Raw genomic sequence first — 285,801 nt, 5'->3', positions numbered from 1 at the left:
TGCCTGTAATCCATGGCTTCTGGTTGGGGTATGTACATACAGTCACTGTGGGGACGACATCCTTGATGCACTTATTGATAAAGCCAGTGACTGATGTGGTGTATTCCTCAATGTCATCGGAAGAATCCCGGAACATGTTCCAGTCTGTGATAGCAAAACAGTCCTGTAGTTTTAGCATCTGCTTCATCAAATGGAGGGCGAGGGTGAGCTTTGTAAGCATCTCTGTGTGTGGAGTACAGGTGATCTAGAATTTTTTTCCCTCTAGTTGCACATTTAACATATTGATAGAGATTTGTTAGAACTGATTTTAAGTTTCCCTGCATTAAAATCTCCGGCCACTAGGAGCGCCGCCTCTGGGTGAGTGGTTTCCTGTTTGCTTATTCCTTATACAGCTGACTGAGTGCGGTCTTAGTGCCAGCATCTGTTTGTGGTGGTAAATAAACAGCCAGGAAAAGTATAGCTGAAAAGTCTCGAGGCAAGTAGTGTGGCCTGCAATTTATCACAATATACTCTACTTCAGGCGAGCAAAATCTATAGACTTCCTTAGATGTCATGCACCAGCTGTTTATAAATATGCGCAGACCGTGTGGTAACTGCAATCACTGCCATCATATCGTAAAAACAAATACCAAGTGCAACTGCTACACTACCTACTGTATATGGTGTACGGGCTGGATTATTTATAGCCCCATGTGGGTTATTTTACATAGGACGTACTAAGAGAAGGCTCAAGGACAGGGTGTCTGAACATGCTTATGCTATAAGAACTGCTAACGATAAGTTTCCGAAGGCTAAACATTACAGACATGCTGGCCATGGCAGCCCAAACTCTCTGAAAGCAATGGCCATCTCAAACGTCTCCTACAACTTGAAACGTTCTGGATCTTTAAATTAAATCAACAGTATTGCAGGGTCTAAATTGGGAAATGTTTTATTCTCCCTTCCTGTAAGATATATGTGATTTTCTTTTTCTTTTTGTTCTCCATTCTTATTTAAGTTTGGTAACATGAACTCATGTGTACATAGTATGTATTTTTCTTTTATGATTTTGCATTTCTTTTGAGGTGTTGCAAATTATATATATATATATAATTTATTGAACCACTTCCTGTAAAAGTTGGGATATACACCTGTTTGTTCAACAATATTCTTTGTCACCAGGATGAATGCTGTTGTAGCCGCAGCGCTGTGTTTTTTTCATTCTTGCCATACATAAGCCTTAAAACAACAAAGGCTTTTACATTTTTTACACTAAATGAGAGTGTCTTGATTCATTCTTGCTTTCCAGGCTTTCCTGGCATTGTTTACTATCCAGCACCAACTTTTTATATATATATAGTATCCCTTGATCAAAGAGCACCCGATTTATTAAATATAAACCAAAGAAGTGCTCCTCTCCTGTGCCTCTACTTTTAAAATAGTTTAGTATGGGCTAAAAAGAGTAATCATTTTCAGATTCCAAAATAATACCAAGTCACTACTTCCAATTATTGATTGTTTTTCGGAAGGCAGAAAAACGAAATGTTTATGCTCTTAGAAACTAAACCGAACAACATTATTGTTCACCATTTGGTTCATGATGTATATTGCACAACTGTATACATTTGATTTAATAGTTTATTGATAAGGAACACAAAAATAATAACAACTGTACATTCCTGTTCATTTGCATTGTACAGACTACCAGATACAGTACTATATGTTTTGTACTGATACATGTTCTGAATTCATCTAAAAGAAACTAAAGAGTAATCATTAGGTGATTTCTTGTGTACCTACAATCTGACAATGTTCTTTCTAAATATCAGGGAAATAGCACACTGTAAAATAAAGTATCCACACATTTCATTTTTGTGCCTCTGCCTTTTCTGTAAGCGTCACAACTTAAAATAAAACTTTGCACAACAAGAGAGACCTCTTGATGGAATAATTGAAAGTAATACTCGTGTATGATGGTTTGCATGTGGACATTTAATCTATAAATGATTCATGGAACACTCCCTAAAAACCTTGCACTAGATGAAAATAAATGTCCATTTGAAAACAACATAGAGCTCTTCCTAGTTTTATATTTGCTTTAGAGCAGGAATGAGGACATTTTTCAGTAGTACTAACAGATACAAGGGTGGCTGTATGTTATACATTTTAAAACATATTTTTTATGTGGAATATCACTGTGGAAATCATGGTTTTCAATTCATTTTAGCATACAATTCAAGAGAACTGGTCCCTCAGCTGATGGCTGAGAAGACACCCCACCCTTGTTTCATGAATGCCACACACAGTTCTCATCATAGGATATATCATTTATTTTCCTGTCAGATTAACACATTATGCAGCCACCTTGGCTCTGTGAAACACTCTAAAGATCCTCTGTTTAATCTCTTTAGTCTGTAAACCATATATTATGGGGTTGAGACAAGTAGGGACCACACTACCCAGAAGACTGCTCACTTTGCGCAGGTCTGCAAAGGCTGGGAAGCGGTGGAGGACGATAATGGTAAACCCACATCCCAGCACGATGAGATAGACCAGTAAGTGTGTGCTGCAGGTTGTCAGGGCCTTGCTGTTTAAAGAGCTGTTTTTACTGCTCAGACATACAATGGCGATCTTGAGATAGGTGAGACTGATGCTGCCTATGGACGAGACAAACAGCACAACAGTAAAGATTAAGCCATATATGTTATTTATAAGCACACTCTCACAGGAGAGCTTGAATAAGGAGGCGTTGTCACAGTAAGGGTTAAATATGTTAGACCTGCAGCGTGACAGGCGGATGGTGAGGCCCAGCAAAATCCCCACTAAGACTATGGCCACCCCCCAGGCAGACATAGACAACCTGATAACCATTTTGTTTGTCATGATGGTAGCGTACCGCAGGGGGTTGCAGATGGCCACATACCGGTCAAAGGCCATGATCATGAGAACGGTGTGTGATGTTGTAGCATAAACATGAGTATAGAAAGCCTGAATGACACACTCCGTGTAAGTGATATATCGCTCAGGAGCTGTGGTCAAAATGTCCCATAACAGACGAGGTATCATCACTGTAGCACCAACTATGTCATTAAGAGGCAGGTTGCAGAAGAGGATGTACATGGGCTGGTGCAGGCTCCTCTCCATGGAGATCAATGATATGAGTCCGATGTTTGCTACCATTGTGAAGATGTAGATAATGAGGAAGAGGATGAAGGCAGGGTACGAGGACTGTTGTGTGACCTTTAACCCCTCCAGGAGGAGAACGTGGTTAGGATACGTGTGGTTCTCCATTCGTCGGTCAGGGAGTAGCTCAGAATCTTGAGAGGAGAATTTGAAAAGATTAGTTGTACAACTTGGGGAATCAGTTTCAAAACACAAACTTTAAAAGCATCTACTGATTTTGTGGTAGCAGTAGCAGATAAACCGTTTTCTTAAAGGGGCAGACTGTGGGGCAGCTTCCCTGCCAGTTCATTTGGTAAACTGCTGAGGTATGGGGCTTTTTCAGGGTTAGCTTCTATCCAGCTCCAGCTGGTAGCTGTATATCTATCATCAGTCAGACGAGATGTAGCTAGCTAGCAAAGAAAGCTATACATTGTTCTGGAAGGTTTATATGACACAAGTGATCTCAGCTATTTAGCTAAATAGCTATATTCTGCAAACAGCTGACCTAAGTAAGCTAATATCCTTACTTGATAGCCAGATAACTAGACAACATTACCCAAATAAGATTGTATGTATGGACATTTCATACACCAAAACACATTAAATTATATATATGAATCACTCGATTCCACACTAGATAGCAATATAATACCTGTCCTTGACATGAAGAGTTGAAGTTAAGCACTAACATAAGCAGGTTTTCTACAGCTTTCTTCAGTGTCTTCAGTGTTCCAAGATGATTCCTGTGTTCTATCCCACCCCTCCAGACTTACTACAGAAACAACATCACAGCCTTTTATTTACAACAAAACCCACAATGTGATGACGAATATGTCAGTCAGGATGTAAACATGTACGTCATGACTCCATTGACACAAATTCCCAGAAGCTAATGAGGAAAGTAACAAACATGGCTTGTGGGATGTTGTCCACTTGGGCTTTGCAAATGTACAAAATATTACAAGGTAATTTGTGTTCAAGAGATTAAAGGGGAAGTTCAGTAGTTTACAACTTGATGTTAGATGGTTTGTCATCCTGACCAGGAGGAACTGTAATCCACTGTTTAGTTTTCTTTAAACAGCCACAAATGTCAGAAAGCTTTAGCCACCACCATCTAACAATCAATCAAAGTAATAGGGGCATGTGTGCATTATTTTTATTGTTTAAGGTCCATTATGTAACTTTGTGGGTGACCTCACCAAATTCACATAGATGTGTGAGTTATAGATATGTCATTCTTATTGGAAGCAAGTCTGATAAGTGGTAGATCCGTTCTATGCCCCAGCAAACAGGAGATGTCTAAGGACATTAGGCAACGTTCCCTTTGGGTCCCTTTAAAGATTTTCTGAAACGTTCTGAAAATGATTTAGGAACATTAAGACATCATGTTTTTACTCAGGATCATAAGAAGACATTCAGTACAGGTCCCCGTTTGGTCAAGGTATAATTTTAAAATAAGGTATTTTGATGTCCATTAGGGAACCTTATGAAAAGTTTCCTATTTTGTTCTGATAGGACGTTATCCATGGTACATTCAATGACCACAAGTGGAAGTTTCATGGTGGTCAAGGGGGACATCGCATGATGGTCCCATGGTAACATTCAGGACCTTTTTAGGACATTCTTTCACAAAATGTCCTTGGGGATATCGCTGGAACAAACCAAGAACTAGATTTTTTTTTTTTACTCCAGGGGATCATGACACAATGTTCTGAGAATGTCCTAAAAACGTACTTGGGGATGTCGTTGGAACAAACCGAGAACTAGAAAAAAACTCCAGGGAACCATGGTACAACGTCCTGACCACTTTAGGAAACCATTTCGTGAAGTTCCCAGGGATGTCCTAACGTCAAATTTTGGTTTGCAGGGGTGCTATTTCTATGCTTCTCCTTCTTAAGTCTCGCTTTTGTCTCTTTTTACTTTTGTTTTTTTCACCAGCAAGTATTGGATACAGCCTATTATTTGATACTATGTTGAAATTGTTTCATACATAATGGCCCTGTGATTTCACATATCGCACTCTACACAATGTTGCTTTTTGTACTGATTGATGTACTGTGCCAGTCAAAAGTTTGGACGCACCTGCTCATTCCAGGTTTTTCTTTGCTTTTACTATTTTCTACATTGTATAATAATAGTGAAGACATCAAAACTATGAAATAGCACATATGGAATCATGTACTAACCAAAATAGGGTTAAACAAATCAAAATATATTTTATATTTGAGATTCTTTAAAGTAGCCACCCTTTGCCTTGATGACAGCTTGCACACTCTTGGCATTCTCTCAACCAGCTTCATGAGGTAGTCACTCGGAATGCATTTCAATTAACAGGTGTGCCTTGTTAAAAGTACATTTGTGGAATTTCTTTCTTTCTTAATGCGTTTGAGCCAATCAGTTGTGTTGGGACAAGGTAGGGGTGGTATTCCTGAAGATAACCCTTTTTGGTAAAAGACCAAGTCCATATTATGGCAAAAACAGATCAAATAAGCAAAGAGAAACGACAGTCCATCATTACTTTAAGACATGAAGGTCAGTCAATCCGGAACATTTCAAGAACTTTGAAAGTTTCCTCAAGTGCATTTGCAAAAACCATCAAGCGCTATGATGAAACTGTCTCTCATGAGGACCGCCACAGGAAAGGAAGACCCAGAGTTACCTCTGCTGCAGAGGATGGTGACACTGTCAGTGATTTATTTAGAATTTAAGGCACACTTTTAACCAGCACCACAGCATTCTGCAGCGATACACAATCCCATCTGCTTTGTCCGTCCTTTCCTAGCCCACGTTTACAGCTGCTGTTGTTAACGCAACAGCTAGGAGGTCTCACTTTTTTAGTGAATAAGAGTTTAAAGTTCATACCAAGTTGCCATGCTATATGATCATGCTATATTCTGGCTGGTATAGTCGAAATCCATCCTTCCGGCATGTAGGTCATCACCTTCACGTTGAGATTCGATGCTAATTTCGTTAGGTTCCTGTCGTTCAACCAGAGCTCACGCTGATGTTAGCTTAGTTCTGTAGGTGATCTTGTCCTTTTAACGCAGGGACCGCAAGTCGTCACGTCCTTGGAACAGTTGAATTTTTGTCAACAGGTTTATATAGTGGTGAAAGAAGGGCGTGTTTCATAGGGGAAAGGTTTTTATGGGGGTCATAAACCTCCCCCAACTGGTCAACATCATGACACTATGCAGTATTTTTTTTTTAAATGTATGTATTATTTCTTACACTGTTACCCCAGGAAATCTTAAGTCTTATTACACATTAGCTGGGAAGAACTATTGGATATAAGAGCAACATCATCTTACCAACATTACGACCAGGAATACGACTTTCCCTAAGCGGATTCTCTGTTTGGACCACCACCCAGGAAAATGGATCGGATCCCAGTAGGTGACACAAAACAACGGCACCGCAGAAGGAGCAGACGGAACAGTCTTCTGGTCAGGCTCCGTAGACGGGGACATCACTTACCGCTCCCGAGTATACTACTCGCCAATGTCCAGTCTCTTGACAACAAGGTAGGCGAAATGCAATTGCCTTCCAGAGAGACATCAGAGATGGTAACATTATCTGTTTCACGGAAACATGTCTCACTCGGGATACCTTACCAGAGTCGGTACAGCCACCCGGTTTCTTCACTCATCATGCCGACAAACAAACATCTCTCTGGTAAGAAGAAGGGCAGGAGTGTATGCCTTATGATTAATGAGTCGTGGTGTGATAATAACAACATACATGAACTCAAGTCCTTTAGTTCACCTGATCTAGAATTCCTTACAATTAAACGGCGACCGCATTGTCTACCAAGAGAATTGTCTTCAATTATAATCACAGCCATGTATATCCCCCCCAAGAAGAAACCTCAACGGCCCTGAAAGAACTTCATTGGACTCTATGTAAACTTGAAAACACAACCTGAGGCTGCATTTATTTATGAATTCTGTTTCCTGGGTCCATGTCAAATATCATCCATGTTGTCTTTTTCAAATGTTCAACAGTTGTTTTGTAGGAAGTTCCTATGTGCACTAGCTAACCCATCTGTAGTATTACTTTTTTGTTCTTAGCTGGAGATTTTAACAAAGCTAATCTGAAAACAAGGCTCCCTAAATTATATCAGCATATCAAATGCGCAACCCGGGCTGGAAGCATTCTGGATCATTGCTACTCTAACTTCCGCAACGCATACAAAGCCCTCCCTCGCCCTCCTTTCGACAAATCTGACCACGACTCCATTTTGTTGCTCCCAGCCTATAGACAGAAACTTAAACAGGAAACGCCCTTGCTCAGGTCTGTTCAACGTTGGTCTGACCAATCTGATTCCATGCTTCAAGAATGCTTTGATCATGTGGACTGGGATATGTTCCAGATAGCCTCAGACAACAACATTGATTAAACGCTGATTTGGTGAGCGAGTTTATTAGCCAGTGCATCGGTGATGTTGTGCCCACAGTGACTATTAAAACCTTCCCTAACCAGAAACTGTGGATTGATGGCAGCATTTGCGCAAAACTGAAAGTGCAAACCACTGCTTTTAATCATGGCAAGGCGACCGGAAACATGACCGAATACAAACAGTGTAGCTATTCCCTCCGCAAGGCAATAAAACTAGGTAAGCGTCAGTATAGAGACAATGTAGAGTCGCAATTCAATGGCTCAGACACGAGACATATGTGGCAGGTTCTACAGTCAATCATGGATTACAAAAAGAAAACAGCCCCTCCGCGGACACCAAGGTCTTGCTTCCAGACAAACTAAACACATTCTTTGCTTGCTTTAAGGACAATAAAGTGCCACTGACACGGCCCGCTACCAAGGCTCTCCTTCACCGCAGCCAACGTGAGTAAAACATTTAAACGTGTTAACCCGGCCCAGATTGCATTCCTAGCCGCGTCCTCAGAGCATGCGCAGACCAGCTGGCTGGTGTGTTTACAGACATATTCAATCAATCCCTATCCCAGTCTGCTGTTCCCACATGCTTCAAGAGGGCCACCATTGTTCCTGTTCCCATGAAAGCTAAGGTAACTGAACTAAACGACTATCTCCCCGTAGCACTCACTTCCATCATCATGAAGTGCTTAAAGAGACTAGTCAAGGATCATATCACCTCCACCCTAACTGACACCCTAGACCCACTCCAATTTTCTTTCCGCCCCAACAGGTCCACATACAACGCAATCACAATCACTCTGCACACTGCCCTAACCCATCTGGAACAAGAGGAATACCTATATAAGAATGCTGTTCATCGATTACAGCTCAACATTTAACACCATAGTACCCTCCAAACTCGCCTTTAAGCTCGAGACCCTAGGTCTCGACCCCGCCCTGTGCAACTGGGTCCAGGACTTTCTGACGGGCCGTCCCCAGGTGGTGAGTGTGGGAAACAACATCTCCACCCCGCTGATCCTCAACACTGGGGCCCCACAAGGGTACGTTCTCAGCCCTCTCCTGTACTCCCTGTTCACCCATGACTGCGTGGCCATGCACACCTCCAACTCAATCATCATTTGCAGACGACACTACAGTGGTAGGCTTGATTACCTAAAATGACGAGACGGTCTACAGGGAGGAGGTGAGGGCCCTCGGGAGTGTGGTGTCAGGAAAATAACCTCACTCTCAACATCAACAAAACAAAGGAAATGATCGTGGACTTCAGGAAACAGCAGAGGGAGCACCCCCCAATCCACATCGACAGAACAGTAGTGGAGAAGGTGGAAAGTTTTAAGTTCCTAGGCGTACACATCACGGACAAACTGAAATGGTCCACCCACACAGACAGCATGGTGAAGAAGGCGCAACAGCGCCTCTTCAACCTCAGTAGGCTGAAGAGATTTGGCTTGTCACCGAAAACACTCACAAACTTTTACAGATGCACAATCGAGAGCATCGAGAGCATCCTGTCGGGCTGTATCACCGCCTGGTACGACAACTGATCCGCCCACAACCGTAAGGCTCTCCAGAGGGTAGTGAGGTCTGCATAACGCATCATCGGGGGCAAACTACCTGCCCTCCAGGACACCTACAGCACCCGATGTCACAGGAAGGCAAAAAAGATCATCAAGGACAACAACCACCCGATCCACTGCCTGTTCACCCCGCTATCATCCAGAAGGCAAGGTCAGTACAGGTGCATCAAAGCTGGGACAGAAAGACTGAAAAACAGCTTCTATCTCAAGGCCATCAGACTGTTAAACAGCCATCACTAACATTGAGTGGCTGCTGCCAACATACTGACTCAAATCTCCAGCCATTTTAAATGTTTTAAGTTGTATGTAATAAATGTATCACCAGTCACTTTAAAGACTCAATTGTTACTACCTATTTAGTTTGCTACTATGTATTTACATTAGAGGTCTGTAAAATGAAAAGTTACCCAATATTCTCCAGCCACTTCCAGCTGCCTGCTGTTCTCACATTTTTATAGCCCCATGAGAATGCGTATCTTGCATTGTATGATAAGTAATAAAGATGAACATCTGGAACATGGGCAGTTTTTTTAATAGTAAATTCTTGTGCCTTTCCACAAGAAGCCTGAAAATAAACAGTTTATCTCTTTAAATCAATGCTGAGGGAATTGAAGTGGTATAACTGACATGAGAAAAGAAAGTCTATGGAGTATGTTCATCTTTATCACCTCTGCTCTACCGCATAGTGATAAAGGTAAAACTGTCCATCTCTTAATGTCAATCATCCCTGATGGTTTTTATTAAAATATCTTACTGATTAGTGACCTGATATTTATCCCAAGGTATTTCATACCATTTGATTTCAATACGAAAGGAGCAGTACCAAGTTGGGCTGGAAAAGTCTGGTGGGTCAGATGAATAGCCTCGCTTACTCCAACGCAGCTAACAACAAACGTTCCCACACCATTATAGAACATTCTCTTAAGTCTCATTTGGTCATTACCTAACATTTTCATTGGAATGTTACAGTGATCTGCAACGACTGTTTCCAAGAGACCATTCCCTTAATGTCAAACAGAACTTACCCGTGGTTACCATGTTCTCTGAATATTCAATATTCATGTTCTAGACATGTTTTGTTGTTACATTTCAAGAATATTCCTGTTTCCAGTTTTCTACTGGTTAGGAGACTATTCTGTCAACCTCATACCAAACATACACAGACCATTTCTTTGGGACCATCAGGTGACATCCTGACGACTGATACACAAGAATGTTCTTCCATGAAACGTGTTTAGAACATTAATATCTTACATTCTGAGAACATGGTAACAAAAGGTCTGGGTAAGTTTTGTATGATCCCCTAACTAACGGAAAACTGGACACTCAAACGTCAGGGGAACTTTACGGGTAACATAAAAAAAACATTCTCTCTCCCTTGTACTGTTAGCTGGGAATTCACTTTATATCCAGACTTGGTATTGAACAGCTGGGATATGACAGTGTTAGTAAGATATCATCAGCGTATAGGTTGTGGGCATTGTTTGTAATTAAGTAATACTCTTGTATGATACTCTTGTATGATGTCAAAATCTATCAATTATTCATAGAACACACCCCCTTCCTGTTTCTTTTTCATCCTGAAAAACTCCTCAACGATTACAATAACATGATGCAGCCACCACTATGCTTGAAAATATGGAGAGTGGTACTCAGTAATGTGTTGTATTGGATTTTCCCCAAACATAGCACTCTGTATTCAGGACAAAAAGTTAATTGCTTTACTACATTTTCTGAAGTATTACTTTAGTATCTTGTTGCAAACATGATGCATGTTTTGGAATATTTTTATTCTGCACAGGCTTCCTTTTCCCTCTATCAATTAAGTATTGTGGTGTAACTACAATGCCCCTGATCCATCCTCAGTTTTCTCCTATCACAGCCATTAAAATCTGTAACTGTTTAAAAGTCATCATTGGCCTCATGGTGAAATCCCTGAGCGGTTTCCTTCCTCTCTGTCAACTGATTTAGGAAGGAAGCCTTGATGCATTGGATGCATTGATACACCATCCAAAGTGTAATTAATAACTTCACCATGCTCAAAGTGACATTCAATGTCTGCTTTTTTATTTGTACCCATCTACCAATTGGTGCCCTTTGCGAGGCATTGGAAAACCTCCCTGGTCTTTGTGGTTGAATCTATGTTTTGAAATTCACTGCTCGACTGAGGGACCTTACTTATATACAGTGGGGCAAAAAAGTATTTAGTCAGCCACCAATTGTGCAAGTTCTCCCACTTAAAAAGACGAGAGAGGCCTGTAATTTTCATCATAGGTACACTTCAACTATGACAGACAAAATGAGAAAAAAAATCCAGAAAATCACATTGTAGGATTTTTGAATAATTTATTTGCAAATGATGGTAGAAAATAAGTATTTGGTCAATAACAAAAGTTTATCTCAATACTTTGTTATATACCCTTTGTTGGCAATGACAGAGGTCAAACGTTTTCTGTAAGTCTTCACAAGGTTTTCACACACTGTTGCTGGTATTTTGACCCATTCCTCCATGCAGATCTCCTCTAGAGCAGTGATGTTTTGGGGCTGTTGCTGGGCAACACGGACTTTCAACTCCCTCCAAAGATTTTCTATGGGGTTGAGATCTGGAGACTGGCTAGGCCACTCCAGGACCTTGAAATGCTTCTTACGAAGCCACTCCTTCGTTGCCCGGGCGGTGTGTTTGGGATCATTGTCATGTTGAAAGACACAGCCACGTTTCATCTTCAATGCCCTTGCTGATGGAAGGAGGTTTTCACTCAAAATCTCACGATACATGGCCCCATTCATTCTTTCCTTTACATGGATCAGTCGTCCTGGTCCCTTTGCAGAAAAACAGCCCCAAAGCATGATGTTTCCACCCTCATGCTTCACAGTAGGTATGGTGTTCTTTGGATGTAACTCAGCATTCTTTGTCCTCCAAACACGACTAGTTGAGTTTTTACCCAAAAGTTATATTTTGGTTTCATCTGACCATATGACATTCTCCCAATCTTCTTCTGGATCATCCAAATGCTCTCTAGCAAACTTCAGACAGGCCTGGACATGTACTGGCTTAAGCAGGGGGACACGTCTGGCACTGCAGGATTTGAGTCCCTGGAGGCGTAGTGTGTTACTGATGGTAGGCTTTGTTACTTTGGTCCCAGCTCTCTGCAGGTCATTCACTAGGTCCCCCCGTGTGGTTCTGGGATTTTTGCTCATTTTGTGATCATTTTGACCCCACGGGCTGAGATCTTACGTGGAGCCCCAGATCGAGGGAGATTATCAGTGGTCTTGTATGTCTTCCATTTCCTAATAATTGCTCCCACAGTTGATTTCTTCAAACTAAGCTGCTTACCTATTGCAGATTCAGTCTTCCCAGCTTGGTGCAGGTCTACAATTTTGTTTCTGGTGTCCTTTGACAGCTCTTTGGTCTTGGCCATAGTGGAGTTTGGAGTGTGACTGTTTGAGGTTGTGGACAGGTGTCTTTTATACTGATAACAAGTTCAAACAGGTGCCATTAATACAGGTAACGAGTGGAGGACAGAGGAGCCTCTTAAAGAAGAAGTTACAGGTCTGTGAGAGCCAGAAATCTTGCTTGTTTGTAGGTTACCAAATACTTATTTTCCACCATAATTTGCAAATAAATTCATAAAAAATCCTACAATGTGATTTTCTGGATTTCTTTTTCTCATTTTGTCTGTCATAGTTGAAGTGCACCTATGATGAAAATTACAGGCCTCTCTCATCTTTTTAAGTGGTAGAACTTGCACAATTGGTGGCTGACTAAATACTTTTTTTGCATTGTATTTCAAAACAGTTTACACAGGCAGCCCAATTCTGATATTTTTTCTAATTGGTCATTTTACCAACCACATCAGATCTTTTTCTGATAGATAATCGTCTGATAGATAATTGTATGTGCGGGGTAGAGAGATGAGTCATTCAGAAATTATGCTAAACACTATCCAATGTGACTAGTTGAGCATATTTTTACTGCTGAACTTATTTTGGCTTGCCATAACAAAGGTGTTGAATACTTATTGGCCCAAGACATTTCAGTGTTTTTTTTTATTAATTTGTTAAAATTTCGAAAAAACATAATTCCACTTTGACATTATGGGGTATTGTGTGTGGGTCAGTGACAAAAGTCTCAATTTAATCAATTTTAAATGCAGTTTTTGTTGTAACACAACAAAATGTGGAAAAAGTCAAGGGATGTGAATACTCTCTGAAGGCACTGTATATCATATATTTTTGTTAAAGATTTAACATAACATCATGCAGCCACCTTGGCTCTGTGAAACACTCTAAATATCCTCTGTTTAATCTCTTTAGTCTGTAAACCATATATTATGGGGTTGAGACAAGTAGGGATCACGGGGAACAACACACTACACATTTGGCCAAGTTCTGCATATTTTGGGAAGCGATGGAGGATGATAATGGTGACTCCAAATCCAATCACAATGAGGTAGACTAGTAAGTGTGTGCTGCAGGTTGTCAAGGCCTTGCTGTTTAAAGAGCTGTTTTTACTGCTCAGACATACATTGGCGATCTTGAGATAGGTGAGACTGATGCTGCCTATGGACGAGACAAACAGCACAACAGTAAAGATTAAGCCATATATGTTATTTATGAACACACTCTCACAGGAGAGCTTGAATAAGGAGGCGTTGTCACAGTAAGGGTTAAATATGTTAGACCTGCAGCGTGACAGGCGGATGGTGAGGCCCAGCAAAATCCCCACTAAGACTATGGCCACCCCCCAGGCAGACATAGACAACCTGATAACCATTTTGTTTGTCATGATGGTAGCGTACCGCAGGGGGTTGCAGATGGCCACATACCGGTCAAAGGCCATGATCATGAGAATGGTGTGTGATGTGGTAGCAAATAAATGAGCACAGAAAGCCTGAATGACACACTCTATGTAAGTGATATATCGCTCAGGAGCTGTGGTCAAAATGTCCCATAACAGACGAGGTATCATCCCTGTAGCCCCGACTATGTCATTAAGTGGCAGGTTGCAGAAGAGGATGTACATGGGCTGGTGCAGGCTCCTCTCCATGGAGATCAATGCTATGAGTCCGATGTTGGCCACCATGATAAAGATGTAGGTGATGAGGAGGAGGGTGAAGGCAGGGTACGTGGACTGTTGAGGGACCTTTAACCCCTCCAGGAGGAGAATATGGTCATTGTATGTGCGGTTTTCCATTCCCCAGTGAGAGGGCAGCTCAGAACCTTGAGAGGAGAATTTTAAAAGATTAGTAGTAAAAACCTGGGGAATCAGTGTCAAAACATAACGTTTGGCTGCTTAAAAAAGTAATCTACTGATGCTTGTGGTATCAGTAGCAGATAAACAGGGTTACTTAGAGGGGCCGTCTGCCCCGCCACGTTATTTGGTAAACAGCTGAGGGATGGGGCTGGAGAAATGTTTGTTTTCTATCCAACTCCTGCTTGCAGCTGTAACATTAGCTATCATCTGTCAGATGAGAGCTGGATAGCTAGCTAGCCAGCAAAGAAAGCTATATATTGTTTTGGAAGGTTCACATTTCACATATCATAGGTAGCTAGCCAACATTACCCTAACAAAACTGTATGGACATTGTGTGCACCAAAACACATTACATTTGTCATTAGAATCACCACATTCCACACTATATAACAAAATATGAATTGTCCCTGATGTGAAGAGTTGGAGTTCAGCACTAACATAGGCAATTAAGTCTTCCACAGCTCTTTTCAGTGTTCCACGTTGATTCCTATGTTCTCTTTCACCCCTCCAGACTGTGTGCACAAACAACATCACAGCCTTTTATTTACAACAAAACCAACAACAGGAAGATGAGTCTGTCAATCAAGATGTAAACATGGACGTCATGACTCTAGTGACACATTTTGAGGAGAAGCTAATGAGGAAAGCAACAAGTTAGAGCCTGTGGGATGTGGTCCATTTGGGCTTTGAGATTAAATAGAATGTGTGAGTTCCTTTCTCCATGCTACTGCAGTTTTGCTCATGTCATGTCCTTCAGCTAAATTGCACCTCCATAAGCAATAGATAGTGTCTTCCTTGATCACCGTGTAGCTGGTTTAAAAAGCTGTAATGAACTATGAATGGAAATTACTTTTTAGTCCGGGTCAAGCCGTATTCTGTGTCTGGTGATTCTAACAATGTCGTAAATATATTTTACCTTCCTTTTCATATCTACCCAATGTAAATTGCTCCTCAAAATGTTAAAAGTAATCTTACTAACGAACTAGAAATCATCTTTGTTTACATTCAAATGCATTATTAATGGGCAATATGTAGTTCAAACAATAACAGAGGGCAACTTCTCCAGTTCATAAAAGGAAATCAGTCAATTGAAATTAAAATTCATTAGGCCATAATCTATGGATTTCATGACTCTGAATACAGATATGAATCTGTTGGTCACAGATATCGTCAAAAAAAAGGTAAGGACGTGGATCAGAAAACCAGTCAGTATTTGGATATTGGCGGGAACTGGAACACGCTGTCGTATACGTCAATCCAGAGCATCCCACATATGCTCAATGGGTGACGTGTTTGCTGAGTATGCAGGCCATGGAATAACTGGGACATTTTCAGCTTCCAGGAATTGTGTACAGATGCTTGCGACATGGGACCGTGCATTATCATGCTGAAACATGAGGTGATAGCAGCGGATGAATTGCACAACAATGGGCCTTTGGATCTCGTCACGGTATCTCTGTGCATTCAAATTGCCATCAATAAAATGCAATTGTGTTAGTTGTCCATAGCTTGTGCCTGCCCATACCAAACCCCATAGCCACCTTGGGAACTCTGTTCACAACATTGACATCGGAAAACTGTTCACCCACACGGCAACATCCAGTCTGCCATCGACCCGGTACAGTTGAAACCTGGGATTCATCCGTGAAGAGCACACTTCTCCAGCGTGCCAGAGGCCATTGAAGGTGAGCATTTGCCAACTGAATTTGGTTATGACCCCGAACTGCAGTCAGGTCAAGACCCTGGTGATGAAGACAAGCAGGCAGATGAGCTTTCCTGAGATGGTTTCTGACAGTTTGTGGAGAAATTCTTTGGTTGTGCAAACCCTAACTTTCATCAGCTGTCCGGGTTGCTGGTCTTAGACGATCCCGCAGGTGAAGAAGCCGGATGTGGAGGTTCTGGGCTGGCGTGGTTACACGTGGTCTGCAGTTGTGAGGTCGGTTGGATGTACTGCCAAATTCTCTAAAACAATGTTGGAGGCTGCTTATGGTAGAGAAATTAACAATAAATTATCTGGCTACAGCTCTGGTGGACATTCCTGCTGTCAGCATGCCAATTGCATGCTCTCTCAACTTGAGACATCTGTGGCAATGTGTTGTGTGACAAAAATTTTGTGGCCTTTTATTGTCACCAGCATAAGGTGCACCTGTGTAATGATCATGCTGTTTAATTAGCTTCTTGATATGCCACACCTGTCAGGTGTGCTCACTAACAGGGATGTAAACAAATTTGCGCACATCTTTTGAGAGAAACAAGCTTTTTGTGGGTATGGAATTAGTGCACAGAATTTGAGAGAGAAGCTTTTTGTGCTTATGGAAAATTTCGGGTCTCTTTTAGTTCAGCTCATGAAACATGGAACCAACACTTTACATGTTGTGCTCGTATTATATATTTTTTAATGGATTGGTAGCAAGCTTTTTTCTTGTTTGTAATAAGTTTTTGGAGACTATTGTCCAAGTCATTGTTATTAAGAGTTTGTAACTCTAGCGTTGTAGTCTGATACTAGCTACCTAAATCTATTAGGTAATGTTATTTTGCAAGCTATTCTTAAGCTAGCTAGCTAGTTAGCTAACGTTAGCTTGATTATGTATGGAACCATAGCTAGCATAGTCATTAGAAAATGACTTGTCTGCTAATAATACTTACAAAAGTAAGTCTGTACTGCCCTCTCTGTGACTCATGTAGCGTTAGTGATAACTGGGAACCAGTCCAATCATACCTTTCTATTCTAATGTTGCTGACAGTGGCTTGAACTACAGTAGTTGCATAATAACACAATTTGGACCGATATCATTGATGCTACATGACAAGATTGTGTCCCTCCTCACCTGGTTCCTCAATTAATACTTACAAAAGTCTTTACTGCCCTCTCTGTGACTCATATATAGGCCCCTGTGTTTTGGTTTATCATGTCACATGACCTTGATTTTAACCTTTTATTTAAAGGTATTCTCAGCAAAGTGATGTTGCAGCATCACAGATATTGTGACAAGCGAGATGCAAAACTTCACTCTCCCACAGAGTATCTGCGCATCTGCACGAGTTTGCTTCACACAGTTACATGCTACATAAGGGACCAAAACAGCTGAGAAGTTGAACCTCCCACTTCAAAGCTCTTAGTAGTTGTGGAGATTGACCCACTCAGCTGTTTACTTTCGGCATCTACGTTAAATCTATCTTTAAAGACGGATCTTAGTGAAACATTATTGGTTTCAGGTGTGTTAGGCCAAGGCCAAAGTGACAACCAACAGTATGTCATGTCTGACCCCCAGGGCCAGGACTGAGCAACCCAGCAGCTAGGGATTGACTAAATAGTTTTCTCTCCTGACGTGGGCAGGTTTTCAACACACACTCCTTTTGTCGTTCTGTATTCCATATAAGGCATCCAGAACTTATGAAAGTTGCACATTACATGCCATTAATCTTGTAATGAATCAAATCAAGTGATACATAACTTGACATTTCTTCCATCCATTGTGGGAGGATAACCAACCTTCCAATTAATGTCAATTAATTTCTTAGCAACTATAAATGCTAGGTTACACAGATTCTTCTGATAACAGTCTCCAGTATCAACATTTCCAAGCAAACAAAAACAGGGAGAAGGTAGAATCTGTAGACATGCTGAGATAGAAGAACATACTCTTCACGAGACCATATCATATGCAAATACAGTGCCTTGCGAAAGTATTCGGCCCCCTTGAACTTTCCTTTTGCCACATTTCAGGCTTCATATAAAACTGTATTTTTTTGTGAAGAATCAACAACAAGTGGGACACAATCATGAAGTGGAACGACATTTATTGGATATTTCAAACTTTTTTAACAAATCAAAAACTGAAAAATTGGGCGTGCAAAATTATTCAGCCCCTTTACTTTCAGTGCAGCAAACTCTCTCCAGAAGTTCAGTGAGGATCTCTGAATGATCCAATGTTGACCTAAATGACTAATGATGATAAATACAATCCACCTGTGTGTAATCAAGTCTCCGTATAAATGCACCTGCACTGTGATAGTCTCAGAGGTCCGTTAAAAGCGCAGAGAGCATCATGAAGAACAAGGAACACACCAGGCAGGTCTGAGATACTGTTGTGAAGAAGTTTAAAGCCGGATTTGGATACAAAAAGATTTCCCAAGCTTTAAACATCCCAAGGAGCACTGTTGAAATGGAAGGAGTATCAGACCACTGCAAATCTACCAAGACCTGGCCGTCCCTCTAAACTTTCAGCTCATACAAGGAGAAGACTGATCAGAGATGCAGCCAAGAGGCCCATGATCACTCTGGATGAACTGCAGAGATCTACAGCTGAGGTGGGAGACTGTCCATAGGACAACAATCAGTCGTATATTGCACAAATCTGGCCTTTGTGGAAGAGTGGCAAGAAGAAAGCCATTTCTTAAAGATATCCATAAAAAGTGTTGTTTAAAGTTTGCCACAAGCCACCTGGGAGACACACCAAACATGTGGAAGAAGGTGCTCTGGTCAGATGAAACCAAAATTGAACTTTTTGGCAACAATGCAAAACGTTATGTTTGGCGTAAAAGCAACACAGCTCATCACCCTGAACACACCATCCCCACTGTCAAACATGGTGGTGGCAGCCTCATGGTTTGGGCCTGCTTTTCTTCAGCAGGGACAGGGAAGATGGTTAAAATTGATGGGAAGATGGATGGAGCCAAATACAAGACCATTCTGGAAGAAAACCTGATGTGGTCTGCAAAAGACCTGAGACTGGGACGGAGATTTGTCTTCCAACAAGACAATGATCCAAAACATAAAGCAAAATCTACAATGGAATGGTTCAAAAATAAACATATCCAGGTGTTAGAATGGCCAAGTCAAAGTCCAGACCTGAATCCAATCGAGAATCTGTGGAAAGAACTGAAAACTGCTGTTCACAAATGCTCTCCATCCAACCTCACTGAGCTCGAGCTGTTTTGCAAGGAGGAATGGGAAAAAATGTCAGTCTCTCGATGTGCAAATCTGATAGAGACATACCCCAAGCGGCTTACAGCTGTAATCGCAGCAAAAGGTGGCGCTACAAAGTATTAACTTAAGGGGGCTGAATAATTTTGCACGCCCAATTTTTCAGTTTTTGATATGTTAAAAAAGTTTGAAATATCCAATAAATGTCGTTCCACTTCATGATTGTGTCCCACTTGTTGTTGATTCTTCACAAAAAAATACAGTTTTATATCTTTATGTTTGAAGCCTGAAATGTGACAAAAAGGTCGCAAAGTTCAAGGGGGCCGAATACTTTCGCAAGGCACTGTATGTCCCGTTTTGTGTTTTACACCTCCGGCAGAAGAATTACATTTCTGAGTGCATGATATTCAGTTTTACTGGCATATAGTACATTCTATGGATGGTCTAAAAGTGCAGTCATTTATTTCTGAGATTATATGACCATGACAGAGCATTCTAACACATCTTTCTACATTCATCAGTTTCAATAACGTCTCCCAGGTCTTCCTCACATTTTTGTTTTACATGTTTTGTGTCATCAGGAAATAGTTCGGAAATCAACTTTAGAGGTTTGTCAGACTGCCTTAAATAGTATCAATCTTTGAAACGTCTTGCTTGTCCAGTGTTTTTCTCACAGAGAAAATAGTGCTGTATCGGCAAAAATTCACCTCAGCTCCATCGCAGACTGGTTAACTTTTGCATTCAAACTCCACTTTTGCAACCTAATGCTAAGGTACCAGAGGTAAAGAAAAGCGAAAATTATATTAAATTAACAGATATTTTTAAATATATGCCATGTTCTAAAATGTGTTTAAGTTTTATATTTCATAAATATATTCTGGACAAATTAGATGGCATGTCATATCGCTGCAGAATGCTGTGGTTGCCATGCTGGTTAAGTGTGCCTTGAATTCTAAATAAATCACCAACAGTGTCACCAGCAAAGCACCCCCACACCATCACACTTGCTCCACGCTTCATGGTGGGAACCACACATGTGGAGATCATCCATTCACCTACTCTACGTCTCACAAATACATGGCGGTTGGAACCAAAAATCTCATATTTGGACTCTTCAGACCAAAGGACAGGTTAACACCAGTCTAATGTCCATTTTTCATGTTTCTTGGACCAAGCAAGTCTCCTCTTCTTATTGGTGTCCTTTAGTAGTGGTTTCTTTGCAGCAATTAGACTATGAAGGCCTGATTCACACAGTCTCTCTGAACAGTTGATGTTGAGATGTGTCTGTTACTTGAACTCTGCAAAGCCTTTTTTGGGGCTGGAATTTCTGAGGCTGGTAACTCTAATGAACTTGTCCTCTGGAGCAGAAGTAACTCTGGGTCTTCCATTCCTGTGGTGGTCCTCATGAGAGCCAGTTTCATCATAGCGATTGTTCGTTTTTGCGACTGCACTTGAAGAAACTTTCAAAGTTCTTGAAATGTCCTGTATTGACTGACCTTCATGTCTTAAAGTAATGATGGACTGTCATTTCTCTTTGCTTGTTTGACATGTTCTTGCCATAATATGGACTTGGTCTTTTACCAAATAGGACTATCTCTGTATACCACCCTTGTCCCAACACAACTGATTGGCTCAAATGCATTAAGAATAAAAATACACCTGTGAATTCAAAATGCATTCCAGGTGACTGACTACCTCATGAAACTGGTTGAGAGAATGCCAAGAGTGTGCAAAGCTGTCATCAAGGCAAAGGGTGTCTACTTTGAAGAATCTCAAAACTTAAATATATTTTGATTTGTTGAACACTTTTTTGGTTACTACATGATTCCATATGTGTTATTTCATAGTTTATGTCTTCACTATTATTCTAGAAATTAGTAAAAATAAAGAAACATCTTTGAATGAGAGCATGCGTCCAAAGTTTATTAAGAATATTTTGACCTGTAAGGGTCTTTGTCAGGTTTACATCATCATACAGCATCCCTGACATGAGATCAAAGCCATGGTCTGATGTTAGTCAGTCAGTTCTAAACTCAGAAAGTAAAACTTGAGTTGATTAGTCTAATTGGATGGACAATGAGTGAGTTTCTGCACAGTGCTGAGTCACTAGTAGCTTTATGGAAGAGGTGAGGAGTCTGTGTCACTAGAGCCCTCATTAACCCCTTGGTGTTACATGGTGTGATTAGTGGCTCTATGCCAGTGACTGGGGTAGTCATTAGTCAGACTGCAGCAACAAGATGCAATCCTGATAAACAAATGTGTTTTGAAACAGCAGAATCATCTCGCTTCCCCTCCTTTCCTTTATTTCTTCCTTCCTATTTTCCTTCCTCATTTCCTTCTTTCTCTCAGATGTTCACTGATATGAGAAGATCTGGGCACAAACTCATAAAGCATCTCAGAATAGGAGTGCTGATATAGGATCAGATCCCCTCTGTCCATGTAATCTTATAAATTATGATCTGAAACTCAAACCTAATCCTAGTTCAGCAATCATACTCTGAGATGCTTTGTGAATATCGTCCCTAATAAGTGAACACTTTTTTATTATTGAATCAAGTTCTCCAGTGTGTTGTGGAGAGACTTACTGTATTTTAACCTCTCTAGGCTAGGTATTTTCACATCCGGATGAAAAGCGTGCCCAAAGTAAACTGCCTGCTACTCAAGCCCAGAGGATATGCATATTATTTGTATATTTGGATAGAAAACACTCTGAAGATTCTAAAACTGAATTATGTCTGTGAGTATAACAGAACTTATTTTGTAGACGAAACCCCGAGCACAAACCAACCATGATTTATTTTTTGAGGTCACTCTCTTTTCAATGGGTTTTCTACAGGGATCTAGATTTCTAAGGCACTTGCTTGCAGTTCCTATCACTTCCACTAGATGTCAACAGTCTTTAGAAATTGGTTGATGTTTTTCCTTTAATAAATGAAGAAGTAGGGATGTTCAGAACGAGGGTCGAGTGTAGTGTACTGTTGTGGTTGGGGTGGGTGCGCGAACTGAAAGCTCGCTCCACTTTGTTTGTATCCACTATTGAACGCAGTTTATCCCGTCTTAAATTTTATAGATTATTTACGTTAAAAAATACCTAAAGTTGTATTAGGAAAGTTGCTTGAAATGTTTGGACAAAGATTACAGGTAATTTATTAGATATTTTGTAGTCATGTTGTGCAGGTTGGAACCGGTGTTTTTCTGGATCAAACGCGCCAAATAAATTTACATTTTGGAAATATAACGACGGAATTAGTCGAACAAAAGGACCATTTGTGATGTTTATTTGACATATTGGAGTGCCAACAAAAGAAGTTCTTCAAAGGTAAGGCATGAATTATATCGTTATTTCTGAGTTTTGTGTCGCGCCTGACGGGATGAAATATGCTTGTCTGTTTGTTTGATGGCTGTCCTCAGATAATAGCATGGTTTGCTTTCGCCGTAAAGCCTTTTTGAAATCTGACACGGTGGCTGGATTAACAAGAAGTAAAGCTTTAATTTGGTGTATTGCACTTGTGATTGTATGAACTATTTCTAATAATTTAATTTGAATTTGGCTCTCTGCCATTTCACCGGATGTTGTCAAATCGATCCCGTTAACGGGATTTGATCCCTAAGGAGTTTTGAGAGATGGTACATACAGTTGTCGTGATTTGACTTTCATTAATCTGATGACTGTTATTTATTTAATCCACTAATTATGTTTAATTGTTACAAGATTAAATCAATCATGAAACATTTAACTAATTTGGAAGAAGTTGTTTAAAGAGTTACCATCTCCCGAATTTACCTACAACATCCATAAAACAGTCAACATATTAATCATAACTTCTTACCTCTGACTTGCCTAGAAAATGGGGCTAAGCATCCCGCTAGCTGGACAACTTCCAGTGAAACTGGAGGGCGCACAATTCAAATAAATAATCATAAAAATTATGGATAATTAACATTTAGGAAAATACAAGTGTCTTATATCGGTTAAGAGCTTAAAATATTGTTCATCTAACTGCACTGTCCGATTTACAGTAGCCATTACAGCGAAAGTATGCCATGCGATTGTTTGAGGACGGCGCCCCACATCAAAATATTGTTCCACCAGCACAGGTTTCATAAATTCACGAATAGCATTTAAATATTCGCTTACGTTTTGAAAATTATGTGCATATCCTGCCTTCAGGGCCTGAGCAACAAGCAGTTTACTTTGGGCACATTTCAGGCGGAAATTGAGAAAAAAGGGGCCTAGCCCTAAATATTATGTGAAGGTTAAATAAAGAAAATACAATAAAATGATCATATCATCATCATTCTGAACAGTCGTACCCTCATGCATCTGCAAAAACCCCAGCCTTGCTCATTATTCAGTACTACACAAATTGGTTTAATGATTTATTTACTAGCTAACTAAGTAATAACACAGACTAGAAACACACTTATTACATGAGACAATGGTCCCTATTGGACTGACAAAATATGGTGGCTTATACACAACGAATGAAGAGGGGTGGGGAAAAGAGAGAGATAGAGAAAAGGGACATTTATCGTGGACACATTCTGCAACTATTCTCACATTAATCATATACTTTGCACACAAACCGCCGCCCGTTTGGAGTAAGAAATCATGAATGTATTTACGTGTGAAATGCCTTCGTTCGTTGTTTATCTCTGTCGAAACCAAGCCTTCTGGAAAGGGTTTGTTGGGCCTTTCCGCTGCCCACTTGTACATGCTCTGATTGTCCACCAGAGGTCACAATATCCTTCTTCTTAGTTGTCAGGTCTCCATGGGTTGTTCATTCCTCAGAACAGCTATTTAGCTGTACCAGTGATTGTCTGAGGTGAGCTTCTCCTTTCTCCACCTCGTGTAGATCAAAGTCAAAGTTCGTAATCACTGTACACATGCAGCTGCAGACTGGCGGGGTTCTGGTCTGGTAGGTGAGTTCATTTTCTTCACCTCGTGATGAGGTTGAAAGTTTCAACAATTTCCTGGTCTAAAGGTTGATTTCTCTTCCAAGCCTTTATGCACTCTTGGTCAAAAAGGGCATTCCGTCAGGCTGACAAGTTCTCTGAGCTCACTCGGGGCATGGCTAGTTACTGTGTAAAATATTATCCAAAACGATTACCTCATTAGAAAACTAAAATCACATTACTATCTTAACACAAATACCTTCATCACTTTTCATATTATATGCTCAACGCACCAGATGAAACCTCATACCTGTAATGGCCATACTTTCCAAGTTACAATATTTCCTCTATAAGATTTTCAATGACATCACAAAATAATCAACCAGATGAAATTAGTTTTCCATATCTCCCCACTGACCATTCCCCACATTCTTAATGTTAGAATTATTGTTCCAGTTAACCACTCTTTAGACATTAGAGTTTTGGGTGGGTAAAAGTCTCTAGAGACAAGGGGACTTTCCTTTAGCCAACACTGGAGGGTAGAGAGAGAGTCCTCTCCTGCTTAATTTACGACTGGGTGTTAAAATGGCCAGTGCTCTCCTCCCCCCTTTGCAGGGGGGAGAGGGTCTGGATATTGTCAGTCAATGCAAAGCTGATCTGACCCATTGTGATCCTCACATGACAGTCATGACACAGTGCATTCTGAAAGTATTCAGACCCCTTGCCTTTTTACAAATTCTGTTATGTTACAGCCTTATTCTAAAATGGATTGAAATAATTGCTGTCCTCATCAATCTACACACAATAACCCAAGAAAAAGTAGGTTTTTAGAAATATTTGCAAACGTATTTAAAAAAACCACAAAAAAAACAGAAATACCTTATTTACATAACTATTCCGACCCTTTGCTGTGAGACACGAATTTGAGCTCAAGTTCATCCTGTTTTCATTGATCATCCTTTGGTTGTTTCCGTAACTTGATTGGAGTCAACCTGTGGTAAATTCAATAGATTGGACATGATTTGGAAAGACATACACCTGTCTATATAAAGTCCCACAGTTGTCAGTGCATATCAGAGCAAAAACCAGGCCATGAGGTGGAAGGAATTTTCCGTAGAGCTCCGAGACAGGATTGTGTCGAGGCACGGATCTGGGGAAGGGTACCAAAAAATGTCCCCAAGAACACAGTGGCCTCCATCATACTTAAATGGAACCACCAAGACTCTTCCTAGAGTTGGCCACCAGGCCAAACTGAGCAATCACATCCAGAAGGACAACCATCTCTGTAGCACTCCACCAGGCCTTTATGGTAGAGTGGCCAGACGGAAGCCACTCATCAGTATAAGGCACATGACAGCCCGCTTGGAGTTTTCTAAAAGACACCTAAAAGCCTCTCAGAACATGAGAAACAAGATTCTCTGGTCTGATGAAACCAAGATTGAAATCTTTGGCCTGTATGCCAAGCGTCACGTCCGGAGGAAACCTGACATCATCCCTACTGTGAAGCATGGTGGTGGCAGCATCATGCTGTGGGGATGTTCTATAGTGGCAGGGACTGGGAGACCAGTCAGGATCGAGGCAAAGATGAACTGAGCAAAGTACAGAGAGATCCTTGAAGAAAACCTGTTCCAGATGCTCAGGACCTCAAACAGGACAACGACCCTAAGCACACAGCCAAGACAACACAGGATTGGCTTCAGGACAAGTCTCTGAATGTCCTTGAGTGTCCCAGCCACAACACAGACTTGAATCCGTCTAACGTATCTGGAGAGACCTGAAAATGGCTGTGCAGCGACGCTCCCCATCTAACCTGACAGAGCTTGAGAGGATCTGCAGAGAAGAATGGGAGAAACTCCCCAAGTACAGGTGTGCCAAACTTGTAGCGTCATTCCCAAGAAGACTTGAGGCCGTAATCACTGCCAAATGTGCTTCAACAAAATACTGAGTAAAGGGTCTGAATACTTATGTAAATGTGATATTTAAGTTTTTTTAAGGTTTTATAAATGCGCATGAAATAATTATAACATGTTTTTGCTTTGTCATTATGTGGTGTTGTGTATAGATTGATGGTGAAAAACAAAGATCTAAATCTATTTTAGAATAAGGCTGTAACTTAACAAAATGTGGGAAAAGTCAAGGGGTCTGAATACTGAATACTTTCTGAATGCGCTATAAGTGCTTTGTTCAAGGGCACATCGACAGATTATTCACCTAGTCGACTTGGGCTACCTGCCACTAGGCTACCTGCCACACTTCATAGTCCCATCATGCCTTATTTCATATTATTATGTTCCAAGTGATGGTGCAAATCAAGACAATTGTGTTTCAGTTGTATATTATTATAAGGGCTGCAAAAAAAATATTTTTTAAAGTAGGCATTCCCAATGAATGGTATCATGTATGTTTACTTATTATTCACATTGAACATGCTGTCATTTGAATAACAAAACAAATGTAACAGCTACACAAATTCACAATGGCACAACAAAGTCATGTGTCATATTCTAACCACCATGGAAATGAAACAGCATGAGCTAGAGACACACATCATGTCATGCTTGTATTATCTGCTATCTCTTTTGGAATGTAACTTTTAATTATAATTGTTTTCAAACAAATACTGTATTCCTACTACAAGCCCACTACACATTCAATGCTCACTAAGCCATACTGTACAGCACTTTGGGGACCCACTGGAGGCCACTACACATTCAATGCTCACTAAGCCATACTGTACAGCACTTTGGGGACCCACTGGAGGCCACTACACATTCAATGCTCACTAAGCCATACTGTACAGCACTTTGGGGACCCACTGGAGCCCACTACACATTCAATGCTCACTAAGCCATACTGTACAGCACTTTGGGGACCCACTGGAGCCCACTACACATTCAATGCTCACTAAGCCATACTGTACAGCACTTTGGGGACCCACTGGAGGCCACTACAGTAAATTCACTTCATTCAGATTTATTTTACATTGGCCATATTTTTTTCCCTGCAACCTGTTAGATGACCTCTGTTATTATTATATGCATGTTCTCTATCTGGAACGATGGGTACGGTGGGGATGCCACAGTAAACTGTCAAACATTTTACAGTTTGAGTGCGACCCGTGTTTTCAACAGCTTTATAATGCTTGTGCGTAACTCTTTAGTGACAAATCCATAGATGATAGGGTTAATTAGAGGGGGAACGATGAAGATCAGGATAGTGCACAACTTCTTGATGTTCATTGGGACCTGGGGGAGGCGGTTACTGAGGATAATGATGAGGCTGACAATTTCGAAGATCAAGTAGATGACCAGGTGAGAGGCGCAGGTCTGTAGGGCCTTACTACGACTGCCCTTGCCACTCTTCCTCATCAGACAGGCTGACAGGATCTTGGAATAGCAGAAAAAGATGATGAGGAAGGAACTGCTGCTGAGAATCCAAGTCATGCACAAACCTGGAATGATATGAAGATGTCATAATACAAGTCATGGGAAAGAAAATGTGAATGACAAAACAAGATACAAAAAACAACCAATGCTTCATAATTGCAGTGATATAACATAATGGCGGGGGTCAATCCTCATTTACACAAACTTGCCGTAGATATCGTTAATGGGGGTGGGCACACAGGCCAGGTTCAGGATGGAACGGTTGCTGCAGTAGACATGCCTGATGTAGGTGCCACATAGTGGAGTACCCACATTCAAAGCGAAGAGCACAGCTATAAGGATGATTGCTACAGCCCAGGCCAGCAAGATCACAAAAACCATGTGGGCCGTGGTCATGATTGCATGGTACCTCAATGGTTCACACACTGCCACATACCTGTAATTTGAGTATAATGCATTATTTTACTACTATTAGTATTATTCCTTCTTAACAATAACAGATAAAAATTTTGCGCTTGTGGAAACAACTTAATAAATGTGGCCCTGAGAGAACATTTCACTCTCCCATAGACGAGTACAGCTAGGCAGAACTTTACTTTAATGTGAGACATTTTCATCTACCATGACCTGCTGCATACCTATCATAGGCCATGGCTGACAGTATGGTCTGTACAGCTGCACCATAGGTGTGAACACAGATGGCCTGAGCATAGGCACTGTTGTATGGAATCCTCTTCTCCCCCATCAGGAAGATGACCATGAGCTGAGTCATCACAGCCGTTCCTCCCAGCAGGTCACAGGCAGCCAGGTTACATACCATCACGTACATAGGCTTGTGTAGCGTCTTATCTATTGCAATCACACCCATCACAACCACGTTCCCCAGCAGCACCAGGAAGTAGATGGCCAGGACCAGGGCAAACAGGGGGTAACCATGGCTCCGAGACACTTCAAAGCCCTCCAGCTCAAACACGATGGGCTGCTTCAGGGCCACGTAGGACACGTTCTCCATGCGCAACATCAGAGTCCTGTAAAAAGCATAGCACAGGAGGAACCTCCTCAGAACACACATGCTTTAGAGAGAGAGCTGTGTACAGTCCCCTAGTCACCTAATAACTATGAGAGCTATTCACAATGAGTTTATCATTGATCATCTACACAATGAGTTTATCATTGATCATCTACACAATGAGTTTATCATTGATCATCTACACAGCATAGTCAATTTATTCTTGTATTACTTTGCTATTTTATTTTGCATAGCCCATAGTAACAATATTAGTTGTAAATTACTATCTACCTATCTGAGCAGACGGTGATGAAGTCCTTACTGGGCAAGAGGTGACTGTCCTTTATACTGTTAATGCTCCTCCCCCCAGTAGGAGTTGTTCCATCTTTCTATCCATCCATCATACGACACCCTGAGAAAACCAACAAGTAGTCAAGTGTCGGGATTCTTAAGGGGCATCTCTGGAGACAGATGGCAGCTTAGAACACTTTAAGAATGTTCCTTTAACCTTTTCATGTGTGAGTTCCAAATATCTCTAATGGTCGCCCCAGTGTGAGTTTTGTTTATGCGCATGACGTCAGAATGCACTCACTGTTTCAAAATGTTATTGTTACGCAACAGGACAGTTAACCTGTGCTGCCCTCAAACCAAGGCATGCTGCCTTCTTATTATGCATAAGCTATGTTACAACTTGCCAATTTCAAACGATTTTCGAACAAGCTTGATTTTCTAACAACAGTTTGAATTTAGGTGTTTTCGGCCTCCTCAATAATTCACATAGGGAGTAGCCCATTTATTTCACTGTTATGGACAATTTAGGTTTGAGACTTTACTGAGCTGGACAGGCTTCTCTCTCTCTCTCTCTCAAGTGTGAATACATTGCGCATCTCAATCAATCAATCACATTTATTTATAAAGCGCTTTTTACCTCAGTCACAAAGTGCTTTGCAGAAACCCAGCCTATAAAACCCCAAACTGCAAGCAATGTAGATGTAGAAGCGCGGTGGCTAGAAAAAAACTCCTGAGAAAGGCAGGAACCTAGGATGAAACCTATAGAGGAACCAGGCTCTGAGGTGTGGCCACAAATCAAAGGAACATTTTCAAAAAGTAAGTGAATATTTAATCGCCACCGCCTAGTATATAGGTCCTGGATGGCAGGAAGCTTCGCCCCAGTGATGTACTTGGCCCTACACACTACTATCTGTAGCGCCTTACAGTCAGATACCGAGCAGTTGCCATACCAGGCGGTGATGCAACCGGTCAGGATGCTCTCGATGGTGCAGCAGTAGAAATGTTTGAATTTCTTTTCAGTCCCCTGAGGGGGAAAAGGCATTGTCGTGCCCTCTTCAGGATTTTCTTGGTGTGTTTGGACCATGATAATTTGTTGGTGATGTGGACATCAAGGAACTTGAAACTCTCTACCACTTCACTACAGCCCAGTCGATGTGAATGGGTGCGTGTTCAGCCCTCCTTTTCCTGTTGTCCACGATCAGCTCCTTTGTCTTGCTCATGTTGAAGGAGAGGTTGTTGTCCTGGCACCACACTGCCAGGTCTCTGACCTCCTCCCTATAGGCTGTCTCATCATTGTCAGTGATCGGTCCTACCACCATTGGGTGGTCGGCAAAATTAATGATGGTGTTGGAGTTTCCCCCTGAGGGGCCCCCGTGTTCAGGATCATCGTGAAAGACGTGTTGTTGCCTACCCTTACCACCTGGGGGCGGCCCATCAGGAAGTTCAGGATCCATTTGCAGAGGGAGGTGTTTAGTCCCAGGCTCCTTAGCTTAGCGATGATCTTTGTGGGCACTATGGTGTTGAACGCTGAGCTGTAGTCAATGAACAGCATTCTCTCATAGGTGTTCCTTTTGTCCAGGTGGGAAATGGCGTGCGGAGTGGAGTGCGATTAAGATTGCGTAACCTGTGGATTTTTGGGGTGGTATGCAAATCGGAGTGGGTCTAGGGTTTCTGGGATGATGGTGTTGATGTGAGCCATGACCAGCCTTTCAAAGCACTTCATGGCTACCAACGTGAGTGCTATGGGGCGGTAGACATTTAGGCAGGTTACCTTCGCTTTCTTGAGCACAGGGACTATGGTGGTCTGCTTGAAACATGTACGCCACCCGTCAAACGTTTTTGAACACCTACTCATTCAAGGGTTTTTCTTTATTTTTACTATTTTCTACATTGTAGAATAATAGTGAAGATGTCAAAACTATGATATAACACATATGGAATCATGTAGTAACCCAAACATTTTTTAAACACATCAAATTATATTTGAGATTTGAGATTTTTCAAATAGACACCCTTTGCCTTGATGAAAGCTTTGCACACTCTTGGCATTCTCTCAACCAGCTTCATTAGGTAGTCACCTGGAATTCATTTCAATTAACAGGTTGCCTTCTTAAAAGTTAATTTGTGGAATTTATTTCCTTCTTAATGTGTTTGAGTCAATCAGTTGTGTTGTGACAAGGTAGGGGGAGTATACAGAAGATAGCCCTATTTGGTAAAAAACCAAGTCCATATTATGGTAAGAACAGCTCAAATAAGCAAAGCGAAATGACAGTCCATCAATATTTTAAGACTTTGAAAGTTTCTTCAAGTGCAGTCGCAAAAACCATCAAGCTATGATAAAACTGCCTCTTGTGAAGACCTCTACAGGAATGGAAGACCCAAAGTTACCTCTGCTGCAGAGAATAAGTTCATTAGAGTTACCAGCCTCAGAAATTCCAGCACAAATAAATGCATCACAGAGTTCAAGTAACAGACTAATCTCAACATCAACTGTTTAGAGGAGACTGAGTGAATCAAGCCTTCATGGTCAAATTGCTACCAAGAAACCACTACTAAAGGACACCAAAAACAAGAAGAGACTTGCTTGGGCCAAGAAACACGAGCAATGGACATTGGACCGGTGGAAATCTGTCCTTTGGTCTGATGAGTCCAAATTATAGATATTTGGTTCCAACTGCTGTCTTTGTGAGACGCGGTGTAGGTGAACAGATGATCTCCACATGTGTATTTCTCACTGTAAAGCATGGAGGAGGTGTTATGGTGTGGGTGTGCTTTGCTGGTGACAGTGATTGTGATTTATTTAGAATTCAAGACACACTTAACCAGTATTGCTACCACAATATTCTGCAGCGATACGCCATCCAATCTGGTTTGGGCTTAGTGGGACCATCATTTGTTTTTCAACAAGACAATGACCCAAAACACCTCCAGGCTGTGTGAGGGCTATTTTACCAAGAAGGAGAGTGATGGAGTTTTGCATCTGATGACCTGGCCTCCACAATCGCCCGACAATCAACCAAATTGAGATGGTTTGGGATGAGTCGGACCGCAGAGTGAAGGAAAAGCAGCCAACAAGTGCTAAGCATATGGGAACTCTTTCAAGACTGTTTGAAAAGCATTCCAAATTAAGCTGGTTGAGAGAATGCCAATAGTGTGCCAAGCTGTCATCAAGCAAAAGGTGGCTATTTGAAAAATCTCAAATCTCAAATATATTTTGATTTGTTTAACACTTTTTTGGTTACTACATGATTCCATATGTTATTTCATAGTTTTGATATCTTCACTATTATTCTAAAAATACAAATAAATAAACCCTTGAATGAATAGGTGTTCTAAAACATATTACAGACACGGTCAGGGAGAAGTTTAAAAAGTCAGTGAAGGCACTTTCCAGTTGGTCTGCGCATGCTCTGAGTACATATCCCGCGGCCTTGTGAATGTTGAGCTATGTAGAGAATGATAGCACAGTCGTCCGGAACAGCTGGTGCTCTCATGCATGCTTCAGTGTTGCTTGCCTCAACACGAGCATAAAAGGCATTTAGCCGGTCTGGTAGGATCGCGTCACTTGGCAGCTGACAGCTGGGTTTCCCTTTGTAGTCCGTAATAGTTTGCAAGCCCTGCCACATCTGACTTGCGTCAGAGCCGGTATACTAGGATTCAATCTTAGTCCTGTATTGAGGCTTTGCCTGTTTGATGTTTCGTCTGAGGGCATAGCGGGATTTCTTATAAACATCCGTATCCCACATTAGTATCCCGCTCCTTGAAAGCGGCAGCTCTAGCCTTTAGCTCGGTGTGGATGTTGCCTGTAATCCATGGCTCCTGGTTGGGATATGTACGTACGGTCACTGTGGGGACGACATTGTCGATGCACTTATTGATGAAGCCGGTGACTGAGGTGGTATGCTCCTCAATGCCATTGGATGAATCCCGGAAAATACAGTCCTGTAGTTTAGCATCTATTTCCTCTGACCACTTCCGTATTGAGCGAGTCACTGGTACTTCCTGCTTTAGTTTTTGCTTGTAAGCAGGAATCAGGAGGATAGAATTATGGTCAGATTTACCAAATGGAGGGTGAGGGAGAGCTTTGTTCGCATCGCTGTGTGGGGAGTTTTCCACATGTGACATGCTGGTAGAAATGATGTAAAATGGTTTAAGTTTGCCTGCAGTAAAGTCCCCGGCCACTAGGAGCGCTGCTTCTGGATGAGCATTTTCTTGTTAGCTTATGGCGTTATACAGCTCGTTGAGTGCCAGCGTCGGTTTGTGGTGGGAAATAGATGGCTACGAAAAATATAGATGAAAACTCTCTTGGTAGATAGTTATAACGTTTGTCTGAAGAAGTAGACCAAGGTGCAGCGTGGTAAGTGTTCATGATCTTTAGTACTCAGAACACCAAACGAAAACAACAAAAGGAATAACGAACGTCACGTTCTGCCGGCTTGAGCTAACAAAAAACAAGATCCCACAACATAGGCGGGAAAACAGGCTACCTAAGTATGATTCCCAATTAGAGACAATGATAGACAGCTGTCTCTGATTGGGAACCACACTTGGCCAAAACCAAAGAAATACAGAACATAGAATGCCCACACCACATCACACCCTGACCTCACCAAATAAGGTCAGAGAAATAAAACGTCTCTCTAAGGTCAGGGCGTGACAATAGTGTGGTCTACAGCTTATCATGAGGTACTCTAAGGCAGCCGTGCTTCTAGCTCCTAAGCAACTTTGCAGTATACTCCCCCTCAAGCCGATACAGATGTTCTACCAACACATTTAATGTAGCACTCGCTCTGACAAAACATTGGACCACTGCTACTCAGCTTTTTGAAACGCCTACAAGGCCCTCCCCTGTAATCCCTTCGGCAAACCTGATCATGACTCCATTTTGCTCCTCCCTTCCTGTAGGCAGAAACTCAAACAGGAAGTACTCGCGCTACGGACTATTCAACGCTGGTCTGACCAATAGTAATCCATGCTTCAAGATTGTTTTGATCAGACAGACTGGGATATGTTCCGGGTAGCCTCTGAGAATAATATCGACGAAAACCCGGATACGGTGACTGAGTTTATCAGGAAATGTGTAGGAGATGTTGTACCCACTGTGACTATTAAAACCTACCCAAACCAGAAACTGTGGATAGAGATGTGCTTAACAAGACACATAATAAGTTGCATGGACTCACTCTGTGTGCAATAATAGTGTTTAACATACATTTTCCATAACTACCTAATCTCTGTACTCCACACATCTGTAATGTCCCTCAGTTGAAAATTGAATTTCAAACACAGATTCAACCACAAAGACCAGGGAGGTTTTCCAAGGGAGATTTTCCAATGCCTCACAGAGAAGGCCACCTATTGGTAAATTGTTAAAAATACAGACATTGAATGGTGAAGTTTTTAATGACATTCGATGGTTTACCAATACACCCAGTCACAACAAAGATACAGTTGTCCTTCCTAACTCAGTTTCCAGAGAGGAAGCAAACTACTAAGGGATTTCAAAATGAAGCGACTTTAAAACAGTTACAGAGTTTAATGCCTGTAACTCTGGAGAAAACTGAGGTTGGATCAAAAACATTGTATTCTGAACAAAAATATAAACGCAGCATGTAAAGTGTTGACTTCATGCTCCATGAGCTGAAATAAAAGATCCCAGAAATGTTCCATATGCACAAAAAGCTTATTTCTCTCATATGTTGTGCACAAATTTGTTTACATCCCTGTTAGTGAGTATTTCTCATTTGCCAAGATAATCCAACCTGACAGTTGTGACATATCAAGAATCTGCCTAAACAGCATGATCATTACACAGGTGCACCTTGAACTGGGGACAATAAAAGGCCACTCTAAAAGGTGCAGTTTTGTCACACACCACAATACCACAGACGTCTCAAGTTTTGAGGGAGCGTGCAATTGGTATGATGACTGCAGGCATGTCCACCAGAGCCAGATAATTTAATGTTAACTTTGCTACAATAAGCCACCTCCAACGTCGTTTTAGAGAATTTGTCAGTACGTCCAACCGGCCTCACAACTGCAGATCACGTGTATGGCGTCAAGTGGGCAAGCGGTTTGCTGATGTCAATGTTGTGAATAGAGTGCCCCGTGGTGGTGGGGTCATGTTATGGGAAGGCATAAGCTACGGACGACGAACACAATTGCATTTTATCGATGGCAATTTGAATGCAAAGAGATACCGTGACGAAATCCATTAATCCGCCGACATCACCTCATTTTTCATCATGATAATACACGGCCCCATGTTGCAAGGATCTGTACACAATTCCTGGAAGCTGAAAATGTTCCTGTTCTTCCATGGCCTGCATACTCACCAGACATGTCACCCATTGAGCATGTTTGGGATGCTCTGCATATACGTGTACGACAGTGTGTTTAAGATTCCGCCAATATCCTACAACTTCGCACAGCCATTGAAGTGGAGTGGGACAACATTCCACAGGCCACAATCAACTGCCTGAACTCTATGCTAAGGAGTGTCACTCTTCAAATGTTGGTCACACCAGATACGGACTATTCTATGCTATTCTAACTGCAGGTACAGCATGTGGCAGTTCACCACTGTGGCGGTGAACCACTGAGGTACCATGCTATCATGACCATGACCCATGGTGTTTGTGATCGTGCTGGCCAGGAGCAATCAGCTTTATAGCTGTGCTCTTCACTTTGAATGTGGGTACCTCCCTATGTGGCAACCTCATCAGGCATGTCTACTGTAGCAACCGCTCCACCCTGAACCTGGCCTGCTTACCCACCCCCATCAACAACATCTACGGCAAGTAAGTGTATTCTTCATGTCATTCCAGGTTTGTGTATGACTTGTCTTGGACTCTCAGCAGCAGCACCTTTCTTTATCATCAGTTTCTGCTACGCCAAGATCCTGTCATCCTGTCTGATGAGGAGGAGTGACAAGGGCAGTCCACGTAAGACCTTACAGACCTGTGCCTCTCACCTGGTCATCTACGATCGTCATTCTTATGATCATCATCAGCTACCGCTTCCCACTAGCTCCAATAAATGTTAGGAGGTTCTACAGTACCATAATCCTGAGAAAAATGTAGATAAGGAACACACATTTGATGATGATAGTCATGGATGGTGACAGAAATTAGTAATGGATTTAAAATGTACAAAAACATTTATATTAGTGCCTTCCATCAGGTCCCAAACACTTTAATTGTACACATTTTAGGCTAAGCATTGGGTGTGTCGCTGGCTAGCAGGGAGTTGGTCAGAAAATTGTATTGTTTCAAAATGTATATTTAAAGCAGCCATCCAGCCTCTGTTTTGGTAAAAAGCTGAGATGGGCCTGAATAAATGTAACCACTCTTAAATTCATACTGCAGCTATTGATGCAAGGATTGACCATCTAAGTTATCCAATTTAGTTGTTTTAAGGTTGTTTTATATTTTTAGGTTTGAACAGTGTTTGTTTACATTTACAATGTTTTCAAACATTGGAGTAAAACAATCTTATATTTTGAGTTCTGATGGGGTACCAGTTGAACTAAGCTCATTGAGCTCATTGAGCTTTTATAAGCTCAGCTATCTGAGCAGCTAACCGATCGCTGCAGCTGTACATAGTCTATTGGTAAATAGCCCACCCTTTTCACCTACCTCATCCCCATACTGTTTTTATTTATTTACTTTTCTGCTCTTCTGCACACCAATATCTCTACCAGTACATGACCATCTGATCTTTTATCACTCCAGTGTTAATCTGCAAAATTGTAATTATTTGCCTACCTCATGCCTTTTGCACACATTGTATATAGACCCCCCCTTTGTTTTCTACTGTGTTATTGACTTGTTAATTGTTTACTCCATGTGTAACTCTTTGTTGTATGCTCACACTGCTATGCTTTATCTTGGCCAGGTCGCAGTTGCAAATGAGAACTTGTTCTCAACTAGCCTACCTGGTTAAATAAAGGTGAAATAAAAATAAAAAATATTCTAAAGGAATCGATGAGTATATATAATTGGTATGATATATCCTTATTTATACGTTTTTAAAAACTATTTAGCAATTGAGTTGCAAATACAAATCAGAAATGTTTAGCTATTTTGCTTGTTGTTTGAAGCAGGGCTAAGGTCAGTTCAAAGAAAGTGATTAGAATTTTTAATTACAAAACTTGAAATAAATAGCTTCTCCTTTTCAGTCTATTGAGAAGTCACTTAAGATAGATGTAGTGCCAACAGTTTACTTCCTGAATTGACTGATTATATCCAAATTGACCCCAACCCTGGTGTGTAGGCATATCTGTGTGTAAGATTGACTCTGCTATTTCATCACACATGCTTGTTTGTCAGTGTTGCAACTTGTTGCTGCAGTATAGAGCCCATGTCTGACTAATGAGTTCCCCAGTCACTGTCATAGAGCCACTAATCACACCATGTAACACCTCTGTCCCCACAGAGACCAATGAGGTCTCTGTGGGGACAGCCTCCTCACCCCCTTCAAACAGCCACTGGTGAGAAAGCACTGTGCAGACTCACTCATTGTCCGGTCAACAAACTAAAGTTTTACTTCAGAAGATCAGAGATGACTGCACTGTACTCCTTTAGGGACTATGGTTGATGTGGTCAGTGTGAGTGTGTGTGTGTGCTTCTGTATGTATGTGTGTGAAGGAGGTGGTGTGTGTGGTCTTGTAGGTAGTGAACGGTCCCTCTGGCCTGGTGTTGCTGATGACCCAGAGATAATTGAATTAGAGGTGGTGAAGTGATGCACCCTGGGATGATGCACCCTGGGATGGCCCTCCAGGGCATTCTCTCCCTTTCTCAGCAAGGTTTTCCACTGGACACTGCAGGGTTATAGAGCATACTTTAGGAAGGAGTGAGGACACAGAAAATAGTGTCACAACTACAGACAGAAAAGGTCAGCTTACATAATGTAAGTTTATGTAGGCCTATTATTGTCTGAGATAGGACTGGGATTCATTATGAACACAGACTATATAATACTGACTGAGCAAAATTCAAAGTGTGAACTGTAGTCTAAACTATATCACTCTAGTAGACAATACAGAAAAACGCAAGGCCCAAAAACCAAACACCAATCAGTATTGTGGAGGTGGAGCTGTTGGGCCTCAAATACCAGGAGACAACATTATGGCCTTATCTCATTAGTATTAACGTAGCCGTCTGATTAACACAATCTCTGGCTCCCAAAGACTAATTACTATCAGACCCTGTTAATAGGTGTTTGTTGAAGTCATCCCACAATGGAGCTTGATAATGACCGTGCAACAGTTCCACTCATCCCTATGGGTGTTAGGCAGAGCCATTAGGTTAGTGTTCATTATAGATCCTCTAGTCTCTCAGAGGTCCATGCTATGCTAATGGGGGGCGTGTTGACTGGGGGCAGAGGTGATGAAACAGCAGACATTAGGGAGCCAATTTTTCCCTTGAGCTCCTTGTTAATAGCAGTGTTCCATGGTGTTAGGAGGAGAAAGATGCAAACAGAACTTTAGTTGTCATAGAAACTCAAGGACATGAGAGTAAGAACTGGCCCTAACTCAAGAATTTGACCATCTGAAAATAAGTACATAATGTTGCCAATTCAGCTGGAAATCTGTGCTGTCCTGTTACTCTCTCACCAAATATGTTCCTTTTCACTAGTAGGCTACCCCTAGTCCTTGACACATTTAATTACAATTAATTGACCATTGAACCGGCGTCCACTACAACATCGGAGGTGATGATGATGATAATGATGACTTTAATGTATCAAATCAAATGTATTTGTCACATACACATGGTTAGCAGATGTTAATGCGAGTGTAGCGAAATGCATTCAGGCATTTCCTTTCCAACAAGAATTGGAAACACATCCAAGGGCTTTATTGTATAAGAAAATGACTGCCAAGGTCAGATTCTGAAAACCTATTACTTTGCTCTGGAAAGATTCACAGTATTTGAGAGGCTGTAATTGATTTATTTAACTTGTCAAGTCAGTTAAGAACAAATTCTTAGTTACAATGACAGTCTAGGAACAGTGGGTTAACTGCTTTGTTCAGGAGCAGAACAACAGACATTTACCTTGTCAGCTCAGGGATTCGATCTTACAACCTTTCGGTTACTTGCCCAACGCTCTAACCACTAGGCTACTTGCCACCCTGGTAAATCACGGCTGGTTGTGATACAGCCTGGAATTGAACCAGGGTCTGTAGGGACACCTCTAGCACTGAGAAGCAGTGCCTTAGACTGCTGCGCCTCTCAGGTCTTATACCTCTTGCACAATTAAAAAATCAGTCTAAGCAACATTCAATGAAAAGTAATATAATAGATATGGACCCTGTAGTGTTGTGTCCACTGCAGGGACAACAGGAAACGTGTGGCGAGCAGGCATTTGCCTCAGCACTTTTCAATTTGGTGGGGTAGACCCCCACCACTTTTGATTTGGTTTATTAAATTGAAGCAAAAGCATTGAAAACAGGGACAAAGTAGGCCTACTGTTTTTTAGACTGACTTACCTCATAATTCGTCAACTCGCACTCTATGTCCTTCTCATCAGAGTGATGCTGGTTTGTGTGTGTGTGTGTGTGAGTGTGTGTGTGTGTGTGTGTGTGTGTGTGTGTGTGTGTGTGTGTGTGTGTGTGTGTGTGTGTGTGTGTGTGTGTGTGTGTGTGTGTGTGTGTCTTGACCAATCAGATTCACTGAAATCACAGGTCGCGTGTGTCAAGCATCTATAGAAAGCTCACTCCCATCAGACAAAAGCAAAAACTCTTTACAGAAATGTTGTAGCAGCCTACACCTACACATTAACGATCTGACATGCTGTATCAGGCTGATCAACTGCCTGGCCTCTATGCGCCCTGTCCCATCTGCCCATGGGAAACAAAGTGGAAAACAGGGAGCGCTGCTCGAACCCTCAACATTCTCTAAATCCGCACTTATACACCAGGATCACTACAGTATTTATAGCCTAAGCAAATATATTTGTGTTAAAATGTCAAATGTTGTTTATATTTTGTTTAAAATGTTGTTTATATTTAAACTTTAGTTGGCTAGGCTACCTGGGCCATTTTTTATTTAAAAAATGTATTAAATCAACAAATAGTGATTACATAGGCTAGACTGTGTTAATGCACATGTAACGGAAACCTCCATTAGTTTACTTTTCAAATATAATTCCTTGAACAAGTACAAGGTTGCTACAGTTTGACAGGGTTTTCATCCTCGCTATAGGGCCAGGAGTTTTTCTAGTTTAAAACTATGTGACCTGATTAGAAAAACTGTCATCATAAAACCGTTTTGCAACTGATTAATCATTATGTCATACATTACACAGAGACTGAAAAGCACTTTCCCATTGGTCAAGTCAGCAGTATTTTTTGGTTGCCTGAAGATTATGGTCACTTGCCTTGAAAATGGGAAAACAGTTGTTTACACAAAAAAATGCCATAATGAATTAGACAACTAAATCTGTTTTACTGGCCCGCAACATCGGACGCGTTGTCCAGGTAAGTCAGTTAAGAACAAATTCTTATTTGAAATTACGGCCTACCCTAGCCAAACCTGGACGATACTGAGCCAATTGTGCACCGCCTTATGGGACTCCCAATCACAGCCGCATGTGATACAGCCTGGATCCGACCCATTGACTGTAGTGATGCCTCTTGCACTGAAATGTAATGCCTTAGACCGGAAGCCAAAATCAGGAGTGGGCTGAACGAGAAATTAAACAATTTTGACAAGTCTGGATTTTGCAGTTAACTTAGATAGTCCATCTGTAAACGCTTGACAGACTATCAGTAACATTTCAACTAACTATCTACTAACCCTACCCTTAACCTAAACCTAAGTGTAGGCCTGTGATTCAGTAGGCCTGTGATTCAGACCAAGATATCATTGCTTTTCAAAATGTCCAATTACACGTTTGAAGACTGCTGCAAAGTGAGTTTTGTCTTGCAGTTGGTTGTATAGTACAGGTTCTCTGTGATTTTCTGTAGCATGCTCTTTACGGAAATATCCCATACAAAGCACTGTATTACCACCTCCTGGTGATATGATGCCATTGCAGCCTGATCAGAGTCCTGAGTATATCCAACCACCATAGACCAACATCAGAATAGTGTTATTTACACTGAACAAAAATATAAAGGCAACATGTAAAGTGTTGATCCAATGTTTCATGAGCTGAAAGAAAAGATCCCAGAAATGTTACATACTCACAAAGAAAATATTTTGTGCACAAATTTGTTTACATCCCTGTTAGTGAGCATTTCTCACTTGCCAAGATAATCCATCCACCCGACGGGTGTGTAATATCAAGAAGATGATCATTACACAGCATGATCATTACACAGGGGCACCTTGTGCTGGGGACAATAAGATGCCACTAAAAACAATTAGGTTTGTCACAGAACACAATGCAACAGATGTCTCATGTTTTGAGGGAGCTTGCAATTGGCATGCTGACTGCAGGAATGCCCATCAGAGCTGTTGCCAGATAATTGAATGGTAATTTCTCTTCCATAAGCTGCCTCCAATGTAATTTTAGAGAATTTGGCAGTACGTCCAACCGGCCTCACTAGCGCAAACCACGTTTATGGCGTCATGTGGGCGAGCGGTTTGCTGATGTCAACGTTGTGAACAGATTGCCCCATGGTGGCGGTGGGGTTATGGTAACGAACACAATTGCAGTTTATCGATGACAATTTGAATGCACAGAGATACCTTGACAAAATCCGGAGGCCCATTGTCGTGCCATTCATCCGCCGCAATCACCTCATGCTTCAGCATGATAATGCACTGCGCCATGTCTCAAGGATCTGCACACAATTACAGGAAGCTGAAAATGGCCCAGTTCTTCCATGGCCTGCATACTCACCAGACATACTCCAGGCATGTTTGGGATGCTCTGGATCGACAAGTACAACAGTGAGTTCCAGTTCCCACCAATATCCAACAACTTCGCACAGCCTTTGGAGAGGAGTGGGACAACATTCCACAGGCCACAATCAACAGCCTATGCAAAAGAGATGTCGCGCTGCGTGAGGCAAATGGTGGTCACACCAGATACTGACTGGTTTTCTGATCCACGTCCCTACCTTTTTTTTAAGGTATCTGTGACCAACAGATGCATATCTGTATTCCCAGTCATGTGAAATCTATAGATTAGGGCCGAATTCATTTATTTAAATTGATTGATTTCCTTATATGAACTGTAACTCGGTAAAATCTTTGAAATTGTTGCATGCTGCGTTACTTTTTGTTCAGTATAATTAAAAGGATTATTAACGCTAATCAAGGTAACAATCAAATGTTTCGGGTAGCCTTCCGCAAGCTTCCCACAATACGTTGGTTGCATTTTGGCCCATTCCTCCTGACAGAGCTGGTGTAACTGAGTTAGGTTTGTAGACCTCCTTGCTCACACACACTTTTTCAGTTCTGCCCACAAATGTTCCATAGGATTGAGGTCAGGGCTTTGTGATGGCCACTCCAATACCTTGACTATGTTGTCCTTAAGCAATTTTGCAACAACTTTGGAAGTATGCTTGGGGTCATTGTCCATTTTCAAGACCCATTTGCGACCAAGCTTTAACTTCCTGACTGATGTCTTGAGATGTTGCTTCATTATATCCACATAATTTTCCTACTTCATGATGCCATCTATTTTGTGAAGTGCACCAGTCCCTCCTGCAGCAAACCACCCCCACAACATGATGCTGCCACCCCCGTGCTTCACGGTTGGGATGGTGTTCTTCGGCTTGCAAGCCTCCCTATTTTTCCTCCAAACATAACTATGGTCATTATGGCTGTCACAGTCGTCCTCCTCTTCATCTGAAGAGGAGAGGCGAGAAGGATTGGAGGACCAAAATGCGGCGTGGTATGTGTTCATGATGAATATTTAATAAAAGAAAGCACTGAAAACTGAATACAAACTATGCAAAAACAATAAACAAATAACGACCGTGAAGCTATAAGCTATATGAGACCTGTGCTGACACCACTGAGTGTGAAGGTATGCCTTGAAATATATTCACAGGTACACCTCCAATTGACTAAAATTATGTCCATTAGCCTATCAGCAGATTCTAAAGCCATGGCATCATTTTCTGGAATTTTCCAAACTGCTTAAAGACACAGTCAACTTATTGTATGTAAACGTCTGACCCACTGGAATTGTGATACAGTGAATTATAAATGAAATAATCTGTCTGTAAACAATTGTTGGAAAAATTACTTGTGTCATGCACAAAGTAGATGTCCTAACCAACTTGCCAAAACTATAGTTTCGTTTAACAAGACATTTGTGGAGTGGTTGAAAAACAGGTTTTAATGACTCCAACCTAAGTGTATGTAAACTTCCGACTTCAAATGTATATCACACCAAATTAACCATCCAATTCAGATCTATTGCGCTCAGTCTTTACTGTAAACCAAATAAACAACGTGCATAGCTGTCTAACAACCAGTACAGTATGTTATGTTCAGACATTCCACCCACATGATAGTAGGGTTTATCTCCTTTCTCTTATCTTGTATTCTCTTATACTGTTAACTTACCTCCCTTTTCCTCCTTCCCACCCACACCCCCACTCCCACTCCCAGCCCCACTCTCCTCCCCCTATCTGTTCAGTCACTTGCCCAGTTCAAGGAATTCCTCAAAGTTGAGCACGCCTTGTTTCATCGAGTGAAAGCTACCTCCTGGGGTTCCAACTAAGATCACTTTCTGTGTGAGTCGACATCTGAGGAGTGGATACAGAACAAACCACTAAACCTCAGCTTCATCTACAGAGTAAGTGACCAACTGTACTGTTCTGTACTACTTCTTTTAACTGTGATCCACTAACTCTACTAGCTGTAATTCAGACACTGTAATCTAATGTACTGTGCAGTGTGTAGAGATTATGTGTGAGAGGACAGGTTGCGGTGTGCAGCATACAGTTGAAGTCGGAAGTTTACATACTTCGGTTGGAGTCATTAAAACTTGTTTTTCAACAACTCCACAAATGTCTTGTCAACAAACTATAGTTTTGGCATGTCGGTTAGGACATCTGCTTTGTGCATGACAAGTAATTTTTCCCAGCAATTGTTTACAGACAGATTATTTCACTTATAATTCACTGCATCACAATTCCAGTGGGTCATCAGTTTACATACACTAAGTTGACTGTGCCTTTAAAAAGCTTGGAAAATTCCAGAAAATTATGTCATGGCTTTAGAAGCTTCTGATAGGCTAATTGATATCAATTGAGTCAATTGGGGGTGTACCTGTGGATGTATTTCAAGGCCTACCTTCAAACTCAGTGCCTCTTTGCTTGACATCATGGAAAAATCCAAAGAAATAAGCCAAAAATTGTAGACCTCCACAAGTCTGGATCATCCTTGGGGGCAATTTCCAAATGTCTGAAGGTACCACGTTCATCTGTACAAACAATAGTACGCAAGTATAAACACCATGGGATGACGCAGCCGTCATACCGCTCAGGAAGGAGACGAGTTCTGTCTCCTAGAGATGAACGTACTTATGTGCAAAAAGTGCAAATCACAACAGCAAAGGACCTTGTGAAGATGCTGGAGGAAACAGGTACAAAAGTATCTCTATCCACAGAAAAATGAGTTCTATATCGACATAACCTGAATGGCCGCTCAGCAAGGAAGAAGCCACTGCTCCAAAACCGCAATTAAAAAAGCCAGACTACGGTTTGCAACTGCACATGGGGACAAAGATTGTACTTTTTGGAAAAACGTCCTCTGGTCTGATGAAACAAAAATAGAACTGTTTGGCCATAATAGCCATCGCTATGTTTGGAGGAAAAATGGGGAGGCTTGCAAGCCAAAGAACGCCATCCCAACCGTGAAGCACGAGGGTGTCCAGCATTATGTTGTGGGGGTGGTTTGCTGCAGGAGGGACTGGTGCACTTCACAAAATAGATGACATCATGTGGTAGGAAAATTATGTGGATATAATGAAGCAACATCTCAAGACATCAGTCAGGAAGTTAAAGCTTGGTCGCAAATGGGTCTTGAAAATGGACAATGACCCCAAGCATACTTCCAAAGTTGTGGCAAAATGGCTTAAGAAAAACAAAGTCAAGGTATTGGAGTGGCCATCACAAAGCCCTGACCTCAATCCTATGGAACATTTGTGGGCAGAACTGAAAAGGCGTGTGTGAGCAAGGAGGCCTACAAACCTAACTCAGTTACACCAGCTCTGTCAGGAGGAATGGGCCAAAATGCACCCAACTTATTGTCGGAAGCTTGTGGAAGGCTACCCTTAAACGTATGACCCAAGTTAAAACAATTTAAAGGCAATGCTACCAAATACTAATTGAGTGTATGTAAACTTCTGACCCACTGGGAATGTGATGAAAGAAATAAAAGCTGGAATAAATCCTTCTCTCTGCTATTATTCTGACATTTTACATTCTTAAAATAAAGTGATGATCCTAACTGATTTAAGACAGGGAATAGGATTAAATGTCAGGAATTGCGAAAACTGAGTTTAAATGTATTTGGCTAAGGTTTATGTAAACTTCCGACTGCAACTGTATTTGTTGTTGAAACTGGCCTTTTGACATTTGGTGCATGCGCCTAACAATGAACACCAAGGTGTTAGCACTCAAATCTAAAAGGTATTGCTTTTGTATGTATACATTTGAGGAGTCTGAAATGGAGTTTGATATTTCTATGTCCGCAGTAATGCCAGTCCCACTGGTGTGGTATTTTATGGTGCAGTCTTTGTTTTTGTTGACATTCCACAACTGATTGGTGGTCGTCTCCTGCCCATCTTATCTCTGTTGACTGTAGCCACACCAACTCCCATGTTACACAAACATGCTTGGGGGGACGGGGAGGAACGGGGGGGGGGGACGGGGGGACGTGAAAAAACACCACACAAAAACACTACAATGCCTTCACAAAGTATTCATGCCATTTGACTCCACATTTTGTTATGTTACAGCCTCAATTCAAAATGGATTTGTTTTCTCTCACCCATCTACACACAATACCCCATAATGACAAAGTGAAAACATGTTTAAAAAAAAAGAAGTTTTTGCAAATGTATTTCAAATGAAATGGAGAAGTATCTAATTTACATACGTATTCACACTTCAGAGTAAATACTTTGTCGAAGCACCTTTCTCATCATGGGGATTGTGTGTAGGCCAGTGACAAAAATGTTTTTTTTTATACATTTTCAATTCAGGCTGTAACACAACAAAATGTGGAAAGAGTCAAGGGGTGTGAATACTTTCTGAAGACTCTGTATGTTGCAGCATTTTACTGCTTTACTGTAAGAACACACAGTAAGCATATACTGCATGTGGAAATGCTTCTCTAAGGTGTGTTCTAGTGGCCAGTGCCATGCAACTTTTCTTCGGTGTGGTCTTCAGGTCAGATTTATATCTGCTATTTGTGAATTGTTTAGTGTGATCTGGTGCATAATGTGCACAGTAATTCACCAACCTGTTGTAAAACGCAGAGGTAAAGTTCATCTTAAAGTCATGATCTCTCCAGCATGTCACCACAACTTGGGATTCTTTATGGGCTGTAATGGAGTAATGCTCACTGACTTTCACTTTCACTTTGTAATTAGAAATTGTAGACAACTTGAACCCAGGCATATCCCCCTAAATTTTTCTCCCTACATCTGTCTCTGTTGGTCTCAATTTGTCGATCTGTCTGTCCCCACTCTCTGTCTCTTTCTCTCTTAATCTCTCTCTTTTTCTCTCTCTCAACATTATGATGTGAATGAAGATCGTTTCACTTCAAAATGAATATAACTCAGAGCACTGCATCTCAATATGATTTAAATGAATAGCACATCTCCTCTACCTGATTTTAACAATGGTAGTAGATACAGAACACCAGCAGAGATAGAAGTAAGTATAAGTCTTATTGGAGTCCAAATTATAGAGAGACAAAGTGAATATAAAGATTGAAGATATGAAGTAACCAGAGTACAAGGAAAGAACTTGACTGGAAATCTTGTGACATTTATAGATTTTCTACTTCCTGGGTTGGATCACTGAGTCGGACAGGTATGATGGCCAGCGACCTCCAGATGAACTCTGAACAATTGAGGTCGAAGCCTCCCACCAGATGCAGGAGCCCCTTCAACAGCATCAAGGTAGGCTGCGTCACCTCAAAACTACATATAACATTTCCACTTGCAACTAGCGCCAAATGTCAAGTACATACCAGTAGTAGCAAAGGAATAGAAATCTATGAGAGTAGATATACTTTTTAGAACGCCACGCAACACTGCTGATGAGCAAAATTGCATTTTACCGTCCGGCTGTTGCTGTTGTGTGTACAATTTCCAAAATCGTTTATTACATTTTACTCCCAGTGGTGTAAAGTACCTCTTAAGGATTCGCCCCTTTTTTCCCATTTTTGCCTAAAATGACATACCCAAATCTAACTGCCTTTAGCTCAGGACCTAAAGCAAGGATATGCATATTCCTGATACCATTTGAAAGGAAAAACTTAGCAGTTTGTGGAAATGTGAAATTTATGTAGGAGAATATAACACATTGGATCTGGTAAAAGATAATACAAAGAAAAAAACATACATATTTTTCCTCCCCAGGCTCAATTTAGAATTTGGCCACTGGATGGCAGCAGTGTATGTGCAAAGTTTTAGACTGATCCAATGAACCATTGCATTCTGTTCAAATGTTGTATCAAGACTGCCCAAATGTGCCTAATTGGTTTATTAAGACATTTTCAAGTTCATAACTATATGCACTCTCCTTAAACAATAGCATTGTATTATATCACTGTAATAGCTACTGTAAATTTGACAGTGCAGTTAGATTAACAATAATTAAAACTTTCTACGAATATCAGATATGTCTATGTCCTGTGAAATGTTCTTGTTACTTACAACCTCATGCTAATTGCATTAGCCTACGTTAGCTCAACCGTCCGGCGTGGGACCCACACTTTCCTTTAGAAAGGTTAAGTAAAAATACTTTGAAGTAATACTTAAGTCATTTTTTGGAGTATTTGTACTTTGCTATTCATATTTTTGACTACTTTTACTTTTACTCATTCCTAAAGAAAATAATGTACTTTTTACTCGATACATTTTCCTTGACACCCAACACTACTCACTACACTATTATATTTTGATTGCTCAGACAGGACAGCAATATGGTCCCATTGATGCACCAATCACAATAATACATTGTCATCCTTACTGCCTCTGATCTGGCGGACTCACTAAACACAGATATTGCATTTGTAAACGATTGATGTGTGGGAGTGTGCCCCTGTCTGTCTGTAAATTTAAAAAACAAGAAAATTGTGGCGTCTGGTTTGCTGAATATAAGGAATTTGATGTATAGCGTTTCCTTTTTACTTTTACTCAGGTATGACAACTGAGTACCTTTTCTACCACTGTACTTAAGTACATTTTAAACCGGATACTTTTAGACTTTTCCTCAAGTAATATTTTACTGGGTGACTTTCACTTTTACTTGAGTCATTTTCTATTGATACCTTTCTTTACTTTTGCTCAGGTATGAAAATGTAGTGTTTTTTACACAATTGTTTACTCCTGTCTCTCAACTCTCACATCATTACTCCCAAGTCTCAGTGAGTGTCAGTGTTCGAGAGCATCAAATCTGTGATGCGTTGTGAGTAAATTGACTGATCTCCAAATAATAATTAGTAGTTATTTATGATTCAAGCTGATTTGTAAATAATATGCAATGTCGAAAAAGCCCAGTGAGGTCAAAGGGCAAATCTATGTCTACAGACTGCTGTTCAGGAGTCCAGAAGATTTAGACTTGGATACTGTGATGTTAGGGTCACAGAGACAGCTAGCGTGCTAACATTAAGAAGTTTAAGCTCCATTAATTGACAGCATATCCTCATGTTGTGGACTGGAGGCAAAAAATCTAAGGTCCATTGTCAGAGAGGAAAGGGAGCAAATCTTCCTTGTTTTGCAATCTGAAATGTAGTTTATTTCTTAATGTAGTAAAAACTTTGATGTGTGTCCTGTAGTCTACGGTGATTTTCCTCTGTAGCACCAGGAAGGGTTTTGTTTCCTGGTGTTTTCAGCACATCCTTGTAGTGTTCCCTTGAGTAAGAAACACATACACTTGGCTTCTTGTATGTGTCTTTTAACTACATGAGTCTACTTCCTTGTGAATTCACTTGTAAAACTGTGTCTTCAGGAGAGTTAAAAGATAAGAAACTTGGCAAATAAAGAATGACTTTAAAAAGATTAGGGTTAGGCAGTTTGTATTACGTGTAACACATTATGTTCTGGGAGTGAAAATCCTCATAAAGTTACCCATAGGCCTACAGAGTGGCCATTCTAAAGAGAGAAAACCAGACCCTCTATAGCCCTCCAGGTAACTACAATAGCATTACGTTTTGTTACATTACATCATTTCTTTACATAAAGTTATCCTGAATATTTGAACGAGACTTTTGAGCTTTCTGTAGACCATTGATCAGATCTGTTATATTAATTATGAATGATTCCTACTACACCTATCTATAGTCTGTCAGCCTCTCTCTCCACTAGTTCTTCGTGCTATGCCATGGTATGCTCCAGCTGGCCCAACTGTTGGTGTCTGGGTATCTGAAGAGCTCCATCTCCACTATAGAGAGACGCTACGGCTTCTCCAGCCAGAAGTCTGGCATCCTGGCCTCATTCAATGAGGTGAGTGTGCCATGCACCCCACCACTCTACTGAGCTGGTTCAGATAAAAGGCTGATTTGTTGCAAATTCATCGGGTTAAGATGATTATTTTCAGAAGATGTACTTTTAATTTTCACATGTGAGAGGGTGCACGTGAGTGTGTTAAGGTATGTGTGTGTGGGTGGACCAGAAGTCCCCACAAGAATAGTAAATAAAACATTTTTTGGACCAACTGGGGACATTTTGTTAGTCCCCACAAGGTCAACTGCTTTTTCTAGGGGGTTTAGGGTTAAGGTTAGAATTAGGGTTAGGGTTAGAATTACGTAAAGGGTTAGGAGCTAAGGTTAGTTTTAGATTTAGGATTAGTAGCTAGGGTTAGGGTTAGGGTTAGGGTTAAGAGTTATTGGTTATTCTTTAAAAGTGCTTTTTTTCACCATCTTAAATAAGCAAGCCCCATTTAAAAAAAATTGAACCAAGAACAGTTCACTCCAGACCTGACTGCCCTTGACCAGCACAAAAACATCCTGTGGCGTACTGCATTAGCATCGAATAGCCCCAGTGATATGCAACTTTTCAGGGAAGTTAGGAACCAATAGGCAGTTAGAAAAAGCTAGCCTTTGCTTTTCTAACATAAATTTACACCCTGTAGCACTAAATTCCAAAATGTTCTGGGACACTGTAAAGTCCATGGAGAATAAGAGCACCTCCTCCCAGCTGTCCACTGCACTGAGGCTAGGAAACAATGTCACCATCGATAAATCCACGATAATTGAGAATATCAATTAGCATTTTTCTAACACTGGCCATGCTTTCCAACTGGCTACCCCTACCCCAGTCAACAGCCCTGCACCCCCCACAGCAACTTGCCCAAGCCTCCCCATTTTTCCTTCACCCAAATCCAGATAGCTGATGTTCTGAAAGAGCTGCAAAATCTGGACCCCTACCAATCAGCCAGGCTAGACAATCTGGACCCTCTCTTTCTAAAATTATCTGCCGCAATTGTTGCAACCCCTATTACTAGCCTGCTCAACCTCTCTTTTGTATTTTCTGAAATCCCCAAAGAATGGAAAGCTGCCGCGGTTATCCCCCTCTTCAAAGGGGGAGACACTCTAGACCCAAACTGTTACAGACCTATATTTATCCTACCCTGCCTTTCTAAGGTCTTTGAAATCCAAATTAACAAACAGATCACCGACCATTTCGAATCCCATTCTCCTCTATGCAATCTGGTTTCCTAGCTGGTCATGGGTTCACCTCAGCCACGCTCAAGGTCCTAAATGATATCATAACCGCCATCGATAAGAGACAATACTGTGCAGCTGTATTCATCGACCTGGCCAAGGCTTTTGACTCTGTCAATCACCACATTCTTATTGACAGACTCAAATGCCTTCGTTTCTGAAGTGACTGCATCGCCTGGTTCACCAACTACTTCTCAGACAGAGTTCAGTGTGTCAAATCGGAGGGCCTGTTGTCTGGACCTCTGGCAGTCTCTATGGGGGTGCCAAAGGGTTCAATTCTGTATACTGTATACATTCTGTATACTTCTGGCCCTTCTTTGGACACTCTGTTAACTAACCTCCAGATGAACATCAATGCCATACAACTCTCCTTCTGTGGCCTCCAACTGCTCTTAAATTTAAGTAAAACTAAATGCATGCTCTTCAACCGATCGCTGCCCACCTGTCCAGCATCACTACTCTGGACGGATCTGACTTAGAATATGTGGACAACTACAAATACCTAGGTGTCTGGTTAGACTGTAAACTCTCCTTCCAGACTCACATTAAGCATCTCCAATCCAAAATTTAATCTAGAATCATCTTCCAATTTCGCAAAAAAGCATCCTTCACTCATGCTGCCAAACATGCCCTCGTAAAACTGACTATCCTACCGATCCTTGACTTCGGCGATGCCATTTACAAAATAGCCCCCAACACTCTACTCAGCAAATTGGATGCAGTCTATCACAGTGCCATACATTTTGTCACCAAAGCCCCATATACTACCCACAACTGCAACCTGTATGCTCTCGTTGGCTGGCCCTCGCTTCATATTTGTCACCAAACCCACTGGCTCCAGGTCATCTATAAGTCTTTGCTAGGTAAAGCCCCACCTTATCTCAGCTCACTGGTCACCATAGCAGCACCCACCCGTAGCACGCTCACCAGCAGGTATATTTCACTGGTCATCCCCAAAGCCAATTCCTCATTTGGCCGCCTTTCCTCCCAGTTCTCTGCTGCCAATGACTGGAACGAATTGCAAAAATCACTGAAGCTGGAGACTCATATCTCCCTCTCTAACTTTAAGCACCAGCTGTCAGAGCAGCTCACAGATCACTGCACCTGTACATAGCCCATCTGTAAATAGCCCAACCAACTACCTCATCCCCATACTGTTATTTTTATTTTTTGCTCCTTTGCAGCCCAGTACCTCTGCTTGCACATTCATCTTCTGCACATCACTCCAGTGTTTAATTGCTACATTGAAATTATTTTGCCACTATGGCCTATTTATTGCCCTACCTCCTTTATCTTACCTCATTTGGACACACTGTATATTGAATTTTCTATTGTGTTATTGACTGTATGTTTGTTTATTCCATGTGTAAGTCTGTGTTGTTGTTTGTGTCGCATCGCTTTGCTTAATCTTGGCCAGGTCACAGTTGTAAATGAGAACTTGTTCACAACTGGCCTACCTGGTTATATAAAGGTGAAATATTACAAATGTAAAAAGGTTAGGTTTTTTGGGTTAAGGGTTAAGATTAAGGTTAGGGTAAGAGTACGGTTTAGTGTTAGGTTTAGGGTTAGGGGTTAGGGAAAATAGGATTTTAAATGGGCCTGAATTTTTTGTCCCCTCAAGGCAAGGTTAGCCGTACAAGACTGTGTGTGTGTGTGTGTGTGTGTTTAGGTGGGGAACACGGTCCTGATAGTGTTTGTGAGTTTCTTTGGTAGCCGTGTTCACCGGCCACGGTTCATCGGTGGAGGGGCACTGGTGGCCAGTCTGGCTGCTTTGATGATGGCCCTGCCTCATTTCATCAGTGGCCCCTATGAGTACACAGTCCACATCAGCCGTAAGTCACACACACACAAATGCAGACACGTGCACACATTCAAATACACGCACGCACACACAAACACACATTTGTTTGAATCTCAAAACAACACTTGTTATCACCTAACTTCTAACTCCTTCCTACCTCTACCTTTGTTCCATAGAATCCAAGGATGACAACTCTGGTCTCTGCCAATTAGAGAGCTCCTTCCAAACATTCTTGTCCAATCACAGCTGCACACAGCAGGAGAGTCATGTTCAGCAGGGCGTATTCCCGCTCCTGCTCCTAGGACAGCTACTCCTGGGAATCGGCGGCGTTCCCATCCAACCCTTCGGGATCTCCTACATTGATGACTATGCCAGCAAGAGAAACTCTCCCTTCTACCTCGGTATGATCACTGGGAATGACTGGGATACACAGAAAATTCTTGGAATAATGGGAATACACATTCTGATGCAGGTCTTTTGGGCCAAAATGTCAGTTTTTTTTAAACTACAAATCAATAGATTATTGTTGTTTTTTAAGAGGGAGCGTTCCACCATACTTCTGCAACATTCCTGCAACCTTTGCCTGCACTCTATAACCTCCAATACTGGGAATACTTGCAGGGATGTTAGATGGAGTGCTAGATGAGACATTTCACACAAAACCCTGGTGCAGAAGGTGAAAAAAATAGCAATGAAGCAAAAGTGAATGTATTGTATCCACTGATTGTTTGCAGCTCTCAAGGCTGTGTCATGTTTAGTCTAAAAACCATGAGCAGACTTTCATTTTCTTTTCATCAACTCTGAAGTATGATCTGGGGAGAAGCAAATCATGAGCAATCACACTTTATTTTCTGTTTAACTGTATTGACCCCACAACAGGAGTGTTATGTCTGACTGTGGTTCCCCCCTGCAGGTATTCTCCTGGCTGTCACGTCTATCGGTCCTGCATTTGGTTTCATGATGGGCTCCTTCATGCTGAATTTTTATGTCGACATCGACAAGATGTCCAAAGGTTAGCACACTTGCTCGCTCACACACACACACACAAACAAACACACACACACACACTACACACACACACACACACACACACACACACACACACACACACACACACACACACACACACACACACACACACACACACACACACACACACACACACACACACACACACACACACACACATACACACATACAGGCACTCCTCAGATGTTCACAGCATGTCAGAAGTGTTTAATCTGGAGTTGATATGGGGAAGGAACATCCAGGGGTCATGTTTTCTCTTATCACACCACTGACAATGAGTTTCACCAAAATTTAACGAGGATTGAGGGTTGGTGATGAACCAGGATGTGGACATAAACATGGGGTTCGGTTTGAACTGGGATGTGGACATAAAACTAGGGTTACACAGAACCCAAACCGGCTGTGCGCGTGCGCCATCGTGCATAAATTTATTTTGTCCCCCCACACCAAACCTGCTAGCTATTTTGTCCTATTTAGCTAGCTTGCTGTTGCTAGCTAATTTGTCCTGGGATATAATCATTAGGTTGTTATTTTACCTGAAATGCACAAGGTCCCCTACTCCGACAATTCATCCACACATAAAATGGTCAACCGAATCATTTCTAGTCATCTCTCCTCTTTCCAGGCTTTTTCATCTTTGAACTTATATCGTGATTGGCATCTAAACTTTCATAGTATTACCACAACAGCCAGCAACACAGTTCGTCTTTCAATCACCCACGTTGGTATAACCAATGAGGAGATGGCACGTGGATACCTGCTTCTAAAAATCAATGAGGAGATGGGAGAGGCAGGACTTGTAGTGCGATCTGCGTCAGAAATAGAAAGGACTTCTATTTTAGCCCTTGGCAACGCAGATGCTCGTTGATGCACGCGAGCAGTGTGGGTGCAATAATTGAATAACATAGATTTCTACATTTATTAGGGTTGAGCCGGGATGTGGACATAAAGCTAGGGTTAGTGTTGAACAGGGATGTGGACATAAAGCTAGGGTTAGTGTTGAACCGGGATGTGGACATAAAGCTAGGGTTAGTGTTGAACCGGGATGTGGACATAAAGCTAGGGTTAGTGTTGAACAGGGATGTGGACTTAAAGCTAGGGTTAGTGTTGAACCAGGAAGTGGACATAAAGCTAGGCTTAGTGTTGAACCAGGAAGTGGACATAAAGCTAGGGTTAGTGTTGAACCGGGATGTGGACATAAAGCTAGGGTTAGTGTTGAACCAGGAAGTGGACATAAAGCTAGGGTTAGGGTTGAACCAGGAAGTGGACATAAAGCTAGGATTAGTGTTGAACCAGGAAGTGGACATAAAGCTAGGGTTAGTGTTGAACTGGGACGTGGACATAAAGCTAGGGTTAGTGTTGAACCGGGATGTGGACATAAAGCTAGGGTTAGTGTTGAACCAGGAAGTGGACATAAGGCTAGGGTTAGGGTTGGAATGCAATATAGGGTGGGTTTTGTAGGGTCACGTTAGGGTGTTTTCTTTACATGCCTGAGTTTGAAGCAGTGAATAAAATCAGGTGTTAATGAAGACTAGCTGTAATAATGTTAATGATAGCGACGACCTTATCTTCACTCCACTGCTGTGAATTCTAACAAGCAAATATTCAACCTCCTTCTGTGTGAACCAAAGCCACCACTACAGACATGTTCTCACCCTGCAATGCTTCAGATACCTCTAAAACTGGATTTATAACCATCATGGGCCAGTGTCCTGTATTTGCAGTCTGCTCTCATTGATCTCAGCTTTCCAGTTTAATGCATCTCATTTATCAAGGTGTGAGAGCATTGACTATGATTTGATAAATGTTCAAAACTGTTCAAAGGACTGCTGAAGTCAATTTAGGTAATACTAGATTATTCCCCATTGTTTTGAGGTGTGTGTGTGTGTGTGTGTCTGGGTGTGTGTGCGTGTGTTTGTGTGTGCTTGTGCTCGTGTGTGTGTGTTTCCTCAAGCCTGAACTAGTGCCTTCTGCAAGGCACAGACAGTGCAGTTTAATGGAACATGACTTCATTCTTGCAAGAGCAAATATTTAGATAGAACTAATATGGAAGTTATATACAGTGCCTTCGGAAAGTATTCAGACCCCTTGACTTTTTCCACATTTTGTTACGTTACAACCTCATTCTAAAACGGATGTAAAAAAATAAATCCTCATCAATCTACACACAATAGCCCATAACGATAAAGCGAAAAACGTTTTTTAGACATTTTTGCAAATGTATTAAATACAAAAACAGAAAAACCTTATTTACACAAGTATTCAGACCCTTTGCTTTGAGACTCGGAATTGAGCTCCGGTGCATTCTGTTTCCATTGATCATCCATGAGATGTTTCTACAACTTGATTGGAGTTCACCTGTGGTAAATTAAATTGATTGGACAAGATTTGGAAAGGCACACACCTGTCTATATAAGGTCCCACAGTTGACATGAGGTTGAAGGAATTGTCCGTAGAGCTCAGAGACAGGACTATGTTGAAAAACAGATCTGGGGAAGGGTACCAAAAAATGTATGAAGCATTGAAGGTCCCCAAGAACACAGTGGCCTCCATCATTCTTAAATAAAACAAGTTTGGAACCAGCAAGACTCTTCCTAGAGCTGGCAACCCGGCCAAACTGAGCAATCAGGGGAGAAGGGCCTTGGTCAGGGAGATGGTCAGGCTGACAGAGCTCTAGAGTTCCTTTGTGGAGATGGGACCTTCCAGAAGGTCTTTATGGTAGAGTGGCCAGACTGATGCCACTCCTCAGTAAAAGGCACATGACAGCCCGCTTGTAGTTTGCCGAAAGGCACCTAAAGACTCACAGACCATGAGAAACAAGATTATTTGGTCTGATGAAGCCAAGATTGAACTCTTTGGCCTGAATGCCAAGCGTCACGTCTGGAGGAAACCTGGCACCATCCCTATGGTGAAGCATGTTGATGGTAGCATCATGCTGTGGGGATGTTTTTCAGCGGCAGGGACTGGGAGACTAGTCAGGATCGAGGCAAAGATGAAAACAGAAAAGTACAGAGAGATCCTTGATGAAAACCTGCTCCAGAGCACTCAGAACCTCTGACTGGTATGAAGGTTCACCTTCCAACAGGACAACAACCCTAAGCACACAGCCAAGACAACGCAGGAGTGGATTTGGGACAAGTCTCTGAATGTCCTTGAGTGGCCCAGCCAGAGGCCAGACTTGAACCCATTCGAACATCTCTGGAGAGACGTGAAAATAGCTCTGCAGCGACGCTCCTCGGAAGAATGGAAGAAACTCTCTAAATACAGGTGTGCCAAGCTTGTAGTGTCATACCCAGGAAGACTTGTTTTTTTAAAATAAATTCGTTTTTGCTTTGTCATTATGGGCTATTGTGTGTAGATTGACGGGAAAAAACAATATAACCCATTTTAGAATAAGGCTGTAATGCAACAAAATGTGGAAAAAAACAAGGGATCTGAATACTTTCCTAATGCACTGCATATAATGAATAATTTAACTTATTTACTTCTGTAAAACAGTGCATGATATGAGATTCATTTCTATGAGAGAAATCTGCTTTACTCCCTTTTTGGAGTAAAATAGGTTCTTAACTGGAATTTGGGTTCCTACAGTCAGTGTGACCTCATTCAACAGAACATTTAACCTCTGGCAAACTGATAGCAGTTTCCAGGAAGAAATCACTCTCTTTCACTCTCTCCTCCACATTCATTTTCAATGACTGAAAGTGAAAGACTGTGATTTCTTCCTGGAAACTGCTATCAGTTTGACGGAGATTCAATGTTCTGCTGCATGATACCAAGGGAAAAAACAACTTTCTCTTAACACTGTCTAAAATTGCTGAAACGCTTTAACATGTTGAAACCAGGAACTGTGCTCAGGGTACACTTCTATACATACAGTGCATTTGATTCAATTTATTATTTGATTTAATAGTTTGATCAAATGTTTGTATTTTATTATTGATAATGTACTTTGCCACTAGTACAATAACATGTCTCTCTCCTGTCTGCAGATGAGATAGGTCTGGAGAGAGGGGACCCTCGCTGGGTGGGAGCCTGGTGGTTGGGCTTTGTCGTAGCAGCCTCCTTCCTCTTTCTCACCTCCCTGCCCTACCTCTTCTTCCCCCAACAGATGCCAAAAGAGGTGATTGTGTACCAGCTGTGTCACAGTCATGACATGTATTTATGATTTATTGACTCTAATGAAAGTTTCACAATCTTCTCTCATAGAAAATATGTGGTTCAGAGCAGGTGAGAGTGATGTGGTTTGACTTTGTTGAATAAGGTCTTGGCTCATATCCATCATTCTGAAATAATTTTTAAATCAGATTTTGGTTAATGTTTCTCTAATCAGGCATCTAGCACAAAGAAGAATACTCGTGCCAGGTCTTGCTCAATAGTGAAAGAGTCTGGATATCACATTAACATGCCAGAGCATAACTTGGCATGCACACACACACACACACACACACACACACACACACACACACACACACACACACACACACACACACACACACACACACACACAAACACAAAAACAAACACAGACACACAGTCTCTCTCTCTCTCTGTCTCTTGAATGCTGGAGCTTTAAAAGCTCTAAAGCTTGGTGTGTAACTTGAGTGCACTGCATTGCAGCATACTTAGAATATGTGGACAACTACAAATACCTAGGTGTCTGGTTAGACTGTATACTCTCCTTCCAGACTCACATTAAGCATCTCCAATCCAAAATTTAATCTAGAATCGGCTTCCTATTTCGCAACAAAGTATCCTTCACTCATGCTGCCAAACAGACCCTCGTAAAACTGACTATCCTACCGATCCTTGACTTCGGGGATGTCATTTACAAAATAGCCTCCAACACTCTACTCAGCAAATTGGATGCAGTCTATCACAGTGCCATCCGTTTTGTCACCAAAGCCCCATATACTACCCACCACTGCGACCTGTATGCTCTCGTTGGCTGTCCCTCGCTTCATATTCGTCGCCAAACCCACTGGCTACAGGTCATCTATAAGTCTTTGCTAGGTAAAGCCCCGCCTTATCTCAGCTCACTGGTCACCATAGCAGCACCCACCCGTAGCACGGGCTCCAGCAGATATATTTCACTGGTCACCCCCAAAGCCAATTCCTCCTTCGGCCGCCTTTCCTTCCAGTTCTCTGCTGCCAATGACTGGAACGAACTGCAAAAATCACTGAAGCTGGAGACTCATATCTCCCCCACTAGCTTTAAGCACCAGCTGTCAGAACAGCTCACAGGTCACTGCACCTGTACATATCCCATCTGTAAATAGCCCATCCAACTACCCCATCCCCATACTGTTATTTATTTTTGCTCTTTTGCATCCCAGTATCTCTACTTACACATTCATCTTCTGCACATCTATCACTCCAGTGTTTAATTGCTCAATTGAAATTATTTTGCCACTATGGCATATTTATTGCCTTACCTCCGTTATCCTACCTCATTTGCACACACTATATATAGACTTTTTCTATTGTATTATTGACTGTATGTTTGTTAATTCCATGTGTAACTTTGTGTTGTTGTTTGTGTTGCACTGCTTGCTTTATCTTGGCCAGGTCGCAGTTGTAAATGAAAACATGTTCTGAACTAGCCTACCTGGTTAAATAAAGGTGAAATAAAATAAAAAATACACTTTACATTTGATCATTTGATCATTTCGCAAACAGACAAACTATCTCTTTGCCACATCGTGTGACCCAGGTCTCTGCAAAGGCTATTAGAGAGAGTTAATGCAATACAGGCAGGATTGCATGTTTATTGTACCGTATTCACACTCAAATCTGTTTTAACACGAGTAAAGAGCATAATTGTGGATCTTCCTCTCCCCTGGTTAGGAAGCTGCAGGCAATGCCAAAGAACCCAAAGCCGAGGAGGAAAAGAAACCGCTGCCAGACCCCGTCCAGGAGCTCACCCTCAAACAGTTCCTCAAAAGTTAGACTCTTTTATAAGACCACATCCGTCTGTTTCTTTTCCATTTCCCTTCATTGTGTCTGTGGGTAACTACATGGTGTTGAGGGTGACGGTCACTGTCATGATACTGATAGTATATGAAAAGTAGTTGTGGTCTCTCTCTTCCTCTATTGTTGCTTCTCATCCCTTGTTAAATATGATCTGAAGCAGATAGCAGCGGCTTCGCTCACCTCTTCCTTCTCCCCCTCATCTCCCTCTCTTTCCCCTCCCTTTCTCTCTCCCAGGTTTCCCCCGTATCGCCCTGAGGACCCTGCGGAACCCCATCTACCTGTTGGTGGTGCTGGCACAGGTCCACCTGGCAGCTATGATAGCCGGCCTTGCCACCTTCATGGCCAAGTTCATAGAGCGCCAGTTCACCCAGACCGCCTCCTTCTCCAACATGATGATCGGTGAGAGACACCATTCATTATCTATGTGGAACATTCTGGTTTAGATTACGGTTTATTTGAATAGAAATAGGACCAAATGGAAATTCAACCAATGGACCAAATGAAAATTCCACTCCATGGAGAGTGATTTCTTCAGTCAAATCTGCACACCTCCAGTATTTGACATATACACAGTATTAGCTGAGGATAATTATGCTTAGACTCTCCAATGGCCTATGGAAAGCACAGGGCGCATAGAAAACGACCACATAAACACTTTTAATCCCCTAAAGTCAATGTCCTCGCCCTGTGGAAATCTTTATTTATTTATTTAACTAGGCAAGTCAGTTAAGAACAAATTCTTATTTTCAATGACGGCCTAGGAACAGTGGGTTAACTGCCTGTTCAGGGGCAGAACGACAGATTTGTACCTTGTCAGCTCAGGGGTTTGAACTTGCAACCTTCCGGTTACAACGCTCTAACCACTAGGCTACTCTGCCGCCCCAAATCTAATTAGCATAGTAGAAAAATCAGCATAATTAATGATCAACTGGAGGTAATCATTCACAGATGCTGTCCAGACGATAAAGACTCCATTGTACGTGCAGAGAACAGCCAATCAAACCCCTCCCACCCATGTTTATAGCCTTGGAATACAATGTGTTCTCTTTGATGAACAGGTTCAAATCTGGATAGGATTTACTTGCCCTTTACCCCAGTGTTGTAGCCAGTTCTTTGGCGGGGTGCAGAATCTCCAGTGTTAGCAACTGAAGCTGCCAATATATCAACATTTTCCATGACAACCAAATAAGGCTGACCATTTTTAGGAGGGGGTTAACAGAGCTAGGCAGAGGGGAACCACCCTGCCTAAGTAATGGGAAACATTGGTTGTGTTCCAGATTGTCTTTCTCAAAGTCGGGATGCGTACATCTCACAGTGTTTAATGTCTCCGGAACCATATTAACATAGCTGTCTTCTGAGATGTGCAGGGCGACTGCAATTAACATGATCTGGAACGTGCCTACTGCTTTATTCTGAGTGACCCTTACTCTTTGATCTTTGTGTGCCTGTAGGTGGGGTGAACATCCCTCTGGCGGTGCTGGGCATTGTGCTGGGCGGGGCTCTGATGAGGAGGCTGAAAATCTCTACTCGAGGCTCCGCCCTCATGTGCACGTCAGCCATCTTGATGTGTATACTCACCGCACTGCCTCTCCTCCTCCTCGGCTGCTCCACACAGAGGGTCACTGGCGTCTACCCCACCAAGTAGGTTGCCGTCTCAAAAGGTTACCCTCACCTCTCCACCCTCCTTAAAACAACACTTAAGCCATATGTTGCCATATTGTACCAGGCACCATTTCTCTTACATCTTCTTCTGTTCTCAGACAGAACAGGTCTTTGGAGTGTAGCTCTGGGTGCTCCTGTCCAACTGAGGCCTTTAACCCCGTGTGTGGCTCAGACGGGGTGGAGTTCAGATCGCCCTGTCATGCAGGCTGCTTGACCAAAGTACTGGATGACAACACCAGCAAAATCCTGGTAAACCACTACACCTGCCTGTCCATTAATGGGCCGAATCCTAACTTTTCCTGGCCAACCATTCCCATTCAATGAATCTTCCATGTATTATATTTGCTTAAACAAGAAAGCAGAGAGAAAATGAAATCATATATGATGCAGAATGACTGAAGAAACCCTAGATGATGGGTTTCAAGGTAGTAGACGTGTCAGACAGACTCTAAAGGGGCCTCACTTCTGCTTTACTGTCACAATCCGATGCCTACTGCACGGAAAACAGAGTTTAAAGCCAGACTCAGCATTCTTGAACCAACACACACACACACACATGCACGCACACACGCCACCATCACACAAAGCCTGGGAGAAGAATATTAGTTTTGCTTGAAGCCAGATAAACTGTTTCTTGATAATGTTTTTTCAACATCTTTGTGAGATTCTCATTCATACCTACTAATGCCAACAGTTACTGCCAGATGCAATGGTGTGAGTCTGATTGGCCAGTGGTTAACGTCATGTGACTATCTCTGTCTCTCTGACAGAAATACACCGACTGTGGCTGCATAGGGGTCAGCGGATCCTATGGTTATGCATTGCCAGGGACATGCGGTAGTGACTGTAAACACCTCCTCCTGCCCTTCATGGTTCTCTCTGCTCTCACCTGCTTCATTGCATCATTCTCACAGACCCCATCCTACATGATGATACTGAGGTAGAACAGACACACACGCCATTCACACACAGGCCTAACATGATACTAACATACTGAACACACACACCAATGAAAGAGAGAGAGGGAGAGGGAGAGTGAGAGATAGAGGGAGAGGGAGAGGGAGAGGGAGAGGGAGAGGGAGAGGGAGAGAGAGAGAGAGAGAGAGAGAGAGAGAGAGAGAGAGAGAGAGAGAGAGAGAGAGGGAGAGTGAGAGGGAGAGGGAGAGGGAGAGCATCTGCAAATCAAACACAGATTTGCAGATGTTATTGCAGGTGCAGCAAAATGTTTGTTTCATGCTCCAATGCCCTAGAAAACAATACGCACATAATCCAAAAGGGAAAAGAAATTAAGAAATATCAGAACGAGCTATGTCAGAGTTCAGGAAGATAAATATATATAATGGTGTGTATAGACAGAATGGACAGTATATGAGTAGAAATGGTGTGTACAGCAGTAGTTACATAGGTTGAGCCATGACTAGAATACAGTATATACATATAAAGTATGTAAAACAGTGTGTAAACATTATTAAAGTGACCAATGTTCAATGATTATATGTAGGGAAAAAGCAAGTCTCTAAGGTGCATGCAACAACAAAGATTTCAAGATAAAGTGGATGGGGGCTGTGTGTGTGTGTGTGTGTGTGTGTGTGTGTGTGTGTGTGTGTGTGTGTGTGTGTGTGTGTGTGTGTGTGTGTGTGTGTGTGTGTGTGTGTGTGTGTGTGTGTGTGTGTGTGTGTGTGTGTGTGTGTGTGTGTGTGTGTGTGTGTGTGTGTGTGTGTGTGTGTGTGTGTGTGTGTGTGTGTGTGTGTGTGTGTGTGTGTGTGTGTGTGAGAGAGAGAGAGATAAGTCTGACATGGTTTACTGCATCCATTCAGCTGTTGTGATTCACTCTGATTTAAACGCAGTTCCATCCAGCTGGCCAGTAGCTTCTTCACACCAGCACTGATTCTGTTACTGATGTTACCCATCACCCATCCTTTCACTCTCCGTCCCATCTACCCTCTCCATCAATTTTTCCTTCTCTCTCCCACTCTCCTCTGCAGGACAGTGAGACCAGAGGATAAGTCTTTTGCTGTGGGCGTTCAGTACATGCTCTTCAGAGTGCTGGGTGAGTTACAGTGTTACAGCCTGAATTTAAAATGGATTAAATTTAGATTTTGTGTCACTGGCCTACACACAATACCACATAATGTCAAAGTAGAATTATGATTTTAGAAATTGTTACACGTGAATAAAAATGAAAAGCTGAAAATGTCTTGAATCAATAAGTATTCAACCCATTTGTCATAATGGGTTGCATGGGCTCACACTGTGTGCATTAATAGTGTTTAAAATAATTTTTTTAATGACTACCTGATCTCTGTACCCCACATATACAATTATCTGTAAGGTTCCTCAGCTGAGAAGTGAATTTCAAACACCGATACAATCGCAAAGACCAGGGATGTTTTCCATTGCCTCGCAAAGAAGGGTACCTATTGGTATCGGTAAAAAAATAATTAAAAAGCAGACACTGAATATCCCTTTGAGCATGGTGATGTTATTAATTACACTTTGGATGGTGTATCAATACACCAAGTCACAACAAAGATATAGTTGCTGGAGAGGAAGGAAACCGTTCAGGGATTTCACCATGAGGCCAATGTTGACATTAAACATTTAGAGTTTAATGGCTGTGACAGGAAACAACTGAGGATGGATCAACATTGTAGTTACTTCACAATACTAACCTAAATTACAGAGTGAAAAGAAGTAAGCCTGTACAGTATAAAGAAAACATTCCCAAACATGCATCCTATTTGCAATAAGGCACTAAAGTAAAATGGACAAAAATAAACTTCATGTCCTGAATACAAGGCGTTATGTTTTGGGCAAATCCAACACAATACATCACTGGTTCAGCCTGCTTTACAACAGGCACTGTGAGACAAATTCACCTTTCAGCAGGACAACAACCTAAAACACAAGGCCAAATACAGTAAACACTGCACTGTTGCTTACCAAGACAACATTGAATAAGTGGCCTAGTTAAAGTTTTGTCTTTAAAATCTATGGCAAGACTTGAAAATGGCAATAATAGCAATAATCAAATACCAACTTGACAGAGCTTGAAGAATTAAGACATTTATAATGTTGTACAATCCAAGTGTGCAAAGCTCTTAGACTTACCCAGAAAGACTCTCAGCTGTAATCACTGCCAAATGTGATTCTAATGTGTACGTATTGACTCAGGGGTGTGAATACTTATGTACTCAAAACATTTTATTTTCCTACTTTTTAAAAATATATTATTTATTTATATTATTATTATTATTATTTTTACAAATGTTCATATTTTTTTCCAACTTTGACATTACAGAGTATTTTGTGTAGATCTATTACAATTAAATCCATTTTAATCCCACCTTTTAAAAACAACAAAATGTGGAAAAGTCAAGGGGTGTGAATACTATCTGAAGACACTGTATATCAGCATTACACAGACAGCCACACTCACCTCTTTGCCTTGGATTCCAAGAAATGTAGATAAATGACCTACAGGGATTGACTTTTCTGCTCGAGCAGACATCCATAATTTTAACAGCAAATGTCTGGGAAACTGCCTTTTAAATATTTAACATAAACATTTTCCTCTGTTCGTCCTGTTAAATGACATTATAGGTACAGTAGAGTCAGCAATATGACGTAGATGCACAAAGCAAACAGCATAGCGGGTCAATTTCCACAACAACTAAGAGCATTGGAGCGAGATACCAAACTTCTCTGCTGTTTTGGTCCCGTGGCTACCACGTTGTAAAGTGTGAAGCATCTCACTCATCGCAATATCTGCGTTGCTGCTCATGCAATGTCATTTAGCTGACTCTACCTTTAAGCAGGACCATGTGCACAATGGAAATAAGACTCTACAGGGATAATTAATATAAAAACACTGCCACTCAAGAAGAATTACTGCCAGATGCCCTCACAGGCACTCATCTAAATCTATGTTTACACAGTGTGTGCATGCATGTCTGTGTGCGTGCATGGATGTGTGTTTATAATTCTGTGTATGTGTGTCTCCAGCGTTCCTGCCAGCCCCAGTTCTGTATGGCACTGCCATAGACACCACCTGTATCATCTGGGGGAAGAAGTGTGGGAGGAACACGTCCTGTCACTACTACAACATGGACCTCTTCAGACAGAGGCAAGAGCCAACAGATATGTCAGCCATGTCAACCATACTAGAAAGTATTTGAGATGCGCTTGATTTAGCATAGAGTTGTTACGGACCATTTTACCAGGCAAACTAAATCAAACACAGTTCAAGTATTTAAAAGTATTTCCAATACTGTATTTCTTAGATCCAGGCCTGTTATAGAGTATACAGTATGTCTGATATTCCCCCCTCTCTTCTGTGTGCAGGTTCCTGGGTCTGCAGGCATTCTTTGTCACCGGAGCGTTTGTCTGCTTCCTGCTCTCCCTCCTGGTCCTGAGACATAGGGCAGGAAAACAAGGCAAGCAGGCAGGACAGGGATACACTATGATTGACAGAGAGCTGAGTCCAGACAAGAACACCGCCTCCAAAGAATTGCAGAATATGGCAGCATGAGAGAGGCCTGATAGAGAAGGAGAAAATAAAAAAAGAAAGAACTGAATTGCGAACTATCCCCCAGAGGGTCACGATGAAGACTACCGAAATGAGAGCTGCTTCGAGAGTGTTGGGGAAGCTACTCTGAAAATATAGGTTACCAAGCTAGCAATTACTTCACACTGGAAGAAGTTCAACTACACTAAAGCTACCCTCTAACAAAAATATATAGTTTTATTAGACTAAAGTTACTTTGAAAAAGGAGTTCACTTACCTTACTTAGTGAAAATTTATAAAAATAAAAATGACATCTGAAATGTCATAGACTACCAGTTGCAATAACACATCACTTTGGGGTATCAACAGAATGTGTCATTTGCCTATTAAACACATATAGGCAAGTGAGAATTAAGTCATGTGTGGCTCAATTGGAAGAGCATGGTGCTTGCAATGCCAGGGGTGGGGGTCTGATTCCCATGGTGGACCAGTACAAAAATGAATCAATTTTGAATAAGCTCGTTTGCTAAATGAAAAAAAATAATTAGGCAGGTGTGATGCAGAAAAAACGAAATTATTGACTACATCACCCATTTTATTTTTGCAAAAAAGTAGGGTGTAGTTCCAGTAGTTAACTACACCCCTACATGGCAAAAAGTAATTAGGTGTGCAACTCTAGATTTCTTACATACTCATATTATTATTATTTGATTTCTTAGGCCGCTCGAGCTTAAACGATTTAACACGAAACCAACTTCCAGACTGCCCCAACTGGGGTTGCTTGAGAAAAATATTTTTGATAACATTTACACCTTTTGAACCATATCAATATTTCAATGAGCTCCCAATGCGTTTCAATGGAAAATGCATCTCTATTAAGCTATTAACTCCAAACCAACATTGAAATGTTCAGACTGACCCAACTTAGATTTCCTGTCAAAGGATTTTCTTAAACTATGTATACTTTAACTATAAATGTGCAAAAATGAACATGAGTTTAAATGAGAACCATAGGAACACAGGGGTAGCTTATCAAAATAAACCAGTTCCTTGACCAGTTAAGCTAAGCTACAAGACCAACTTTAAAACATTCTGGCTATACCCACTTCAAATTCTTTAAAATCTTTAACTATATCTACATGAATGTGTCCCACATTTGCATAGATTAACTCACCAGCAGTAACTCTTAGACCATTCAAACTAGAGACACCAAACCAACGTTCACATGTTCAGACTATCATAACTTCCAATTCTTAAAACGCGTATTCACTAGAACTATTCAAATTTGCATAAAATACCTCACCAACAGTAACTCTTGAACCATTCAAGCTAGAAACACCAAACCAACTGTCACATGTTCAGGCTATCCTATACCTTTAGTTACCTACAAAAAATGTAGTAGGTAATTTAGTTCAAGTAATACCAAGCTACTGCAAAATGTATTTCAATTACTGCTTGAACTACATAGTTCCCTTCTCCCAAAACTGGGCATAGAGAAGGTACACCATTACTGCGCCCAAACTGACTGTAATAATGTGTACAGCAAGTGCTGTGTCTGAGCCATGGCACGTTTACTATAGCATGTCATTCTCTGGGACCAGTCTGAGTGGTTCCCTATCCACTGAAACAGGGTCAGATCTTTTTCTATACCTCTTATAGTTAAGGTTAGGACTTGGGGAGGATAAGCTGCTATAAGCTAATCCTAGACCTCTAGAAGGTAATCTCTACCTATAGTGAGTATTACAGGAGACACCTGATCTATGAACTGAAGATCAGCGTTATCAGACCAAAGAGAGCATTAGATAACCAAACTTACCAAACTAATGGTCTTCAGATGTTGGTTGTTTTTATACCATTTTTATATACCATATATTTTTCTACAGATTTTTTACAAACTTTGTGTCCTTTGTAAACAATGTAAACTTGAACGTATACTTTCAAAGAAAATTAGCATTATAGATTGAGGCGCGTTACATATATACAACTCCAATAATATATCATGCTTATAATCTTATCCTGTGAAGAAAAACATGTAAATATTTTCACCTCATTATATAAAGTGGAATTGTTATTTTGATGGACAATTCCACACAAGGCATCTGTTTCTCCATTGCTCTTGTCATGTAATGAGTTATGGTAGGCAAGCATTGTGAGTTCAAAGGCCCCTTCCAAACAGGGAAGAAATCATGCATGTAATGAACTAATGTGAACCCATGTGACATGGAAGAGGGGCATTGCTCTCCAAGGGGAGCGAGAGGAGGGAGGTGGAGATGGGGCGGGGATGTTGTGAAACCTGAGCCAAGCATTTATAACTGCCATCCTGAGTGATGATACACAAGGTTAATAAACTCTATCAACAGACATGTTCAGTCCTCATCCTTTCACTGCAGAAAAGGTTGTGTCAAGGAGTCCTGGAAGGAGATGGCATGTTTTCACTTCATAGATTAACTGTGTCTTGCTGACTTACTGTCTTAAACCGGTATGGGGTGACACAAGCTGGTGCATGAACGATTGTGTGTGTGGACCTGCCAAGACCTCCCTAACATTGATATATCTGATATCTGAATGCACCTGAATCTCAGAATATCAGAGTTAACATCTGGGAGTCCTGCCATGTCCCACAGAGTCAAAAGGCAAAGAGTCCCAATTCCTGTTTTCATTTCAGAGAGACACATTATTCTTGAATTGTGAGTGTGTCTGCTGGCTGGCTCTAACACTGCTGCTTCCAGAACACTATGTTGGGGTATAGGGGAGTGTGAGTGAGTGAGTGAGTGAGTGAGTGAGTGAGTGAGTGAGTAGGGAAGTCAGTTAAGAACAAATTTTTATTTACAATGACGGCCTACCCTGGCCAAACCCGGACAACGCTGGCCAATTGTGCACCGCCCTATGGGACTCCCAAACACGGCCGGATGTGATACAGCCTGGATTCGAACCAGGGACTGTAGTGACCTGATAAAGGCAATTCAATCTCCCGGTTAGTCACCAGTTAAAGTATCCTAGGGTAAAGGTTTTTTGGGGATAAGTTAAATTACATTTGTTACTTCTGCATAAGTAATTGAACGTATACAAATTGTATTTTATTTATCTCTGATCCCTTAATGACCAGTCAGCTAGTCACAGAGGTGTGCTGGCGAGCACGTCTGTCGACTGTCTTCGAATAATTTGTCAGAATTCTCCTCTTTAGTCTATGTACACAGACTAATCTTTACCTCATTCACATCTCCCCTTATTTGATTCCATTGTGAAACTGCATCCCATGTCTGCACACTGCTTCCTCTGTCTGTGTGTTCGTGCGTGTGCGACTTCCTCTTACAGACAATCTGACCCATAGTGCTATGAAAACATGTTGTGAAAAGCTGAATGGTTTAAAGCCAAAGGTTAACCATGTTTACTGACAGGGATATGAATTACTATGAATTACTCTCCTCCTGTTCTCTCTCTGCCTCCTCAGCGCTGTCCCTGATAAAGGGCTCCCTCTAGTGGCCACAATGGGGGCCTGAGAGGGGTGGCATGGAGAGAGAGTGAGTCATGATTCACGCCTTCAAACTTAACTCTGGATCTCGAAGCCAGTTCCACTGCATTTTTTAATTGTTCCCCTCTAATCAGTCTTCCAGGCATGGCTTTGGTTGTGTTTGTTCTGGGGAGGGTTACCGTGGCCACAGGAATCTCTTCCCAAACATGGAAAATGTATTTTGAATCAGCTCGTACAAGAAACATGACTTCATGCAAACACACCACACACACACACACACACACACACACACACACACACACACACACACACACACACACACACACACACACACACACACACACACACACACACACACTTCATCTATGTTTAATTTGAAAGATGCTCTGACGTAGAGAGAAGAATGAGAAGAGTATATGTGACCCGTTCCAGAAAGCTAGGCGTATGTTCCACGTCACTACTTCACAGGAGAGGCATTTGAACGTACATTTCCTTTTATCAAAATGCGTTTTTTGGTAGAAATGCCTTCTGGAACATGTGAACTTCCATGTGCCTTAATAACAGACTTGTATGCCATGTAAATATGAATACAATTGTTAAATTACGAGCCTAGTTGGTTTAGCCACAGAAAAAAAACAGCAACCTCCCGCTATCAATGATTGGCTGAGATAATGAGTGGGCTGGACATGCCGAGAGAGGCGTTTGGATTGGTTTGCCATATAGCTCGCTTCTGTCTATTTGAGTTGGTCAGTCTGTGTAGGTAATCCTGTCTAACATGGCTTTTTTTATGTATCACGTAGTACAGGTATTCCCAAACTGGGGTACGCGCAATGCCGTCAGGGGTATGCCAAATAAAAATAAAATTCACTTTTTTTAAATGTAAAAAAAAGAGAATCTCTTCACATTTTCAAACAGTACATTTATAATGTCAGATGGGGCTATACATTTGGGTGAGTTTTATTCCCGTGCCTAAGTTGCCTCGTTTCACTGCCAAAAATAAAATTAAGCCATCTAGGTGTTCAGCGAAATAACAACACAATGTCAAATACAGGTAGCCTAGTCAAATAATTAACATCCAATCACATTAACCGTTACTCTATCGCGGGAATTCCACTAACAGACCATAAGTAGCCAAACGTAGCTGCTGCCATTTTTGGTATCTGTACTGATGGTGCAAAAGCCATGACAGGGAGACATAGTGGAGTGGTAACGCGCGTGCAAGCAGTTGCTCCTGATGCCACTTGGGTACACTGCAGTATCCACCGAGAGGCTCTTGCTGCCAAGGGAATGCCTGACAGCTGTTTTTTTCTAATCTGAATGATCTGAATCTAGGATTTCAGGGACTCTCCGCAACTATATTCAATGTGCGGGACAAAATTGAGGCTATGATTAAAAAGTTGGAGCTCTTCTGTCTGCAATAAGAAGGACAACACACAGGTCTTTCCATCATTGTATGATTTGTGTGCAAAATAACTCAAGCTTGCGGACAATGTCAAATGTGATATAGCGAAGCACCTGAGTGAGTTGCGCAATTACGCAGGTACTTTCCCGAAACGGATGACACAAACAACTGGATTCATTATCCCTTTCATGCTCTGCCTCCAGTCCACTTACCGATATCTTAACAAGAGAGCTTCATTGAAATTGCAGCAATGGGTTCTGTGAAAATTATATTTAATCAGAAGCCACTGCCAGATTTCTGGATTGGGCAGCACTCAGAGTATCCTGCCTTGGCAAATCGCGCTGTTAAGACACTGATGCCCTTTGCAAACACGTACCTACACTACCGTTCAAAAGTTTGGGGTCGCTTAGAAATACCCTTGTTTTCCATGAAAACATACATGAAATGAGTTGCAAAATGAATAGGAAATATAGTCGATGTTGTCCTTCAAACTTGACTTTCGTCAAAGAATCGTCCATTTGCAGCAATTAAAGCCTTGCAGACCTTTGGCATTCAAATTGTCAATTTGTTGAGGTAATCTGAAGAGATTTCACCCCATGTTTTCTGAAGCACCTCCTACATGTTGGATTGGCTTGATGGGCTCTTCTTACGTACCATAAGGTCAAGCTGCTCCCAAAACAGCTCAATTGTGAAAATCTCCTCTTTCTATTCTGGTTAGAGACAGTTTGCGCTGTTCTGTGAAGGGAGTAGCACACCGCGTTGTACGAGATCTTCAGTTTCTTGGCAATATCTCGCATGGAATAGCCTTAATTTCTCAGAACAAGAATAGACTGATGAGTTGAAGAAGAAAGGTCTTTGTTTCTGGCCATTTTGAGCCTGTAATCGAACCCACAAATGCTAACGCTCCAGATACTCAACTTGTCTAAAGAAGGCCAGTTTTATTGCTTCTTTAATGAGCACAACAGTTTTCAGCTGTACTAACATAATTGCAAAAGGGTTTTCTAATGATCAATTAGCCTTTTAAACTGATAGACTTGGATTAGCTAACACAACGTGCCATTGGAACACAGGAGTGATGGTTGCTGATAATGGGCCTCCGTAGATATTCAATAAAAAATCTGCCGTTTCCAGCTACAATAGTCATTTACAACATTAACAATGTCTACACTGTATTTCTGATCAATTTAATGTTATAATGGACAATTGTTTTTCTTTTCTTTCAAAAACAAGGACATTTCTAAGTGACCCCAAACTTTTGAACGGTAGTGTATGTGAGAGTGGATTCTCGGGCATCATTAGCATGAAAACTAAATACAGGCACAGACTGTGTGTGGAAAGTTCTTTACGACAGAGACTCTCTCCAATACAACCCAACATTGCAGAGTTATGTGCATCCTTTCAAGCACACCCTTCTCATTAACCTGTGGTGAGTTGTTCACAATTTTCGATGAACAAAAAGGTTTTATATGTAAGATGGTTAAATAAAGAGCAAAATGATTGATTATTATTTGTGCCCTGGTCATATAAGAGCTCTTTGTCACGTCCAACGAGCCGGGTTGTGACAAAAACTCACACTCATTCTTATGTATAATAAATGTATCGTATAGTGTGTGTGTGTGGCAGGCTTACAATGATGGCAAAAAACAACATTTGAGAGTTCGCTGACCCTGGTGGTAGAGGAGGTACACAGATGGAGGTTGAATGTTTGAAGAGGTACGGGACTATAAAAAGTTTGGAAACCACTGGCATAGTAGAAGGGCAACCATGACAGAGAGAGGCGTCCATTCATGATGTATACGGGTAAGATAGTCTAGCAGCTTCATTTTCAGATATTACACATTTCTAATTTTGACAAAATCTCAAGTTAATGTGTACTGTTAGCTAGCTAGCTAAAGTTAGCTGGCTGGCTCACTCGCTAATGTTATGTGTATGATCTTATTATTCGTATCTCAGAACCATTTGCTTTGCTAGTTATAGCCTAATGTTAGCTAGCTAACATTGAACCTGGTTGGTTAGCTACCTGCAGATGAATGCTGGGTAGTAACATCATGAGTTGGGATTATGGCTCATTGTTTAGTTAGCTAATTAGCTACATGTCTTAACAAAAGACTCCACTACGCAATCATCCATTTCAATAGAAATTCACTGCGACAACCGTTGATAGACGTAGCTGGTAAATTCGCTCTGGCTATCTACTCCGAGTGTGCCAGAGCGCAGAATAACTGACAAATTTACGAATGCTCAACACCCGTTGAAAGTGTAAATTGTTGCAGAGTTGCAGTCACCAAAGCTCTGGATAACATAAAAGCAGCCTAACCAGCTCTGCAAGGGCGAGAAAAGGGTCAGTGAGCTGTTCTCTCATTTGTGTCTGGAAGTAGTTAGCCAACGTTAGCTTGGGTGCTTGACTGTTGTCGTCGTTGTTAGGACAGAATGCTCGGCTAAAGCTTAAGAGTGTGTGAATGATGCTGAATGGGTGTAGACAATGAGCAGCTCTCCAGTAGGTACCAAAACATTCAAATGCCATTTTCTCAAAAGTGAGGTTAAGTTAATCAACTTTCAAAGCAGAAATACTTTCCCATTGTTCCTCAAATGCAGTGTGTGATATACCATTTTGTAGCTCTGTGTCTCTGCTTTTATCCGATGTAAAAAACACAATTTCAAATTATGCAACATAAGACCGAATCAAGGCGGTCGGTCATATGTTTGTGTTCGTCCTTTAAATTTTGTTTACCAGCACAATAGCTAAGGAAAGAACATCCAAGAGTCCAATTTCTTTCCAAAATAACCCTTTACTGGAAGCAGCTATTGTATGTCAACTGGATAAAGTTATACAACTCCCTCTATGGAGTCAGACAGACAAACAGAAAGACTTAACTTCAATGTTTATTTATTGCATCGCAATTGACAATATTATGAAGAGTATTTTGGGGGGGTTAAAGTATGTGCCTTTATTTAAAAAATTATGAGAGGTGTACTTTTCAATCACAAATTATTTTCCCTGAAAACAACTTGAGACTATCAGTTGTGAGTGTTCAGACTTTTGGTCTGAACGTGTAGTCTGAATGGTATGCATGGTTTTCATACATGATTAAGAAACTGTATTATATGATCAATGGGTATATATAGCTGCTCATCCACCCTCTCATATTGTGCATTTATGACACAAAGAAGCTTAAGCTTAACGATGGCTGATACCCTCCTCGGACCTGCTTAGAATGCAGTGTGTGTCTGTGTTCATATCCTCAGATTGCGTGGGTTGACCACCTTGCCAATAAAGAGCAGTGCCCCCGAGGCCTCATCCCTCACCAGGAACAGGAAGGGATGGTCCACGCAGTACGAAAGGGGTGTGGAGGCGGGGTGGGAGCTGGCATACTGGGTGCCCTCTGGGGCCATCTCCATGACAACCTTATGATTGAGGCTGCTGAGTTTCGCCGCCTGAGACGTGATCTTGGTCAGGTCCGTGTCTGCCAGAAATTCGTCAAGACCTGGAGAGATGGAGAAAGAGGATATGAGAGATGTGAAGGCAGAAGAGCAAAATGAAGACCGAGAGGGAGTGAGAGGAAGAGAGAAGGAGGGAGGTGAAGAAACTCACCCAGGTCAGTGAGCAGTGGCAGGAGGTCAGTGGAGTAGCTGAATTTTAGGACAGGCAGTGTGAGGGCCGTCTGCACGGGGTGAAGGGTCATGGAGAGGTCCTGAACAAACTCAGCTGTCAGGCTCTCCTCCACCAAGGTCATGTTCTGAGTGACATCATCAGGAAGGAACACAAACATGCTGACGTCATCCTGCATCTGGATCTGAGCAATCTGGAGAGAAAGGGAAAGGGAGTGTGGGGGGGAGGGTCATCAATAAATGTTTTCCCTGAGGCAAACTTGATAACTGGCTAGTTAAGAAAGTAATGACCACTGGAAAAAGCATAACTGTTGAATATACTGCATCTGTACTCACTGTACAGCCCAGATCTGGGTCTACACCCATCTTCACTGGGTAATTGTCCTGCTGCATCATGGAAATGCGGGCAGGAGCCTCTCCAACAAGCTGGAAGTCCTCCATCACTCCACTCTTGCTGAACCGAGTCATCCACTTCACTACACACACACAAACAGCATCCCATAAACGACTGCACACTTTAGAGAATTGGACTGCAGACTGACTGTCCTTACCTTTGAAGTAAGCGGCGCCCAGAGGAACCACACCAGAGTTCCGTCCCAGGGCCTTGGACATGAAGCGGTCGACCTTGCCGCCCGTCTGCTGTTTGACCCAATCATTGATCTCATTCACATCTTTAGCCCCGCCCATCAGAGTCTTGGGCCGCACCCCATACTGCTTCTCCACCACGCCAAAGTATTCCTGCTTCAGACGCAATCCTAGAGAGATACACACAGGTCAACAAACATACACACAATCAAAACACACACAGACTGATCAAAATGATCTGAGACACATGCATGCTTACACACACACACACACACACTCACTGCGAGCCAGGTAGACACGTGCAGCGATGCTGAGGCCTTTGCCAGGTGCTCTGAGTGATGCAAGTAGGTCTCTGAGTGTGTCATGGAGCTGAGGGTCCTGCAGGGTGTGATACCTCAGAGCTCTGTATAACCACCTCTCTGAACGATCCGGAGACGCTCCTGAGAGAGAGAGATCAATATGAAATTACAAATTTGCCAATTAAATACCAGATAAATAGCAGATAGTGATATAAAGTATAACAGTGCTGAGGCTTACTAACCCATGGATAGCTGAGTGAGCACTGCAGAGATGCTGATGGGGGCCAGGAACACATTATTCTTTGGGTTGCGACCCGCCAAGGCCCGGAACAGGTTGTAGCCGAAGTCAGAGGTGGCAGCGGCCATCTTTGCTCTGGGCGTGGTAAAGAGCTCCACAGCTTCCTCTTCCCCTCCCGCCTCCTCTGTCTCCAACTGCATGGGATTGGTCAATCGAAAGACACAGGAAGAGAGAGCGGAGGGTTATTGACATGGCTTGTTCATGGAGAATCAGAAAAATAAGGAGATAGAGAAGTGATGTGACAAAGAGTGATGCTGTTCGGAATTGGCAAACCAGAATGAAAATGGAGGGACGTAGAGATGGAGAGACTGTGGTGAATCTACTAGAGGAAGATGAGAGATGAAGTGTAGAATAGGAAAGCCAAAGGGACGGAGTGAATAAAAGACCCGAGAACAAAGAATTGAGAGTGAAAACAGCGATGTGGAGTGGTCTCACCAACTGAGCATAAGAGAGGGAGAGGAGGAACCCCAAACACAGCAACAAGGTCGTCCGCATCATCCTGCAACACAAACTCAATTACACACACATTATTATTCAAACAGACACTCTCTCCATTGAGAATGCTTTTTAGTCCAGGGCCTAGGCTTAATCTGTGTCTGGGAAACTGGCCCATGGTGTGTGAGTCAGATTTTTTGACTGTGAGTGTGATTGGCTGCAGGGCTCCTGTTGGAACGTAGTTTTAACTTGTGATAAATCCTGTCAGCATCTCTTCTTTTCCCTCTTCTTTTCTTGCTCTCACTAGAGAGCAGAGACTAAAACCATACCCAAACCGTCTGTGCGTGTAATCATGCGAAAATAGATTTTGTCCCCCTACACCAAACGTGATCACGACACACAGGTTGAAATATCAAAACAAACTCTGAACCAATTATATTAATTTGGGGACAGGTCGAAAAGCATTAAACAACGCTGCAGCTGTACATAGTCTATTGGTAAATAGCCCACCCTTTTCACCTACCTCATCCCCATACTGTTTTTATTTATTTACTTTTCTGCTCTTCTGCACACCAATATCTCTACCTGTACATGACCATCTGATCATTTATCACTCCAGTGTTAATCTGCAAAATTGTAATTATTTGCCTACCTCCTCATGCCTTTTGCACACATTGTATATAGACCCCCCCTTTGTTTTCTACTGTGTTATTGACTTGTTAATTGTTTACTCCATGTGTAACTCTTTGTTGTATGCTCACACTGCTATGCTTTATCTTGGCCAGGTCGCAGTTGCAAATGAGAACTTGTTCTCAACTAGCCTACCTGGTTAAATAAAGGTGAAATAAAAAAATAAAAATAAAAAACATTTATGGCAATTTAGCTAGCTAGCTTGCAGTTGCTAGCTAATTTGTCCTGTGTTGTTATTTTACCTGAAATGCACAAAGTTCACTACTCCGACAATTAATCTTCACAGAAAACGGTCACCCGAATCGTTTCTATTCAACTCTCCTCCTTCCAGGCTTGTTCTTCTTTGGACTTTATATGGCATCTAATTACCACAACTGACCATCTGACCTCAGTTCATCTTTCAATCACCCACGTGCGTATAACCAATGAGATGGCATGTGGGTATATGCTTCTAAAAGACAATGAGGAAATGTGAGGAAGGACTTGCATTGCGTTCAGTGTCACAAATAGAAGCAACTTCTATTTTGGCGCTTGCCAACGCAGACGCTCGTTGGTGCGTGCGAGCATTGTGGGTGCAATGATCGAATAACATGTGTGTGTACATTTATTTTGCAACGCTTACGCACGCGACGGGTCCGGTTTGGGTTGCGTGTAAACCATGTAATATATCCCAAACTTCTGGCTCTCCACACAGTGTAGCTAACGCACAACACAAGCAGAGGCAGACTGTTCACACCGGTTTACTAGCTAGTCACACTAACACAGCTAGTAATGTTAATGAGCTTTGTGGGTTGAATAGGGTCATACAGAGTCCAGAGAGGTGAGCAGACTCATTGACACAGACAGAGAAGTGACAAAGTGAAAGGTCACAGGAGATTATGGAGAGTTTGAGGAGGATGATTTTTCAGACCACACACAAACACAGAATAGTAGTATAACTCTGCCAGTTCTCATTCCCAACACCCCCGCTCATTATTTCCTTCTCCCTCTCACATTCTCTTTTAACCACACACACATACTCTCTTGTTCCCCCAGCACATCTGGTTGTCATTGAGCTTCTCCTGGCTTCCCTGATGAGAATAAACATCCATCACTGAACCTCAGACCACACACACTTCTCTCAATTCCTTTCTTCTTCTCCGCCCCCTCTCTGCAGGCCTGATGGTTAACCCAGGCACTTCATCTCTTTCCAACTCAAAGAAGCCAGCCAAACCCACAGAGAGACCACCTCTCTGTACTGAGGCAATCACAAGCATGGTAAATTACCACAATGTTTGGCTAATGGTACTATAGGTCATCTTGGTTTTTTTGGGGGTGGGGGGGGGGCACAAAAAGTTTTGTTTGGACACCAAACCACTGCTCTCCTACACGCTCACACATCTATTGACTCCCATACTTTCAGGCCACGAACAATGAATCTCCTGCCATGAGAATGTCTATCCTGCAGGTCCCGAGGTACGGACCACTATGTGCACAGTGTTCTTCAATTGCTCTATACACATCACCTTGCATATGGAGTCTAGACATGTCTTTAGTATTTTCTCTATTAGATAGGTTTGCAGTTGATTCAAACCATCTTGAGTGTTTACTGTGATATAGAACTGACTAAAAACAGGGACAATTAAACAAGTTGTTTGGACTCTGGGAAAGGTTAGTCTTGGCGTATTTCCCTTGGCGCCCTGCTCAGCAGCTTGAATGGAAATTCTGAACCAGTGAAAAGTAGCCTACTGGAAAAGCAAAGGGACCAGTGGACCAAATTCACCATAACATTGTGCACTCGTAAATCAAAAGCATGGATTATTCACTCCTGATATGGAGATCAAGTTATCATAAAATGAAGGCTTTAAAAAACCATAACACTACAAAGCCTGATTAAAAAGCTTTACAAAAAAAAATGTCCTGCTTAAAGTGTTATTAGGTCTACTCCGTTCTGTAAATGTTGTTGCACAGGAGGTTCTGACTGGAGAAAAGAAAATACCGTTAAGGTTTAGTGCCCGAGTCTTTCATTCCGTGCAATCGACCTTGATAAAACATCCCATATGATGCGTAAAGGCGACTAACCTTTCAGCGCGAATATGGGCCACGTCGCCCGCCCGTGTGTCTTCAGCAGCGGTCTCTCGCGTAGAGTGCTGAATATAGCGGGGCGATGCACACAGCTGTGTATGAGTGCCGTGGAGCCAACTTTCCCCCACCCTGCTCTGACGTAGCAGAGGATATAACCGGTTGGGTTTAGCAAGAAGCCGGATGGCTGTTTTGAGCGAAAGGCACATTCATGGTCCCTTCTCTCCATCACTGCCCTAACATGTGTCAAATTTCACGCGCAATCAATTGACCTAAAACGCGAATTATTTTTTGAATCGCAAGAATGTGCTGAAGAAGAGAGTTAATTCTGCAATATCTAACTTTTTGGGCGACCCAATCCAAAGTTCTGTCACTCATTGAAAGCAAGTCTAAAACGCGGGAGATGCATTTTATTTCTGTTTCTAGTTCTTGTGTCTTTTACTTTTGTACACCAGCGCCAAACTGATTTCAGTGTTTTTGGTTCTAGAAAATATATTTCACTGGTTTAGATGGTACAATGATTATGTGCACTATACTTGTTTGTTTTGTGAATCTGAAATTAAGCAAACCATTCGAATTTTAGCAACCAGGAAATATCGATTCCTGATTATTTAAATAAATTGGGGTATAAGGCCCAGCATAAGCCCATTTAAAATAAAATCAGTTCTTATACCAAAACTCCAGTAACATGATCACATCCACTACTAAGACATTGACTTCATCCCTTTTCTTTAATCAATACCAGAGGTGGGAATAATCAAAACAAAGCACAAATAGGGTAAGACAGTGCACAACCAAGTGTAAAAATGGCAACAAATTTGAGTGTTCATCCACACAGTCTGGGACAGGTCCATGGTCTCTCCTAAATCCAGGGGCATATAGTGGGGAGGGACTGTGAGAAGTCAGGTGTCTAGGCATAGGGACTGGGGTTGATGTTGGTCTGGGAACTGTGCCAATGGATTGGGATTTGCTATATGAGGGCTAGGATCCATAAACGACCGGCTGGTTGGGCTGTATTGTTCAGGGCAGAAAAGTGAGAGATTGATGCCCAGCCTGCCCCAACCAAAGATGGTTTAGGAAGGAACTGTATGAGAGGGGTTGGCACAGGTTCTTTGCCCTGCCACTTGGTTGTTGGAGTTCCCCCTCCACTTCATTCAGGGGGTGCCGATGCACCTCCCTCCAGCAGGGGCGCCACACTGCATTCTCACTATGGCTGGTCAAAGTACATTGTTGCTGCTATGGGGACCGTCACTCTGTACATTGTTACTATTAGTGCTGTCACTTTGGGTATTGTTGCCATGGGGATCATCACCGAGTTGACTGTCAATGTGCATTGGGCTGGTGTCAGGGGCAGGGTTAGTGACAGTGCCCAGGAAGAGGGGAGCAAGGGAGGTGTGGTCTACCAGGGCGAACAGAAAGGGGGAGTTTACAAAGAAGATGGGAACAGAGCGCATTATGGTAACAGAGGTGGCTGCAGATGCGTCGGCCCCTTCCTCACTGAGCTCCACCCCGCAAGCGTGACGCACACTGGACACCTGCAGAGGAACCGCTGATATACCGGACAGATCAGGACCAGAGAACAGAGATCCCAAACCTGAGAGAGAGGAGATTTTGATTGAGCATGCATTCATCCATCCTACACTGTTGACGGATGTAAAACACCTGTTTCTAGCTCACCTGACTCATGGAATAGTTTCAGACCTGAGAGGAAAAATTTGTGGCCAAAACTATAGACCTTTCTCTGCTAGTCTCTAAACAGACTGGATGCCTCCCACAAATTAACAATGTTCCAGATTTCACATCAGTACTAAGACAAATGTCAATTTGGCAGATAGGAAAGAGCGGAGTTGGCTGCCGGAAAAATCCATCCAGAGCCCTGCCGCAAACATTTCCGGCAGTTAGCTAGGAACTTGCGGAGAATCAACAGTAGTTTGCATGCGCCATGACATTAGCGTTACAAGTTTACAACCACTGACCGGCTGTGGCAAAAATGACCACATTGTGTGTACACCTCATGTTTGAGGTGATTATTCATTTAGTTTTTGCCCCGCCTACCCAAACTTGTGATTTGTTGGGAGTGTCATCTGTCTGAATAGCACCCTCTCCGAATTGGCCAAGAAAATCCAACATGACTCCCAGACCTAGTGCGATGGTCCTAGGTCTGGAATTTCCTAGACCACTTCTGTGCTCACCCATGCTGGACAGCGCCTCCTGTAGCTCTTGACGGTACTGCAGGGTGAACTTCGGCAGTTGGACCTGCATGGTGCTCTCCTGAGGTAGACGCCTGTACAGGTCCGAGATGTTTAGCTTGGCCACCAGTGATGACACATTTCCTCTTCCTGGCAATGGCATCACTACTAGGAAGCTGGTGTTTCCCTTAAACGGAAAACGTGCAACCTGCAAACAGAAGGGGGGTGGGAGAGATTTTAGAATGGGATAATGCACAAACTGCACTGTAAATATTAAGAGAAAGGTGGACAAGGACAGTATTTATTATCAACGTTTCAGGATCAAAACAAATCTCCAGTAGGAGGATGTCAAAATATAGAAATTTAAGACAGCAACAGTGCAGAACAGCCAGCCCAGCTCACCTGAGCTCCAAGCTCCCCATCTTCTAACAGGCTCAGTGGGTACTTGGCTGAGCGCATCATGTCCACATGGACAAAGTTGTTGTTGTCCAGGTAGAATTCCCCTTTCTGTGTGAGCTGAGGGTCGAAGCGAGCCTCCCACTCACCTACCAGAGACAACAAGTCACAGTTGTAAAGGGTAGACACTTCTGTATGGTGTACAGTTTCCAAACCTTTATTTTAAAGACAGGGAGTGAAAAGTCATACCTTTGAAATGCACAGCATTGATAAGCATTAGCACCATGTCATGCGGAATACTGGGCAGGAAATTGGTCATGTGACCTTTGGTGGCCTTCTCCACCCATCGGTTGACCTCCTCCACTGAGATCAGGGGGGCAGGCTCTGATCTGTACCTACGCAGGGATTCTGCAATAAAGGACTGGTACACCTCAAACTCTGAGAGAGAGGTGAACACAACATATACCAAGTGTCAAAATGGTAAGACCTTTACAGCAGTTACAATGGATGTGCTTTATAATTATGTTAGTAGATTGCAATTTTCTTGCACAGAGCTGCAGCGCTGACATCTACTCATCCTGGAAACACACACCTGGGCGCAGGTACATGCGTGTGGCCACCTGTAGGGAAGTGTTGGTGAGGTGTTGGAGCAGGCTGCCCAGGGTGTGATGGTAGCAGGGTACAGTGTGGGCATGTAGAGAACTGAGCAGCAACTTCTGGGTCTCGTTGTGAGCTCCTGATAGGGGCAACGACCATGTTGAGCACATTAAGTCTTGGCGATAAAAGCTAACACGCACATACAATATCAGCTATACACTCTTAACATTATACATGAGCTCTCACACGCCTCACCCAGTGAGAGCTGTGCTAGTGCGAGGGCCACACTTAAGGGTGATATGATGACATTGGGCTGCTCCGGCCCTGCCTGCAGGCTTTCCAGTAGTTGCCGGCCCAGTTTCTCAATAGCACCTCCTACTGACCGCCAGGCCTCCTGTCTGAACACCTGCTCTCCACAGGAGTGGTCCTCAGGAGCCACCACACCAGTGTCATCCTGAAAGAGCAAGAGACAGTCTAGGGGTTAGACTAAAGACCAGAGTAGGGTTAGGGTGCTAAAAAAGGTTAGATATTTAAGAAAAGGTTGATGTGTTTCAGGGTAGGGTTATGGTTGGCCCTCTTACAGTTAGTCCCTGCCGACAGAGGCAGAGCAGCAAGAGCACAGCCAGATACAGCACCATATCCCAACAGATAGCCTGTATGAAAACAGAACAAACCTGTACAATAATGTAAGGTTACAGGCTCAAGGCCCATTTAGGGGAAAGTCTGGGGCAGATGTAAAATTATTATTATTATTTTTTTTTTAAAGGTTAGGTTTGCTTGTATAGAAATAGATAAGTACGCATACAAAATACAGCATGGATACCCAAAGGTTTTCTTGGGTCTCAGTTCCTTTCTAAAGTGCAACAGTGCCTTCACATGACTAGATTGACCAAGTTAAGTTACACAGTGACCAAAAACAGTGACAACCAATACTTCCCTTAATAAGGGAGGCCACTGCTTGGATCCAAAACCAACAAAGCCTCTCCCAACACAAATCAACTGGAAACAACTTTCCAGAACAATGGCCACACCCCAAACATTTCTTCCCAGACAGCATGAACATGTTCACAAAAATGGTTGCTCACAGAATTAACACTTGACATCACACCACCTTTCCAAACAAAGACTGTTCCAGTACAAGGCTCTAACATGAAAAGGACTCTACAGTGCTTTTATACATTTACATGTTCAACACCAATTATAGTCCCCTGGGAAACATGGACCGAAACGATGGTTCCTACCCTGTCACAGTAACTTTGATATTTAAGATTCAATAACAGTGATTATCAATGCATAGCAATTGTTGAACCACTCACTTTTACAGAGCAATAACAAAGTACCTATTGCTGCTGGACATGGGACCACTGATTGGCTGAGAGGAAAAGAGAGCCAATCAAAAGCAGGATTGCTTGGCTAGTGGTCAGTGTGGTGCAGCATAAGCCTGGTTCTACAGTGCAGAGATGGGTGGTGTTTTGCTCTGGGACCACAAGTGTTTGTCAGAGAGCCAAAGGTTTCTGTTTTACTTCTAAAGTCCACAAACAGCAAACACTGGCCTCACTACTGCAACGGTATCATATATATATATATATATACACAATTTTTATCTATATATATATATGACTCTGCATAGAATCATTAGCATTCATAGACATAGTAGAAATAGTGGTAGTGGGGATATTTGTTGATTGGTGATTTTAGTGTACATTTACATTTACAACGGGCTCTGTAGTCTTATTTACAAAAACAAGTTTGTGCTATTATTATATCAGTAGTAAACGAATAGCTACAGCCATACATCTAAATCATGGTCCAAATAGCTTTAAATGAAAGCACTTACTACAGTAGAATTATATGGTTTCATGCACTGTGCCAAAAAACCTACCGACTCCCCAACGCCACAATCCCTTCCAAGCCTCTATCAAAGTGTATCGAGATGGTAAAAACTTACCCAGCCGATGTTTGGTCAGGGGATAGGTAATATAGGCAAAAAGGATTATGATATAGACAGACAGAGAGACAGACAGACAGGCACGGTGAGTGTTCCCTTAGCTGGATCCTGTAGTGCACAGTATTCTACATTGTCAGCCCCCTCATTGGCCAGTTAATGTTCAACCCTGCATTGATTCAGCAGAGCGACTACTCTACCAGAAAATGTGACCCACAGGTCCAACCTGTCTTTATAAGAGCTTTGGCTCCGCAACCCGGACAGAGAGCACTGAGCAGCATCATTCCTTCCCTCTGTCATTCCTTCTCTCTTTCCTTCCTTCCCTCATTTCACAGACATATCACTGATCTGAAACATTTAGCAGGTGCAATTCATGTAAAAGTTCCCAGTAGCACAATATTTTCAACTTTCTGCTCTCATCAGATCAGTGGTATCCCTGAGGGAGGAGGACAGATGCATTTTGAAATGTCCAAATAACCCTTACAATGAGAATCTTAATATCTACCAGACTAGTAAGGATATCTATGGCAGCTTTTACACAGGCAGCACAATGCTGATCTTATTGTCAGTAATCGTTTTTTTGACCAATCAGATCAGCTCCAAATAAGATCAAAAGATCTGATGTCAAAAGACCAATTAGTGGGGAAAATATCAGAATTGGGCTGCCTGTGTAAACACAGCCTAAATTTCTCTATTTATCTCAGAGAAAGATGCGGGGTGTAGTTTGGATTGTGATATTACTCTCTCTGACCTACAAACACATTTTCCTAGAAAGAGTTTGGAAACCCTCACAGATAGCTCTACGATAGTGGCAAATGTCAAATGTCCGCCTACTGAAGTGTCTGTGACCATGAGAGTTGATATGTTCCAATATTATTAATACATGCATGGACTTCATTTACAACACTGTGTCTCCCTCTATCAGCCCTAATGGAGGAAACCCAACATAAGCACTGTATAATGTTTCTATATGAATCAGAGTTGCTATTACACCATTTTGGGCCTAATCCTTATCCTCTGTCTCTAGCGAGCCCTTTAGGTAAAATAGAGTAAACACAGAGGGTGTCGTTTGGGGAGGGGGTGGGGGATATTGTTTTTCTTGCACAGGCCGCCCCATTCCAGCCCTATGCCCACACAAGACCTTGGCACAACCGTTGCCACCCCACAATGCACCTGTGAATCAGGCCATCACCTGCTCAGCCCCCTTGGGGTGGTATGGGGTGACTGTCTGTTTACTGCCTTCCATTAGGGTAGTATAAAGGACACCACCTCACAGCCCCCACATGTTAACTCACAAGCCAATTGATTATGTTATGTATACAGGCAGGAATCAGTCAGCATAACTGATTTAGACATTTACCTGCTACAAATAGCTGACTGCAGAGAACAAGTAGCCTTCTGCTCATTGAAATCCTGGCCCTGAAATGCAGGAAAGGAGGTTTTCACTGATTGGATTACACTGACAGTGAAGAAGATGATTGGCCATATTGTATGAAGGATGATCTGCAAGGGGTTTTCCATGTTCAAATAAAATTGAAGAAAATTATCTCTGTTTCAACTCTAATTTCTCAGACCATGTTGGCTATTTCAAGTGACATATCATGATAAGGACTGAGTGTATGTACAAAAATGGCCATAGGGTGGCAGTGTAGGATCTAAAGTAAGTCAAATAATGTGTGTGTGTGTGTGTGTGTGTGTGTGTGTGTGTGTGTGTGTGTGTGTGTGTGTGTGTGTGTGTGTGTGTGTGTGTGTGTGTGTGTGTGTGTGTGTGTGTGTGTGTGTGTGCACGTGCGTGCGTGTTCTGTTTTGTTTAACTATCCTTGAATGAGTAGGTGTGTCCAAACTTTTTGACTGGTTCTATACATTTCGAAGTAAGTATTCAAATATGTTTTATTTGAAAAGACAAGTAGTTGAATATTGGAATGTATTTGGAAAAACACTTGGAAAGTATTGTATTGACTCAAATACACTCCCATGCATTGAATCTAGGTATTTGAAAGTAGTATTTGAAATAAGTTATGTGTGTGTGTGTGTGTGTGTGTGTGAGTGTGTGTGTGTGTGTGTGTGTGTGTGTGTGTGTGTGTGTGTGTGTGTGTGTGTGTGTGTGTGTGTGTGTGTGTGTGTGTGTGTGTGTGTGTGTGTGTGCACGTGCGTGCGTGTTCTGTTTTGTTTAACTATCCTTGAATGAGTAGGTGTGTCCAAACTTTTTGACTGGTTCTATACATTTCGAAGTAAGTATTCAAATATGTTTTATTTGAAAAGACAAGTAGTTGAATATTGGAATGTATTTGGAAAAACACTTGGAAAGTATTGTATTGACTCAAATACACTCCCATGCATTGAATCTAGGTATTTGAAAGTAGTATTTGAAATAAGTTATGTGTGTGTGTGTGTGTGTGTGTGTGTGTGTGTGTGTGTGTGTGTGTGTGTGTGTGTGTGTGTGTGTGTGTGTGTCTGTGGTGTTTTGGGGAGTGTAACTTCACAAAGGAAGTTTGGAGTTTCCCAGCAGCTACTGCTGTTCCAAGGAAACCATATCTATCTATCTATCTATCTATCTATCTATCTATCTATCTATCTATCTATCTATCTATCTATCTATCTATCTATCTATCTATCTATCTATCTATCTATCTATCTATCTATCTATCTATCTATCTATCTATCTATCTATCTATCTATCTATCTATCTATCTATCTATCTATCTATCTATCTATCTATCTATCTATCTATCCTCCCCCTTATGTCTCTCTCAGAATACGGTACATTCTAGTTTCAGAGAGCCGTGTTAATTTTCCTATTTTTTCTAAGTTAATTTTTAAGTATAAATGCTACTCAACATTTTTTCTCTCTCTAGCTCTCACACACACTCACTCACACACGCACAAGAATGCCACTCAAAAGTGTTGCCACCCCTTTGTGCACACACAGAGAGAGAGTAAAAAAACAGAGAGAGAGAGAGTAGAGAGAGAGACAGAGAGATGTCATGTGCAGTTGTGTCTCAACTGTAAAGCCGGAGGTATCTGGAGGTATCTGAGCTCTCCCTCATAATTTTTGCTTTCTTCCCTGGGACGGGACGCGTGCAACTCTAATTTATGTCAGTATTCTCTGATCGAGCGAAGATGGTGTCTTCGCTCCAGATTATGTGGATGTTCAAGGATGGGGTGATTCTGTTCTGTACACCGTTCCTGCTCCTCCCGCTGCCTCTACTGATCGGAACCACGGTATGCACCAAATTTCTGGAACAGACATATTCCAGGGGTCCCTATCTCCTCTTGACCCCATCTAGGCCTAGTCTTTCTGATTTCTGCACCAAGAGTACGCTGTCTGTATAATGATTGAAAATATTTTAGTAAGAGCCTACTAGTATTCTATCGTCTTGTTAGATATTTCATGAATTATTCATTTGTACACCTGACATGCTGATTTTGACTTAAACATTTATTCCTTTAGGCCTCCGCCACACACGCATGCACAGACACACAAACACGCATGCACAGACACACAAACACGCACGCATGCACAGACACACAAACACGCACGCATGCACAGACACACAAACACGCATGCACAGACACACAAACACGCATGCACAGACACACAAACACGCACGCATGCACACACACACAGATGTATTATGTTGATTTCTTTTTCAGAAGAGCGCACTTTTTCTGCCAATTTAGAAAATGGAAATTCCTACAAATGTACAGAGGGTAACAGGGTCAGGACCTGGTGTGACAAGGGGGTGACACATTCTTTCAGCTTGCGCCAGGGGTGAACTTAGCGCAGAACTATTCGTGTTGTCTTTAACCCTTTCTTGTCCTCTTAAGATAGAACTGCCCCGCTAAGCAGCCCGGTCTCAAAGACTACAAGTAATATAGTAAACGGAAAACCGTGACAACACAAATTAGTATGATATGTTACATTTGGTATGGTTACATAAGACAGAAGGTTATAGCCATGGGAAGTAGGGGTGCTGAAGTAATAAGGATTCCAAAACTGTATAATTACTCATGTCTGAACACTGATTGAATTTGCGCAGCACATACACTACAGTTAAAAAGTTTGGGGTCATTTAAATATTTCCTTGTTTTTGAAAGAAAAGCATTTTTTTTGTCCATTAAAATAACATCAAATTGATCAGAAATACAGTGTAGACATTGTTAATGTTGTAAATTACTATTGTAGCTGGAAACGGCAGATTCTTTATGGAATATCTACATAGGCGTACAGAGGCCCATTATCAGCAACCATCACTCCTGTGTTCCAATGGCACGTTGTATTAGCTAATCCAAGTTTATCATTTTAAAAAGGCTAATTGATCATTAGAAAACCATTTTGCGATGATGTTAGCACAGCTGAAAACTGTTGTGCTCATTAAAGAAGCAATAAAACGGACCTTCTTTAGACTAGTTGAGTATCTGGAGCTTCAGCATTTGTGGGTTTGATTACAGGCTGAAAATGGCCAGGAACAAAGACCTTTCTTCTGAAACTCGTCAGTCTATTCTTGTTCTGAGAAGTTAAGGCTATTCCATGAGATAAATTACCAGGAAACTGAAGATCTCGTACAATGCTGTGTACCACTCCCTTCACAGAACAGCGCAAACTGTCTCTAACCAGAATAGAAAGAGGAGAGGGAGGCCCTGGTGCACATCTGAGCAAGATGACAAGTACATTAGAGTGTCTAGTTTGAGAAACAGATGCCTCACAAGTCCTCAACTGGCAGCTTCATTAAATAGTACCCACAAAACACCAGTCTCAACATCAACAGTGAAGAGGCGACTCCAGGATGTTGGCCTTCTAGTCAGAGTTCCTCTGTCCAGTGTCTGTTCGTTTTCCCTTCTTAATCTTTTCTTTTTATTGGCCAGTCTGAGATATAGCTTTGTCTTTGCAACTCTGCCTAGAAGGCCAGCATCCCGGAGTCGACCTCTTCACTGTTGACTTTGAGACTGGCGTTTTGCGGGTACTATTTAATGAAGCTGCTAGTTGAGGACTTTCTCAAACTAGACACTCTAATGTAGTTAGAGTGTCTTAGTACGTCCTCTTAGTACGTCCTCTTGCTCATTTGTGCACCGGGGCCGCCCACTCCTGGCGTAGAAGAGGGAGGAAACATTTCCTCGTCACACCATAGGGTGTTTAAGTTCAAGTTTACATTACTTGAGCTCGACGAATTCACATCGCAGATCAACGTTTATACAATGGCACCCCCAGACACAGAGAACATTCTGTTCGTGTGCTTCAGTTATTTTGTGTGTGTGTGTGTGTGTGTTTGTGTCCTTTTGAACTCAAGAATATTTGGGTTCTCTGTACTTCTATATGGCTCTAAATAGAGTATTGTAACTGTGTGTGTTTGCAGGAGGCAAGATGTGCCTATGTGATAGCTCTGATGGCAGTGTACTGGTGTACTGAGGTATTGCCACTAGCGGTGACTGCTCTCCTGCCCGCTGTCCTTTTCCCTCTGTTTGGCATCATGGAGTCCAAGCAGGTACGTGCGTAAAGATGTAGGATCTTAATTTGAGCACCCTGCTGCAGGAGAACTTTACTGCGATGCAGAAACTGTAAAACCTGTAGAGTATTTGAGGTTAAAGGCTTTTGAAGTTTGTAATTTCCACTTTGACTTGATTCTTCCTTACCGAAAATGTACACTACATGATCAAAGATATGTGGACAACTGCTCGTCGAACATCTCATTCCAAAATCATGGGCATTAATATGGAGTTGGTCCCAGCTTTGCTGCTATAACAGCCTCCACTCTTCTGGGAAGGCTTTCCACTAGATGTTGAAACATTACTGTGGGGACTTACTTCCATTCAGCCACAAGAGCATTAGTAAGGTTGGGCACTGATGTTGAGCGATTTTGCCTGGCTCGCAGTCGGTAATCCATCCCAAAGGTGTTCGATGGGGTTGAAGTCAGGGCTCTGTGCAGGCCAGTCAAGTTCTTCCACACCGATCTCGCCGAGTGACGCAGCGGTCTAAGGCACTGCATCTCAGTGCTAGAGGCATCACTACAGACCCTGGTTTGATTCAAGGCTGTATCACAACCGGCTGTGATTGGGAGTCCCATAGGGCGGTGCACAATTTGCCCAGCGTTGTCCGGGTTAGGGTTTGGCCGGGATAGGCCGTCATTGTAAATAAGAATTTGTTCTTAACTGACTTGCCTAGTTAAATAAATAATCGTTTAATTATAAATTATTTATAAAAAATGATGGACATGATGGAAATGATTGTCATGTGGAAACAGGAAAGGGCCTTCCCCAAACTGTTGCCACAAAGTTGGAAGCACAGTATCGTCTAGTATCGTTAAGACTTCTCTTCACTGGAACAAAGGGGCCCGAACCATGAAAAACAGCCCCAGACTATTATTCCTCGTCCACCAAATGTTATAGTTGGCACTATGTATTGGGGCAGGTAGCGTTTTACTGGCATCCGCCAAACCCAGATTTGTACATCGAACTGCCAGATGGTGAGGTGTGATTCATCCCTCCAGAGAACGCCTGTCCACTGCTCCAGTGTCCAATGGCAGCGAGCTTTACACCACTCCAGCCGACGCTTGGCATTGCGCATGGTGATCTTAGGCTTCTATGCGGCTGCTTGGCCATGGAAACCCATTTCATGAAGCTCATGACGAACAGTTCTTGTGCTGATGTTGCTTCCAGAGGCAGTTTGGAACTCAGTAGTGAGTGTTGCAACTGAGGAGAGACGATTTTTACACGCTTCAGCACTCGGAGGTCCCAGCTGAGCCGTTGTTGCTCCTAGACATTTCCACTTCACAATAACAGCACTTACAGTGGACCAGCGCAGCTCTTGCAGGGCAGAAATTTGACGAACTGACTTGTTTGAAAGATGTTATCCTATAACGGCACCACGTTGAAAGTCACTGAGCTCTGCCGTAAATCCATTCTACTGCCAATATTTGTCTATGGAGATTGCATGGCTGTGTGCTTGATTTTATACACCTATCAGCAAAGGGTGTGGCTGAAATAGCCAAATCCATTCATTTGAAGGGGTGTCCACATACTTGTGTATATATTGTATCAACCCCTACAAAAATGTCCATTCATTATAATCCACATAATAATAGACATTTCCTGTTGAGAGATTATTTTCCTGCTGTAGCAAACTGGATCAAAGTAAGATCCTACATCTGTATCAGGTGTGTATGCAGTACCTGAAGGACACCAACATGCTGTTTGTAGGCGGTCTGATGGTGGCTGTTGCCGTGGAGACATGGAACCTTCACAAGCGCATCGCCCTCAGGGTTCTACTTGTTGTGGGGGTGCGGCCTGCCCTGTGAGTAGCTAATCACAGGTGTCTATCTTTATCAGTTTTTCAGGTATCAAATCAGGATTGTCTGCAAAATTCAAGACCATGTAAACCCACTGAGCTAAAGCCTAGCATTATTTCCTCCTTCTCCACTTCCTCTTTTCTCTTTCTGATACACTGGCCCCCTTTTGCTGTCCACGCCAGTCTGATGCTAGGGTTCATGGGTGTGACAGCGTTCCTGTCCATGTGGATCAGTAACACAGCCACCACAGCTATGATGGTCCCCATTGTCCAGGCTGTTCTGGAGCAGCTCAACAGCCCACAGAATGGGGAGAAGCCCTTGCCCATCCCCCAGAGGCAGGAGAATGGTATGATTCCTGAGGAAAGACTGGAGAACAGTTCAAATCCACAGGACAAACTTATCATCCAGGACAATCACATTCCACTGGAGAAACCAGCCACAGAGGATAAACTGGACTCCCCAGACAAACCAGTTCACCAGGACAACTCTCTGGCTGATGGGAAGCCAGGTGAGGGGCACTGGGCTGGGGGCAGAGGTCAGAGCAGGGGGCTAGGTGAGAATTGGAGTACTGCCTTCTCACCAACACACCATAATACAGTTACATGTACATGGCGATTTCAGACAAATATAGATTTAGGTTGTATGTCTACAGGCAACAGGCACACTATAGCCTGCCTAGCTAACAACTTTGGCTGTGACCTCTTGGTAGTCCTGATTCCCAAACCTCTCTAATATATAGTGGTATTGTCTCCCCCTTCCTCTCTGTATAAAGTGGTAGTGTCCATGGTCTTGAAGGAGGGGACTGAAGCAGAGGAGCAGGTTGGGGAGGAAGAGGAGGAGAAGGAGAGGACGAAAATGTGTAAAGGCTTGACGTTGTGTGTGTGTTACGCTGCCAGCATCGGAGGCACTGCCACTCTCACTGGTACCGGACCCAACCTCGTCCTCACAGGGCAGATGAGCCAGTATGTAACACACACACGCACGCACGCATGCACACACACACACACACAGAGCATATGTACCTCTCACAGACATACACCTCACAAATGTTAGTGCATATCCCATATATGAATATAGATATGGGTATCCGAACATATCGTGTTGATCAACTGGCATTTAAAATTTTTGAGAAGTGAAGTTCTTAACAGAAACCCACTGTCAGACTCTTCCCTCAGAACGGTGACGTGGTTAACTTTGCCTCGTGGTTCGCCTTTGCCTTCCCCACAATGCTGCTAATGCTGACGCTGGCCTGGCTCTGGCTCCAGCTCGTCTTCATCGGCTTCGAGTGAGTGACCTGGCCAGAGCATCACAGTGCATTATTCTAACTCTACTCTCTCCTCTCAGTTCAACCACAACATGATATTTGTAAAGGTTTGCATAGGCCAAATAGGGGCAATGTCTCTCTCACTCACTCTGCTTCTTATCTGACCTATTAGTTTAAATCATTTCTCTCTCTCACTCACTCTGCTTCTTATCTGACTTATTAGTTTAAATAATCTCTCTCACTCACTCACTCTGTCTTTCTCTCACCCCCTTCTCTTTTGCTCCCCCACTCATTTCTCTTGTCCCTTTCTCCCCCTCTTCCTCTCTAGTCTGAAGCGTACGTGGGGCTGTGGTGCTGTGCAGTCAGAGAAAGAACATGCAGCGTATGATTTGATCCGTGAGGAGCATCGTCGTCTGGGGCCAGTGTCCTATGGAGAGTTGAGTGTCCTGGGGCTCTTCATTCTGCTGGTGGTGTTGTGGTTCACACGAAGCCCAGGCTTCATCAACGGATGGGCAACCCACATCTTCAACACAAAGGCAGAGTATGTAACACACACCACACACAGTGAAATACTTTACACACCATATATACTCAACCACACAGACTCACACACAAAACACTAGCAGGTGGAAATATACAGACACACGCACAGTAACGCAAGCTTGATCTGAAGGATAGATTACCTGAGTTGTCTTTAGACCCAGAACCTTCTGTTAGAACAAGTGTCAGGACACGGGGAACAGGAGAAAACAAACACAAATGTACAAAACGTGTCGTTCCCAGAGTAAACCGTCTGTGTTGCATCAATAAACATGTTCTGAACTTTGACACACAGAAACACAAACTTGTGCACGTACACACGCTCTGACCGGCACACACAAAGACTTGCATAAGCACATGCACACACAGAGTCTGGGAAACATGATCTCACTAGAGTGAATGAGAGAGTAAGCACACTTCTTTATGACAAACAGATCGATGGGCAGGAGAGGCACACACTGCGTTCGCTCTTATCTGGTCATGTGACCACCCTATCACAGAGGGCATATGTGACGTCTGTCAATCTATGAATGGGCACATCACCATGGAAACAGGTGTTGATTATAGCAGAATCCTGGATCAAACTGGGGCTAAGGTCATCAAACATTACGTCAATCCACTCTTTATTTGTATTTGTAGTTATTAAGGATCCCCGTTACCTGATGTCAAGGTAGCAGCTACTCTTCCTGGGGACCAGCAACATTAAGGCAGTTATATACAATTACAAATATTACATGAAATGACATTTCATAACACTTTTCACAACACATTACGTGTGTGAGGCCACTACTCTACTATCACATATCTACAATACAAAATCTATGTGTACATGTGTGCAGAGTGTGCGTGTTGTGGATATGTACATGTGGATATGTATGTATGAGTGTGTCTGTGCCTGTGTGTATATTCACAGTCCCCGCTGTTCCATAAGGTGTATTTGTACCTTTTTTTCAAATCTGATTGTACTGCTTGCATCATTTACCTGATGTGGAATAGAGCTCCATGTAGCCATGTCTCTATGCCGTACTGTGCGCCTCCCATAGTCAGTTCTGGGGATTGTGAGACCCCCAGCAGACCTCTGATGGCATGTCTTGTGGGGTATGGATGGATGTCTGCTGTGCTAGTACTTTAAACAGACAGCTCGGTGCATTCAGCATGTCAATACTTCTTACAAAAACAAATAGTGATGAAATCATTCTCTCCTGTACTTTGAGCCATGAGAGATTGATATGCATATTATTAATGTTAGCTCTCTGTGTACAGTTGAAGTCGTACATTTACATACAGTGCCTTGCGAAAGTATTCGGCCGCCTTGAACTTTGCGACCATTTGCCACATTTCAGGCTTCAAACATAAAGATATAAAACTGTATTTTTTTGTGAAGAATCAACAACAAGTGGGACACAATCATGAAGTGGAACGACATTTATTGGATATTTCAAACTTTTTTAAGTTCAAGGGGGCCAAATACTTTCGCAAGGCACTGTATACCTTAGCCAAATACATTTAAACTCAGTTTTCACAATTCCTAATTCTAGTAAAAATGTCCTTGTTTTGGTCAGTAAAGATCACCACTTCATTTTAAGAATGTGAAATGTCAAAATAATAGTGGAGAGAATTATGTGTTTTTATTTCTTTTATCACATTCCCAATGTGTCAGAAGTTTACATACAATGGTAGCATTGCCTTTAAGTTGTTTAACTTGTTGTGGGTAGCCTTCCACAAGCTTCCCACAATAAGTTGGGTGAATTTTGGCCCATTCCCACTGACAGAGCTTGTGTAACTGAGTCAGGTTTGTAGGCCTCCTTGCTCGCAAACAATTTTTCAGTTCTGCCCACACATTTTTCCATAGGATTGAGGTCAGGGCTTTGTGATGGCCACTTGACTTTGATGTCCTTAAGCCATTTTGCCACAACTTTGGAAGTATGCTTGGGGTCATTGTCCATTTGAAAGTCCCATTTGCGACCAAGCTTTAACTTCCTGACTGAAGTCTTGAGATGTTGCTTTGATATATCCACATCATTTTCCAGCCTCATGATGCCATCTATTTTGTGAAGTGTACCAGTCCCTCCTGCAGCAATGCACCCCCACAACATGATGCTGCTACCCCCGTGCTTCACGGTTGTGATGGTGTTCTTCGGCCTCCAAACATAATGATTGTCATTATGGCCAAACAGTTGTTCTATTAGTCTATTTTTGTTTCATCAGATCAGAGGACGTTTCTCCAAAATGTACAATATTTGTCCCCATGTGCAGTTGTAAACCGTAAACCGTCTGTTTTTTTATGGTGGTTAAAGAGCAGTGGCTTCTTCGTTGCTGAGTGGCATTTTCAGGTTATGTCGATATAGGACTTGTTTTACTGTGGATATAGATGCTGTTGTACCTGTTTCCTCCAGCATCTTTTCGCACCAAAGTACGTTCATCTCTAGGAAACAGAACGCATCTCCTTCCTGAGCGGTATGATGGCTGCGTGATCCCATGGTGTTTATACTTGCGTACTATTGTTTGTATAAATGAATGTGGTACCTTCAGGCTTTTGGAAATTGCTCCAAAGGATGAACCAGACATTTGGAGGTCTACAATTATTTTTGTGAGGTCTTGGCTGATTTCTTTTGCTTTTCCCATGATGTCAAGCAAAGACGCACTGAGTATGAAGGTAGGCCTTGAAATACATCCACAGGTAAACCTCCAATTGACTCAAATGATGTCAATTAGCCTATCCGAAGCTTCTAAAGCCATGACAACATTTTCTGGAATTTTCCAAGCTGTTTAAAGGTACAGTCAACTTAGTGTATGTAAACTTCTGACCAACTGGAATTGTGATAGAGTGGATTTTAGGTGAAATAATCTGTCTGTAAACAATTGTTGGAAAAATGACTTGTGTCATGCACAAAGTAGATGTTCTAACCAACTTGACAATACTATAGTTTGTTAACAAGAAATGTGTGGAGTGGTTGAAAAACAGGTTTTAATGACTCCAACCTAAGTGTATGTAAACTTCAGACTTCAATTGTACATTTAAGGTCCTGTTTGGAGCCAATTGTAAAGTCCCTCATCACATTGTCATTGGGTTACAATTAGTTAGTGTTCAGAAAAGGATTGGAAGACCTCTCCCCGGCCTTCCTCTGCTGTACCTCTCCCCAACTCCCAATCCCTGTATACCCCTTCCCTAATCCCCTGCTGCCTCCTAACCCTACACAGTCTAACCCCCGCAGTCAAAATATCCTATAGGATTCAAATAGAAAAAATCATATTACAATCCAACAGCAAATCTTATCAGATTCTGGAACCTATCCTGTAGCATAGAATCTTATAGGAGTCCAATAGGACTGGTTCCAAAATCTGATAGGATTGTTCTATTGGATTCTTATACTGAAATCCTATAGGATCCTATAAAATAAAATTATATCAGCCTAGATCTCCCAGACACTTGAATTACAGCCACTTGTCACCTAGCCTAGGGATTATAAAAGTGCCTATTAAAATCCTATAGGGGACCAATAGGACTGGTTCCTAGATCTGATTTTTCTATTAGTCATACTGTAAATTAACTTACAGCCTTGAATCACTGGTAATGGCTCACATCAACACAATTGTCCGATAAACCCTAGACCCACTCCAATTTGCATACTGCCCAAACAGATCCACAGATGACGCAATTGAATGCAAGCTTCACATTTATTGATATTCTTTTGTACCTGTCTATCTATGGGTAAAAGGGTTGATGTGTTATGCTCAAGCCACTCAGTTATCCACCAAAAAACACCAGGAAATTGCCAAAAAGAGTAGAACCAGCTTTCCTGCTTTTGACTGATGATTTGACTATTAGATGTTCAATGTTTCTTTAAAATGTTTTTTACCATATTAAAACGAGAGTTCAGTTCACGTAACATGGTTGACAAAATAAGGGGCAAATGAATCACTAATGACTGTCAAATAAACAAAATAACTAGGGCTTTACAATGATGGTGAAACTTGGACACATTTGGAGATTAAGTGGGTTAAAATCTTCCTAGAAGTGACACAGGTTTGACGGAGGGACATGTCAAAATGCTGAATTTGGGCACTTTAGATCAAAGGGCCCGGAGCTGAGTTTCTACTAAGCTAACATATGGGAAATGGTGTCGACGGATGGGCTGTCATGCTCTTAGGAAACTTTGCAGTATTTCATTTTTTATGTGTTATCTCTTACATTATTAGCCCAGGAAATATTTGTGTTATTACATACTGCATATTACAAACTTTTGGATATTAGAGCGACGGTAACTCACCAGCATTACCAGCATTAGGACCAGGGACACGACTTTCCCAAACTGGATTCTTTGTTCCCCGGGGCAATTGAACTGATTCCAGAGGCTGTTCCAAAACACAGCCGAAGGAAAATAGGTACCCGGAGTGGACTTTTAGTCCAACTCAGTAGGCGCGCACACCCCCCACCGCTTCGAGTATATTACTCGCTAATGTTCAGTCTCTGGATAATAAAGTTGATGAGCTCAGGGCAAGGATATCCTTCCAAAGAGACATCAAGGATTGTAACATACTCTGTTTTACAGAAACATGGCTCTCTCAGGATATACTGTGTCTATTCAGCCAGTTCGGTTCTCAGTTCATCACGCAGACAGGAAAATATCTCTCTGGGAAGAAGGATGGGGGTGTATGTTTCATGATTAACTACTCATGGTGTGATTGTGAAAACATACAGGAACTCAAGTCGTTTTGTTCACCCAGCCTAGAATACCTTACAATCAAATGCTGACCATATTACCTCCCAAGAGAATTCTCTTCGGTTATAGTCACAGCCGTGTATATTCCTCCTAAAGCCGATACCACGACGGCCCTCAAGGAACTACACTGGAATTTATGAAAACTGGAAACCACATATCCTGAGGCTGCATTTATTGTAGCTGGGGATTTTATCTAAGCAAATCTGAGAAAAAAAGTTACAGAAGTTCTATCAACCGATTGACTGTAGTACTCGCACTGCTAAAACACTCGGCACTGCTACTCTAACTTCCGGGATGCCTACAAGGCCCTCCCTTTGGCAAATCTGATCACGACTCTATTTTGCTACTCCCTTCCTATAGGCAGAAACTCAAACAGGAAGTACCCGTGCTAAGGACTATTCAACGCTGGTCTGATCAATCGGCATCCACGCTTCAAGATTGTTTTGATCATGCGGACTGGGATATGTTTTGGGTAGCCTCCATGGAGCAACATAGACAAAAACACTGATATGGTGACTGAGTTTATCAGGAAGTGTATAGGAGATGTTGTACCCATTGTGACTATTAAAACCTACCCTAACCAGAAATCGTGGACAGGTGGCAGCATTTGTGCAAAACTGAAAGCACGAACCATGACATTTAGCCATGGCAAGGTGACTTGGAATATGGCAGAATACAAACAGTGTAGTTATTTCCTCCGTAAGGCAATCTAACAGGCAAAACATCAGTATAGAGACAAAGTGGACTCGCAATTCAACGGCTCATATATGTGGCAGGGTCTACAGACAATCATGGACTACAAAGAGAGAACCAGCTATGTGGCAGGCACCAACATCTTGCTTCTGGACAAGATAAACACGTGAGTAAAACGTTTAAGTGTGTTAACCCTCGCAAGGTTTCCGGCCCAGACGGAATCCCTAGCCGCGTTCCTCAGAGCATACGCAGACCAGCTGGCTGGAGTGTTTATGGACATATTCAATCTCTCCCTATCCAAGACTGTTGTTCCCCCATGCTTCAAGATGACCATCATTTTTCCTGTACCCAAGAAAGCTAAATTAACTGAACTAAATGACTATCGCCCCGTAGCACTCACTTCTGTCATCATGAAGTGCTTTGAGAGACTAGTCAAGGATCATATCAACTCTACCTTACCTGACACCCTAGACCCACTTCAATTTGCTTACCGCCCCAATAGATCCACAGACGATGCAATCACCATCGCACTGCACACTGCCCTATCCCATCTGGAAAATAGGAATACCTATATATGAATGCTGTTCATAGCTCAGAATTCAACACCATAGTACCCTCCAAGCTCTTAATTAAGCTTGAGGCCCTGGGTCTGAACCCCGCCCTGTGCAACTGGGTCCTGGACTTCTTGACGGGCCGCCCCTAGGTGGTGAAGATAGGCAACAACTCCTCCACTTCGCTGATCCTCAACACTGGGGCCCCACAAGGGTGAGTGCTCAGCCCCCTCCTATACTCCCTGTTCACCCATGACTGCATGGCCATGCACGCCTCCAACTCAATCATCAAGTTTGCAGATGACACTACAATAGTAGGCCTGATTACCAACAATGACGAGACAGCCTACAGGGAGGAGGTGAAGACCCTGTGAATGTGGTGCCAGGAAAATAGCCTCTCACCCAACGTCAACAAAACAAAGGGGCTGATCGTGGACTTCAGGAAACAGCAGAGGGAGCACCCCCCTATCCACATCGACGGGGCCGCAGCGGAGAAGATGGAAAGCTTCAAGTTCCTTGGCGTACGGATCACTGAAAAACTTAAATGATCCACCCACACAGACAATGTGGTGAAGAAGGCGCAACAGTGCCTCTTAAACCTCAGGAGGCTGTCGAAATTTTGCTTGGCACCTAAAACCCTCACAAACTTTTACAGATGCACAATTGAGAGCATCTTGTCGGGCTGTCTCACCTACTGGTATGGCAACTGCACCACCCGCAACCGCAGGGTTCTCCAGAGGGTGGTGCGGTCTGCCCAACGTATCACCGGGGGCAAACTACCTGCCCTCCAGGACACCTACAGCACCCAATGTCATAGGAAGGCCAAAAAGATAATCAAGGACAACAACCACCCAAGCCACTGCCTGTTCACCCCGCCATCATTCAGAAGGTGAGGTCAGTACGTGTGCATCAAAACTGGGACTGTTAAAGGCCATCTCAAGACTGTTAAATAGCCATCACTAGCACATTAAAGGCTGCTGCCCTGTATACATAGACTTGAAATCACTGGCCACTTTAATATTTGAAACACTAGTCACTGCAATAATGTTTACATTTGTTTATGTATTTACTTTATTCCTTATTATTTGTATTTTTTTGTTCAAGCTTTACAGAATGTACATCAATGTAAGTACAAAGATTTTACCATATCCCAACCACCCTCCTTCCCTCCCTCCATACAACACATCCACCCAACCCCCCTAGTCCCTTCCCTACCTCTCCGCCCTACCTCAGTCAACCCACCTTGATTCCCTCCCATCCCATATCCTCCCTCAATTCTGTCCTCGAAAACAAAAATTCTACAGAGATATCGCAACAAATAAACATTCAACAATACAGTGGGGGGGGGGGGTATACAAACAACTCAATACAGAGTCAATATACAAAAACATAAATAAATAAATGATCAGTAAACCTTAGACAAACTTGCTATACTGGATCAAATCAAATTGTATTAGGCACATGCGTCGAACAGGTGTAGACCTTACTCTAAAATGTTTACTTACGAGCCCCTAACCAACAATGCAGTTTAAAAAAATATTGATATGAATAAGAGATTAAAAAACAGCATTATAGCATTATATTGATGATTGTACCTATTATGTAATGACTTCTGGTAATGCTTACGGGGAAACCTTAAAGCATCTCATCAGAGGGGAGCCTCTGCAAGCCATTAAAATATGATATAAATGGTTGCCATTTTCTAACAAATGTATCATTGGAACCCCTATGAGAATACTTCATTTTCTCAAGCTTTAGGAAGAACATTACATCATTGAGCTGTTGAGAAGTAGAGAGGGGCTGAGCAGACTTCCACTCGAGATGAATTCTATGTCAAGCTAAAAAGGATGTAAAAGCAACCATATCTGCATTTTTGGGGTCCAAGGAGAACAAGTCTTCTGGAATACCAAAAACAGCTTTCAAGGGACAAGGCTGCAGGTTCATTTCAAGCACCTCAGATAAAGTTTTAAAAATAGAATCCCAGTAATTTTGTAATTTAGAGCATTGAATGAACATGTAACTAAGGTCTCATGGTGAGACATGACATCTATCACACTCATCATTTACATTTGGATGTATGTCAGACAATCTGGATTTGGAAAGATGCACCCTATGTAAAACCTTAAATTGTATGAGACCAAGACGAGCACAATATGTAGTGGAGCGTTCTCTATCAATCGCCTCATCCCACCACTCCTGCGTAAATTCAACACCCATCTCCCGTTCCCAAGCAGATTTAATTTTGTTGGTGGAGTGTTTGTCCAATGACAAAATATACAAATAGATAATTAAATATATAAATATTAAACATAAATTACTGCTTTCTGTCAAGGTAATAGAGTCAATATGCCATCCCAGGGTTGGCAAGGGGGTGGAGCAGGGAAGCCAGAAAATTGGGAGGAGACACAATGCCTAATTTGAAGGTAATGAAAAAAGTTAGATGGAGAGAGAGTATTTAGAGGCCAGGTTGGGAAAACGATCAAAAATTAGAAGGACTTAATACCTTTCCTTGTCCAGTAAAGAAAGCATTATGTATTAGAGAAGCGGGGAATACGTGATTCTTGTCAATAGGACCCATAGTAGATGCAGCAGAGAATTTAAAATGTTGTCGAAACTGGTACCAAATCTTAATTGGGGAAAGCACTACAGGATTCCGAGTATAGCGAGAGGGGAATGTTGGGAGAGAAGAGCAGAGTCAAAGCAGGAAGAGAAGCAGAAATACAAGAATGTGCCTCTAGGTGGCACCATTGGGTATCTGGAGCATGTAACCAGAATGGCAATTTCTGAAAGTTGTCTGCCCAGTAATTGTATAAAAAGTTGGTTAGTGCCAGCCCTACACTAAACTTGCAGCTCTGAAGTAAAGATCTACTGACTCTGGGTACCTTTTCTCCCCAGATAAATGTGGCAACAGCCTGATTGATTTACTTTTCTTTTAAACACTTAGGTAAAAACAATGGGACAGATTGAAATAGGTAAAGGAATTTGTGTAAACTGTTCATTTTTACAGCATCCTTACTATACAGTGGGGCAAAAAAGTATTTAGTCAGCCACCAATTGTGCAAGTTCTACCACTTAAAAAGATGAGAGAGGCCTGTAATTTTCATCATAGGTACACTTCAACTATGACAGACAAAATGAGAAAAAACATCCAGAAAATCACATTTTAGGATTTTTTATTAATTTATTTGCAAATTATGGTAGAAAATAAGTATTTGGTCAATAACAAAAGTTTATCTCAATACTTTGTTATATACCCTTTGTTGGCAATGACAGAGGTCAAACGTTTTCTGTAAGTCTTCACAAGGTTTTCACACACTGTTGCTGGTATTTTGGCCCATTCCTCCATGCAGATCTCCTCTAGAGCAGTGATGTTTTGGGGCTGTTGCTGGGCAACACGGACTTTCAACTCCCTCCAAAGATTTTCTATGGGGTTGAGATCTGGTGACTGGCTAGGCCACTCCAGGACCTTGAAATGCTTCTTACGAAGCCACTCCTTCATTGCCCGGGCGGTGTGTTTGGGATCATTGTCATGCTGAAAGACCCAGCCACGTTTCATCTTCAATGCCCTTGCTGATGGAAGAAGGTTTTCACTCAAAATCTCACGATACATGGCCCCATTCATTCTTTCCTTTACAAGGATCAGTCATCCTGGTCCCTTTGCAGAAAAACAGCCCCAAAGCATGATGTTTCCACCCCCATGCTTCACAGTAGGTATGGTGTACTTTGGATGCAACTCAGCATTCTTTGTCCTCCAAACACGACGAGTTGAGGTTTTACCAAAAAGTTATATTTTGGTTTCATCTGACCATATGACATTCTCCCAATCTTCTTCTGGATCATCCAAATGCTCTCTAGCAAACTTCAGACGGGCCTGGACAAGTACTGGCTTAAGCAGGGGGACACGTCTGGCACTGCAGGATTTGAGTCCCTGGCGGCGTAGTGTGTTACTGATGGTAGGCTTTGTTACTTTGGTCCCAGCTCTCTGCAGGTCATTCACTAGGTCCCCCCATGTGGTTCTGGGATTTTTGCTCACCGTTCTTGTGATCATTTTGACCCCACGGTGTGAGATCTTGCGTGGAGCCCCATATCGAGGGAGATTATCAGTGGTCTTGTATGTCTTCCATTTCCTAATAATTGCTCCCACAGTTGATTTCTTCAAACCAAGCTGCTTACCTATTGCAGATTCAGTCATCCCAGCCTGGTGCAGGTCTACAATTTTGTTTCTGGTGTCCTTTGACAGCTCTTTGGTCTTGGCCATAGTGGAGTTTGGAGTGTGACTGTTTGAGGTTGTGGACAGGTGTCTTTTATACTGATAACAAGTTCAAACAGGTGCCATTAATACAGGTAACGAGTGGAGGACAGAGGAGCCTCTTAAAGAAGAAGTTACAGGTCTGTGAGAGCAAGACATCTTACTTGTTTGTAGGTGACCAAATACTTATTTTCCACCATAATTTGCAAATAAATTCATAAAAAATCCTACAATGTGATTTTCTGGAGAAGAAAATTCTCATTTTGTCTGTCATAGTTGAAGTGTACCTATGACGAAAATTACAGGCCTCTCTCGTCTTTTTAAGGGTGAGAACTTGCACAATTGGTGGCTGACTAAATACTTTTCTGCCCCACTGTAAGTGATAGTGGTAAGCTACCCCATCTCTGAAAATCAGTTTTCATTTAAATTCTCTGCTGCTGCAAAGTTTGGAGAAAAAAGAGCATGTAATGAACGAGTTACGTTCACGCCAAGGTATTTGAAACCAGAGCGGCTAAGCTGAAATGGCAAGTCTGTCAGCTGGAGCTGTAGCGCTGCTGGATTGATTGGGAAGCACTCACTTTTCTGGAGATTCAGCTTGTAACCGGAGAAGGAGCCAAAGTTCACCAGAATGGAAAGGATAGAATTTAAACAGGTTACAGGGTTATTTACATAGAGTAACAAATCATCTGCATATAATGATAACCTATGTTCAACTCCTTCCCGTGTTACACCTTGGAAAGAGGAGTATGCCCGTAAAGCTACTGAAAGGGGCTCAATGGCGCCAGCAAATAATAAAGGGGACAGTGATTAGCCTTGGCATGTCCCACGTTAACGTCAAAATAATCAGAATGAGTGTCATTGGTACAGACACTGGGGCGATGTATTCAAGTGACGGATCCATGAGCTAAATTTGTCTCCAAATCCAATTTTTTTTTTTTTAAGGACAGCAAATAGGTACTCCCACTCAATTCTGTTGAATGCCTTCTCTGCATCTAGGGAGATTACCACCTCAGGGGAGTTGGAGAATTGTTTAGAATAAATCATATTAAACAGTGTCCGAATGTAAAAAAATGAATATCTGTCCTTTATAAAGCTGGTTTGTTCCTGCGATGTGAGTCCTGGTAAGACTACTTCCAGACGCCTCGCTAACACCTTCGCCAGCACCTTTACATCCACATTAAGGAGACTTAGGGGCCTAAAATAAGAACAGAAAGTGAAGGAGAAGCGCTATTGAAGCCTGTGTTAGGGTAGGTGGCAACGAGCCTTGTTCAAGTGATGCGTTGTACATAGATAAAAGTAAAGGGGCTAACTTGGTATAGAATTTCTTAAAGAACCCAGTTGGAAACCCATCAGGCCCTGGAGCCTTGCCGCTCTGCATTGACTTGTTAGACTGAATATCTTCTTCAAGGTTGAGAGGGAAATCAAGGTCATCTGCAGTTTCAGCCTCAACTGTGGGAGTATCCAATTCACCCAAAAATGTAGTCATATTGGTCGTATCTGATGGAAATTCAGACGTATACATGGAGGAATAGAAAGATTTGAAGGTGTCATTGATCCCCATAGGGTCAGAAATCAAAGTATGAGAGGAATCTTTCATTTGGGGAATCAGACGGGTAGCAACACTGCGTTTTAATTGGTGTGCGAGCAGACGACTTGCCTTGTCACGATGTTCATAGTAGGTACCATGTGAATGCAATAGTAACCGTTCTGCATCTGTAGTGGACAAGAGATTGAATTCAGATTGTAAGTTCAAGCGTTGCTTATATATCTCTGGAGATGGCATTAGGGCATATTGATGGTCTAAGTCAAGGATGGCTTTAGAGTTCTTCTAGTTTAGCTTTCTGAGTTTTGTTTAAATGAGAAGAATAAGAAATCATGTATCCTCTAAGATAGGCCTTAAGTGATTCCCATAAGAAAGAATGAGAGGTTGAGCTTGTCTGATTTATTTTTTAAAAAGATCAATAGAAGTGGAGATAACGTTACAGAAGTCTGCATCAGACTGGAGAAAAGAGCTCGGCAAAAGCTTGGAATTGTAGCCATGCATTACTATGCTAGCCATCTAGCCAAATAAAAAGGACCTCCCAAATGTGTAGCTTAAATGACAACCACACAAGACAGTAGTAGTCATTTTTCAATAGTTCAATAACATTAGTGTTCAATGTGCAGATGAGCAGGAAAGCGGAGTGAGAATTTCACTTTCTTCTAATGAATTTTACATTTCACATTGAGGAATTTAGCTCTTTTCTTGGTGACATTTAAGCTGAGGTCAAGAAAGATGAACACCTTGCGTCCGCAGAAGTGTCGCTGGTCTTTGCCCTGCCTCTGGAGGATGCGCTTCTTGTCACAGTAGTAGTGAAAACAGACAATAAACACTCTAGGCTTGGAGTTGTCGTCTCCACTCACAGGGGAGGGGCCAATGCGGTGGGCTCTATCCAGCTTCGGAGGTGATGGATCGATGGCTGGACCCAGCACATCCGCAAAGAATTCTGACATGAACTTAAATGAGTCCCCTCTTTCACATTTCTCTGGTATACCAACAACACAAAGATTACAAATGCGAGAACGGGATTCCAGGTCATCGGTTTTGTCAATCAGCTTTTGGTTTTCGGAGCTCAGCCAGGCGACCGTTTTCTCAAGTGCTACTATGCGGTCACTGTCATCACACAGGTCATGTTCAAAGCCGTCAATTTGGCGGCCTTGTTCATCTGCAGCGGCTCGGACACCATCCAGGACGGTGGAGAAGGGGGCCAGAGCAGCATCGATGGCAGTTTTGAGCTGAGTGGCAATGGTAGCTGTAATTTCCGAGACCAGAACCGTACGGAGGTTCTGAAGATCTGTGGGGAGTGTGACCTCATGAGGCTCTGTAATAGTTGGATTGGAGTTGGCGCCATTATCATTCACGTTTGCCATTGCGGTTGAAACGTTAGTTACAGGTCTTCTGCTCCTCAGTTCGTGTGACATTTGAATCAAAAAGGTACAAACTCACCAATGAAATATGATATGTAAGAAAGTGGAATGCAAAGTGCAAATTTGGAAAACTTAACTAATGCGTAGGAACCTCTTCCACAAGCTTCTTCTCTATACACATGCTAAACCAAAACTCTGTATTTACTGTATTCTATCCTATTCTACTGTATCAAATCAAATCAAATCAAATTTATTTATATAGCCCTTCGTACATCAGCTGATATCTCAAAGTGCTGTACAGAAACCCAGCCTAAAACCCCAAACAGCAAGCAATGCAGGTGTAGAAGCACGGTGGCTAGGAAAAACTCCCTAGAAAGGCCAAAACCTAGGAAGAAACCTAGAGAGGAACCAGGCTATGTGGGGTGGCCAGTCCTCTTCTGGCTGTGCCGGGTGGAGATTATAACAGAACATGGCCAAGATGTTCAAATGTTCATAAATGACCAGCATGGTCGAATAATAATAAGGCAGAACAGTTGAAACTGGAGCAGCAGCACAGTCAGGTGGAAGTTGAAACTGGAACAGCAGCATGGCCAGGTGGACTGGGGACAGCAAGGAGTCATCATGTCAGGTAGTCCTGGGGCATGGTCCTAGGGCTCAGATCAGTTGAAACTGGAACAGCAGCATGGCCAGGTGGACTGGGGACAGCAAGGAGTCATCATGTCAGGTAGTCCTGGGGCATGGTCCTAGGGCTCAGGTCCTCCGAGAGAGAGAAAGAAAGAGAGAAGGAGAGAATTAGAGAACGCACACTTAGATTCACACAGGACACCGAATAGGACAGGAGAAGTACTCCAGATATAACAAACTGACCCCAGCCCCCCGACACAAACTACTGCAGCATAAATACTGGAGGCTGAGACAGGAGGGGTCAGGAGACACTGTGGCCCCATCCGAGGACACCCCCGGACAGGGCCAAACAGGAAGGATATAACCCCACCCACTTTGCCAAAGCAAAGCCCCCACACCACTAGAGGGATATCTTCAACCACCAACTTACCATCCTGAGACAAGGCTGAGTATAGCCCACAAAGATCTCCGTCTATGCCTCTCTGACATCGCTCATCCAACTATTTATATATTCTTAATTCCATTCCTTTACTTTTGATTGTGTGTATTGTTAGATATTACTTGTTAGATATCGCTGCACTGTTGGAGCTAGAAACACAAGCATTTCGCTACACCCGCAATAACATCTGCTAAACACGTGTATGTGACAAATAAAATTTGATTTGATTTGAAATTCTGTACAATGACGGAAATAAGACTAAAACATTGAAAACTTCATAAGGAAACAAATACTGTACTCACAGTTCTTGCATTCACACACAGTAAAGGATAAAACTGTGAGAATAGCTCATGTTAGAAAACCAGTGATTTTCTGCAGAGCCACAAACTATAATTTAATGGGTTCAATTAAGAAAACAGTTATAATAGGATACTGATCGGGTGACACAAAATCCTACAATAGTGTTGCCAATAGGAAAAAGTAGTCCAACAGCATTCCAATAGGATACTGATCGGGTGACACAAAATCCTACAATAGTGTTGCCAATAGGAAAAAAGTAGTCCAACGCGATTCCAATAGGATTCTGATAGAGGTGAAACAAAATATTATAGGAATGTGAGAATCCTACAGGATTCCGGTGGAAAAATCACAAATCCTATAGGATTGTTTTACTAGGGCCTTACCTTCCAACCATCCAACCTCTCCAGGTTTGTGACTGATGCCACAGTGGCAGTGTTTGTTGCCGTGCTGTTGTTCGTCTTGCCCTCTGAGCCCCCCCGCTACCTCTGCTTCTGGAGAACACAGAGCTTTGACACAGGTGAAACACACACACATACACACACACACACACACACACACACATACACACACACACACACACACACTGTAGAAATTGCTTGACATGTTTGTGCCCCTCTCCCCTCAGAGCCCCCCCGCGGCCCCACCCCTGCCCTGCTGACCTGGCAGGTGACCCAGAGGAAGATGCCCTGGAGCATTGTACTGCTGCTCGGAGGAGGCTTCGCTCTGGCTAAGGGCAGCGAGGTGTGTTTGTGTGTGTAACCTTCAGTGTGTACAGTGGGGAGAACAAGTATTTGATACACTGCTGATTTTGCAGGTTTTCCTACTTACAAAACATGTAGAGGTCTGTAATTTTTATCATAGGTACTCTTCAACTGTGAAAGACTGAATCTAAAACAAAAATCCAGAAAATCCCATTGTATGATTTTAAGTAATTAATTTGCATTTTATTGCATGACATAAGTATTTGATCACCTACCAACCAGTAAGAATTCCGTCTCTCACAGACCTGTTAGTTTTTCTTTAAGAAGCCCTCCTGTTCTCCACTCATTACCTGTATTAACTGCACCTATTTGAACTTGTTACCTGTATAAAAGACACCTGTCCACACACTCAATCAAACAGACTCCAACCTCTCCACAATGGCAAAGACCAGAGAGCTGTGTAAGGACATCAGTGGTAAAATTGTAGACCTGCACAAGGCTGGGATGGGCTACAGGACAATAGGCAAGCAGAGAAGGCAACAACTGTTGGCGTAATTATTAGAAAATTGAAGAAGTTCAAGATGACGGTCAATCACCCTCGTTCTGGGGCTGCAAGATCTCACCTCGTGGGGCATCAATGTTCATGAGGAAGGTGAGGGATCAGCCCAGAACTACACGGCAGGACCTGGTCAATGATCTAAAGAGAGCTGGGACCACAGTCTCAAAGAAAACCATTAGTAACACACTATGCCGTCATGGATTAAAATGCTGCAGCGCATGCAAGGTCCCCCTGCTCAAGCCAGCGCATGTCCAGGCCCATCTGAAGTTTGCCAATGACCATCTGGATGATCCAGAGGAGGAATGGGAGAAGGTCATGTGGTCTGATGAGACACAAATAGAGCTTTTTGGTCTAAACTCCACTCGCCGTGTTTGGAGGAAGAAGAAGGATGAGTACAACCCCAAGAACACCATCCCAACCGTGAAGGTGGAAACATAATTCTTTGGGGATGCTTTTCTGCAAAGGGGACAGGACGACTGCACCGTTTTGAGGGGAGGATGGATGGGGCCATGTATCGCGAGGTCTTGGCCAACAACCTCCTTCCCTCAGTAAGAGCATTGAAGATGGGTCGTGGCTGGGTCTTCCAGCATGACAACGACCCGAAACACACAGCCAGGGCAACAAAGGAGTGACTCCGTAAGAAGCATCTCAAGGTCCTGGAGTGGCCTAGCCAGTCTCCAGACCTGAACCCAATAGAAAATCTTTGGAGGGAGCTGAAAGTCAGGTATTGCCCAGTGACAGCCCCGAAACCTGAAGAATCTGGAGAAGGTCTGTATGGAGGAGTGGGCCAAAATCCCTGCTGCAGTGTGCAAACCTGGTCAAGAACTACAGGAAACGTATGATCTCTGTAAATGCAAACAACGTTTTCTGTAACAAATATTAAGTTCTGCTTTTCTGATGTATCAAATACTTATGTAATGCAATAAAATGCAAATGAATTACAATGATGTTTTCTGGATTTTTGTTTTAGATTCCGTCTCTCACAGTTGAAGTGTACCTATGATAAATAATTACAGACCTCTACATGCTTTGTAAGTACAAAAACCTGCAAAATCGGCAGTGTATCAAATACTTGTTCTGCCCACTGTATGTGCATGTGTGCATGCTTGCGTCCATGCATGGGTCTGTGCATGTGTATAAGCTTGAATGTGTGTGTATCCATCCAGGTGTCTGGTCTGTCGCGGTGGCTGGGTGATCAGATGATACCTCTCTCCTCCATCCCTCCCTGGGCCATCGCAGTCATCCTCTGTCTCCTCACTGCCATCTTCACTGAGTGTGCCAGCAACGTGGCTACCGCTACACTCTTCCTGCCCATCCTAGCTTCCATGGTACACCCACCCACCCACCCACACTCAACCAACCACACACACACACTTCTCTCTCTCCCCATCTCGCTCACACACACAAACACACTCGATTGCTCTCCATTCTGGGATCAAGATTCCTTTTGATAAAATTGGATTGTACTGAATAGAGCTGGTCAATAGGGGATCTGAGCCAGGCCTACTACTGAAGAGTTTCTCAGAGAGTGAAAGAGAGAATCTACGAATGAAAGAGATAAGCAAATAGCGAGAGAAGACAGAGGGAAAGAGCTGAATGAGTGAAAAGTCCAGTCAGAGAGAAAGAGAGAGAGCGAGAGAGAGAGAGAGAGAAAACAAGACAGGTTATTCACACTAATAGGTCACATTAGAGGCCAGACATTGAGACTGTAACAGCACTGTGTGTAGAGCTCTCAGTTCTGTTCATTCAGTGACAAGAATCTTTGATAACTGAGCCAACACAGAGCCACACACACTTTTTGTTCATCCTATTCACATCCACATCGCAGGATAATAGGCTACTAATTGTGCATGTACTCATATGTGTGCATGCATGTGCATACGTATGTGCTGGCTAATATGTGTGTGTTCTATTGCAGTCCCAATCCATAGGAGTGAACCCACTGTATGTGATGGTACCCTGTACCCTCAGTGCCTCCTTTGCCTTCATGCTCCCTGTCGCCACGCCTCCTAACGCCATCGTGTTCTCTTATGGATACCTGAAGGTGTCGGATATGGTGAGAGCCTCACTTTTGACCTCTGCTTCTACGGAAACCTACTATACAGTAGGAAGTATGAATAATAAGTTAATGTACTGTATCTTGGCATATATTTCACCCTACCACCCCACCTTAAATCTAAACCTCCTCCTCGCACCGTATTCTTCATCCACCTTCACCACCATCCTCTCAACCTACCACCACCTCATCTTTAACCCCTCTCTCTCCTCTAGGCTAAGACAGGTATAGTGATGAACATCCTTGGGATCCTGTGTATCACTCTGGCCATTAACAGCTGGGGTAGAGCCATTTTCAACCTGGACACCTTCCCCTCCTGGGCCAACACCACCGCTAACATCACTACAGGAGGATGAGGGGGGGGGGGTGACCCCCAAAAACACCATCATATGCCCCTGTACTGCAATACCACTGCTACCGATGCCAAAAAGGGGATGAGGGAGGAGGAGACCACTGACAACCCTCACTGGGGCAACAGAGGGCTGGCCATGGGAACACTGGTTTACTGGTTTATTATCAGTGTATTTTATACTTATTATGTACAGATAATATTATTATATTATATTGTAATGAGGGAGCCTTAGAGAACTCGGATGATAAATAACTTGTAAAAGCCAAGACACGCTGTAATACTGTAACTTATATTTGTATTAATGGCAATATTGTGATATCAATTGATATTATATAAATATATTATCTTATATAAAATTACAGTGCCTTTGGAAAGTATTCAGAACCCTTGACTTTTTCCACATTTAGTTATTACAGCCTTATTCCTCATCAATCTACCCACAATAACCCATAATGACAAAGCAAAAACAGGCTCAGAAAATGTTGCTAATTTATTCAAATAAAAAACAGAAATATCACATTTACAGAAGTATTCAGACCCTTTACTCAGTGCTTTGTTGAAGCACCTTTGGCAGCAATTACAGCCTTGAGTCTTCTTGGGTATGACACTACAAAATTGGCACATTTGTATTTGGGGAGTTTCTCCCATTCTTCTCTGCAGATCCTCTCAAGCTCTGTCAGGTTGGATGGGGAGCGTTGCTGCACAGGGTTTAAGTCCGAGCTCTGGCTGGGCCACTCAAGGATATTCAGGGACTTGTCCCGAAGGATCTCATCAAGGATCTCTCTGTACTTTGCTCCGTTCGTCTTTGCCTCGATCCTGACTAGTCTCCCAGTCCCTACCGCTGAAAAACATCCCCATAGCATGATGCTGCCGCCACCATGCTTCACCATAGGGATGGTGCCAGGTTTCCTCCAGATGTGGCGCTTGGCATTCAGGCCAAAGAGTTCAATCTTGGTTTCATCATACCAGAGAATCTTATTTCTCTGAGAGTCTTTAGGTGCCTTTTGGTAAACTCAGTGGGCTGTCATGTGCCATTTACTTATTAGTGGCTTCCGTCTGGCCATAAAGGCCTGATTGGTGGAGTGCTGCAGAGATGGTTTGTCCTTCTGGAAGCTTCGCCCATCTTCATAGGAGAACTCTAAAGTACTGTCAAAGTGACAATCAGGTTCTTGGTCACCTCCCTGACCAAGGCCCCTTCTTCCCCGATTGCTCAATTTGGCCGGGCGGCCAGCTCTAGGAAGAGTATTGGTGGTTCCGAACTTCTTCCATTTAAGAATGATGGAGGCCACTTTGGGGACCTTCAATGCTGCAGATATTTTTTGGTACCCTTCCCCAGATCTGTGCCTCGACACAATCCTGTTTCGGAGCTCTACGGACAATTGAATTTACCAAAGGTGGACTCCAGTCAAGTTTTATTTTTTATTTAACCTTTATTTAACCAGGCAAGTCAGTTAAGAACACATTCTTATTTTCAATGACGGCCTAGGAACAGTTGGTTAACTGCCTGTTCAGGGGCAGAACGACAGTTCCGGTTACTAGTCCAACGCTCTAACCACTAGGCTACGCTGCCGCCCCAGTTGTAGAAACATCTCAAGGATGATCAATGGCAACAGGATGCACCGGAGCTCAATTCCGAGTCTCAAAGCAAAGGGTCTGAATACTTGTGTAAATAAGGTTTTTCTGTTTTTGTATTTAATACATTTCCAAACATTTCTTAAAACCTGTTTTTGCTTTGTCATTATGGGGTGTTTAGATTGCTGAGGATTACATTTGTTTTATCCACTTTGGAATAAGGCTAGAACTTAACAAAATGTGGAAAAAGTCAAGGGGTCTGAGTACTTTCCGAAGGCACTGTTGCTTTTCAGTTAGTGTAATAACCAATTTAGCTAAAAAACCTGGTTGCCTCTGCCAGGAAACTGACAATCTTCCAGCAAGACAATAACCTCAAGCACACATCAAAATCCACAAGGAAATTGTTAATTGACAACAAAATCTACAATTTGCAATGGCCTTTTCAGCCTTGGCTTTGAAGAGGGCAGTCCATAAGCGCAGACGGAGGACATCAAGGATCTGGAAAGATTCTGTATGGAGTAATGGTCTAAGATCCCTCCCAAGGTGTTATCTAATCTTATAAAACATTTTAGAAAAAGGTTCAGTGTCAATATCCTTGCAAGGGTAGGGTGCTGGAGTACTGAAAACAGAGGAGCCAATAATATATTTATTACTTGTTAAAATAAATCTTTCTGAGCAATTGTTTTAGTATAAAATAACAGTCAAGCGTACAATGCAGCTCAGTATTTGTATTATATATTGTATACAGTCTATTTTGCTCATGTTTATCAAGGGTGCAAATAATTGTGGACCCCTCTGTACAGTATATGCCATGCATTACCACAACAGGTATTTTTTTCTAACACATGGTGTTAGAACATATGGTAACATATGGTGGGTAGTGACTAGGAGCGTATTCCTCCACATACGGAACGCCGCAGGACAGGATTAAGTCCACCAACACCACAAGAGAACATGTCTGAGAACATGACTGACTACAAAAAAACACTGTATCAATCTCATACTGACAGTCTTCAGTCAAAGAATATCAAGTGTATTTCATCTTTCCTCTCCCAGTTAAGTTATTGGATGCTTTGGTTGAATGATTTAAAAAATATGTTTTGTAATTGAGTATTGTGAGAACAGGGGGGTGCATTGAACTATGGCCCTCTGTCTGGGGCAGGTAGAGCTGTGGGAAACAGTGACATTTCAGCTCAGTATCAATCAAGTATCAATCAAGCTAAATCAACATAACCGGGACCCCAGGATGATAAATGCTGCCTTATTTCCATGATACCTATGTCTACACCCGGAGCCGTCATGCCCCCTCAGATTTGATCTGTTAAAAAATACATGCTAAATATTTCTCTATAATACTACTAGCCACCTAGCAATTGTATGAAGTTGGCTTTAGCTAGCCCAGATAGGTTTGCAATCTCCCAAACTCATAACTAGCTACCAATAAACCATGTCACGCTATTAATCAAGTTAGAGTAGCTAGCTAGTCTAACTGTCTTAGCTAGCATGCGTTTTTAAAGAAAGTGTCCAGCCAGTGATCCCAGATGATTGGTGTTTATTTTGACAATAAGACACAAGGAAGCATATTAGATGTGCAGGACAACAGTATGTTGATGGCTGTAGATTCTTGATTTGTCACTTGCATGTCAATATCAGACTGGGTATTTTGTAATCAAATCAAATCAAATCAAATTTATTTATATAGCCCTTCGTACATCAGCTGATATCTCAAAGTGCTGTACAGAAACCCAGCCTAAAACCCCAAACAGCAAGCAATGCAGGTGTAGAAGCACGGTGGCTAGGAAAAACTCCCTAGAAAGGCCAATACCTAGGAAGAAACCTAGAGAGGAACCAGGCTATGTGGGGTGGCCAGTCCTCTTCTGGCTGTGCCGGGTGGAGATTATAACAGAACATGGCCAAGATGTTCAAATGTTCATAAATGACCAGCATGGTCGAATAATACTAAGGCAGAACAGTTGAAACTGGAGCAGCAGCACAGTCAGGTGGAAGTTGAAACTGGAGCAGCAGCATGGCCAGGTGGACTGGGGACAGCAAGGTAATCAAACATAACCATGACCAAAATACAATACAATACACATGTAAGTACCTGACGATAAGACACAAGGAAGCACATTAGATGTGCAGTATAACTGTGTTGGTGTTTGTAGATTTGTGTTTCATCTGTTAGCATGGAAATAACTGAATTAGCAGGTAGCTAATGTGACCATTAAAATTATAGCATTCTAGCTAACTCATTCTTACTATCACGCTGGTATAAAGGATTTGGAGAAAGGCGCATGAATACATAATAGGGGTTTTTAATACACCCAAAACAAACACGTACACAAACCACTGGGACGTACCCAAACGAAAGAGTGAGGGTAAACATCGTAGAATGACACAGGACGAGACCCGTAAAGCACAAAAATACACTGCACAGAAGCTGAAACAACGCATAGGTAGTCACACAACCAACGGACATGGGAACAATAACCAACAAGGACAATGGAGAACAGAAGGCACATATATAACATACTAATCAGAGGAAAAGGGAACCAGGTGTGCGTAATCGGGGTTGATGATAACGAATCCAGTTCAGTGAAGCCTAGAAGGCTGGTGACGTCGACCTCCAGAACTGATGGACAAAATGAGCAGCGGTACCGGAGAGATCCGTGACACTTACAGCAATAACAAAAGCACATCTCAGGATGCCCCCAATATCTAACAAGTACCGTACACATATTTATACACATCAGGACATGTACATAGAGAACTCATACACATTGTAAATATGAAAATAGAATAGAGTATTTCAGGACGTGACATCCCACTTGCACGTCAATATCAGACTGGGAAGAACTGAAGTTCGCAATCTCCCCCCATCTGTAAGCATGACCTATGGCATACGCCACACCCTTATTTTACCCACGTGACCTACCACTATAAAAAGCACTGTTGCATGACATACTGTCTGTTACTTCACTCAAACCCCACGGAGGTGGAGGAACGACATGAAAGCGTGGCGACCAGTTACTCTACTCAGAGAACCATGGTTACACCTGTTATCCAACGTTCTCTATCGTTTTCATAACGGGTCACCAAACAACCTACAGGAGAGGCTGTACCAGAGAGGTAATTTGGACAACAGAGTAGGATAACTCACCATTTAACTTAGTCCAGATGAGTCCCTGGGACTTCCTTGCATCCACCACAGGATGCAACAGATTACAATTACCCAACAGGGCAACACAGAATCTCAACTGTGGTACACAACCATATACACAAGTGAACTGAAAGCTAGAACTTACAACATGAGGCTTCAATTGGGTGCAACACCACCAAGAGTGTAAGGCCTCTGTATAGAACATCCATCTCACTGATGGTTGATAAGTAAGTATGTACAAGGTCCACGGGCGTGCCTTGTCCAGAACCACAGGGCCCACTGACTTGTTGACATAAAATTTAGTCTGTAGCCCAACTTGCAACAGAACAGATAGAGTCCAGGGAGGCCCTTCATAACATGGCCCATGAAGTGTCCATACCCCTGGTGGAGTGTGCTACTACGCTGCCTGGAGTTGGTCTACCTACTGCAGCATATGATTTTGACACTGCAGTGGTAATACAATGTTCCAGTCTCGGCTTCGAGACATCACACCCTTGGTGTTTATTTAAACATATATATATTTAACCTTTATTAAACTAGTCAAGTCAGTTAAGAACAAATTCTTAATTTACAATGACTGCCTACCCCAGCCAAACCCTCCCCTAACCCGGACAACGCTGGGCCAATTGTGCGCCGCACTATGGTATTCTCCCCGTAACACACAAAAAGCTGTTCAGTTTGACAAACAGCTCTTGTTTCAGCAAGATATGCACTCAATGTCCTAATTGGGCAAAGTGTATGCAACTTACGACACTCTTGTGAGAAGGCGGAAGAAATGTCACTATAATTAAGGGCTGGTTAGCACGTGATGATGAAAGCCCCTTTGGTAAGAATGCTGGATTTGGCCGAAGCACTCCCTTACATCCATCTTCTGCTAAAGTGAGGCATGAAGGATGGGTAGAAAGTACATCTACACTGAACAAAAATATAAACGCAACATATAAAGTGTTGGTCTCATGTTTCATGAGCTGGAATAAAAGATCACCAAAATGCTCCATAAACACAAAAATCTTATTTCTCTCAAATGTGCACAAATTTGTTTACATCCCTATTAGTGAGCATTTCTCCTTAGCCAAGATAATCCATCCACCTGACAGGTGTGACATATCAAGAAGCTAATTAAACAGCATGATCATTACACAGGTGCACCTTGAAATGGGGACAATATAAGGCCACTCTAAAATGTGTAATTTTGTCACAGAACACAATGCCACAGATGTCTCAAGTTTTGAGGGAGTGTGCAATTGGCATGCTGACTGCAGGAATGTCCACCAGAGTTGTTGCCAGAGAATTGAATGTTCTCTACGATAAGCCACCTCCAACGTTGTTTTAGAGATTCTTCACCTGTGGGATCGTCTAACACCATCCAACCGGACAGATTATTGAATTATTATTGAAATTATAGTATTTATATCTGTTATAACGCCCTTTTGTGGGGAACAACTCATTCTGATTGGCTGGGCCTGGCTCTCCAGTGGGTGGGCCTATGCCTCCCCTGGCTACGCCCCTGCCCAGTCATGTGAAATCCATAGATTAGGGCCTACTGAATGTATTTCTATACACTGTAACTCAGTATAATTGTTGAAATTGTTGCATGTTGCGTTTATATTTTTGTTCAGCATAATTCTCCAACAGGCTTTGCTGAAACAATAACCAATAGAAAGGGAGTCTTGACTAAGAGCTCACATAGCTCAAGTGAAGACGGGCTCAAAAGGTGGGCTCATAAGTGATTGTAGGACAACATCTAACTCCCATTAGGGTACTGTAGGAGCCTTGGGGGGCCGCAGCCTGCGGGCACTTTTCATGAATTGCAATACTAGAGGTTGTGTCCCTGGTGATGCATCCGCAATCTGGTCATGACCCATAGAGAGAGACATGGCTGCCATATACACTTTCAATATTGATGGGGACTTCCTGCAGCCAAAAGCTCTTGGAGCAATGTCAAAATGACAGAAATTGGGCAGGAAGATGGCGATTCTGCATGGTCGACACATCGCTTCCTAAACACATTCCACTTCGCACAGAGGATGTCAATTACCAAGGAGGGCAACCCTGCAGCTACAATGAGGTCACATTCAAGGGCTACACCCACAACTTCAGTATTCTGGGTTTGGGGTGCAAAAGCTTGTTGGGAGGTTGTCAGCTGTACAAGGTCTGAAAGCCTGTGATGTTGTGGCCAATGTGAAGCAACTACACACTCTTGAGACTGACCTACCTTGGAGACCTGAGGGAGCAAGGGAATTGGTGGAAATGTATACAGCACCCCCCTTGGCCATCTGTGTGATAGGGCATTGACCCCGAGTGGGCCTGCTGGACCTTATAGAGAACCACATAGGACAATGGGTTGAGCCTTGCGATGCAAACAGATTAGCGATGGACCTTCTGAATCACGCCCAGATCATCTCCACTACTGTAGGATGTATCTTCCAGTCTAAAGGAAGAGGGCCTCCCCTCTGAAGAGAAGGTCTGCTGCCTGATTCTCCAGCCCCGCAGGTCTATTGCTCTGAGGGACATACGGTGTCTGTTTGCCCAAAGAAGTTAGTCCCTTGCTACCTAATGCAGTGCCAATGACCTCAGTCTACCCTGGCAGTTGATGTGTGCAACCACGGCTGTGTTGTCTGTCCATATCAGTACATGCTGTCCTCTCAGTACTAGGAGAAAGTGTCGGAGTGCAAGGTGAACTGCTGTCCATAGTGATGACCATACACAATGGAACCCTGACTGGTTCAAGACTGTTCCCTATCCCTGTGGGGAGGAGTCTGTGGTCAAAATCACCTGGTTGTGAAATGCGCCTAGGAGAACTCCAATGGGAAAGTGCTTGGTGCCACCTTTGTATTGCTCTCCAGCAACTCATTGAAATTGTTAACACTTTTTGTTTGTCCCTTCTGGGACATAGATTGTGTCTGTTGTACCAGCACTCTATTGGCCACATATGGAGAAAGCCCAATTGGTACAACATGGACTGCAGCACCTAGGAGGCCTAGAAGCCACTGACTCTCTAGCACTGTCACCCGTTTTCTCAGTATGAATGTTGAAAGACAATTTGTGGGACGGGAGTAATGGGAGCTTGGACCATAAATGGCATCATAGTTTGTGTAGAGACGTTCCTGCAGCTGCTTCTGATAGAAGAGCAGAATCACTGCTGAATTGCTAAGCCAAGCAGCTGTCTAGCATAGGAAGCGATCAGAAGGCCTGCATCCTTTTTTAGGCAGCTCTTGGTCTGAACTGTGACAGAGAGAAGCAGGCAGAGCAGCAGGCAGAACAAGCGAAGCAAATTATTTGTCCATACGGGGGAATGGCCAAAACCATTCCCATCTCCACCATGAACTGTAGCTAAGTGAGTGCATATGCTTGGCATGGCAGGAGTTTAAAGTTACAAGTTTTAATGTCACATGCACAAGTAGAATGAAATGCTTTTCTTGCCAACTCTAAACAAAACAATGCAATAATCAATAACAATGTAATACTAGAAAAAAACAAGAAATAAGAAGAAATATGAATAACATACCATATTTATAATGTGCAGGGAAAAAAAGAAACGTCCCCTCACTGTCAACTGCATTTATTTTCAGCAAACTTAACATGTAAATATTAAACGTGTAAATATTTGTATGAACATAACAAGATTCAACAACAAACATAAACTGAACAAGTTCCACAGACATGTGACTAACAGAAATTGAATCATGTGTCCCTGAACAAAGAGTGGGTCAAAATCAAAAGTAACAGTGAGTATCTGGTGTGGCCACCAGCTGCAATAAGTACTGCAGTGCATCTTCTCCTCATGGACTGCACCAGATTTGCCCGTTCTTGCTGTGAGATGTTACCCCACTCTTCCACCAAGGCACCTGCGACTTCCCGGACCTTTCTGGGGGGAATGGCTCTACCCCTCACCCTCCGATCCAACAGGTCCCAGACGTGCTCAATGGGATTGAGATCCAGGCTCTTTGCTGGCCATGGCAGAACACTGACATTCCTGTCTTGCAAGAAATCACCCACAGAACGAGCAGTATGGCTGGTGGCATTGTCATGCTGGAGGGTCATGTCAGGATGAGCCTGCAGGAAGGGTACCACATGAGGGAGGAGGATGTCTTCCCTGTAATGCACAGCGTTGAGATTGCCTGCAATGACAACAAGCTCAGTCCGATGATGTTGTGACACACTGCCCCAGACCATGACGGACCCTCCACCTCCAAATCGATCCCACTCCAGAGTACAGGCCTCAGTGTAACGCTCATTCCTTCGTCAATAAGCGCGAATCCGACAATCACCCCTGCTGAGACAAAACCGTGACTCGTCAGTGAAGAGCACTTTTTGCCAGTCCTGTCTGGTCCAGCGACGGTGGGTTTGTGCCCATATGCGATGTTGTTGCCGGTGAAGTCTGGTGAGGACCTGCCTTGCAACAGGCCTACAAGCCCTCAGTCCAGCCTCTCTCAGCCTATTGCGGAAAGTCTGAGCACTGATGAAGGGATTGTGCGTTCCTGGTGTATCTCGGGCAGTTGTTGTTGACATCCGGTACCTGTCCCACAGGTGTGATGTTCGGATGTACCAATCCTGTTCAGGTGTTGTTACACGTGGTCTGCCACTGCGAGGACAATCAGCTGTCCGTCCTGTCTTCCTGTAGCACTGTCTTAGGCTTCTCATAGTATGGACATTGCAATTTATTGCCCTGGCCACATCTGCAGTCCTCATGCCTTCTTGCAGCATGCCTAAGGCACGTTCACGCAGATGAGCAGGGACCCTGGGCATCTTTCTTGGGTGTTTTTCAGGGTCAGTAGAAAGGCCTCTTTAGTGTCCTAAGTTTTCATAACTGTGACCTTAATTGCCTACCGTCTGTAAGCTGTTAGTGTCTTAACGATCATTCCACAGGTGCATGTTCATTAATTGTTTATGGTTCATTGAACAAGCATGGGAAACAGTGTTTATACCCTTTACAATGAAGATCGGTGAAGTTATTTGGATTTTTACGAATTGTCTTTGAAAGACAGGGTCCTGAAAAAGGGATGTTTCTTTCGTTGCTGAGTTTATGTATACGGTTAAGGTGACTAGGCATCAGGATATAAGATCAACAGAGTAGCAGCAGCTTGTATGTGAGTGTGTGTGCGTGTGTGTAGAGTCGGTATAAAAGTAGGTGCATGTCATGTGTGAGTGAGCAGATGATGGAGTGAGTGTGTGAGTGTGTAGGGCCCTGTGAGTGTGCATAGAGACAAAAATAAAAAGGTCAATGAGGATACAAGGTTGACTCAGATAGTCCATACAGCTATTTTGTTATCTATATATCAGTCTTATTGCTTGGGGATAGAAGCTGCTCAAGAGCCTTTTGGTGCCAGAATTGATGCACTGGCAGGGGCATATGGGGGGGGGGGGGTTGTAGGATTCTAAGGGCCTATGACTGACAGGGGCCCTATAAAATTATTATAACATTAGGTTAAAAAAATCGATATTAAATTATTAGCCTATAATCATTAATATAATGTTATATTTACAATGTACAAATAAAACTAACGATTTCTTTTCTTGTTTTTTAAAATAAAGTAAACATCCAGGGAGCCTCTGTATTGCCACCCTCTATTTATATGAAATGGTTCGGTCCTGCCCCCAAACCAGGCGTGAAAAGTTGTAAAAGTTCAAGTTTGTGAGGGTTTTAGGTGCCAATACTAATTTCGTCAGCCTTCTGAGGCTCTTTACCACACTGTATGTGTGGGTGGACCATTTCAGATTGTCAGGGATGTGTACACCAAGGAACTTAAAGCTTTCCACCTGCTCCACTGCAGTCCCATCGATGTGAATAGGGGCGTGCTCCCTCTGCTGTTTCCTGAAGTCGACGATCAGCTCCTTTGTTTTGTCGACATTGAATGAGAGGTTATTTTCCTGGCACTACACTCCCAGGGACCTTACCTCCTCTCTGTAGGCTGTCTCGTCATTGTTGCTAATCAGGCCGACTACTGTTGTGTCGTCTGCTAACTTGGTGATTGAGTTGAGTGAACAGGGAGTATAGAAGGGGGCTGAGCACTTACACTTGTGGGGCCCCTGTGTTGAGGAACAGCGAAGTGGAGGTTTTGTTTCCTACCTTCACCATCTGGGTGCGGCCCGTCAGGAAGTCCAGGACCCAGTTGCAAGGGCTGTGTTCAGACCCAGGGCCTCAAGCTTAATTATGAGCTTGGAGGGTACTATAGTGTTGAATGCTGAGCTATAGTCAATGAACAGTATTCTTACATAGGTATTCCTCTTGTCCAGATGGGATAGGGCAGTGTGCAGTGCGATGGCGATTGCATCGTCTGTGGATCTATTGGGGCGGTAGTCTGTTGTCTGTTGTCATAGTCTGTTGTCTTAGTCTGTTGTCATAAGAGTGGGAGGCTCTTGTGGACAATACGTCAGTGTCATCCGATTCAACAACCATGCTCCATTCAAAGGTAGAGGTTAGGTTTGGTCCTGGCAGGGGAAGCCTGGCCAGGATGTTCTTGAGGGCAGACTCAATGTTTGCCATATGACTGTCCAGTGACTTAATCTACCATTTGGATGTGACGTGTCGTGCTTTGTGGTCCCACTTAAACATGTATCAAGGTCTGGGCTTGAAACTGCCCCCTATATAAAGCTATCTGACTGACACAGTCAAACGTGGGCTGTCAGTCTCAGCGTTGGTGGACTCGGTCAATCGAGGACTGGTAGCCTACAGCTCCGTGTACAGACTGGTGTGGCAGTCAAGCAGGACTGGCATGACACTGCGGGTCAGCAAATTCCAACAACATGTACAGCAAGCTAACTAGCTATGGTAGCTATGTGTGGCTAGCTACTAGCTAATTTCTGAGATAACAGGATAGACCTGAAGCTAACTAGCTAACTAGCGAACATACAAGGATGGAAATGCCCAACAAGAAGCAATAAAAGCTAGCTAGTATGGAAAGGCACAATAACGAGAGAGGGGGGGTAGATTTGATAAAAATCAACTACTCACGGCACCTCCTCAAATCGTTAAAGAATCATAATTCCGTGAGAAAATAATGTGAAGGGGATTAATAGTAATCTCGTAATGTAAAACACATAAACATGAGAGTGAAGTAAAGACAGTATGTCACACCACACTGCCTTTTATAGTGACAGGTCACGCAGGTACAGTTAGTGTGTGGCGTGACTGTAAACATATATTAAGCATCTCAATCCCATCACGTGAAGGGGGAGTTTCCATAGGTCGTATGGCAACCCATAACGAAAGAGAACCAACCCTGTTACACTTAGATGAGTTTGGATTGGTCTGCCATGTAGCACACTTCTGTCTATAACATGAGCTGCTCAGTATGTGTAAGTAATCCTTTCTAACGCAGCTTTTTTGAAAGCACGAAGAACTGCAAAAGTGTTGCTAATGCTCTCCACTTTCTGGAGGACAGAGATTGGAAATCAGTGGAATCCCCAGTGGAAGCAGAGTATGATAGCTACAGAGATGGAGAAAATTCAAGGGTTTGATTTCAAATATGCTGAGGGAGTCGAAAAGAGAACATGCATAAGGCTGTTGTGTAAAACACCTATCTCCAGATTACATCTTAAAACTATTGGCATCCGTGACAGATATGGAGAAGCATTCATCCATGTACAGTGGGGCAAGAAAGTATTTAGTCAGCCACCAATTGTGCAAGTTCTCCCACTTAAAAAGATGAGAGAGGCCTGTAATTTTCATCATAGGTACATAGGTACACAAAATGAGACAAAAAATCCAGAAACTCACATTATATGCAAATTATGGTGGAAAATAAGTATTTGGTCAATAACAAAAGTTTATCTCAATACTTCGTTATATACCCTTTGTTGGCAATGACAGAGGTCAAACATTTTCTGTAAGTCTTCACAAGGTTTTCACACACTGTTGCTGGTATTTTGGCCCATTCCTCCATGCAGATCTCCTCTAGAGCAGTGATGTTTTGGGGCTGTTGCTGGGCAACACGGAATTTCAACTCCCTCCAAGGATTTTCTATGGGGTTGAGATCTGGAGACTGGCTAGGCCACTCCAGGACCTTGAAATGCTTCTTACGAAGCCATTCCTTCGTTGCCCGGGCAGTGTGTTTGGGATCATTGTCATGCTGAAAGACCCAGCCACGTTTCATCTTCAATGCCCTTGCTGATGGAAGGAGGTTTTCACTCAAAATCTCACGATACATGGCCCCATTCATTCTTTCCTTTACACGGATCAGTCCGTGCAGAAAAACAGCCCCAAAGCATGATGTTTCCACCCCCATGCTTCACAGTAGGTATGGTGATCTTTGGATGCAACTCAGCATTCTTTGTCCTCCAAACACGACGAGTTGAGTTTTTACCAAAAAGTTCTATTTTGGTTTCATCTGACCATATGACATTCTCCCAATGTTCTTCTGGATCATCCAAATGCTCTCTAGCAAACTTCAGACGGGCCTGGACATGTACTGGCTTAAGCAGGGGGACACGTCTGGCACTGCAGGATTTGAGTCCCTGGCGGCGTAGTGTGTTACTGATGGTAGGCTTTGTTACTTTGGTCGCAGCTCTCTGCAGGTCATTCACTAGTTCCCCCCGTGTGGTTCTGGGATTTTTGTGATCATTTTGACCCCACGGGGTGAGATCTTGCGTGGAGCCCCAGATCGAGGGAGATTATCAGTGGTCTTGTATGTCTTCCATTTCCTAATAATTGCTCCCACAGTTGATTTCTTTAAACCAAGCTGCTTACCTATTGCAGATTCAGTCTTCCCAGCCTGGTGCAGGTCTATAATTTTGTTTCTGGTGTCCTTTGACAGCTCTTTGGTCTTGGCCATAGTGGAGTTTGGAGTGTGACTGTTTGAGGTTGTGGACAGGTGCCTTTTATACTGATAACAAGTTCAAACAGGTGCCATTAATACAGGTAACGAGTGGAGGACAGAGGAGCCTCTTAAAGAAGAATCTACAGGTGTGTGAGAGCCAGAAATCTTGCTTGTTTGTAGGTGACCAAATACTTATTTTCCACATAATTTGCAAATAAATTCATAAAAAATCCTACAATGTGATTTTCTGGAATTCTTTTCTCATTAATGTCTGTCATAGTTGAAGTGTACCTATGATGAAAATTACAGGCCTCTCTCATCTTTTTAAGTGGGAGAACTTGCACAATTGGTGGCTGACTAAATCATTTTTTGCCCCACTGTTTACAGACGGGTAAGAGAGTCTAGTTAGCTACATTTTCAGATATACATTTCTAAGTTTGTCAGAATGTCGTTTTCATTGCAAGTTAAAGCGTACTGATAGCTAACGTCAGCTGGCTGGCTTGCTAGCTAATGTTACGAGTATGATCTGTGTAGTAATATTCGTATCTCAAAGCCATTTGCATTATTAGTTATAGCCTAATGTTAGCTAGCTAACATTGAACCTAGTTGGTTATCTTTAGCTACTCAAAGATTCATGCAGGGCAGTAATGTTATGAGTTGGGATTATGGGTCATTGTTTAGCTAGCTAGCTAGCTAGCTACATGTCTAAACAGAAGACTCCACTATGCAAGTAACCATTTCACTGTGCCATTTATACTTTCTGTATCCTGTGCATGTGACAAATACACCTTCACACTTGCTCTACATTAATCCTTGGGAAACATATATTTAGAAAAGGATTACTTTAACCAAATTGCCTAACTGGATTCTCTGAACATTATCTCACCAAGTTACCCCATTAGGCAAACCATTTACAGTATTAAATTGTCTATTGTTATATAATAAAGATAACCTTTCACATTGAACAGCTACAGTGCTGTTCTTTGTTTATGCCCATTTAGCATCGTTCGGACCCTCTAAAGCCTTAGACCCACCCATCTCTTAAAGAATGCATATTGGAAAACATGCGAATGTGGCATTGTGCTAAAGCAGTGAGGTAGTGCGTAAAAAAAACAATGAAATATTTCACTACAAGTGCTAAAGGTACTTAAAACACACAAACACAAAAGCTTAGGTAAAAACAATATCTAGACTTAAGCGTATATCATAAGATCCTTTGAGTAACTTTGGTTCAGGTCATGTTATGATATAAACAAAGGAATCTAGCCTGAGAGCAGATTTCCCTTTGGAGTAGGACATGTAATGTCCATGGCATTTAATCTCAAAACCCGTCCGGGAGATGCTTTCACAACTCTGGGAGGAAGGACATCAACATTGCACAGCAGCTGAAACCTGGTTTCATCTGAGTGAAAGCTCCAGACAATTAAAGCTGTAAAGGAGGAAAGCAGACAAAAATTGAAAATACATTAAAACCTTGTAATAACATTAATAACATACCAGTAATAACATTAAATGACCCCCAAGTCCAAACAATAAGCTCAAAGTACACAGACAAAATACCTGAAGTGTTGCTTGTTCACCCTCAATCATCTCCTTGTACTGGCGGCGGAGAGCAGATTTATGCTGAAAGAAAAATAGGTTTAAAACATGAATTAAATCATATCCTATAGCTTGTTATTCCCTGTTGACTGCTACAGCTGTACTAAAATGCCCTGTACACACATAACTTAGTCCAACAATGACAATGCAGACGCACGATTACTAGCTAACATTTAACTTCATAATTATGAGCTGGTTAGCTAGCCAGCTAGTTGAACATGCAAAAATATTACCTCAATCTATAATCCAATAACTAGCTAGCAAATTTAGCATGTCTCCCTACAACGTAACATGAGGTTTGATTAGCTTGCTAATCGATTAGCATTCGCACAACAGTAGCTATTTTCGGTAGCTAGCTAGTTAAACATGTCAAACTGGCAAACATAAAAAATATTATCATCATGTCATGCATGCCTTAGCACATCAGCAATCAACATTTGGGCTCCCCAGTGGTGCAGTGGTCTAAGGCACTGCATCGCAGTGCAAGAGGTGTCACAACAGTCCCTGGTTCAATTCCAGGCTGTATCACATCTGACCATGATTGGTAGTCCCATAGGGCGGTGCACAATTGGCCCGGGGTAGGCTGTCATTGTAAATAAGAATATGTGCTTAACTGACTTGCCTAGTTAAATAAATTAAATATTTGTGGTTTAAAAAAAAGTTAAAAGCAACTGGCAGCTCAGTCTTAACGTTGCTTCATCCTGCAACGAGTCATCCGTAAACAATGGCTCATTGCAAGACGAAGCAAGTTATAACAGTATCTGTATGCAGCTATAGAGCTAGCAATGAAAATGACTTTGATACAGTTGAGACAACGTATGTACATGTAGCTATCTTGGCATGTTATCTATAGATGCTTACTGGTGTATGAATTATGATGAAATAATCCTTCCCACTTTGCTTCAACCAGTCCAGACTGCTTTAGCCACAGAAGACAGAGCTGTGTTGATACCAGCAATTGTATACAGTACAACACTTTTATTTAAAGCTGTAGCTACACTTTGCATGTTGTCCATGATGAAAGTATTAGTGAAACCAATGGATCTGTCAAGTTTAAGTTTTACGGTTAGGGATTATGTTAAAGGCTTAGGGGGTTAGCTAACATGCAAAGTAGCTAAAAAGCAGTTGAAGTGGCTAATTAGCTAAAATGCTAAAGTTCATGATGAACTTGAATTTGAACTTGCGACCCCTAGGTTGCTAGACATTCACATTATACATCCACCCTGACCAAACACCTTCCTTTTGTTTTTGGCTGAAGTAATCATCTGTCTTATGTAACCATACCAAACGTAACATATCATACCAATTTGAGTGTTCCGGATTCATGTTTACTATGTTACGTCTAGTCTATGAGACTAGGCTTGGCCACCTGTGCTAATTAGCTTTCTAGCATTCTCCAAATACCTGTGTGTGATCTTAACTGGGGAGGAAGTGTAGTTTGTTAACTGGAGGCACCCACAGCTAGTGAATCTGTGTAAAAATGCTACAGTAACAATATTTTTTTATTTTAAATATTCTTTCTCTTTGATGTGAAAGATAAGGGGTATATCAGCATATGTTTCGAAAACCGGTTTGGAAGAGATTAATATTGACTTTCAAAATGTTAAAACACAGTGTCATAATTGTGGTTCACATGGACACAACAGTGGGTGAATTTATTGGCTTACGTAAAACCCTACTTATAGAGAACGGTTTTCGAGAGTGTAGGGTTTTCGAGAGCAATGATTATGGTGGCCCAAAGGGCAATTGATTGTATGGTGTGCTGCCTGAGTAGATGCTTTTAGCAACGCAAGTGTATTTAAATACACTAGTGTTGCTGTCAATTGTACTGGGTTGCACAGAAACAGTCCATGGGAAGCCAGAAGTTAAATACAATTCCATTTCAAACTACTGTGCCCGTGGGGCACAGAATCTGTCAAAAAGCTGGCAGTTCAAATTGTCTATTGGGTGTCAGGGTTGTTTCACAGTGCCCCTGTCAGTTTTCTTCAGTTATTACTCAGTTCTCTAGCTGTAATGCTATAAACACCCTCCTGAATAGGTCCCTGATGTAATTGTATTCAAGGCTTTGTGATTGGCATGTCCCCCTGTTTGTCTGTGTCCTCTGACAGGACCGTGACGATGCACCAGCTGCGAGTTGCAGTGGTGGGTGAGGGAGATGCAGTTCTGTGTGCCGCACGTCACATCCTGTCCCGCCCAGACACCTTTGCACCACCCGTCGCCTAGGAGCTCACGGAACATGTGGGTGGCACCTGGTTCTACAAGGAATGTACCGGTAGCTATGACAACGGGCTGCCCATTCACAGCAGCATGTACAGAGAGACCTCAGGTACTATAACACTCTAACCTCACCCCTCTTTCTCTGTTTTTCTCTCTCTCTGACATGACCCAGGTCTTATTGTGTGTCTCGTGTTTTACTGTCCCTCCCTCTATGCAGGACCAACTTGCCAAAGGAGGTGATGATGTTCCCTGACTTCCCCTTTGACCCCCAGCTTCCTCCTTCCAAGGACACCAGGAAGTGCAGAGATATCTGGAGAGATACTGCCAGAGCCACCGCATCACACCAAACATCAAGGTAGGTACCGTCCACTCAAACACAATGCCTCATGGTCCTTTGTCAGGGGTAGAGAAGGAATGTCCACACTCATCGATTTCAGGTGAAAAAAGGACAAAGTGTATTAGTTTTCATAGGACAAGACTCTAAAGCCTCTCAACCCATCTCTCCCCCACTATTTGTTAGTTCAGCACCGTGGTGGAGGAGGGGATCCCTGTCACCATGGCAACAGAGGAGAAGGGACAAATAACGACATGGGAGGTGACTTCACGTGACAAGTCGGGATCACGTAACACTGAAACGATTGATTCTGTGTTAATCTGCAGCGGGTAAGAGATGTGGATGTGCTTTAGACATTCACTTGACAACAGACCCCTGTCGTTTACACCCTAACCCTTGACCCCTTTCGCCCTTTCTCCCCGTAGGCACTACTCTGACCCCCACATCCCATCCATCCCTGGGCTTGAGCGATTTAAAGGTGCACACCAGCGTCACCATCTAGCCCTCTCTCTCTCTTCCTACACTATATATACAAAGGTGTGGCCACACCCCTTCAAATTAGTGGATTCAGCTATTTCAGCTACACCTGTTGCTGACAGGTGTATGAAATTAAGCACATAGCCATGCAATCTCCATAGACAAGCATTGACAGTAGAATAGACTTACTGAAGAGCTCAGTGACTTTCAACGTGGCACTATCATAGGATGCCACCTTTCCAACAAGACAGTTTGTAAAATTTCTGCCCTCCTAGAGCTGCCCCGGTCAACTGTAAGTGCTGTTATTGTGAAGTGGAAATGTCTAGGAGCAACAATGGCTCAGCGCAAAGTGGTAGGCCACACAAGCTCACAGAACGGGACCTCTGAAGCATGTAGCGCGTAAAAATTGTCTGTCTTCGGTTGCAACAATCAATCAAATGTATTTGTAAAGCCCTTTTTACATAAGCATATGTCACAAAGTGCTATAAAGAAACTCACTACCACATTCCAAACTGCCTTTGGAAGCAACGTCAGGAGCTTAATGAAATGGGTTTCCATGGCCGAGCAGCCACACACAGCTTAAGATCACCAGGCGCAATGCCAAGCGTCGGCTGGAGTGGTGTAAAGCTTGCCGCCATTGGACTCTGGACCACTGTTAACGTGTTTTCTGGAGTGATGAATCACGCACTTAACCATCTGGCAGTCCGACGGACAAATCTGGGTTTGGCGGATGCCAGGAGAAGGATACCTGCCCGAATGTATAGTGCCAACTGTAAAGATTGGTGGAGAAGGAATAACGGTATGAGGCTGTTTTTCATGCTTCAGACTAGACCCCTTAGTTCCAGTGAAGGGAAAGGGTGTCCACATAGTTTTGCTAATGTAGTGTATATCTAATGCCTGGGTTTTCCTGACCATATGACCTGATCTGGAAAACGTCTGGGCCAGGTTAGGTGGTCAGGAAACACTCATGGCCTTTGCCTCATGCCATCTCTCTTTATACCTCAGGACTGGACATCTCACTAGAACTGGGTTGATCTAATGCCCAGGTGACTCTGAGCCCCTGCCCTTCCCTCTGCCCTATTGGGTCTGCCAGGCTGTGGTGGAGGTCCAGGAGGGTGGGTCTCTGCAGTTCCAGGATGGGTCCATTTTCCAGGCCCAGGTCCTGCTGCTCAGTACGGGCTACAACTTCAGCTACCCCTTCCTGGAGCCAGCCCAGCTGGGCCTGGAGATCCAGGAGCACCTGGTAACCCACTCTACAGGTTCCTGATGCCTCCAGCCTTCCCATCACTCTTCATCATAGGCATCTTCCCCCACTTTCACTGCCAGGTGAGGAAGGAGGCTTTAAGATGGTTGATGTTGTTGATAATCTTATTTTTTGTTGAACAAAATGTCTGGCTATCCCACCTCTCCCTCACCATCTCTCATTCACTACCCCTCTCTCTCTTCAGTTTGCCCTTGCAGTGACGGAGGGCTCCATGGCCCTGCGGTCATGGGCTGAGATGGAAGAGGAGGACCAGAGAGAGATGAAGAGGAAGGCGGAGAGGGGGGTGCAGCTCAAACATATGCTGAAGATGGACAAGGACCAGTGCCCAGACCTTTGCTCAGACTGGGAGGTTTTCCCCTCTGCCCCCTGTCACGCAGAGCCTGTATGAGGATGTATGGAGGCAGAGACATGTTCACCCACAGAACTACAGGCAGCTAAACTATCGACTCATTAGCGACACCCAGTGGTGAATTAGGAGGAGAGGCAGCCTGGTCTCATAGACTAGATGTAACATAGTAAATGGGTAAATTCAGAACAGTGACACTAGTATGATATGTAATGTTTGGTATGGTTACGTAAGACAGATGGTTACTTAAGACAAAAACAAAACTCAAATGGGTGGGCGTATAACGCAAATGTCTAGCAACCCAAAGGTTGCAAGTTCAAATCTCATCACAGACAATTTTAGCTAATTAGCAACTTTTCAACTACACTGAACAAAGTTATAAACCCAACATGCAACAATTTCAAAGATTTTATTGACTTACATTTTATATAAGAAAATCAGTCAATTTAAATCATTATCATTAGGCCCTAATCTATGGAGGTCACATGACTGGGAAATACAGATATGCATCTGTTGGTCACAGAAGCCTTAAAAAAATAGTAGGGGCGTGGATTAGAAAACCAGTCAGTATCTGGTTTGACCACCATATGACATCAGCAAACTGCTCGCCCACACGATGGACGCCATACATGCTATCTGGCCTGTACAGTTGAAACTGGAATTCATCCGTGACGAGTACACTTCTCCAGTGTGCCAGTGGCCATCGAAGATGAGCATTTGCCCACTGAAGTTGGTTACCATACCGAACTGCAGTCAGGTCAAGACTCTGGTGAGGACGACGAACACGCAGATGAGCTTCCCTGAGACGGTTCCTGACAGTTTGTGCAGAAATTCTTTGGTTGTGCAAACCCACAGTTTCATCAGCTGTCCAGGTGGCTGGTCTCAGATGATCATGCAGGTGAAGAAGCTGAAATGTGGAGGTCCTGAGCTGGTGTAGTAACGTGATCTGCGGTTGTGAGGCTGATTGGAGATACTGCCAAACTCTCTAAAATGGCCTTGTGTAACAACTTTAGACATCTGTGACATTGTGTTGTGTAACAACAAAACTGCAGCTCTTAGAGTGGCCTTTTATTGTCCCCGACACAAGGTCCACATGTGTAATGATCATGCTCTCTGCTTGATATGCCACACCTGCCAGGTGGATGGAATATCTTGGCAAATGAGAAATGTCACCCATTGAGCATGTTTGGAATGCGCGGGATCGACATGTACGACAGTATGTTCCAGTTCCTGCCAATGTCCAGCAACTTCACACAGCCTTTGAAGAGGAGTGGGACAACATTCCACAGGCCACAATCTACAGCATGGTCAACTCTATGCGAAGGAGATGTGTCATGCTGCATGAAGCAAATGGTGGTCACACCAGATACTGACTGGTTTTCTGATCCACGGCCCTACCTTTTTTTAAATAAATTATCTATCGGTTACCAACAGATGCATATCTGTATTCCCAGTCACGTGAAATCCATACACATAGATTAGGGCCTAAGGAATTTATTTAAAATGACTGATTCCCTTCCCTTATGAAGTGTAAACTAATTTGTTCACAAAATTTGAGAGAAATACGCTTTTTGTGCATATGGAAAATTTATGGGATATTTTATTCAGCTCATGAAACATGGACCAACAATTTACATGTTGTGGTTATATATCTACTTTTTAACTACTTTACAACTACTTAGCATGTTAGCTAACCATAACCTTAACCCTTTTAGCTAAGCCTTCCCCTAACCCTTTAAACTTAACCCCTAACGCCTAGCTAATATTAGCCAGCTAGCTAACGTTAGCCACCTAGCTAGAATTCATAAAATATTGTTCAGTTTGCAAATTCGTAATATATTTATAGTTTAGCAAATTCGTAACATTGTACGTTTTGTAAATTTGTAATATATTGTACTTTTAGCAAATTCGTAACATATAATACAAATTGTAATTTGTAACATAAAATACGAAATGGGTGATGGACATTCACAAATTAATACATACCATACGAAACGCAACATATCATACAAATGGAGTGGGACGGATTTACGTACAGAATACACAATAATATGAAATGCTCTTAGACCAGGTTGGGAGAGGGGAGTAGAAAATAGGAAATTACTGACATTTCTTTTTTGTCACCCCCCAGTTTTATAATTGGAATGTGATACAAAACGAGGCAACGGTATACTTTAGGTCCATGCGGACGCCTCCAAGCGGTCGAGTTGGCTGTTTGGAGTGTTTATCTGGCTAGATTTTAAAAGATATAATAATAGTAATATCCCTCCCACTTCTAAAACCAAAGTTGCGCCCCTGCTTGAAAGCTTTGGATAAAAGGACAAAATGACATAGGTCTTCTCTCCTGAAATGTTACCTTGACATTATGTATTGTAAATGTAAGTAATATATAAATTTTCATCCACAATCCTAGATAAAGTCATGTTAGTAGTCTATAACAAATGCACCGACTTAGTTTCTTTCACTTATTGTAAATAGAAAACATGTAATATCTTATTGTCACATTAATCAATATTAAATCATTTTTGGAATATTGTATTTCAATATAATCCTTAATTAACTTTACAAAATGTGTTTCCAATGTCAAAAGTGCCCAGCTTCACGGAAATAAAATAATAATAATAAAATATAATAGAACCAAATTGTCCACTTTTTATTAAATTACTATTTTAATATTTTTTACATGTCCCTTATAAAGAATTATATTATTTGAAAAACAATTGAGATGTTTACGTTTTTTCGCCAAATGCTATAATGCATTTGACTGTCACTAAAAGCAATCCTCGTGACTTTCTGTTTCCCACCGGGTGTTCCCATCTGGTTTGAATCGTCATCTCCAAAAATTGTGAAATTGGACACCTAAGAGTATATTCTAACCCTTTCTTAGAACTCTCCTTTACATTGTTTCCCGATCGAAATGTAGGACCAGAGTCAGATCACACCCGCTCGTTTTAATCTTAAATGGATATTGCATGTAATGTCAACCCTTACAGGAACCCGACACAACAATAATTAAACGGGATATGCACCGAGGGCTCAACTGGTGGCGCATTGGATGTAGGAAGCGGTCGTATTTCCCCTGCTGCAGAAGGTAGAGGTTAAAAATCTGTGGGAACGTCTCAGAGGAAAGAGGGGGCGGGAGGAAAGGGAAGGGGTACGGGAGAAAGACAGGCAGGCAGGCAGGGTGTTTCCTTAACTCCAAGGAAGAGTTTAATCAAGTTAATATATTATTGTGGGCTATTAAAACGATACACCACTGGGAAACCGTACGTTATCAAATTTTAAAAGACACAAACAAGAGAAGGAGACCGCGATGTTGGGAATAGGAAAACTGCACCACGGTCTGGAATAGGTAAATCAAAGTATCCGCTTGCCACCCGCCCCTTTCAATGTTCAACTTGTAAACAACAAGTCTTCAACGATGTGTGTGTGTGAGTTAAATATCAATGGAGAAGAGTTACTTTGTATTCGTGTCGTGCGCGCCTTCCAGCACATTCATGGCAAGAAATCTGAGCGCAATCGTTCTACAGTCAGACATAGCGAGTCTGAAAATGATTTACTTCCAGCTTTTAAAACAGAGTGGGAATTTTGGGTGTAGTCTAGTGCATGTAATCTTAGTTCAGTTTATGGGAAAGGTAAACAATTCACTATTAGGAAATAGACTAGTCTCTCCTACAGTTCAGGCCAAGTGTTTCCCAACGTCTCTAAGCAATACTTGTTGGTTTTTTCCCTTGAGTATCCTGGTATCCTATTGTAAGATTGTGCACAGTGTATAATGGTGTTGGCAGCTGCTAATTGATAAACAAACTTTATTTATTTATCAGAGACAACCCACCGTGAATCACTTTATACCAAATTAAAATGAATCAAATCTTCTTCCTTGGCCTCCCTTTCTCTGCCATCTGCCCACCACAACAGGGTGAAGGATGGAGGGAGAGACGGAGAAGGAGACAGCGGAGGAGAAGGAGAGTGATGAGACACAGCCGTTTGCTGGGGAAGGGGCAGGGCGACTTCGTCAGAATGGAGAGTCCTCCGAGGACGACCAGGACCTACCCATCATGCACTGGGAAGACCTGAGCCTGAGGATCGCTGAACTGGAGAAACAGGAGGAGGAGAGGAGAGAAAGGGCAAAGGTCAGCGGGCATGAAGGGAGTGTGAAGATGTTGTGACAGTTCTGAGATCAGCTTACCCACCCCAAACCTTGACCTTAATAATTATCAGGAACAACACAACACTGACCATAGATTAAATGAAATTGTATTTGCCACATGCGGCCAAATACAACAGATGAGACTTTACCGTGAAATGCTTATTTATGTGAAATGCCATTCCCCCAAAAATTTGTTAAAAAGTAAGACAAACAAATACAATGGTCAAATAAGGATTAAAAAAGGAAATAGTAACACAATAACGAGGCTATACTGTATGCAAGGAGTACCAGTATCGTGTCAATGTGCAGGGATGTGAGGTAATATTGCATGTAGGTAGGGGTAAAAGTGACTAGGAAATCAGGATGGATAACAAACAGAGTAGCAGCATTGTACAGTGGGGCAAAAAAGTATTTAGTCAGCCACCAATTGTGCAAGTTCTCCCACTTAAAAAGATGAGAGAGGCCTGTAATTTTCATCATAGGTACACTTCAACAATGACAGACAAAATGAGAAAAAAAATCCATAAAATCACATTGTAGGATTTTAAATGAATTTTTTGCAAATTATGGTGGAGAATAAGTATTTGGTCACCTACAAACAAACACGATTTCTGGCTCTCACAGACCTGTAACTTCTTCTTTAAGAGGATCCTCTGTCCTCCACTCATTACCTGTATTAATGGCACCTGTTTGAACATGTTATCAGTATAAAAGACACCTGTCCACAACCTCAAACAGTCACACTCCAAACTCCACTATGGCCAAGACCAAAGAGCTATCAAAATTGTAGACCTGCACCAGGCTGGGAAGACTGAATATGCAATAGGTAAGCAGCTTGGTTTGAAGAAACCAACTGTGGGAGCAATTATTAGGAAATTGAAGACATACAAGTCCACTGATAATCTCCCTCGATATGGGGCTCCACGCAAGATCTCACCCCATGGGGTCAAAATGATCACAAGAACGGTGAGCAAAAATCCCAGAACCACACGGGGGGACCTAGTGAATGACCTGCAGAGAGCTGGGACCAAAGTAACAAAGCCTACCATCAGTAACACACTACGCCGCCAGGGACTCAAATCCTGCAGTGCCAGACATGTCCCCCTGCTTAAGCCAGTACATGTCCAGGCCCGTCTGAAGTTTGCTAGAGAGCATTTGGATGATCCAGAAGAAGATTGGGAGAATGTCATATGGTCAGATGAAACCAAAATATAACTTTTTGGTAAAAACTCAACTCGTCGTGTTTGGAGGACAAAGAATGCTGAGTTGCATCCAAAGAACACCATACCTACTGTGAAGCATGGGGGTGGAAACATCATGCTTTGGGGCTGTTTTTCTGCAAAGGGACCAGGACGACTGATCCGTGTAAAGGAAAGAATGAATGGGGCCATGTATCGTGAGATTTGGAGTGAAAACCTCCTTCCATCAGCAAGGGCATTGAAGATGAAACGTGGCTGGGTCTTTCAGCATGACAATGATCCCAAACACACTGCCCGGGCAACAAAGGAGTGGCTTCGTAAGAAGCATTTCAAGGTCCTGGAGTGGCCTAGCCAGTCTCCAGATCTCAACCCCATAGAAAATCTTTGGAGGGAGTTGAAAGTCTGTGTTGCCCAGCAACAGCCCCAAAACATCACTGCTCTAGAGGAGATCTGCATGGAGGAGATCTGCATGGAGTCTTGTGAAGACTTACAGAAAACGTTTGACCTCTGTCATTGCCAACAAAGGGTATATAACAAAGTATTGAGATAAACTTTTGTTATTGACCAAATACTTATTTTCCACCATTATTTGCAAATAAATTCATAAAAAATCCTACAATGTGATTTTCTGGATTTTTATTTCTTCATTTTGTCTGTCATAGTTCAAGTGAACCTATGATGAAAATTACAGGCCTCTCTCATATTTTTAAGTGGGAGAACATGCACATTTGGTGGCTGACTAAATACTTTTTTGCCCCACTGTATGTGAAGTGTGTGTGTTGGAGTGTAGTTGGAGTGTCAGTGTAGTATGTGTGAGAGTCTAGTGAGTGCATAGAGCCAGTGCAAGAATGTAATTGAAAAATTAAAAAGGGGGGGCAATGCAAATAGTCAGAGGGCCCATCGGCATTTAGGGGCAACTTAATCCTACTCTCTTTGCTTTATACATGTTAATAATATGCGATGATGGGTTTAATGACACCTATTGCTTACACTCTCAACTCCCCCGCTACCACACATCTCACCTCTTCCCTCCTCCCATGTCATCCCCCCATCCCTGATCCCTCCCTCTGTTTCTCTCTTTCAGAGTACGAGTGGGTCGGAACAGGGGAGTGTGTCAGGGGGCTGGGCGGAAGAGAGGCAGGGTGGGCTGTGGAGGAAAGATGAATGGGAGGATGAGGAGGACTATGGAAGATGTCGAGTCACGGTCGTCTCGTCTAGGTAACAAAAGTCAAAAACAGTCAATCTAATTCTCAACTTCATTCTTTATTCTCTGAAACCATATAATTTATGTTCTCTCTTTTAAGTGTTCATGTTGTTTTTGGCTTTTTATTTTCTTATTTTAGATTCCACAACCAAAAAAATCTACAGTTATGCTACATCAACAACAGTGAGAGTGAGGATGAGGAGGGGGCTGTCAAAGAAGTGAGCGAGTCCCTCCTGTTTTATAGTATAGCGCAAAACGGGGACAAAAACCTACACACATTGCGGCACTCTAGGGCCAAATATGAAGATATGCATATGTACCCATGCCATGCGTTTGTTTTGTTTCATGTTTGTCAGGGTTCTATAGGACCAGGTAGCTATGGTTACCACCCCTCTGGCCTGAAGTTGGAAGTGAGGGCCGCGCTGAGTGCGCTCAAAAACAAGCTGTTAGCTGAACAGAAAGAGGAGGTGAGAAGAATGGAGAAGTGTGGACTGTGGAGTGAAAGAAATAGGGTTGGAAGAAATAGAGGGAAACAGTGGGCATGTGGTGGGAGAGAGGTAAGGATTGGTATGTGTAAATAATTCCTGTGTGTCACAGCACCTTGCCTGCAGTAGTGTGATCACTAAGAGGACGCATCTGGAACACTGTGACCTGCAGACCTGCTCAATACAGCAGCTCAACTCCCTCAGGACCTCACTCAACCACGACATACACGGTCAGTAGGCGGTCATTGCATGGTAATCATGGTCTTTACATGGGGCGGCAGGTAGCCTAGTGGTTAGAGCGTCATTGTAAATAAGAATTTCTTCTTAACTGACTTGCCTAGTTAAATAAAGGTTAGATAAAACATTTTTAAAAACATGGAAATCATGATCATAACATGGAAATCGTAGTCATTACATGGTGGGAAAAGGTGGTTATTACATGGTAATAATGTGTCAGTAAATGAACTGGCAGGTGAGTGCTTGCTGTACGGTTTTTGTGTTTTAGGATCTATATGTTTTTGTGCAAAGTAATATTCTATTCTATTCTTGCAGACCTGAGCTCAGAGTTGGTGGGTCACCTGTTGATAAGGGACCAGCTGAGAACCAAACAGGATGCCATGCTCCTGGACGTACAGGATCTGACATAACCCTCACCCACAGGTGCACAGGACAGGAAGTCGTTGTGCTCAACAGTAGATAAAGTGATGCTGTCCAAGATATGCCACTATGAGACTGTCAGAAGTGTTGCCATAATATCCTACTTAACATATGATTCTTCGATAAAAAGGAGAAATGTTGATGAACACTAATGAGCACCATCTTGGACCGGCATCATAAAGCAATCCACATTACACAGGCATGGTATGGATGCTCAGCTATGAAAAGCCAACTGACATTTACTTCTGAGGTACTGACCTGTTGCACCCTCTACAATCACTGTGATTATTATTGGACCCTGCTGGTCATCAATGAATGTTTGAACATCTTGAAGAACAATCTGGCCATGTACTCTTATAATCTCCACCCGGCACAGCCAAAAGGGGACTGGCCACCCCTCAGAGCCTGGTTCCTCTGTATGTTTCTTCCTATGTTCCTGCCTTTCTATGGAGTTTTTCCTGGCCACCGTGCTTCTACATCTGCATTGCTTGCTATTTGGGGTTTTAGGCAGGGTGTCTGTATCTACTTACATCTACTGATGTAAAAAGGGCTTTATAAATAAATTTGATAGTTAACTTTCTCCTCATCATCCCCCCTGATCTCGAATAGCATAATCTTCATTATCATCATTAGTGGAGAGAGTACTGTATTAGGACCTATTTTGATTGATGCATGCACTTAATTAACAAAAAAGATTTCATATCAGAAAGAGGAGTTTAAGCCATTTGGGATGTTTGAAACATTTCTAATATCTGACTCCTAGTCCATTGCCAGTGGTAAGAAAAATCATATTTTTCTTGGGAGAACCTTCAGACGGAGAATCTTCACAGCCATAGTTTAAACCATTTACATATCTGAGGGATACCAGCTTTTCCACAAGTTTCATTGTGTAAAAATTGCAATATCCTTGACTTATTAATGTAAGGGAATTGTACACTTACAGCCTGTGTAAAACAAGCTAAGGGGTTACATATAGGGGTTACATATTCAGGCTAAAGGGAACTGTCCTGTAACAATTTGGTGGAGAAGCTTCTTTGTTTCTAATTTAGGAGAATTATCCTCTTGTATAGTTGCTGATGTAAGGGAATTGTCCACTTATATTGCCTATAAGCCTTTGGGTATTGACATGTATGTTGACTCATGTGATATACCTAGGTGGTTTGCGTCCATAACTATAACTACTATCAGTATAGGAAACCACAAAGCTGCTATTGTGTGATTCCATGTGAGCAAAGCCCGAAAATAATTTTGTATCTCAGATTGTTCTGGCATTTATCACATAGAAACGTCATTGGGAAGATTAATGTTTGATAGGCTTTTTACATTTGTGAAACAGACCATTTTTTGGAAAATTATTATAGTGGTCATTTTAGGCCCTTTTTAGAAATATTGATTTAAACAATATACTCTACAAGTACATCAACGTTCCAGAGTGGGCTCTCTGCTACCTTAAACCAGTGTCAATTTCTATGTATTAAATTGATAATTTCTTCAAAATTAGCAGAGCCCGCCTTGGAAATATGTGTTTGAAGAGTATATTGTTCTGAACAAGATGTCTAAAAATAAGCTAAATCAAAAAGGGTACCTTTGAGATGTTGATAATATTTTTAATGTTGAATAAATTAATGGGATTTTTTTTTCTCAGAATACAGCCATAATCCATATTTGAAAGCACACTATAAGGAGTATAATTACACCAAGATGGCTGTACCATGTACGGTTCACAGATTATAGGGTCTAAAAGAGCCTAAAATGGCCACATTCATCAGATTTTCAAAAAAATGGTTTGTGATACAAATGTATAAGGCATGTTAAACATCCTTCCTCTCAATTAAGTTTTTATGTGAGAATTGCCAGAACATTTTGAGATAAATTGGGCCATGCTGGAGTGGAATTGCCTTGTTCCATTCATTATGTCTAGGTAAAAGAGATTTTCCTGACCATGCGACCTCACCAGTAGCAAAAACCAGGCTCTAGTTACTGACCCCCTCTTTCCTGTTCAAGTTATATAGTCAGGTAAAACTCCTGGCCATATGACCTATTGTGCCTTGTCAAGCAATTATTAAATGTCGTACTTTCACAATCTTGTGTATTTGTAGGTTGATGGAAGAATGAACTGTGATAGCAGATGCATAGCTATGGGAAGGGGATGAGTGCCCTGAAGTAACATTTAACTTTTTTGTCTCTGAAGTATTTTTCAGTATTTACTTTAAAAAAAAAATTTGCATTCATTAAACCTATTTCATGTTGTGTGCTGTCACTGTGTGTGTGTGTCTGTAATGCTGCTTGCTCAAATCAAAGTTTATTTGTCACGTGAGCCGAATTCAACAGGTGTAGACCTTACAGTGAAATGCTTACTTACAGGCTCTAACCAATAGTGCAAAAAGTTGTTAGGTGAACAATAGGTAAGTAAAGAAATAAAACAACAGTAGAAAGACAGGCTATATACAGTAGCGAGGCTACATACAGACACCGGTTAGTCAGGCTGATTGAGGTAGTATGTACATGTAGATATGGTTAAAGTGACTATACATATATGATGAACAGAGAGTATCAGTAGCGTAAAGGGGGGGCTGGTGGGTGGTGGGACACAATGCAGATAGCCCGGTTAGCCAATGTACGGGAGCACTGGTTGATCAGCCCAATTGAGGTAGTATATACATATGTACATGAATGTAGAGTTAAAGTGACGATGCATATATGATAAACAGAGTGTAGCAGCAGCGTAAAAAGAGGGGTTGGGGGGGCACACAATGCAAATAGTCCAGGTAGCCATTTGATTACCTGTTCAGGAGTCTTATGGCTTGGGGGTAAAAACTGTTGAGAAGCCTTTTTGTCCTAGACTTGGCACTCCGGTAACGCTTGCCATGCGGTAGTAGAGAGAACAGTCTATGACTGGGGTGGCTGGGGTCTTTGACAATTTTTAGGGCCCTCCTCTGACACTGCCTGGTGTAGAGGTCCTGGATGGCAGGCAGCTTAGCCCCAGTGATGTACTGGGCCGTACACACTACCCTCTGTAGTGCCTTGTGTTCAGAGGCAGAGCAATTGCCGTATCCGGAAGTGATGCAACCATGCTCTTGATGTTGCAGCTGTAGAACCCTTTGAGGATCTCAGGACCCATGCCAAATCTTTTTAGTTTCCTGAGGGGGAATAGGCTTTGTCGTGCCCTCTTCACGACTGTCTTGGTGTGTTTGGACCATTCTAGTTTGTTGTTGATGTGGACACCAAGGAACTTGAAGCTCTCAACCTGTTCAACTACAGCCCCGTCAATGAGAATGGGGGCGTGCTCTGTCCTCCTTTTCCTGTAGTCCACAATCATCTCCTTAGTCTTGGTTACGTTGAGGGATAGGTTGTTATTCTGGCACCTCCCGGCCAGGTCTCTAACCTTCTCCCTATAGGCTGTCTCGACGTTGTCGGTGATCAGGCCTACCACTGTTGTGTCATCTGCAAACTTAATGATGGTTTTGGAGTCGTGCCTGACCATGCAGTCGTGGGTGAACAGGGAGTACAGGAGGGGACTGAGCACGCACCCCTGTGGGGCTCCAGTGTTGAGGATCAGCGTGGCAGATGTGTTGCTACCTACCATCACCACCTAGGGGCGGCCCGTCAGGACGTCCAGGATCCAGTTGCAGATGGAGGTATTTAGTCCCAGGATCCTTAGCTTAGTGATGAGCTTTTGGGTACTATGGTGTTGAACGCTGAGCTGTAATCAATTAATAGCATTCTCACATAAGTATTCCTTTTGTCCAGGTGGGAAAGGGCAGTGTGGAGTGCAATAGAGATTGCATCATCTGTGGATCTGTTTGGGCGGTATGCAAATTGGAGTGGGTCTAGGGTTTCTGGGATAATGGTGTTGATGTGAGCCATTACCAACCTTTCAAAGCACTTCATGGCTACGGACGTGAGTGCTATGGGTCTGTAGTCATTTAGGCAGGTTGCCTTTGTGTTCTTGGGCACATGGACTATGGTGGTCTGCTTGAAACATGTTGGTATTACAGACTCAATCAGGGACATGTTGAAAATGTCAGTGAAGACACCTGCCAGCTGGTCACTACAAGATTTTCATTTATTTGTTTGAATCTATAGTGTGTGTACATGCATACGAGCAAGCAAATGAGTGTGTGTGTGTGTGTGTGTGTGTGTACCATTGCGTACCTTCACTTGACTAGCTCAGCACTAATGATTTAGAGGAGAAAAATAGAGGGAGAGGGAGGGTATTGACGAGGATAAAGTAAAACAGAGGGAGGAGGGATAATTGAGCAACAGAGTCAGGGATGACTAACCCGCACCAGAGGAGAGATAGAGAGAGCAGGAGGAGGAGAGGAATAAAATAGAGATATATGAGTGTGTTAAAGGTAAGCGGAAGTTAATGTTACATATTAGCAGTGTTTTACTGAAGAGCTCAATGGGTACGGGAACAAAAGTAGGAGAAGAAACAGGCTGGTATTTTTTAAAGTGACAAACAAAGGACAATACATCTATATCACCAGAAAACCAGGTAAGATATTATATTTATACTTTAAACCTAACAGATAATAATACTCTGCTGTAGACATTGCTTTGTACACACATTAAATATACATAACGTGAATTATTACAACAAAGTGAAAATATCAACACCATCCCCACAAACATGCAGAGGATGATGAATAAATATTTTCCTTACTGCTGTAATAAAACATTTAAAATTGTATAAATACCCAATTTCCACACATTCTTGATAAAAAAAAAAAGGTTAATATGTTCAATACACGTCATTTGAAGCGATGATAATAAAATGTTGCAAAAAAATTAGTAGCGGTAGTAGCGCCTGCAGTTGCTTGTATTGGGTTTCCGTTCTGCATATCTGTCTGAATGAATGGATATTAATTATTTACAGCACCAGCGAAGGTCATAGGAGGTCCATCGGGACCAAGACAGTTTTCACTGCACCTTCCCATGAAATACACACCCCCCCTGCACCAAGAGGTAATGTGCTCCTTTAAATGTTCCAATCCACTTGTTATTAGAAAGAGATACATGTGAAGGCTTCTGGAATAACTAAACCAAGTTTCAACCAATTATCTTCCACTGGAAGGCCATGAGAGAGTTCTGTGTGATAAACACTCCCAACATGGAAGATAAACATGAGGAAGGTAAACATTGAGCACATAAACAACATTTTCCAACTCATTTAGCATTCATTTACGTGCATCCTCTAAAGAAAACAAACATACAAATACACAAACACACACACACTGTGCACAACAACACACAAGAAGAACCCACTGTCATTGGTCCCATTTCCATTCTTGATACTTAGCATAAACATTCAAAATATGTCACATTCTTGGACAGTGGATCAATCTACTCCAAAACATGGGCTTGAGTGTACTCATGGTCAAAGTGGATCAGAAATGCAGTATGGATGAATGGAGAGTTTCCGGAATAGTGTGTTACTGATTGAAGAGCCAATAGACCGAGAATTGTCCATAATCAGCTAAAAACATTTCTAGTGAGTATTTCCAAACTAAAGCACTTGTTTTCTCCCTTATGCAGAGAACATTCCTTCCCTCAAACTATCTGCAAACCTGGAGAGAACAGTTTAGAAGACAACCACACCTGAGAGAGAGCAAATGACAGGAACACTAGACAAGCAGAAGAATTTGCCCCAAGGAAGGCTTGATGAAAAAGGAACATGAGACGCTGCAGAAGAGAGAAAAACAACCACAGTCAGCCATGAGTATAAGCCAAGCCTCCAACACCACAGAGAGCACATCTGTGACAGAGACCCTCTCTTCCTTCACCCCATCCCCCCCTTTCTCCCCCTCCCCCTGCAGTATTGACGAGTCCTACAAGTACATCTTTCTCCCTCTCTGCTACTCCCTCACCTTCTTCTTCAGCCTGACGCTTAACTCCGTTGTCCTGGTGCGCTCCTGCCGTCGCTATGGTGGCTGTCGCCACGGCAATGCCCCCCGCCGCTGGACCACGTCTCTGATCTACATGGTGAACCTGGCAACCACAGACCTGATGTACGGCCTGTCTCTGCCCTTCCTGGTGGCCAGCTACATGCTGCAAGACCGCTGGGTGTTTGGAGACTTCATGTGTCGCCTGGTGCGTTTCCTGTTCTACTTCAATCTCTACTGCTCCATCTTCTTCCTCACCTGTATCTCCGTCCACCGCTACCTGGGCATTTGCCACCCCATGAGGACCATCACCCTGGAGAGCAGGGGGGCTGTGAGGGGGACCTGCGCCATGGTGTGGGTGGTGGTGTTCGTGCTTACTTGTCCCATCTTTAGGTTTGCCCAGACGGGGTATGTGGTGAGAGGAGGAGGTGGTGGAGGGAGGGCAGGAGAGCGGGGGAATGGATCTGAGGAGGAGGGGGGTGGAGATGTAGTCGGTGGTGGGCCGAATGTGTTTGTGAACTGTTGGGATGATGCTATTGATAATGAGTTTGCAGAATACGTCCCGTACGGCCTTGTCCTGCACCTACTGGGGTTCTTCGTCCCATTCACCATCATCGCATGGTGCTACTCCCAGGTAGTCAGGACAATCTTTAGGACCCTGCATTCCCCATCCAGCTCCCAGGTGGGGGGAGACGAGGAGGGAGGTGGTGGGGGGTCAGAAGGGCGCAGGGAGAGAACGTCCATCTCCATCTCCAGCTCACAGCACTCCCATTACATCCGCAGGCGCCGCAAGTCCATCAAAACCATAATCACCATCACTCTCCTGTTCGCACTCTGCTTCCTCCCCTTCCACGTTACCCGGACACTATTCCTGCTCCTCAGGAGGGGTCAGATGGGAGGATGCAATGCCATGAAGACAATCTCTATCTGCTACAAGGTCACTAGGCCACTGGCCTCCTGTAATGCCTGGCTGAACGCTCTCCTGTACTTCCTCACTGGAGACAAGAGTGTCCCCTGCTGTGACACGGCCAGTCGGCATGACCACCACCGCAACCCCTCTCTCTGGCCACTGAGGATCCTGAGGAAAGACAGAGTGGGAGAGAAGGAGGAGGTGAAGAGAGAAAAGAAGACGGAAAAGAAGAAGGAGGGGGAGATTCGTCGAGACAATGAGTCAAAGTCTTCTGGGATTGTCTTTTAGGAGATTTTACATTCAGAACAAATACGGAATCGTTTAAGTGTACATTTGTGTGTGTGTGTATTTTTTTTTTACCTTTCTATTTGGGACACCTAGTAGTTTTGCACTTTATTTCATTTGGACATGTTACATTTGTTACTTTCTCAGTCGGCATGTTGACATTAAATGCAGGTCAAGTTATCATCCTGAACAGTGTGGTCTATTTCTTGTTCGTGTTTAACTTTATTTGTGTGATCACCAGCCAACAAAGACTGGTTATTACGAGGAGTGTCCTGTGATAATTAGCCAATCTTTAAGAGAGGTAGGTTAATGAGCCTCCCTTTTATCTGGTCCTCTAACACTGCACATTGCTTAATCTGACACCCTCACACATCTTTAAACTATGTATTAATTTACAAAACATGGCTGTCCCTCTCAATCACTCAAACATTTTTGGGAAGGCGCACACACACACAACCTCCATTCATACATTTCCCAGTCATAACCGTCCCTCCACCCCTTTCTCCAGGCCAGAGGACAGCTGGTGTATAAAATGTGATGTTGCAACAACGCAGGCTGGGACAGTAAGCAGCTCTGCCCCTGCTTATCAGCAGCCAGTGACCCACGAAGCCTGGACCACAAATATTATTGCTGACTACTGTTCCCTCCCCTGCCTCTGTTAATGGAAAAGCGTGTGTGAAAAAGCTGTAGGCATAGGACCAGTAGCAGCAGCCAGCACAAATAGCACAGTCAGAACACTCTAAACATGTTGAGGACAATCCTAGAGGAAACCATGGAGGAAGTCTCAATAGTCCAATTCAACACAGTAATTGTTATAGAAGGACAACTGCGCAGTCACTGATTTAAGCTGTTATAAAATCAACGTTGATGTACTATTGAAATCCAGTACAGGGTTCGAATTACAACTGGGCTAGGGGACTGGGCACCCCATAACAAACCATTGTATTTCAACCTAATAGGCATACCACCCCTAGGGGCAAAAACCAGCCTCATATTCACCCTAAAAACCTGGATTTATTCCCAACCCCTATCCAAACCTTATCTTGTGTGTTTGCTATTAAAATATGTTTGGAAAAAGTGATGCAGTCAGGCAAGGTGCTCATTCGTCTCTCCAGCCTTGTTGGAGTGAATCTCCTTCATGCAATATTATATCTAACCAGGGAGAGGCGCTGTTATGACAGATTACGAAGTGCCTCTATTTGGTGGAGGACTATGTTGTGAAATCTTTCAATTAGTTATATTTTGATAAATAGTAACATTTTTGGGATATTTTGTCGATTTCGTTGAGGACGCAATGGACAACTTAACCGGAGGATGGAACTTTTCAACGACGCAAATGTTTTGTTGAGGACTGTTGTGTTTTATTCTCTGACTGGTTAGCTACTAGCTAGCTAGCCAAGTTGGAGTGTTAATGGTTAGCTACTGTAGCTAGCTAGCTAACCCTAAAAAGTCACGTCTCAGCTGGCCGCCTAACCTAATTTCCATTAAAAGTTATTGTAAGGGATATATCTCTCTAGTTGACAGTATTGGTCAAGTATGTGTTTGTTTAGCCTTTGTGCGACAACAGGAATTGCATTTGAGTACTTTATAAGGTTAGCTAGTTACGAATAGTCGCTTGCTGTAACTTGAGCCAAGTCTGACTTCATCTTTCAAAAATGAGATAGAGGGAAGACACCAAGGACATTTCCCGCTGATTTAGCTGCTCTGAATTGGACGGAAAGGTTTGTGTGTGAGGCCTGCAGGTCGGGCTTTCACCCGGATAGAGTAGGGCCGTACGCCGCCTCTGAGCGCTCCTAGGCCAGCAGCTCGCGCTGCTAGGCTGGAGGCCGGTGATTTCAAGAAATGGAACGAATGGAAGTGGACCAGTGCGCAGGCGCAGCTGCCGGGAGCGGAGGCGGGGCTCTTCGTAGATCGAACAGCGCCCCCATGATCACGAGTGTCAGGTTAGTGGAATTGATATTCTACTTGATTGAAATAGAATTGTCTGTCATTTATGAAATTAGATTTTTGCAGTCATGTTGGTAATATGTTTGCCTTGGAATGATTCTGAGTTTTTTGTTTGTTTCCCTCCACGTAACAGCGATGGAATGACAGTGTTCAGTCCAACTATTTCACCCCGGTATCGACGGAGCAGTGTCTCTGTCAACCCCAGCTGTCCTTCCCTGGTGAGTGTGTGTGTGTGATCATTCAGTATTCTGTCAGTTACTCCATCAACAGACCAACAATAATACATTCAGTCTTGATTCCATAGGGCGTCCCCCTGTCCCCTTTCTCATTGGGTGGTGAGAGACCAGACCACAAAAGGCAGGTGAGGACAAGGTTAGGGATATTGTGGGCCTCTTCCCTCTATTTGTGCAAATGCCTGCCTTTGAGTAATGATGCTGGTTTGAGTGTTTGCTTATACATTAGCCAGTTTGTTAGTACAGTTTAGTGTGAGGTTATCTTATGTAAATGCTCATATTGGTGTTTCAGTGTGTGTGGCACACTGTAGTATATGTGTATGACCACTGACTGAAAGTGTGTATTTTCATTCAAGGAAGAGAATATGGAGATGACACTCAGGGGGAGTCTTCAGAGACTGAGGTAAGGTAGACACACACACACACACACACACACACACACACTCTCTCTCTCTCTAACTGTGTTTTCTCTCTCTTGTTGTAGTGATTCCAACCTGGTCCCTCCTGTCAGTCACTGGCATGACCATTCATCAGTGGTGAGTACTCCCTCTGCATGTGACTGTAGTGCTTTGTCATACCAAAGCATGGAGAGAGGATTGATGGATAGATTATGAATAAATGGATGGATAAAGAGTTCTCATATTTACTTATATTCGTCCTGTCTTTCACAGGGATTCCATTTACCGGACAGTGGTATCACACCCAATTCGTCCCCTAGTCCAACTCGAAGGTTTAGGGGGTGAGTTGAGTTTCACATTGCTTGACAAACTAACTTGTTGTAGATTTATAGCTATCCTATTTAACACAGTGTCCCTTCACTGCCAGGCCAACAGTCAGCTCTACTGTGAGATGGCCTGCCCTGACTCCACTGAAAAGGAAAGGTAAGAACAGTGCTTCAAGAATGGTGCTTACTTTACTCAGCCTTGGTGTGTGTGTGTGCGCGTGTCTGTCTTCTCTTTCATCCTGTCGTTCTGTCATGTAGGAGGAGTGGAGTCTGATGGTCCGCCGAAGAAGCTGTTTGTTGCCGGGGTAACAGATCCTGCTCACCGAACTAGTTACACAGTCAGGTGAGAACTAGAGACATTCAAACTCTTGCACACTTTTGAATATGGTGCTAGCTGCATCTCTTTTAACTTCCTGTTTTTTTCCCTCTCCCCCAGTGTGACTCAGGCATCTGCTGGTTCTCCTACAGGTGGTGTGTCTGTGTGTGGTGCTAGTCCCCAGGGTAGTACCCTGTACCTGTCTCCTCCCCCCTCATTCACCTCTCACCAGCCCAATATCTAGAAACCACAACACCAGCAGCCTATCACCGACCAGGACTACAGTCAGTCCTAGATTCTACTCACAGCCTATCAGAGCGCTCCTCTCCCTCAAACCATCAGAGCCTTGGGGAAACTCATCATATTCCTTGGCTCCTGAAGTAATCATGTCTTGAGTTGTAATCAAGATAATATATAGATGTTACACAAAGACTGGCACCTGTGCTTTGTTAATCAGAAGGTTGCATGAAATCCCTTGCCAAAGGAAGTCAGGGGTGAAGAGACTATACTTTTCCTTGTTGGGCTTTTGTTTATATCAAAGTTAGAGGTGTTAAAAGGCCTTTTGTGTTGTGTTCAGGGGAAATGGTGAGGGCATGTTGTAATCCCACTGAACGTGACCCAATAGTCCAGTATTCTTTGATAGTCCAGAAGTAAGCGCTCAAAAATGAGACATGAAGATGAGGTGTCACAGCAGACTGTCAAGCCAGCGGTGGCTCAGTTTGTCTATGTGAATAGTGTATTAATATGTGAATACTGATATAAGAAGGGCTGCCTTTAAGGCAGGACTGGGAGTGGGTTCTCTGGCTGAGGGGGATTGTTCTGTAGATATAGAATCCCTAGGCAAAGCTCTGCCCAGAGGACCCACAAAGTCCTGGTCCTTTATGGCCTAAACCTAATGAGAGATTGGCATGGATACTCACCTCTTGACAGGTGTGTGTAAACTTTAGTTTGATAGAAGGGACCTCGACTGGTGATCTCAGTCCTCTGGGTAGTGCGTGATATTACCCTTTCTCTACATGCATACTACTTTAAAAAGGGTAGCCCTTGGGGTGTTATCACATTTTCCCATTGATTACATGAATGTTATTATTTGACTTCTGTAATATGGTATGGTTGTACATGCTCAGGACCCTCATAGATATTGTGAAATATCATAAGTGACATCATGGGTATATCATGTTGTTTGGGTTGATGTAATCTATGGGAAAGTTCTGTTTTTTAATCCCATGCATGAGTCTGTGACCTCCAGACCTTTTGACTTGTGAAATCGAGTACAAGCTGCTTAGAGAAGTGTCTTATACAACAACAACAAAAATATTGTTATTGATAGTAACTATGTGTAATACTCTTCATATGCCCTTTCCAGAGCTGAGTTTTACAGCAACAGACAGATTCTTTTATCTATATTTTGTCTCCCTTTTTGTGGATGGAACATTCTACTTCCAATTAAGATTTTGCACAGTATTAGTTTCACATTATTAATCAATATTGCTGTTACACAAATGGGATCCTGATTAAGACATGCTGTTGCGTTGTATATTTGTTGCTTAATTTGTTCATTTCTCATCAGGTCTCTGTCCTGTCTCAAAGAAGTGCTTAGGTCAGCAAGGGTTGAGGGTCATCTTCTGATCTTAACCCCAGATTTAGAAACTTCGTTTGTTTTTCCTCAGTGACAATCAGTGAATTTGGAGGGAAATAAAAACTCCAGTTGTTTCAAGTTCTATTCATGTTAACTTGTTCTCAATAATGTAGTTTGGTTCCTTTGGCCCAAAATATTCTATGACGTTAGCATACATTGTTTAAATTGACAACTAGCGTCAGTTTCATTTCTCTCAAAAGCTGTATGATTGAGACACTTAATGTAGATCATCAATCAACTCACATTGCCAACCCAAATTATTATCTTTCATACACCATGTACAGAAATATAAGGTGGCTTTCGACATGTATTTTATACTATTTCCTGGAAGATCCTGTAAATGCATATTTAGGTTAAATTACAAGAACATCAATAGAATATCTCTTATCTCATAACTAACTCAATTGTATCTGCAGTTAGCCAGAGGTTAACTTGCAATCAAATGGCATTAATAATCAGTGGTAGTTTCACCAATCCCATCCTGTTGCAGAGGAAGAACTATATAGGGAGGGAAATATATTGAGTTGGAGGTGATGTGAAGCCAAATATAAAATATCTTTATCTCCTGTTGATGTTCATTGCAGTTGACCCACAGGATTGGCATGCCTTATCAGCAACCCCCCCACCTCAAACCAGGAGACCATCTGACTGGTGCTGTGGTCAGTTAAAACACTACATTTGTATAATAATTTACAGATGTTCTTTGATTCTTTTAGTATTCCTTTTCATTGTGGTGTCATTTTACAAAAATCAGCCACAATCTTAAATTTTGTTCTCCAAAAATGACCTGTCAGTGTTAGAGGGCTCCTTTTTCTTCTGATTTTCAAACTGACATTAGAATGAGGCCTACAGAAGAGTGATACGATGAAAGAGAGAGGTGAAAAAAGGAAAGAAGAGGTTAAAAGGAACTAAAGCACATCTGCCAGACCATTCAAGTATTTTCAAACTGTAAATAGCTTTGAGAAAACTCTACATAAAAAGAAGATTGTATTTTTTAATGGAACTTTTAATAGAGAGTGAGAGAAACTATATTAATTCCCTCCGAGTAACCTTTCTCATGCCTGTAAAGTTGACACAAAATGTGTCTAGTTTTAGGGGGGGGGGGGATAATGTACAACTTTTAAATATATAAATAAAATCATGATAATAAAAGTCACTGTATTATATCAGAAAACCTGTGGACTTTCCTTTGTCTCCATAGATAATTTGATATGGTTACCTGTCCATTTCTGCAAGCTTTCATTATAACCACCTTAGATGGCAGTCGAACTGCTACCCTCTGTGTCACAATTCTACAAGCACAGTGAAACAGACCAACAAAAAAAATATATATATAGAAACATTTTACTAAACAGCATAAAGGAATCATGTCATGCACAACCATTGTTTGAACAACATTAAATAATACTTGGCTAGCCTATATCTTCTCTTTATAAATATATCAACCCGTGGTACACAACATGTACACTCACTCCATTACGGAAACCGTATAATAACCCAGCGGAAGTAAACAGAGCTAAATAAGAGTTTCTATTGGACTGATTCTGGTAAGTCCCTCTCGGTTCCATTTTGTTTGCTTTCAAGATTTTTTTTTTCCAACAGAATTTGCCCGATGGCTGCATTCAGTACAAGAAAATACTTAAAGCAACAGAAACGGTGGTGTTCTGAACAACCAGTTGAAAAAACAGGGAGGGAACTGGGTTGTGGAACACCCTGCTGCCCTTTAAATATTCACTCATTGCTTCAAGCCACACCTACCAAACAGAGACAACGTACTTCAAAGTCTGTTCAAGAACGTGTTGGGGAAACATGTCGTTCAGTACAAACCATTCTACAATGTAACAAATGTATAATCAAACTGAACGCACCCCTGCACTGCAACACATTTTTTTTACTCAGAGTGAAATGGAAGGGTTTCTCTGTAGAAATGCCACAGACTGAATAGAGAAGCACTTGATTTGGGGGGGGGGGGGGGGGGGGGGTCTGTTCATAAAAATATAAAAATGCATCTGCTAAAATCTGTCCAAAATAGCTCTGTAACAAGGATACCAACTAATCTGCTTTCTGGTGATAGAGGGACCCAGGTTTTCCAACCCACAGATACAGTGGGGTTAGAGGTCAGCGAGACAGGAGGGGCAAGTCACTGGAGTTCATGATGAGGCTGGAGTCCAGGTTGAGGTTCTCTGAGAAAACAAGATGAGCCACACAGATTTAAAAACAGAACAGATGAAGACAACTATATTTTGAGCTAAATACCTGTGACCTCAGCATAATGACACAATGTGAACCATATTGATTGAGAGCCAGTGATGGAGCTGATATTATTCACCTTGATCGAAATTGAGCTTGGTGTTGGATCCATCTCCCAGTCCCTCAATGTCCACCAGGTCGCTGTTCACATCCAAGTCATTCAGAGCACTGAGCGTCACATCTACACACGGACAGACAGGGAAAACATGTAATATGTTAATAAACTTGCACATTCAAAGTGGCCAATGCTTGGAGTAAATACATCAGAAGTATCGATTCGATAAAAGGTTCAAGTAATTTCTACAAAAAATGTCTTGGTAGGGCCTCCCAGGTGGTGCAGTGGTTAAGGGCGCTGTACTGCAGCGCCAGCTGTGCCACCAGAGACTGGGTTCGCGCCCAGGCTCTGTCGTAACCATCCGCAAAGTCCGTGGGGCGACGCACAATTGGCTTAGCGTCGTCCGGGTTAGGGAGTGTTTCGCCGGTAGGGAAATCCTTGTCTCATTGCGCACCAGCGACTCCCGTGGCTGGCCGGGCGCAGTGCGCGCTAACCAAGGTTGCACGGTGTTTCCTCCGACACATTGGTGTGGCTGGCTTCCGGGTTGGATGGCTTGGTTGGGTTGTGAATCGGAGGACGCATGACTTTCAACCTTCATCTCTCCCGAGCCCGTACGGGAGTTGTAGCTATGAGACAAGATAGTCGCTACTAAACAATTGGATACCACGAAATTGGAGAGAAAAAGGGGTAAAATTCCCCCCAAAAATGTCTTGGTCTTTTGACTGGATGAAAATCTAGTCTACTAAATTCAGTATACAAGCCATACTCATCACACAATCCCTGCCCCTTGAGGTAACTCCCATAAGGCTTATCCACTCACCTGCGGTTTTCTGTTTCTTGATGGCAGGGGGCATAGGGGAGGCGCTCTGAAGCCCTGTTGTCAGGACAACCTGTGAGTTGGGAACAGCAATTACTGTGGGGGCCAAGGGTGCTGGTGCGGCTGCCATGGTCTTCTTGGTCTTTTTGGGAGAGTCTGAGGAGAGGGGCATCCTGCTGTCCTCATACAGTTTCCTCTTCACTGTTGTCTTTATCTGGGCTCTGCATTAAAACAGGCAACAGATTGGTAATGTGATTTTCATACAGGATGTATACATTGTAAACTAGATAATTTGCCAACAGATTTATTAACCCCACCAGACATCTTCTTTAGAAAGAAGGCAGTAAAGATGAAAGATCAATGGATGAAAGTGTGGGAAAAGACAGGTAAGAGTGGGTGCAGTATGATAAAAGATAGAGGGAGAAAGAGAGCAAAAGTGTGGCAGGATAGAAAAAAATGTGGATGGCAAGAAAAAGGAAGGGTCCTCACACAGTGCGCTCCTTAATCACAGAGCTGATGCTGTTCAGATCATCACCGAAACGCTGCACAGCTGAACGCAATATCTCGATCTCCGTCTCTGTCCATTTGGCTCTGGGGGAGAGAAGTACAGAGAATACACCTTAATCCCCATATTGTCATGTGTGTGTCTGTGAGTGTACAAACTCACCCAGCAGGGCTGGAGCCAGCTACTGGATGCAGCTGCATGGTAAGCTCACCCAGCTTGGTGAAGGCAGCTCCTGCGGCTGAGAAGATCTCTCCCACCTGTCACAGAAAGAGGCATGGACAATTTGAACTTCATATCAATAGTACTGCATTAGCTTGGTGTCGTATGACTAATGCACACCATCATGGTGCCCATGGTTAACTAGTAAATCTGTCGATGTGCCCATGAGCAAGGCACTTAACCCTAATTATTCCAGGGTCGCCGTTGTGACTAAACCTAGCCACCGTGACCCCACTCTGAGGGTGTCTCGGGTAGAGTTGGGATATGCGAGAAAAAAATATAAATTAAATTTAAATTCCACACATGCGTAAAATACATTTATACGTGTGTGAAATAGGACAAATACCTTAGTAGAGGCGGAAGTCATTTTGCGCTGCTGCTGACTCCACCTGGAAAGCCAGCTAACTTAGCTAGATTCCTATCCCACTCAACAACAATATCTTAGAAAGCTAACGTTAGTAAGGAGGTGTCTATCTACTATAGAAGGCGGTACATTTAGCGTTTCAACAATTAACACGACAGACAGAGTCACATAGACTAATGACTTAACAAAGTGTAACTTTTTCGTTCGCAAACTACATTTAGCTATTTCAAAAATATTTGCTAGTTATAGTTGCTGATTGTCGTCGCGCGAGAGTCGAGAAATGAGAAGGCGGGGCGTAACTGAGGGCTACTACGGAATGAATCGAGTGTCAGCTGATGGAGGTTAGGTTGACGCTCGTCCATTGAGAAAAGAAAACGACTGTTTTAGATTAGTGTATCGAAATTATATATTTTGGTAGAAAATATCAACTAGAAGAATGCCATCTCTTTTATTCTGCGGTCCGAAAATGGCCGCCTGTGGAATAGTGATCAGCATATGGGGAGTCATCATGTTGGTAAGGATTAGCTAGCTAGCTAATGTTAGCGTTACAGACTAGTACTTTTAAAAAAAAAATTGCTTTTTACAGACAGTAGTACTGTAGTCAGTATTTCCCACCCGCACGCTTGCAAGTAAAGTATCTGCTAACGCTAGCTAGGTGTCAAGATGTTCCACGTTTCAATATCAGTCAACAATCAGCATATTTGATAAGACACCTATAGCTGATTGTGGGCTTAAGTAACGTTAACTTGCATTTTCCAGAATCTGGTCATTATAGCTAACCAAATAAAATAACAGTCTGGTGTTGCTAGAACCTCTCTTCTTGACTAACTGTACGGGTATGCTAGATATAGCAGTGGAATGAATTGGCTGATGTTTGATGACAGATTGTGTGACTGAGTTTGTCAATCGACCCTGTACGCACAGGATGTCTCTACTGACTCGGCCCTAATTGACCCTGTAAACACTCTTGACCAGACTGAATGTGGATAATGCAATACATATGTATAGTGATGCACCGATATTACATTTTTGTCCAATACCGATATCCTTTATTTTCCTTCCCAACCAAAAAACTATACCGATATTTAACATGTTAGCGGCCTTTTAAGCATTTTAGTACAGTTAAATAGCTAACACATGGACGCAGCGGTCTAAGGCAGTGCATCTCAGTGCAAGAGGCGTCACTACAGTCCCTGTTTCGAATCCAAGCTGTATCACATCCGGCCGTGATTTGGAGTCCCATCAGGCGCGCACAATTTGCCCAGCGGTTTGACCGGGTAGGCCGTCATTGTAAATAAGAATTTGTTCTTAACTGACTTGCCTCGTTAAATAAACGTTATACACACCACACTGACCCCAAAAAATATTTTGTTTGCATTTACGTATGCCCCATTACCAGTAATTCATAATCAAAACGTATTTCTTTCACTTACTTGCTGTGCTGTTTCGTTGTTCATTTGTTCAGTCGTTTCATTCTCAATCAGGATTTCTATGGAACGCCCTTTGGCTATTTGCGTATCAAAAAACATACTATTTAACACTATTTGACGCATCAAATAACCATTATACTATTTGACCAATCAGGACCTGAATTTGACTGCACATCACATAATAATTAAACGCGTTCATAAATGTTTTATGTAGTTATTACACATTGCTTACACTATCACTCGTATTTCAATTGTCACAACGATTCATCGATACCTATGCTATGATGCTGGAAAAGTTGTCTCACGCACCTACAGAGCTGGTCATTAAAAAAAGCTAGCTAGCTCATGGATGCAAACCATGTTCTTCCCCCAAAAAAACATAGCAAAACGTCATCATCTGTTTCAGTAGCAATAGTTAGCTAGCTAACTATATAGCTAGGTGTCATCATCTAAAATAACCCTAATTTCTAAGACAGTTCTTATTTGATTAATGGTGTTCGGACCCATCTGTAGCGCTAGCCACAATAAGGATTAGCCACAATAGTGGACTTTGCGGTTAGCCTTCAAACTAAACGTATGGCATAATTCTACTATTTGTATTAATTTCCATCAGTCAATGACATATTTTTAATTTGAAGGCAAACCGCAAATTCCACTATTGTGCCTAATCCTTATTGTGACTGGCTTCACAACACATAACCCTGTCCGGTCAAGCCTCACTAGCCAGATGAAGCTTTGGGAAACAGGGTTAAGTAGCTGGCTAGCTTTTTATTTTCATGAACTGAAGTTCAATTTCAATAGGTGAACAACAAGTGGCAACCTAGCTAATATTTACTCGCAAGGATTCCTATATCATTGCTAAGAATAATGAAAATGACTGCAGTTTTTACTGGTCATTGTTTTCAGGCTTGTTGTATTGGTGCTAGCTAGGTACCAAGCTAAAGCTAGCCACCCCAGAAGTTGCGGTCGAACAAATTATGCTTTATTATCAACCTGGTATTGTAAACACATTGTTGGTGGCTGGTGTTGCTTGTTTGATGATTTTTTGTACAGCTTTGACAATGCCACTGTATCTTTTTTGACACCCATCGACGTTCCATAGTATGTATGTCATGAAGATAATAACAGTGACACTACTACTTGTAGTGTTAACCAGTGCTCGACCAGTCGGCGAAAGCCAACATCACCCACGACAGAGAAAGGTTGATTGTCAAGGGCAATGAATTCCATTCTTTTGGCTTTAATTGATTTTGCCTTTAAGTTGTCTCACTGAAATGTTGGTACTCTTTCAAATGACTGCTTGACTTGTTGACTGCTCGATCCACACAGCATACATTGTGGGCTAGTTTAGGAATGCTGTGTTGCACGTACAGAGCTACATTTTACGTGGTGTCATTACGTCATGTACCTTCGTTATATAGGTATGCACGTCAGCTTTGACATCGGTTTTGCACATTGGGCGTTAAACTAGACATCGACCGATACCGATATTCGCATTTTTAGCTAATATCGTCCGATTCCAATGTGTTCACCGATATATCGTGCATCCCTACATATGTATCATCTTTTTGTATTGCAGGTGATGTTGGGGATCTTCTTCAGTGCAAAGTCTGCTGTGCTGATTGAGGATGTGCCCTTCACTGAGGAGGACATCCGCAATGAGTAAGTGGTGTGAAGAAAAGGGACCATTAGGTGCTTAGTTTGACTACTAGTGTAGATGCCCTTTGAATTCACTCTTTGTAAACCATCCCATGTTGCCTCGCTTGGGTTGTTTTCCCCAAACTCATCTGTTTGGCTTATCTCTCTCTGCCCCACAGTAAGAACCCACCGGGAACCATCTATGGACTCTATAACCAGGTGGGCATCAACTGCTTCATTGCAGCAGCCATCTATGTTGCAGTGGGGGCGGTGTCACTCTGCCAGGTCAGACTCAACAAGAGGCAGGAGTACATGGTGACATAAGTTCCCCTGAAGCATCAGAAGATTATAAACACACTAATTTAAGTTCTCAAGGGAAGCAACCTTATAAAAAGCTATTTGTATAGTAAAACATTGAACATAAGTCCTTTCTGTTATGCTATTGATTGAAATGTTATCATTCTTTGTATTTGCATACAACTATTTATTGAATTGACCTAAACTGTAACCCATCAATGCTAACTGACAATATTGATAATGATCAATAAAAATGTAAGTCTTGTTCCCCTCATGGACCAAACATTACATTTATGCTAGATAACTCACCACAAATTCCTAGATGCAACTCAACAGACCACTACAGTTACAGAAATATGTAATTATCAGCCTGAATTGACAGCAAATTGATAGATGGTCAGTGTCTGTCAGGCAAATCAAGAGATATGTAAAAAATGGCTAAATACATTTTGTGTTTATTTATGTGCTGTTGTGAATTGTATGCTGTAAAATATAGGGTCTGGGAACAGTCCATATCGCGGAAGATTCACGTTAAAATGTGAAGGCAATTTCCGATTGAGCCGACATGCAGCATCAGAGATACTTTTGAGTAGATGGGAAACTCCATTTGAATCGTATTAATGGCCATTGTATACGTTGCCCATGCGTCGTCAATGGGCTGTGCAGTGCATTCTATGCAATTTTGGCACAATAGGCCCTATTCTCTAAGATGTGAATGGGAGTCAATTGGGTGCTAGCTCATCCCAAAATTTGCATAAATGTTGTGAACAAGAAGTACAACATTACACATCTTTCAGAGATGTGAGATAATTAACTGGTTCGAATCCAGGCTGTATCACAGCCGGCAATGATTGGGAGTACCATAGCTGGGCACAATTGGCCCAGCGTCGTCCGTCATTGTATATGAGAATTTGTTCTTAACTAGTTAAATAAAATAAAATTACATTCTCTGTAATATCTTATAGCTTTGGAATCGTGCCATTACATACTTTCTAGGAAAAAAGGCCAGTTTCTCAACTCATGCCGCATTCAAAACAACTGGGAACTCAGAAATCTCAGACTTCAAGACAACTGGGAACTAGGGGAAAAAATAAGCTCCGACAGTGAAAAATGCTTTTGATTGGTCATCCATTCCAAGTCGGAAACACAGGCATCTTTCTTGATCGCCGAATTTCCGACCTGAAAATCACTGATGTCGTGATTTGACCGAGTTCCCAGTTGTCTTGAAAGCACCTACATACCCTGACTTTGAGAAGGGATTGCGTGACCATTAGTTTAGCAACCGCTGGCTGTATCGTTTCTCAATTCATTGCCCAATGGGATTCCTATCTCCTCCTGTCTCTAATATCTCAGGCAGCTGTGAATAGTCTCCGCGAACAGTCCTTGCTTGCTGGGATCCTTGGGACGTCACCCCATTGAAGTTAACATTTTAAATGGTTAGGGTTTAGGTTAGGGACGTCCCAAACATTTCAATCGAGCTATAACGTGGAACTGCCGCAATACGGATTGACTCCAGCCCTAACTAATAGTTCTTGTATTAGTTAAATCTGCTATAGTAATTCCTCAGAAAAGGATGGTGTATAAAATGTTCAAATTAAATATGCATTTATTTAATGTGTTTATTGTATTTTCCCCGGCCTCGCTATTCTCCGGAGTGTAATGATGTGAAAGGTATAAATGGTACTTTATGTGAAGGACTTCACTCTCTTGTCGATGTTCCCTGGAATAAACTGGAAGTATAAATTACATTTAATCGCTTCATTGAATATGATAATAAAAAATGTCAAAAATAAAATTCCAAAGCAACATGAAACAAAACAAGACATATTGCCACAGCAGTTTAATTTCAAAATTAAACATCAAAAGGCACTAGCACATCTGAGCTATATTTTTTGCAGGTGAGTGGTAACAGTTGAATAAAATAAGAAGCCCGTACACTGCTCTTGATAGTATCACTGCTCTTTAACAAGCTTTACGTATATGTAACTAAACACAATCATGCTGTCTCTTAAGTTTGTCCATTCTATTTATCAAGTTGACAATTCTAAGAATTCTTTTTAAGATTACAGTGAATCAGTTCTTAGTAATATGTATTGATTATAAACAGTAATTATTAGCCATGTCTCTTTCAGCATCTACTAAAAGCTCCATAATTACACAGTATTATTATTACTTAAAAGACCGATAGAAACCCCTTACACCTCGTGACTCTACCTTTGCCACTGGTGAAATACAAATAGTTTACATCCAAAGTTATACACTAGAAATCAGACAGAAATGGAAAGTATTCATGAGCAAATGTGGTGTATCACTTCAGTTTGCCACATCCCAGCAAGGTAATAACCTTTTCCCAGATACATATTTTACACAAGTCATTACACAATGAAGAAGTTAATGTCGAAATACATGTTAGAATTATATACTATCACAACCATGACTTTTCAAGCCATTGGTTAATGGTTAGGTTGCCGAATTTGCATAGCCTATGATCAAACTTTCCAACCTGGAAACATTTTATCATTCAGGTTGGACTTTCACCTTTTTTTAGAGCTGTCATCTTATTCCTGTGTATTTCTTCCTCCACAGAGAGTAGAAACATATCAACAAGTATCTTCTCAACACTTTCATGTTTAATCCCATAGGTCTTTGGAGTTGTAATGCCACAATGAATGTGTTTAGTGTTCCATCCTCTCTGCCTCCAGGGTCACCTCGTCATTGCACGCAATTGGTTGAATGGACAACATTACAGTTTTCGATTTAGCAGCCTGGATCTGCATACAAACAGCGGGTAATAAAAGTGTTTTGAAAATCGTGAATAGATATCATAATCATATCTAGAAAGAGAAAGATTGGAAGATAGTGCATATGGTTTAGATAACAGGGACCTACCATATCAACCCTGGTTTCTTTTGTTGAGTTGAGAGAAATACTGTCTTCATACTCACTGGAGTACACATTGGTCACCCTGATAGTGTCTCCAATGCCAACCATTGCAGCACAGCTCACTTGGTCCCCCCAGAAACAGATCTCAATGGAGTTTTGTTTGGTCTCGTCCTGCAAGGCCAGGAAGCGCTGTGCAGTCAGCTTTCTCTGCTTTTTCTCTTTCCCAGTCCCCTAAGTTAGAACAGAGGGGGCAATTCACAAAACTCACCAAGAAAAGGTTTATTGAAGGTCATATGTCTGTAAAAAGTTATGAGGACACATCTTTAATTACAGTTCCCTGAATGCTCATCTTGGTGCCGGAATCAGATTCGTTGGCATCAGCTATGGATAGGACTGTCTGATGAATGAGCATCCGGGCCTCCTCAACAAGCCAGTTAGGAACTTCGAAAGGGCTTGTTTTGGAAACATTGATTCTGCATGTGACCTTCACTGTGTTGTCGCTCATGATTAGATTCCTTAACAGGTAGTAGATTCCCTTTTTGAGGAAGTCGTGTCTCTCCTTTCCAAATACAATGACTTCGATACAATCTGTGTCATCAACCAGACCCATCTTGAAATAAAAACCTTTTTTATTTTCGTTAGGTATCAAATCAGACTTTGTGATCATCTTCCCAAGTATCACTTTATCATGAGTTATTCCAAGGTTTTCCACTTTGTGATAGTTATCATCTGACCAAAGAGGGGGAAAGAGGGTCAGTCAATGGCTGCGTTTACACAGGCAGACCAATTCTGATCTTTTTTGCACTAATTGGTCTTTTGACCTATCACGTCAGATCTTTTCACACCAAAAAAGAATCAGAATTGGGCTGCCTGTGTAAACGCAGCCTATGTGACCAACCAGGTATTAAACCCAAGACATCAGTTTGACTCAAACTTTGGGAGCTAACATGAGTCTTCAGGGCTCAGACAATGTTACTCATCATGTAATGGTGGTCATGTTGGTCCTCCACATTTTAAATAAATAAAAGAGACAAACACTTACCCAGGATTTGAGAGTGCGCTTGGAAGAGGGAGGAGGATGACCCTGATGTCAAGTAGAAAATGAAACTATAAGTGGTTCTTTCATATAACATGGGTAGAGCTGACATTTTATTCAAATTCTATGGTGTATTTCCATCAAACAATTTGTCTACCAGAGGCCACCTGTCTGATCAGTTTTTTTCTTCATTTCAGACAAGGCTAATACGCACATTTTTATTCTACTTGTGAAAAGATCCCTAACTCAGGGCCTAACTTGTTGCTTTTCCCTTGCCCCTTCTTCTTTTGCCCTTTAAAACAAAATATATGAATTAATCAAACATAGGCATGAGGAGTAAATAAAATCAATCACCATTGTTCATAGAACTTGTCAAGTGAACATCCATTCAGAATATGTATGGCCATTCTGTACACCTACTGTATAAATTCAATTGAATGATTGAAACAAATGCAATTTTGTTTTAAGCTTGAAAACATATATTCTTTATAATCTGGTTCTGACTCCTTGTCCTTCGATTCTCTCACTGTCCTGAATAAAATAATACATTTTATTCATCTTAATGTTTAAATCCTACTGGGTGAGGCACAGCAGCAATTTACAATTACACTAGAGCAGTGAAAACGCACCTGATTTGCCTAGTAACAGTACAACTGCATACGATGCCATCATTTCCATAAAAATGTACCGTTCACTGAACAATCACACACCCTGAGGAAATGTTACTAATTTAAAGGTAAATCTTCGTAAGGAAAACAATACAGAAAAAGAAGTCTGTAATGCTATCAAAACTTGTTATACATATTTAAAATGTATAACAGTGGCTAGATGTCTCGGACTCCGAATCAATTATGTTGTGCGATTCTTATGCCTACCTACAGGGATGGAAAAATAATCAACAACTACATTATCAGCAAACTGGTTGCACTCAACAATTTCTGCTGACCAGAGATGGAAAGTGAGATGGGAATGTAAAGTCATTAATGCTACACTTTCTGTGAAATTGTAATATCTTTATTTTCTTTCTGCATTTTCCTATTCTGGTCCTTAACAATGGGGAGCAGTAGGTTCTGAACAGTAGGGTCCTTTCTTAGGATCTCTTCCATCACTCACTTCACCTCAAGGGTAGACTCAACCAATCCATAGTGTTTGATAATGATTCTAGCCATGTCTTCTCTTGCGGTGGCCTTCTGTACACTTTCTGGAATTTGTTTTATAAACAGTTGAGCATCTTTTTGTAATCACTATCATTCAGGTGCTCTATAATGCTATTAGGCGCTGCATGTCACTTATCTGCATCGCTTGAAGTCATCTCTGGAAAAAGGAAAATACATCTTAAAAATATAACTTACAAATGCACATTTTAAGCAGATTGATCAAGCTACTGTGGCACCCTTGGCTAACTTGCTATTAATTTGAAAAGATGTAGGCTACAGTAAACTAGATTATATCAATCGGGTAGTCAGACGAGACGATCCCCCATATATAAAAGTCCTCTATTATATTTGCAATATTATGCATACAGTGAGGAGAACAAGTATTTGATACACTGCCGATTTTGCAGGTTTTCCTACTTACAAAGCATGTAGAGGTCTGTCATTTTTATCATAGGTACACTTCAACTGTGAGAGACGGAATCTAAAACAAAAATCCAGAAAATCACATGGTATGATTTTTAAGTAATTAATTTGCATTTTAAGTAATTAATTTGTTGGAATGGTTGATTGCTTCTGTGGACAGGTGTCTTTTATACAGGTAACGAGCTGAGATTAGGATCACACTCTTAAAGGGAGTGCTCCTAATCTCAGCTTGTTACCTGTATAAAAGACACCTGTCCACAGAAGCAATCAATCAATCAGATTCCAAACTCTCCACCATGGCCAAGACCAAAGAGCTCTCCAATGATGTCAGTGAAAGATTGTAGACCTACACAAGGCTGGAATGGGCTACAAGACCATCGCCAAGCAGCTTGGTGAGAAGGTGACAACAGTTGGTGCTATTATTCGCACATGGAAGAACTGTCAATCTCCCTCGGCCTGGGCTCCATGCAAGATCTCACCTCGTGGAGTTGCAATGATCATGAGAACGGTGAGGAATCAGCCCAGAACTACACGGGAGGATCTTGTCAATGATCTCAAGGCAGCTGGGACCATAGTCACCAAGAAAACAATTGGTAACACATTACGCTGTGAAGGACTGAAATCCTGCAGTGCCTGCAAAGTCCCCTGCTCAAGAAAGCACATATACATGCCCGTCTGAAGTTTTCCAATGAACATCTGAATGATTCAGAGGACAACTGGGTGAAAGTGTTATGGTCAGATGAGACCAAAAGGGAGCTCTTTGGCATCAACTCAGCTCGCCGTGTTTGAAGAAGGAAGAATGCTGCCTATGACCCCAAGAACACCATCCCCAGCGTCAAACATGGAGGTGGAAACATTATGCTTTGGGGGTGTTTTTCTGCTAAGGGGACAGGACAACTTCACCGCATCAAAGGGACGATGGAAGGGGCCATGTACCGTCAAATCTTGGGTGAGAACCTCCTTACCTCAGCCAGGGCATTGAAAATGGGTCATGGATGGGTATTCCAGCATGACAATGACCCAAAACACAACGCCAAGGCAACAAAGGAGTGGCTCAAGAAGAAGCACATTAAGGTCCTGGAGTGGCCTAGCCAGTCCCCAGACATTTATCCCATAGAAAATCTGTGGAGGGAGCTGAAGGTTCGAGTTGCCAAACGTCAGCCTCGAAACCTTAATGACTTGGAGAAGATCTGCAAAGAGGAGTGGGACAAAATCCCTCCTGAGATGTGTGCAAACCTGGTGGCCAACTACAAGAAACGGCTGACCTCTGTGATTTCCAACAAGGGTTTTGCCACCAAGTACTAAGTCATGTTTTGCAGAGGGATCAAATACTTATTTCCCTCATTAAAATGCAAATACATTTTTGACATGCGTTTTTCTGGATTTTTTTGTTGTTATTCTGTCTCTCACTGTTCAAATAAACCTACCATTAAAATTATAGACTGATCATTTATTTGCCAGTGGGCAAATGTACAAAATCAGCAGGGGATCAAATACTTTTTTCCCTCACTGCATATCATTTTCTTTTCATTTTTTTCTAACGTTACCCATATAGGCAATACTTTTTTCACTCTCATACTATAGGCCTACAATAAATCTCATGTATTGAATCAACATTTAACATAATCACAGGGTCAACTAAATTCAAACATTTACAACAAAATTGACCAATAAATCATGACATAGCTAAAAAAAAAAGAAAGATTATTCACTCTCCTCCCTTGTGTACAGCGTACAGGCGTTTCAAAATAATGCCCGCGAAAACATGTTTAATCTAGTTTCGTTTTTCATTCATGAAGTCCTGTAGACGTAATTTTGTAAATAACTGACACACACACACAAAGTTTGAAAGACTGGTTTGACCAAATATTCGATGAGACTTGGATGATTGAAATTCTGAGACCAAACAAATCTAAGTAGCCACCCTTTTCCTTGATGACAGATTTGCACACTCCTGACATTCTCTCAACCAGCTTCACCTGGAATGATTTTCCAACAGTCTGGAAGGAGGTCCCACATATGCTGAGCATTTGTTGGCTGCTTTCCCTTCACTCTGCCATCCGATTCATCCCAAACCATCTCAATTGGGTTGACGTCCTTTGATTGTGGAGGCCATGTCATCTGATGTAGCACTCCATCACTCTCCTTGGTCAAATAGCCCTTACACAGCCTGGAGATGTGTTGGGTTATTGTCCTGTTGAAAAACAAATGATAGTCCCACTAAGCGCAAACCAGATGTGATGGCATATCATAATCATAATGCTGTGGTAGCCATGCTTGTTAAGTGGGCCTTGAATTCTAAATAAATCACAGACAGTGTCACCAGCAAAGCACCCCCTCACCATCACACCTCCTCCTCCATGCTTCACAGTGAGAACCACATTTGCGGAGATCCCCAGTTCACCTACTCTGCATCTCACAAAGAACCAAAAATCTAATCAGACCAAGGACAGATTTCTGCTGGTCTAATGTCCATTGCTTGTATTTCTTGGCCCCAGCAAAGTCTCTTCTTCTTATTGGTGTCCTTTAGCAGTGGTTTCTTTGCAGCAATTCGACCATGAAGGTCCAATCCACGCAGTGTCCTCTGAACAGTTTATGTTGAGATGTCTTACTTGAACTCTGTGAAGCATTTATTTGGGCTGCAATTTCTGAGGTTGGTAACTCTAATGAACGTATCTTCTGCAGCAGAGGTAACTCTGGGTCTTCCTTTCCTGTGGCGGTCCTCGTGAGAGCCAGTTTCATCGTAGCGCTTGATGGTTTTAACGACTGCACTTGAAGAAACTTTCAAAGTTTTAGAAATGTTCCGCATTGACTGACCTTCATGTCTTAAAGTAATGATGGACTGTAAATTTCTCTTTGCTTATTTAAGCTGTTCTTGCCATAATATGGATTTGGTCTTTTACCAAATAGGGCTGTCTTCTGTATACCACCCCTACCTTGTCACAAGACAACTGATTGGCTCAAATGCATTAAGACGGAAAGAAATTCCACAAATGTACTTTTAACACGGTACATTGAAATGGATTCCAGGAGACTACATCCTGAAGCTGGTTGAGAGAATGCCAAGAATGTGCAAAGCTGTCATCAAGGCAAATTGTGGCTACTTTGAAGAATCTCAAATGTATAAGATATTTTGATTTGTTTAACACATTTTTGGTTATTATATATTCACATAAGTGTTATTTCATATTTTTGTATGAAATAAAGTAAAGAAAAACCCTTGAATGAGTAGGTGTGTCCAAATTTTTGACTGGTACTGTGTGTCACCAAATAATTGATTAAAACACACTGTTTTGTAATGAACAGCAATCTGTAGGACATCACCATGGTGTAGCCGGACGACAGCTAGCTTCCGTTCTCCTTTGGGTACATTGACTTCAATACAATACCTAGGAGACTCATGGTTCTCACCCCCTTCCATAGTAATTATGACAACTTCTGGAGGACGTCCTCCAACCTATCAGAGCTCTTGCAGCATGAACTGACATATTGTCCATCCAATCAAAGATCAGACAATTAATCTAGTGCTGAAAGCATAAGATGCAGCTAGCTAGCACTGCAGTGCATAAAATGTGTAGTTGACTCAAAGAGAAAGACAATAGTTGAACAATTTTGAACAAATTAATTACTTCCAAAATGAAGCGAGAGAGAAAGATTATTTTTTTCACTTTCAGTTTCACTCACTGTAGATAGCTATTTTAGCCTACTCAAAAGCCCTGCTCAAACAGACAAATTATTGTGCTGATGTTGCTTCCAGAGGCAGTTTGGAACTAGGTAGTGAGTGTTGCAACCGAGGACAGATGATTTTTATGCGCTTCAGCAGTCGGCGGTCCCATTCTGTGAGTTTGTGTGGCCTACCACTTCGCGGCTGAGCAATTGTTGCTCCTAGACGTTTCCATTTCACAATAACAGCACTTACAATTGACAGTATCGGCTCTAGCAGGGCAGAAATTTGACGAATTGACTTGTTGGAAAGGTGGCATCCTGTGACAGTGCCACGTTGAAAGTCACTGAGAACTTCAGTAAGGCCATTCTACTACAAATGTTTGTCTGTGGAGAATGCATGGCTGTGTGCTTGAATTTTATACACCTGTCAGCAACTGGTGTGGTTGTAATAGCCGAGTCCACTAATGTTAAGGGGTGTCCACATACTTTTGTGTATATATAGCGTACCTGAGGAAGTAGGTGAAGTGATTGATGGGCGTCGACTGTCCTGTATGGAGTAAGGAATGTGGCAGATGAATCAGAATTAGTTGGGTAACATAGATAATTAAGATGTTTTATTTGCATAATATGCTTATGTGAGATTCTTGTCATTAGAATGTATCCTTTTGGACTATAGTGTTGGCAGTTTCACTTTTCCATAAACTGAGGCTCAGTCCCTTGGGGCCCAGAGAGGGGAGAGGTCAGGCTTGTCTTTCACATGTCTCTGGTGCTATGCAGAATATCAGAAAGGGAAGAGAACAGAATGGAACATTGTCTTCATATGTGAATGTGTCTTTACCTATTCTTAAACCATGTGAAGGGATGGCGTGATTAATGGGGAACCAATTACTTGTCTCCACAATGTCTGTGCGCCAGTCACTCCCTCCTTTTCCCATTGGGGGGAGGTGTATGGCAGTGTATGGAAACATTGTATGTCCTCTCTGATCTTACACTTATCCTGGGATAGTGTATGACCTAGAAGCTCACTCCCCTCAGTGAGCTTGTCCAGGAGTGGGGTCAAGAGGGGGTTTACTTGAGATGGGAGTATCTAGAGTTGATAATTGATATATGCCATTGGATGAGTTGGTGTTTTTGTACTATGAAGTAACAGGAACGAGACTAGAACCTCGTCTGAGGGACCAAACTGAACGATAATTTATAGCGAATGTTATCTGGCTAAGGGATACTCCTTTCTCAAGAAAAAGTATTTATTTGTGAACAGTTCCTAAGATCTGTGGTTCATCATGTAAGTTGAGAGGGGTTTATCTTTGCTATAAAAGATCTTTGTATTTTTCTGTAGTCACTTCTCAACGGTTCATTAGAAATAGTGAATTGTTGAAAGTCAAATGCTATTGAAAAGCTTATTATTAAAGATGTAGTTTAAGTATAACTCTGACTGGTGTGTAGTTTGTAACTCTCCTCACTTGGTAAAGCAGAAATATGCTACCACAGGAAACCCACTTCTTGCATGTTATTTTTTTTTATGAGTCCCTCCCTTCTTTATGACATATCCTTTTAGAGTTTTTGCACAAGCCACTTCAGTGTTATACAACAGTGGTCAACATTTTGGCACCCTTGCACTTTTTTCAAGTAACTCACAATTATTACCTAAAAATACATTGAAATTGACCCAAGTATTTGTTCTCCACAATTCTTTATTTTACTGTTAATATTACAGAACCTGTTTTTGATTCAGAACTTAATATATCAACAAAAAAAATGTAATGAAAAAATGAACAGAAATGACATTGACAAAGTTATTGACACCCTAGACTTAAAATTTGGTAGCACAGCCTTTGGTCAAAATAACTGCAATCCAGCACTTCCTATAGCCATCGATGAGCTTCCTGTACCTCTGTACTGGCAGTTTGGCCCACTTCTCTTGTGCAAACTTCTCCAGTTCTCCCAGATCTGAAGGGTGCCTTCTCCCAACTGTTGTTTTCAGATCTCTCCACAAGTTTTGAATGGAAATTAGATCTGGTCTCATTGCTGGCCACTTCAGAACAGTCCAGTGGTTTGTCTTGAACCATTCCTGGGTGCTTTTTGAAGTGTGTTTGGGGTCATTGTCCTGCTTGAAGACCCATGACCTTCGACGGAGACCCAGCTCTCTGACACTGGGTCTGACATTGCAACCCGATAACCTTACTGAATCTTTGTTATTTTCTTTGAAGGTTTCATTGTGTTTTCTGTAAACATAGATCGCGTGCTTCACCAAAAAGCTCTAATTTGGTCTCATCTGTCCACAGGACATTCTCCCAGAAGGATTTTGGCATGTTCAGGTGTGTTTTGGCAAATAGCAGTCAGGCTTTCTTATGTCTCTCTCGGCAGTGTGGTCCACCTGGGTCTCCTACCATATCCCCCTTTCATTGAGTTGGCGATGTATGGTGCGAGTTATGTCTGAAGGTCAGCTTGAATCTGTGTGGCAATTGATCAAGGTGCTTTCTCCATCATAAGAACAATCCTTCGCTGCAAATTTCCATCAAGCTTTCTCTTGCAGCCACCTTCAGGGAGGTTGGCTACTGTGGCATGGGCCTTAAAGTTCTTGATAACCTTACATACGGTGGAAACAGGAACATCAAGTTCCCTGGAGATGGACTTGTAACCTTGAGATTGTCCATGCTTGGCTACAATCTTGTGTCTGACCTCCTCAGATAATTCTCTGGTTTTCTTTCTTTTCTCCATCCTCATTGTGACACAAAACAGGAGAATGAGTCCTTTCCTTTATTAAAACTGGTTGAATGAGGGATCTTTATATTGCAGGCACCTGCAACTCACCACAGGTAAGTTCAATTCCAAAGCAAAGGAGAATCACCTGCTTGAAATCTAATTGTCCGGGTCATTTTAGGATTTCTTTGTGGAATAAACTAACATTAAGTAAATTATTCCGATTTTTTTTCAACTGCAAACCAAATACATAAATATGCTGATACCAAAATATGTTTTAATTTCAAAAGTTTTCTGGAAAAAAAATTGCATTATTTAAAAAAAGTGCAAGGGTGCAACTATTTTTGGCTACGACAGTAAATGCAAAATATTTGGTCATGTATCAAGTGTATGCAGATGGGAAGAATATTCTGTGCCAGCTGAGAATATATACTGCAACATTGGTGGCAAACATATGCCTGATTTCCCGGATTGCCCTGTTAGGGTGAAGGAGACAGGTGGCAAGAGTAAGGGCTTTCCAGCGTGTCTCCTATCTGGAGGCGGTGAGAAGATTTGAAGGAGCGTGAGAAGACAGTGATAACTGAGCCTACACAAGTGAACGTTTCTCGGCTACCAAGGAATCCTGATATATTACATGTGAAATATATTACATGTGGACTTTGTAGTATATTTTTGCAATGCTGATAAACTACACAACACAAACGAAGATTTGAAGTCATTGAAGAATTGAAGTCATTGTGAGTGCAGCAGAACACATTGGAACTCAATGTGTTAACATCCGATACATTGCAAGAAATCCTGACAAATGATGTTCTGCCCTCACAGGTGCCTGTGTATGGATGTGACTGAAGGAAGTGACCATTTTGTATGTCATTTTATGTGTCTATTTTTGTATTTTGTATGATTTCGTTGTCGTTTTTCCCCTTCCTACATTGGATATTTTTCTATAGTTTACCACCACTACAGTAGGTGGCGGCATGCACCTCTAGGATTGTTTGCGGACCGCCATAATACTGCGGGAAGAAGACATCCTGTTGCAGCTGAGCCCAGACAGCCATGAGTAGCAGTGCTTTTGCTTTGATCTGTATACGGTGCAGTCTTTTTCTCCGCATCCTCAGTCCTGTTGAAGTTTGTGAGCACAGCCCTGCAACTGCAAGCAATCATTCATCAGCGCAGCTAAGGTTAGCGCATACATTCGTGTGTGAATTTCAGATAAAAGCATATTGCTGGTAAGACAAAGACAGAATGACCTGGTCCAACAGCAACATTAGCTAATTAATGTATCCACAGGATCAATTGTACTGTTGTATAAACTGACGCCCAGGCAAATAGCTTGTTTGTTTTGTCAGTGTATGTTTTACCACAGGCACTCTTGGGTTTGACTGCCACTGAAATGAATGTGAAGTGTGGAGGGGTTAAAATATCACAAAGTTAAGTGATAGACTGGACTGCTCACAGAAAGTTTTATGTCGTGGCAGACGCAGTGTTCATTCAAGGTTTCTTGCCAATTTAAAGTTTTTCAATTGTATCAACAATCGCAACCTCGAACAAGGCGTTTACATTTTCAGAGAAAAGACCGCAATGGAAGGGTGGAAGAGTCACGTGCGCGCTAGACTGTTCCAGAGAGATTGTACACAAAAGGACCCCTTCAGTGGTATCTTTAACACCTGTAAGTTGTCGGAGATATCTGTGTATTGATGACATTTGAATCATTAGTTCTTTGACAACATATTGTGATTGTCTCTTTTCAGTGTCCGAGCTAGCGGAACAGCTTGATTTACGGGATACACTTTGGGATGAGGTACAGAGACCCAGGTAGGACAATGGCAACACCTAGGGAAAATGCTGAGTTTTGCAAATGTGTTGCAAACAATGATTTGAAGACTATTCTCTAATGATGTGTCAATATTTTCCACAGTTCTGAAGGAGATGTTGGGCTGACAGTTGACCACAGAGAACTATACCTCCAGCTCAGAGAGAGTGAACATATAACAGAAAAGGTGACTTACTGGATCCAGTCACAATTTTCAAGATTATTGTGCACTTTTTCACAGGTTGTGGAAAGGGAGGTGTGTATGTGTGATACTGCTACATTAAGGTTCTATGTCATCCTATCAGTTGGATTCTCTGTCTTCTGGCAACCCCAGCCCTCACATAGATTACTCACATAATAGCCTTGTACACAGGTGAGTGATTGTTTATCATATGTTTGACCTGCTCTTACTAGTCCAATCTTCTTCTTCTCCTCTTATTCCTCCCCAGCTCTCTCAGACAGTCTCTGACCTGACCACCGTCATGTACCTGAAAGATGCTGAGCTTCAATACTGCCACTCGCAGTAAGTGATCAACCAATGAGATCTGTTTATACATTGTTACGGTACAGTAGTCTATATGGTTTAATAATGCATCCATGAAATGTTCTACAAAGATGATGCATGAAACTGAGGCATCATAAGTTGAGGTTGTCTAATGTCTTGTCTGATATAAGCTTACATAGACTCCTGTCACCATCTTCTATTAGAGTCTCCCGCTATCGGAAGGAAGCTGTCACTCAAGCCAGGGAGGCCAACCTTCTGCAGGCCAGCCTATCAGAATTTGAGTTTGCATCGGCGAGCCAATCAGAGGAGTTGGCAGCTCTGCGGTTGGAGCAGCGGGAGCTGAAGGAGGGGCTTGCAGCGGCCTGGAGAGAGAAAGAAGAGCTTCTGGAGCGATGGATGGATGAGAAGAAGGAGGAGGCGGAGAGGGTGAACAGGCACAATGACACACAGGAAAGGTGATAGACCAAGGGTTCTGGACTTAGTTTGAATATTTTATTTTGAAAATGTATTTTCCCATCTAAATTAAACCCCTATCCCCTTCCCCTAGGGGTAAACTAATATGTATAAAGGGTTGGGGCTAAGAGAAAAGTGGTGGTGTTCAGTACTGGACTTAGACATAGGTACAGTATTTGAATGCTTTTTCTCACCAGGTGGCATCGTTTCACCCGGCGACTCAACAAGCATCACCGTAGAGAGATGCTGCGACCATGTGAGCAGACCAACTCCTGGACGACTGGTAGGCCTACAACTGAACCAGCAACCACCATACAGAGTAAGACTTCCAATAGCCTCAAATGATCCTCATTGGGTGGTAGCTATTGTAGATCTTTATGCATACTCTAATCACAGTGATATACAGTTCCTTCTGAAAGTATTCAGACCCCTTGACTTTTTAAATGTTTTTGGCCTTATTTTACAATTGATTTAAATAGTTTTTTTCAATCTCCACACAATACCCCATAATGACAAAGCAAAAACAGGTTTTTATGCATTTTTGCTCATTTATAATAATAAAAAAACCTGAAATCTCACATTTTATTTAAGTATTCAGACCCTTTACTCAGTACTTTGTTGAAGCAGCTTCTACAGCCTCGAGTCTTCTTCAGTATGACGCTACAGGCTTGGCACACCTGCATTCTTCTCTACAGATCCTCTCAAGATTTGTCAGGTTGGATGGGGAGCGTTGCTGCACAGTTATTTTCAGGTCTCTCCAGAAATGGTAGATCGGGTTCAAGTCCAGGCTCTGGTTGGGCCACTCAAGGACATTCAGAGACTTGTCCCGAAGCCACTCCTGCGTTGTCTTGGCTGTGTGCTTAGGGTCGTTGTCCTGTTGGAAGGTGAACCTTCATCCCAGTCTGAGAACCTGCTCCAGAGTACTCAGGACTTCATCAAGGATCTCTCTACTTTGCTTTGTTAATCTTTGCCTTGATCCTGACTAGTCTCCAATCCTTTTCCTCCGGACGTGATGCTTGGCATTCAGGCCAAATATTTCAATCTTGGTTTCATCAGACCAGAGAATCTTGTTTCTCATGGTCTCAGTCTTTAGGTGCCTTTTGGCAGACTCCAAGCGGGCTGTCATGTGCCTTTTACTGAGGAGTGGCTTCCGTCTGGCCACTCACCATAAAGGCCTGATTGGTGGAGTGCTGCGGAGATGGTTGTCCTTCTGGAAGGTTCTCCCATCTCTACAGAGGAACTCTAAATCTCTGTCAGTGACCATTGGGTTCTTGGTCACCTCCCTGACCAAGGCCCTTCTTACTCAGTTTGGCTGGGCGGCCAGCTCTAGGAAGAGTCTTGGTAGTTCCAAACTTATTCAATTTAAGAATGATGGTGGCCACTGTGTTCTTGGGGACCTTCAATGCTGCAGACATATTTTGGTACCCTTTCCCAGATCTGTGCTTCGACAAAATCATGTCCCTGAGCTTTACGGACAATTCCTTCGACCTCATGGCTTTGTTTTTGCTGTGACATACACTGTCAACTGTGGGACCTTTTACAGGCAGTTGTGTGCCTTTCCAAATCATGGCCAATCAATTGAATTTACCACAGGTGGACTCCAAACAAGTTGTAGAAACATCAAGGATGATCAATAGAAACAGGGTGCACCTGAGCTCAATTTGAGTTTCATAGCAAAGGGTCTGAATAGTTATGTAAATAAGTTATTTTCAAAAAAAAAAAAAAAGGAAAACTTGTTTTTGCTTTCTTTATGGACGGCAAGTAGCCTAGTGGTTAGAGCGTTGTGCCAGTAACTGAAAAGTTGCTAGATTGAATCCCAGAGCTGACAATGTATAAATCTGTCATTCTGCCCCTGAACAAGGCAGTTAACCCACTGTTCCTAGGCCATCATTGTAAAATAAGAATTTGTTCTTAACTGACTTACCTAATTAAACAAAGGCTAAATTTTTTTTAAATGGGGTATTGTGTGTAGATTGCTGAGATTTATTTAATCCATTTTAGAATAAGGCTAAAACTGAACATTTTGTTTAAGTCAGGGGTTCTGAATACTTTCCCGAAGGCATTGTATGTTGTGACGTGTGTTTAACTGTCCCACTGTCCATTCTCCTGAAACACACAGCAGTGGCAGGCACACTCTTGTGTCCCAACTAATGTCAATGTCTGCTTTGATCAGAGGAGGGTGGTGCACACTGCCCAGGATGGACCTTTTATCCCAAAAGCCTCCTGTACTGAAACACTCCTTCCTGTAAGACACACTGAAAAAACTAGACCTTGAATGTGACTTTTTTGTGTGTATATATTGAAGGATATTTGAATGTGGGCTTTTAATCAATACTGTTGTGAATTTCAGATACGGTATGTATAGGCTTGTAAATTAGTACCCAAGACCTAACTCAATGTTTTCAAATACCATGAGAATAAAGTAACTGTTCAGTCATATTTTTCACTAAAACATCTCTGTCCTGTGACTGCAATGCTTCCTGCTTTTGTGTGTGACTGTCTTTTTCAAAAGTCACTCGCTGTCTCAGAGGAGCAAAGTAGGTACTTGTCAGTGGCACTAAGACCCAAATGATGAATCCTGTGATCTTGATTAAAACATTGACTGCCTACTGTGCAAATCAAATTGAACTCTAACATTGTTGATAAAGAAATTGCACTTTGAGCTTCTGACAAGGAAGTCATGACCATTTTTGGATACTGTATCTTGTCAATTGCTTGAATAACTTTTTCTGTCTGTGGATGTGAGACTTAGTAGAAAGTACAAACGATCTACGACAGAATTTAGGTTAATTCATTTTGCCTTTAATAAAAAAATTAAAATTCTGAAAAACAAATGGCAAACAATTTTTTCCTTAAATGATTGAGAATAATCATGGTAATGACACAGTAGTAATACTATTCATTGTTTCCTGTCATGATCCACCAAAATCATATCAGTATCCTTCCTGTAGACATGGCACTCAGCTCAGTGGCAACACATAGCAGAGCTGTGAACAGGTACCCCATAGAAGCAAAACAACAGTTCATAGCACTGCTGAAAAATATGCTGAATCTCAAACTGACCCATAGCTAGCCCTGTCACTAGGCACTTCTCGGATCGGCTAGGTATGGCTATTATGGTGATTGGTTAGTTTGAATTTTCCTACATTACATACACCTATCCAGTCCTTTCAGTGCCAATGGAGGAGATGATAGGGGTTGATTTGGAATTTAGCACAGGAGTGAAATCTGATCGAGAAATTATTCTAAAATACTCATGCTCTTAGACCATGTGCAAGTGTCTGAGCGAAATGGGGAAGTGAACGTCATGCTGCTGCATTGAGGCGGACTATAAGGAGTATCCCTAGGCCCTTCAAACTCAACTATGGCCCCCGAAGCCAGTGCCACTGCTTGTTTTCATTGTTCCCTTTTAATCAGGGACTGATTTAGATCTGGTACACCAGGCAGGTGCAATTAATTATCAGGTAGATCAGAAAACCAGCAGGCTACAGACCTCGTAGGGTAAGAGTTGAATACGCGTGCCCTAGGCTTTACAGTGAGGGTCCAGATTGTGCACATTTACTTAAGTGGTAGTGTATAGTCTGTCCTCATATTGCAGAAGAGGGTGAATCAAACTTCCTCTAAAACATGTTTTTTTACAGAATGGATGACATGGTAGAATTTCAGAGGAATGAAAAGATGGGGCAGATGAAAGGTATCAGTCTGTTTTCCCTTCTCTCCCCTCTTAAGCAGGTACTCAACTTTGTTTTATATCAATACTTGACCAAGGTGATCAATATTTGTACAAATACTTATTTAAATCATTATTGGTGGATAAATAATGATATAAAGCCTGCTTCCTTTTTAATGGCACTATTTCTTCCTCGGTGTGAACAGCCATGACATTTCAATCAGTCAGCATCGCCATGGCACAACATTAAGTCACCATTTACATGGTGCTGTGTTTGCCACCCCCCAAATGAACACTGAGTGACATCAGGATCTTTTCAGCAGACCACGAGGCCACCACATCTCTCCGTCCACATGCCTTCATTCCACTGTGTGTGTGTACATATATATATACACACACACACACACACACACACACACACACACACACGTGAGCTCTAGCAGTCGTCGTCCTTGTCGTCAGCCATTCCCTTGAGCCGCAGGCGAGCAAAGTCCTCGAACACAAAGTCGTCGTCTTGGGAGAAACTACTGCAGGACGAGAAGCAACAAGGAAACATGGAGTGTTTTAGATCTGACGGAATAGTCTTAGGGTCTCTGATCATAGTAAAGCAGCAGTGCTTACAATGGCCAGACAGACCAGAAGAATACTCACTTTGTTTCAAATTCTATCAGGTTGGTGTCGATGGGAGGGTCCGAATCCGGCACAGCTGTTAGAACACACAGATAATGAAATGTCAGCGTGACGTCACCATGGGAACAGCTTAGTGTCTCCATGGCAACTTACAGGCAGGAAATACCAGAGTGAGATGATGTGAGGGACTGTTGTCCAGGGCTGAACTAAACTACTGACAAATATTTCACAAGACTGTGTCCATTTTCAAACCCTTTTCAGACACTGCATAGGCCTAGTAGAAGTTTCCACTACACAATTCACTGCTTCCCAATCAGTCTAAAAAAGCAAGCTTTGAAAGTACTCATCTTCCGCTCTTAATTTGAACTGATTTAATGTTTGGCTATGTGAATGTAATATGGAAGAATATGGCGGAAGCTTGTCAGAGAGGATTTGTTCAACTCTCAATTCAGTGCAAATGAAGGGAAGGAGAAGAGAGGAACTGAGATGCATCCAAAGTACTAAGATAAAGCCTTGATAGTGGGCTTCTGGAGAGGTGGTAGAAGTCTGTAGGTACCTGACTGTGGGCGGGATATGGGCAGTTCTGTGGGTTTAGGGTGCATTAAGACGAAGGGCAGCTCCACCGACACATCTCTGGAAACGCACAGAATATAAACAAGATCCATTGATTACATAGGATCAATAATATGCATGTCAATCAATAACAATTTGATTGTTATTCTATGGAAACATCCATATGTACAGTACCAGTCAAAAGTTTGGACACCTACTCATTCAAGAGCTTTTCAATATTTTTACTGTTTTCTACATTGTAGAATAATAGTAAAGACATAACCAAAACAAGTTAAATCAAAATATATTTGATGAGATTCTTCAAAGTAGCCACCCTTTTCCTTGATGACAGCTTTGCACACTTGGCATTCTCTCAACCAGCTTCACCTGGAATGCTTTTCCAACAGTCTTGAAGGAGAACCCACATATACTGAGCAATTGTTGGCTGCTTTTCCTTCTTTCTCCGGTCCGACTCATCCCAAACCATCTCAATTGGGTTGAGTTCGGGTGATTGTGAAGACCAGGTCATCTGATGAAGCACTCCATCACTCTCCTTGGTCAAATAGACCTTCCACAGCCTGGAGGTGTGTTGGGTCATTGTCCTGTTGAAAAACAAATGATAGTCACACTAAGCGCAAACCAGATGGGATGGCGTATTGCTGCAGAATGCTGTGGTAGCCTTGCTGGTTAAGTGTGCCTTGAATTCTAAATAAATCACTGACAGTGTCACCAGCAAAGCACCCCCACACCTCCATGCTTCACAGTGGGAACCACACATGGAACCAAAAATCTCACATTTGGACTCATCAGACCAAAGAACAGATTTTCACCAGTCTAATGTCCATTGCTCATGTCTCTTCTTCTTATTGGTGTCCTTTAGTAGTGGTTTCTTTGCAGCAATTTGACAATGAAAGCCTGATTCAAGCAGTCTCCTCTGAATTGATGTTGAGATGTCTGTTACTTGAACTCTGAAGCATTTATTTGGGCTGCAATTTCTGAGGCTGGTAACTAATGAACTTATCCTTTCTTTCCTGTGGCGGTCCTCATGAGAGCCAGTATCATCATAGCGCTTGATGTTTTTTTTTTTGCACTTGAAGAAACGTTCAAAGTTCTTAATTTTCCGGAATGACTGACCATGTCTTAAAATAATGATGGACTGTTGTTTCTCTTTGCTTATTTGAGCTGTTCTTGCCATAAAATGGACTTGGTCTTTTACCAAATAGGGCCATCTTCTGTATACCACCCCTACCTAGTCACAACCCAACTGATTGGCTCAAATGCATTAAGAAGGAAAGAAATTCCACAAATTAACAAGGCACACCTGTTAATTGAAATGCATTTCAGGTGACCTCATGTACCTCATGAAGCTCATTGATAGAATGCGAAGAGTGTGCAAAGCTGTCATCAACGCAAAGTGTGGCTACTTTGAAGAACCTCAAATATATTTTGATTTGTTTAACACTTTTTTTAGTTACTACATGATTCCATATGTGTTATTTCATTGTTTTGATGTCTTCACTATTATTCTACAATGTAGAAAATTGTAAAAATAAAGAAAAACCCTGGAATGGGTAGGTGTCCAAACTTTTGACTGGTACTGTACATATGATGATATACTATTGCACCATGAATAATCCAATATCTGACAGGAAACAACCCATAGGAAATAGTGATCCCTGACATGTTTGATCAGTGAAGGGGGAAATAAAGCACATCAACCCTCCTTTGCTGTCAATTGTTTTTCTCACCCAATTGGAACTCTTCCGTGCTGGGTTGCACTTTATTTTACATAAGTTATTTTTTTAGTAATAACCAATGAATTGCCATAAATCAAAGCCTAAACACCTAGATGTGTAGTGTTATTATATTCAAGCCTCATTACCCTCAACACTGCATTGATAACTCAGCATGGAATTATGAGTGTGGCTTTGCGCAACAGCCTTATGAAACCTCACACCATCCTTAGGGTTAGGACAGAAAGGTAGAAGACTGGGACGGCTGCAGTTATAAAGGATCTTAGCAGCTGCAGGTGAGATTTGACACACACAATAGCTGGTATGTAAAATCATCACACTCAAACACACTTAAGAGGCACAGATGGCGATAGGGCATAAGATCACCACACACAGATGGCAGTGGGGAGTAAGATCACCAAACACACACACACACACAGATGACGCGTAAGATCACTACACACATATAGATGGCGGTGGGGCGTAAGATCACTACACACACATAGATGGCTATAGGGTGTAAGATCGCCACATACACGCAGGTGGCTATAGGGCGTAAGATCACCACACACACAGATGGCTATAGGGCGTAAGATCGCCACACACACAGATGGCTATAGGGTGTAAGATCACCACACACACAGATGGCTATAGGGTGTAAGATCACCACACACACAGATGGCTATAGGGTGTAAGATCACCACACACACAGATGGCTATAGGGTGTAAGATCACCACACACACAGGTGGCTATAGGGTGTAAGATCACCACACACACAGGTGGCTATAGAGTGTAAGATCACCACATACACGCAGGTGGCGGCTGGAATATCATATTACCTTTCTAACACGCCACTCAGCAGCCTGACACGACCCAACGCAGGAGCAGACGCACGGATGGAGAGAGAGATGCACAGACGGGCGGACAAACACAGGAGCGGAGAGACGAGCCACAGGAGGGGAGAGATGAAATGAGGCGAAAACTCAAAACCAAGGCAACCGCAACCGAGAGGGGAGACGACAAAGCATGGCGACTAGTGAGGGTCTGGCAGACGTGATTACAGAGTTTATACACGTGTTGGAGTGGCAGAGTATCAGGAGTGTTCGTGTGTATGAGACAGGAGGGAGTGTAAATGTGTTTTTGAGTATGTGCTTGTCTGTGTTTGTAGAATACAGCATGTCTTTGGTCAGTAAAAGTTTGTGAGTGTGGGTGTGTGAGGACCTGCACATAATCCCCCCCATACACCATGCATATTAATATTGACCACTGACTCCTGTAGAACTCACCCTCCACGAGATATTACCAGTTTGACTTTGACCCTGTAGGACACCAGGATTCCAAGAACCTCCTTGTTAGTCACATCCTTAACACTGAAACACACACGAGCGAAAGAAAGATGAAAAAGGTTCTCAGTAAGGAATGGGTTCTTGCATCTTCTAGGGTGCTGTGCTCAAACATAAATCACAATGCATTTACGAGCTCAACCTCTACCCTAGCATGTGTATGTAAACTTGTAGGGTGGCCAAGTTAGAGTGTGTGTGTGATGTGTGATATCTCGCAATAGTGAGGGCTAGTGAGTGTTCTTGTCATCTAACACGGTCCTGGATGCCAGACTACAGCGTTTGTGTGAGTGTGCGTCGGTCATCGTCAACACAGTGCTGGAGGGCAGGTGTGTGTGTACATGCGGGTCAACATACATGGTGCTGGAGGCCAGGTTGGTGTCCTCGTGTTTGAGCTTTCCGTCCAGGGCAAGGCCTCTCTTCTCCCGGTTTTTGTCTAGCGTGGGTGTGAGGGTGTACACCTTACAGAACGTAGAGCTAGACGACACCTGGTCACTGGGGAGAGGAACACACACACTTATCAGCACACCTGGGCCATAACTGGAATTTCAATAGATCTAGACAATAAGGTATGGGAAAACATAAGATCACAAGCTAGACATTATTAAGAGAGATGTCTTGGAAGCCTGAAAAAGGATCAATGGAATCATGTATAAAAGTAAAGGCAAAGGAGAAATAAAGTAACAAGAGATGTAGGCATAATAGTCAGGTAAAATACTTACTCTGCCTCCACCTGAGCCACTGGACACTTGTACTGAGCCGTACTGAACAGACAGATATCAGCATACTGTCGCACTAGAGAGCGAGGGATAGAAAGAGTTAACCACACACACACACACAATGGAGAAGAGTGAATAGAGCCTAGAGTCATAAAAAAACATGATTGATGAAACTTTGATTAAAGACGGGTAGACAGGTACCTGAGATTTTTAGTCTTTTGACAGTCTTGGTGGAGTTGTTGGTGACATGAACGTTCACGCTGATGGGTTCTCCATGGTAGTAGAGCTCTTTATCCAGAGAGGCCTCCAGGTGTAGTGAGCGGTCCGACATGAGGAAGCTCCGTGTGGTCTCCACCATGGGCTGAGGCCCAGGCTTCTCTGGGGCATACTGCACCTTACGGATCACCAGCCGCACAGAGTTCCTACACAACACACACACACACACACATTATTCTTTACAGATCACCACCTTTGCTGACTAACTAAAAACACACAGAGAATAGACATGCATATCACACACTTTCAAGGACCACAGACCCTAAACAGCTCCTGCAGAAGACACACACACAAAGTAAAATGGTTTTCGTACCGTTTGTGAATCTTCTCCTCTATCGATTTGGCACAGAACGCTCTGATCTCAAAGTCAACCCCACATGCCTAAAGAGGGAAAGGTGGAGGAAAGGAAAAGAGGAGAGACAGGGACATCAATTATAGAATAGGCATTATTAGTGTGATGTGGGTCTGAATTGTTGACTCTACAGGCATGAAAATTCCTACGTTTAGATAGGAGTCATATATTATATGATATATATATATAACGTTTGCATAAAGTGCTGCTGAAGCTTCTGTACCTTCCCTGTGTCCTCTGGTCCTGGCTGTAAGGTGACTGAGCACGGCAGGTTCTGGGGAATCTGAGACAGACACAGTTGCCATATTGTTGGTATTATTTTACAGGCTCAAAGTATATGTGTGTGTGTCAGTCAGACCTGGGTTCATACACACGTGTATTTGATCATTTAAATACTTTTTCTGTGTATTTGAGTATTTTCAAATAATGTGGTTAGAAACAACTACTTCTATTCGAAGTATTTTCAAATACTCTGCTATAAGCGGCCTACTATTTGAAAGTATTTTCAAATACCCATTTCAAATACTATTTTCAAATACCTAGAAAACACTTGTATTTTAAGTATTTTAAAATACTTTCCAAGTGTATTTCCAAATACATTCCAATATTCAACACTATTTAAATACCCTAAATCATGGATGAGCAACTGGCTGCACGCAGGTCGCAGACCAATTCAAAATAAAATACTTTAAAAATAAATAATAATAAAAACATTGATAGTTAGAATAATAGAATACACAATGTGCAATTTTCGAAATTTGGTTGTGCATCATCAGTCACTCATTTTTGGGGGATTTGTAAGTTAGTCTAGTGGCCAGCTATCTAAACTTGTAGTAAGCATGATCGAATTACTGACCAGCGTGAGGCCCATTGATCATCAGTTATCATTTAAAAACTGCAAACATTTGCCTCCACCCTATGGCAAAGTGTATGTGGCCCCCACCCCTATCAACATTGCCCATCCCTGCCCTAAATAGTATTTGAACCCAGGTCTGGTGCGTGTGGGTGTCTTCTTGACTCACAGTGAAGTAGAAGGGGTGTGCCTGCTGGCCCAGTTTCTTCAGTAATCTCTCCTGCAGGCGGCTGTTGGCTTTGCGTTCCTCTGCGATGGGGGGAAAGGCCTGGAAGGTGGAGATGTACAGATCTTTCCGGAAAGACAGGCCCAGCACGTCCAGGTCCTCACGGCCGTAGCGGAACGCACACGTCAGGGTCACAAACACTGGGGACGAGGGATTTGAAGAGGGTGATATCAAATGTCAAACCATTGAGGAGACAAAACAGTGTAGAGAACGAGGATGACGCCATACCTTTCCTGTCTTTCAGATACTCAGGGTCCACTAGGATCACACCATCTGTAAGAAAGGAAAATGTAAAGAGGTGCTGAGACAATATTAATTGTTTGAAACACTATTTACAAACAAGAATTTGGCCGTTTTAGGAGTGATCATCTGATTCCTCGCTCCCCCATTGCCGACCCCTCGTGACCCCGACTAGGGGGCGCGCCCCCAGTTTGGGAACCACTGCTCTAACCAGTAAATTCATTGATCATCCTACACCTACCGACTGGGTCCACCTGGTCAAGGTGATCCACAAAGTCTCTCTTTCCCAGGTATACTGTGACCTGCAGACAGGAGGGAAGTAGAGGTACTTAGACAAATACATCACAATAAATAACAAAGTCAAGCATCAAAGGATACAACTAAAAATGCAATACTCATGTCCTTTACCTTGCAGTTGGGGCTTGACTTCTTAAAGACTCTGGGAAAGGATAAGGAAGATAGAAAGCGAGAAAGAGATTATCAAGCAGGAAGATCTAGTTTATAACAGGGGGTATTCAACTCTTAACCTAAGAGGTCCGGAGCCTGCTGGGTCTGTTCTACCTGATAACTAATTGCACCCACCTGGTGTCCCAGCTCCCTGATTAGAGGGGAACAATGAAACAAAGCAGTGGAACTGGCTTTGAGGTCCAGAGTTGAGTTTGAGGCCACTATAAAGTACGGGGTGTGATTTTTACACCTCTGGGCCCAGTTTTTCCAAACTCTTTATCTGGATCAGAATGATCCGGACTCTAATCCTCTTTTTTGCTATTCAGGATCAGATCGATCTGGCTGTTGAGAAGGTTTTTCATTCTGATCCATATACCACAACATCAAGATAACAGAATCCGGATATGATTTTCAATGCTTTGAACAGTACTACACCTTGCCATCTACTGGACAGGTTGTGATACTACTTCACGCTGACATAAGGAAACAGAGATACATGAATAAAAGGTATGTTGATTAAAATAGAGCCTGCATAAAAGTAAAAGTAAATGCGTGTGACACTTCAATATAACAACTGACCACAAACCTACACTGCGGCCAAATTAACAAAATTAACCTTTGGCTTTCAGATGTTTGAAAGTTTTTACTTTTTACCCCTTATCTCCCCAATTGGTAGTTACAGTCTTGTCCCATCGCTGTAACTGCCTTATGGACTCAGGAGAGGCGAAGGGCGAGAGTCATGCGTCCTCCAAAACACGACCCTGCCAAGCTGACTCTTGACACATTGCTCGCTTAACCCAGAAGCCAGCCACACCAATGTGGTGGAGGAAACACCTTATAACTTGCAACCGAAGTCAGTGTGCATGCGCCCAGCCCGCCACAAGGAGTCACTAGAGCGCGATGGGACAAGGACATCCCAGCCAGCCAAACCCTCTCCTAACCCGGATGACGCTGGGTCTATTGTGCGCCGCCTCATGGGTCTCCCGGTAGCGGCCGGTTCCGACATACCTGGGTTCAATCCCAGGCTATGTAGTGACTGCGATGCAGTGCCTTAGACCACTGCGCCACTCAGGAGTCCCAGGCACCATGTTCTAACCATTGGGAATGTGGCGAGGTCTAACACAGTGTGTGTGTGTAAGAGGAAAGAGGATATTAACTGGCGAGCATTGAACAACTATTGTCTCTGTCATAAATGAAAATATCTAGATCGAACCTCCCAGTTACTGCCACTGTCTGATAAGGACAAGTCAACAACTCATTGACAATATGGGAATGAAGGGGGACCACTGACTAGTCTATTTCTGAGCAAGACTAGGGGAGGAAGGAGAATGCTCCACTCTTTCCCACCAGTGATGGAGAACATAAGCACACTAGCAGCATAGGGTACTAAGTTTGACTTGTATATTATTTAACCTTAGTGAGTGTGTAGTGGACACAGAGCATGGTGCATTCTCTATATAGACAGCAAGGTTGCCTCCCACAATGTGCTTGATGTTCTGGCTTATAAATCTGTACGATACAATGTCAGTTTGAAATAGTGGAACTATACTGAATAAAAATATAAACAACATGTAAAAATGTCAAAGATTTTACTGAGTTACAGTTCATGAGGAAATCAGTCAATTTAAATAAATTCATTAGGCCCTAAATCAATGGATTTTACATGACTGGGAATATAGATATGCATATGTTGTTCACAGACACCTAAAAAAAATGGCCTCAGTGGGCCTCAGGGGTATATCTGTGCATTCAAATTGCCAACGATAAAATACAATTGTGTTCGTTGTTGGTAGCTTATGCCTGACTGCCCATACCATAACCCCACCATGGGGCACTCTGTTCATAATTTTGACATCAGTGATTAATTTGAGCCATATCCTGCCGGAACAGGACCTCTCCATTTTGGACTGTTTCATTACAGAACATATGTACCGGATCCGGTACTTCTCGTGGAATTAAAAATAATTGTAACTTTTTGCAATGTAAACATTTAAATAAACGCAATCTAAGTTCAATCGAGTTGCCTCTTCATTAATTCCTCAACCCCGCCTCCCCTCATGCGTTTCGGTACCTCAGAGCTCCCCATGTCACCCCCATCGTGCGCTCACTTTTTGTTTCCGGCACCTCCCGATTTACAAATGAAGCACTGGTTGACATCAGCAAATCACTCGCCCACACGACGCCATACACGTGGTCTGCACTGCCAAATTCTCTAAAATGACACGGAGGCAGCTTAACATGCACATTAAATTATCTGGCAACAGCTCTGGTGGACATTCCTGTAGTTAGCATGCCAATTGCACACTCCCTCAAAACTTGAGACATCTGTGTGACAAAACTGCACATTTTAGAGTAGCCTTTTATTGTCCCCAGCACAAGGTACACCTGTTTAATGATCATGCTATTTAATCAGCTCCTTGATTTGCCACACCTGTCAAGTGGACGGATTATCTTAGCAAAGGAGAAATGGTCACTAACAGGGATGTTAACAAATTTAACAAATTTGGGCACAGCATTTGAAGAAATAAGTATTTCAATTTGGATCTCCTTGGCCTAGAGCTCTGCCGTCTCTTCATTTACGAGCCAGTGGTATATTTCATAACTCACCACCAGATATCAGCCAAACCCGACCCCTCAAACGCCACAGGCCCACTACCTTCTGCCAGTGCTGCTGACGCTTCAGAGACCACAACACAAAAATCATCTATTAACCTGGACTTACTCAACCACAGGACCTTGACCCTAAACACAACCTGACCATTTATTTCAAACTATAAAGGGACTCTGCCCACAGCAGAATAACCAAGGAATTTCAACATCAAATCAATTAATGTCAGTAGTGAATCATGCTGCACAACCACCAACTATATTCTACATTATTTAGTCACTTGCAGAAGACACTGATCCAAAATAACCTAGTGGGGAAGTACAGTTGCTCAGAGTCAGACTGTACATACTGAGGCAGATGCAAGCAGCTGATTACCAAGAGCAAAATACTTTGAAGTGATCAAATGTGTCAGGCAGGCAAGTGTATGAATAGTTGCATGGTAAATTGCCCTGGCCTGATATGGACAGTGCACAGCAGCGGCTTTACAACATCATGCTATATACAGTAACCATCACGTGTATGGCACATGATATCAATAGCTGGACAGACGTGTGTGCTTGTTTGTTTACATTTCCATGCAGGATATTTATAAAATAACAATGTGGGCGATTATGCGTAAAACCTACGTCAAATATACGTCACTGATGAGGGCCAAATAATCATCAACATTCAACACTTGTGTCAAGCAAGAGAAACGACGGCTAATTATACGCTCGTTTACTCAAAACAGCATAGCTATCAATCATATGGTCAGCTCATTTATTCATTTTGAGCTAGCTTGTTGTTGGTGTGAGAGAACTTAACCCACACACCACGCTGGCCATCAAGGCTGACCCCACCCTGCAGCTAGCTGTTCGAACATGTTTGTTAAAACTACAAAGATGATATCGCCATTAGTATGTACAAGGCATTCAAGAGGAAAGCGAAGTCTCCCGCGCGAACAATTCTAGCTAGTTACCGCTGCTAACTAGCTAGGGAACACACGGGTCTACCTGTTTCTGTTTTGTATACTGTAATAAAAACACGGTCAACGAAATGTTACGAGTATAGGAGTTTTGTCTTAATAATCTAGCTACTCTCCAATGTTTCATTAAACAGCTAGGTCCTCTTCTTGCCTTAGTAAATACCAATATGATGTTGATGCATGTGGAGAAGGCTGAGAGTCCAATGTCTCGCTAGTTAGCTCAAATGCTAGTGTAACTAGCTCGCTGTACCCTCGCTTCCACACAAGGCACCAGCAAATACGAGATTGCGGGGGAATGAATCCTTACCTGGTGCCGGCCTTATCCCCCATCTCCTCGACGGGCTTTCGGTAGATGGATGTATTTTTCCTATTTTTTTCACTTAATTTTATGGTGTCTTTTCTTCCACCCTTGCAAGCTTATTTGCTCTCTAGCGCTAGCAATTTCGCTTCCGCAAAAGCAGGAACTCATCCGATCCGTGCAGCAATAAAGATGCGCTTTTGGGGAAGAGTACTGTAGCATTGCGCAATACCTACGCACTATCAGAAGGCGCTACGCCCAAATGGTAGTGCTTTTGGGGATGCAACGTTCAGAGCATTGCAAACAGAATTGCAATGTGTAGAACAGAGCTCCTTTATTTTTTTTAATGTATTATTTTTTTTTACAATATAGTGAAACATTTTCTGTTCTACACTATTATATATGAACATTCTGGAAATACGTTAAATGTAGATGACAACTATTACATCCTACATTCTAAACTTGATGCCCTCAATCTCACACAAATTATCAATGAACCTACCAGGTACAACCCCAAAACCGTAAACACGGGCACCCTCATAGATATCATCCTAACCGAACTGCCCTCCAAATACACCTCTGCTGTCTTCAACCAGGATCTCAGCGATCATTGCCTCAATGCCTGCGTCCGTAATGGGTCTGCGGTCAAACGACCACCCCTCATCACTGTCAAATGCTCCCTAAAACACTTCAGCGGGCCTTTCTAATCGACCTGGCCAGGGTATCCTGGAAGGATATCGACCTCATTCCGTCAGTAGAGGATGCCTGGTTATTCTTTAAAAGTGCTTTCCTCACCATCTTAAATAAGCATTCCCTATTCAAAAAATTTAGAACCAGGAACAGATATAGCCCTTGGTTCACTCCAGACCTGACTGCCCTTGACCAGTACAAAAACATCCTGTGGCATACTGCATTAGCATTGAATATCCCCAGCAATATGCAACTTTCAGGGAAGTTAGGAACTAATATACACAGGCAGTTAAGAAAGCAAGGGCTAGATTTTTCAAACAGAAATTTGCATCCTGTAGCACACACTCCAAAAAGTTCTGGGACACTAAAGTCCATGGAGAATAAGAGCACCTCCTCCCAGCTGCCCACTGCACTGAGGCTAGGAAACACTGTCACCACCGATAAATCCACGATTACTGAGAATTTCAATAAGAATTTTTCTACGGCTGGCCATGCTTTCCACCTGCCTACCCGTATCCCGGTCAAGAGCCCTGCACCCCCCACAGCAACTTGCCCATGCCGCCCCCATTTTTCCTTCACCCAAATCCAGAATTGATGTTCTGAAAGAGCTGCAAAATCTGGACCCCTACAAATCAGCCGGGATAGACAATCTGGACCCTCTCTTTCTAAAATTATCCGCCCAAATTGTTGCAACCCCTATTACTAGCCTATTCAACCTCTCTTTCGTATCGTCTGAGATCCCCAAAGATTGGAAAGCTGCCGCGGTCATCCCCCTCTTCAAAGGGGAGACACTCTAGACCCAAACTGCTACAGACCTATATCTATCCTACCCTACCTTTCTAAGGTCTTCGAAAGCCAAGTAAACAAACAGATCACAGACCATTTCGAATCCCACTGTACCTTCTCTGCTATGCAATCTGGTTTCCGAGCTGGTCATGGGTGCACTTCAGCCACGCTCACGGTCCTAAATGATATCATAACCGCCATCAATAATAGACAATACTGTGCAGCTGTATTCTTCGACCTGGCCAAGGCTTCCCACTCTGTCAATCACCACATTCTTATCGGCAGGCTCAACAACCTTGGTTTCTCAAGTGACTGTATCGCCTGGTTCACCAATTACTTCTCAGACAGAGTTCAGTGTGTCAAATCGGAGGGCCTGTTGTCCGGACCTCTGGCAGTCTCTATGGGGGGTGCCACAGGGTTCAATCTTCGGGCCGACTTTTTTCTCTGTATACAACAGCGATGTCGTTCTTGCTGCTGGTGATTCCCTGATCCACCTCTACGCAGACAACACCATTCGGTATACTTCTGGCCCTTCTTTGGACACTGTGTTAACTAACCTCCAGACGAGCTTCAATGGCATACAACTCTCCTTCCGTGGCCTCCAACTGCTCTTAAATGCAAGTAAAATTAAATGCATGCTCTTCAACCGATCGCTGCCCACACCTGCCTGCCCGTCACTACTCTGGACGGTTCTGACTTAGAATATGTGGACAACTACAAATGCCTAGGTGTCTGGTTAGACTGTAAACTCTCCTTCCAGACTCACATTAAGCATCTCCAATTCAAAATTAAATCTAGAATCGGCTATTTCACAACAAAGCATCCTTCACTCATGCTGCCAAACATACCCCTGTAAAACTGACTATCCTACCGATCCTTGACTTTGGGGATGTCATTTACAAAATAGCCTCCAACACTCTACTCAGAAAATTGCATGCAGTCTATCACAGTGCCATCCGTTTTGTCACCATAGCCCCATACTACCCACCACTGCCACCTGTATGCTCTCGTTGGCTGGCCCTCACTTCATATCCATTGCCAAACCCACTGGCTGCAGGTCATCTATAAGTCTTTGCTAGGTAAAGCCCACCAAGCTCACTGGTCACCATAGCAGCACCCACTCATAGTATGCGCTCCAGCAGGTATATTTCACTGGTCACCCTCAAAGCCAATTCCTCCTTTGGCCGTGTTTCCTTCCAGTTCTCTGCTGCCAATGACTGGAACGAACTGCAAAAATCACTGAAGCTGGAGACTCATATCTCACTCACTAACTTTAAGCACCATCTGTCAGAGCAGCTCACAGATCACTGCACCTGTACATAGCCCATCTGTAAATAGCCCATCCAACTACCCCATCCCCATACTGTTATTTATTTAATTTATTTTGCTCCTTTGCACCCCAGCATCTCTACTTGCACACTCATCTTCTGCACGTCTATCACTCCAGTGTTTAATTGCTATATTGTCATTATTTTGCCACTATGGCCTATTTATTGCCTTACCTCCGTTATCCTACCTCATTTGCACACACTGTATATAGACTTTTTCTATTGTATTATTGACTGTATGTTTGTTTATTCCATGTGTAACTCTGTGTTGTTGTTTGTGTTCCACTGCTATGCTTTATCCTGGCCAGGTCGCAGTAGTAAATGAGAACTTGTTCTCAACTGGCCTACCTGGTTAAATAAAGGTTAAATAAAATACATTTGAAAAACAGGAAGGGTGCTGAAAGTTTCTATGCACATTCATAGATTTTCCTGAATAGTTTCCCATATGACATAATATAATGTAGGTGTAGCTTTTTTGGTTTAGTAGATGCATTTCTATTGGGTCACTCCAATACACAGAATTAACATGTCAAACAAAAGTCCCTTGACTTTATCAGGCAGTCAAGATCAGGGTTCACATCCATATTGAGAGTAGACCAGATTCTGAGTGATAGATGGTTTGTCTGTGTGCACTGCATGTCCGCATCAGATACGGATGGTACACGAGTCTGACGGGAACAGGCAGAGGAATCTAATTTGCAGTCCTGGGCAGGTGTACTTCGATAGCTCAAAGCTCAGACTGACCGGTCCTACTTCCTGTAATGAGGCAGAGCTAAGGCCAGGGACCTCCAGCTGAATGTACAGGGAGAGAGGAAGTGGACAGCATGTTGGTGAATGCTATGCATAGTTGTCTATCTATTACATGTCTATTAGGGTCAAATAGTGTACCTTGAACTACAGGATTATTTTGTACTTGCTAAGTTTTCACTGAAGTATGTTTATTCATATAATGCTGTCTGCAGATGCCTCATTGCTCTATATGACCTGCAAATGGCTCATGGATTTTGAGAACCTGGTCTATAGCTAACAATCTGATCTACAATCTATCTGATCTATAGCAAACAAGTGTGCAGAGATGTGATTCTTCCTCAATGATAAGACATTCCTGATTTCCTGACATCAGCATCACCGAAACTGACCTATTTTACACTCACATTACCAGACCTGCTATCTGCTATTATGCTGATAATGTTTAGTCACCTTGAACAGGGCGGAGAGCTGGGCGCCCCCCACGGAAGCGAGGGATCTCCCAGTGGACAGCCTTGTTTTTTGGCTTCAGTTCAGCACTCTGGTCCGGACTGCTCAACTCCTGAGAGAAACTGGAAAACAACAAGGGTGAGAAGAGATGGAGAGAGCGAGGAGGGGGAGGTTGTTATGTACTGAGAGGGTACACATGGTGAGAGACCGAGAGAAGGATGGAAGGAACATGAGATAGAGAAATTAGTTTCTCCGCACCTAAGCGAGCCCTTGGGGACCGGTATTGTAATGGAAACATTAATAGCAGCGCTGTAAGAGAGAATAGATTGCTTAATTGACAGATAGCGACCTAGGTTGCAGCCCAATCAGAAAAGGCAAGGACAATCACACTGACAGACTACATTGAACTATTATAAAGTACTCATAAAGCATTATCAAGTGTTCAATGACTACCACATATGCTACATGCAAACTCTACATTCTCAACATAATGTATATGCATATCAGCATTCCCTGTTATTACAGAACTGACCTCTTTGGGGGCAGGTCACACCGCAGCTTCAAGTACAAGTTCATCATTAACCTACGAAAAGAGCAATTGTGTGTTGAGGGTGGTGGTTAGGATGTTTAAAAACTTGATTTCCTAACACTCAAGTTAGTAAAATGGGGAAGTTAAAATGACAGTTTTCATCATGAGTAAGAAGAAGTGAAATTTGTGTGTTCTATATATTTTGAGATGGTTCTAATAAAGGGTTCTCTACCCAAAAGGAATGAACCACTGTCCCTCTCTATAGTAGGGAAAAGTGAGCAGGTCATCACACAACTGTTATTGCATCACTGTTTGCTTGAGAGCGAAAAAGTGTGTGTGAAAAACGTTGAGGGAGAATACATTTGTATATGTAACAGAGAGATACAAGTCTTGGTGTACAGTCGTGACCAAAAGTTTTGAGAATGACACAAATATAAATTTTCACAAAGTCTGCTGCCTCAGTTTGTATGATGGTAATTTGCATATACTCCAGAATGTTATGAAGAGTGATCAGATGAAGTCCCCCTTTGCCATGCTAATGAACTGAATCCCCCAAAAACATTTCCACTGCATTTCAGCCCTGCCACAAAAGGACCAGCCGACATCGTGTCAGTGGTTCTCTCGTTAACACAGGTGTGAGTGATGACGAGGACAAGGCTGGAGATCACTCTGTCATGCTGATTGAGTTTGAATAACAGACTGGAACCTTCAAAATGAGGGTGGTGCTTGGAATCATTGTTCTTCCTCTGTCAAACATGATTACCTGCAAGGAAACATGTGCCGTCATCATTGCTTTGCACAAAAGGGGCTTCACAGGAAAGGATATTGCTGCCAGTAAGATTGCACCTAAATCAACCATTTATCGGATCATCAAGAACTTCAAGGAGAGCAGTTCAATTTTTGTGAAGAAGGCTTCAGGGCACCCAAGAAAGTCCAGCAAGCGCCAGGACCGTCTCCTAAAGTTGATTCAGCTGCGGGATCGGGGCACCACCGGTACAGAGCTTGCTCAGGAATGGCAGCAGGCAGGTGTGAGTGCATCTGCACGCACAGTGAGGTGAACACTTTTGGAGGATGGCCTGGTGCCAAGAAGGGCAGCAAAGAAGCCACTTCTCCCCAGGAAAAACATCAGGGACATTCTGATATTCTGTAAAAGGTACAGGGATTGGACTGCTGAGGACTGGGGTTAAATCATTTTCTCTGATGAATCCCCTTTCCGATTGTTTGGGGCATCCGGAAAAAAGCTTGTCCGGAGAAGACAAGGTGAGCGCTACCATCAGTCCTGTGTCATACCAACAGTAGGGCATCCTGAGACCATTCATGTGTGGGGTTGCTTCTCAGCCAAGGGAGTGGGCTCACTCACAATTTTGCCTAAGAACACAGCCATGAATAAAGAATGGTACCAACACATCCTCCGAGAGCAACTTCTCCCAACCATCCAGGAACAGTTTGGTGACAAACAATGCCTTTTCCAGCATGATGGAGCACCTTGCCATAAGGCAAAAGTGATAACTAAGTGGCTCAGGGAACCTGTGGTCAATCATCAAGAGGCGGGGTGGACAAACAAACTCCCACAAATTCTGACAAACTCCAAGCATTGATTATGCAAGAATGGGCTGCCATCAGTCAGGATGTGGCCCAGAATTTAATTGACAGCATGCCAGGGCAGATTGCAGAGGTCTTGAAAAAGAAGGGTCAACACTGCAAATATTGACTCTTTGCATTAACTTCATGTAATTGTCAATAAAAGCCTTCGACACTTATGAAATGCTTGTAATATACTTCAGTATGCCATGGTAACATCGGACAAAAATATCTAAAGAAGCAGCAAACTTTGTGGAAATTAATATTTGTGTCTTTCTCAAAACCTTTGGCCACGACTGTAGTGTGTGTGTGTGTGTGTGTGTGTGTGTGTGTGTGTGTGTGTGTGTGTGTGTGTGTGTGTGTGTGTGTGTGTGTGTGTGTGTGTGTGAGTGAGTGAGTGAGGGAGTGAATTCCATGAGCACCTCTCCTTGGCTTGGACACACTTTCTGGATTCTGTAGGTAGGAGCTGTTTGAAGTTTGGAGTTTTGGCCTGTCTGGTGACATTCCCAAGCGGTAAATTACCAATAAGACCAATAAGAAAGAGTTCCAAATCTCTCTGCCAATAACAGCTAGTTTTCCATTTCACCCCTACCCACCACTGATAGACAGTCCTAGCAAAATTGCTTGAGAAATTGCTCTTTAAGTTTATTTTTGAAAACAATCACAGTAAGGTACTTAATTGTTACCCAAAAATGATTAAATATTGAGATAAAAACAGCTGCATTGGACCTTCAAAAAAATTACCTCATATTCATCCATTGTAGGATTTTACCGGAAGTGTATGTCACGCCCTGACCTTAGAGATCCTTTTTATGTCTCTATTTTGTTTTGGTCAGGGCGTGAGTTGGGGTGGGCATTCTATGTTTTGTGTTCTATGTTTTCTATTTCTGTGTGTTTGGCCGGGTGTGGTTCTCAATCAGAGGCAGCTGTCTATCGTTGTCTCTGATTGAGAACCATACTTAGGTAGCCTTTTCCCACCTGTGTTTTGTGGGTAGTTGTTTTCTGTTTTTGTGTCTGCACCAGACAGAACTGTTTCGTTGTTGGTTTTGTTATTCAGTGTTCGGTTCTTTTTAATAAATCATGAACACTTGCTGCGCTTTGTTCCACTTCTTCATGCACCGATGACCGTTACAGTGTAGTTATAAGGTCACCTATATGGCCAGCACAGTGACTGATCTAGCCAGTGAAGGATGTAGCATTTGCAAGGGGAGGGTACTGATAAGTTTGGATTTCTGAACTTTAAATGTTATTAATCATTAGTTGTAATAGAGACCGGAGGGGTGCCATAGCCGAGGGGCTACACCAGAGGTTCATGGTTATCTGTAGGAAGAAGGTATATGGTGGGTGCAATTAAGCTTGAAATGGACTGAGTGTAGAGAAAGTGATCACATGTGGCAGACATTGATAAGGGGAGAGAGCCATGGATTAGTGATGAAGGTGGTCGAGGTCAGGTCACTTCCTGCCTAGCATTAAAGATACCATGTTTAGCGGGAAGGAGGAGACTCCACCCAAAGTGGGGTACATATACCATCACTATTGTAAACATGTTTTTGTCTAATATTGCTGCACTGACCATCTCGGAAGAATAAACTTGGTTTGAGCTTTCATCGTGTCCGGTGAGTTTTTACTCTGAGAATTAGAACCTAACAGTACCAACCTCTCAGCTGGAATTTTCCTATGCTGAACTCTTCATTCAGTCCAATCTGCATCTCTATGGACAGGGTGAGGAGCAGTGGACAGAAGGAAAGGGGGAGAGAGTGAGGAGAAAGGAGAGTTTGAGAATGTAAAAATGATTAGGCATGGAAGAATCAGAACCTATTTAAGGTTGTACTTGCCTCTGGCAGCACATCATTCAAAATGAAGACTTTAAACAAGAAAGCTCATCTGAGCAGCTTGACATGTAACACTTCACTCTAATCTCTCCCTCATTGTCTGCTTTCGTCAGGAATCCCTGGAGAACAGTGAGGGAATTTCATCAGTTTATGATCATTCATAAATATATCATCCTTAGAGTGTATCCTTATAGAAATATAAAAACCTAAATTATATTTCTGACCTGGTACAGTTTAAAACGTAAGTATCCCATTTAAATGCCTGGGGACAGAGAGAGAGAAATGGAAAGGACAGAAAGGAAGTATAGGTTAAGGAGGAGATAATTATCACATGCATGGCTCCACCATGTTATCGGTAACTGAACTAAATTACTATTGCCCTGTAGCACTCACTTCTGTCATCATTAAGTGCTTAGAGAGGCTAGTCAAGGATCATATCACCTCTACCTTTCCCAGCATCCTAGACCCACTGCAATAGATCCACGAATGATCGCCATTGCATTGCACACTGCCTTATCTCATCTGGACAAGAGGAATACCTATGTAAGAATGCTGTTCATTGACTACAGCTCAGTCTTCAACACCATAGTAACCTCCAAGCTCATCATTAAGCTTAGGGTCCTGGGTCCGAAACCCTGCCTTGTGCAACTGGATCCTGGACTTCTTCCCCCCCCCCCCCCCCCCCCCCAGAATGGAGTGAATGAAATCAAACATGTTTGATACCATTCCATTTACTCCATTTCAGCCACTACTAAGAGCCGTCCTCCGCTCAGCAGCCTCCACTGCTGTTCACCCATGACTGCGTGGCCACGCACATCTCCAACGCAATCATCAGGCTTGCTGACGACACAACAGTGGTAGGCCTGATAACCAACAATGATGAGACAGCCTATAGAGAGGAGGTGAGGGCCCTGGCAGAGTTTTTCCAGGAAAATAACCTCTCCCTCAACGTCAACAAATCGAAGGAGATGATCGTGGACTTCAAGAGACAGCAGAGGAAGCACGCCCCCATCCACAATGCCAGAGCTGAAGTGGAGATGGTGAAAAGCTTCAAGTTCCTCAGCGTACACATCACTGACAATCTTAAATGGTCCACCAACACAGACAGTGTGGTGAAGAATGCACAACAACACTTCTTCAACCTCAGGAGGCTGAATAAATGTGCCTTGTGCCCTAAGACCATCACAAACTTGTACAGATACAGTATTGAGAGCGTCCTGTCGGGCTGTATCACTGCCTGGAACGGAAACTGGACCGCTCCCAACCGCAGGGCTCTCCAGAGGGTGGTGCCTGCCCTCCAGGACATCTACAGCATCCGGTGTAACAGGAAGGCCAATAAGATCATCAAAGACCTCAGCCGCCCAAACCACAGCCTGTTCACCCGCTACCATCCAGAAGGTGAGGTCAGTACAGGTGTATCAAACCTGGGACAGAGAATGAAAAACAGCTTTTATATCAAGGCCATCAGACTGTTTTTTATTTTTTATTTCACCTTTATTTAACCAGGTAAACTACTTGAGAACAAGTTCTCATTTACAACTGCGACCTGGCCAAGATAAAGCAAAGCAGTGCGGCAGAAACAACAACACAGAGTTACACATGGAATAAACAAGCGTGCAGTCAATAACACAATAGAGAAAAAAGAAAGTCTATATACGGTGTGTGCAAATGGCATGGAGGTAAGGCAATAAATAGGCCATAGTAGCAAAGTAATTGCAATTTAGCAGATCAACACTGGAGTGATAGATGAGCAGATGATGATGAGCAGGTGATGGTGTAAGTAGTGATACTGATGTGCAAAAGAGCAGCAAAGTAAATAAAAACAATATGGGGATGAGGTAGGTAGATTGGGTGGGCTATTTACAGATGGACTATGTACAGCTGCAGCGATCGGTTAGCTGCTCAGATAGCTGATGTTTAAAGTTAGTGAGGGAAATGTAAGTCTCCAGCTTCAGCGATTTTTGCAATTCATTCCAGTCACTGGCAGCAGAGAACTGGAAGGAAAGGCGGTCAAAGGAGCTGTTGGCTTTGGGGATGACCAGTGAGATATACCTACTGGAGCGAGTGCTCCGGGGTGAGTGTTGTTATCGTGACCAGTGAGCTGAGATTAAATAGTCACTACTAGCCGGCCTCCACCTCCCTCCACCTTGCCCCGAACTTTAGTTACTACCCAGCTACCACCCAGTTGCTCTAGAGGCTTAGAGGCTGCTGTCAAATGTAAATAGTCAAGTAACACTGGTCACTTTAATAATGTTTACATACGGTTTTAACCACTTCGTATGTATATACTGTATTCTAGTCAAGGACTATCCTATTTAACTATTGCTGTACATATACTATTCTTCAGATATACTATATATTCTATCCATATACTGTCCATGTTGTCCATAAATCCAATCACACATATACTGTATATACTACCGTTCAAAAGTTTGGGGTCACTTAGAAATGTCCATGTTTTTGAAAGAAAAGCACATTTTTTGGTCCATTAAAATAACATCAAATTGATCAGAAATACAGTGTAGACATTGTTAATGTTGTAAATGACTATTGTAGCTGGAAACGGCTGATTTTTAATGGATTATCTACATAGGTGTCCAGAGGCTCATTATCAGCAACCATCCCCCCTGTGTTCCAATGGCACGTAGTGTTAGCTAATCCAAATGTATCATTTTTAAAGGCTAATTGATCATGAGAAAACCCTTTCGCAATTAATTTAGCACAGCTGAAAACTTTTGTTCTGATTAAAGAAGCAATAAAACTAGTCTTCTTTAGACTAGTTGTGTATCTGGAGCATGACAGGCTCAAAATGGCCAGAAACAAAGAGCTTTCTTCTGAAACTCGTCAGTCTAATCTTGTTCTGAGAAATGAAGGCTATTCCATGAAACTGAAGATCTCGTGCAACGCTATGTACTACTGCCTTCACAGAACAGCGCAAACTGCCTTTAACCAGAATTGAAAGAGGAGTGGGAGGACCTGGTGCACAACTGAGCAAGAGGACAAGTACATTAGAGTGTCTAGTTTGAGAAACAGACGCCTCCCAAGTCCTCAACTGGCAGCTTCATTAAATAGTACCCCACAAAACACCAGTCTCAACATTGAAGAGGCAACTCTGGGATGCTGGCCTTCTAGGCAGAGTTGCAAAGAAAAAGCCATATCTCAGACTGGCCAATAAAAAGAAAAGATTAAGATGGGCAAAAGAACACAGACAATGGACAGAGGAAGATGGTGAAAAAAGTGTTATGGAAAGACGAAGTTTGAGGTGTTCGGATCACAAAGAAGAATATTCGTGAGATGCAAAAAAAAATGAAAAGATGCTAGAGGAGTGCTTGACGCCATCTGTCAAGCATGGTGGAGGCAATATGATGGTCTGGGGGTGCTTTGGTGGTGGTAAAATGGGAGATTTGTACAGGGTAAAAGGGATCTTGAAGAAGGAAGGCTATCACTCTATTTTGCAACCCCATGCCATACCCTGTGGACGGAGCTTAATTGGAGCCAATTTCCTCTTACAACAAGACAATGACCCAAAGCACAGCTCCAAACAATGCAAGAACGATTTAGGGAAGAAGCAACAGCTGGTATTCTGTCTATAATGGAGTGGCCAGCACAGTCACCGGATCTCAACCCTTTTGAGTTGTGGGAGCATCTTGGCCGTATGGTACGTAAAGTGCCAATCAAGTCAATCCAACTTGTGGCAGGTGCTTCAGGAAGCATGGGGTGAAATCTCTTCAGATTTCCTCAACAAATTGACAACTAGAATGCCAAAGGTCTGCAAGGCTGTAGTAGAAGGAGCAATCACTGCAAGGCTGTAGTGGAAGGAGCAATCACTGCAAGGCTGTAGTGATTGCTGCAAATGGAGAATTATTTGATGAAAGCAAAGTTTGAAGGACACAATTATTACTTCAATTAAAAATCATTATTTATAACCTTGTCAACGTCTTGACTATATTTTCTATTAATTTTGCAACTCATTTCATGTATGTTTTCATGGAACACAATGACATTTCTAAGTGACCCCAAACTTTTGAAATGTAGTGTATATACTGTATACACTACCGTTCCGGACTACAACATTTCTCGTCCTAATATTTTATATTTCTTAATTCCACTATTTTACTTTTTGGATTTGTGTGTATTGTTAGATATTACTGCACTGTTAGAGCTAGGAACACATGCATTTCGCTACACCAGCAATAACATCTGCTAAATGTGTGTCTGCGATCAATAAAAAGTGATTTGGCACCAATGACTACAGACATCCTTTCAATCACATTCACAAATATCTTGTTTTTGCCTCCCAGAAGACAGAAGGGAAAATACAGAGTTTTGAATACATACATACATACAGTTGAAGTTGGAAGTTTACATACACCTTAGCAAAATACATTTAAACTCAGTTTTTCACAATTCCTGACATTTAATCCTATTAAAAATTCTCTGTCTTAGGTCAGTTAGGATCACCACTTTATTTTTTAAGAATGTGAAATGTCAGAATAATAGTAGAGATAATTATTTATTTCAGCTTTCATTTATTTCATCACATTCCCAGTGGGTCAGAAGTTTTCATACACTCAATTAGTATTTGGTAGCATTGCCTTTATATTGTTTAACTTGGGTCAAACGTTTCAGGTAGCCTTCCACAAGCTTCCCACAATAAGATGGGTGAATTTTGGCCCATTCCTCCCGACAGAGCTGGTGTAATTGAGTCAGGTTTGTAGGCCGCCTTGCTCGCACAGGCTTTTTCAGATCTGCCCACAAATTTTCTATAGGATTGAGGTCAGGGCTTTGTGATGGCCACTCCAATACCTTGACCTTATTGTCCTTAGGCCATTTTGCCACAACTGTGGAAGTATGCTTGGGGTCATTGTCCCTGTGGAAGACCCATTTGCGACCAAGCTTTAACTTCCTGACTGATGTCTTGAGATGTTGGTTCAATATATCCACATAATTTTCCTGCCTCATGATGCCATCTATTTTGTGAAGTGCACCAGTCCGTCCTGTAGCAAAGCACCCCCACAACATGATGCTGCCACCCCCGTGCTTCACGGTTGGTATGGTGTTCTTCGGCTTGCAAGCCTCCCCCGGCTGGTGCGTTTGCACACACACGACTGGCTGTTTGACCTGTCTGAAAACAGCTTGTACTGTAGCTTTGTCTATAAAAAATGATCTTATCTGTATGCAATTGAACAAGTCACAGGAATCACGTGATGTTTCGTCGTCATCCTTGTTGACATGGGCAGATGACTTGAAAAATGTACTCGCCCAATACATAAGCCTTATAATACATTCAGAATAAATTACAAATGTAACATAGATGTCACAAGGGGGCAGTGGAGTGGTTTCTCTTAGTTAGACAATTTTGTCCAAAAGTAAACCTTCCACAGACAAATGCCTGGATAAATAGATTCAGTTTTGCCCAAATATAGCAACACTTTGCTGTCAACCAACCAATCTCTAACAGAATGCAATTCCTTACTCGAGGTCTCCTCTATATAAGCAGTGCCCTTCCCTGATAGGGCTGAGTCATCAGCATAAAGCATGAGTTTGCACTTTATTGCAGATGGCATATCATTGACATACAGTATATAAGGAATAAGAGTGGCCCTAAGATTGATCCATGCGGTACGCCACAGGATATTTATTATAACATTAATAACATTACATCCTTGTGTTCTGTTAGTCAGGTAAGACCTAAACCAATCCATTGCTATATCATTTAGACCTATGCATTTCAGTTTCATCAGAAGAATGTCATTGTCCAGTGTCAAACGCTTTTTGCAAGTCTAACATGACCATACCTGTATAGTTCCCCTTCTCACTTTCCTGCTTGATGTGCTCAAAAAGGTGTATAATGTAAGTATCAGTCTCCGTAGTTTATGCTTGAGAAGGTATACTTAAAGTTGATAAAACACTCATCTCAGTCTCAACAACTTTAGATAAGGTGCTGACGAGTGTCACAGGCCTGTAGGAGGAGGATACAGTCTTTGTAGATGAGGTCATCTCCTTCGGAGGAAAAGATGAACACCTGGGATTTCATCTTCCTGGAGAACAATAATAAGAAAACAATGCATGTTAACTTTAATGGGTAACATCAACCTATATCTAATTTAGCTGCTTTTTGCAATGCTAGTATTTACACACTAGCATTGCTGGGAATAAGCTTGAAAAAAAACTGAATAGTCCACCGGAAATTACATCAAATACAATTTCAACTTAATCTGTCGATTTTCGTTAGGCTTGGTCCTTTTGCAGGGGGAAATTTGAGATAAAAAAAATAGATCTACTAGATTGTGTAATTAAACAGCATTTCCAAACGTTGGTCTGTTGTAGACCCATGCAGTACCTCAGCAAGGTCAGTTCCTATTTGCTTACCTCATGTCAAAATACAATTCCCCAACAAGTTATTTTTTTCAGGTATTGTGCACGTGTGGGACTTTTATTTTGACATGAGGTAAATGGAGAGGAGTTGGGTCTAGAACAGACACCTGTTTGGAAAGTCTTTAATTTATTTTCTATTACAATCTTTTCTTTCTTCGAGTAAATTGAAATTGAATTGTATTTAACTTCTGGCTTCCGTAGGACATTATTTTTTTTGTAAGCTATTTCCTATCAACGCTAGTGTAAATACTAGCGTTGCTAAATGCAGCAAGGTCCAATAGTATAAAGAGCTTGACATCAAATAAACTACTGTGTGCTCAGACTGTCAAAGATCAGCATTTCCAATGGTTGTGATTCACAATTATTGAGATTAATGTACCAGCAGCCAAAGAACAACCTACTCACTTGACTTGGCTAGAATGTGACTCCTAGTCTTTGACGTTACCACATTACAGTAGCTAACTGTACATTCAAATGTCATGATTTAGTATGGAGTGAAACTTTGCTTTCCCACAGGATGCTTGCTTACTTAATAATACAAAACAAAATCCCTTTATATTTTTACATTTTTTTAATTAAACAGTAACATGCAAAACACAAAAACAGAACAGACAGAGTGATTCCACAAAGAAATAGAAAGAAAAAAATAATAATACAAATCCACATTATATCAATTCAAATACAGACATGTAGTGAATATTTATTTTTGACATTTTTTTTGTATACGTTTTAATGATTCTAAATAGTTTTCCAAATCAGATAAAAAATAAAGGGACCTTTTCTTCATAAATGTTGATTTGTGTATCCTAATGAAATAAAGAGATTTGACGTACTCAAGTTCAATTGTGGAATCAGTGTAGTAAAATAATGTCAAACTTAGATTTTCTTTTGCCAAGATATAGTTTTACATCAGTACAGAACACTTCAATATGTAAACAATGACAGAATAAGTGTTCAATAGATTCAGTTTCTCGTTCAGAAAAACTGCATTCACTGGTAACTTCAGCTTTATATTTAGAAATCAAGCTATTACACAGATAGAATATATGGGTAATCTTAAAGGAGATCTTCTTTCCTTTATTGGTCACCATAAATGTGTGTGGAGTGAGCCAAGCACAGCATCAGTTTACATCAAACCATAAAGCCCAACAGAATTTCGCAGTGGGAATAGACTTCCTGAAGAAAATATTCCTTAAACGATTGTTGAATTTCTTATCTAGTAAACCCATGCCATTCACCTGGATATTGCTTACAATAGGAGATATTCCAAAATATGCATTATTCTGAAGTAAAGATTTTATCCCACTAGGTATAGCTTTTATAACAGTCATATTTCGTGCTTGAAACCTCAAAGTTGTATCTTCACATAAATTCTCTCAGCGTAAAAAGATTCCCACTAATACTAACTGATTGGCTGACAAGGACATTGTTTTTCGAGAACCAGTTACGGTAAAATAACATCTTGTTTCTATGTAATATCATCCCATTATTCTATATCAAACATTTGAGGTAAAAAGTTGTTTATTAAACAGCAACGCCCAGCATATTAAAGCCTGCTTGTCAAAAGCCGACAATTTCACAGGAAGTTAACCAACAATATAGGGACATTGTAGTAAAAAATTAAGCCCTACGAGCTTCTGAAGAACAAAATGACGTATAAAAATTGTGCCATTCAAGCAAGACTTTAAGTGGGATTGGACGCCAATTATCAATATATAAGAGATCCTTGTGTGGTTTAGGTATAAGAGTAATAACACCTTGCTTCAGAGAGGCAGGTAGTTCGCCCTTCTTTTTAGCCTCCTCAAAGGTTTCAAGTAAAAATTGTGCCATTTCTTCAGAGGTTTTGTCAAATTCAGAGGTTAATCCATCACATCCTGGAGATTTGTTATTTTTTAATTGAGCAGCTGTCACGGCCGTCGAAAGAACTGGACCAAGGTGCAGCGTTGTGAGCGTACATTTCTTTTTATTTAAGATAAATGTCACCAAGAAAACAACCAAGAAAACAACCAAGAAAACAACCAAGAAAACAACCAAGAAAACAACCAAGAAAACAACCAAGAAAACAACCAAGAAAACAACCAAGAAAACAACCAAGAAAACAACCAAGAAAACAACCATGAAGCTCAACAGGTCTAAATGCCACAAACAAAGTTAACTACCCACAATCACAGGTGGGCAAAAGGGCTGCCTAAGTATGGTTCCCAATCAGAGACAACTATAGACAGCTGTCCCTGATTGAGAACCATACCCGGCCAAAACAAACAAATACAAAACATAGAAAATAGAACATAGAATGCCCACCCCACATCACACCCTGACCTAACCAAATAGAGAATTTAATTCTTCACTAACCAGTTAACATTCTCTATAGAATCAAGGCGCTCCTTAGAGTCACTACAATTGTTATCTAAGGAGTAAAGATTCTCATAAAACTTGTTAAAGTGTTAAAGTCTGATTACAACTCTCCATTCTCAGTGGTAAAAATGTATCTACTGTTCTTTTTTTTTTCAAACCATTGTTTTCTGGATCTTATGAAGGCTCCTCTAGCCTTTTCCTCATAAAATGTATCTAGTTGATTCTGTGAATCCTTCAATTTAGCTTTCTCATTAAGATCAAGATGCCCAATCTCTGTGATATCCGCAACTGTCTTAGAGAGTTCAGCTACCTCACATTTCCTTCTTAAAGCAAGCCGTTTTCCACAAGTAATACAGGCTGAGCGAATTTGAAATTTCAGCAGTTCCCAATATTTCCCATATTCTGCATTAGATGTAGATAGATTCCAGTAAACAGAAATTAGATTCTTAATCACATTTTCTAAATCATCATGCAATAACAATGAGTTGTTTAATTTCCAATAACCACCAGACTATTTTTTATCATCATTACTGCACATTCTGAAAGTCAGCCATATGACTTTATGATCCGTTAGGACTGCATGCAGTATTTTTTACCTCTACAGTGTTGGGCTCAAGACTAGAGGTTATCACCTACAAGTCAATTCTTGATTGTAGTGAACGATCTCTATTACTCCATGTGTATTGTTTCCCTCCAGGGTTTTTAACTCTCCATATGTCAATTAAGTCCAGGCTTTGGTCAATCAATATGTAAATAGGTCGAAGTCATTTGCACACACACACACACACACACACACACACACACACACACACACACACACACACACACACACACACACACACACACACACACACACCAATTCTTCTTTGATGATTGTTGAAGGCCAGCTAAGTTAACCTCAAGTTTCACAGCGCCACCTAGTGAGATTATTTAATTCATTGCACTTGCAAATTCACCATATTTTTGCAACATAGAATAGCTTTATATTTTATAAGAGCAATGTATTCACAGTAAATGTGTAGTTTTCATTTCAAGAAGCCACTGCTCCAAAACCGCCATGAAAAAGCCAGACTACGGTTTTCAACTGCACATGGGGACAAAGATCGTACTTTTTGGAGAAATGTCCTCTGGTCTTATGAAACAAAAATAGAACTGTTTGGCCATTATGACCATTGTTATGTTTGGAGGAAAAAGGGGGAGGCTTGCAAGCCAAAAAACACCAGCCCAACCATGAAGCATGGGGGTGGCAGCATCATGTTGTGTGTGTGCTTTGCTGCAGGAGGGACTGGTGCACTTCACAAAATAGAATGCATCATGAGGCAGGAAAATTATGTGGATATATTGAAGCAACATCTCAAGACATCAGTCAGAAAGTTAAAGCTTGGTCGCAAATGGGTCTTCTACATGGAAAATGACCTCAAGCATATGTCCAAAGTTGTGGCAAAATGGCCTAAGGACAATAAGGTCAAGGTATTGGAGTGGCCATCACAAAGCCCTGACCTCAATCCTATAGAAAATTTGTGGGCAGATCTGAAAAAGCCTGTGCGAGCAAGGCGGCCTACAAACCTGACTCAATTACACCAGCTCTGTCGGGAGGAATGGGCCAAAATTCACCCATCTTATTGTGGGAAGCTTGTGGAAGGCTACCTGAAACGTTTGACCCAAGTTAAACAATATAAAGGCAATGCTACCAAATACTAATTGAGTGTATGAAAACTTCTGACCCACTGGGAATGTGATGAAATAAATGAAAGCTGAAATAAATAATTATCTCTACTATTATTCTGACATTTCACATTCTTAAAAAATAAAGTGGTGATCCTAACTGACCTAAGACAGAGAATTTTTAATAGGATTAAATGTCAGGAATTGTGAAAAACTGAGTTTAAATGTATTTTGCTAAGGTGTATGTAAACTTCCGACTTCAACTGTAGGTTGGGAAGAAGTTAGGCAAAAAAATAAATAAAGTGGAACATATTAAGAGTAAATATGGAATGCTACAGACGGAAATTGAACATGATGAGAATGAGGGTAAATTAACTGCAGTGGCAGGTGCAGTGAAGCTAAGTTTGATCCTCATCCCAATAGTGATAAAGGTGATTTTTGGCCCAGTGGGAGTGAGATATTTGAAAAGAATGGACCCTTGCCTGTTGGCTTATCCATATGTGTTGTCAGGTTGGGTGGAGAAGATATTGGGGAATGTTGGGTCGGTAAAAGTAACTCCAAGTGGAGTTGTGTTGATTTTTTGTGTTTCTGTCATCCAGAGGGAGCGTGTGCTTCGACCACGTGACTGGGGACAAGAACTGTGACTTGCTTTCCTCTCTGGAGCAGGGTGCTGTTGAATGGAGTGATAACTGGAGTGGCGTTAAGTGTTGAGGATGATCAACTGAAGTTGAAGATTCCCGGTGTCTGTGACGCCCGTCGTTTGGTGCAACACAGACCTGCTGAAGAGCTTGGTGAATCAGATAAGACACTGTCTGTACTACTGAGTTTTGATGCAGAGTCTTTACCAGATGAAGTCAAGTTAGAATGTGTCAGTTTTCCCATGAGAGCTTTTGTCCCGAACCCATTATGGTGTTTTAGGTGTCAAGCATATGGTCATGTGGCAGCAATGTGTGGGAGGGAGATTCCTAGATGTGAGAAGCGTGCAGGAGGACATGATACAAAGGAATGTGTAGTATCCGTGGAAAAAGTTGTGTGTGTAAACTGTAGGGGTACCCATGGTGCTGGAGATCAGAGGTGTCCGGTGAGAGAAAGGCAGGCGGTGTTATATGCTGAAGAGAGCCCCAGGACAGCAACACAATTAGACCCAACCAAATCATGAGAAAACAAAAAGATAATTACTTGACACATTGGAAAGAATTAACAAGAAGAACAGAGCAAACTAGAATGCTATTTGACCAAAACAGAGAGTTCACAGTGGCAGAATACCTGACCACTGTGACTGACCCAAACTTAAGGAAAGTGACTACGTACAGACTCAGTGAGCATAGCCTTGCTATTGAGAAAAGCCGCCGTAGGCAGATCTGGCTCTCAAAAGAGTCAGGCTATGTGCACACTGCCCACAAAATGAGGTGGAAACTGAAATGCATTTCCTAACCTAATGCCAAATGTACGACCATATTAGAGACACATATTTCCCTCAGATTACACAGAGCCACAAAGAATTCGAAAACAATCCCGATTTTGATAAACAACCATACAGTGCCTTGCGAAAGTATTCGGCCCCCTTGAACCTTTTGCCACTTTTCAGGCTTCAAACATAAAGATATAAAACTGTATTTTTTTGCGAAGAATCAACAACAAGTGGGACACAATCATGAAGTGGAACGACATTTATTGGATATTTTTTAACAGTTCAAAAACTGAAAAATTGGGCGTGCAAAATTATTCAGCCCCTTTACTTTCAGTGCAGCAATCTCTCTCCAGAAGTTCAGTGAGGATCTCTGAATGATCCAATGTTGACCTAAATGACTAATGATGATAAATACAATCCACCTGTGTGTAATCAAGTCTCCGTATAAATGCACCTGCACTGTGATAGTCTCAGAGGTCCGTGAAAAGCGCAGAGAGCATCATGAAGAACAAGGAACACACCAGGCAGGTCCGAGATACTGTTGTGAAGAAGTTTAAAGCCGGATTTGGATACAAAAAGATTTCCCAAGCTTTAAACATCCCAAGGAGCACTGTGCAAGCAATAATATTGAAATGGAAGGAGTATCAGACCACTGCAAATCTACCAAGACCTGGCCGTCCCTCTAAACTTTCAGCTCATACAAGGAGAAGACTGATCAGAGATGCAGCCAAGAGGTCCATGATCACTCTGGATGAACTGCAGAGATCTACAGCTGAGGTGGGAGACTCTGTCCATAGGACAACAATCAGTCGTATATTGCACAAATCTGGCCTTTATGGAAGAGTGGCAAGAAGAAAGCCATTTCTTAAAGATATCCATAAAAAGTGTCGTTTAAAAGTTTGCCACAAGCCACCTGGGAGACACACCAAACATGTGGAAGAAGGTGCTCTGGTCAGATGAAACCAAAATTGAACTTTTTGGCAACAATGCAAAATGTTATGTTTGGCGTAAAAGCAACACAGCTAATCACCCTGAACACAACATCCCCACTGTCAAACATGGTGGTGGCAGCATCATGGTTTGGGCCTGCTTTTCTTCAGCAGGGACAGGGAAGATGGTTAAAATTGATGGGAAGATGGATGGAGCCAAATACAGGACCATTCTGGAAGAAAACCTGATGGAGTCTGCAAAAGACCTGAGACTGGGACGGAGATTTGTCTTCCAACAAGACAATGATCCAAAACATAAAGCAAAATCTACAATGGAATGGTTCAAAAATAAACATATCCAGGTGTTAGAATGGCCAAGTCAAAGTCCAGACCTGAATCCAATCGAGAATCTGTGGAAAGAACTGAAAACTGCTGTTCACAAATGCTCTCCATCCAACCTCACTGAGCTCGAGCTGTTTTGCAAGGAGGAATGGGAAAAAATGTCAGTTTCTCGATGTGCAAAACTGATAGAGACATACCCCAAGCGACTTACAGCTGTAATCGCAGCAAAAGGTTGCGCTACAAAGTATTAACTTAAGGGGGCTGAATAATTTTGCACGCCCAATTTTTTTGTTTTTATTTGTTAAAAAAGTTTGAAATATCCAATAAATGTCATTCCACTTCATGATTGTGTCCCACTTGTTGTTGATTCTTCACAAAAAATACAGTTTTATATCTTTATGTTTGAAGGCTGAAATGTGGCAAAAGGTCGCAAAGTTCAAGGGGGCCGAATACTTTCGCAAGGCACTGTATCTACTGGGTGAAATTCCACAGTGTGCCATCACAGCAGCAAGATTTGTGACCTGTTGCCACAAGAAAATGGCAACCTGTGTAGATCAAACACCATTGTAAATACAACCCATAATTATGTTAATTTATTTTCCCTTTTGTACTTTAATCATTGGCACATCATTACAACACGGTATATATACATAGTATGGCATTTGTAATGTCTGTATCCTTTTGGAGTGTAATGTTTACTGTTCATTTTTATTGTTAATTTCAATATTGTATATTATCTACTTCACTTGCTTTGGCAATGTTAACATATGTTTCCCATGCCAATAAAGCCCCTTGAATTGAATTGAGTAGTAGAGGAAGATGGGTCCAAAGAGAATCCCTGTGAGTAGGCCAATGCCAATAGAAAGTGATAGGAATTACGTGTGGTTAAATAAGTATATATATTTTTTACATTCATGGCCATGGTTGTCAACTGTACCTCAGGAAGGGAATGTTTATCACAGAGGATAGATATTGTGGTGGCAGCTGCAGAGAAGTACTTGGGTGTATGAGATTTTACAGCAGAAGAGTTGGTGTTTTGAACATCCTCTCAGGCTGCTGGACTGGTGTAGCATCAGATCGAGCCAAATTAGTGGAATAATGGTGAGATTTTAATGGCTGTAGGGTAAATTGGTAGGGATTTTTTCCCCGCAAAGTGTAATAAAATCATACTGCAGAATAGTAGGTTGATACAATAGGTGGCGTCTTGCACCTACAACATCTGTTTCCGGACCGGCATAATACAGAAGAATATTATTATTATTATTATTATTATTATTATTATCCCATCTTCAACCTAGATTTTAGTGCGGAAGTGGATGCGCGGGAAAGGAACAAACGTGAAAATGGCTACTCCGAAAACTGTTCCTAAAGATGCACAGGTAGGAGTATACCACCTAGTTACAATTTGTGAAATGTCATAGTCTCAATCATTCACAGTAATGATGAGAGTTTAGTTAAATATCTATTGTGGCTTTGTCTTAAGTTTTTAAGTAGATTTTTGCTGGATTTTCAGCACATTATCTCGCTAGCTAACGTTAGCTAGGTGGCTAACATTAGTTAAGTTAACTAACGTTAGCTAAATTACGGTAGCTAGCGAGCTAGGTAGCTAGACAGTTATTTATCTTTTAGGTAGATAACGTTAGAACTAGAACATAAGACTTTCTTTTTCAAAGTACATTTATGTAGGGTGCTGTTCAGAAATATAACCCCATGTCATTCTATTTTGATGTATTTACATAATGACTTGCCTATTGTATTGGGAACAGTAACTTAACTAGCTATAGTAGCTAGTTAACGTTAGTTTGTACTGATAACTAACAGGCTAACGTCAGCAGCTAGCATAATTTTTGTTGTATCTAGCTATTAGCTAGTTTATTTATATTTATTTCAACAAGGAAGTCCTATTGAAACTAAAGTTTCTTTCACAATTGAGCCCTGCACAATACACAAACAAGCACATAAAACAGGTAGGTATAGATAAATATACACAATGTAACACATTAAGAACAAAAAGTCAATTAAAACCAACACATACTTTATTATAAAAATCCTGTCAGCCGTCTGAATTGCCCATGGGACTTCAAAGCTAATGTCTGCATTGACGAGTTGATGACACAGTATACTGCTTTTCTAGCTTCTTATCCTCTAATTCTTCCTTTGCAAAGGTTATGATTCAAATCCTCAAAGACATGGGGATAACAGAGTATGAGCCCAGAGTGATTAATCAAATGCTGGAATTTACCTACAGTAAGTATACATTCAACTCTCCCTTGTTTGTTATGCTCTGTGTGCAATATTACATATTAGCAGCTACAAGACAAAGGTTAACGTACCAAACTCAATAGTGCTGAGGGATTAGTGCTTTTTGTGGTCGTTTCGGTGGATTTCAGAGTCCATTTTTTTTTACACACTAAATGTATTATGTGGGTTGAATGCTGTAATGACACAGAATAAAACAATTAATAAAAGCAATGACTATGATGGTTGTGATTGATTGCCCATTACTACTTATCAGTTATTAACCATCATTTATTCACATGAGTTTACTTTAAACAAACTGAAATATTTTTTAAAATGTGTTTTAGGCCTATTTGATGAGTTTATTATTTCATATCTCTATAGAGCTGCTGTCTGACGAAATCACAATTTTAGTAGTTTTTGAAAGTAAATAAGGCATATTTTTATGACTGCTGAATACCAACTATTATTCTTATATAATGTTTTTTCAGGTAGAGAAGATGCCTCAGGAAGCAAGTGCTCTATCCATCTCGATCGCTCGTTTTTCTATCTCTTCTCTCCGTCTCAGACCAGACAAGTAGGCGTGCAATGGATTATGGTCATTGTAGTTCATTACCACGATATCTGGGCTAAGCTATTTATAATATTGGCCTGTTGGAAATTACAACTCTGTACTACATCGCACAGATCGGACTTGACCTGATTCATCTCTAGAAAAACTGCACGTTGCGCTCACAAAAAAAAAAAAAAAAGAACGAAATGGAATTTAAATAATTGAACAGACGTCGGTCAATACATTTTTAAAACCCCAAAATAACCAAAATGTTGGTTGATCACTGAGCACTACAAGAAAATAAAGTAATTTGATTTTACAGGATATGTGACAACCATTATCGAGGATGCCAAAATCTATGCAACACATGCTAAGAAGAACAATGTGGATGCTGACGATATAAGACTGGCGATCCAGAGTCGCATGGACCAGTCCTTCACCTCCCCACCACCACGAGATGTAAGATTGAGTAGCAGTGTCAAGGCCGACATCATTATTTGCCTATTCAGGTGTTCATATATGATCAAGACTAACTCCTGACTATGTTGACTTTGTGTAGTTCCTGCTGGAGGTAGCTAGGCAGAAGAACCAGACCCCGCTGCCTTTGATTAAGCCATACACTGGGCCCCGCCTGCCCCCAGACCGTTACTGTCTAACAGCTCCTAACTACAGGCTCAAATCCATACAGAAAAAGGTAACCTCATGATCTGCTCTGCACTTGCAATTCGTCTTTGTATTCCATTCTGTTCTATTTTGTGAATCTTTCTGATTGTTCCTCTCCTGTGCAGATGTCCTCATCCGCGGGGAGAATTACAGTGCCTCGTCTCAGTGTAGCAGCTGTATCCAGCAGGTCCAGCACACCTACCTTTGGTGAGGGACCCTTTAGTGCATTAACTTTTCAGTTGTATCTCTTCATTGTCCCAAGCACGTACATTTGACATTGGGATTTGGGTTGGCCTTTTGGTGTGCAGCCCTGTTGCTACCATATCTGATGTATTTTCTGTTTCATTACAAAAACATTGACTCCTTTCTTCTTGCATGTTTCCAGGCACTCCCTCAGTTCAGTCAGTCACTACCAAAGTGGGGACGCAAATGTCTCTGTCGGGGCAGCGCTTCACCGTTCAGATCCCATCCTCACAGACTGCAGCCTCCAAGTCCTGTAAGAGACTATCCTTCATTTCACACTGCTAACTTGTTTCAGACGGCTGGTGAACAAGTCTACTGTAGTCCTATTAAGTTTATACTATGTACACTGAACAAAAATATCAATGCAACAATTTATGATTTTACTGAGTTAGTTAATATAAGGAAATCGGTTAATTGAAATACAATCATTAGGCCCAAATCTATGGTTTTCACAATACTGAGAATACAGATAACTTAAGTAGGGGTGTGGATCAGAAAACCAGTCAGTATCTGGTGTGACCACCATTTGCCTCATGCAGCGTGACACATCTCCTTCGCATCGAGTTGATTAGGCTGATTGTGGCCTGTGGAATTTTGGCCCACTTCTCTTCAATGGCTTTGCAAAGTTTGTGTATATTGGCGAGAACTGGAACATGCTGTCGATCCAGAGCATCCCAAACATGCTCAATTGATACATGTCTGGTGAGTGTACAGGCCATAGAAGAACTGGGACATTTTCAGCTTCCAGGAATTGTGTACAGGTCCTTGTACGGTCCCATGTCTCATTATCATGCTGAAACATGAGGTGATGGCGTCGGATGAATGGCATGACAATGGGCCTCAGGATCTCATCACAGTATGTCTGTGCATTCAAATTGCCATTGATAAAATGCAACGGTGTTCGTTGTCCGTAGCTTATGCCTGGCCACACCATAATCCCACCGGCACCCTGTTCACAACGTTGACATCAGCAAACCGCTCGTTCATGTGGCGTCATACACTGGCGTCTGCCATCTGCCCGGTACATGTGAAACCGGGATTCATCCATGAAGACTACACTTTTCCAGCATACCAGTGGCCATTGAAGGTGAGCATTTGCCCACTGAAGTCAGTTATTATGTCAAAGTGCAGTCAGGTCAAGACTCTAGTGAGGACACAGAGCATGCAAGTGAGCTTCCCTGAGACGGTTTCTGACAGTTTGTGCCAACATTTTTCAGTTTCATCTGCTGTCCGGGTGTCTGGTCTCAGACGATCCCGCACGTGAAGAAGCCGGATGTGGAGGTCCTGGGCTGGCTTTGTTACGTGTGGTCTGCGGTTGTGACATAGGTTGGACGTACTGCCAAATTCTCAAAATTATGTTGGAGGTGGCTTATAGTAGAGAAATTAACATTAAATTCTCCGGCAACAGCTTCCTGCAGTCAGCATGCCAATTGCACGCTCCCTCAACTTGAGACATCGGTGGCATTGTTGTGACACCACTGCACATTTTAGTGGCCTTTTATTGTCCCCAGCACAAGGTGCACCTGTGTAATGATCATGCTGTTTAATCAGCTTCTTGATATGCCACACCTGTCAGGTGGATTATCTTGGCAAAGGAGAAATGCTCACTAACAGGGATTTCAACAAATTTGTGCATCTATTATTTGAGCTCATTAAACATGGGACTAACACTTTTTAAATGTTACATTTTTGTTCAGCCTGAATTTAGAGATTGTGTCACTGGCCTACACACAATACACCATAATGTCCAAATGGAATTATGCGTTTAGAAATTTTTACAAATTGATTAAAAATTAAAAGCTGAAATGTCAGTAAGTATTCAACTCCATTGTTATGGCAAGCCTGAAGGTTCAGGAGTGCAAATTTGCTTTACAAGTCATAAGTTGCATGGACTGATTTTTGAATGACTACCTCATCGCTTTACCCCACACACTCTAAGGTCCTTCAGTCGAACAGTGAATTTCAAACACCAATTCAACCACAAAGACCAGGGAGATTTTCCAATGCCTTGCAAAGAAGGGCACCTATTGGTCGATTGGTTAACAATTTTAAAAAGCAGACATTTAATATCCCTTTTGACCGAAGTTATTAATTACACTTTGGATGGTGTATCAATACACCCAGTCACTACAAAGATACAGTTGTCTTTCCTAACTCTGTTGCCGAAGAGGAAGGAAACCGATCTGGGATTTCACTGTGAGGCCAATGGTGACTTTAAAAACAGTTGCAGGGTTTAATTGCTGTGATAGGAGAACTGATGATGGATCGACATTGTAGTTACTCCACAATACTAACCTAAATGATAGAGTGAAAATAAGGAAGTCTGTACAGAATAAAAATATTACACAACTTGCATCCTGTTTGCAATAAGGCACTAAAGTAAAACTGCAAAAAAAATGTGGCAAGGATATGTACTTTGCAAAGACTAGGGAGTTTTATTTATTTATTTTTAGGATAAAAATAAAGGAGAACCTGGTTGTCTGCTTTCCAACAGATACTGGGAGAGGTTCAGTTTTCAGCAGGACAGTAACCTAAAACACAAGGCCAAATCTACACTGGAGTTGCTTACCAAGACGACATTGAATGTTCATGAGTGGCTCAGTTAGTTTTGATTGAAATTGGCTTGAAAATCTCTGGCAAGACTTAAATGGCTGACCAACAACCGACTTCAGAGATTAATAAAAAATAAAAAAGATTAATAAAAAATGATTTGCAAATATTGTACAATCCAGGTGTGCAAAGTTCAATCATTTATTTTTCACATGTGCCGAATACAACAAGTGTAGCCTTACCATGAAATGCTTACTTAGAAGTCCTATATTTACCAAATAAATAATAAAAAGTAACACAACAATAACGAGGCTATATACAGGGGTACTGGTACTGAGTCAGTGTGCGGGGGTACAGGTTAGTTGAGGTCATTTGTACATGTAGGTAGGGGTGACGTGACTATGCATAGATGGTAAACAGCGAGTAGCAGCAGTGTACAAAACAAATGGGGTGGTCAATGTAATAATCCGGTGGCCATTTGAATTAATTGTTCAACAGTCTTATGGCTTGGGGGTAGAAGCTGTTGAGGAGCCTTTTGGTCTTAGATTTGGTGCTCTGTAACCGCTTGTTATGCGTTAGCAGAGAGAAGAGTCTATGACTGGATGGGCGTTCCTCTGACACCGCCTATTTACATAGGTCCTGGATTTTAGGAAGGTTAGCCCCAATGATGTACTGGGCTGTACGCACTACCCTTTGTAGATCCTTACGGTCAGATGCTGAGCAGTTGCCATACCAGGCGGTGATGCAACCGGTCAGGATGCTCTCGATGGTGCAGCTGTAGAGCCTTTTGAGGAGATGGGGATCCATGAAAAAACAATTCAGTCTCCTGAGGAGGAATAGGTTTTGTTGTGCCCTCTTCACGACTGTCTTGGTGTGTTGGGACTATGTTAGATCGTTGTTGATGTCGACAACAGGGTACTTAACTCTCAAACCTCTCCACTACATCCCTGTTGATGTTAATGGGAGCCTGTTTGGCCCGCTTTTTCCTGTAGTCCACAATCAACTCCTTTGTCTTGCTCACATTGAGGGAGAGGTTGTTGTACGCTGACTTCCTCACTAAAGGCCGCCTCATTGTTGTTGGTGATCAGGCCTACCACTGTCGTCAGCTAACTTACTGAATGTGTTAGAGTTGTTTGACCACGCAGTCGTGGGTAAACCGGGAGTACAGGAGGGGACAAAGTACACACCCCTGAGGGGCCCCATTGTTGAGGATCAGCGTGGCAGATGTGTTGTTGCCTTCCCTTACCACCTGGGGGCGGCCCGTCAGGAAGTCCAGGATCCAGATGCAGAGGGAGGTGTTTAGTCCCAGGGTCCTTAGCTTAGTGATGAGCTTCGTGGTCACTTTCGTGTTGAATGCTTAGCTGTAGTCACTGAACAGCATTCTCACATAGGTGTTCCTTTTGTCCAGGTGGGAAAAGGCAGTTTGGAGTGTGATTGAGATTGCATCATCTGGATGTGTTGGGGCGGTATGCGAATTGGAGTGGGTCTAGGGTATCCGGGATGATGCTGTTGTGAGCCATGACCAGCCTTTCAAAGCACTTCATGGTTACCGACATGAGTACCAGGTGGCAGTAATCATTTAGGCAGGTTTCCTTCGCTTCCTTGGGCACAGGGACTATTGTGGTCGTCTTGAAACATGTAGGTATTACAGACTTGGTCAGGGAGAGGTTGAAAATGTCAGTGAAGACACTTGCCAGTTGGTCTGCACATGCTTTGAGTACACGTCCTGGTAATACATCTGGCCCCGTGGCTTTGTGAATGTTGACCTTTTTAAAGGTCTTTCTCACATCTGCTTCTGAGAGCGTGATCACACAGTCATCCAGAACAGCTGGTGCTCTCGTGCATGCTTCATTCTTGCTTGCCTCGAGCATAAAAGGCATTTAGCTCGTCTGGTAGGCTCGTGTCAGGGTTTTCTTTTGTAGTCCGTAATAGTTTTCAAGCCCTGCCACATCCAACGAGCGTCAAAGCCGGTGTAGTAAGATTCAATCTTAATCCTGTAGTTCTAGAACGACTCAAAGCTGTAATCGCTACTAAATGTGATTCTAACATCTATTCACTCAGGGGTGTGAATACTTATGTAAATGAGATATTTCTGTATTTCATTTTCATTACATTTGCAAACATTTCTAAATGTGTTTTTACTTTTTCATGATGGGGTATTGTGTGTAGATGGGTTACTAATCATCCATTTAATCATTTTTTTTTATTTGGGCTGTAACTAGGGTTGCACATTTTGGGGAATATTCAGTCATGGAAACTTTCCATGGGAATTAATATTAATACCATTTAAATGGAGATGTTTTTTTCCATTGGATATATTTACCATATCATATGGAGACAGAAACATTGACCTTATACATGATCATAAGTAGACATAATTGCAAATGATTAAATCCTTCCAATAGAAAAAAAAAAAAAAGTTACAAATTTAACTTTAATTAAATGAGTTGACTCTTCACATGGGATGATTTCACTGAACAACAAAAGAAAAATCATATTGAATGATCCCCAATGATCCATCGCATCTCCCAAAAACGTTTTCAACATACATCTGTAAAATTATAGCCTAGAAACTAAAGCTTTGGTTGTCTTCCCCTCAGGGTTCCATGTCTTCTCCATGGATGACCTCAATGTCCACCTCTTGAACATCAGACTCTGAGGCCTCATCTTCACTGTCACTTTCCAACCTTGTTGAGGATGGCTCGTTGTCAGGCTCAAAAAGCCTCAAATTTGCCCGGATGGCCACCAATTTTTCAACCCTGGTCATCCCGTTGCGTGCTTTGGTGTGTGTATTCCCATACAAGGACCAGTTGCGCTCTGAGGCAGCTGATGTTGGTGGGATTGGAAAATGGAGGCAACAGGGAAAGAGCCTCAGATCCACAAAGTCTCTTCCACCAGGTGGCTGATGAGATGTTGCCACGACTGCCATATTGCATTTCCATCCCAAAGCCCTTGCGTGGAAGTGTACTTCGCAGACTGCCAAGAACCTTACCCTCATCCAAGCCAAGGTGGAGAGACACAGTAGTGATGACACCATAGGCCTTGTTGATCTCTGCACCAGACATGATGCTCTTGCCAGCATAGTTGGGGTCCATCATGTACACTGCGGTCTGTATGGGCTTCAGGTAGAAGTCTTCACGCTTTTTGATGTATTTCAGAACTGCAGTTTCCTCTGCTTGGAGCAACAGTGAAGTGGGCAGGGCAGTATGGATTTCTTCTCTTACATCTGCAAGCAGAGTCTGAACATCAGACAGGATGGCATTGCCTCCCTCAATCCGTGCAATGGCTACTGCTATAGGTTTCGGGAGTTTCAGGCTGCTTACCACTCTCTCCCAAAATACATAATCCAGGAGGATCCTCTTGATGGGGCTGTCCATATCGGCAGACTGCGATATGGACACTTAGAGACTCCTTCCCCTCCAGGAGACTGTCAAACATGACAACACCAACCCCACAGGTGTTGCTGGGCAGCTACAGTGTGGTGCTTTTATTCTTCTTACTTTGCTTGGTGAGGTAGATTGCTGCTATAACTTGATGATCCTTCACATACCTAACCATTTCCTTGGCTCTCTTGTAGAGTGTATCCATTGTTTTCAGTGCCATGATGTTCTTGAGGAGAAGATTCAATGCATGAGCAGCACAGCCAATGGGTGTAATGTGAGGGTAGGACTCCTCCACTTTAGACCAAGCAGCCTTCATGTTTGCAGCATTGTCTGTCATCTGCAATGTAGAGATCAGTGTGTCTGTTGTCCCTTGTGTCTGTGCTCTTGTAGAATACTGGTTGGGGGGGTGGAGATTATGTAGTTAATTATTCCTTGCCCACGACCATTCAACCACCCATCAGAGATGATTGCAATACAGTCTGCTTTCTCTATGATTTGTTGGACCTTCACTTGAACTCTGCATCCAGCAAATTAGTAGATAAAGCATGTCTGGTTGGAGGGGTGTATGTTGGGGGAAGGACATTCAGAAATCTCTTCCAATACACATTGCCTGTGAGCATCAGAGGTGAACCAGTTGCATACACAGCTTGAGCTGTGAATACTTTCTGAATGCACTGTACATCGTTAGAGTAATTCAGGTCTCTGAAGCTTCAATTCAGTAGTTTGTGGGGATTGTCTTAGCATTTATTCAGTGAATAAAATGTAAATTCAAAATGTTAATAAAAAATCATTATTTTTGTCTTTTTTTCCGACAGCCACACCATCCACCCCAACGGTTCAAAACGTCCTAATCAATCCCTCCCTGATTGGCTCTAAGAACATCCTCATCACCACCAACATGGTGTCACAGAACTTGGCCAGTGAATCGCTGAAAAGGAAGCACGAAGATGATGACTATGATGCATTATGACCTCATGGATAAGTAGGTAAAGCAGGGAGGAGTCGGCTAGATGAAAGCTGTGTGCTGTAAATATTGTAGAAGTTAGTTTTGAGGTTAGCCAGCCAGTTTACAATTCTCCCATCACATTGTGTAAAATGATTAACTGTCATGCCTGTTTGTACATACAATAAAGAAGATAATAAATTTGTCATTTAGCAGTTGGGGTTAAGTGCCTTGCTGAAAAGGGTACATTGACAGATTTGTTTCACTTAGTCTGCTCAGGGATTTAAACCAGCAACCTTTCAGTTACTGACCCAACACTCTTAACTGCTAGGCTTTCTGCCACCTCCAATAGCAAGTCTAGTCCATTATAACTGTTATAATGGGACTTAAAATGAAGAAAGCAAGAAGTGAGTGAATACAATAGGGGTTTTCCAGTTGTTTGGGCATAGTTCAGATGTATTCCATTTAGTGGCCAATAGAGGGAGACTTCAGTCTATTGGCTCCCTAATCTGATTATCATTTTATTGGCAATATACACATGAATATCAAAGCAGTAGGCTGGTGCTCTTTTTTTAAAATATATATAGTCCTGAGATGAACAGTAAAAAACGACTATCCTGTCAAACCTTACCCAGCTACTAGGATACAACAATCATATTGCACATGAATAACTTGGACTTCAAACTGTCCAATAAATTATGCAGCGTTCTAAATGTTTTACACGATATGTTCTTTTACGATCAATGGTTTATCAAAACCTCTGATCCCAACATTCATTTTACCCCATGACTACGGTCGCGTCCCCTGCTCAGGGCGTTGCATGCATCAACCATTGGTTGCTTGGCACGTCGACTGTCAGCGACTGACAGATTGCTATAACATGTGATACATAAAATACCTATCCAGGCGTTGTAAGATCTGGGAGGCGTCAGCAAAGCATGGGCAGAAGAAAGTGCACGTTATATAACCGCCCAGGCTCACTTTCTAATTGGCGCAGAAGCTGTCAGTCCAAACCATGCTCTCCAATGGACTACTTGCTTTCTGTCAAACACAGGCCGCCATGTTCTGTCCCCGGGGGCTTGTAGATTTCTTGGAGAGGAGTCTGCCACGCCGAGGAGTGCGTAAACAGTGTTCTGGGCTTCAAACTTCGCGCTGGGTTTATCCTAAAGAACTGAACTAATCGCTATGAGCCACCCGTCCTCTGCGGGCGGCGGGGGCGGAGGACTTGGTGCCGGGAAAGCAGGAGGAGGAAAGCACGGAGGTTCGGGAGGAGCTGCGGCCGCCGCTGCTGCAGTCGCCGCCGCGGCCGCCGGAGTAGGAGCTGTGGCCGGGTCTGTCTCGGCTCTACCTGCCGCTGTTGTTTCCTTGCCCTCAGCAGCACTACCTGGACAATCTGCTGAACTTACAGCCTTGTTTGAGTGCCCGGTTTGTTTTGACTACGTTCTGCCACCGATTCTGCAATGCCAGGCCGGGCATCTAGTTTGCAACCAATGTCGTCAAAAGCTAAGTTGTTGTCCAACTTGTCGAGGCCCTCTTACCCCGAGTATCAGGAACTTGGCTATGGAAAAAGTTGCCTCTACTCTACCGTTTCCTTGTAAGGTAAGAAAATACAGAGATGCATGGAATCCGAAATACGCAGATATCTGATTTTAACTAGCTTGTTGTACTTATTGCCAATTAATAACTAGATTGACAGTTAAGAGAGCTTGTAGTGACTTTCACAAGTGTGTGTGCGAGTCCCTCGTGCGCTCCGGTAACTAGATCCAAACGAGTTCTGATGATGATACAAGGTCCAGGTCTCTAACTCTCCATACTGCATCTTTCCCATCAGATATCTTCCAGTGTATTGTACTTAACTAGATTGACAGCGGCAGGGTAGCCTAGTGGATAGAGCGTTGGACTAGTAACCAGAAGGTTGCAAGTTCAAATCACCGCGCTGACAAGGTACAAATGTCGTTCTGCCCCTGAACAGGCAGTTAACCCACTGTTCCTAGGCCGTCATTGAAAATAAGAATTTGTTCCTAACTGACTTGCCTAGTTAAATTAAGGTCAAATTAAAAAAAACTTGTAACGTTACATTAAATTAGTCTAAAGCAAACAAATTGTATTCGAATTGAAGGTTTGGACGTTGGGGTTACTATTGCATCTCTGCTTTTTAAAATATTTTTTTTTACTACTGGGAAGTAGCTAGTTATGATCTATACTGTGTTGTCGTCATGGTTAGTCACTTGCCATGTAATTGTCAGAGAAGACCAGAATTGAATGGACCACAACATTGAAGAATGCTGGCCTGGCAAAGAACAAGAAGCCCTTGTCTGAAATAACATTGTCAGATAAAGTATCTGGTGTTGTCATAAGGACCAGATGTGTTGTCATTGTCTTTGTGAATCATCAACAGTACATTCTGTAAATCCGCTCAATCATTCACACAGTTATGACTGCTCAAATTACCTTTACAAATCAAGAGGTTCAGTTTGTAGTTCACACCCTTTCATTGGACCTGCTGAGATGGTGCTGATATCATCACTCATAACTGCTCAATGAGGGGGTTCGATTAATCTTGCCTGTGTAGGTGTGTCTTGCACCAGTTGAACGATGATTGCATTCCATGTGGAACCAGGCCCCCCCAGTGCGTGAGCCAGGTGCCCCTCTGTTCAACTGCAAAGTCAGTTCAAAACAAAAGTGACATAATTAAGGATGTGTTGTAATTTTTAAGATTCTGTGTTTTCCCATGCAAAAGATAATTGCTTTTGATAAATATGCTTTATCTGCCTTCCCAGTGAGAACTAGTTAGAAAATTCAAAATGTATTTTATGGAAAAGAGCTTCTGGAGGATGCACCATGCTGCCTTGTTGACAAAAGGATGCCTTACTGTTTGATTTGAGAAGGGCTCTCCTCCCTCCCCGCTTTCAACTGATGACATGACAGGCTTTTGCCTGGTTCAAACTGGGCCAGCGTAAAATAACTCCCTCAATGTCCCAGGGTCCTGTGGGTCATGAATCCCTTTGGATTCCGACATTCAAAATGGAGCAGAGTAGGCTTAATGTGTACCATTAAATTGGCTCTCACTACTCTCATTCATGCTTGCTTGGATCCACTCAGACAAGCCATCGCTTGACTTCATGGTAGTGTGAAACACATGTATTCCCTCTCTCTGTCAGCCAGGGCAGTAGCTCCTGCCTCTTAATGGTGCTGTGATTGCATTGTAGCCGCATTAAAGATGTATCGGCGCTCTGTGGTGCTACAATCCTTTGAAAGGGGATCCCTGCTTCATCTTCTCATTCTCTGGCTGAGGCTAAAGGCTGTGTCAGAGAGAAGCGGGGATAAAGAGACTAAGGTCAGTAATTTGGTATTTAATACCTGCCTGTATATCCATATGTCCTCAAGTGTTTTCGTTGGGGTGCTAAGGCCTCTGCGAGGTCCAGGCCTGCTGAGACAAACATTTGAAAGCTGTATGAAGCCCTGCCCTGCCATGTCCTTCCTTGTCCTTCCCAGCCCTGCCTCAGTCGTCAGCTGAACCATCTTCAGCCCTCATCTCTCAGTAGTACCAACAGCACAGTACCCTTAACCTTCCTTGTCCTTCCCAGCCCTGCCTCAGTCGTCAGCTGAACCATCTTCAGCCCTCATCTCTCAGTAGTACCAACAACACAGTACCCTTAACCTTCCTTGTCCTTCCCAGCCCTGCCTCAGTCGTCAGCTGAACCATCTTCAGCCCTCATCTCTCAGTAGTACCAACAGCACGGTACCCTTAACCTTCTCTAACTTCCACTGAGGACAGGTATCACTATGAACGATAACAGCACAGGACTAAGCAGACCCTTGACCCAAACATGACAGCTCTTGTTCTTCCAGTAGTTTTTCCTCTGAATGTCTGTGTTTATCTTCTCTAAAGCCTCAGCCCACTTCTCCACTGCACATAGAGGTGTTATATGGTGGTTTTATGCATGCCCATTTCCTCAGGAGCAGCTCAATGTTTAGGCTACATCACTGATGGTCTTTCTGGACATCCTCCCTCTATTCAGTGAGCTCTGTTTTATGCAGCTACTTTTGATGTATTTTGGACTTTTCCCAACCAGGTCCTCTCCTGGTGTTCGTGTTGTAACGGTCTCAGCGTTGGCCTGCAACCACGTAATGGGATTAGACACGGATATGCTGAGCCCCGGGCCTGCCTGCCTCCCTGCCTGCATGGGCTCACAGTTTATTTCGGTAGGAGTCAGTCTATTCTGGACCGGTTCCTGTTTTTTTTGGTTGTTCACACACACACTGCCAACTGCCGGCACTCAACTGCCTTCCTGACGGTTTATTGTTGGCTACAAAAGCTGATTCTAACAGACGCTCGGGTGCGGACAGACAAACGCACACCTTTTTGGACCCCTCTAATCACACCCCTTATCTGAGTAATTTAGAATGGCAGAGCCTCATTGCAGCAGACGGGGAACAACACACACAAACATCATTATACACACTAGGAGTCGCTTATGCATCATAATAGTAATGTCTCATATTCTCTCTTTCTCACACACACACACAACAGGTAGGCCTACTCACAAATCCTCTCACACACATTCCCTCCCACACACACTTACCTCCACTTCCCTCCACTCTCATAATGGAGATTTTAATGAGAAATCGGAAACATTTCACACTTCAGCTGAGCTTAGAAGCAGATCAAAAGCCCATACACACACTCTTGCTCATTCATTTTCTCTCTCTCATTAGCCTATCTCTTTCTCTCCCACGCAAACATTGTTCCCCTCCTTTCTGAGGTGTGTTCCCTCCATAATATGGCTGAGGGAGTGAGGATGCCTAGCCTGCTGCCTCTGGCTAATTTCACAGTTTCGCTGATTGCAGGGTGACCCATGTGCCCTTGCAGCTTTTGTCGAAATCAGGCATTGGGCCATGTGAACAGACACACACACACACACACACACACCATGAGACAATTGTCTTAGCATATGCACTATTTCCTGTTTATCGAAGAAAACAAAGTCCTCTTAGGGAATTCTGGTTACTCATTTTCAGGAAATGAGTTGACGACTGAATAAACACACTTGAATGGAGAGGAACTCGAACTTGGTTAATTCCACTCAGGATATTTGGCATTTCCACGCAATAAAAAACCTTAAGCTTAAAACTTGATTTCAGGGTGCAGGTGTTGTTGGGACATTCTCTTTTTAGGAGCAGTAAAACTGTTAGCAGGTCGAATCGTCTTCCCCTTATTTCATGATTGGTTATCCCAATACAAGTACAGATTTTAATTGGATGTGTCAGGTCTGTATTGATGGACTATTTATGAAATGCTAACTATGTCTGGTCCTTCCACCCTGCAGCATCCCCCTTGCGGTTGCATGGCCTGTGGTGCTGCGCTGGCCTGGCGTCACTCCTGAGCATGTGATTCCTCACTTCAGTTCTGCCTCTATGGCCCCATGTTATTTTTAGAAGCAGGCTATGTGACATCTGCTTTGCATACTCCTCTGCCTCCGAGCTGAGACCTCTGCTGGGAGGGAGCAGGCAGTCTGTGTGTGTGTGTGAAGTGTGGTTAAAGTTGTGGCGTGGTTAGTCGATAAAGCAGGACGCCTGCTGAGACGTGTGTGTTAGAGAGAGAGCAGGGCTGATGTAGGGCAGATGGTAGTTCAGCTCAGTTGTGGTGTGGATGGAATGGCTGTTCATTTGGTGTGTTTTACAGTATTTGTGTGAGAGCTGCTTCCTTACTTTGGTTGTTTTTATATTAGCAGTCTTGTTGGTTTCATACTTTTGCGTTACCTTTTATTCATTCATTATTTGTTTTCATTTGTTAGGATGTCAAGTCAAGGGAGGTGTTAGGAAGTAGGACGGTGCAATGTTTGTTGTGGTTGTTTTTCAGTGAATGTATCAAGTGCTCTGTACAGCAACATGTCTGTAGTGCCACTATCTCCTAAAGGGAAACGGAACTGCAGTGTTTATTTTTTAGACTATCAATTTAAAATGATAGACATCATTTGGAGATGAAATGGAATTGCCAATAAAATGTGTGTTTGTAATGCAGGGAGGATGTAGTAGATCCTGCGAGTCAGTATATCCGAACTCTACTAGCTATTACAGCTGATGTGATGTCTCACCATGGGGGTTTCTAATGGGGATTTGATTAAACCAGCATTAGCTGTCTGGATCGCACTACTGCAGTCTTGTTAAGTGTGTGATTTAATGAAGAGGATCGTGAGCAGACTCTGGGGCATTCTATCTCCTCAGCTCTCCTCTCCTTTCTCCTCGTCAGTCTTTCCCTGCATCTCCTCAGCTCTCCTCTTCTTTCTCCTCGTCAGTCTTTCCCTGCATCTCCTCAGCTCTCCTCTCCTTTCTCCTCGTCAGTCTTTCCCTGCATCTCCTCAGCTCTCCTCTTCTTTCTCCTCGTCAGTCTTTCCCTGCATCTCCTCAGCTCTCCTCTCCTTTCTCCTCGTCAGTCTTTCCCTGCATCTCCTCAGCTCTCCTCTTCTTTCTCCTCGTCAGTCTTTCCCTGCATCTCCTCAGTTCTCCTCTCCTTTCTCCTCGTCAGTCTTTCCCTGCATCTCCTCAGCTCAACTCTTCTTTCTCCTCGTCAGTCTTTCCCTGCATCTCCTCAGCTCTCCTCTTCTTTCTCCTCGTCAGTCTTTCCCTGCATCTCCTCAGCTCTCCTTCTCAAAAACATCCTCACATTTTCACACTCAGTCAACCTGAAAATATCATCCTATCCACAATTACATTTCCTCATGTCTCCAGTTGGTGTGTTTCACTGTGTGTTTCCACACACACGCTGGCAGGTTGCCAATCCAACCCCATCCCCTCTCCCCCTCTGAAGTGTTGCTCTCCTGTGTGTGTGTCTGCGTTGTGATTGACACGTGTGCTTCTGTGTTGCGGTCTTGGGGTTATAGCTGAGGGAAGAGTCTCTAGCCGGAGCCATATGATAACATGTCTACCTGTCTGTCGTATTGATTGTTCCAGTAGTGTGATATGCTTTCTCTCGTGTATATCTGAAAAACACCATTCCATCTCAATATCTCATTCTACTGATGTTTGCGGTAGGATTAGTGGTCACCAACCTTATCTGAGTCAAGATCACTTTCTGAATCAAAATACAAACCGAGATCTTCCGCTTAGACTTTAAAACACGACTTAAAAAATGTAATCCTATGCCACATGAAGCTATTAAAAACATTACTGTAGCAATGAGGTTTGTGGAGTAGGTTCCAGTCAAATAAATCCCATTCAGGGACTTGGTGAACACACACAGGCCCAATACATTATCACCGCATATTGGCTTTGCTTGAATTGCCCTGCCAATGCATTATTGTCCTGACCATTTTTTGGTCGGCTATTTGATCACACCGGCAATCGATCAGTTGTATTACTTATGAGGCACAGCTGAGTGAACATACATTTTAAATAATTAGCTTTTTATTTTTTATTTTACTGGGCTGATGGTGCCTGCATCTGATGGTCAGTCTCAGCGCGGGAGAGAACAGTAGTGCGCTTGATTGGGTCTCCGGGCCCGCCGGGAAGGCAGAGTTTGTACCTTCAGACACATGAAATGGTTCAAAAATCCGAACACGCAGGGCTGAATCGTGTGCACCCTTTTGAGGGAACTCGAGGCTTTATCGTTTTTTTATTTGTATTTTTTTTTACAGATGTTTGGCGACTAGAAATGCCTTGGAGATCGACCTGCCGATCGTAATCAACCGGTTGGTGACCACTGCGGTAGGGTGTGTGTGGTTGCTGTGTGTGTTCACCAAGCCCCTGAATGGGATTTATTTGACTGGAACCTGTTTTCATCATGCTGTATTAGCAGCCTGGGCTTAGTGGGGGTGAGATGTACTTGAATGAATGTCGTCATGAAAACAAAAGAACATGATTTATCTGCTTTATGAGCTCCTAGCCCAGCTACCACCACACCTGTCCCATTCTATTATACTGCTGAATCACAATGACCAGATCTTCAGTGTGTCCTCTTCCTCCCTCTCCTTCCCCTTATCTCTACTCCTCCTCCTCCCTCTCTTCTGTGTGAGGAGAGCACTGAATTGAATTGCCTGGTGATTAAGAACACTGAGCACCCGTCTGTCTCTGCGCGATGTGGGTCTTTTAATCATGCCTTTTCTCACTCGTCATTCTCTTCCTCTCTCTCATGCTTTATCTTGTTATTTCCTCATTCACTATCACTCATTTATCATTTATTTATCGATTTACCCTTTTTATTTAACTAGTCAAGTCGGTTAAGAACAAATTCTTAGTTACAATAACGACCTGGCAAAATGCCTCATTCTCTCTTTCAAACTAAATGTTATTTGTCACACGCGTCAAATACAACGGGAGTAGACTTGACCGTGAAATGCTTGCTCACGGGCCCTTCCAACGATGCGGAGTGAAAGAAAAAATGATAGAAATAGTAACAGGGGAGATAAAATCCAGAAGGATGAAGCTAATATACAGGGAGTACTTTCCCTTCCTGTTCTAGTCTTGCTCCCCATCTCCTTCCCTTTGCTCTCACTCTTTAATCATCCATTATCTGGCAGTAATGGAGGCTCCTGGTCCTTTTTGGCTTCAGGGGTATCCTGTTTGTCCTTGTCCATGGCACTTGTCCATGTTGCACTGCAGTGTATGGGTTTGTGTGTGTGTGTGTGTGCATGCGTGTGCCTCATTACATCACACGACTCCAGCTGTCTGATTCAGAGGGGTTGGGTTAAATGGGGAAGACACATTTCATTTGAAGGCAATCAAGGCATACAGTTGTACAAATACAGTTGTACAACTGACTAGGTATCTCCCTTTCCCTAATTCTAACCTCACCTGATACTGTCACCCACAGCTAACACTAAATATTTAGCCATGTACGCTGCAGGGATGCTGACAGTTAGCTATGCAGCTTATGTAGGGGTGTGGTTGTCTGTGTCTGCACATCTATCCATATGCATTTTGGTGTCTTTATGAGTGTACACACTGTATGTGTACCTACTGCCATACCGCTTGTTTATAAACTTGGAGGTGGTGGGTGTTTTGAAGGCATTGCATTAGCAGAACCTCTCCTCTGGCAGGACCTGCTGAATCTGTTGTGGTGTTTTTAGACTGAGGTGTGTCCCTAGCCTCCAGACACAAGTGTACACGTATACATGTGTCTCCGGCATCTCATCCACATCCCGTTGAGGGAGGTATTAGAGGCTGGCCTTGGATAGGGGGGACACAATGGAAAAGATGCTGGGGAAATGGAAAGTCAGTCGGCCAAGGCCAGCTGCTCTTCGATCAGCTACCTGCCAGAATCAATGAAACCAAACCAAACCCACACACACACACACACACACACAATCTGCAAGGAAAAGGCCAGAGGATGGTGATTCTGCTCTGGAGTCCGAACAGTCTGTCCTACAGGGGCAGATGGATGCAGAGGGAAAAGGAGAAGGACAAAGAAAAACATGGGAGAGGAAGGCCAGGGGTTGTTGACATAGACAATGTACAAACTGAATAGACACAGTCAACATATAGAACATTCAATGGAAATCCAGTAAACAAACTCTGGAGTATAAACTGATTTACACTGAGGATGTATCTCAATATGCAGAGGGAGGGATGCTGCCGTGACGAATACAGTGCCCCCCCCCCCACACACACACAGGCAGTGTGTCTCCCCGCCTCCTCCATTCGTGTGTGTGCTGCAGTCGTTCGATGGGGGAATGTTTTTGCGCGGCGCCTTGTCTGTCACCGCGCTGAGCTGAAAGGAGAGCACAGCACAGTGTGTTTGTGTGTTATGCAGGCATTCCTCTGTCCAGCTTCAGGTGATTCAGTAGGCGCTTTAGCTGTGTGTGGCAGCCACTATTCTGCTGTTGGTCGTGTGTTTAGCTCGGTAAGCCATCGAGGAGGAGCTGTCATTGAGGGCTGTTTGTATTTGACTGCAGCAGGAGACCGCCAGAAAGGGAGGGAGCAGGAAAGGGGGAGCGCTGGAACGAGTGAAAGAGAGACAGATGTTACCCTCCATGTCCATTGGTCTGTTCATCTTCTCTAGAGATGCTGCTTGCTAGTGTTTAGCTGTGTGGCTGATACAGCACATGCCTGAGCCAGGCTGAAGTCATACAATGGCGGTACTGAATGTTCTCTCTGGGTAGAGGACAGACGGCGAGGTAGCTAGTCAGCTGGGATCCATGCTGCTGTGTGCTTCGCATCAGACTGTTTGTGTGAGAGCGAGAAGAGACTGAATTCCCCCACTGCAGAGAGGTTCGGAGCTCCTCGTGGCTTTGTTTAGGCTGTCTGGCAGGATAGAAACATTGGGCTGATTTCAGTGTGTTCAGTCAGAGGCACAATAAATATGTGAGCTGAGCTTGGCAGGTGCCTGAGTACTAGAGGTAACTTAGTGTGACTGTGGACCGGACAGACACAACACCGATTCATTCACACTTAGAGAGACATGCATGCCATTGACTGTGTGGAACCGATATTAGGCACTTTGTGTATTTTCAGCCGTTACTGCACCATTAGAGCAGTCAGTTAGGCAGGCAGCTCTCCTTACACCTCAGGCTGCCGTTACATTACAGCAGTGTGCTTTGGGGACTGATACTCAGATTGCTTTATGTAGCCAGCAGGCCAGCTGTGGAGCCCCTCATCTCTCTTACCTGGCTTATGGTGGAGCCGGAGAGGTATTCTATCCTTAGAGTGCAGAAGGGATTTAGCACCTAAACTACTTGAGACTGAATTCAGCAGGACTTTGGTATACAGGAATTGAGATTTGGATTGGATCCGCTTGTGAAGGAAGAGCGCGGCCATTGATGGGTCTCATGGGGGGGGTATAGTAAAGACTCAGTGGTGCGGGAAATTGGTTGAGGGATAGTGTGTCAGACAGAGGGGGTGTGTGTGTGTGTGTGTCCGTCCATTCTCACACGTCATGCTGTGCCCTGCATCCTGCCTGCCTCTCCTGAGGGAGATGGCTCAGTGGCGCTGCCTGCTGGGGTGGCACCGCCATCACGGGGTCAGCACTGGGGTCACGGCAGGGGCTGGGCTGGGGTCAGAAGTCAGGGTTGCGGTGGGGGACACGACTCGACCAATCTGCCGCACCAATCCTCAACAGGGGCGCAAGGTGAGTACCTTAATTTACTCAGCAACCTTTCAGACAGTTTAAACCTAGTATTTTTACACCACACTTTAGATCAGCTAGATACTGCTAAAAGAGCAATGAATAATTTATAAACCCCGTCTTTTAGGTGTCTCTCCCCTCAGAGAGTTCTGTATTCTTTTGAGAAGAGTTTGGGGGTCTTGCTGCTGATGTGAGGGTTGTTATGCCCAGAACCGTTTTTACCACCAGAATGTAACTCGTTTGATGAAATTCTTGCCTCTGTTCTGCATGATGTTGAATATTTAGCAGCAGATGAAGGAAAGTCTTGTACTAAAATTAGAAGCGCTCTCCTCTCATCATGGCATCAAAACAATGTTGCTGTATCTCATTTTGAAGCCTGCTATTGCAGCCAAGGAAAGAGTGTGACTGAAGGAAAAACAATTGGATGAGAAGAACAGGTAATGGAACGTGTGGTGTTCAATCCGGGAAATGTGATGCCTCTAACCCAATTACTAGACAGTCTCTCACTGCCGGCCAATCTCATCCCAAACTTTTAGCCAGATTGCTATTGATCCTAGTGTGGGAAGAGGAATGGAGAGGAGGTGGTGGGTGTAATGGCTGGGGTTGGAGGGATGGGGGGAGATGGAGAGAATGCAGACAGCCCTCTGTGACCCATTCCCTGGCCAAGAGGGTAATCAAACACCCCTGGTCCGGCAGCTGGATGACTGTTCGGGACACATGAGCCTCTGGATACTCTGTTCAGTAGTCTGTCATTATGACCTCATCACGCTTCCCAGGCAGAGAACCATGATGTCACTGCCTATCACTGGAACTACAGGAGAGAACCACACCTGTTCTCTTTCTATTCCTCACCAGCTTCTTGCTTTTCTTCTACAGTTCACCATTGTTTTTTCCTTTCCCTTTGTTTTTCTCTCCGTCTACATCTAATGTTTCCTCTAAGCTGTACGCAGAAGAAATATCAGCTTCCGCAGAGAAACATGAGCTTGAACTTCACTCACTCAACTTTCTAGAGTTTTCCATGTTAGTTAACACTATCAACGTTTCCCTTTACTGTGGGAATTGTGATCGAATCAGCGCAATATTATCCACTTTCAATGCAACATACCGAAACAAACTATGCCAGACTGAGTATGCAAAAGTAAATATGCAAGAGATTTTGTTGTAGGCAGAATGCATCGGAGAAGGATTCTACACAGACCGGCGCAGGATAACCAATCAGAGCTGCAGTAGGCCTATGCAAATGGACCATTGCAATATATGAATCTGTGCCATTTACGTTGAACTGGACTGTGTTTACACAGAGTAGATGTGCTTGTTTTGAGATCAAAGCAAGAGCTGCATGTAGCCACGTGTGAGAGATTAGCCCAGTTATAGATCATTTGTACTGATTGCTTCCTACAAGAGCACAAAACATGTACATTTCTAGACATCTTTGAAAATCAAGTCACGTAAAGGGGTCGTGTTGTATTTTGAGACGGACTTGAATAGGCTAAATAGGTAGAGGGTAACATAATTTGTCTGATTCTATATAATAATGGTATGGGAATGATGCATTTTATTTTGTAAAGTGGTTTCTTGCATCAAACAACATTTTCACTCACCTTGTCTGAAGGACAAGTAGGTTCATGTCAACAGGTTCATGTCAAGCTCTGCATGGTTTTGTTCATACGTCTCATGGAATGTAGGCCTACAATAAACACCACACTTTGGTTGCTACTGTGAGCTATTTCCATTTGGGATGCATTTTCTCCATTGATGATGGTAGACCACTCTGTTAGATCTACATTTATGATCAAATAGCCACAGTAGTCTACTTGGCCACTGTTAAAACTAACTTAAAGCAGGTACAGCCTCAGTGTTCACAGTAAACACGCACTGGAAGTTGCACAGAATTTTCACAACGTTCAAGTTTGCGCTCAGTAGACCTGAAATTTGCTCAGTGGGATTTTTTTATTTTTAGGGAACGTCTACATCCACTTGGTTATTCTCTTGGTCTCGCCACCCTCCTCGCACTTCTCTTGAGCTCTTCCCTCTCCTTTTTTTGCTTACTTCATCCATCTTCTCTCTCCCTTTTTGATCATTATTTTCCCTCCCTCTCTCTGTCTCGTGGGACATTCCAGCCATCCGTGGAGAAGAGAGAGAGCTGCAGGATGGAGGCTAGCTAGCAGGGTTTGTGTTCTGAGTCTGATGGCGGTTAATGATGCAGTCAGGTTCCAAGGAGTTAAGTCCCCTCAGCACCACCATCACTCCCCCCCCAGGGCTCTGTCTCAGAGGATCTGCCATGACAACACACACAAATGTACAGTATCCGTGCCACCATCTCACTTTCTCCAATCTGCTCTGTCAATATGAAATAAATAGTTCCGTTTATAGTCGAGGTCGACCGATTTAATCAGCATGGCCGATTTTAATTAGGGCCGATTTCAAGTTTTCATAACAATTGGTAATCTGCATTTTTGTACGCCGATTACATTGCAATCCACAATGAGACTGCGTGGCAGGCTGACCACCTATTACGCGAGTGCAGCAAGGAGCCAAGGTAAGTTGCTAGCTAGCATTAAACATACCTTATAAAAAAACAATTCATCTTAACATAATCACTAGTTTAACTAGCTTGTCCTGCGTTGCATATAATCAATGCGGTGCCTGTTAATTTATAAATGAATCGCAGCCTATTTTGCCAAACGGGGGATGATTTAACAAAGCGCATTTGCGAAAAAAGCACAATCGTAGCACCAATGAACCTAACCATAAACATCAATCCCTTTCTTAAAATCAATGCACAAGTATATAAAAAAAAAAAACTGCATATATAGTTAAAAGATTAATGTTAGCAGGCAATATTAACTAGGGAAATTGTGTTACTTCACTCGCGTTCAGTGCAAGGAGAGTCAGGGTATATGCAGCAGTTTGGGCCGCCTGGCTCGTTGTGAACTGTGTGAAGACCATTTCTTCCTAATAAAGACTAAATAATTTGCCAGAATTTTACATAATTATGACATAACATTGAAGGTTGTGCAATGTAACATTAATATTTACACTTCAATAAAATATGGAATGGTTCCGTATTTCACTGAAAGAATAAATGTTTTGTTTTCGAAATTATAGTTTCCAGATTTGACCATATTAATGACCTAAGGCTCGTATTTCTGTGTGTTTATTATAATTAAGTCTATGATTTGATAGAGCAGTTTGACTGAGCAGTGGTAGGCAGCAGCAGGCTCATAAGCATTCATTCAAACAGCACTTTCCTGCATCTGCCAGCAGCTCTTCGCAATGCTTGAAGCACAGCACTGTTTATGACTTGAAGCCATTCACCTTCTGAGATTAGGCTGGCAATACTAAAATACCTATTAGAACATCCAATAGTCAAAGGTATATGAAATACAAGTGATATAGAGAGAAATAGTCCTATAATTCCTATTAAAAACGACCTAAAACTTCTTAACTGGGAATATTGAAGACTCATGTTAAAAGGAACCACCAGCTTTCATATGTTCTGAGCAAGGAACTTAAACGTTAGCTTTTTTTACATGGCACATATTTTACTTTTGTTTTTGCATTATTTAAATCAAATTGAATGTTTCATTATTTATGTCAGACTAAATTGATTTTATGTGTATTTTAATTTAAAATAAGTATTCATTCAGTATTGTTGTAATTGTCATTATTACAAATATATATATATATCACTCAATCAATTGGCTGATTTTAATTGGTATCGTCTTTTTTTGGTCCTCCAATAATCGGCATCGGCGTTGAAAAATCATAATCGGGCATCCTCTAGTTTATAGTTCTGTTTTTAAGCACAGCGACTAAAATGGCACTAATGTACACTACTCCACGGCTGTGATCCCAGACTCTAATTGACTGACCTGTAAAGTCTTCCATCAGCTTAGTCTGAGGCCCATTAACCCAGGTACCTTGTAGTTTCTGGACCAGGTCTCCCAGCCAGCCCTTCTGCCTTGTGAAGAGTAGCCACTTAGCAGGACTGATGAGTCTGCAACTTCACAGGCCTGATGGAACACATCCTGGAGGGAGGACAAGACACCTCTACCTCAGAAGGAGTGCTTCCAAAGTGCCTCAGCCAGTCAGTCGATACCAACCCAGCCCGGCACAGCAGTGAGGAAGTTGCCCAGGTGAACGTTGTCTTAGTCTGAGAAACTGTTCAATAATTCAGTGTAGCTAACAACGTTTAACTGTTAGAACAGGCCTGACTGTTCCACTCCTGCACAGCCAGTGAGGTAGTTTGTGTACTTTGAGTTGGTCATCTCAAGAGGTAGTGGTGGGAGAGAAGCTGGGTCTCTCAGCTGAATTGAGGTGGGGTTGGCAGTGTTTTACTGCTGCTTCAGGAGGTTGTCCGTAAATTAATTTTCTAGCAATGTCCTCACAGTTAATGGTCACACAACTGGGTGTTTATATTCATCTTCTCAAATTTGAGATGTTAATTGATTGCTGACCAGTTTATAATTGAGGTTGGCTGTGTTGGTTTTTGGACAGAATTTAAGAGCGAGAATCATGAACTCTGTTTTTTTTTTTCACTTTAAAATGTATTCCAAAAAAACACCATTGATTTCATAGTAAACCATACATAAACCAAACAACTCCATGCACATACAACTCCATGCACAAGGACTACTTAACAGTTTACACTGAAACATTTGTAAAAATTGATTTTGTGGTTGAACTGTGCAAACGTAAACTTTGGTAACAGAATCTCCCTTCAGTTTTATATGCGAACGTGGTTTCCAAAAAACTCTTAAATATCTGCTTCGACTTAAGATTCAAAGATGTCTGCAGAAAGAATACGGTGTCTGCTATTTATTTTTTATTTAACCAGGTAGGCTAGTTGAGAACAAGTTCTCATTTACAACTGCGATCTGGCCAAGATAAAGCATAGCAGTGTGAACAGACAACAACACAGTTACACATGGAGTAAACAATAAACAAGTCAATAACACAGTAGAAAACAAAAGAAAGTCAATACATATTGTGTGTAAAAGGCATGAGGAGGTAGGCGAATAATTACAATTTAGCAGATTAACACTGGAGTGATACATGATCATGTGCAGGTAGAGATACTGGTGTGCAAAAGAGCAGACAAGTAAATAAATAAAAATAGTATGGGGATGAGGTAGGTAAATTGGGTGGGCTATTTACCGATGGACTATGTACAGCTGCAGCGATCGGTTAGCTGCTCAGATAGCAGATGTTTAAAGTTGGTGAGGGAGATAAGTCTCAAACTTCAGCGACGTTTGCAATTCGTCATGGCTATGCTATGTCATGGCACCATGTGTTTGAAGTGGATTAACACCTGCTAACGGAATTAAATCATGGGTCCCTGATGTGTAAGACACAGAAATTTACTTTATTGTATTTGACTTTACTCTACTGTGCTCTACTCACTTAACTGTACTGTGATATCCAAACTTGTGAAACATTTGTCTATGATGGGTTCAGATTTGGTACAATCCATTAACATCAAGGCCAGGGTAGACTGACCAAATTTCAACTACTTTTCGATGGCAATGGACCTCCAGTGTCGGTCGGTGCTCAGTGGGTGAGGATGCTGCTTACAGTAAATGGAAAGAGGGGGCTCATGGGTAGGTGTCAGTAAGAACTGGGAGAGGTGACATTAACAGGAGAGAGAGGCAGAGAGGGGGTGATAGAGAAGGGTTGTCGAGATTGACTGTTTAAACACTTTTGGTTTGACCAACAGAAAGACAGAGAAAACAGTTATGAGCTGTCACCAAAACTCCATACACTACCCACCATTGCGACCTGTATGCTCTCGTTGGTTGGCCCTCGCTTCATACGGGTCGCCAAACCCACTGGCTACAGGTTATCTACAAGTCTCTGCTAGGTAAAGCCCCGCCTTATCTCAGCTCACTGGTCACCATAGCAGCACTCACTCGTAGCACGCGCTCCAGCAGGTATACCTCACTGGTCACCCCCAAAGCCAATTCCTCCTTTGGTCGTCTTTCCTTCCAGTTCTCTGCTGCCAAACTGCAAAAATCTCTGAAGCTGGAGACACATATCACCCTCACTAGCTTTAAGTACCAGCTGTCAGAGCAGCTCACAGATCACTGCACCTGTACATAGCCCATCCAACTACCTCATCCCCATACTGTTATTTATTTATTTATCTTGCTCCTTTGCACCCCAGTATCTCTACTTGCACATTCATCTTCTGCACATCTACCATTCCAGTGTTTAATTGCTATATTGTAATTACTTCGCCACCTGCTCCTTTGCACCCCAGTATCTCTACTTGCACATTCATCTTCTGCACACCTACCATTCCAGTGTTTTAATTGCTATATTGTAATTACTTCACCACATGGCCTATTTATTGCCTTACCTCCCCTATCTTACCTCATTTGCAGTCACTGTGTATAGACTTTTTTTTTCTTTTTCTACTGTATTATTGACTGTATGTTTTGTTTATTCCATGTGTAACTCTGTGTTGTATGTGTTGAATAGCTATGCTTTATCTTGCCCAGGTCGCAGTTGCAAATGAGAACTTGTTCTCAACTAGCCTACCTGGTTAAATAAAGGTGAAATAACATGAAAACATGTTTTAAAACAGTATGCCAGTGAAAGGACGGTAGAAGGCCCAACAGTGGTTTGTGTCTTATGATTTCCCATTGCAGCCAATTCACTTGCAGTAATGGCGTTACTGATATTTTTTTGTTGGTAATTCAGTAACCAAATTGGTAACAGAATTACAAGTTTTAATCACTTAATAAACCATGTATATCAGTAGAATCACCAATTTATTGGTAGGTCTACCATTACTTGTTAATTCTGTGAACTTTCATTATCCTCCCCCATGAGGTGGAGAGATTAGAAAATATCTTAGATATGTGGTGGTTTTCGTTAGTGGAATTACAAGGCAATATATCAAATGTATTTATATAGCCCTTCTTACATCAGCTGATATATCAAAGTGCTGTACAGAAACCCAGCCTAAAACCCCACACAGCAGGCAATGCAGGTGTAGAAGCACGGTGGCTAGGAAAAACTCCCTAGAAAGGCCAGAACCTAGGAAGAAACCTAGAGGAACCAGGCTATGAGGGGTGGCCAGTCCTCTTCTGGCTGTGCCGGGTGGAGATTATAACAGAACATGGCCAAGATGTTCAAATGTTCATAAATGACCAGCATGGTCAAATAATAGTAATCACAGTGAACAGGTCAGGGTTCCATAGCTGCAGGCAGAACAGTCGAAACTGGAGCAGCAGCACGGCCAGGTGGACTAGGGACAACATGGAGTCATCATGCCAGGTAGTCCTGAGGCATGGTCCTAGGGCTCAGGTCTTCCGAGAGAGGGAGAAAGAGAATTAGAGAGAGCATACTTAAATTCACACGGGACACTGGATAAGACAGGAGAAATACTCCAAATATAACAGACTGACCCTAGCCCCCCGACACACACAAACTACTGCAAAATAAATACTGGAGGCTGAGACTGGAGGGGTCAGGAGACACTGTGGCCCCATCCGATGATACCCCCGGACAGGGCCAAACAGGCAGGATATAACCCCACCCACTTTGCCAAAGCACAGCCCCCACTCCGCTAGAGGGATATCAGCCCCTCACTTACCATCCTGAGACAAGGCAGAGTATTTCATTAACTCATAGAAGGTAAACAGCTTCTCCAAAACTAAATATGTGTTGATGTTAGTTGGCAGGGGTCTTTACATCAACATTATTGTGTTTTGATGTATTTCTGATACCTTTTTAAGACTTTCTGGAAGATGTTTTCTAAGACCCTTTTTACACCTGTTTATCCAGAAATCAAAGCCTTTAATTATGCCAAATTCTAAAAATGGGAAATGGTTGAAAATGTTATCTATGCCTTAATTTCCCCCCAAATAAATATATTTACTTTTAGCTTTTCGACAAGCTCCTTTGAACTTCATGTTGAAGCTCATGGTTCCTTTTTGATGGAAATACCCTCAAGTCAAAAGCTGTCATCAAGCCAACAAAGAAGCATACAGAATTTCAGAAAATATATGTACATTTAAGAATGTCAAAGCAGAGGGATACAAGCCAAGGCGCTTTATCGAACTTCTGTTTATCGAACTTCTGTTTATCGAACTTCTGTTTATCGAACTTCTGTTTATCGAACTTCTGTTTTGATTTAACGTGAACACATAAGTCTAGGAAACGTTCACCAGCAGCTCCAGTCAGACTCCCCTCGCTGGCCAAGCTCACTGCACATGATTTGCAACTTAAATGTGTAAGTTCATTAATTCAGCAGCCAGCGGCTGGGCTGACCTTTGTGCCTCTTCAAAGGTTTGGCCCGTTTCCTGGCAGGAACCCAGTCCCATCTCTCTAGACCAGGGATCATCAACTAGATTTGGCCGCAGGCCATTTCCTTTTTTAAATAAAACCACCCGCCAGTTGGGAAACCCTGCTCTAGACCTTGGCCCCATGACTCCGCTCCAGCCCACGTACCCTAGTAGACCTATCTCCATCCCCATCTCCCCAGCCTCAGCCCCATCTCTATCTGCCCAGCACCAGTCCCATCCCTATTGCTAGCCCTATCCCCCAGCCTCCACCATATCGCCCCCCACCATGCAGTTATCCCAAGCCAGCCAGTACTAGAAAGAATCCTTTAGTTAGGATTTTAGCAGGCCTCCAGAGACCAGGCCCGGGCTAGATTAGGTTTAATTAAAATAAGTGCGAGGAAGAAAATAGCATTTACCACCACTGGGTGAATTTACCAGCTTTTGTTAATGTCAGGGGATTGCCAACAAACCAGTTGGTTTTTCACTCCCTGGTTTAGAGAGCTAAATAGATTTTTTTTCAATTGTATGGGTGAATAAGTGTCAGGGGGTTGTGTGTGTGTGTGTGTGTGTGTGTGTGCACTACGTCATTGACAGTGTAGAGAAGTGAAGTTGACATGAAAACCCTGAGACTCTAGCACCCCACAGAGAGAGGCCGGGCTATGACTCTGGTCCGACACACACACACACTGGAGGAGGAGTAGATGGAGGTATGACAAGGTGTACAGTCACTGTTATTGTATTCAGAGATGAAGAGGAGAACAAGGGGTTTGATCCAAATGGAGCAGGGACACGCTACATTCCATGAGATGTAATGTGAACACTGCTCAGTTGTTTAGTGTGTGTTAATGTTTTGGTGGCTCTGAGGAAATGTGACCATTTTTGATGGGCAAGGTTTTTCAATTATATTTGCCTAAATGAATTGGCAACATTGGGGCACTCTTCCAGAGGTCCTCATTTACCCCTTCTCCCTCCCAACCCCCGAGCGCACACACCCCTCATCAAGGAGGGGAGAGGAGGGAGCGAGCGAGCTTTATCACAGACGGCCTGCCGACAGGATTATGGCAACAAATCCTGTCAATCACTCATTAATAAAGGTGGATAAGAGGATCAGCTTCCCCCAGGGACTCAACCAGTGAAACAGACTGACTTCTATACAAATATTTGGTCTGGGGGGGGGGGGGTGAGAAAGGATACAGAGGAATTTGCGTGACTGCAAGTAGGCCCATTTGAAAATCCGAATGGAATGACGTTTAACCACATTGTTAGGTTAATAATTGGGAAACGTTTAATGGAGAGGAATCAGTATTTGATTTTAACCAACATGTTCTAACCCAAACAGTTGCAGTTGTGCGTGTCTGGCCCCTGATGGTTTTAATACCCAGCTACCCTATACATAACACCCGGTTTGTCGGTCATGCTTCTATTCTCTCAAATGGTCCAGTGGGTCCAAAAGCTATGTTAGATCTCACCAGGTGGGAAGCCTCTAATCTGCCACATAGATTAATATTTAATGGGGCAAATATTAAAACTTGCCCCCTAGGGCAGTTAACTGCAGGGTTGTGCTCAATTCAGAATTTTGAATTGACTCCCATTCAAGTCATGAGTTGAAATTTGACTTGATTGACCACACCCCACAGGATGTAGAATTTGAGGATTAGGAAGTAGAACTTAATTCAGTGCAATTCAAAGAAATTCCACTCAGTCATAGAACATGAGATTTTCATTGTATCTGACACACTTCCAGATACCAAAGAATATATCACTTTTCTATGGAAACAATGTTCATACTCTTTTGACCTTAGTGCTTAGAATAGTCCATTATAATTTGAGGGTTACTAATGCATTCTGGAAAATGTCAACCATATTTTATATGCATGTGTATAACGACATGTTTTATGTACAAGATGTGTATTTATATAGAATAGAAGAGGCATTTGAATTTCATTGCATTCTATTTCCTTTTAATTCATGTTTACTATTTAAAATTAAAATCCAATAATTCAATTGGAATTTGAGTCATTCTCTATTAAATTCTGAATTGACCACAACCTTGGTTAACTGGGGCCAAAACACAAGCATCTCTCACACCATGTCACCCCACATCCTCCCTCGGTCCTCCTCCTTCACACGCTCCCATCCTTTCAATCCCAGGTTAGAAGGAGGACACAGCACATAGGCCCTGTTGGAATGCTTAGAAAAATGCATCATTTCTTCCTTCCTACCTTGCTTGGAGTAATGACTGATCTAACAGAACTGAGTGGGTATATAGTGACATTTGCTTCAATTCCTTCCTGAAGGAACTTCCAATTCAAGCTTTCCATCATAGACAATAGGTTGTCTATCTATCCCAGGTTATCCACCTTAATGACATCAAATGGATCTCCTGGCCTTGTGTTAGTAGCCCTTCGGGACGTGAGTCCCGCTCTAGTTCAGCAGAAGCCCTCTCCCTCCAGTCTAATCAAGGCCAAACAGCCAGATCCGCCGCCTCTACGCACCTTTCATTAGATAATCAATTTATTACTCCAACCATTCAATACCTCCCCAGCACTCCCAGAAATGGAGGAGCTACGCACATGACATGTCTTCCCATACTGTCTCTCCTCTCCTGCTACACTCAATCTTTACTGTTGTCTGCTGATGATTCAGATTGTGCATTTCTTTTAAAAACATCCCTGCTAACGATGTCATGTGTCTCATTTAGTTGAATGGCCTTGTATTGCATTGCTTTCGTACATTGTTTCATTACCATCGAATCTTCTAGATTTGTCCTGCCTAACATCTCCACTGATGTGTTTGGAAGCTGTAGTAGTGCCAGAGGGTTTGTCTAGAGAGGTGCTGCTGCTGTTCAACTAGATTAAGCAGCTGTATGAGGAGGAGAGGGAGGGAGAGCATACCAGTATGACCTTCATTGGTATTCCCTGTCGAAGATGATCAAGGAGAAAGCCCTGTACTGGAGCCATGCAATTCATCTCTTCTTGATTGACCTGAGCCTCTCCTCCTTTAAAGAGCATGCATGCATGCCTCACACCAGCTCATAAGCATGCACACACAAACATCTATAGGCAGCTGCTTCGTCGTCAAACACGCACACCACACACGTACACATCACACACTCGTACCCTGACACTTTCACCGAAAATGGAATGCAGCTGGCATTTACACTCAACCTTGGCTCCCATCATCTGTATAGCCTTAGTTTTCTATGCATGACATTGGTTGGACAGTAATGTCTCATGAATGGTAATTGGTGATATTACAATGTCATGGGTCTTTTGATGAACATTTATCTTGATCATGTTCTTCTCCTCCCCCACTCCTTACCCTCCTCATTTTATCTACTACTCTTCACATGCTCTCCCTCACACCCCCTCCCTCCTCCATGTCTTTGTTCCCTCTCTCTTGCACTCTTTCCCTGCCTCTCTTTTCTCTCTCCTCCCCCACATTTTTCTTTCTCAATTTGTTCTTCTTTCGTTCCCTCTCCACCATCATTCCTTCATTTCCTCTCCCATCCCCCATCTCCTTTTGTCATCTCTTTTCTTTTCCCTCTCCCATTCTATCTTTCCTCTCCCATCTGTGGCTCATTCAACTCCACTCCACTTCAAGCTTATTGTCATAAACAAGAATAGGTTATCAATCAACATACCTAAAACCAAATTGTAAACAATTGTCATTCTCGCTCTCCCCCCTCCAGTACGCATCAGCCGGCTGCCTGTTGTCCCTCCACCACAGTGAGAAGCCTGAACACGAGGAAGTGTGTGAGTTCCGTCCCTACACCTGCCCGTGCCCCGGAGCTTCCTGTAAGTGGCAGGGCTCCCTGGAGGCTGTCATGCCCCACCTGATGCATGCCCACAAGTCCATCACCACCCTGCAGGGAGAGGACATCGTTTTCCTGGCCACAGACATCAACCTGCCGGGGGCTGTGGACTGGGTCATGATGCAGTCCTGCTTCGGCCACCACTTTATGCTGGTTCTGGAGAAGCAGGAGAAGTACGAGGGCCACCAGCAGTTCTTTGCCGTGGTGCTGCTCATCGGAACGAGGAAGCAGGCCGAGAATTTCGCCTACCGCCTGGAGCTCAACGGGAACCGGCGGCGCCTCACCTGGGAGGCCACGCCCCGCTCCATCCACGACGGCGTGGCGGCCGCCATCATGAACAGCGACTGTCTGGTGTTTGACACGTCCATTGCTCACCTGTTTGCTGACAACGGCAACCTGGGGATCAACGTCACCATCTCTATGTGCTGAGCTGCTCAGATGTGGAAACACACACACCCGTGCGTAGAAGTTACACACCTCTCGTTCTCAGACTTACACACAAACCAGTATACAGTTACTGACTGCTGTGTGATGCAGTAGAGTGTGTGTGTGTGTGAGAGGACAGGTAGGAGATCGAGAGGATATGTGTGTGTGTGTGTGTGTTGCTGCTTGAGCCTTGTTGGCTCCCCATAATGCTTGAATGAAGACTGGCCTGTAGCGTAGTTTCAAGGTGTGTGCCTGTTCTCTCATTGTGTGTGCTGGAGACAGTGTACAGTAGCTTACATGTGGTGGGCTTGTAATGATTGATTCCCTACCTGTGCCCAGGTGAGTTTGCCTTGCTCCCAGGACCCCACATCCCTCTTCAACTGCTCCCACCCCGCTCACCCCCACCACCTCTTCTGCCCAGCCAACCGGTGCCAGGCAAGGAGGGCACTGCCCAGGGTAAGAGGAGGCGGTCCGTCAATCTGCTTCCACCCGGTAGATTCAGAGAAGCTCCACTTCAACAGCCAGTGGCCCCTGCAGATGCAGCTTTCTAATCCTCACAGCGAATCAAGTTTCAGTAAATTGGACAGTGGACAAATCGGGGCTTCAGAGACACATGTGGGCAGAGTCGGGGCCTGATGGTGACCAATGCGCTGCCTCCCAGTCTGGGTTAGTGTGAGCTGAGGGGTTGCTCATGCTCTGCTAAAGGATTACACAGACTACGAACCAACTCCTTACTGTTCAAAACAGTAAGCTGCAAAACGCAACCATTTCCATAAGTATGTCATGCTTATTAAAACAAGCCTATGTTATGCCCAGAGTGTCTATGAGATGAAGATGACACTGTAACTGAGAAGTTGTGTGTATAATATACACTGAGTGTACGAAACTTTAGGAACACCTTCCTAGTATTGAGTTGCACTCCCTTTTGCTCTCAGAACAGTCTCAATTCGTCTGGGTATGGACTCTACAAGGTGTCGAATGTGTTCCACAGGGATGCTGGCCCATGTTGACTCCAATGCTTCCCACTGTTGTCAAGTTGGCTGGATGTCCTTTGGATGGTGGACCATTCTTGATGCACACGGGAAACTGTAAGCATGAAAACCTCAGCAGTGTTGCAGTTCTTGACACACTCAGACCGGTGCACCTGGCACCAACTACCATAACCCCGTTCAAAGACACTTAAATATTTTGTCTTGCCCATTCATCCTCAGAATGGCATACATACACAATCCTTATCTCAATTGTCTCAAGACTTAAAAATATTTCGCTAACCCATCTCCTCCCCTTCATCTACACTGATTTGAAGTGGATTTAACAGGTAACATCAATAATGGATCATAGATTTCACCTGGTCAGTCTGTCATGGAATGAGCAGATGTTCCTAATGTTTTGTACACTCAGGCGATTGATCCTGAGATTGTAAGCATATCTGTCCAGCATGTAGAATAAAGAAAGATTAGATTTTTGGTCATCATACCGTTTCATAAAGGTTTCATAATGCCTTCGTAATGATGGTATGAAACCTGTCGTAACCCCTGTTCGGTAAAACCCTAGTGCCTAGTTATTCACATGGATTCTGTATGACAATACAAACAACAAATGTAAAACAAACTTAAGTTGAATATTTACATTCTCAAACAACAAATCGAAGGTTAGCTTGTTTGCGAACAATGAAGTCCCACGCCTTGTTGTATGGTCATTTTTCATTTAAATCCCTGAATGAAAGACCGGACCTTGAGACTATCAGATTCGATCTTACATTTTGGTCAAAAATGAGTTATTCAGATAGTTGGTCTTTTGGTGGTCCTTTACATGTGAGAGAGGTCCGGTTTGTAATGGAAAGAAAATTAATACATTGTAAGTTCTATTTGCGCAAACACCTTTTTAACTTCAAGGTTCTATCTGCAATCCATTCACAATGCTGGGTTGTCAATCAAAAATAATTGCATGTAAGGTGATATACTTATTGAGTCATAAAAGAGTAAGACATCGCAAAACAGTTCTGACATCTGGGACTTGAAAATTACTCCATCTAAAAATGATAGATTTTACAGATAGAACCTTATAGTCCCAAGTTCTTGATTATTATATCATAGGTCCTCTTTTTCAATTCAATTTTTTTTCTCACCACTTTTTCAGAACAATGGCCATAATGTAAGGTAAAAACGAATAAATACAGGTGATTAGAGCATATTTTAGGCACTTTAGGAGAGGCATTACTGTTTTTGTCTTGTTCTATATCAATACCAAAACCTCCATGGAGGTTATTTCACTGAAATTATACATTTACCAGATTTGATCGATTTAATAGCAAGTAGTTTACTGACCTTGTGTCAGAGACCAGAACAGTATCAGTATCCATAGCTAAGCTTTAACAATGTTACTAGTTCTCCGTAGGATATAGTGTATTTGCCATTTTGGGGAACTTTCGCTTTAACAAATGTGATGAATGTTAATTAAGAAAGAATAATTCACTACAAAACAGTTCTGAGATGTGTGGACTTTTATGTTGAATATCTCAGAACTGCTTTGCGCAGATAGTCCCAAGGTCTCGCGGTGTCATGCTATTTAAAATATGACATTATGTTCACTTCATGACACAAGTCAAGTCACATTTTATTGTGTGTGTGCGTTTGTGAATACTTCAATGTTTGCTTTGAAGATGAGGTTATTGTCAAGGTTTAAAGCACTGAGAAGGTTCTGGAGCAGGTCCCACAGTATCACCACGGTTGGGATTATTTATGCTGTGTTTTTCTCTGCATACACTCCTTACCAACAGAGAACAGTATGGAGGAGGCACGCATTTGTAAATACACACATTTTCTTATTTGTTCCTATGTGTAACAATTCTCTTAATCGTTGAACCTGGTTTACCTTCAATTATTTTATGCTCTGATATACTGTAATATGGGGTAGTTTTCCTCTTGTCAGTCAACCCACCACAGCCTTACTTTTGTACGTATCCTAACTAGCATGCCCTGCGTTGGGAGGGCATCTCTGAGGACTGACTCAGACCAACCCTTAGTGTCTTGAACAGACTCTCGGTTTGAGTGGACTTCGGGGCAAAAATGGGCATCCCATAGTAGTGTAGCCATGTACCTTCGCCCTCACCTGGCATCATAGTAACCGAGCAAGTACCCACCTTTCCATGAAATACCTCTGACGTCGACCACGGATATGTCTGTATTCCAACAGTCCTCTCCTGCTCGCTCTCCTGATGTCCTGCATGGGGGAGGGATCCCCACTACTTGCCCACAAACCCCTGCAGTATACCCAGAAACATCCCCTGCTCCACTGCTCTCGTCTTTCTTATAAACATTTGAAATATGTAAATGTTGGATGACCATATTTTCTAAAAGATAGTATGAGGATATTCTGTTAATTTGAGCGCTATTTATGTGTTCACGGTTACTCCCAACTGCTGTACAGAGGTTTTGAGGTTATTTTGAGCTGTTGTAACTACCTGCCATTCTGCTCTGGTGGTCAGTGTCCCTGCTTTACCCACTGCCGGGACAGACATTTATGCCAACACAGTCCTTTGGGCAGCACAGCTCTGCAATCACTATGGTTTATCTGTAATGTCAGCAAAAAATGCTAACTGTGACGGTCATATTTTCCTAAAATGGACTTTAAGCCTTTAATACTGCGTCAGTTATCATGATCAGTTGCCATGAGTCATCGAGAACTGCAGTCCTTTAATTTTATTAAACCTTTATTTAATCAGGGAGTCATACTGAGACCAATGTCTCATTCACAGATTAGCCCTGAATTACAGAAAATAAACACATCAACATCAATACAAAATGCAAGCAGAAATAAAAACATGGTCATAGAACAAGAAACACATTATAATAATAGTGATGATAGTAATGATGATCTGTTTGGCATTGCATTAATGTATTGTTAATGGGGCAATAGGAGATCAAATCAGTGAAAACTAAGGCAGAGACACTGTCCACAAAATGAGATTTCAGGATTTCATGGCACATTTGTTTCCACTTTGCAAATTGAAAACCCCTTTAGGTCTACATCACCATTACCTGACAGAAACATCTGTCAACATTCATAAGCATTCTATCATCTAACTTAAAGTAACTGTCCAGGGAAAAGCTCACTTTTAAAAGCTCATCTGTTCACTCATAGCCAAATAATGTTGTTGACTCGTCCTACAAAAAAAACACTTCAAAAACATATATCTGAAACAGACTGCTTAAATGCTTGCTATTTCATCATAGAGGAGGACGTCAGGTTTTTGGCCGAGACGTCTCATTGGCTGAGCTGGCCAATCAGAGGTTTACTTGTCATGAATACTTTTATTGACCGGTAATACCCCCACATCATTCAAACACAGAGAATCTGATTTTTAACATAGTTTCCCTTCCAAAATGTGGACATTATTTCATTCATATTGTAATTAATTATAGATCATAGAAATATTGAATAGAAATCAGGAAACACTGGACAGCTACTTTTAACATACGATGGTAGTTAGAAATATAGAAATCCTTTGCGGGTACTGTCATGAACGCCAAGTCTTAGAAATGCTAATGAATACCTAGGCTGTCATTACAGTGGGTATCATAAATATTCATCCCCCTTGGATGTATTTACAAAGTGGGATTGAAATGGATGTAATTGTGATCTTTTTTTTGTCATTATACTACATCAAATACTCTATCAAATGAAAATAATTCTACAAATGAATAAACATTTTATAACTCAAATATAGTCGTTGCATAAGTATTCACGCCCTAAATTTAGTTCAGGAGTACATTTTGGCTTAACAAATTACCAAAATTACATGGACTCACTCTGTGTGAAATAATAGATTTGACATTTTTTTTAATGGCTACACCTTCCTCTGTCCGCCAAATGACATCCTGTAATGTCCCTCAGTCAAGTATTGGATTTCAAGCACAGATTCAATTACAAATACCAGGGAGCCACATAAAAAGCCTCAAAAAGAAGGGCAGTGATTGGTAGATGAGTAACAAATCAGCCATTGAATATCTCTTTAAGCCTGGTCAAATGAATAATTATGCTGTGGATGATGTATTAAACCACCCAGACACAACGGTTGTCGTTCTGAACTGAGCTGGAGGACAGGAAGGAAACTGTTCAGGGATGTCACCATGAGGCCATTGGTGATTTTAAAACTGCTACAGAGATAAATGGCTGTGATGGGAGAACTAAGGATGGATCAACAACATTGTAGTTACTCCACAATAATGACCTAAATGACAGAGTGAAAAGAAGTCTATAAATATACAGAATATTCCAAAACATGCATCCTGTGTGCAACAAAGCACTAAAGTTATACTGCGAGAAAACATGGTGAATACACTTTTTGGCCTAATTGCAAAGCCTTATGTTTGGGGCAAATCCAACACAACACATCACTGAGTAACTGCCTCCTTATTTTCAAGCATGGCAGCATCATGGTATGGGTAATCTTGACATTGGCAAAAACTGGAATTTTTCAGGATAAAACCTAGAGGAAAACAGTCTTCAGTTTGCTTTCCACAAGACACTGGGAGACAAATGCACCTTTCAGCAGGGTAATAAACTACAACACAAAGCCAAATCTATACTGAAGTTGCTTACCAAGAAGACCGTTATAATGTTCCTTAGTGACCAAGTGAAAGTTTACTTAAATCTTCTTGAAAAAATATGGCAAGATTTCAAAATGGCTTTGTAGCCATGACCCCCAACACCTTGACAGAGCTTGACACATTTTAAAAAGAGTAATGGGCAAATATTGCACAATCCAAGTGTGAAGCGCTCTTAGAGACTAACCCAAGAAGACTCACAGCTGTAATCGCTGCCCAAAAGTGTTTCTAGCATGTATTGACTCGGGGTGAATACTTATCCAATTAAGGTACTGTATATTATTTTTCATTACATTTTAAGAAATGTAAAAAGTAAAAATCTCACTTATGCATTTCAGAGTATGTTGTGTAGATCGTTGACAAAAAATGACAAATCCATTTTAATCCCACTAAAGCAATACAATGTGTAGACATCCAAGGTGGTGGAATACTCATGATATCCACTGTACACTGAGTGTACAATATTCCTAATGAGTTGGACCCCCTTTTGCCCTCAGAACAGACTCAATTGGTCGGTGTTAGGACTCTATAAGGTGTCAAGCGTTCCACAGGGATACTGGCCCATGTTGACTAATGCTTCCCACAGTTGTGTCAAATTGGCTGGATGTCCTTTGGGTGGTGGACCATTATTTATGCACGCAGGAAATTGTTGAGCGTGAAAAACCCAGCAGCGTTGACACACTCAAACCAGTGCACCTGGCACCTACTACCATACCTTATTCAGAGGCATTTTCATCCACCTGTCAATCCATTATAATCATTCTACAACCCTGAAAAGTACACACGTTCTTGACATACCTCAGGGAAATACAACCCAAGTGTTTTAGATTGAGTACATTCATAATAAACATGATGTCAAAGACATCTTTTGTACAGCAGGCCCAATACTTCTCTCTTCCCTAGTCTTGCCAGATCCTGTGAGGTTTCTATAACAGATATGTGGGTGCAATTTCTTATTTGTGATAGATACTCTTGACAACTTATTTTCAACTCTGGATGGACTGCATCATCTGTGTCAGATTGTGGATTGAGATGTGATCATTACAGTTTATGATCAGAGCTTGTTTTCTGTATTTCTTTAAGTTTGTTTTCTGTAAACAGGAAATGATGGGGGTTGATATTGTCAGTGTTGTTAATTGTAATGGCAAAATATTTGTTCTGCTTGTGTGATGTATTCCTATACAGTAGGAAACCTTTGAGGCTATATAGTGTGGAGGACAGAAGGTCAATATTTGGGTTGTCTCCCTGAACTTTATTATTATTATCTCTCAACAGAGAATTGGTCAAAACACAGTTAAATATGATGCTTGCATGATATTCAACTATATTGCATCACATAGTGCTAAATTGCACCAACTTCCACGCTCCAAAACTCCCCTTTCAATTGCAATTATGTCCCTAACTAAAAATAGATATATTTGGGACACCGCAATGGTCTCCTCCTTTTCTTCCCAGCCTGGCTAAGTGTCTGCTCATCTGGGGCCCAGGTCAAAGAAGAAATTGACCTCTGACCTCTAGCCCAGTCTGACCAGTAAGCGCAGACCTGGAATTCATAAAAACTGTCTAGTACATCACCACCTAAGCAACTAACAGATCGCATCAACTGGACTAGAGGATAGCATAGCATTGAGGATCTATTCATGCAGCCAGACAACAACGGTGGTGACCAGTGATTAAGTGAGTGTGGCCTGTCTGTTGCCTGGCCCCCCACTGGGAGAGTTTTGAGAGGGAGATTAACTCATATCTGTCCACTGAGGACAAAATGGTGGCTCGTCCTCAGTACCCCAGTTTGGTATTTTCATTGGAACCCTTGTGTGATGAGATTAAAAGAGCTGATTACATGTACTGTGTTTCAAATGCCAACGATCGACAGGCTCCTTCACACGCTTAACCGCTTGGTTGGAATTAAATTGTTTCTTTAATGTCTGATGATCACAGGCAGAATGTGCTTTACCTCTTTTTCCCCTTTTATGTTTTGATACAAAGTTAATTTATTCATGGAATATATTTCTGTAGCAATGCTTTGTTCTCTCTCGCTAGGTGATTAGCTATGTTGATGTGGCTTTTAAACATAATTTAGTGTGACTTTCAGTGATACGGATGAATTACAGTTAAAATCCTGGGCTAGTGATACCATGTAAATACTCTGTTTGATTAGAATTATTCATTTTCTAATTTTGTTGGTTCTTCACTGAATTACAAGTTGTGTAATGTTGTTTTGGACAGTCAATGTTATCTTTGGAGGCTATTTCTCTATTTCTTTTCACCCAAAATTACCTCTATTTTTGAAGCCAAGAGGAAGCTCTGATCTTGCGTTGTCTTGAAATCCAATTACAAAAATAAAAATGTTATTTATATGGCATCTGTCTCACTCTTGTTTGAAAGCAAATCTCAAGTCTTCTCTACAAAAGCAATTGTCATTTTTATTTACAACAGTAAATCAGTAAGTCAAATTAAACAATGTACAGCAGATTAAAGGTGGCAATCCATTGGAAATCCAGTGCCGATTTACTCTGCTGCTGATGTTGACTAAGCTGTTGTCGTGGAAACAGTATAGGACATCTTCTCATGGCATGTATTTCCTGTTACTTTCTCCTGTATTCTCTCTCCCGACTGTGTTCTTCTCTATGCTTACTGGACTGGTCTCTCTCTCTATTCCTATCACTGTCCCTATTTCTATCACTGTCCCTGTCTTTCTCTCGCTCCCTGTCCCTATTTCTATCACTGTCTTTCTCGCTCTCCCTATTTCTATCATTGTCCCTCTCTCTTTCCCTAGTTCTTTCTCCCTCCTCCCTGCCTGTCCTCTTGCTCTCCACCTGCAGTCCATCTCTCCTCTCCCCCATCTCATGTCTCCTCTTCTCATCCTCCCTGGACCTATCCCTCTCTCTGTCCTGTTGGTCTCCATAGCGATTTCGGAAACCTCCGTCCTCCTGCCTGTGTGTGTCTCGGGGGTTCCGTAGTTCTGCCCCAGGCCCTGGTCTCTCTCCCCTGGACCTCAGCCGCTCCTCTGCCGCCCCCCGCTGGCTGTACTTGTCATAACCCAGGTCCTCTTTCTCCTGCTTCACCCTCACTGTCGGGATAGGCCCGGGTGGAGTCTGGGCCAGCCTCTCCCTCTGCTCCCTCTCTGCCTTTAGAGCCTTCTTCTCCTTTTTCTCCTTTTTATTTTTCTTCTTCTCTTTCTTGTCTGGGTTGGAAATGAAAGAAAAGATGGAGTGAGGTCAGGTAAGAAGAGATGATATGAACATGACAGACACCTATTTGAGACACTGACAGCAAAGTTATCCTTCACTACTCGGCTGTACTCAGTGTCCTTGCCTTACAATTAAAGTCTACTTTAGTCAAAACGGCTCTGGGAATGACAAGCAGCAGACATGTACCCTCTAAGCCTCCAGTAGTATCCCCTCCTCACCTTTCTTGGGCTTCTTCACTGGTACAGCATACTGTTCCTCTTCTTCGGACTCAGAGGATGAATGGTCGGGTAGTTTAGGGGCACAGCCCTCCTCCCTTAGGCGCTTGGTGATATCGTCCATGTCCTCATTGTCTTTGGGAGGGCGGTAGTTGAGCACATGGTCCACTCGGATGGTCCGCCCCTTTATCTAGATGTCAAGAGAGAGACAGATCATAACACAATGTAATGAGGTACAGTAATTTACAAGTATTTTGCCAGTAAAATGCATGTTTACTGGTTTGGTCTCATAAAATGTATTTCTCTCTTGTTCTCTCTCAGCTGGGAGTGATTACTGTTCATTACCTTGATCCCGTTTAAGTTATCCACAGCCAGGATTGTGCTCCTCTGGTCCTCGTAGCAGATGAAGCAGAAGCCTTTGGATTTACCAGTCTTCTTATCACGTACCAGGTTGATGTTGGCTATCTCGCCATACCTGCAGACACACATTAACCAGGATAACTCAATCTAATGCAGAATTTTTTATTCAGAATGAAAAGGAAGAAGGTTCAGAGGGAAGAGTGGAAGATAAGGATGGAAAGAGACATGCAATTGGATAAACAAGAGACAGAAAGAACCGGGGGAGAGAAAGGGGAATGTGAGTGAGTGGAGAGATGGGAGGAAAGGGTATATGTATGGGCCTCACTGAGAGAAAACACAGACGATGTCACCTTCTGTCAGCTCATAAGGAAATCCACCTGCAGGTTACAACAGAAACACCAAGGTTAAAAAAAAGAGGCTTATAACTCTGGTGGTGAGAGACTGGAGAACAAGCCACTAATTTAATAAACAAGACACTCACATTTTCAGCCCCCAACTGGTGAGCTGCCAGTACACTCTAAACATCAACCTTGGCTGTTAGTATGGTGTGGATTTGTAATACAAGGAGTTGGATCAATTCTACTCAATCCCAAAAGTGTCTCTGACACAGCCTCTTACCGATGAATATCCAGGCGCTGTCCTTGTACTCCGAGTGCCATGACACAGTCTCCTTGACCCCCAGTGAGGCCTCTCTCTCATTCAACTCATTGATCAACTTCACTTTGGTCAGGGGACTGCAGGGTGGGAGGGAGAGATGGACAAACAAATAGTGTTTAACATGCAATAGAATACAGAATCATCTCTCTGCTGATCCTGTCTCTTTTCTTGACCATCCATGGCCAAGCTTCTTTTTTTTTTACCCCATGAGTAACTACATACCATCTGACTAGTTAGCTAGCAGCTATTATGGTTAGTATGGTGTATTTATATAACGTTAACATTAGTAACAGTAGCAAATTATTAGCAAGACAACGTTAGCCATGTTGACTGATGTCCAAGTAAAGTTAGTGGCTGGCTAGTTAGTTAGCTAGATCTCTTCACATGATCACTATTAACATTACACCTACGCGAGTAACTATATAATAGGTGCAGTCGATACAAAATGTACAGCACATAATCCGTCACTTATACTCACTTCATTATAAAGTGATCTTCATGAACGTAAACGCGATTCTGACTTTAAAATGGAGATCCCGTTTGTCACTACTTTAGTTAGCTACCACAGTCACAAAGTCCGAATTGGCTATATCGTACGTAAAAAATAAAATAAAAAGCTTTTTGGTCGTAATTTAAGGTTAAGGTTAGGCATAAGGTTAGCAGTGGGGTTACGGTTAGTGTTAGGTTTAAAACCAGATTTTAAGAAGATAAATTGTAGAAATAGGCGGGGTTTAACCATTATTACGACTTTCTGGCTGGGGTAACTAGTGACGACCGGAGATACCCGAACAACTTCCGTTTCGACGCGTCAGACTAAGCGGAGGGGATTGTGGGTGGTGTAGTTCAAAGGCATGTTCCCTTCTCAGTAGACAAACCTCAGAGAAACTTGTAAGTACGAACAAAATCTTTCTTCCAAAAGAGTCCTGCCGAAAAAAATGCATTTTAATATAATGTTATTCAATTCCAAGAGTGTCTTTTTATTCAGGAAAAGTTTGCTTCAATGATACTGCATTGGCCCACACTTATCGCTTCTCTTTATGAAATCGACTTTTATAGCACCATCATCCCTCATATCAGTGAGTGTAATTCTATTGCCTAGTTGTGAAATATGGACGTATTTATCCTATACATAAGTGCTTATATGACAAGGAAGTGCCCATAAATGAATAATCATTCAACCATTGTCTCATTTATTTGAACTAACAAACACTCAAACAATACCTACCTCATATCAAGGTTTTCTCAATATGTTGCCACTATGGTACTGTAAGTGACAACAGTAAAGCAATTCTTCATTGACACAAAGAGAGTAAATCATTTGGAGATGATGCAAAATGTGGGCAATAAAACATAACACACATTTCCCATGTACCTCCTGAATGGAGGTAATAATACACACTACTTTAATAAGAAATTACTTTGTCAAAAAAAGTTGTTCATATAATCACTGACTGATCAGAGAACAACCATTTGTACACAAAACAAGCTGTTCCACTTCAAAACACATACACCTACTTACACCTCTCAACAGTGGTGTAAAGTACTTAAGTAAAAAATACTTTAAAGTACTACTTATGTAGTTTTTTGGGGTATCTGTCCTTTACATTACTGTTTACATTTTTTGCCTACTTTCACTTCTACTTCACTACATTCCTAAAGAAAATAATGTACTTTTTACTCAATACATTTTTTTTTAAGTACTCGTTACACCCAAAAGTACTCGTTACATTTTGGCAGGACAATGGTCAAATTCACACACGTATCAAAAGACCATCCCTGGTCATCCCTACTGCCTCTGATCTGGTGGACTCACTAAACAGAGAACATCCCTGGTCATCCCTACTGCCTCTGATCTGGTGGACTCACTAAACTGAGAACATCCCTGGTCATCCCTACTGCCTCTGATCTGGTGGACTCACTAAAAAGAGAACATCCCTGGTCATCCCTACTGCCTCTGATCTGGTGGACTCACTAAACAGAGAACATCCCTGGTCATCCCTACTGCCTCTGATCTGGTGGACTCACTAAACAGAGAACATCCCTGGTCATCCCTACTGCCTCTGATCTGGTGGACTCACTAAACAGAGAACATCCCTGGTCATCCCTACTGCCTCTGATCTGGTGGACTCACTAAACAGAGAACATCCCTGGTCATCCCTACTGCCTCTGATCTGGTGGACTCACTAAACAGAGAACATCCCTGGTCATCCCTACTGCCTCTGATCTGATGGACTCACTAAACAGAGAACATCCCTGGTCATCCCTACTGCCTCTGATCTGGTGGACTCACTAAACAGAGAACATCCCTGGTCATCCCTACTGCCTCTGATCTGGTGGACTCACTAAACATAAAAAATAATGGGTAAATTATGTCTGAGTGTTGATTGCCCCTGGCTATCTAAATAAATAAAAAGCAAGAACATTCTGCCCTCTGGTTTGCTAAAATATAAGTAATTTTAAGTGCTTTGTGCTTTATACTTTACTTTTAATACTTAGTACCTTCGGAAAGTATTCAGACCCATTGACTTTTTCCACAATTTGTTACGTTACAGCCATATTATTTTTCTACAACTTGATTGGAGTCCACCTATGGTACATTTAATTGATTGGACATGATTTGGGAAGGCACACACCTGTCTATATAAGGTCCCACAGTTGACAGTGCATGTCAGAGCAAAAACCAAGCCATGAGGTCGAAGGAGTTGTCAGTAGAGGATTGTGTCGGATTGTGTCGAGGCACAGATCTTGGGAAGGGTACCAAAAATGTCTGTAGCATTGAAGGTCCCCAAGAACACTGTGGCCTCCATAATTTTTAAATGGAAGAAGTTTTGAATCACCAAGGCTCTTTCTAGAGCTGCCCCCCCTGCCAAACTGAGCAATCGGGGGAGAAGGGCCTTTAAAAAAAAAATTCAACCTTTATTTAACTAGGAAAGTCAGTTAAGAACAAATTCTTATTTTCAATGACGGCCTAGGAACAGTGGGCAGAACGACAGATTTGTACCTTGTCAGCTCAGGTAACCTTCCGGTTACTAGTCTAACGCTCTAACCACTAGGCTACCCAGCCACCCCAGATCAGAAAGGTGACAAAGAACCCGATGATCACTCTGACAGAGCTCTGGAGTTCCTCTGTGGAGATGGGAGAAACTTCCAGAAGGGCAACCATCTGCAGCACTCCACCAATCAGGCCTTTATGGTAGAGTGGCCAGACGGAAGCCACTCCTCAGTAAAAGGCACATGACAGCCCGCTTGGAGTTTGCCAAAAGGCACCTAAAGACTGTCACACCATGAGAAATAAGATTATCTGGTCTGATGAAAACAAGATTGAACACTTTCGCTTGAATGCCAAGCGTTACGTCTGGAGGAAACCTGGCACCATCCCTACGGGGAAGCATGGTGGTGGCAGCATCATGCTGTGGGGATGTTTTTCAGCGGCAGCGACTGGGAGACTAGTCAGGATTGAGGCAAAGATGAACAGAGCAAAGTACAGAGAGATCCTTGATGAAAGCCTGCTCCAGCTCAACAGCTCGACAGGGTCCAAGTCTGGGGACTCGACTGGGGACAAGGTTCACCTCCAGGTCTGAATACTTACGTAAATGTCATATTTAAGTTTTTTATTTGCAAACATTTCTAAAAACCTATTTTTGCTGTGTCATTATGGGGTATTGTGTGTAGATTGATGAGGGATAATTTTAGAATAAGACTGTAACTTAACAAAATGTGGAAAAAGTCAACGGGTCTGAAAACTTTCCAAAGGCCGTATAAGTATATTTTAGCAATTCCATGTATTTTTAATACTGAAATATATTTCAAACCAAATACTTTTAGACTTTTACTCAAATAGTATTTTACTAGGTGACTTTCAATTTTACTTGAGTAATTCACTTTTTAGGTATCTTTACTTTTACTCAAGTATTACAAATGAGTACTTTTTCCACCACTGCTTCTCAGACACACATCGACAATGGGCTCGTTTAAGTGGTAAGGTGAAAGCAACCGAATGTAGACAAAAGTCGAAGAGTGAATTCGGGGGAGGTGCATCTGGGACAGCCTAAAGTGTGACACTAACCGGGTTTCCATCCAACCTTTTAATGCGAGTAAAGTACATGTCGGAAAAAACATTTAATTACAGGCCTGATGGAAGCAGAACATTTGTCGGTAAACTGTCCAGCTAGACAAGGTGGGATGAATTATGCATGAAATGTCGGTGGAAATGCTTTTATGCGCAAATATTGATATAATAACTATCATATCTAAATAAACTTGGAGTCCGGCGATAACATGTTGTGTGATCCTCCCACTAGGACCAGTCGGAAAAACATGCAGTGTCAATACCAGAGTGGGCAAATTCGCTATATAACGCAAAAAAAATTGCGAGAAAACCATCAGTACAGTTGAAAATGTGATGGAAACCCATTTAAATTTAATTTTTTATTCGGTACATTCGAATTTAACTGCAAAAGTATTTTTATGTGCACTACATCATCACGCACAGCTTCTTATCTGCAACAAGTCAATTTGATGGAAACCTCTCTGGTGGGAAAAGGTGCATCTTTTTTTAATGCAGATTTTAGAATATTTGCATGGAAATCTGTCGCCAATTAGGTGGAAACCTAGCTACTGATGTTGTTTTCCAACAGCAAGGCTCAGTACAACATGGCGGTGTTGTCATTGTTTATAAAAGTTTTTCTTTATAATGTTGAACTAAACATAAAAAATAAATCACATATCAAAACACTCAAACTGAAAATATATATGTTTGTACATTGTACACTCAATTGGCACGAGAGAGAGACTCAAATATCACAGTCATTTGTACATATCCACTGTATACATGAATTGCAGCAAAGTTGCCTCCTGTTTCAGTCATGCCATTGGTCACGTTCGCGTGGGTCAAGCAAAAACATCCTAATGATTGGTTGACAATATTGCCTCCCACAATACAGGCGATGGCTGCTCTGGGAACATACATTTTAATGTTGTAGGGAGGTTCTGAGGACGTTTTACTATGGTTCCCTAAAAGTGTTCCTGGGAGATTTTATTAACGTTCTGAGAACAGAAATTCTAGGTTATTTGATTTTCCTTAAAACTTTCACTGAATGTTTCAATAACTTTTAATAACACTGCTAGCTTAGTTTAACTGTTTTGATCTCCAAGCACAGATAGGACACCTGGAATTGAATTTGCTTAGGCATTAATCATGCAAACACTGTGGCACTGTGTCAATGAGATTTAAAGCTATGATTTTCTGTTCTCTATCCACCATGATGCCATTTTTTTTTACTCATACAAAGCTGTTCATTTTAGTTTATTCAAACAGACCCCATTTCAAATTAAACAAGCACTTAGTAAGATCAGGTGTGGCCAATTATTGGGTTTTTATGGAAAATATTTGTAGTGTTCTGAGAAAATTGAACCATGTGTAAACCTACAGAAAACATTATGCTGCAGAACTGAAATTCCCACAGGAGAACATTGTTTCTTAACATTCTCGGAACAATTTGATGATATTCCCAATGTCAATCCAGTTGGAAAAGGTTCCTAGAACATTAACAAAAAATGTAATTAAATGTAACCAAGTTTGAACTTTTAGGAAACGTTCTGTTAAAGTAATGAAATACCCAAAAAATAACATTCTTTTGTCAAGTTCAATGTACTGAGAATGTTCCAAAGCCAAGTAACTATCCTGCACAAAACAATCATGCTCTAAGAAACATATAGCAATCAGAGCATTATGTGCTAGCTGGGTGGGAATGCAGAGGGACAAATGCCATTCTTTGCAGAGATAATATCAATTAGGTTAGTAGAGGAAACAGAGGAAAAACAGCAAATAGGTTTCATGATGTCTCCACATCCATCTCACTCTGTTATTTTTCCACTTTTGGTTGTTCTTGGCAGTTGGTTGCTGTGGCCAGACGTGTGACGTGAACCGTTTCTACCAGAAATGGAGAAAGCTCTAAGCTGCCACAGTAAGTGTTCAAATTGGTTTATTCAACCTCAATGAGTTGTTCTCAAAATGTTTAAGTCATTTACAAGGTGGTTGAGGCAGAAAGCGATACAGTGTGGCCCTGTTCAGTGGTGACCGGGGGAAGGTGGGGGTCCAGGCTCAGGACATTGTCCACAGATATAACAGTATAAGTGTACGCAGTATACGCAGCTCTGTCTGACATCTCTCACTAGCCTCTAACACGGCTGTGTTCCTGAACCTGTCCTTAACGGAGATGAGTGCCCCGATCTTCAGCCACACCTCCCTCTGCCAGCAGGCGTACACCAGAGGGTTGATGAGGGGGTTGGACAGCCCCAGCAGCTACAGGTCGTTCTCCAGCACCTTGTACAACTCACAGCCCTCACACAGCACCTGCACCACACACACCACAAACGGCACCAGCAGATGGTGAAACAGACCACCAGCAGAGCCACAGTCCTCAGGGCCTTGGCGTGGCCCCAGTAGTGGCTGCGCTGTGGAAGCCTTTAGCTGGCCTGACGGATCTGCATCTGGTCGCCGCAGGCAAACTTCAGGATGTCCAGGTAGAAGTAGTGGAAGACAGAAAGGATGGGGAAGAAGCCAGCACAGAACAACACAATGAAGCCCCGAGGACGGATGACAGAGAAGAAGGTGCAAAGGCTGCTGCTGTTGAAGTTTCTCTGCTGTAGCTGTCGCGCCATGCCTGCAGAGCAGAGGAGAATAACACACATACTATATGATACTGTATTTAGATTATTAGTGTAAAAATATATCATGTTCATTATCCAGTTGATCAAGAATTCACAAATTGAGTCTGTTCATCCCCTGAATTGAAATGAAACCCTGTTGTTAGGGACATCAAGCTATCTGGCATGGCCAGGTTGATAACGAAGCACCAGCTCTGACTGCCCTCCCTGCACATTAGCTGAAACAGAGCAGCAGCTACCAGCAGGTTGGTTGAGATAATGAGGAGACAGGCCACACTCAGGATCCATCCCATAATTTCTGGTGTCATTGAGGTGCAGACAACAGGGGTTGGTATAGGTCTCACACCAGGCATCATGGCCGTGAGGTTGCCACCCGACTCTCCTATCCAGCATGTCTTATTGTAAGCTGCCATCGAGTCATTTACAAGCTCTAAGTCCTGTATATCTGTGAGATCCCCACCCCCTCAAAACAAATCAATTATATCCACCAACATCCACTCCTGCTGTGGTATATTGACATTTGAATCCAAAGACCATTTTCCTATTTGTATTGACTTCTGTAAATGTTTCTTGTTAATATCTTTCTTTGCCAAACTCCTTGTAAAACAATAATAAAAAGTGCTGTTAATTAAAAAGTTATGGAGAAAAAAAAGGTAGAACATTCAGAGGGTACTCATCCACTCCTGATGTGCCTTTGCTTCTGAGAGGGCAAAGTATCTCCCCGCCTCTCTCGTCTGCAGCTGTGGTTCCTCTGCATCTGACTCTTGTCCAGCCTGCTATCTGGCTGTCATCCCAGTCCCCTCGAAGAGTCGCTGGTGCAGACATTCGGGATGATGGGGCCATTTTCCACTAGGGTTCACCACCACCACCAAATCTGGGTTAATGACAGTAGTATGCAGTATAAACATAATCTGACAATACACTAAGATAGATCCGCTTTCGGTGCCCTCTGTATCTTCATCATAAAGTCATTAGTGTTTTTTAAAGCCCTGTTCATTGAATTCAATAAGTAGGGCAGTAAGGTAAGAGAGGAAGATTTTTCTGTGGCGTGTCTCTTGGGAAGACCCATCTGTAGGCATATATGTGAGTCCTTTAGAAAACACACAGAATAAAAAAATCCAGACAGAGACATGGAAGAGAAAACAACCATCTACTCCCACTTACTAGAATCAACAAAGAGTATCTGCTCTCTTGGCTCCTCTAGTGTCTAAGGTGAGTCCTTGCAAAAATAATACACTGCTCAAAAAAATAAAGGGAACACTAAAATAACACATCCTAGATCTGAATGAATGAAATATTCCTATTAAATACTTTTTCTTTACATAGTTGAATGTGCTGACAACAAAATCACACAAAAATTATCAATGGAAATCAAATTTATCAACCCATGGAGGTCTGGATTTGGAGTCACACTCAAAATTAAAGTGGAAAACCACACTACAGGCTGATCCAACTTTGATGTAATGTCCTTAAAACAAGTCAAAATGAGGCTCAGTAGTGTGTGTGGCCTCCACGTGCCTGTATGACCTCCCTACAACGCCTGGGCATGCTCCTGATGAGGTCTGTGGTGCAACGTGGCGTTGGTGGATGGAGCGAGACATGATGTCCCAGATGTGCTCAATTGGATTCAGGTTTTGGGGAACGGGCGGGCCAGTCCATAGCATCAATGCCTTCCTCTTGCAGGAACTGCTGACACACTCCAGCCACATGAGGTCTAGCTTTGTCTTGCATTAGGAGGAACCCAGGGCCAACCACACCAGCATATGGTCTCACAAGGGGTCTGAGGATCTCATCTCGGTACCTAATGGCAGTCAGGCTACCTCTGGCGAGCACATGGAGGGCTGTGCGGCCCTCCAAAGAAATGCCACCCCAAACCATGACTGACCCATCGCCAAACCGGTCATGCTGGAGGATGTTGCAGGCAGCAGAACGTTCTCCACGGCGTCTCCAGACTGTCACATGTGCTCAGTGTGAACCTGCTTTCATCTGTGAAGAGCACAGGGCGCCAGTGGCGAATTTGCCAATCTTGGTGTTCTCTGGCAAATGCCAAATGTCCTGCACGGTGTTGGGCTGTAAGCACAACCCCCACCTGTGGACGTCGGGCCCTCATACCACCCTCATGGAGTCTGTTTCTGACCGTTTGAGCAGACACATGCACATTTGTGGCCTGCTGGAGGTCATTTTGCAGGGCTCTGGCAGTGCTCCTCCTGCTCCTCTTTGCACAAAGGCGGAGGTAGCGGTCCTGCTGCTGGGTTGTTGCCCTCCTACGGCCTCCTCGTCTCCTGATGTACTGGCCTGTCTCCTGGTAGCGCCTCCATGCTCTGGACACTACGCTGACAGACACAGCAAACCTTCTTGCCACAGCTCGCATTGATGTGCCATCCTGGATGAGCTGCACTACCTGAGCCACTTGTGTGGGTTGTAGACTCCGTCTCATGCTACCACTAGAGTGAAAGCACCGCCAGCATTCAAAAGTGACCAAAACATCAGCCAGGAAGCATAGGAACTGAGAAGTGGTCTGTGGTTATCACCTGCAGAACCACTCCTTTATTGGGGAGAGGGGGGTCTTGCTAATTGCCTATAATTTCCACCTGTTGTCTATTCCATTTGCACAACAGCATGTGAAATGTATTGTCAATCAGTGTTGCTTCCTAAGTGGACAGTTTGATTTCACAGAAGTGTGATTGACTTGGAGTTACATTGTGTTGTTTAAGTGTTCCCTTTATTTTTTTGAGCAGTGTATTATAGAAGGAATTTTCATCTTGAGAAGCCCCTTCATCTTGGCACACAACACTGCACAATCACAGTGCTGTACAAAATGTGCTGTGACTAACCACTGTACCTATTGGACGTTATGGCTAAGGGTTTTCTGTATGTATTTACACAGCTCTAAACAAACAGAGGCAAAATACATGGTAGGGAGAGAATGAGAGACAGGGAGAGAGAGTTTATATTTGCCAGACAGGATGACACGAATCTCTTGTTATCAGTCAACTACTTCCGTTTTACGTATGAGAAACATTTCATTGGGTGACATAACCCTGCACAAATTACTACCCAACTTCCTCATAAGATTATGCATTTACAGTTGAAGTCGGAAGTTTACATACACTTAGGTTGGAGTCATTAAAACTCGTTTTTCAACCACTCCACAAATTTCTTGTTAACAAACTATAGTTTTGGCAAGTTGGTTAGAACATCTACTTTGTGCATGACACAAGTCATTTTTCCAACAATTGTTTACAGACAGATTATTTCACCTAAAATTCACTGTATCACAATTCCAGTGGGTCAGATGTTTACATACACTAAGTTGACTGTGCCTTTAAACAGCTTGAAAATGTCCAGAAAATGATGTCATGGCTTTAGAAGCTTCGGATAGGCTAATTGACATCATTTGAGTCAATTGTTGGTGTACCTGTGGATGTATTTCAAGGCCTAACTTCACACTCAGTGCCTCTTTGCTTGACATCATGTGAAAATCAAAAGAAATAAGCCAAGACCTCACAAAAAAAATTGTACCACGTTCATCTATACAAACAATAGTACGCAAGTATAAACACCACGGGATCACGCAGCCATCATACCGCTCAGGAAGGAGATGCGTTCTGTTTCCTAGAGATGAACGTACTTTGGTGCGAAAAGTGTAATTCAATGCTAGAACAACAGCGAAGGACCTTGTGAAGATGCTGGAGGAAACAGGTACAACAGCATCTATATCCACAGTAAAACAAGCTGCTCAGCAAGGAAGAAGCCACTGCTCTTTAACCGCCATAAAAAAACAGACTACGGTTTGCAAATGCACATGGGGACAAAGATCGTAAATTTTGGAGAAATGTTCTCTGGTCTGATGAAAAAAAAATACAACTGTTTGGCCATAATGACCATCATTATGTTTGGAGGCCGAAGAACACCATCCCAACCGTGGAGCACGGGGGTGGAAGCATCAATGTTGTGGGCGTACATTGCTGCAGGAGGGACTGGTGCACTTCACAAAATAGATGGCATCATGAGGCTGGAAAATTATGTGGATATATCGAAGCAACATCTCAAGACTTCAGTCAGAAAGTTAAAGCTTGGTCGCAAATGGGACTTTCAAATGGACAATGACCCCAAGCATACTTCCAAAGTTGTGGCAAAATGGCTTAAGGACAACAAAGTCAAGGTATTGGAGTGGCCATCACAAAGCCCTGACCTCAATCCTATGGAAAACTTGTGGGCAGAACTAAAAAAGTGTTTGCGAGCAAGGAGGCCTACAAACCTGACTCAGTTACACAAGCTCTGTCAGGAAGAATTGGCCAAAATTCACCCAACTTATTATAGGAAGCTTGTGGAAGGCTACCTGAAACATTTGACCCAAGTTAAACAGTTTAAAAGGCAATGCTACCAAATACTAATTGAGTGTATGTAAACTTCTGACCCAATGGGAATGTGATGAAAAAAAGAAAAGCTGAAATCTCTCTACTATTATTCTGACATTTCACGTTCTTAAAAAATAAAGTTGTGATCCTAACTGACCTAAGAAAGGGAATTTTTACTCTGATTAAATGTCAGGAATTGTGAAAAACTGAGTTTAAATATATTTGGCAAAGGTGTATGTAAACTTCTGACTTCAACTGTACATGTCTTCTTCTCTCTCTTTCTGTAACTATTTCTCAACTCCCTCCTCTCTCACACCCTCAGACACAACAACCCAACCAGGTCAGTCCAAACAGTATCAGGTTCACATCAAGTACACAGTGATCTTTTCATGTAGAGCAAAGATCCTCTTTTTATCACAGAGGGTAAAAAAACCTCTGGCTCCCACAGAGATACAATGTGGGAATGTTATTCATCCCTACTAGACCTTTCAGTGCCATTCAAAACTTCTGTTGGTCAGCAGTAATTGTGCCCACTGCCCCTGTACCAGTAGGCATTCTCACCCTGTATACGGCTAGCACTACCCACTCCTCACCTACGGGTTCTCAACCCCACCATGCCATGTTATTCTTTCAATCGACTACAGTACCTCCTGTCTTGGGCTTGAACTCGTTTGGACTGTGAATTAAAGATGTCTTTAAAGAGACGGCTGCTGTCCATGTTGTTGGGCTGTGTCTACTGCGTGGCTTCGCTCTTCTGCTTCAACCCCAACAACTGTGTCTCCATTAGCACCCGGTGAGTATGTGTGTGTGTGTACAGGTGTATGTGTGTGTACAGGTGTGTGTGTGTACAGGTATGAGTGAGTGTGTGTGTGTACAGGTGTGAGTGAGTGTGTATTTCAGTGTGTTTGCCCGAGTGTTTGTATTTGTGTGATGGGCAAAAATGTCTTAGTCATGAATCATGGTGTGTGTTAATAATGTCTTATCTGTTCATCTGTTGGTAATTTGCAACAATCTGAGGTAGTGGCATGTCCTCTGTTTTATGTGTGTGTTTTTTTACATGTGTGTGTTGGCATATGTTTCCTCGCTTGATAGAGAATGAAATACACAGTATAACAATACAGGATGTAAAAACAAGATTGCTATTGAGTTACCCTTATACTCACAGTAAGGGTAATAAATAAAGTATTCATAAAGTAATTAACAAAGTAATAATGAAGTAATCTTTGCTCGAATATAAATATATATATATATTTAATACAGTATGTTAAACAGAACCTTACCTTGAACAGTTTGCTGTGTTTGGCACCACTCACTGATCATGTCTTTTATGCTCTTTTGACAAACCATTTTAGGAATCTCATGACAGTTGTCCAGCAGCTGTACCAACGAGTCACGAGGCTTATGCACACCACTTTGTGATCTTGTGGAGCTCGTTAACACTCATCATCCTCAAGACTGAGTCACTCTACTGCCCTACTCTTTCCATCCAATGGAGATGACCTGCAGAGCACCTGCCACAGACAGAGCAAGAGGACAAATAGTGCTCTCACAGTCATGTATTGTTTTTTGGAACACCTGAACATTCTTAGAGATCCCTCTTACCATTGCAGTTCACTGTAATAGTATTTTTTGTTGTTATTGATTCAGATAGATTTAGTTGAGATCCTACTGGGCTTGTTGTGTGAGATGTGAATGAGGTGGTGGACGTGCCAGATTTGGTTGGGGGGCCCCCCACCTTGCGGGCAAAACATTTTAGTGGTCCCCCTCTTGACAGCAGAGAGAAAAAAAAGTATATTTTAAAGTTAAGTTACTGCAATACTACACATTTTGCATGGGCCGGAGAGAACATTTTGCAATTTTATAATTCATTTAATGGAATTCTACTTATTTTGCAGAAATAAAAATGTGCAGTTTTAAATTCTACACATTTGGCCATGACTCATGCCATGTTAATATAATATGATATCTGAGTGGGAGTGACTAATACAATCAATGTGGGCCCACTGGAGTTCAGGGTCCCTGGGCACATGCCCTGCGTGCCTGGTTGGCAATTCGTCCATGATTACTACAAGTTTCGATTGTTGGTTACCAATGCTGGTTACCAATCCCCAAAATTGTTGACATGGGCTAATTGAGTGACTGTCAGTAACTGACATGACAAGAGAAAACTGTGATGTACAACCAAATATTCTACTATTCTAACTCTCTGCCTGTCTGAGTTTGTTTGTGTGGTTTGGGGGCCCCTAGTGGCCACTTATGTCTCTTAGTGGCTAGGGGTGGCCCTGGACGCAAACATACTTGTAGGTCTATTATGTTTTCAGGTTTCACCTGTGATTCTGTGGCTCAGGCTGTTCCCTTTTATATGCTTGACTGATCTTTCCGTTATAGAACGTGAATGTTAGTACCATTGTTTGCACAGGAGCCAACACATTTGTAATACATGGATGGGATACAATGAGCTGGCCATTGACACTGTGTATTTTATTTTGCCAGCTTTCCGTAGGCACAACGATGTAGGGTGTGGTTGTGTAACAGTATTGCTTCCGTCCCTCTCCTCGCCTCAACCTGGGCTCGACCCCGCACACATCAACAACAGCCACCCGCGAAGCATCGTTACCCAACGCGCCACAAAACCCGCGGCCCTTGCAGAGGGGAACAACTACTTCAGGTCTCAGAGCGAGTGACGTCACCGATTAGCACTATTAGTGCGCACCACTGCTAACTAGCTAGCCGTTTCACATCGGTTACACTCACACCCCTTTTGACCTCCTTTTCCGCAGCAACCAGTGATCCGGGTCACGGCACCAATGTAACAGTATAACTTTCATCCGTCCCTCGCCCCGGGCTCGAACCAGGGACCCTCTGCACACATCAACAGTCAACCACGAAGCATCGTTACCCATCGCGCCACAAAAGCCGCAGCCCTTGCAGAGCAAGGGGAACAACTACTTCAGGTCTCAGAGCGAGTGACGTCACCGATTGAAACGCTATTAGCGCGCACCACTGCTAACTGGCTAGCCATTTCACATCGGTTACACTTGCTCTTGCCTTGAGGGGAGACGCCACAGAACTGACCGATTTAAGTAGCTGGTAAATTTGTTGTGCACACAGAATGCCATTAACAGAGAGCATTTTTACTTTTGCAGAGTATGAATGAGTATGAACATACCTTTGCCATGTATTAAGTATTATGAGCATGCTTTTGCATAGTTGAAGAAATGCAGTGCATGTTAGAAGCATTTGTTTAACTGCATGAGCTTTGTGTTAGTGGCAGTCTTGCATTGTAATGCGAGTGCTGGAAAAGCCAATTACAGGATCATTCAAATATGTCATTCATTTCATGCCCTCTTGTGGAAAACTGAGCAGTTATTTCTACATGATGGTCAATAAATGAATGCTTTCAATGAGTTTCAAAGCTACCACTGGACATGGAAAACATGTTGTTCAACTTTGCATTAGCTTGGTGGTAGTTGAAATAAATTCAAATCTAGGTAGTGTTTTCAGTAGTTAATGACTTTTTTGCAATGTGGTGGTGTAGCTAACTACTGGAACTACAGACTAAAATTAAATAAAAAAATGTGAATTAGGCAAGAATTGTCTTTTTAGTAGTAACTTTAGTTAAGTAAACTATATTTTCTGAGTATCTTCCCCAACATTGAAGATAATATGTTACATACATTTGTAACACTTGATTGATCTAAATGTTATAACAGTTTAGTCTTTTGTCATTCATGCTGTAGGCCTATCAAAACTGATATAATACACTTTCCATTTGTTTTTATAAATAAACCTTTAACTCACAACATAAGTCTGGAGTAATACACAGCCATATGACGTAATATATTTACTACATGATAAATGTATATGTAGGCCTAGGGAAATTGTAACAAAGGCAAACTACATTAAAAAAAGGGCGTTGCATCATTATCGCGTACCCTTCCAAATGGTTCCGGAAACTTCCGGTGCCCTCTGTTCCTCTTTCGGCACAAATCCACTAGAAATGGAAAGCTACGTAGCCGGATAACTTTTGTGTTGTTTTATTTATTGAATAAACCCACTTGATGTCGAAGATATGGAATCCAAAATAAAATAGCAGTGCACAACTTTTATTTACATTACTGGTAGGTGTCATTATGTGGTGTTGCAGTTTGTAGCGGGTTTCGTAATTTATTTCTAGAACTGTTGGCTTTAGCTAACAATCTACAGTAACTATAGTAGCAAGCTGGTTGTCGCTAACATGCGGACCTGGCGGCCAACGCGGGTTCTGCTAAATTAACGATTATTCCTTTGATTTGATTGACATTTCAGATAGGACTGGGACTCACCTCTGTATTTTAAAAGTTGAACTGGTAGTATCAGATAACATTACATTGTATCATCTTGTGGTGAAAATATGAATGACATTGCTGTCACTCGCGTTATCCTACACACAATGATGTGGGCGGGGAATGAAACAACCAAAGCCAATTGAAATCCTTTAAATGTTGATTTACTTAAATGGCAGCCAATAGAAATTCTCAATATTTGAGATGGCTAATTTCATGACTCTTTGAGAGAGGCGTTCCTTTCCGGCGCAATATTCTGTGATGCTGATTGTATGAGCTCTCGGGGAGTAATCAAATCAGGTAGCACAATGTTACATGATGTACGATTACAACAATTTCTTTATTTGTATTTGGGCGGCCTGCTGTTGTTTTTAGCAGGGCTCCATCACGTAGAAGCGGCCACCACCGAAATGACCAACCTGAACTGGAAACCGTTCATCTACGGAGGGATGGCCTCTATTGTCGCAGAATTCGGTAAGTGATGCACTAAACCATTTCACACTAATCTAATTTATTTGAGTCATGCATTCATTTTATTATTATTATAGTCACACACATTTAAGACGTATGTTTAGATCCATCACATTGAGAAGCACTGCGAGATTTGCATCAGTCACTCTTCTTGAGTGATGGCGAAGGCCCTAAATGATGGATGCTGCATCAAATGATTAATGATGCTACTCCATTGGAGTCGATCTACAGTGATGCAATTGTGTGCAACCCCAAGCAATTATAGATTTACTTAGATAAACCAACTTAAATGATACTGCTCCTTAGAAAAAAAGCTAAACAATGCAACACACCTATTTGCTGAAAGCAATCATGTTGGTTTTAATTACAATCAATGCATTGTTACTCCACCTCATTGTATTGAGAAAATATACCCTGTGATACTAAACCCTGTGAAAGTAATCACCTCTTCCTCTTTACTTCAGTATCATGTCCCCTAATCTTTTGAAGGGGCTTGACAATTATGTCATTAAATTAATTGTGTGTGTGTTTGAATATATATATATATATATATACACACACACACACACACACACACACACACACACACACACACACACACTGAGTGTACAAAACATTAGGAATACCTTCCTACTATTGAGTTGCACCCCTTTTGCCCTCAGAGTAGCCTAATTTAGTCTGGCAATGGACTCTACAAGTTGTCGAAAGCGTTCCACAGGGATACTGGCCCATGTTGACTCCAATGCTTTCCACGGTTGTGTCAAGTTGGCTGGATGTCCTTTGGGTGGTGGACCATTCTTTACACACACAGGAAACTGTTGAGCGTAAGAAACCCAGCAACGTTCTTGAAGCACTCAAATAGTTGGGCACAATGCATTTAGTTTTTGGCAGGCTTTTAAAGCCAGAAGGGAATGTTTGTTAGTAGGTGAGCCTGAGAACCAACTACCATACCCCATTCAAAGGCACTTAAATATTTTGTCTTGCCCATTCACCCTCTGAATGGCACACATACACAATCCATGTCTCAAGTCTTAAAAATGATTATTTAACCTGTCTCCCCTTCGTGTGTGTGTGTACACACATGCGTACCGTTCCAGTCAAAGGTTTGGACACACCTACTCATTCAAGGGTTTTCTTTTCTTTTTACTATTTTCTACATTGTAGAATAATAGTAAAGACATCAAAACTATGAAATAACACATGGAATCATGTAGTAACCACAAAAGTGTTAAACAAACCAAAATATATTTTAGATTATTCAAAGTAGCCACCCTTTGCATTGATGACAGCTTTGCACACTCTTGGCATTCTCTCAACCAGCTTCATGAGGTAGTCACATGGAATGCTTTTCCAACAGTCTTGAAGGAGTTCCCACATATGCTGAGCAATTGTTGGCTGCTTTTCCTAAACTCTGTGGTCCAACTCATCCCAAACCATCTCAATCGGGTTGAGGTCAGGTTATTGTGGAGGCCAGGTCATCTGATGCAGCACTCCCATCACTCTCATTCTTGGTCAAATAGCCCTCACACAGCCTGGAGGTGTGTTGGGTCATTGTCCTGTTGATAAACAAATGATAGTCCCACTAAGCGCAAACCAGATGGGATGGCGTATCGCTGCAAAATACTGTGGTAGCCATGCTGGTTAAGTGTGCCTTGAATTCTAAATAAATCACTGACAGTGTCACCAGCAAAGCACCCCCACATCATCACACCTCCTTGTCCATACTTCACGAGAATGAGCAACATTGGTCAGGGAGGTGACCAAGAACCCAATGGTCACTCTGACAGAGCTCCAGCGTTCCTCTGCAGAGATGGGAGAACTTTCCAGAAGGACAAACCATCTCTGCAGCACTCCACTAATCAGGCATTTATGGTAGAGTGGCCAGACGGATGCCACTCCTCAGTAAAAGACGCATGGCCAGACAGTTTGTAGTTTGCCAAAAGGCACCTAAATGACTCTGACCTTAAGAAACAAGATTCTCTGGTCTGATGAAACTGAGATTGAACTCTTTGGTCTGGAGGAAACCAGGCATCATCCCTATGGTGAAGCATGGTGGCAGCATCATGCTGTGGGGATGTTTTTCAGAGGCAGGGACTGGGAGACTAGTCAGGATTGAGGCAAAGATGTACAGAGAGATCCTTGATGAAAACCTGCTCCAGAGAGCTCAACAGCTCAGACTGGGGGAGGTTCACCTTCCAACAGGACAACGACCCTAAGCACACAGCCAAGTCAACACAGGAGTGGCTTTGATACAAGTTTCTGAATGTTCTTGAATGGCCCAGCCAGAGCCCAGACTTGAGCCCGATTGAACATCTCTGGATAGACCTGAAAATAGCTGTGCAGCGACGCTCCCCATCCAACCTGACAGAGCTTGAGAGGATCTGTAGAGATGAATGTGAGAAACTCTCCAAATACAGGTGTGCCAAGCTTGTAGTGTCATACCCAAGAATACTCAATGCTGTAATCACTGCCAACGTTGCTTCAACAAAGTACTGAGTAAAGGGTCTGAATACTTACGTAAATGTAATATTTCCTCTTTTTTTTTGCAAACATTTCTAAAAACAAGTTTTTAGTTTGTTATTATTGGGTATTGTGTGTAGGTTGAGGGGGAAAATATATAATTGAATCAATTTTAGAATGAGGTTGACATTTTATAAAATGTGGAAAAAGTCAAGTGGTCTGAATGCACTGTATATTGTATTTGTGATTTTTGGCCATTGAATACCATTCAAAAAGCGTACAAAAGTATATTTAAAAAAAAGCAAGGCTACTTCCTGGAAAACTTGCATAGCATATTATTAGCTGACCTAAATGCTGCATTCCCCTGCTAGTCGGAACTAGGAAATTCAGAAATTTCCAACTTGCTAACTGGTTGTAATTATACACGTGCCGTGTTTTAAATAATCAGCAATTCATACATTTCTGAGTTTTCTAATTCCGACTAGAATGTGAACGTGGCATTAGTTACTGAGGGGTCACTGTGTGTCATCTGAACTTTCTTCATTGATATACTACCTGTAATATCTAAACGAGACAATGTTGTCATGATGTTGTCTGTTGTTCTCCCCCTAGGTACATTCCCCATAGACCTGACTAAGACGCGGCTGCAGGTGCAGGGCCAGTCCCAGTACATGGAGGTGCGCTACCGGGGCATGTTCCACGCCCTGTTCAAGATCGGCAAGGAGGAGGGCATCAAGGCACTGTACTCTGGGTGAGCAATAATAATATGGTTTACACTATAGAAAATAACATATTACATTTTACCTTTATTTAACTAGGCAAGTCAGTTAAGAACAAATTCTTATTTTCAATGATGGCCTTGTGGGTTAATTGCCTTGTTCAGGGGCAGAACAACAGATTTTTACCTTGTCAGCTCGGGGATTCGATCTTGCAACCTTCCAGTTACTAGTCCAACGTTCTAACCACTAGGCTACCTGCCGACCCACACATTATGGTGTGCTATGTTGGCACATTTGGATTGGATGGGCAGGGATTGACATTAAGGCTTGCCCTATTGCCCGAGGCGAGTGAGTCTGCTCTGGTTGCACCTTTGGGCAGGTGATCCCCCCCCCCCCCCCCCCCCCCCCCCCTGATAACAACCAAAATGCAAAGTATTCCAGTGGGCTAGTCTTACTGGTTCCACCCCTGTCTGTAGGTAATAATAGCTACTTTACATTTTCTTGCAAGTAAATATGCCTGACTTGCCCAATGAGGGAATGGCTTTCTGACCTTAATGTTTATCCCTGGAAGGGTACAACCTGTTTTGCGTCATGTGTAACTGTTGTGAAATGGCTAGGTAGTTAGCGATGCACGCTAGTAGTGTTTCAATCACTGACATCACTCGCTATAAAACCTTGAAGTAGTTGTTCCCTTGCAAGTGATATGTAATGATTCTTCAAGGGTGATTGTTGTCGATGTGTGCTGAGGGTCCCTGGTTCAAGCCCAGATTGGTGCGAGGAGAGGGACGGAAGCAATACTGGTACACATGCAAGATTTATTTGTGTGTAATGGCCACAACTTAGATCAGATGACTGCCTGGTGCATATGAATATGAAAACACCATGAACACTGCATAGCAAAAATTCTAAGTGGTTATTGTATTCTAGATGCCTGCTATCATGGCTAGGAGGAGGCCATAACGGGCTGTCATGCCATGTTTACAATATACTTTTGTTGTAGATGATCATGTTAAATGCTATGTCATACATAACCATATGTTAATGTTCATGCTGTTTGCACAGTGTAATGCAACCTCATGCTGGATTTGTGGCAGTCAGTCTAAATGTAGTCCTAGGCCCTACTTGGTACTGTATGCAGAATTGTAGTAATCTTCTGCAGTTTATCAATGCTGGTGACTAGAGAGATTTTTGCAAATGTCTCAGTGCATTGTTCCCTTCAGTGAATTGGCAAAAGTTTTTACAAACTAAACAAAATATGTGATCCATACATGGTATTCACACATTACAGGACTACTGTAGGGAGGCAAGAAACTGTCAGGTCAGCTTAAGCTCCTGGCCTGAGTATGTCAACATCCAGGACACAATGTCCAGGTCTGAGTTCTTAGAAGAGGCTTAGGTCAGGGACTAACACAATAGAAAACAACATCTTAGCTCAAAGGTGCATTGGAGAAGCAACAACTGAAGAACTGAACAATGCTACAAGTGACCCCTACGCTGCGCATTGTACTTGCAAATTCAACATTTTTGTTTTTAAAAAGTCATGCTTTGACAAAGGTCTATGTGGCCAAGTGGGTGAACTTGTCAGTAAATGTTTAATTTGTAAGTATACACAGTGTCCAAGACTCTCTCAGTTCTACCATTTTAGAACATGGAATCAAACACAATATTTTTCTTCTTAGAACACAGTTAGATCATTATCATGTAAACCACTATCCATTAATCAAAATAAACTCTACTAGAACCTTCTCTCATTCTCAAGGATAATATCAACATTTGACCTCTGAGCTACTGACATGGAATCTGGTCTCGTTTGTGAGAGGGTGACCTTTGAAAGTGGGCAGTATCTTTAGCACAACCTAGGGGCGAAGTGCTCTTCTTGGCTGTGGTTTTTATCAGGGAACTGCTTTTGAAATCCAGTACCTGTTAGGTCATTCTGCTCTCAGGGAGTCTAGAACTAGTGTGTTGACAAAAATGGTCAATAGTGTGCAACCTAAACAAGAGTTGATTTAGGGAACTGAGCTCCACAGGCAGAATACAAATTCCTTCCAAAGTCTTGACAGTCCTGATGGAAAGGTAATGTGAAAATTAGGCAGAGTGCCTCTTCACTTGTTCATAGAAGTGACATTCCCTGATATTACTTCTGTCTTTCTCTTTTTCCATGCAGCATCTCCCCAGCTCTCCTGAGGCAAGCCTCCTACGGGACCATCAAGATTGGGACATACAACACACTGAAGAGGTTATTTGTGACCCATCCGGAAGGTGGGTTTCAATGACTCTGTCCCCACTGCTTTCTATCTCACATCATATTCTCTTTGTTTGCTCCACCCATATAGCTTTTGATCTAATACTGAACTCCCAGCCAAATTCATGTTAGGGACTGACATTCCAAATACTTATACCAGGACAGGACAGTCACCCCTTTACAGCCATGTGTGTGTGTGGGGGGGAGAAGCTGGCCAACCTGAAAGGGTAGAGGGGACAGCAGTCAGCACTTTACAGCCATGTGTGTGTGTGGGGAGGGGGAGAAGCTGACCAACCTGAAAGGGTAGAGGGGACAGCAGTCAGCACTTGATTTTACTTCACCATATACTGTTAATTTGCACACACAAAGAAACAACAGGGATTTAAATAAAGCCTGTCATTTTGAAATAGACCATTGTGCTGATTCTTCTGAAGATCAGTGTTTTGTTTCTAGGCCTTCCAATAGTGTTGACAGGGAGCTATCTCATACCCTCATCAGCAAACATAACCGCTGGGGAAAACCTTTCGAATACCTGTCTAGACAACCTGCATTGACACAGATGGAGAACGCCTAACTGCTGTCACTAATGCCCAATCTAAACAGATGACTGGGAGCCTCCATGACAAGAGGGAACAAATCTCCTCCGCTGTCTATCAATAGGTTTGCATTACATTAACCAGCGTCAGCATGTATCCCCATATCACAGGAATCACTTTCCACTGAGAGACTATTTGTATTTACTGTACAAACAATGACAATATTATTTGAACCCCTGCATTAGAGAAACGGACCAAACGAAGTTTAGTCAGTATAGGGATTTAATGAGGATTGGGGTTAGTAGGGAGTGGTGACTGGGTTTTATTTGTGATTGTGTGTGTTGTAAACAGAAGACCTCTCTGCTGTTGTGCTTCTTCACTCTGCATGCCTCACTCTGCCAGGATGTGCCACTGTGTTTTGAATGCTTATTTTGATACAGGCTGTGGTTTGCCTGGTGTGGTGGTGGTTGGGCGGGGAATCCAGTGCCCGTTCTCCTGCCATAGTGAACGGTGCCAGGACCACACTAACTATTGGTCACATTGATCAAGGTTTCACTGTAACTATTGTTCTTAACTTGATCCATTATTTTTTTCCTGCGCCTGTGTCACACCTACTTCTACTATAGATTTGTTTTGTTTGCCGGTGACTAATAATCTCTTGTCCTAACCCCAACTGTCATAACTCACTCTGTCCCATTACGGTAGTGTATCAATAATACAGTCGTGGTATGTTGTGAAATCGTGACAAATCCAAATTGCAGATAGATGTAGTTGGTAGTCATTTTTTACTTATGATAATGAATAGGATAATGGCTCTCTGTTTTTCTTTATGTACATGTAGGCTTTCTAATTCTCATGATTCTCTGTCTGGAGTTGAATTACTGCATGTTTGTGTTGATCTTTTAGATTTTATGTTCACCTTGAAATAATAGATCATTTGCAAATCTTTTTGCTCAGAATTATAGCCTCTTGTTATTACGTGGAACATACTTCTGTCTTTCTAGCATTTCTCGTGTGTGTGTGTGATGTGGAGGAGTAACGGGCTGTCCTGTGTTTGCCCTGACAGATGAGACCATGGTGATCAATGTGTTCTGTGGAGTGGTGTCTGGAGTCTTGTCCTCCTCTCTGGCCAACCCCACTGATGTCGTCAAGGTAAAAAAAAAATATATATTTTAAAGAAGATCTAGATACTGGACATTGCAGATAGAAATGTCATGAATAGAACTGATGTGATTCCTTTTTGTGTCCGAGGCATGTTTGTTCTATAATAGATTTCTGTCTGAACGTTCCACACTGTTCTGGCCTGCTGAACGCAAGCCCTGATGTTCTGTGTTCAGATCCGTATGCAGGCACAGGGCAGTCTGTTACAAGGCAGTATGATGTCCAACTTCATTAGCATCTACCAGACAGAGGGAACCCGTGGCCTGTGGAGGGTGAGTGGTCCTCTCTCTGTCACAACCTATCAAACAGTGGCTCTGATCTGTCCTAAACTACCCCCATGTAATGTGTGGTTGGGACAGCAGTAGTAGGTGAAGTATATAGGCATACTGTTGTTAGGATTTCATTTTTGTGGTCTTTGTTGTTGTGTAAGATGGTGACCAGTGAGAGAGCTGTTTTTTTTAGGCCATCTGAAGACCGTTGAGTGACTGCTACACTCAGATTATTTACATTGTTGTCATCCTCAGGGCGTCATCCCTACAGCTCAGCGGGCAGCCATCGTAGTGGGAGTGGAGCTTCCTGTCTATGACATCACTAAGAAGCACCTCATCAAGTCTGGCACCATGGGAGACACCATACTCACACACTTTATGTGAGTTTAGACATCAATATTGGATAATGCATCTATAAAAATACTATTTGTTTTTCCATATGTACCGACATGCTCTCTTTAAAAAGGTTTTATATTGAGTGCATATTACACATTAGTGAGTGAGCATATTACACCTGAACCTCTGGCTTCTCCCACTTCTGTCTCTTCCTGCAGTTCCAGTTTTATGTGTGGCCTGGCGGGGGCGCTAGCCTCCAACCCAGTGGACGTAGTGCGGACACGTATGATGAACCAGCGAGTGTTGTCAGGGAACCCCATGTATAAAGGCACGCTGGACGGAGTAATGCAGACATGGAAGAACGAGGGATTCTTTGCCCTCTACAAGGGCTTCTGGCCCAACTGGCTGCGGCTGGGGCCATGGAACATCATTGTATCCTTTCCATCAGTGGAATCAAAGTTCAAACCCACTGTGTTGCCAGCACTATGATCCAAATCACTGAACCACCTCTTACTCACTCCCTGCATTTACATATCGAATTCTGTTATGTCAGTTCAGTTTTACTTCAGGTCATATTGAGTATTTTAAACTGGTTCGAGCCCTGAATTCTAATTGGCTGACAGTCGTGGTATATCAGACAGTATACCACGGGTATGACAAAACATGTATTTTTACTGCTCTAATTACATTGGTAACCAGTTTATAATAGGGATAAGGCACCTCGGGGGTTTGTGGTATATGGCCAATATACCACGGCTAAGGGCTGTGTCCAGGCACTCCGTGACGCATTGCGCATAAGATCAGCCCTTAGCTGTGGTATATTGGCCATATACCACACCTCCTTGTGTCTTGTTGCTTAATTATAGACATTGTAGAGCTCCATTCCTAGCAGTAGAAGGTGCCAAATACATGTACAATATGCAAGGATAGAACATTGTTATATACTGAACTAAAATTGACAATTTCTGGGATCTTTAATTTCAGCTCATGAATAATTTGATAAACACTTTTGTTCAGTATATTTACAGTGATATTGAATAATACCAAATGTTAATTTTATTCAGTAAAGTCTTAAATGTATTATGAATATTTTTGTGTGGGCAGAGTTAATGTCAAGACTACATATACTTTAAGGCTACCGTCATTTGTTGTCCTTAACCAGAGCTATTTAGTTCTTCATCACGTTCGAGCAGCTGAAGAAACTCAACTTGTAGTTGGAACAGGAAGTGGACACTCCGTCGGATTAGATGCAGGGATGGGCAACTCCAGTCCTCGGAGGCCGGAGTGTTGTCCCACATTTTCCCCATTCCTAGAAAATAGAACTGATTAAGGCCAGGCACCATACATACCCTATTGGGGATTTAAAAAAAATATCTTAATCATATAACAATCAACTTTTCCTAGTTGAATGTAGACAAGGTTTTGTATAAATGTTTGAAATATTAATATAAGTATACATATTTGCATTCCATACAAATTCTTTTTTTATAGATGCTGGATGAATTCTGCCTAAACGTTTGTTTCAGTTTAAGACACTCCAGGACCGGACTTGTCCAGAGCAGATTCTGGATAAACTTTTTATCTTTAAAATACTAAAGACTTGTATAATAAAACATTTAAAAAAATGTTATCTAGAATTTTAAAAAGTTACATCAACAATTCCCCCTGGGCAAGTCTGGAGAATGTATCTAAGGATAACTACACACAATTCAAAAGCAGATGCTTCTGAAGCTGAGAAAAACAAGTTGGCGGTGTGGTGCCTGGCCTTAAACTGAAGATCATGATTAGTTGATTATTGGAGTCCAGTGTGTTAGCTTGGGCTAAAGTGTGACAACAATCAGGCCCCCGAGGACTGGAGTTGCCCATTACTGGTCTATAGTGTGTTGGAGAGCGGGAAGCCCCACAACACCCCAGCCCACGTGTCAAACTCATTCCATGGAGGGCCGAGTGTCCAGGTTTTCGCTTCTCCCTTGTACTTGATTGATGAATTAAGGTCACTAATTAGTAAAGAACTCCTCACACCTGGTTGTGTAGGTCTTATTTGAAAGGAAAAAACAAAAACCACTAGGCCAGAGTTATTCAACTCTTACTCTACGAGCCTGCTGGTTTTCTGTTCTACCTGATAATTGCACACACCTGGTATCTCAGGTCTAAATCAGTCCCTGATTAGAGGGGAACTATGAAAAATGCAGTGGAACTGGCTTTGAGGTCTAGAGTTGAGTTTGAAAACACTAGGCCCTGCATGGAATGAGTTTGACGCCTCAGCCCTTGGTCCTTGTTACATTCACAATCCCTCCCTCTGTCACACAATCTATATGTCTGTGCATGCTCATCTAAGTGTTATTTTAGTTTTATTTGAACTTTTAATAATATTGATAGTATAAAAAAACAAACATTTAAAGTTATTAGTTGTATTATGTTTTTTCAAACACTTCTTCATACCCCTCAACCACCCTTGAGGCCTCTCCTGGCAGCTAAACATTAGGTTGTAGCTGAGGACGGAAGCCTGTTTGGGCCAATAGGTATTAGCTAGGTACGTTGTCTGCCAGCTTGCTACCTTCTTAGTGAGGAGGAGGACTATCCTGGGTGGAATGGGAACTGGATATCTACTTGAGCTTATTTAGAGAGATGTGGAATGGGCCTCTGATTGTGTCTGACCTAGTTTTTAACCGCATCTCTGCTCTGCATGGGACATGCAGGAAAAAGACAAAGGTTTTGTGTCATTTCAGCCAGAAAGTAGTGCTCACGAGCCAAAACTGGTTCTGAAAATTGTGCACAGTTGTGTACGTCAACTATTTTCTACATGTTCCGTCCTGAAATTTAAAAAAATAAATAAATCTTCCTACAATTCGTATGATATGTTACGTATTCCAATTCGTACAATATGTTGCAAATGTAAAGATCTGGTTCAATCTCTTTAAATGTTTAGAATTGTAGTTTTGCCTGTCTGATCTGACATTTGAATAATCTATGCACTTGTTTTGGGCAACACTAGCTAGCAGAGGATGCAGAGGGGTTTTATTGTCAAATCAGTTATTCTCAATGACTTACCTTTTTAATAAAAGGTTACAATAGATTCTGTTAGAGGAACTCAGGACAAAGCTGGGACTGTATCTGTATGGCTAATAAGATGGGATTGGGGACTTTTTTGACATTACTTGAATGCAGTCTGTTGTTGAGCCAAAGCCACCAGTTGTTCCCCGAAGAGTGACTGCTTTCTGTGCATGTCACTACAAACCCCCCCGAATACCTGATAAGTTGTTGGCTCATGCACAAATTCTACTGTAAAAAACATGTCACTTTTCATCAGAAGGTAGTAGAACTATTGAAAGGTTTTAGATTATGTTATTTTCCTTTGCCCTCTCCAAGTCCACTGACCTCTGTGTGAAACAGAGTTATGTTTTTTCTTGCCCGGAACAGGCATTGCAGTGGAAGCAATTAGGACATTTCTTGGACCTGCCTGGTTGTCATGGTGATTCCCATAAAAGTACATTATGTACAGAGAGACACACATGTAAAGGTGGATACACCATATTGTGACAGGCATGTCTAGCTTGTACATAAAGCTACTTCAGAGTACTTGCTTTTTGTTTCTATTTTGAGGTTTGCTTAAAGCCCTGAATAGAAATGGCCTGTAGTACTAGGATATGGTGGCCGTAGTGCCAAAGTGTGCATGTACTGTACTGCACCGCTGTTGTAAAGCTCTGTCCCTGAATAGGTCTGAACTGCACTGTTACATACTTACTCAAGCCTTACACTTTACTTTCATAATAATGTTTCTAATTTCTATGATGCCTCTTTCTGTGCCTCTGCCTCATGTCCCATGGTCATGTTGAGTTGTGTTTTTATTAGAATGACAAGTTTTGTTGTAGCATTTCCAGATCATGTATATGGATGTTAGGTGTGAGAGATGTGGGTGTTATGTACTGTGTAATTAATTGAAACCAACGTCCTGTTTTCTTTAGGTTTGATTTTTACAGATCATGCTTACGGGCGGCAGATGGCCTAGCGTTTAGAGTGTTCGGTCAGTGACCGAAAGGTTGCTAGTTCAAAGCCCTGAGCCAACAAGTTGAAAAATGTGTCTGTGCCCTTGAGCAAGGAACTTAGCCCTAATTGCTCCATGATCGCCATTGATAATGGCTGACCCTAGCCGTGACTCCACTCTCCAAGGGTGTCTGAGGGGGAGTTGGGAGATGGAAAAAAAACTGAAAACAATCACAAATGCGTATGAATACAAACGTGTACATGTGTGAAATAGGACAATTATAAGCATTCATTTGTTGTTTCAGAAGTCAAAGCCGTCCTTTGAGCTTTTTCAGCTTTACCATGATGATGTGTCTTTACCATGATGATGTAATACTTTTTTCCCACAGAGAATATTGTGTGGGTTTCTTTCCTTTTAAACACATCCATTGTTTGTGTGGAAGAGACTATTATATTGGCTAATATATTTAGTCAGATTTATTGAAAAATATGAATGAATAACTTGTATTTTTATTGGATCGAATTTCTTTCCAAAGCTTTATCTATTTTTTAAATAACCTCATGTTTTCCCATATGAACTTAACAAAGAACACTTTCTTGAAGTCTTGAACTTGTTTCCCCTTTACTCAAAAATGCAGAGTATGTTATGTAGTTATTTGTCTCTAATTGCTGTTATTTTATAATGATTATTGGACAATTATTGCATTTATACAACCCATATAGTTGGCTCCAGCTGCATTCTGGTAACCACAAATTGATTATTACTTGGGTGATCAGTACATTTTCAGTTCATTCACTTCAGAGAGTGATTTGAATTTCCAATTTAAGAATAGAAAAAACCCTAATTGAAAATGGATTCAATCATTGTATTGGAATTTCAGAATTGACCAACCCTGAATGCTTTCTCTTCATAATCCTGTCTATCTTCTTATATCATGAAAATGACAGTACAATGTTGTCATTCAGCTGTTACCATTTGACTCCTTAGACTTGCCTTACTGTATTGTTTTTCAGTTCCTTCAGAAAGTATTCATACCCTGTGACTTATTCCACATTTTGTTGTTACAGCCTGAATTCAAAATGGATTTTCATTTACATACAGTGCCAGTCAAGAGTTTGGACACACCTACTTATTCCAGGGTTTTTCTTTATTTTTTACTATTTTCTACACTAGAATAATAGTGAAGACATAAACTATGAAATAACACATATGGAATCATGTAGGAGGAAAAAAAGTATTAAACAAATAAAAATATATTTTATATTTGAGATTATTCATAGTAGCCACCTTTAGTGTGTGCAAAGCTGTCATCAAGGCTAAGTATTCACACCCCTGAGTCAATACATGTTAGAATCACCTTTGGCAGTGATTTACAGCTGTAAATCTTTCTGGGTAAGTCTCTAAGAATTTTGCACACCTGGATTGTACAATATTTGCACATTATTATTTAAACAATTCTTCAAGCTCTGTCAAGTTGATTGATCGTTGTAAGACAGCCATTTTCAAGTCTTGCCATAGATTTTCAAGCCAATTAAGACAAAACTGTAACTAGACCACTCAGGAACATTCAATGTCTTCTTGGTAAGCAGCTCCAGTGTATACTTGGCCTTGTATTTTAGGTTATTGTCCTGCTGAAAGGTGAATTGGTGTCTGTTGGAAAGCAGACTGAACCAGGTTTTCCTCTAGAATTTTGCCTGTGCTTAGTTCCATTCCGTTCCTTTTTATCCCCCCCAAAAACACCCTTCCTGATGACAAGCATACCCCTAACATGACCACCATGCTTGAAAATATGACCTCATGTTTTCCCATATATGAAGAGTGGTACTCAGTGACGTTGCATTGGATTTGTCCCAAACATAACACTTTGTATTCGGGACATAAAGTACATTTCTTTGCCACATTTTTAACTGTTGTACATTCGTGCGTTATTGCAAACAGGATGCATGTTTTGGAATAAATTTTTTTCTGTATAAGTGTCTTTCTTTTCACTCTGTCATTTAAGTTAGTTTTGTGAAGTAACTCCAATGTTGTTGATCCATCCTCAGTTTTCTCCTATCACCTCATGGAGAAATACCTGAGCGGTTTCCTTCCTCTCCGGCAACTGAGTTAGGAAGGATACATCTTTGTAGTCATTGGGTGTATTGATACACCATCCAAAGTGTAATTAATAACTTCACTGCTCAAAGGGATATTCAATGTCAGATTTTTTTTTTTACCCAATAGGTGCCACCCTTTGCGAGGCATTGGACCTCCCTGGTCTTTCTGGTTTAATCTGTGTTGTATATGTGGGGTACAGAGATGAGGCAGTCATTCAAAAATCATGTTATGCACACAGTGAGTCCATGTAACTTATTATGTGACTTGTTAAGCACATTTCTCCTGAACTTATTTAGGCTTGCCATAACAAAGGGGTTGAGTACTTATTGACTCAAGACATTTCAGCTTTTAATTTTTTAATTAATAAAAAACAATGTCAAGCATAAATCGCTTTGATATTATGTGGTATTGTGTGTAGGCCAGTGACACAAAATCTACATTTGAATCTATTTTCAATTCTGGCTGTAACACAACAAAATATGGAAGAAGTCAAGTGGTATGAATGCTTTCTGAAGGCATTGTATATTTTAATGACAGTATATCGTATTTATTTCTGTTTTCGTGGTTGTATTCTCTACTGCTGTATGACTCAGCTGGCTGGGACACTGTTTGGTCTCTGTCAAATCTTTTAGCCTGTCATATTACCTGGTCATGTGCACTTTGGTAAAATGTCTGTCGATAAAACTGTATTTGCAATCATATTTATAATCGTTTTGCTTGTTTAGTCAATTGATTGTATGGTTGATTAGTTATGTGTAAACTATTTTCAGTTACAGATTGGATTTGGCTTTGTATAAATAACAAGTATGTATACTTCCGAAATAAAATACAGCATATCCACTGATGGTTTTGATACATCCATCAGTGATCTATTTAAGCAATAAGGCCCGAGGGGGTGTGGTATATGGTCAATATACCACGGCTAAGAGCTGTTCTTATGTACGACAGAGGGACTGGACATAGTCCTTAGCCGTGGTATATTGGCTATATATCACAAACCCCCGAGGCGCCTTATTGCTATTATAAACTGGTTACCAACGTAATTAGTGCAGTAGAAATAAATGTTTTGTCATACCCGTGTTATATGGTCTGATATCAAATCAAACTTTATTTGTCACATGTGCCGAATACAAAAAGTGTAAACCTTACCGTGAAATGCTTACTTACAAGCCCTTAACCAGCAGTGCAATTCAAGAACAGTTAAGACATGATTTACCAAATAAAATAATAAAAAGTAACACAATAACATAACGAGGCTATACAGGTGGTACTGGTACCGAGTCAGTGTGCGGGGGTACAGGTTAGTTGAGGTCATGTGTACATGTAGGTAGGGGTGAAGTGACTATGCATAGATAATAAACAGCGTGGTTGTCAGCCATTCGGTATTCAGGGCTCGAGCCACCCAGTTTATCATTATTTTTAAGCACCGAACACAAGGGTGGACAGTTGAATAACCAAGTAAGAAGGAAATTACCGTCTTACTTGATTTTAGAATGTGCTCACAAGAATTGTCTCACTGTACCACAGGTCAAAATAGACTATGCATTATATATATATATAAAAAAAATATATATATAAGGCAGGATTTCCAAAAATCGAACGCACCTCCGCAGGCTGTAGTATCCTACAGGTCAACACCTGGAACAATCATACAGATTACAATTGTATACAGTGTATCTGTGGCCTGCCCTGTATTGTATATATTGGTTGCCTCCCACATTACATTTTCCCGTCCATTCAGGTAGGCGACATTCCATCTGATTTGAGAACGAGGCACACTATGTCAGCAAGGCATTTGCATAGATCGCCGCCCTCCAACGCTTTAGTTGCGTAGTCTATTATGCAAATCACTTTCTCTTTCAAGGAAGTTCAGCGTTTCATAGGGACTGGACTTACTTGATTTAGCCTTCACTCTGCAACTATTTTTCATGAGGTAGGCTGTTCGATTGTCTTCGATAATAAAGGTCGCATGCGAGCACACATGGTCTAACAAGGCCACTTTGGATAAACTTGGTAAATAGCCGTTTTCAAAGTTTCTGTCGGGGCGTAATTCTTCGCAGCAAGATGTCTATTCACAATACCTCCACATCATACAGGACCGTCAGCGTCTCGTCGGACCCGGCCACCACAGTTCTATCCTCGGGCCAATACATCGACGGTTACAGAACTATGAGTGTTTCGCCTGCTCCGGTACAGTATGGTATCGGTAATGGCTACGAGACCGTGCGCTACCTGATGCCCGTACAGCAGCCGATGCAGCAGCAGCAGATGCAGTACGTACTGGTCAACCAGGCCCCTCAGGTTATGCAGCAAATGGTGTCACCTGTATATTTGCAGAATATGCAGAGGGTCAGCGTGAGTAGTTTGGAAGAATCTGACATCTACCGACAACAAAATGTAGAGGTGAGTTTATTACAACACACTGTATGATGGGGTTAATGAACAAATGGGGTTAATGCCTAAAAGAGTATGAGTTTAACATTTTATAATATTTGTATATAATTTATTTTAAGAATGGTAAGAACTGTTTACACTTGAGCATCATCTTACTGATGATCTTTGGCTCTCATTAGAAAATCCACCCATGTGCAAATAAGAGAACAGTTTGTCAGTGCAGGTCGACATGACAGGTATATCATAATCTACCCAGTGCATTGTCTTTACACCATTCATTCTTTCTTTGATGCTGTACAGAAAAAAAGCCACATGCTTGTGATAGTGATTTGGCAGTAGGCTAAAGGAACAACAATTTGCTCCAGTATAACCCTGAGGGCTTCATTTGAACAAACCTAATGCAATGGTAAATCTAAGCTTTGGTGGTAACCCTAGGGGTGTGTCAGAAATACTTTTGCTATTTTCACAACCAGAATTATGGGCGTGTAGCTGGTGGTGGCGGGAAACGGGTGGGTTTTGATGAATAAACAAGTTGAAGGTTTGTAGAGGCTTGGCCCCTCACTGGTCAATCAGAAAGTGCTCCATGGCTAAATATGTGGTTTGTTCATGTTGTGCATTTATGGTCTTTTATGTATTGCGTTGTCATCCACTCCAATTTGAATGTTAGTCCAATATAGAGCCTAGTATGTTAAATAGCCTACAGAAACAAAATAACAAAATGTAGACCTATCCCTAATTTGCTAAATATGTTTAACATCATTTTTAACATTAAATGCATGGCTTCAATATGGAAATATATTGTTAGCATACCATTTGCACTGATATAGGCCTACTGTAAAATGCATTATGTCTGAGCCATGGACATGCCAAACGTTGTCAATAAGCAAGATTACATGCACTATAAATTAGACCTTGAAAGAGAGTGAATAATTCAAATAAAATGTAACAACAACTTGTTTTAAATAGGCTATGTCTACAGTTAGAGGCACCATCATTTCTCCCCGTGGGCATATAATATTAGGCCTAAAAGACAACGTAGACTATGGAGGTTTTTACACACATTCAAACTTTTCACAGGACCCGGAAAAAGATCCAATATAAAGAGAAAGGGGGACTGTCCACTCACCGTT

At 42.2% G+C, this 285,801-nt stretch overlaps 19 protein-coding genes, 3 long non-coding RNA genes and 1 pseudogene across 40 annotated transcripts in view; 13 read left to right on the top strand and 10 right to left on the bottom strand.

Annotated features, from left to right (window-relative positions):
• Positions 1–1,595: 1,595 nt before the first annotated feature.
• Positions 1,596–3,912, bottom strand: LOC109891796 (olfactory receptor 52N5). 2 transcript variants are annotated; one of them, XM_031826601.1, is made up of 2 exons: positions 3,794–3,907; positions 1,596–3,296 (listed from the first exon to the last, which is right to left on the bottom strand). In XM_031826601.1, exons 1-2 carry the CDS (start codon positions 3,804–3,806, stop codon positions 2,332–2,334), a joined length of 978 nt encoding a protein of 325 aa, XP_031682461.1. In that variant the 5' UTR covers positions 3,807–3,907; the 3' UTR covers positions 1,596–2,331. The 2 variants fall into 2 exon arrangements, with proteins under 2 accessions (XP_031682461.1, XP_031682462.1); XM_031826602.1 differs by having other exon boundaries at positions 1,600–3,296; positions 3,831–3,912.
• Positions 3,913–13,279: 9,367 nt separating this feature from the next.
• Positions 13,280–14,324, bottom strand: LOC116374294 (olfactory receptor 52N5-like). The gene has a single exon (XM_031825914.1). It carries the CDS (start codon positions 14,302–14,304, stop codon positions 13,366–13,368), a length of 939 nt encoding a protein of 312 aa, XP_031681774.1. The 5' UTR covers positions 14,305–14,324; the 3' UTR covers positions 13,280–13,365.
• Positions 14,325–26,350: 12,026 nt separating this feature from the next.
• Positions 26,351–28,895, bottom strand: LOC109891795 (olfactory receptor 10A6-like). Its single transcript, XM_031825913.1, has 4 exons — positions 28,874–28,895; positions 28,212–28,601; positions 27,783–28,009; positions 26,351–27,638 (listed from the first exon to the last, which is right to left on the bottom strand). Exons 2-4 carry the CDS (start codon positions 28,592–28,594, stop codon positions 27,286–27,288), a joined length of 963 nt encoding a protein of 320 aa, XP_031681773.1. The 5' UTR covers positions 28,595–28,601; positions 28,874–28,895; the 3' UTR covers positions 26,351–27,285.
• Positions 28,896–43,496: 14,601 nt separating this feature from the next.
• LOC109892702 (solute carrier organic anion transporter family member 2B1-like) lies at positions 43,497–68,080 on the top strand. Its single transcript, XM_020485420.2, has 15 exons — positions 43,497–43,636; positions 46,849–46,975; positions 49,388–49,525; positions 52,415–52,577; positions 52,723–52,947; positions 53,460–53,558; positions 57,568–57,698; positions 59,423–59,519; positions 59,783–59,947; positions 61,000–61,189; positions 61,309–61,459; positions 61,981–62,150; positions 63,196–63,260; positions 65,216–65,336; positions 65,555–68,080. The coding sequence occupies exons 2-15, from the start codon at positions 46,889–46,891 to the stop codon at positions 65,739–65,741; spliced, it is 1,989 nt and encodes a 662-aa protein (XP_020341009.1). The 5' UTR covers positions 43,497–43,636; positions 46,849–46,888; the 3' UTR covers positions 65,742–68,080.
• A 5,376-nt stretch (positions 68,081–73,456) lies between these two features.
• Positions 73,457–78,714, bottom strand: LOC109892701 (pigment epithelium-derived factor-like). The gene is made up of 8 exons (XM_020485418.2): positions 78,569–78,714; positions 75,818–75,893; positions 75,327–75,516; positions 75,067–75,225; positions 74,752–74,955; positions 74,537–74,676; positions 74,184–74,394; positions 73,457–74,076 (listed from the first exon to the last, which is right to left on the bottom strand). Exons 2-8 carry the CDS (start codon positions 75,878–75,880, stop codon positions 73,826–73,828), a joined length of 1,218 nt encoding a protein of 405 aa, XP_020341007.1. The 5' UTR covers positions 75,881–75,893; positions 78,569–78,714; the 3' UTR covers positions 73,457–73,825.
• A 566-nt stretch (positions 78,715–79,280) lies between these two features.
• On the bottom strand, positions 79,281–83,899 carry LOC109892700 (alpha-2-antiplasmin). 3 transcript variants are annotated; one of them, XM_020485417.2, is made up of 8 exons: positions 83,699–83,899; positions 82,332–82,403; positions 82,006–82,204; positions 81,746–81,889; positions 81,403–81,591; positions 81,160–81,302; positions 80,761–80,965; positions 79,281–80,162 (listed from the first exon to the last, which is right to left on the bottom strand). In XM_020485417.2, the coding sequence occupies exons 2-8, from the start codon at positions 82,386–82,388 to the stop codon at positions 79,786–79,788; spliced, it is 1,314 nt and encodes a 437-aa protein (XP_020341006.1). In that variant the 5' UTR covers positions 82,389–82,403; positions 83,699–83,899; the 3' UTR covers positions 79,281–79,785. The 3 variants fall into 3 exon arrangements, with proteins under 3 accessions (XP_020341006.1, XP_031682460.1, XP_020341004.1); XM_031826600.1 differs by lacking the exon at positions 83,699–83,899 and adding an exon at positions 82,836–83,246 and having other exon boundaries at positions 82,332–82,424; XM_020485415.2 differs by lacking the exon at positions 83,699–83,899 and adding an exon at positions 82,836–83,246.
• A 2,696-nt stretch (positions 83,900–86,595) lies between these two features.
• LOC109892699 (solute carrier family 13 member 5-like) lies at positions 86,596–111,203 on the top strand. Of its 2 annotated transcripts, none has more exons than XM_031826599.1 (12): positions 86,596–86,917; positions 89,050–89,178; positions 90,847–90,983; positions 91,161–91,486; positions 91,751–91,940; positions 92,141–92,263; positions 92,571–92,783; positions 107,677–107,786; positions 107,895–108,010; positions 109,696–109,857; positions 110,448–110,585; positions 110,801–111,203. In XM_031826599.1, the coding sequence occupies exons 1-12, from the start codon at positions 86,789–86,791 to the stop codon at positions 110,939–110,941; spliced, it is 1,914 nt and encodes a 637-aa protein (XP_031682459.1). In that variant the 5' UTR covers positions 86,596–86,788; the 3' UTR covers positions 110,942–111,203. The 2 variants fall into 2 exon arrangements, with proteins under 2 accessions (XP_031682459.1, XP_020341003.2); XM_020485414.2 differs by having other exon boundaries at positions 91,161–91,531.
• A 17,131-nt stretch (positions 111,204–128,334) lies between these two features.
• LOC109891794 (flavin-containing monooxygenase FMO GS-OX5-like) lies at positions 128,335–130,707 on the top strand (annotated as a pseudogene).
• A 2,808-nt stretch (positions 130,708–133,515) lies between these two features.
• Positions 133,516–140,620, top strand: LOC109892112 (schwannomin-interacting protein 1). Of its 3 annotated transcripts, none has more exons than XM_020484532.2 (7): positions 133,516–133,756; positions 134,584–134,798; positions 137,099–137,232; positions 137,358–137,436; positions 137,575–137,685; positions 137,816–137,933; positions 138,256–140,620. In XM_020484532.2, exons 2-7 carry the CDS (start codon positions 134,592–134,594, stop codon positions 138,348–138,350), a joined length of 744 nt encoding a protein of 247 aa, XP_020340121.1. In that variant the 5' UTR covers positions 133,516–133,756; positions 134,584–134,591; the 3' UTR covers positions 138,351–140,620. The 3 variants fall into 3 exon arrangements, 2 of the variants coding, with proteins under 2 accessions (XP_020340121.1, XP_020340120.1); XM_020484531.2 differs by lacking the exon at positions 133,516–133,756 and adding an exon at positions 133,791–134,017; XR_004210283.1 differs by lacking the exon at positions 133,516–133,756 and adding an exon at positions 133,780–134,017 and having other exon boundaries at positions 137,358–137,933.
• A 2,006-nt stretch (positions 140,621–142,626) lies between these two features.
• LOC109892111 (P2Y purinoceptor 3) lies at positions 142,627–145,623 on the top strand. Its single transcript, XM_020484528.2, has 3 exons — positions 142,627–142,858; positions 143,240–143,328; positions 143,899–145,623. The coding sequence occupies exon 3, from the start codon at positions 144,025–144,027 to the stop codon at positions 145,441–145,443; it is 1,419 nt and encodes a 472-aa protein (XP_020340117.1). The 5' UTR covers positions 142,627–142,858; positions 143,240–143,328; positions 143,899–144,024; the 3' UTR covers positions 145,444–145,623.
• A 976-nt stretch (positions 145,624–146,599) lies between these two features.
• On the top strand, positions 146,600–151,428 carry LOC109892695 (protein FAM122A-like). Its single transcript, XM_020485411.2, has 9 exons — positions 146,600–147,383; positions 147,521–147,605; positions 147,692–147,748; positions 147,977–148,023; positions 148,105–148,156; positions 148,292–148,359; positions 148,446–148,501; positions 148,603–148,687; positions 148,781–151,428. The coding sequence occupies exons 1-9, from the start codon at positions 147,283–147,285 to the stop codon at positions 148,902–148,904; spliced, it is 675 nt and encodes a 224-aa protein (XP_020341000.1). The 5' UTR covers positions 146,600–147,282; the 3' UTR covers positions 148,905–151,428.
• LOC109892696 (chromatin complexes subunit BAP18-like) lies at positions 151,288–154,889 on the bottom strand. The gene is made up of 6 exons (XM_020485412.2): positions 154,492–154,889; positions 154,089–154,183; positions 153,911–154,012; positions 153,425–153,642; positions 152,629–152,730; positions 151,288–152,482 (listed from the first exon to the last, which is right to left on the bottom strand). The coding sequence occupies exons 1-6, from the start codon at positions 154,510–154,512 to the stop codon at positions 152,418–152,420; spliced, it is 603 nt and encodes a 200-aa protein (XP_020341001.1). The 5' UTR covers positions 154,513–154,889; the 3' UTR covers positions 151,288–152,417.
• Positions 154,532–159,622, top strand: LOC109892698 (ribonuclease, RNase K b). The gene is made up of 3 exons (XM_020485413.2): positions 154,532–155,023; positions 157,519–157,601; positions 157,757–159,622. Exons 1-3 carry the CDS (start codon positions 154,946–154,948, stop codon positions 157,899–157,901), a joined length of 306 nt encoding a protein of 101 aa, XP_020341002.1. The 5' UTR covers positions 154,532–154,945; the 3' UTR covers positions 157,902–159,622.
• A 10,579-nt stretch (positions 159,623–170,201) lies between these two features.
• On the top strand, positions 170,202–174,965 carry si:ch1073-143l10.2 (uncharacterized). 5 transcript variants are annotated; one of them, XM_031826597.1, is made up of 9 exons: positions 170,202–170,479; positions 170,693–170,923; positions 171,311–171,411; positions 171,494–171,557; positions 171,661–171,742; positions 172,005–172,078; positions 172,264–172,515; positions 172,711–172,832; positions 174,687–174,965. In XM_031826597.1, the coding sequence occupies exons 2-9, from the start codon at positions 170,799–170,801 to the stop codon at positions 174,743–174,745; spliced, it is 879 nt and encodes a 292-aa protein (XP_031682457.1). In that variant the 5' UTR covers positions 170,202–170,479; positions 170,693–170,798; the 3' UTR covers positions 174,746–174,965. The 5 variants fall into 5 exon arrangements, with proteins under 5 accessions (XP_031682457.1, XP_020340999.1, XP_031682458.1 ...); XM_020485410.2 differs by having other exon boundaries at positions 170,203–170,567; positions 170,693–170,971; XM_031826598.1 differs by having other exon boundaries at positions 170,204–170,479; positions 174,633–174,965.
• Positions 174,966–175,293: 328 nt separating this feature from the next.
• LOC109892693 (arrestin red cell) lies at positions 175,294–187,680 on the bottom strand. Of its 3 annotated transcripts, none has more exons than XR_004210282.1 (15): positions 187,432–187,661; positions 183,514–183,544; positions 183,347–183,407; positions 183,094–183,138; positions 182,809–183,005; positions 182,010–182,069; positions 181,748–181,815; positions 181,360–181,580; positions 181,162–181,234; positions 180,797–180,934; positions 180,386–180,469; positions 177,753–177,967; positions 177,370–177,446; positions 176,835–176,889; positions 175,294–176,710 (listed from the first exon to the last, which is right to left on the bottom strand). XR_004210282.1 is itself a non-coding variant. In XM_020485406.2 (15 exons), exons 1-15 carry the CDS (start codon positions 187,452–187,454, stop codon positions 176,620–176,622), a joined length of 1,248 nt encoding a protein of 415 aa, XP_020340995.1. In that variant the 5' UTR covers positions 187,455–187,666; the 3' UTR covers positions 175,294–176,619. The 3 variants fall into 3 exon arrangements, 2 of the variants coding, with proteins under 2 accessions (XP_020340995.1, XP_020340996.1); XM_020485406.2 differs by lacking the exon at positions 177,753–177,967 and adding an exon at positions 179,939–179,962 and having other exon boundaries at positions 187,432–187,666; XM_020485407.2 differs by lacking the exon at positions 177,753–177,967 and having other exon boundaries at positions 187,432–187,680.
• Positions 187,681–190,541: 2,861 nt separating this feature from the next.
• LOC116374381 (uncharacterized) lies at positions 190,542–192,047 on the bottom strand. The gene is made up of 3 exons (XR_004210281.1): positions 191,956–192,047; positions 191,427–191,545; positions 190,542–191,018 (listed from the first exon to the last, which is right to left on the bottom strand). It is a non-coding gene; the product is annotated as an uncharacterized LOC116374381 (long non-coding RNA).
• Positions 192,048–209,726: 17,679 nt separating this feature from the next.
• LOC109892692 (transcription initiation factor TFIID subunit 9-like) lies at positions 209,727–219,226 on the top strand. Its single transcript, XM_020485403.2, has 7 exons — positions 209,727–209,824; positions 210,611–210,692; positions 211,559–211,695; positions 211,796–211,930; positions 212,025–212,106; positions 212,285–212,395; positions 218,891–219,226. Exons 1-7 carry the CDS (start codon positions 209,762–209,764, stop codon positions 219,043–219,045), a joined length of 765 nt encoding a protein of 254 aa, XP_020340992.1. The 5' UTR covers positions 209,727–209,761; the 3' UTR covers positions 219,046–219,226.
• LOC109892691 (E3 ubiquitin-protein ligase Siah2) lies at positions 219,227–250,585 on the top strand. Of its 2 annotated transcripts, XM_020485402.2 has the most exons (3): positions 219,227–220,617; positions 242,066–242,646; positions 242,954–250,585. In XM_020485402.2, the coding sequence occupies exons 1-2, from the start codon at positions 220,204–220,206 to the stop codon at positions 242,615–242,617; spliced, it is 966 nt and encodes a 321-aa protein (XP_020340991.1). In that variant the 5' UTR covers positions 219,227–220,203; the 3' UTR covers positions 242,618–242,646; positions 242,954–250,585. The 2 variants fall into 2 exon arrangements, with proteins under 2 accessions (XP_020340991.1, XP_031682454.1); XM_031826594.1 differs by having other exon boundaries at positions 242,066–250,585.
• Positions 250,586–250,621: 36 nt separating this feature from the next.
• LOC109892690 (RNA-binding motif protein, X-linked 2-like) lies at positions 250,622–253,308 on the bottom strand. Its single transcript, XM_020485401.2, has 6 exons — positions 253,125–253,308; positions 252,608–252,723; positions 252,315–252,366; positions 251,975–252,104; positions 251,633–251,819; positions 250,622–251,407 (listed from the first exon to the last, which is right to left on the bottom strand). The coding sequence occupies exons 1-6, from the start codon at positions 253,127–253,129 to the stop codon at positions 250,809–250,811; spliced, it is 1,089 nt and encodes a 362-aa protein (XP_020340990.1). The 5' UTR covers positions 253,130–253,308; the 3' UTR covers positions 250,622–250,808.
• Positions 253,309–257,304: 3,996 nt separating this feature from the next.
• LOC109892688 (uncharacterized) lies at positions 257,305–268,108 on the bottom strand. The gene is made up of 3 exons (XR_002255667.2): positions 268,002–268,108; positions 264,957–265,187; positions 257,305–260,189 (listed from the first exon to the last, which is right to left on the bottom strand). It is a non-coding gene; the product is annotated as an uncharacterized LOC109892688 (long non-coding RNA).
• Positions 264,021–265,129, top strand: LOC116374380 (uncharacterized). Its single transcript, XR_004210280.1, has 2 exons — positions 264,021–264,469; positions 265,029–265,129. It is a non-coding gene; the product is annotated as an uncharacterized LOC116374380 (long non-coding RNA).
• Positions 267,639–282,978, top strand: LOC109892686 (brain mitochondrial carrier protein 1). 3 transcript variants are annotated; one of them, XM_020485400.2, is made up of 9 exons: positions 267,639–267,797; positions 268,380–268,475; positions 271,545–271,683; positions 273,816–273,910; positions 275,496–275,581; positions 275,767–275,862; positions 276,115–276,239; positions 276,414–276,627; positions 277,368–282,978. In XM_020485400.2, exons 2-9 carry the CDS (start codon positions 268,412–268,414, stop codon positions 277,407–277,409), a joined length of 861 nt encoding a protein of 286 aa, XP_020340989.1. In that variant the 5' UTR covers positions 267,639–267,797; positions 268,380–268,411; the 3' UTR covers positions 277,410–282,978. The 3 variants fall into 3 exon arrangements, with proteins under 3 accessions (XP_020340989.1, XP_020340988.1, XP_031682453.1); XM_020485399.2 differs by having other exon boundaries at positions 268,377–268,475; XM_031826593.1 differs by lacking the exon at positions 267,639–267,797 and having other exon boundaries at positions 268,236–268,475.
• Positions 282,979–284,119: 1,141 nt separating this feature from the next.
• Positions 284,120–285,801, top strand: part of LOC109892685 (protein POF1B) — a 30,554-nt gene continuing 28,872 nt past the window's right edge. For 3 of the 4 annotated variants that reach the window (XM_031826592.1, XM_020485398.2, XM_020485396.2), the window contains exon 1: positions 284,126–284,680. In XM_031826592.1, the coding sequence (XP_031682452.1) occupies positions 284,342–284,680 (339 nt within the window). In that variant the 5' untranslated portion in view covers positions 284,126–284,341. Of the gene's footprint in view, positions 284,681–285,801 lie in introns of all 4 variants that reach the window. The other variant, XM_020485397.2, reaches the window with a different exon arrangement.

The sequence above is a fragment of the Oncorhynchus kisutch genome, linkage group LG6 (genome assembly GCF_002021735.2).
Source record: "Oncorhynchus kisutch isolate 150728-3 linkage group LG6, Okis_V2, whole genome shotgun sequence".
NCBI lineage: Eukaryota > Metazoa > Chordata > Actinopteri > Salmoniformes > Salmonidae > Oncorhynchus > Oncorhynchus kisutch.
This window is presented reverse-complemented; position numbering and strand designations above follow the sequence as displayed.

Bases quoted from the DNA above. Each gene is read 5' to 3' on its own strand.
- LOC109892700 (XM_031826600.1), bottom strand. From the start codon at position 82,901: ATGTTAGAGCCTTGTACTGGAACAGTCTTTGTTTGGAAAGGTGGTGTG. The intron at 81,890-82,005 runs GTGAGGCGTGTG...TGCCCCTATCAG, and splicing joins ACTAGCACAGCTCTCACTGG to GAGCTCACAACGAGACCCAG. The intron at 80,163-80,760 runs GTGAGCACAGAA...CCTCTCTCTCAG, and splicing joins GGAGGCGCTGTCCAGCATGG to GTTTGGGATCTCTGTTCTCT.
- LOC109892111 (XM_020484528.2), top strand. From the start codon at position 144,025: ATGAAAAAGGAACATGAGACGCTGCAGAAGAGAGAAAAACAACCACAG.
- LOC109892686 (XM_031826593.1), top strand. From the start codon at position 268,274: ATGAGCTCTCGGGGAGTAATCAAATCAGGTAGCACAATGTTACATGAT. The intron at 273,911-275,495 runs GTGGGTTTCAAT...TTGCCCTGACAG, and splicing joins ATTTGTGACCCATCCGGAAG to ATGAGACCATGGTGATCAAT. The intron at 276,240-276,413 runs GTGAGTTTAGAC...CTCTTCCTGCAG, and splicing joins ACCATACTCACACACTTTAT to TTCCAGTTTTATGTGTGGCC.
- LOC109892112 (XM_020484532.2), top strand. From the start codon at position 134,592: ATGGAGGGAGAGACGGAGAAGGAGACAGCGGAGGAGAAGGAGAGTGAT. The intron at 137,233-137,357 runs GTAACAAAAGTC...TTCTTATTTTAG, and splicing joins GTCACGGTCGTCTCGTCTAG to ATTCCACAACCAAAAAAATC. The intron at 137,934-138,255 runs GTCAGTAGGCGG...CTATTCTTGCAG, and splicing joins ACTCAACCACGACATACACG to ACCTGAGCTCAGAGTTGGTG.
- LOC109892698 (XM_020485413.2), top strand. From the start codon at position 154,946: ATGCCATCTCTTTTATTCTGCGGTCCGAAAATGGCCGCCTGTGGAATA. The intron at 155,024-157,518 runs GTAAGGATTAGC...TTTGTATTGCAG, and splicing joins TATGGGGAGTCATCATGTTG to GTGATGTTGGGGATCTTCTT. The intron at 157,602-157,756 runs GTAAGTGGTGTG...TCTGCCCCACAG, and splicing joins GAGGAGGACATCCGCAATGA to TAAGAACCCACCGGGAACCA.
- LOC109892695 (XM_020485411.2), top strand. From the start codon at position 147,283: ATGGAACGAATGGAAGTGGACCAGTGCGCAGGCGCAGCTGCCGGGAGC. The intron at 147,384-147,520 runs GTTAGTGGAATT...TCCACGTAACAG, and splicing joins CCCATGATCACGAGTGTCAG to CGATGGAATGACAGTGTTCA. The intron at 148,688-148,780 runs GTGAGAACTAGA...CCTCTCCCCCAG, and splicing joins CGAACTAGTTACACAGTCAG to TGTGACTCAGGCATCTGCTG.
- LOC116374294 (XM_031825914.1), bottom strand. From the start codon at position 14,304: ATGGAAAACCGCACATACAATGACCATATTCTCCTCCTGGAGGGGTTA.
- LOC109892692 (XM_020485403.2), top strand. From the start codon at position 209,762: ATGCGCGGGAAAGGAACAAACGTGAAAATGGCTACTCCGAAAACTGTT. The intron at 209,825-210,610 runs GTAGGAGTATAC...TCCTTTGCAAAG, and splicing joins CTGTTCCTAAAGATGCACAG to GTTATGATTCAAATCCTCAA. The intron at 211,696-211,795 runs GTAAGATTGAGT...GACTTTGTGTAG, and splicing joins CCTCCCCACCACCACGAGAT to TTCCTGCTGGAGGTAGCTAG.
- LOC109892702 (XM_020485420.2), top strand. From the start codon at position 46,889: ATGATGGCCAGCGACCTCCAGATGAACTCTGAACAATTGAGGTCGAAG. The intron at 52,578-52,722 runs GTAAGTCACACA...TTTGTTCCATAG, and splicing joins GTACACAGTCCACATCAGCC to AATCCAAGGATGACAACTCT. The intron at 53,559-57,567 runs GTTAGCACACTT...TCCTGTCTGCAG, and splicing joins CATCGACAAGATGTCCAAAG to ATGAGATAGGTCTGGAGAGA.
- LOC109892693 (XM_020485406.2), bottom strand. From the start codon at position 187,454: ATGGGGGATAAGGCCGGCACCAG. The intron at 177,447-179,938 runs GTAATATGATAT...GTGCGTTTCCAG, and splicing joins CTGAGTGGCGTGTTAGAAAG to AGATGTGTCGGTGGAGCTGC. The intron at 176,890-177,369 runs GTACCTACAGAC...GTGTTCTAACAG, and splicing joins CATATCCCGCCCACAGTCAG to CTGTGCCGGATTCGGACCCT.
- LOC109891795 (XM_031825913.1), bottom strand. From the start codon at position 28,594: ATGTTGCGCATGGAGAACGTGTCCTACGTGGCCCTGAAGCAGCCCATC. The intron at 28,010-28,211 runs GTATGCAGCAGG...CTCAAATTACAG, and splicing joins TCAGCCATGGCCTATGATAG to GTATGTGGCAGTGTGTGAAC. The intron at 27,639-27,782 runs GCAAGTTTGTGT...ATATCATTCCAG, and splicing joins CCCCATTAACGATATCTACG to GTTTGTGCATGACTTGGATT.
- si:ch1073-143l10.2 (XM_031826597.1), top strand. From the start codon at position 170,799: ATGAGTAGCAGTGCTTTTGCTTTGATCTGTATACGGTGCAGTCTTTTT. The intron at 171,743-172,004 runs GTGACTTACTGG...ATTCCTCCCCAG, and splicing joins GTGAACATATAACAGAAAAG to CTCTCTCAGACAGTCTCTGA. The intron at 172,833-174,686 runs GTAAGACTTCCA...TGCTTTGATCAG, and splicing joins ACCAGCAACCACCATACAGA to AGGAGGGTGGTGCACACTGC.
- LOC109892701 (XM_020485418.2), bottom strand. From the start codon at position 75,880: ATGATGCGGACGACCTTGTTGCTGTGTTTGGGGTTCCTCCTCTCCCTC. The intron at 75,517-75,817 runs GTGAGACCACTC...AATCCCATGCAG, and splicing joins CCCTCTCTTATGCTCAGTTG to TTGGAGACAGAGGAGGCGGG. The intron at 74,395-74,536 runs GTGAGTACAGAT...CTTTCTCTCCAG, and splicing joins ACCCAGATCTGGGCTGTACA to ATTGCTCAGATCCAGATGCA.
- LOC109892696 (XM_020485412.2), bottom strand. From the start codon at position 154,512: ATGACTTCCGCCTCTACTAAG. The intron at 154,184-154,491 runs GTATTTGTCCTA...TTTCTGTGACAG, and splicing joins TGACTTCCGCCTCTACTAAG to GTGGGAGAGATCTTCTCAGC. The intron at 152,731-153,424 runs GTGAGTGGATAA...GTCCGTGTGTAG, and splicing joins CAAGAAACAGAAAACCGCAG to ATGTGACGCTCAGTGCTCTG.
- LOC109892699 (XM_020485414.2), top strand. From the start codon at position 86,789: ATGTCAGTATTCTCTGATCGAGCGAAGATGGTGTCTTCGCTCCAGATT. The intron at 89,179-90,846 runs GTACGTGCGTAA...CATCTGTATCAG, and splicing joins GCATCATGGAGTCCAAGCAG to GTGTGTATGCAGTACCTGAA. The intron at 109,858-110,447 runs GTACACCCACCC...GTTCTATTGCAG, and splicing joins TGCCCATCCTAGCTTCCATG to TCCCAATCCATAGGAGTGAA.
- LOC109892691 (XM_020485402.2), top strand. From the start codon at position 220,204: ATGAGCCACCCGTCCTCTGCGGGCGGCGGGGGCGGAGGACTTGGTGCC. The intron at 220,618-242,065 runs GTAAGAAAATAC...TCCCCCCTCCAG, and splicing joins CTCTACCGTTTCCTTGTAAG to TACGCATCAGCCGGCTGCCT.
- LOC109892690 (XM_020485401.2), bottom strand. The intron at 252,105-252,314 runs GTGAGGCCCATA...GTGTGTCTGCAG, and splicing joins ATCGTCTGTGTTTTCTCTCA to GTATGGCGAGATAGCCAACA. The intron at 251,408-251,632 runs GTGAGGAGGGGA...TTTCCAACCCAG, and splicing joins AGTGAAGAAGCCCAAGAAAG to ACAAGAAAGAGAAGAAGAAA.